General features: G+C 46.2%; 1 protein-coding gene across 8 annotated transcripts; it reads left to right on the top strand.

Moving 5' to 3' along the window:
- Positions 1–81533: 81533 nt before the first annotated feature.
- Positions 81534–200804, top strand: RPH3A (rabphilin 3A). 8 transcript variants are annotated; one of them, XM_030583234.1, is made up of 23 exons: positions 81534–81623; positions 116546–116641; positions 118507–118518; positions 133876–134019; positions 154845–154965; positions 155889–155975; positions 157230–157395; positions 158634–158675; positions 160903–160941; positions 161423–161530; positions 164154–164315; positions 170918–171001; positions 171394–171453; positions 174176–174412; positions 176833–176912; positions 179779–179853; positions 182554–182663; positions 184427–184553; positions 185704–185760; positions 187058–187209; positions 190406–190487; positions 192894–192990; positions 194268–200804. In XM_030583234.1, exons 2-23 carry the CDS (start codon positions 116565–116567, stop codon positions 194396–194398), a joined length of 2250 nt encoding a protein of 749 aa, XP_030439094.1. In that variant the 5' UTR covers positions 81534–81623; positions 116546–116564; the 3' UTR covers positions 194399–200804. The 8 variants fall into 8 exon arrangements, with proteins under 8 accessions (XP_030439094.1, XP_030439099.1, XP_030439100.1 ...); XM_030583237.1 differs by lacking the exon at positions 81534–81623 and adding an exon at positions 82068–82098; XM_030583238.1 differs by lacking the exon at positions 81534–81623 and adding an exon at positions 82400–82444.
- The last annotated feature ends 60066 nt before the right edge of the window (positions 200805–260870 follow it).

Genomic DNA, 260870 nt, shown 5'->3' with positions numbered 1-260870 from the left:
GATGCATTGGGTTTGGCTCCATCTTTGTGTATTACATGAGAAATGCCTGCCACTTCGGGGGCGGGAGTGATTCGGTCCGGTTTGAGAACTGTACTTCAGAATCGAAATGATCAGCAAAGGAATGATTGTCCTTATGGTCAAGGTATTGGGCTGAGATTTAGACAATTATAATAATGGCTCCTATCCTGTTCCTCTGACCTTCGCCCCATGACTTCCCTGGACAGCTTCTAGTAATATCTTTCCTCCCACACTTATTGTCTCAATCTGTTTTATAGACGTGAACCAAACTCCTTAACACCCCCATCCTGCTGCTCAATATGTTACACACACAGCTACTCTAAGTACAAACAGGCTCCTTTTACTTTGACCGCCCCACCAGTCTCCACTCATTTGTATCATCCGCTAGTTGCAGCTTGTCAGTAACTAAGATTATGAGCCCTGTTGGGCAGTGACTATTTGTTTACTACAGGTGTGTGCAGTCATCTTGCACCCTGGGGCCCTCTCACTGAACCCTTTAGGCTTTACTGTGATACAAGTGAATATCTGATAAGTTACAGGAAAATCCTGAGCTTCCCTGAGGGTTCCCCCTCGTGTTCTGATACAGTGCTGATGAACGAACAAAAATACAAATACCTAGATGGCTGGTTAACTAGTTAATGACAATATTGTTGTCTTTCCCCTTGAGATGACCCACCTGTCCTGTCTTTGGTAGAAACTATATGATACAGGAAATTAGGCCTAGTGTTGCTGCACTCAGCATTGCAATGTCTTGGTGGTTTAGGAGCCAAAATCTAATTTTCAAGAGAGATTTAGGTGCTTAGTGACCAAAATCCCATTTACTGTCAAGGGGGTTTTGGTTCCTGAGTGCCTTGATTCATCTGGGAAATGAGGTTTAGGTTCCTACATCAGTTAGGTGTTGCCATGCTGAGTACATCAATGCCTTAATACAGGGGTGGCCAAGCTGAGCCTGAGAAGGGGCCAGAATTTACCAATGTACATTGCCAAAGAGCCACAGTAATACATCAGCAGCTCCCCCACTGCTCCCAGTGCCTCCCACCCACCAGCAGCCCCGCCAATCAGCATCTCCCCTCCCTTCACACACCTCCCGGTCAGCTGTTTTGTGGTGTCGGGGGTGGGAAGGAATAAGGGCACGGCAGGCTCAGAGGAAGGGGTGGAGTGGGGGCAGGGCCTGTGGCAGAAGCAGGGGTTGGGCAGTGAGTACTCCTCCCCCCCCCCTTGACACATTGGAAAGTTGGCACCTGTGGCTGCAGCCCCAGAGTTGGTTCCTATACAAGGAGACACGTGGCTCTGGAGCTACAGGTTGGCCATCTCTGCCTTAATACCTTTAAAAATCTGTCCTCTAGTGTTCAGGGTGGGATACTTTGAAAGATGGATTTCACTGATATTTCTGTATACATTTACCTGTACAAAGGGTCATACAACCATATAGGTAACAAAAGAAACCTGAAAGGGCCATTGGATTTCAGAAAGATGGAAAATGAAGGTATCTTTTACCCAGCTTATTTGCTGTTAAGCACAGCCAGCGTAAGTCAAGAGGCTGCTAATTTGTTTCCAGGATGACGTACTTTTCATGTTAAGTCGTTGTACACTACATCAGTCTGAGCCTTTAAGCACACCAACACCTAGTCTCTTTGTTTTTATAACCATCTTCAGGCATGTTATATAGTGTCTCTGCTTCATCTGCCTGAAACTTTGTCTGCATTTTGTTAAAGGGCAAACATAAAATATGTATAAACCTCTCTTCATGATAGTTGTGGAAGAAGTTACTATTAAAAGTCATCTAAGGAGGTGACTTCCAGAGCCACCGTAGGCATGTCTGACCATGGAGTAGGGTTCATAACAGTTCATTGAGCAAAACTCTACAAGTGAAGAGAACACAGCTCTCTTGAGGAATGTCGTTGAGAGGTCATATGCTCTGCTGTACTTCACATGTCATTTTTACACCGTGCTATTTCTCTGAACTATAAGTACATCTACCCCTAACATAAGGGAGGTCCTGTGGACCTTGTCATAATGCTTTCCCCTCTCTCCCCTCTTCTCCTTGTTGGTCTCATTGCTCAGGGGGTGGGTAAAATTTTCTGCCCTTTCTTATACAGGAAGTCACCATAATGGTCCCTTTGGGTCTTAACATCTAGTAATTGTGTTGTGTCTAAGCTTAGTTTACAGTCCAATCTCCTATTTGTCTATACAGCATGATGCATTGTTACCTTCATATGTAAAATACATTGATTAGTAGTCTGGTCTTAGTTACAATAAAACAGGCAGGATTAGTGAAGCTTGGTTGCCTTATTAATAAATTGCTTTTATTATTTAAGAATAGCACATAACAAGGAGCGAGATTCAGTACTCAGTCGTCATGGAACCACATTTGCAGCTGACGACCGTCCGAGCCAAGTTCTGTTTGCTCTTATCAATAATGCAAACTTACTATCTATAACTTCCCTTTTATCATACATGCAGTTGTGCGTGTTTCCCTTGTCTGGTACATGTTGCATATTTTTCATTCCTAATAAAGGCGACACAATTTAACATTAGGATTACATACTATTTTTAAAGCTTACTCGGGGTTTTGCTCAAGTGAATAGGCCTTTGTTTAACAATAGGCCCTTTGGCCTATTGGTCAACAACATGTGTAAATGATACGTGCTGGGTTGTTGTAACTGTGGTGGTCCCAGGGTCTGAGAGACATCCACCTTGTATCAATGATAGTTATACAGCTTCCCATTTCCTGCTTTAACCGAAACAGGAGAGAGAAAAAATAGTTAAGAAGCCCAAGAGGTCGTGGTTATCAAACTGGCAGGTCTTGTGCTCCTGCTTTCCCCTTAAGGCTCTTACAGGGAGAGGGGTTAAACATTCTTAAAATAACCGATGGCTACATCCTGGCTGCTGCTTTCAGACCAAGTAAGCAAAGCAGCTCACCAGCTGGCTACCTTCGCTATACTGATTGATGATACTCACTGTGTCGATGATACTGCTGGTTTAGCCCTCCCCAAGGATAGCAAATCTTGTGTTTGGTATTTTTAATTAATTTTCTTCATGTTGTAAATCAAAGTTTTATAGAAAATGTTCAGCTTTTTGTTGTTCCACCATAACAACAAGAACCTGGGTGGGGAAAACATAGTGTCCCTAGTAAAATCTTAATGGAGACTATATATCTTATTGTCGAAGAATATTTTCAGTTGCATTTTAGATAAAGGACAAGCTCTGAAGGGTGAAATCTGCAGCTTTGGCATGTTAAATTGTCTATTTTTTCCCCTACTTAATTAAATACTTAAGACAACAGTGTGTGTGTGTGTGTGTGTGTATTGTGATGGACTCAGGCCAGAAGGGTGTAAGAGGGTAGCGGAAGGCAGGTATATCAGCCTCAGAATGAGCAGGTCCTTGTTCCCTGGATAGCCAAACAAGGGCTGCTCCAGGCCAATCAAGACACCTGATGCCAAGTTAACCAGTTAAGGTCGTTAGGCTAATGCCGGCACCTGACCTCAATTAACTGACAAAGGGCAGTTAAGACTGTTAGGCTAATGGAGACAGCTGGAACCAATTAAGGTCCAACTTATACTGCTTTAAAAGCTCCCTTTTCCAGTTCTCTCGGGAGGAGCCCAGGTGAAAGGAGCTGGAGGAGAGGTAAGGGTGAAGCTTGGAAAAAGGGACCATGGGGAAGTGACCCAGGGAATCAAAGCAGCGTCATTGGAGGAGAGAACCTGCTAACAGCTGCTATCATTAGGGTCCCTGGGCTGGAACATGAAGTAGAGGGCAGGCCCAGTTCCCTCCTTTCCCCCCTGCATGATCTACAGAGATCCCTTTGAAAGGGGAAACAGGCTTTGGTCCAGGCAGGAGACCAAATGGTGCCTATGGAGCAACAGGGACTCTGGGTATTCCACCTTCCCACCTTCCATACCAGCCTGTGATGAAAATAGCTCAATAAGCTGTAACCTTTGCCACCACACTGGGAAAGGGAGGTCATATTAGGGCCTTAGCCAGCTTCTGAGGCCATGGTATCCACCAGGAAGCACAGGACCCACCAATACAGGCTCAGAGCTTTGTCACAGTGCATATGCATCATCTGAATTTCTGGTACCAGCTCTTGCATTTTTTGTTTTGTGCCTCTGGCTGAACATGGTGCTTCCAGCTCTGCATCACCAGTGAACCAAACTGACTCAGTAATGTACATGTTATGCATTTGGGATAAACTGTCACTGTGGGCTCCTGCTGTCTTTCCCAATACTGTGTGTGTGGTGCTCCCTGCCTGAACTTTGCTACAACGAAAAATATATGAGAGATACCTATCTCATAGAGCTGGAAGGGATCCCGAAAGGTCATTGAGTCCAGCCACCTGCCTTTACTAGCAGAACCAAGTACTGATTTTGCCCCAGATCGCTATGTGGCCCCCTCCAAGGATTGAACTCTCAACCCTGGGTTTTGCAGGCCAATGCTCAAACCACTGAGCTATCCCTCCCCTCTATGACCCTCTAAAAGTCTGACGTGCAAAAGAGCCAGTGTCACAAAAGACAACTTGATTCCAGAGGCAGGAAACAAACGTGAGAAATGCAATGCCTCTGAAGAAGAGCTCTGTGTAAGCTCGAAAGCTCGTCTCTGTCACCAACAGAAGTTGCTCCAATAAAAGATACTACCTCCCCCACCTTGTCTCGCTCATACATGGAGGCAGATCCCTTCTCCTAAATAGTTGGAATAGGATGGATTAGTTATTGAAGCAGCAATTTTGAAATTCCCGTGATCCGGGAACCATGCAGTTCAGCTCCCAGATGGTTGACTCAGTCATTCATAAAAATGAGTACCATGCCATTTACAGTTTGTTCCTCAGAGGCACCTGAAAAGCTGAGGTCCTGTCTCTTGTGCATACGTATTCAAGGTCTCATGGCTCCTCATAAGAGGTAACATAGTTTGCTCTGGTTGTTTCACTTTCTCTCCATGCTATAATGGGCAGTGGGTCAATGATTTACCTGCTAGATGTTCTCCATCCAGAAGTATCTGAATTTGGTGGGGGCTTGGATATGTGATTTGTGAGGAATTTTGGGACAGAAGGTGCTTTTGAAATGTAAACAGTTTAACTAGCAGCAACTGCGCAGGCAAGAGAACAGGGCAATGTTTCTTCACACCTCCACTGGAGAGTAGCAGACTCCAAAGTAAAATGGGTTTCTCAGCATCTAAATCATTGCTCAGTTTTCAGGAACTTGCTTGATTGTAGGCTGCATAAATAATGTCTTTGTCCTGTTCCATGACACGTGAGGAGTGTTCCTGCTGGTGATCATGTCCAGCAATGAGCTGGGTGTTTGCAGTTCAATGGTCATTGACATGGTCTCCCAGAACGCCCCCTTGGCCCTGCACTCACCTGGCCTCCAGGACTCTGGGTCCGGGCTGTTGGCAGCACGGGTCTGGGTGAGGAGGACTGCAAGAGTCTTTCCCGTCCAAGGCTATGAAAGGTCTGAAAAGGAGAACAACCCACTGCAACAAGCCGGCAGCTGGCTTCCCTCCCCTCATGGAGCTTGCAGCAGGTCGTTGTGCAGTGCCCTCTGACAGATCACTTGTAAAAGTCTTACAGTAATTCTTCAGGGTCTGGCCCACCTTCCCTTCGGGGGCTCAGACAGCTGGTGGTTGTGTGAGCAGTCCCTGTTCTCAACCATGCCCTTCTCTGGGAGCTGGGGTTCGAAGGTCTGTTCCTGTGTGAGCTGGGTTTTCCCATTTTATGCCCTACCACCAGGCCTGATACACCTTACAGAAGTGACAGGGTGGGGCTGCTTGTGCCTACAGCAGTTCATGAACCATTGCCTGGCAGCTCTGGGGTTTGTGCACCCTGCCACATCAACATACAAACCTGGACACCCAACCTGGTCAGGTTCAGCATCTTCCGAGTGGAGCCAAAATCTGGCGTCAAGCTCTTTAAGATCCAGAACTCACACCCAGTCCACGCTTATTTAGCTCAGAGTTGCACCAGCTCTCCCTGTTGCTGTGTGTATGGGTGATAGTTCACGTGCACCAAGCGGAGGGAGAAGAAGGCAGCTCTTAGCCAGACCCTGCATTTCCTCTTCATAAAGCTGGGCGCCACGTGCTGAATTTTAGCAGGGTACCTTGCTGCTCTGGAAGGCGTCTCATGATAGAGGTGGTTCTTTCAATGGGTATGATCTCCATAAAAGTGCACTCCAGAGTGCTTGGATCCATTAACTTGTCTGCACCACAGGGCACTCATTCCGCTGAGTCTTTTGAAGCTGTTCAATGCCTTCTATTGACTCCGTACTGTGAAACGGAAAGCAGGGAGAGCCGTGTTAATACTAAAAACAAGACACAAACCAGCCAGCTTTGTGGGAAATATTGTGACTGTAACACCTTGGTTTGGCTGGAGACCAAGAAGCCGAGCCAGACCCTCCTGCTTTCCAATCTTTGCTCTGGGACAGACACTTCTCATGGTCTGCTCTCAAACTGAGGCCCAGGGAGCGTCTTTGTGCCCCTGCTTATGGCAGGTCCAGATTGTTAGCCAGGAGTTAGAGCCTCTACCTCAGAACCTGGGAAAGAGAAGACTGGGATTTTCAGCTTGGAATAGAGACAACTAAGGGGATACGATAGAGGTCTATAAAATCATGAATGATGTGGAGAAAGTGAATCAGGAAGTGTTATTTGCCACTTCACATAGCACAAGAACCCGGGGCCGCCTAATGAAATTAATAGGGATTGGGCTTAAGTAAAAGGCAGTAACTTCACCCCACTACACACAGTCAACCTGCAGAGCTCATTGCCTGGGGATGTTCTGAAGGGCAAAACTATAACGGGTCAAAAAAGAACTAGAAAAGTTCATGGAGGATAGGTCCATCAGTGGCTATTAGGTATAGTTCAAGGCTGGTGGAGCTAGATTCCTAAAGAGAGATGGAACCACACCCACGTTCTCCAGGACCAACTAGCAAGTAAGAATTCTCTGTAGCTGGGCACCTTACCCATCACATGGGCCAGAGAGGGGGGTACTCATTGTCATCTCTGCTCCAGCTTCTTTTGCATTGCTGCTTTAGTCTGAATCCCACAAAAGACCCTCTTTACACTGATTAATGTTGAATTCCTGCTCCTGCTCTCCTGCACCAATTTTCTATTCCCTGCATAGCCTCCCGATCTGTCATTTACATAATGCCATGACTATGGTCTCTGTGTAATAAAGAGATTTGGCTACCCGTTATATGAAATTTCAAAGCTTCCATGAGGATCTGTCTGCAGATTAACCTCTTGATTCATAGCAATTCATAATTGTACAAATTATTGGTGACTGTAAATTTCTATGGCTTGGACCATTTCATAGGCCTAGATCTGCCTAATGTTATAAATTTCAGGACAAGATGTTCCTGTGAGAAAGCAGAACAAATTTAAAGGTTCTGTTGAGCCCTGATTCATTGGTATAGGACTTAACAATTTCTGTATAATTTAGATGGGAGATGGGGGCGAGGAGACAGACCATGTACTGAAATTAAGCCAATTGTTGTTCCTCTGTCTGGCTCATCAGGCATAGCTGGACTGTTGCTTCTAGGAGGGGTGAGAGAAAGGGCAGAGAGCTGCGCTCTCATATATAGTCCTTACTTCATACCTGCTGTCGATGGCGATCAGTTTTGCCAGAGGAAAAAGCAAGTGTTGCATATCATCACATACAAGTCAACTTAAATAATTGTTTATCCCTTACGTGTGATAGTTGTCCAAGTGCATGTGAGTTCCTGCCCTCTTCTGAACAAACCAGTAATTACTGAGAGTTGTTTAATACAGACATCCAATCAGACACACTTTGCTTTCAAAACAAGAAGCCTGTTAGTGTGGTTAATTAGAACAGGCTGTAATCAACATAGGGAAGAGACTATAAACTCCAAGAAATCCCTGTAACCATGAATGGAGAGGTCTTGGCTAAGAGGCCAAGAGGGAGTTGTAGCAGGGTGTTGGTGAGAGGATGCCCCTGTGTGGAGCTCCTGACTTCTTTCTATCCTGCAGCATTGCTGTGTAGGAGGAGAGGGTATCCCTGGAGGTAGGATTCCCTCGAGGAAGTAATGACCCATTTTGGTTGGTACATCATTGAAATTCAGTCTTGCTTGCTGTGTGGCCAAAGGCAAAGGATCATTCACACCAAGCAGAGCTGTGTTCAGGCTTGCACCATGGTCTTAACATGGGCTTCTTGTACATGGATGAGGATTTTGAGTCCTTTTACCTTCCCAGCAGACTGCCTGGGGATCTAGATCTCTCCTGACAGAAGATCCATGATTACACATTTGAGACACGGAAGCAGGCCTTCAAACCTTCACAGAGCATCAGTGATGGCTCAGGAAAGACCGTGAAAAGCAGAGTGCAGACAGTATTTCTAATCTTCTATTTTAGCTCAGTCACTAATGGACGTGTCTTTTTCTTCAAGGTTGGTGTGTTTAAGTATTTAATTTATTTCAGTGATAAGGAATTCTAAGTACATCATGATGTGGAAATAGGAGGCACTTCCAGCAAGGACCCAGTTCTGCTCCTGTTGACATCTCTAATGAAACGTTAGCTGCCTCTAGTGGGAAGCTAGGAGGCAGGGCATTCACACTGCTATTGCTGATTCAGTAAAAACACCATGGAACAAACTCCAGGAAGTCTCATGCTGCCGGATGTCTTTGAACCAGCTGTGATTTTACATGGAGACTAAAGCCGTGTTAAGGTTGATTTTCCAGCCCAGGAAGAGAAGGGTGGAACAAATCAGCATGGAAAGTTAGCAACAAGCTGTATTATTTATATTGAAGCGATGCCTAGAATGTGCTAGGACTGGACAAGCACATACAGAGGCATGATTCTTGGCCTGGACAAGTCACCCCTGAAAAGACAAGCAACCAGTGCAATGTTTGACCAGAGAGGCAGGCTCGTGGTAGTTCCATAGGTTTGATGTGATTTGTGTGTGTGTCCACAGCTCCTGTCACTGGGACTAAATAAAACCACTAGCTGTTGAGTGTGACGTGTCCGTGTGACGAATGCCATCTTGCCTGACAGTGGGGATTGAACGAGGGCTGCCCAGAGCTCAAAGTGTGAGTCACTGCTGCTTGAGCTAACGAACCCAGCTCTGCACAATGGGGCTGTACTGTGTTCCCAGCAGGAACCTAAGGGAATGAGTAACATCCTTTTGCCATGGGGTTACAATCTCACTTAAAAAAAAAACCACTCCTTTTATTTATTGAAGTGCTCTGGGTGAAGATTAACTTTCTTGTGGTTCACGACCTGGGCCTCCAGAGATGTGGGCTCAGTTCCCTTCTGTGCCACAGCCTCCCTGTCACATCATCTTTCTGTGCCCCAGTCCCCTATCTGTGATATGGGTATAACAGCACTGCCCTACCTCACGGGTGTGTGTGAGGATAAATAGGATCCAGATGGCGAAGTGCTTGTCTGGTCTTCATCACCAAACAGACCACTTTACTTGTGCTGGTCTGCAGCATTCTCTAGTTTCCCTGACGCCTCTCTCAGAGCCCCACCGCTGGAGCTAGAATGTCGCTTTGGCCAGCAAAGCGCCTCCTAATTGAGTTGTCCATGAAGTTCAGTGTACTGTCCAGCAGCATTATAATTAAGGAGACAATGGCTGCTCCTTCTTTAACAGCCAAAAAACAGGCTGGTCCCGAGGCAGGACTAATCTGTATTGATCCTGATGCAGTTCTGCCCATGAAGTCAGTGGGCTGAAGTCTGCATTCAAAGTGCAGTTCTAGGTCCCTCCAGCTCCAAGCACGGACTCTAATGGGGGCACCACCCCAGATTCCTGCAGTTTCTCATCTCCCTGCCTCACGGGCTGCAGGACGCAGAGTCGGAGATCCTAAGGGTGGAGCAGCACTTTACCAGTATGGAGAGACAAGAGTCAAAAATGAGAGTTAATCTTCTCTTGCTAACAGCACAAAACAGCTTTACACAGTATCTGAGTGTCCTTAAAATAATGTTGCCTCATTCCTCATGCATGATTAACATTCATTCTGGAAGGGTGTGCATGCACACGCACTGTCTCTCACACCAAGACACACAACATGCTAGACAGCTGTGTGGTTATTATGATTTTAAATAAAGCATTTTACAAATCTCTCAGAACTTAGCAACAATTGCCATGGATACCAATCACTGAAATCCCTCTGTTACCATGGCAACACTTTCCCCATCTTGCCTATTTACCCTGGAACTTAACACATCATTTATTGTGAACGATAGGCAGGGAATTCGAGAGCAACCTTCCAAGTGTGAGGAAGTGTAAAAATCCTCATGGAAAAATGTATATGGCTTAGACTAAGTTTAATTAAATACAGTCTCAGGGTGTGAATGCATAACATTGTGTGATATATAGAAAATGTAATCCTCACCCAAAATATGTTCCGTCATGAAAATGGGCCAGTCAAAATGTTTGTCACAGTATAACAAAATATATATACATGCCGACTGCTGACAATATGCATGTGGTGTGATATATTTACACTAGGAAAATATATTCAGTTCTGTATTTTGAGCCTATTTCAGATTTTAGCACACTTAAAATATAAGCAATCAATGTTACAACACAAGCTGATTCAGTCATGCCTCCGAGGGACTCTAGCCAGATAGTGCCTCCACGTTTATCTTCCATGAAGCGGGTTCTGTCTGAGTTACCAAAGACCCAAACAAACAAGATAACTCATCCTCCCAGAGCTTGTCTAGAAAGGTAAGTTTGAATGGGCCTGAATGAGAGCACAGGGTTCCTTTGTATCTGCAGCAAACTTGCAGGGTGCTAGTGGGACAGGGTTGCATACACCTGCTCAGATGCATCTTGCCAAGGTTGCTGTAAGCCATCTTGATCTGCCCTCTGATCCTGACATTGCGGAAGTCTGAACCAGACCTAGCACCAGTTACAGCAGCCACAAGGCTGCTCTATTTTATGTCACTCTGAATGGTTCCCTAGGGGCTGTTACGCCAGCCAGGGATCTACAGAGCACATTGCATTCCAGCCCAGGCAGTTCTCCCATACCTCCTGGCTAGCAGGGGCTGATTATACCAGATTTTTGCCCCTCCATTGCCAGGATAACCCTCAGACACTCTTCCAGGGCAGGTTTATAGTACCTCTACCTCACTCCAATGGCACAGAGACTTAGCAGGGGCAAGGCTCTGCGCTCTGTATTTGCTTTCTGCCAAATTCAATCTTTGGTCATTGCAGGTGAATTTCACCAAGTTATTGCCAGGGGCTGGACTGGGCGGAAGTCACAGTGGTTTTTGCTCAAGCTCATCCCCCAGCTGAGGGTCACTTTGTGCAGATTCACCAGCTGGCCCATGAAGATTCCTAGGTCTGGCTTTCCAGTTCTGTTACTGAACTGCCCATTCTGCGTCTTCACAGCCCGCGCTCGTCCTTTCCGGGCGTACGGTGCGTGCTGCCTCTGAGCAGCCTACCGCCGCTCTGTTTCTGGGATTTATTTGGATTTGTTGTCAAGCTGTGCCTTGGGGCATCTAAGTGGAGTACATAAATCATCTGCTGAGTGACAGAATTAGTGTCTTAGGAGTGGAGTGAGAATAGGAAACAGAAGGAAACCAGCACATTCTTCCGGCAGTTTTTGCTCTTGGTTCATTAAAATGTATCTGTGTTCCCTGCCTCCGCCCCCTTATTTCTCATGCTGCGATGTGCCTATTGCACAGGGAACAGGAAATCAAGGGGATGCTAATCCTTTTTAACTGCAGAGACTGGGGCTAAATTCTGTAGGAGAAAGGCACAGCTTTTCCCTCTGGTTTGCATCTGACATTCAGGTAAATAACATGACCCATTGGCAAGGTGTCTGGTATTCGAGAGGTTTGGCAGTAAATGAGATGCCACAGCTTTGAAAGCGCTCATGCCAGGCGGGTAGCAATTCACTTGTGGCTTGATGTATATTTTCAGAGGCAAGTGCAGGGCCCCATGGCCCTCGATGCTCAGCACCTCTCAACATCAGCCCGTGTTTTGATGTTTCAGCGGAGCATTCTGGTGGAGGCTTTCCCGTCACACAGGAAGAACAAGCAGAGAAGCAAAAGTAGATTGAGAGAGAGAGTGAAAAGTGGTAGGTGCAGAAAACGGAAGCGCAGCCAAAGAAGACTGGGGAAAAAGTAGGTCAGGAAGCAAAAGTTTAACATAAGAATTGCCAGAAATATCAGAGCCCCAGTCCAGTGTTTGGGCTCTGGCAGTGACCAAGGCTTAGAGGAAGGTGCAAAAAACGCTCCAGTAGGTGGATGCAGAGTCATCTGCCTCCATGAAGGCCTCATCTGAACTCTTAAGAGTTAGAGATTGGCTTAAACTTCTGCCCTATTGGGTCTTAGGCCCCTTCCCAAGTGTTGTGGTTGGTATCAATATTGTCCCAGACCAGTCGTCTTATTGATTTAAACTGTTAACAGTTACCAAGTGCCCATTTATTACTAGTGAGCAAGAGACATCTCCTTGAAACGGGGGTTGAGAAGATGCCCTACCATCCTGGGGGGAGAGGCCACTTTTCCTGGGCAGCAAGGGGCAGCCATGCTGAGGCGGCTGCTCGGGGAGCTGCATTTGCGTGCACGTGGCTAGATGTCTCAGCTTTGTGTTTAGAAGCAGAGCAGCAGCTGCTGGAGTTGAAGTCTTTTCCCTCCCAGTAGGAGGGCTGGAAAGAGGCAATAATGAGAGTCAATTAAATGGCTCATTGTAATGATCCTACAGGCCAGCCGGTGACTGTTTTCTTAGCAGGGATGGAAAGCGATAGGAACCTGCCCTTCAGGGACCAGGCTGGCTCTTGTTCCTTCTTTTAGTTTTACTCATGATATAAATATTTAACTCTTCAGTTATGGAAAAGCTTTGAAACTGAATCCAGGGGTTGTGAAATGGGTCAGACTGACGGCTCTTGAGAATGAAGTCCCTTATTATTCTCCCTCGGAACAGGTACAATGCGGTCAGGGACAGTGAAAGCTGAGCAGGCCAGTTATTAGAGCTGACAGGCTGGTTTGCTTTCAGCACAGCTCTAATCCATCTGGACACCTGTCCCGCTGGGACGTGGACTGACACCCGCGGCTCCTTTTGCCCAGGCTACTCAGCATTAGAGGGTAAAGATTTTTGGTCAATACTAACATGGATTGAATCTGAACCAGCAACCCAGAGGTGATCAAACTGCAGCCCATTACCTGTAGCCTAAGCATGTCCCCCAAGTAAGATTTAATTTACAGAAGTCATTAAAGAAAAAAAATGACGAGTGAATATCGACTGGTCCTTTTTAATAGCTCTGCGTTTTTCTTTGTTTCTGAGCCCGAGTCTGAAAACTGCAGCCAATTTGCTGCTACCAATCTTTTCACGCTTCCATCTGGCAACCATTTAAGATGGTTGTCTATCTTTAAAAAGTATGTTGTAGGTCCTACAAAATGCATGGCCTTGTTTGGGTATTTCTTTAGGCTGGGATCCTGCAAACATTCACATGTATTATGTCACCTCTTATATGCCCAGTGTATGAGGGTTATTTCTCGGTATTTAAATGAATTTGGGTGAGATTTGTCTGGTTCTTATCACTAAATACACTCGCTGTTCTTCTCTTTATTATGCAATTGTATCAGTTGTAAAAATAAAGAGGTTTTCATTGACTGTGTTAAGCCATGTGCACATAGTCTAATATTTTTATACAAACCTTTTAAAATTTGTTTTTTCTTTATAGAGGACGTACCTGTGGCACCAAGTGTTTTTATATGATGATTTATGGCTTCTAAATTGGTAATAGAAAATATTTCAGATCAGTCGCACAATTGCACTCGAAAATTCATCCTCCTGACTTGTTTCATCAGGCTCAGTTATGGAGGGTGTATTAGACTACAACAGCAAATGTTGTCTATGAACAAATCCATGTTTGATGGACTGTTATCATCATATAATCTGCTGTTTGTATTTGCAGCCAATGGTTGGCTGATCATCCGCTGAGCCACATCACCTGATGCATTTATTGAGCAATTATCACCAACAGGAATATGATGTACCTGGTTTGAGATAATAAATTATTTCCTATTTCTACTGGAAACATAACATCATTCTCCAAAGTGAGCAGCTCTGATGTAGGTCAGTTGTTGAAAATGTAAGATTCTTGTTTGTTTTTAAGGTGTACAACAGCTACATCAGTTTTCTGAAGAGAAGGGGTAGGTTTCATATATTTCAGAGACCAGACTGTCTATTTTAGATGAGGGATGGAGAGAGAATTAAAAGAATTCCTAGGCAGAGCTGCTTTCTCCTGGGAATATATCAAACCTTGCCATACCCATATTCAGTGAAAGAATGAGCAAATATATGTTTGCCAACCACATCTGTAAAATGAAGTGCATTGTAAAAACCAGAGTTTGTTAAAGGGGCCATTTTAATTAGTCAAGTTGCTCAGCTCAATTTTCCAGCTGATAGATGTGATAAAATACTTGCATTTAGCATGGTCAAGGCTGTGATGGGGTAGGATTGTACATCATAAGAGTATATTTCCCCCTCAAACTGTGCTGACATTTGATTTAATTTTTTCAGATGTTGCATCCACTGAACTCAGCTCTTCAAGATCCACCAACACTGTAGACCTGGTTCTTCACTGCCTAGCAACATTGGTGACCATCTCTTATTTCCCACTCACTCTGCTGTCATTCTGATTGGTAGCATTGCACAGTTACTTTGCCAAAGAGTAAATGACGACCCAGGGGCAAGGCTGGGACATTCAGGACTTGTGCATGCTGCAGCAGCAGCAGCTCAGTTTTGCCCAGAAGCTTTAGGACCAGATCAGGGCTGTTTAGCTTAACAAAGAGAAGGTTAAGGAGTGGCTTGATCCGGAGTCTATAAGAATCTACATGGGGAACAAGCATTGAATAATTGGCTTTTTAATCTAGCAGCAGAAGGTCTAACATGCTCCAATGGTTAGAAGTTGGAACTAGACAATTTCAGGCTGGAAATAAGGTGTACATTTTTGATCAATGAGAGTAATTAACTAGCGGAACAATATCCCAAGGATCACAGTGGATTCTCCATCACTGATGATTTTTAAATCAAGGTTGGCTGTCTTTCTAAAAGCTTTGCTCTAGGAATTATTTTGGGGCAGTTCTCTGGTCTGTGTTATGCAGGAGGTCAGACGAGATGATCACAATGGTTCCTTCTGGCCTTGGAATCCAAGAATCTATAAGGGATTGCATGAGACCCCCAGAGTGCAAAAAGCTTGAGTATAAAAATGAGGATGTCGTCCTGGACTGGTGTGAAGCTGGTGGTGGTGGGAGCTCCCTAAGTATGAAAGAGCTTGAAGTTAGACGATAGGAGGCACTGTTTGTTATCATTATGGATAATGCGAGACCTGGGGTTCTGACTGGATGATGAGTTTGGGCGAGTCACTTCACCCCTAAGTGCAGCGAGTTTCACTGAATCACCTTGCCGTGTGTGACCGAATGGCCTCTTGATCCCAACTGGCAGAGGGGACAGGGGTACAGGGATCTCCTGGCTTCACCAAATGGGATCATTTAAGGTCTCTGCTGAACGCCAGTGTCACACTGGTGGTCATAATGATTGTGAGATGTATGCGTGGCAGATATGGGAAGAGTTATGTAAGTAGGCGTTGTAGTTTAAAGGCAGGACACTCGAAGGTCGTGGGCCTTGAGACCAACTTCTTCAGACAGGAGGTGGGAGGTGCCTATCTCCCTGGTGAACCATTGTGTGTGTTAGGTGCCTCACAAGCCTGGGTACTGCTGGGAAGCGTTGTGCCATGGTGTGAGGGATCAGTCAATGTTAGTACCATGAGAGGCGGGGTCTGAGTGCAATGCTGCGAGCCCAGTTCTAATACTGGCTCTACCACAGATTTGCTCTGCGATCTTGGACAGTCACTTCACCTCTGTCTCAGGCGCCCCAGTGTGAGATGAGGACAGCAAGACCCCATCTATCCAGGTGAGGTGGCAGTGCTGGTGAATCACTTCATGTTTGCAAAGTGCAAATCCTCACTTGGAAGGTGCTATATAACCTATTAATAAAAATCACCGTAGTCTGCTGTCCATTTGCTCCATTGCTGTCAGCGGGAGTTTTGCCTGAGGATGCACTGTAGGGTCCCCTGGTATCTCCTCACATACAGCTCTGAAGACCTCCACATTTTTGTTCTCCAAGGAGAATTTTCAGTGGCATGTATAAACACACAGAGCTGTTGCAGAAGATTTGTACTCTTCACAAATATAACTCCACCTTTCTTTTCGCAATCCAGTTACCAATGTCCAAATGCAATGTGAATCTACAACAAACCCAAAACAGACCGTCAAAAAGTCTCTACCGATTTTAAAGGAGAAATAAATTTTGAGCTAACAGGTTATCCTGAGCTCTGTCTGTAAGAATAAGACATGGCTATTTTTTCCTGAACATTTTATCTAGCCTGGCAATACATTTTTTTTTTTTTTGCCCTTTCTGCATGTACGAAACAAGGGGCGAGCATACATTCTACTGTAACACTCAGCCAAAGGAACTGGAGCAGATATATTGTCTGAAACACGAAAGGTTTTTTCATTGACACGATTAACCTTGCTTCTTGTATCTAAAATCTTTGAATATCCAGGGCCTGATCCAAAGCCCCCTGAAGTCACTAGAAGGATGTCCTCAGGCTCTGGATCAGGCCCTTAGTGGGGTGAATTTGGTTCCCAGTTAAAACCTGTGCATCCCCACTCACAAATATAAATGAACTCTGGACGTGGCAGGCAGGCCTGCCGACGGGAGTGGAAAAGGGGGCACTTGCCCAGGGCCCAGTGATTTAAAAGGGCCCAGGGCCCCCTGGTTGCTGCTGTGGTAGTGGTGGTAGCGACCAGGAGCCCTGGGCCCTTTTAAATCACCCAAGCGGGCCGCAGGGCTCCTAGCATGCTTGGGGTGGTACCGGTGGTGGCGAAGGCAGCCAGGAGGGCCTCTGGTAGCCCTGGCCGTGGCGGAAGAGCATGCTCAGCAGGCCCATTGACTCCGCCCTGGGGCCCAGAATTGCTGTCGGCAGGCCTGGTGGCGGGATGTATCTGAGAGCAGAACATGGCCTGTTAGGTGCAGTGTTTTCCACGCTGTGTGTATGACCAGGAAAATTCTAGCCGCACCTGTGCGTAACTGCCCAAGCAATGATAGCTACTGAGTGTGTGTTTCAGCCCACAGAAGAGGACAGGTACCTGGGGAGCAGCATCTTTGTCTTTGTGTGATGGAAGACATGTTAAAGGCCAAGCTCTCCTGCTTCTGCTTGGCTGGATCCATGTGTCAGGGCTTTGGCTGCTGTCTGGGCTGCATATCCCCAGGCAGATACCTGACTCTGTCGAGGCTTAGTCCATTGCATGAAGTATCTTTTGAAGCTGGGTTTCAGGAAGCTGTAATACCAGGCCCTCCAATCAGCTAAATGATCTCTGTCATCATAGAACAGGCCAAAGAGGTAGTGTCTTCATGGACTGAGCACAGAGCTAGGAGCCAGGAACTCCTGAATACTAATCCCAACACCGCCACTGACTCCCTTTGTGACTCAGTTTCCCCATACTGCTCGCCAACCTCAACAAAGGGCTGCAAGGATGCATTAGGGTTTGTACAGAGCTTTGGAATGATAAAGCACTGTGTAAGTGTTGAGCATTATAATTAGGTTAATTAATGGAGGAGGGAGTTGGCTGTGTTTGTCATCTTCTGCTGTAGTTTAATTCTTGAGCAGCTCGAAAGCTCGACTGTAGACTCTCTAGCGTAGGGACTGTCTTGTAAAAAGTACCTGATTGGAGCCCTGCGGCACACCCGTAATACACGTTAATACTAAGACGTACAGGATGCTGTGATCAGCTGGGCAGGTCCCTTCCGGAAGGAGTAAATCAGTCACTCCTGGACTGCACAGAGGAAATGTGCAGGCCCTAATTTTACTGTCGGAGAAACTCTCTCTTTCCTCTCTGTATCAGCTTCTCATGCAGAGGTTGTAATTAGAGCGAACGCAGGATTCTATTAACTGCAGCAGTTTAGATCTTTGGGTTAATTGGTAATACCTGTGTGGAGCGTTTCCCCTCAAGATATTTTCGATTACAGTAATTAACCTCCACGTTTGGCAGCGCTGACATTAATCATCTGACTTCTCCAGATCCTGGTGAAGTCTCTCTCCATTGGCTTGGCTGGACTATCCGAGGCAGGTAAAATAAGGAGAAATGCTGTCACATAGGTTAGGATGCTTTAAGGGGAGCATCCTATAGACCACAGATTAGCAATAGCACGTGTGCTATGGGAATGGGGGTCCAGTGCTTGAGACAGGACAGCAGGAGTCAGAATTTTATTGCAAGATCTGCCAGGGACCACTTGAGTAAGACTTGACCACCTGGAAATATGGCAATAGTGTTACCCTCGTGGAAAAGCCCTGAAGAATTCCCTGGAGAATGTTTGGATCATCCTACAGAATTCAATGGAGAATTATATCACTTCCACAGAATTCTAGAGGATGGTTCCAAGAACCGACAGAAAGGAGCTAATTCTCTGTTTTTGGAATCATTTCTATTAAATTTTTCTAGGAATATATTGATTTAAAATTCCTCATAAATGCTGTAGGAATTTCACATAAAGCAAGGTCATCGATTCTTAAAAGCTAGTGAGACTGAAGAAGGAAAAAAGCAGCTGCTAATCTTTCTCAGGAATGAGCCCCGAAAGGAATTACTGTGGCAGCAAAATGATTTCTCTCTTCCTAGTGAACTGGTTTATTTCTCCGTTCCTTTCCTTGCCAGGATGAACCCTGGAGACCCAGCGCTGTGGCTGTTTCACGCACTGTCAGGCGCTGCCTCACAACATTTCTCATTGCGCAGCAGGCCAGTATCGGAGGGAATCTCCATAGCAACTGGTTCACGGGACAGTGTAAGGAATCAGGAGCCAGATGAGAGGGAGACTTTCAGCCACTGATCTTTCCTCACTCGCCCTCGATGTAATGTGGCCTCATGCAGGTATTTTCATTGACTTAAACCAGCAGCAAAGATCTCTTTGCCACACTTTGCTAAACACTTTCTATTGTATCTGTCTGGTACGTACTTGCTTCAGGGCTTGTCAGCAGGGGCTGATGCACACACACAGAGGTACTCGTGATATAGCAGTTATTCACAATACAACTTCACAATATCAATTGGAATTCATAAATTGTACAGGTATAGTCCCAGTTCAAGACAATGACACTCTCTACTGAGGCACTCCATTTCCAGAGGAGGTTTCAGAGGGACTTGACAGATTACAGTCTACTGACACTGCTGACATGGTCCTAGGCCTGCCTACACTAGACAATTCAGTCATCTTAACTACAGTAATCAGCTGTATGAGAAATCCCTACACCCCTGAGCGACAAAGTTAAGCCAACCGAAGTCCCTCTATAGACCGTACTAGGTTGACAGAAGAATTTTTCTGCTGACTTTAGCTCCATCTCTCAGGGAGGTGGATTACCTACACAGACTGGAGAACTCCTCCCATTGGCAGAGCTAGACGCTATGCTGAAGCAGTACGATTGCACAGCTGTGCCACTGTGTAGACAAGCCCCTGGTGGCCATTCGGCATAGTCAAAGCAGCAAAGAACTGGCATGTTCTTCAAAACTGGGAAATCAGTTCGGTGAAGCTATGGAACCTTTCCATTACTTGGCCAACGTGACCGGTCCCAAATACAAAAGGGCAGAGCCCACCCCAAGAGGAGGTGGGGCTGTTGAGGATAGAATTCAATCTTAAATTTGGTCTTTCTCTTCCAGCATTTAACAGCGAAGAGCCCAAATCTGTGTTTTGCACATGAGGTTGGGGGACTATTGAATTGAAGAGGTGGAAATAAAATAACGGAAGACGGCAAAAGTTGAATTTTTAAAAAGCTAGCACTGAATCCGTGGCAGCTTGGCAGCAGCTTACTGTAGTTTAAGTACATTCAGACTGGTTTGGCTGAAACCTTTCAGATGGTGGGTACTTGGCACTTTCTGAAAGTCTGACCCTCTACGGATGTGTCAGGCTGGGTACTCTAAAATGGAGGCCCCAAAATCACTTGTTATGTTTGAAAATTCAGCTGAGTTTGTGTGCTCATTTACAACACTGCAAACTCTTGTGGACCCTATGTGCCACCTTCTGATTGACCTCAGCTGAGGGGCTGGCTTATCAGCTTACCAAGGGAATCAGATAGTGTAATTTGCATTTCATGAAAAGAAATTTTTGTGTTTCTCTCTCTTCCCCTTCCCACAGGCTAGTTTAACAATAAAAACAGTGGGCTCTTTGCGATCTGGGAACCTCAAAATAACACTGGCCACATCTGTCCATGTGTCCCCCCCAGCTACCTCTGGATGTTCATTCATTTTATATTTGTACAGCACCTGGTGTGACCTACATAGCCCTGTCTGTGGCCAATCAGCAGAGGGTGAGAGTCTGTTCCAGTTCCTATAGTGTCTGGCTCTTTAGCTACAGCGGTGGAAACTCCTGTGTTTTAGCTCTGCAGGTCTCTGGTTCAGTTCATGGTGCTGGACCTTAGCACAACATTGCCAGTCTGCTTGTGGCCTTTAGTTCCTATTGCAATATAAATATTAAACAAAAATAATTTTCTGAGACTCCGAGCCTAGCTCCACACATCCTGCATCTTGTCACAGGCTCTAGTGCAATTGTTTAAATTGAAATTTTACTTTTCTTGCCCTCTTGTAAATGTGAAGACCTGAATAAGTTAACAAGGAAGAATGAAGCCTAAAGCTCTCTGGTCAGTTTCCAGGATGGTATCATCTTATACAGTCAGTGCCTAGCAGCATTGCTTAGCACATGTAATTAGGCCTTGGGATGCTCAGCAGGAGAAGTATCATCTCTGGACTAATTAATCCAGTGCCCTGCAGTGTAAACTAGAAAACTACAGCTAAGCTTCCTAATTGGGTAAACTTGGGACTTAGTTTAAACAAAAATCCAGATCTTTAATCCAAATCCCGGCTGGACGGGTGCCTAGAAGTGGAACATTTGGCCCAGGGTGGAATGGTGTGGTTCTTATTTAGGTGACACCCATTGTGCCTTCCTCTGGGATAATTTTCCCATCATTTGTCAAAATCGTTTGCTTTAGGCACCTTTGTTTAAAATCCCAGGTTTGCCCATTTAGGGAGCTGAGCCATAGTTTTCTAGTTAGCATTGCAGAGCGCTGGATTCATTAGTCCCGATGTGATCCTTCTGCTTCCCATCTTCCCAGGGCCTAATGACATGCACTGATCAGCGCTGATGGATGCGGACTGTGTAAACTGAGGCTGTCCTGAGCCACGGACCTGTCACTTGAGGCTTTATTCTTCCTTATTAACTTATTCAGGCTATTTGCATTTACAGGGGTACTGGGAAAGTAACACAAGTGGCTTTCTTTAACTGAGCGAATGCATCACCTCAGACCCCTGTTGGAACATTCCTGGCCCCGATGTTCACTCAGTGGCCTCTTGGTGTCTTATTGGGTTGGCCTTCCAGGGACAGATAAGCGGTTGTGGAGTCATGTGGCTGGATTCAACCATTGAGCAGCGTGAGGGAGCTGGGCTTTTTATGGCTGTTTCCCCTTGTCTATTTAGATTGTCCCTGCCCCTAAATGCTTACAGTCCTCTGCTATCGTGCCTGCCACTATCTAGTGCAGACATTTCTAAAACTGGTGACCTTTCCCAGGGTTGGGTTCACCCATGGCATAGTCCAGTTTCATGCTGGTGTGACTCTGCTGAAATCAATGTGTAAAGCCAGGTAGCTAGCAACAGATGGGCTGCTTGGAAAGGCTGCAGGAAGACAGGCAGCAGTCACTGCCTGGGAAAAGGGAGGAGAGTTTGGAACTAGAACACCCAGACAGAGAATGTACAGAAGGGAAACAAGGTGAGGTAGGTAGCAGCGAGGCCTGAGAGAGGAAAGCCCAGAACTGCTGAGCTGAGGGTCTCTGGATTGGAACCTGGATAGAGGGTGGGCCAGGGTTCCCCTACCAGCCACCGAGGGAGTGGACCTCGGGCCGTGAGAGGGAAGACTGTCTAGGACTCCTAGGGGGAAAGGACTTTGCTACTCCAGAAGGGAGGACCTGTGAGTGGCCCAGCCGGAGGGCTGAGTCGGGAAGAGGACACTGCTGTTCCTGGGACGAGAGAGGAGCTGCAGACCATAACGGTCCCTTCTGACCTTAAAATCTATGAGTCTATGAGAGAGACAGAGCAACTGTGGGCAAGCTGCAGGAGGGGGTGTCAACCTCAAGTGTTAATCCCCAGAGTGACTAGGAGGAGGTGCCAGACCAATGGTGAGTGATGTACCCCATGACTGGACCCCACTCTGAATCTACAGGAGCAGGCGCTGCAGCTTGGTTTCCTATTCTTTCCCCTGTGTGGGTGTGATGGGGCCTTCCAGCAGGAGGCCTGGCTAATGCAGGAAGATGGCTAGCAAGGGCACAGAATGCTGAGAATTGGCCTGCCCTGAAGTATCTGTAATGCCTGTGCTCTTGTTGCTCCTTTCTAGCTGTGTAGGAGGACAGCTGGCTTCCGAGGGGAGCTTGGCTCAATACGTGCGTCGTTCAACTGGCTGTCACGGAAAAGAAATAGAAAGCTCAGAATGGGGGCAGGAGAGAAACAGTTAACGCAGTTAATCCTTGCCTTCTCCTTCAGTTTTAATTATCCCTTCTGCACTCTCCGTGGATCAGAGGCCAGGCTGACTTGCCTTTTGAATTTGCGACAATAACCCCCACCCCACCAAGTAGTGTATCTTTGGGAAGGACCTGGTACTCTGCAGCCAGCTTGGGTTTCTTATTATTTTCATATGACCACATAGGAGGGTATGTTTGCAGGCTGCCTCCAGCTTTGCTGCTATACCACAAAACAACACTGTCTAATTATGGGGACTTTCCACTTTCTGCTCTTCTGCTGTAGTTCTTGTTGAAAATGATGACAAATATCTCACTTTGGCTGTGGGGAAAAAAATCAAATCTGTAAAGGTCAGCATAAAATTTGCCTTCTATGTGTGGCCTCCCCCCCATCCTATTACCTTAAATGTTTTAGAATACATAAAACTAGTAGATTCACTCTTCTGAAACTCCTGCTTTTGACTGTTGTTTTTTAAGGCACACTTCTGTGAGCTGGACTATTGCTTTTTCTTTAATATTTCTGTTGTCTCCCAATGTTGGAGCAGAAGAAATTTTGAGTCTACAAGGATGTCTGTTAACATTTGGGATCAAATTCTTCCCTGGTATAACTTCACTGAAATCAATAGATTAATTTGAGCTCTTCTGTCCAGTCTACTAGAAATAATCCTCTTGTATTATGATAGCACCTTGTGTACCCAAATGAGATTGCCGTCCCATTGTGCTAGGCTCTGTACAGACACGAGACTCTCCCTTCCCCAGAGAGTTTACAGTCTAAACAGCCAAGGCAGACAAAGGCTAGGGAACAGAAGGGTTGTTACAATCCCCATTTTACAGATGGACAGCTAAAGCACAGGATAAATGACTCCTCCAAGGTCACACAGGGAGGCTGTGATGTTGCCAAGGACTGAACTTTGATCGGCCAGGTCCCAGCCCAGTGCTTTAATCACAACCTGCCTCAAGTGTGAGGGGAGTTGGTGAGCTTGTTGAACAAATCACACAGGGCTGGAGTTGTGGCTGCTTCGTGGTTCTCAGGATTTGGACTTCCCATATCTAATGACGGGTGACATGCGCCTCTGGGCATGGGGTTATATGTCAGGACTGCCAACTCTCGTGATGTTATCGTGAATGTTGCAGTAGTGGGTGGGTTTTTTTTTCTTAAAGTCCCAGCTCCTGTGGTCAAGGGACTACATAAAAATCTGAGCTTCCATTACAAAGAAATGTTACTAGCCCTCATGGCTGCAGAGAAAAGCTTGAAAAGGTGACCTGATCCTCCCCTGAAGGCTCAAAACCCAGAAATCAAAGAAAGGACCCAACCTGTATTAAGGGGAAACAAAACACAACAAAAACTCTCATGATCTTTAAGCCAATCTCATAATTTTGGGGGTCTTGACTCATGATTTTTCAGTGCTTGAGATTGGCCATATTGTGAGTTTGGAGATTTAGCTGGAGTAACAAATAACTGAAGCCAACAGCTGTTGAAATGAGCCTAGTTTTCATTGGGAATATAATTATACTTAGTGCTTAAACAGTGCTGTGTGGGCCAAATTCACACCTAGTGTAAGTGGATGCAACTTCAGCACTCTTCAAAATGCTGGGCAAATATCAATTCATTCATCCTCCCAATCCCCCCTTGCCTAAGGTAGGGGAGAATTATTATCCCCATCTGGGGAAACTGAGGCACAGAGGCACAGTGGCTTGCCCAAGGTCACCCAATAAGTCAGCAGCAATGCTGGGGCAGGTTTGTCCATTCCTAATGCCCACTTCGTCCTCAGGATGGTGCTGTTTCTCACTGCTCGGCTTTTTCCATTCATGGGATCAGAGACCTTTTCCTTTTGTGGTTAACTTGCAAAAACTCCCGTGTGTGACTCCTTCGGGGAACGGTGCTTGGGAGTCGCTGTCTCAGATGCGGTTACTGTGAAGATGTGTTGTATACTTACAAGCTGTAACAAGCACGGAAAAGTGCTCTGATAATTAGTGCCATCCACATTACAGTAACTGTGAATAATGTGCCCCCCCCAACTTAAAGCAATTTCATAGAGTAATGCAGCCTTTTTTCAGGTGGTTTATGGTTTGAATTAATCCTTAGTCTTTGATAGTAATCTAAAAATAACAACCGCCAATGAAAACAGCCCTACCTGTACTTCCTGAGGTCCATTTTTTAAAGTGTGTTAGTGTGTGTCTATTGAGCATAGTCTTTGTTCTTAAATTGGTTGGCCAAAACCATGCCACGCTGAGAGCCCCTTGCATTCACAATGCAGTGTCTGCAAACGTTAACTGAATAGCAAGGACTAGGGGCTTCCTGATCCCTTATTCATCTGAGTAGCCGAAGATGAGCCCTGTTTTAGCTGACCATGGGCCAGGCCCTTTCTCTCAGAAAATGATGGTAATAAAACCATCTGTTTTTGTTACTAACCCCCGGGGAAGGGTGGACTGGTGTTCTGAAGGAGTACCGAGAGTTCTCTCTCCGGTGCTGGTTGGCTTCACATGCTCAGGGTCTGATTGTCACTCTTGGATTTGAGAAGGAATTCTCACCTCTCCACCGCCCCCCCGCCTGGTCAAACTGGCGTTGACCTCGAGTTTGTTTGTTTTTTGCTTTCCTCTGCAGCATGGGGCTCAGCTCTTTTGCCAGGATCATCTTGATATCTCACCAAATTAATTCTCTGCCACTGCAGGGACTACAGGCATCGGTGCACATTGGTCCCTCCTACTCTCTGCCTTTGGCACACAATAGGCTAGTATCCAGACAGCAGTCAGACATTATTCCAGGTGAGTTGGCTCCATACAGGGGCATGTGGGTGGTGGTTAGTGGCCTGTGATCTACAGGAGGTCAGACTGGATGCTCTGGTGGTCTCTTCTGGCCTTAAACTCTAGGACTCTATTTAAAATGAAACATGGTTAAAAGGTCAGGCTGAGATTTGCCAATGACTTTAAAGGCATTAAACATCCAACTCCTCTTGAACTTCAATGGATTTGTGCACCTAACAGGTTTCTTTGAAAATACCAGCCTAAGCAGACATACAACAAAGGATGGTTTATCTTCAATTGGCTTTCACCCGTTTTTCTAGTTTTAAATCTTTAAAAAATATCCAGCCAATAGCTCCTACAGCACATCCCAGTCAAATGTAAATTGAAGCAAGGGCTGTAAAACAGCCCAAACATTCTTGCTGACAAGAGGAAACAGGACCTGATCCCTTAGGTAAGGGGTCTAAATGGGTAGAGACTGACTGTGTCCTTTGGAGACAATGAGCGCCAAGCAGAAATAAATTGAATTGTGCTGAATGTCACAGTAGAGGAGTTTGCAAAGGGGAGCCTCTTAATCTGAAATGAAGCGAGAAGGAACATTAATCAAAATACTTATCTGTTCACAGTGGCACTGCTTTTGAAATGTGGCATGCTTGAAAAATACAGCCTGGTATTATTATTCCTGTGCTATGAATGAGTTTATTTAATCTTCGCCCATAGTATCTCATTACCTATGTCAGCTTTAAAAGCCTCTTGGATGGGTAAAACAGCAAACAGATCTGATGGAAATCCATCAAGAGACTTTTCAGGAGATTATCCTTCATAATCTCTTTTAAAATTATTCAGAAAAATGTTGTTACTTTGCAATTTTGCCCGTGCAATGGGGCCATGATCTTGGCTGTGGCGTCTGGGGAGATCATAGAAACCAATGATCACCCAGAACTGAAAGCACTCATTGGGTCACAAAAATCTGTTATTAACACACTTTTTATGAAAACAATCATTGCTCATCCTAAATGGCAAACTGACTCCAGCAGGTGTCTTCCATGTCAAAGCAAAGCTCATCTCCTGTTCTCCTCACAATGGGGACAGAATGGTTTGTATCTTACTGAGACATAATTGCAACTTGCACTCAGCAGGGATAAGTGATTATGAGGTGACTGAAAGTAATTCTAGACTGTGTTAAAGTTATTTACTTTGCAATGATTCTGTGATTACTTTTTTTATGCTACAGATGAGGGAGAGGTTTGCTTGCTGCTGGCTCCGATCTATACTCTTCTAAGAGCCTTTTTAATAGGCTATCTTTTATCGCTCAGACCATTAAGGAGATGTGTGGGAGAACCTTACATATTTTTCCACTTTTAATTTTCCCAATTAAACTAAAACAAACAGCTAATTATTTGTGCAGATGAATACAGTTTGCCAGGAGTATATCACATTGAGGAGACAACTGAAATCATTTCAGTGGTCAAAGGCTGTTAAAGTGAACTTGCCACCCAGGGTCTGTGAATAATGCTTGCTTGTTAAGGTGAAGGAGCTGGAGGAGAGAGAAGGGGGAAATCAATAGCTAGGAAAACACTAAAAATATACACTATGGAACAGAGGAATTGTGGAGCAGAGGGATGGCCCACCCTGTCTGGTATTTTACTATCCACACCAAAAGAGTGGCTATTACTGAAGAAAAAGAAACTATGCTTTGGAAAAACAGATTCCCTGCTGTGCTGGAGCTATGCATTAGTTACACTGGCTAAATCTCATCATGTATTAACCTTCCTAGGGACAGATTTATTAAACACCAGATCAGCTTGGCGATACCATTGCAACTGGTCCCTATGTGTGACTCCCTTAATGGGCACCTGCAATAGAAAGCTATTCCTGACTGGCCTGAGACTTGCCAGTCTATCAGTTCTAGGAGCAACAGAATGAAAACATGGGGAGAGATGGCTCAGCCTAGCTGCTGATAAATATGTCACGAGATGACAGTGGTTTCTAGCCTTAAGCATGAAAGGCAGAAGGGGATGGGGATGTCACATTTATTGGATGTATGCCCCATGGTGCTTGCTATCTAACTAGCATCAGATATTTATATAGGATCCGAACTGAGCCAGGTGCTTTAGAGACAGCGAACAGGAGACTGTCTGTGCCCTGAAGAGCTTAACATCTAAATAGACAATTTATAGAAGGAGGTGGGGGAATGGGAGGCAGCCAAAAGCAAAGTGATTGAGTGGTGACATTGACCACATGGATGAATGCGGTGTAAGTGGCCAGATAGGAAGATTTTCGGATGTGGGTAGCTATGCAGAAAGACACTGATTCCAGCCCTTGGGATGGAGGTATTTGGCTCACATCTTGCTAATTTCCCGTTTTTTTGTTGTCTATTTTGTCTTTATGGGGAAGCCTATAACCATCCTGGAAGTGAGCTGTTTTAAGAAGAGCCTTAACGGAAGAAAGGATGATGGCTTGGCAGACAGGAGTAGGAAGGGGTTTCCATGAGGCGTGGGGTGCTTGGAAGAAGGTGCTGTGATTGCTGGGGAAGGGTGACATAATGTGACCATGAGCAGGGCAAAGAGATGGGACCAGAGAAGTGTCTCCAGAGAAGAAGCTAATAACTTCCCTGTTAGGAGCACTTGCCTGCAACTTCCCGCTGCAGGTCTGAGTCATCGCATCCCAGCAATCAGGACAATTGGTACAAGTACACAGCCAGCTTTTCACAGACTTGTGCCACAGCTGCTGACTCCTCTTGAATGTACTGCAATTATGCATCTGAGAGGGAGACTAGAGCCCTAAGAAACAGGTGGGTCTCATTTGGCTAGTGCAATTCACTTGGAGCAATGAAAATAGCATGCCCTGCCCGCGCTGGGCTATTCGTGCCCCATCGAGCTCTGCTGGCTAGCTCCCAAATTGAGATGTAGCCTGTAAATATCGCATTCTGCTTCAGTTCTCAGGCGATGGGTCTGTCTCACACTTTCTCCATTTCCCCAGGCAGGCGTAATGTACAATGTGCTCAGGGCTATACAAGACCTTGATGTCAGGATAGCGTTTGCACCAGAGAGCAGGCCCCAGAGGACACACTGTGGGGACCCTGCTCCCTCCTTCCTCTTTAATCAAACTTTTTTTATGTTGGGGCCTCCCAGGAGAATGGGGCCATTAGGCGGGATTTGAGAAGAAGTAGGGGCTTGTACCTGCCCCAGCTGTTGGGTCGGAGGCCATTTCCCCAATGTTTTTGAGAAGGTTACCAAGAGGATGAATGTTGGTTCTTTCCCCCAAACTTCACTCACCAATAAGTCTTCTGCAGCTTGCTTTGCTTCCCCTCAAAGGGCTTTCTCTTACTGAGTCCTCCCTTTCCTCAGCCGTGTATTGAATGTCAATCCTCTCCTGCCTGGGGAAACGCCAGAATAGAAATGAAGGGACTTGATCAAGGTCACAGAGGGAGTAAATAGCAAAGACCAGACTGTGACTCTAGAGTGTCTGGTGTCCTGTCCTAGACTCAGTTTTGCAAACTCTTGTGATATGTGTTTTTTTTCTTGAAGCCCTAGCTCTTGGAGTCATGTGATTACGTGCAACTCTCAGATTTCTTTTTTTTTTTAAAGTTAGCTCCTTAGATTCTGAGTTCCTTGTGGCATTGACCATCGGCAAGTGTTGGAAAAGTGGCTGGCACATACTGGGAGCTACCACTAACTACTGCTAATAAAACGTACATTTCCAGCCCTCAGGGTTGTGGAAAAAAATGTGGAATTGTAAACCCTAAAGACTCAAATTTGAGAACCAAGGGACCCAACTGCATTACCGTTAAAATCTCACGCTTTTGGGGGCCTAACTCATGACTTGAATGCTAGAGATTGACAATACCCTGGTCCTCATAGCTCTTCCATGATAGTGAAAGGTGCAAATCTTGTAGCTCTGCATAGCCATGGTTACCATCACAAAACCCATTTCTGACCAGTCTTCCATCACTTCCCACCGTATTCCCACATTGTATCTGCCTAGAGTTTGTACATGGCTGTATCAAAACTTTCAAGGCATTCTTACTTGCAAAATATCCTAGTTGCTGTTGAAAGCAGAGCACATAATACAACAGTAAATCTACAGGAGAGGCATGAACACTATATTTATGGCTTCACTGCAGCAAGAACGCTTGTAAGCAGAACCATAATGTATATCCTTCAATGTCAGCCTTCAGTGTTAGTCATCATCCTAATTGGAAATAAAATTGGCCCATCAGTCAGAATCCTCTTTTCCAGACTGGAATCTTGCATTTTTAGAATCCTTTCCCCCAATAATTCCACTCAACTGATCTAGGATGGAAACTTCTTTCTTGAGAGGAATATTTAACTCACCCTTAGTTTGATCATCTTCAATTTAACTGGGTCATTATTTAGCTACTACTCCTGTCTCGAAAGGCTCCATTTTATTCGATAGAGGTTCTTAGGCCTGCTCAGCACTACAATATTGGAGCATCTCTGTCATGCATGAAGTGACGTGACTGATATCTGTCACGTGTGGTTCATTCGCTCTCTCTTGTCCTCTTTCCTGGAGGGGAAGGGGAAGAGGAAGAGAAGTGGGTGCACAGTGGAGTGTTTTGTTTGGGTAGGATTTTGTGTCATGGGGACATAGTAAAATACCCACACTGCTCTGTGTCTATCAGAGAAGCCAGACTGAAGAAATGTACCTTGTGCTTGGAGTGGAAAGTGATGAGGTTTGTGATGGTCCTTAGTTCCTGTGGGACTTCTTCCTCTGGCCCTCGAGACAGCTTTGTCTCCTGCGTGGGTGACCTTTCTCCTCGTGGTAGAAAGTTCCATTGTGTTCAAGGAGCAGCGTTGCCCAGGCAATTTGATGGCTCCTTACTACCAATAAAGACAAGTGAAGAAAATTTGGCTCAGCTCACAAACGCTCTGCTAAATGAACAGGGTCAAAGTTTGTAACTAATATTGTTTGCATTGAATAGTTTGATCTTTCCTTTTTATTTAAAATATTGAGTCCTTTTGTTTCTGGCTAGCTGCAGAGACAGAGCTCTGAGGATTACCCATCACTTCTAGGACACTAGTTCAGGGAGGGCTTCTGGCTGCTAAGTGGCTTAAGTGGAATAAATTGGTTGGTCTCAGCCCAGTCCTTAACTGGGCAGTTGTGCATGTTACAAAACTTGCTGCCATATGGGCACACAGCGGCTTGCTTGCTGGGAGCCTCCCCACAAGAGGCCAGTTGCAAATGGGCCATAGACTGATTTGACCCTCTTGCTCTTTCGGTTAGGAATGAAACGAACTGGGGCCTGTTCCAGGGATTGACGAAGGAGTTTGGTTTCTAGAGTGATGAGTTTGACACCTTTCAGGAGTGAGGGACCTGGGCCCACCCACTACTCCAGGTCCCAGCCCAGGGACCCTAAGAATAGCAGCCATGCATCACCGTATCCCTTTAATGAACTGTTTTTAGTTCCCTGGGCCACTTCCCCATGGTTCCAGCCTTCCCCAATGCTTCACCGTTAGCCCAGGGCCCTTCCTCACTCCCCGAGTCCCCGGCAGAACTGAACTGTCCATGGTGCTGCAGTTCTCTTTGGCCAGCCAGAAGCACCATCTACACCAGTGGTTCTCAAACTTTTGTACTGGTGACTGTCATAAACAGATAGTAGGAGTTAATAGAGCAGAAGTATTTTATATATCTTTGCCTGTAACGGGTTAACAAGATCAGTGAGCCTGGCTATCACCTGACCAGAGGACCAATCAGGGGACAGGATACTTTCAAATCTTGAGGGAGGGAAGTTTGTGTGTGTGCTGTTAGTGTTTGGTTGTTGTTCACTCTGGGGGCTCAGAGGGACCAGATGTGCAACCAGGTTTCTCTCCAGTCTCTCCGATACAGGCTCTTATAAGATCAGAATAGTGAGTACTAGGTAGATAAAGCGAGTTAGGCTTATGTTTGTTTTCTTTATTTGCAAATGTGTATTTGGCTGGAAGGAGTTCAAATTTGTATTTTGCTGAAAGGGTTTTAATTTGTACTTGTATACTTAGGCTGGGAGGGTATTCCCAGTGTCTATAGCTGAAAGACCCTGTAACATATTCCATCTCAAATTTACAAAGATAATTTTTACTGTTTTTTCTTTCTTTAATTAAAAGCTTTTCTTGTTTAAGAACCTGATTGTTTTTTTATTCTGGTGTGAGACCCCAGGAGACTGGGTCTGGATTCACCAGGGAATTGGTGGGGAGAAAGGAGGGAAGGGGGAGAGAGAGGCTGATTTCTCTCTGTGCCAGGATTACTTTCTCTCTCATGGAGAATCTGGGAGGGGGAGAGAGAAGGAGGGGGGAAGGTGGATTTTCCTCTCTGTTTTAAGATTCAAGGAGTTTGAATCACAGTGATCTTCCAGGGTAACCCAGGGAAGGGAAGCCTGGGAGATGCAACGGTGAGGGAAAGGGTTTACTTTCCTTGTGTTAAGATCCAGAGGGACTGGGTCTTGGGGGTCCCCGGGCAAGGTTTTGGGGGACCAGAGTGTACCAGGCACTGGAATTCCTGGTTGGTGGCAGCGCTACAGGTACTAAGCTGGTAATTGATCTTAGAGGAATTCATGCTGGTACCCCATCTTTTGGACGCTAAGGTTCAGAGTGGGGAATTATAACATGACAGTGATCCTTTCACATAGCAAGCCTCTGAGTGTTTATAAATTAAAAACACTGTTTATATATTTAACACCATTATGAATGCTGGAGGGGTTTAGGGTGGAGGCTGACAGCTTGAGACCCCCCCATCTAATAACCTCATGACCCCCTGAGAGGTCCTGACCCTCAGTTTGAGAACCCCTGATCTACACTCCTCTGGCTCTAGTAAGGAACTACCTGTATCTATCTTCACAACTCCTTTTTATATGGCTCTCCTGGGCCCTGATTGGCTGCTCCTTGCACAGTCTCTCTGATTGGCTGCTTGGAGGACTTAGCTCTGCTGTTCCTTTCCTGGGACGGGTGTAGCAGAACCCCAAGGCTTCCAGCAGGGGGCCTCTGGGCCTACTCCACCCCATCACAGCTTGTTTATATGCAGAAATCAAAGTACATGATAGGCCTTTGAGATAAGAAATGTACAACAGTACATTAACTTATGCCGTGTATCTTCCATCAGATAAGAGTTCCCTTGTGGTCACTCTTGCACTGTGGTTCTTAAGCCCGTCCAAAAAAGAATTCCAGGATTCCCATTCCCTACTGCTCCCACTCTTTATGCTATCACAATATTCCAAGGGAAACAGGACTGATGTTTCAGTGGCTGGTGACAAAGGAAGCTGAAGGGCTTTTAGGGGAAAGAATTCCCAGGCAGCCATCATGTTGTATCCCAATTCATGGCACTGACATGCTGGAAAGCATGTGCTGGAGCACATGACCTATGAGGAGAGGTTGAGGGAACTGAGATTATTTAGTCTGCAGAAAAGAAGAATGAGGGGGGATTTGATAGCTGCTTCTAACTACCTGAGGGGGGTTCCAAAGAGGATGGATCTAGACTGTTCTCAGTGGTACCAGATGACAGAACAAGGAATAATGGTCTCAAGTTGCAGTGGGGGAGGTTTAGGTTGGATATTAGGAAAAACTTTTTCCCTAGGAGAGTGGTGAAGCACTGGAATGGGTTACCTAGGGAGGTGGTGAAATCTCCTTCCTTAGAGATTTTTAAGGTCAGGCTTGACAAAACCCTGGCTGGGATGATTTAGTTGGGGCTAGTCCTGCTTTGAGCAGGGGGTTGGACTAGATGACCTCCTGAGGTCCCTTCCAACCCTGATATTCTATAAAAAAAAGCAACCACCTCTCTTTGTCTCCAAAGAGGTGACATTTGCAGCAGCTGTCTGGCAGACGCTCTCCTTCTTATTGATACAAAGGTAAAGAAGTGTGCAGATTGGTCACGAAGGGGCTCTTCTGCTTGGTAGGAGCCTTTGCGTCTCTGCTCGGGCTCACTCAAGGACATGACAGCTTTGCAAATGAGTGAAGGCTTGGAGGGTGACTGTGTGTGCGTGAAGATAGGTGCCCACTATTCATTTGTGAGTCATGCTAGCAATAAACTTGCAAAGATTAATGTAAGATGGCCTAAAAGGTGCATCATGCACACAACCAGCACAGCGGGGAGGAAAATGTGCTGTGAGGAGTAAAGGAAGTTTGATTCCTACTCCCTCCCTAGTTGTTCAGAATATACTTTTTTCAGATGCCAAAAATACAGCCTCCTCAGCTCTGGTCTCTCCTCCAGCTTTGACTCCTTTGCCCCTTGCCCTTGTAGCATTGTCTGTCCTGTCCACTCTGCATCTCACCCTTGTACCCCCTTACTCTGCTCCTGCGCTGCTGAACCCCTCCACAGGGAAACTACCTGGGTCCCTTCCACTGTGAATTCAGAGCTGCCCCCAGCTTGCTGAGCAGCTCTGTTTCCCCTGTCATCTCCCCTCCTTTACACGCCTTAATCTGCCTCCTTCCCTCTCCGTCCAGAGCCTCACTGCCTTCAAGGCTATGAACGACAAGTTCTGATGTGACTTTCTCCCTCCTCTCTCTGCTCTGCACCTAGTTGCTGACTTAGATGCCTCTCATCCCCCACTTACAACCACTCCAACTGGCTCCTTGTCTCAGTCATAGAGTTTTAAGGCCAGAAGGAAGCACTTATGATCATGGAACGTAGTGTGTCTGCCAGTGATTCTGGCATCCTCCAGTAACTTGCTGCTGAACCAATGTGTACATTCTAGGAAAAACGTCCAATCTTCCCGCTCCCCCCCACCCCGAGACTGACTTCCCGCCTTCCCCTCAGAGCACTCGGTATTGTCCCTCGTGCTCACAACCAACTCTTGACACCATTGTATCCTCCAGTTATTGACCCGTCTGCCTTAACTTGGGAGAGCTTCCAGTGGGCTGTTTACAATGGCTGCCCTGATTGCTCTAGCTCATTCCTGGAGCACCCACTCCCTGCCACTGACCCAGCTCTTGCTCTGGCTAAAGTTTCAGATGACTTCTTCATGCTCAAAAGTCAAGGGCCTCACCTCATCCCCAACTCCGTTCGTCACCTCTCCTTGACTTCCCTTGACTGTTGTGGCTCTCTCTTTCTTTCTCTCTTTCAGCATTTCCTCCCTTCTATTCCAGTTCTGATGGATCCCGCTTAGGGTTCAGTAGGGGAAGTTTGCTCTGATTACGCCTGGGCTCTGTGGAGAAACATCAGCCTTCCCTTTCCTGGGTTGTCAATCTAGAGCCTTATGAGCACCACACTGACTTCATCAGTCTAGAAGTACCTACATGGGGAACAATTTTGGACAGAAGAGGGCTCTTTAATCTAGAAGAAAAAGGCACAACAAGATTCCAAGGTGGGAAGCTGATGTTAGACAAATTCAGATTAGAAATAAGTACTTCTATTTTTTTTTTTTTGCAATGAGGTTAAGTAACCACTAGGACAACTCTCCTAGGGATGTGATGCGTTCTCCATCACTTGAAGTCTCAATCAACGTTAGATGATGTTCTAAAATACATGTTGTAGTTCAACCAGAAGTTATGCACTTGATGCAGAATCCCTGGGTGAATTCTATGGTTATGCAGGAGGCCAGATGATCTAATGGTCCCTTCTGGCTGTAAAATCTATGAATCTCTAATGATACCACAGTGATAGGTACCACCTAAAAACCCTGTGGAGTTTTGGGGTCAGGCCACTGGGAATCTCCTCTCAGAGCCAATGGTGGTGAGGATTTGTCCAGAGCTGGGTTTTTTGGTTAATATAAATTATTCCAATATGGTACTTGTGGTAAATAAAGCTCTGCAACCATTTTCTCTCCAATGAAGGTTGTGAAGTGGTAATGAGGCTTTGCAAGGGGAAAGAGATGGTGGCTCACCAACAAGTGGAGGTGAGGCAGAAGGTGTCTCCTGCTTTCATTGTGTCCTTCCTTGTAGACGTTGTGGGGGAGGAGGGTGGAAGGTGTCCTGTGGTAGGTTAGTCAGGACGAAGAGAAGACACAGCAAAATCTCCCTGAACATCTTGCTAATGACTCTGTTCCTGGCCTCTTGCAGGCCTGTTTGATGTTGGGGATAACTGTCCCTGCACCGTCACTTGTCCCTTTTCACAGCAGCATTACACAATAACCAAACAAATTGTAATGCAAGGAGAGGGAAGTTTAGTACAGGCCTCTTAAAGTAACTTGCAACCTCTTTGGCAAATTCTTTCCAATAATGGATAAGTTCAAAGGGTTGGCTCACAAACCAACTGCTAACCAACACAGGGACTAATTCTGGACAAATTGAACTATCCATTCTGAAGACAATCAGCTATAATGCTGCCTATTTAATCTTGTGTGATTCTGGTTTTCAGAGTCATGCACCTAATATACCATTTGTCCTTTCAGTATGCCTGGATGAGAAGATAGTTCAGTCTCCATGCCCATTAGATTACTGGGTTCTCTGCTGAGATAGGCTTTTTGTGTTGTTGAGTGGTAGGCTGAGGACTAATCTTTCTGACATAGGCCACCAATTGATGCAGAGCAGGATGAAAAATGCCAGAAAAATGGCAGGAATTTTTATTTAAATTTCCCCCCCAAACTTTCCCATTAACTTCTTGTTTGAAAAACCTAAAATAAATAAATAAAAATTCACCTACCACCAATAAAACTTTTTTGAAAGCTCAAAAAAATTGACTTTTCGCTAAAACGGGTTGGCAACCTTTCAGAAGTGGGGTGCTGAGTCTTCATTTATTCACTCTAATTTAAGGTTTTGTGTGCCAGTCAGACATTTTAATGTTTTTAGAAGGTCTCTTTCTATAAGTCTATAATATATAACTAAACTATTTTGTATGTAAAGTAAATAAGGTTTTAAAAACTTTTAAGAAGCTTCATTTAAAATTAATTTAAAGTGCAGAGCCCCCCCGGACCCGGGCAGCGTGAGTGTCACTGAAAATCAGCTCGTGTGCTGCCTTCAGCACACGTGCCATTGGTTGCCTACCTCTGGGCTAAAACAAATTAGTTTTTTGAAAGGCCAAAAAATGCATTGGGTTCTTTTTGGCTTTTCATTGAAAATCCAGAAAACTACAACCAAAACAAATTTTCTGTAAACTTTTTTGATTTGGCTGAAATGTCATTTTAGTGTTTGAAAATAAGTTTTATGTGCAGGTCTAGTGATGTATTCAAATACTCCTCCTATTTCCAGTAAAACCTTCAAGATATTCAGAGGAACTTGTTTGACTGGCTTAGTCTGTCAGTGGTGTTGCCCTCTAGTGGTTGGTCCTCGGAGGATGAAGGCCCTGCTACTGCTACAAGCTAAAGGAGCTCTCCTTTAGGTCAGCTAGTAGAACACTCTCTGTGGACATGCAGGGTACTGGATCAAGTCCCAGCCCTGCAGATGTGTCCATGGATTCTTCACTACCTGCACAAATTGTCCCCAGCACATGGATTTGATACATTTGCCTCAATATTTCAAATTAGAATCAAGCCCCTTTGGCACCAAGTTTATGAATTTCCAACTCCCCATCTCTGTGTATGTGTGGTTTTATTTTTTTAAATAATCACTTTGTTCTAAGATGCTCTTAAGATGGCAGGGTGCTGTTCTTTATTTTTTTGATGTTCCCAGTTGATATTTTTCTTTTGATCCCAATGTTTTCCTGTATTATTTTCACATAAAATTAGGCAGGCTTGGATCACTGAAAGTCTCTTCCTCCGCTGACAGCTTTAGAAGCCTTTCATGAGCCAAGATAGTGATGCTCTAAGGCACTGCTGCGCTGCCTGAGTTTGCTGCTGCTTCCTGCTTCTTTCCCATTCCAAATGGTGAGCCTCTGAGTCCTCCCTGAGCTGCTGGGCTGTCCCTTTCTCCTGACAGAGAAGGGCACAAGCTCCATCTTCTGTGAATTTCATTTCACCCCGTGTGGCTGGAATCCCTGCCTGCTGCTGAAGCAAGGGTTGACATTGCCAAGAAGTTGCTGCAACTGCTATTTCTCATGGTCTTAGTTTACCTTTCCTGAGAGGTTTATAATCAGGATGATAACTGAGACCTAAGTTACTACAGCTGGTGAAGTAAATCCTGCTGTCCCAGCCCTTTTAAAGGTGAGCAAAACTCCCGCTGGCGTCAGTGGGTGTTTGATGTGAGTTAGTGTCAGGAAGTGGGGCAGGGCAGATGAGCCCAGGGCTGGTGCAGGAGTCAGAGTAGGGAAATGGAACTGGGTCAGAGCCAGGAATCTGAGCCGAGTCAGAACTGGGTTCCCTGGAGTCAGGGAAGGCAGGAGCAGAGCTGGGTCTGAGGTGGGAACCAGGCTGGGACACAGGAAAAGGTTAGGGTCTATCTCTGCAGCAGGTCAGTGACCTACCTTGTTGCACAGACAACCTCCTACTGTTTGGCCCAGGCATGCTATTTAGGGCCTCTGTGGGCAGGGCATCCAGTGGTGCTTAGCCTCCCAACACTCACCAATCTTTGGACACTGCTGTAGTGGCGTGAATGTGGCAGTCACTCAGGGACATGCTGATCCAGGTTCTAGCCCCATGGCTCCTCATAGTTGGGGCCAAACCTTTCTGTCTGGGTCGGAGCTTTGTTTGCACAGGCCCTACAGTACTTGGGTCAAAGGAGAGAATTCCTGAAGAGCAGCTCTATGTAAGCTTGTCTCTTTCTCCAACAGAAGTTGATCCAATGAACGAAGTTATCTCATCTGTCTAATATCCTGCAACTGACATGTCTACAGCACTATGTATGTTACGAACAGGCAAGTTTACACCAGGACAAACTTCAAGAGGTAAAGATCTGGTAATGGAAAAATACCTATTGTCTAAGTAGGTCAATGTTTCTTTGCAAACCTGGCAGTGGTGTCTTACAATTCCCAGTAGCATTACCTAAGAACCATGGGTCTGATTTCATTTTTACTGAGATTGGTTTGTCCCTGTGTTATTTAAACCTGACTTCTGCTAACTGATGTCAGTTAGTATTCAGTATTGGGAACAATGCAACGACCTCATCATGCACTATAATGAAGATACTGTTGTTCCTTCCATGAGGGTGGACTTTGTTCTCCTCAGAGCAGGGATTATATAGGTAGGTGGAAGAGGAAGAGTTTATGTGAAAACTTTAAATGGATGAAAAAGAACTGATGCCAAAAATGGAGCATAATTGCAGCCAGTTACATAATGGCCTGCAATATTTGTTTTGGTGCAGTAGTTCTTACAGAGGGACAAAGAGACATGGGATAATTAACTTTGCTCCCACTTACAATAAAATATAAAATTAGGTCTCTTGTTGTCTTTTTCCAGCTTTTGCTTTTTTCTTTCATGTTTTGCTTTGCATGCCCTCCACCGGTGCCCAACAGCTCTGAAATCCTCAGACAATATGGCTGTTCACTGAAGGAAGGCAGACTTCAGTGAGAACTGCCCCCCAGGTGAAATCGAAGTGCTTTCTTTTTGCTTGAAAGGAAACAAGACAAAAATGGCTTTAGTGATATAAAGTTGCCAAAGGCAACCCTGACTGAAGGTAGCTTTGTTTAACTTCGACTTCTGTGATTTGGCTAAAAAATCATGGTATGCAAATTGGTGAGATGGAAAAAGTCATAAACATCTCCACGTAAATAAATATATAACTGGTAAAGATGGAGAGATCTTTCATCTACAGAATGAACTACAAGATAAGGGAGCTGTTGGGAAACATGTGCTTCCATTTCCTAGGTGATAGATCAGTACAGAATGGAAAGACTTAGAGCAGGAGTAGGCAACCTATGATTTTCAGTGGCACTCACACTGCCCGGGTCCTGGCCACCAGGCCAGGGGGCTCTGCATTTTAATTTAATTTTAAATGAAGCTTCTTAAACATTTTAAAATCCTTAGTTACTTTACATACAACAATAGTTTAGCTATATAGTATAGACTTATAGAAAGAGACCTTCTAGAAACGTTAAAATGTATTACTGGCATGCGAAACCTTAAATTAGAGTGAATAAATGAAGACTCGGCATAGTACTGCTGAAAGGCTGCTGACTCCTGGCTTAGAGCTGTCTCTGCTCTTGTTTGGCAGAGGTGTGTGGGAGAGAGAGGGAGCAGGGAAATTGCTGACAAACACAAGAATACGTGCCTTTGCAAACAAATCTACGTTTAGCAAGTGTTTTATGCTTTGGATTATGTTCAACGCCTAAAGTGATGCAATCAGAATACTGTTGGTGGGTAATTTTATAGAAAAAAAGTCCAGCAATTGATGATGAACATATAATGTTTCTGCAATTGTAGTTGGAGGATTTAAATTGAATTTTATGGCTTTGTTACTCTGAAATATCATACCTGTGTGTCATTTTTTTCCCTTTTGGTGGTGGCATAGGACCCTCTCTATTTCTGATTCTTTTTTTTTGAAGCTTAGGGACTCAGATAATCTTGAAAATGGGTTGCTTGGAATTACAAACACTTACAAATGTGAAGAAAAGTCATGTCTTCAGTATCATCAATGGCTAAGGGTCTGAAGAAGCTCAGGCGGTGGAGTATAAAAAACTGATATCAACATGATATTAGCTGAGTCCATCATAATAAGGTGCCGTTGTTGGTTTAAAGGGCATTCCGTTTGCACTGGGATATTCTGACCTACCTGAAATGTAGGAAATAGACCTACTCTGGGGACTAGATCATTAGCTGGTGTCAGTTGCGGTAGCTGCACTGAAATCAACAAAGCTATGCCAGTTTACACTGGTTGAGAATCTGGTCCTGAATGTTTCCTATGAGCTAACGCTAGAGAATGGCAGCTATAGTGAACCAGAAGGCGCTGTCTAGTTGTAAGTATAATTAACATTTCCGAATGGGGAGGGCAGAGGGACTGATTGCATTGCCCTGGGGAGAAGAGTTGGCCGGCTTCTGCTGTCTTTGCCTCACCTGAATATCAACTAAGCTCTGTTTGTTTCTGGAAAAGTTTAGAGGACAGACATTGAGACCTGGCGCAGACCTGCTGGCTCAGCCTCTGTTTTGCTGGGATTTATGCTGTCTTGTGGATGTCAAAGAAGCTTGCGGGGAACGTAGTGGTCATGAATTTCCTGTCCCCACTTACTTGGGCTGCTTGCAAGTCACAATGAGAATACATTGGGATGACTTTAAAACGTCAGCCTGCCTTTGTCCAGTCTCAGGAATTAAACCTCCTCCCCTCCTGGAATATTAGAAAGTCAAACCAAGTAGAAGTGAGACCCTATGGATATGTCCACTGAGAAATGCACTTTCCAGTGTGGGGAGACAAGCTTGCACTAGCCAGTGTGCTCAAAATAGCACTGCAGTCATGGTGGAACAGATGGCCACTCAGGCTAGTGTTCAAAGTACAAACTTGCCCAGTCCCCTGGGTATGTACGTGGGTGACTAGTCCTAGCTGTCGGCCCTGCTGCTGTGGCCCGATGCTACTTGTAATGGGCTCTTAAGAGGTTGAGGGGCACTTGCAAAGCAAGATTGCTTCCTTTGTACCCAAGCATACCCACTTCTGCACGCACAAATGGGCTTCGTGCCGCTTGCCTCAAATGGAACACACAGGACGGTTGATGCGGCGGTGGTGATTGCTGGAGCTTTTTTCCGACAGGGGAAAAAGGGACAAATTGTGTGTCGGATGGGAAGCATCTAGGCAAGAAAGGCTGGGCCTGAATATGAGGACTGGAGACATGAATACCCTGAAAATTCAGAGGTGGGCTGGGCTCTGTCCTGGCTCAGGCCCATCACTAATTTAACCTGGGGTGATCGATTGCTGTAGCCTGAAATAAATCAATGTTTGCTTCTGATTTACATAAATAATTGACTGCTCATTAATGGCTCATTAGGAAGACTGAAAGCCATGTGCTAAGAGCAAATGTGAGGAAGGAAGAGAGGGAGGCAGAGTCCCTGCTTGTAAATAGCACTGCAGACTCCACCAGGCTCTCAGAGAAGGGGCTGGGAACCTGACTGTGTGGCAGTGGAAGCATGGAGCTAAGCATTCGCCTGAAACTTCACCAGACGCCAGCACCCGAGAGTGACCCCAAGCGGAAACCAGGAAAGTGCCTCAAAGGCCCTTGCAGAAAAGGCTAATCGTGCGCAGCTTGGTAACGGATGACAGGGAACTGGCCATGCCAGGCCTGGGCTGCCTGGCAGCAGGCCAGCGGGAGAGCTGCTAGAGATGGACGAACCAGTCCTTTCTGAGGGAGGTCTGACGCGGGGGGTGAGAGGAGGCGGCCTAGCTAACGAACAGCTGGGACCCAGGATCGTATTTGCCTTTGTTTGTATTCCCTTCTCCACCCCACACGCTCTCCCTTCCTCCCCCCTGGGGCGCCTGTTGGCTGGCTCTAATGCTGGGCTTCCTTTGTATTGTGGTGGTGGGGACCTGCGCCAGCGCTGGAAGGAATGGAATGGACAGCTCTTTATCTATTAGAAACAGTCTTTCTTCATAAAGTGCCATATGTACCATTTCCCCCTCTCTCCCCCAAGAGAAAGAGCCTCCGGCAGCCAATGAATGGGGCTGAGACGACAGGCCCGGAGCTGGAGAACGCTGGGATTTGGAAGGATTCCAAGAAAATGAAGAAATTTGGTAGCATGGAGGAGGCTGGTTTTCTTTATCCTCAGCCCAACCTTCAAGGGGCTGTCTCTCTCAACCCCGAATGGCTTCACTAGGAGCTGCGAAGCTCACCTCTTTCCCAAGACACCACCTGCATCTCTCTGCGCCAGGTAACCCCCACCCCACACTGGCTGTTTTCCTTCTAGCATCTAGCACCTCATCTTGCCCCCTCTCCATAGGAGGGATATGATATGGCCAGGATAAGGGGTGGGTGTCAACCTGACACGCCCCCATATAGCCCATCAAAACTGTTCTCTCCTGGGGTTCCTAAGATCGTCCAGTGCTTCACTTCTTCACGGCTGGACTGTAGCTGCCTCCTACTCCCATGCAAGACAGAGCTTCAGTCCCTTGGGATGTGACGTGTACATGGGCTGTGGCCTGGGAGAACACCTGAAAATGTGACATGCAGGCTGCAGTCCTGGTGACACCTGTTCCATATGTCAGTGCAGCGAGAGGCTGGCCACACATCCGCTTTTTGGCCATGGTAGGTCTCCAAATCTGTGTCATTACTAGCGTAGGAGGCATTCCTCAGAGGGAGAGAATGCCCACTACTTTTGCTCTGTCCCTCTCACCACCTCTTCCACTCTGCCAGTGTCCCCAGCCTCATCTGTCCATTTTATCAGCTTCTCTCATAAATGTCTTCTCCTACACTACACCCTTGGCATGCAAAGCTCCCAAGGCCTACCCCCTCTCCATAGCGAGGTCTTCCTCTAAGACCATGATGGCTGCAGGAAATCTAGCTGCACCAAACCTTATTTTGCTAAGATGTGGCCAACTCTAACCCATGTGCCCCTCTCCGCTCCCCTTCATGTGTTGCTCCTTAGACTGCGAGCTTCTCGGTGCAAAGCACCTACTATGTTGTAGGTGCTTCTAGAGGTGCCTACATAACAATAACACTCATGGGAGGGAATGCTTGGACTAAAATAGCCTGCTCAGTGTGGCACGCTCTGAACAGAATAAGCCTCTTCCCTTTTGTGACAAAGCATCATCGACTGACATCCTTGAATTGTGTTTGACAGCTTTGAATTGTGTGTGCCTGTAATGATATCCATGCAATGTGATGAAAGGAAAAAACAGTCCCCTGTGATGTATTACTTGCAGAGAACCTACTTTATCTGCCATTAACAGGCAAGCAATAATTTTTGCTTGCCTTCAAGTTGACAGGGCAATAAATATGGATGTCTGCTATGCAAAACCTATTTGTGGGAGCAGTTTATTGATATGTACTTGGAGGAAGGATGAATGACAGCCTAAACTGACCTGTCCATGTAAAATTGTTCAGTTTGCATTTTTGCTACTCCTTTCTCTCTTGTTTTAGGAGGAGAAGTTGTTGTTTTTCCTGAAAAGTGGAGTTCGTTGGAATTGTGAAGGAAAAATACCCAATCTCCTGGAGTATTTAAATAGGAGAGAACAGTGATTCACTGGGAATATTTTTTTAATTGATCTACATGTCAAATATTAGCAGTTGGGTGAACCACTGGCTCATTGCAAGGAGGCTGGAAAGGGGAAAAGCTGTTATTGCAGTGAAGTAGCTGAAAGGATTAGCAATAAGAGGAACAGTGCAGAGAAAAGGCCATAAAAAGACACTTTACTATTCCAGGATTTATTTTTCAAAAGTATGTTTAAACCTAAGGGTGTTGTTTTCAAAATCTATTTTGATCCAATGAGATGCAATATGCACATCGCACAGTTGCTGATGGTATCAGGAAGTTACGCCATAAATGACTGTTTTTTTGAAATGATTCTTTATCAAGAGCATTATGTCTGTGCAGCTCAATTGCCTTCAGATTCTGCCATCTGTTATGTATGAGCAATCCTACTATATTCAGTGTGTTGCACCAGAGGAAGTTGAAGGGAGAATTGGGTTAAGCCCTTAGAAATGAATTGATGCTACACAAATCAATACAAATTCCAACTCCCTCTCTCAGGGCTGTGTTGGCTCTTGTGGGACTAATGGGTAAAATGTAGCTGGAAATTCCTTTGTCACTGAGTTTGGCAAACATGACTCTGGATACACACCAGGAGCAGATCTCTTTAGCGAGGAGCTGACATATTTACAGAGCAATTTTTCTCACCTTCACTGAGATTTTCCGTTGAATTCCCCAAAACATTACGTTACTGAGCTTGAAGGACTGTCTTTTTTGTTCTGTGTTTGTGCAGCGCCTAGCACAATGGAGTTTGGGTCTATGACTGGGCCTCCTAGGTTCTACCACAGTACAATTAATAATAATAACAACAGAGTCTGGTTCTGAGAGATTTCTCATAGCAAAATACACAGGGGCATGATGAACTCCAATAGCTGCTTATAATGGGGGAAGGCAGTTTCCTTAGGGAAATGTCCCCATTCTAATCATGACTATATTAAGGAGTCAAGTTTCTTTTCTAGATACTCTTCCAATCCTTAATCCTAAAGCTGACCCAGCTCTCATGGTGATCAGAGGAGCCTCTTAGCAGACTAATACATCTGATTATTTTCTCAAGAAGAGTGTACTGGAAGGAGGAAGCTAATACAGGCACAGAGCTTGATCCAGATTTGTCTTCAATTAGCAACTGGCACACGTTAATGTATTTGGTCTGAAAAGCAAGACCTGAGATCTATTTTATGTTAAGATTTTATTTAAATGTATTTTATAGTGGGATGGACTCAGAGATATTTCTTATCTTGGTGAATGGGTAGATGTAGCTGTAGCTGTTCTTACACTGATGTTGAATTTTGCTAAAATGATGGATCCACCCAAGATCTGAGGATTAAGTTTCTTGATGAGCAACTCTGTGAACAGAATTCAGCTGCCCTGGAGATGAATGAGTGGTGATGGAATTGTCAGGAAACACGTTGCCACACAGAGGATAATTCTTCAGGCTTACCTTTTCGGATGCTTAGCGTGCAGGAAGCTGGAGTGTGACTGTAGAGTGCTCTAGCTTGCTGTACATCGACCAGCCACATGCCTCCTGCTACTGCACATTAAAAGTTCTGTGCACTATGGACCATGTCGTGCATGGCGGTAGGCACGACATGGCCGGTTAGTGCATGGCAGGCTAGGGCACTGTAGATGTACATTGCAGCTTCCTGCACACTAACTCTCCAGATAGACCAGCTTAGCTTGAAACATGTGATCTGTCCAAATAAAAAAAACGATGCTCAAACCAGGTAAGTATTTTGGCAAACGTAAATTTCACTGATCTGATTTACCAACCCTAGACATTACTTTGGACCATCTTATGCTGTTGATTTCACTGGGGAGTTCAGCTTCAACAACTGAAGGTATCTTATAGCCATTTACTGGCGGAAGTTAAACTATTAACAAGATTTCTATGAGAAACTCTTGCCTATGTTCTGCAGGCCTGTGAAGACCCATGGGGAAAATAGTTACCTACTCTAGCTCTTCATTTAGATGCTGGGGTCACAGTAAGCCCCTGTTTCAGACGTGCTGCTGACATCTTGACACAATTATGCCCTGTATAGTCCAAGGGGACAGAACAGGAGCATTTTTAAGGTAGGTGTGGGAAGAATGCTATGTAAGTGTGTCGTAATTTACTACAAGCTGATCCCCTGGGCACTGCAGAGCAGATGGAAATAAATGGCCTTTGCTTTTAGACTCTTAACCCTCAAGTCTTTTGTCTTCAGTCCTTTGTGTGGTGATGTTTCAATGAATTTTAAATAAATTCTTAAAGTCATGCAGCTGAACATGATGAAACAGAATCTAGTCTCACTTATTCTGGTGTAAATCTGGAGTAATGTCGTCGGTTGAAATGGCATGACTCTGGATCTACATTGGTGTTGCTGAGCTCAGAACCTGGCCCACTGACTGGGGCAGAACTAAAAATGCTTTATTGATACAGCAAGTCAGGAATCCATAAAGCAGAGACTAGATTTAAAATCTAAGGTGGCTAATAAGTAAGGACAAAACTTCAGGACACCAGTGTTTGAGAAACAGATGGAAGGGGAGGCATGGACTATATTAGCTAGGAACATGAGAACTGCTGCACTGAATAGGACCAATGATCTGTCTCCTCCAGGATTCTACCTGACAGTGGCCAACACCAACTGGACAATTCTGGAATAACTTGCCAATGGAGGAAGCTTTTCCCTAGCTACTATCAGTTCGTAGTAGTTATTGTGAGCAGAGCAGCCATTTCTTAAGATCCTTCAGAACATTTGGCTGTACATCCAGTCTCGTGTCCATATGGCTCTTTCATTTGTCATTTTGTTCCATTTCTACTACTTTGTGCACCTCAATCTCTGATGATGTCTCGGCTTGAGGATCTAGAAAAAGTAGGTCTCTCCTCTGCAATCTCTGTGGTGAAGACTGATGCAAAGAAATCATTTAGCTGCTCTACAATGTCCTTATCATCTGTAACTGCCCCCTTTACTCCCTGGAGGAAAAATGGATCTGTTACGGGGACTGCCTGGAAGTTCTCAAGGGAAGAGGAAGCTCATGGGGATCATCCCTCTTATACTCATAATGAGAAGAATGAGTCAAGATCCTCCTGACACTCCCCCCCGCCTTCCTAGGCTACGACTTCTTCTGATCACAGCCACAATTCCCTTTTTCTCTTTCAACATGCCTCTGAAAGCACAACTTTGTTTCTTGTATTCCCTGTGACCTACCTGGTATCATCCTGGGACTCCTTTGGCAACTCATCTAAAACCATTGCTGCTATTCACATTCCCACACTAGTCCAGGTTTCCCATTGCTTACAAAGGTGCAGGAAAGCTCTGGGGTTGATAAAGTCTCCAGGTTTCCAAAAGTCATTACCATGCTCCTGTACAAAATCAAACAAGCTGTTTTCCAACACTATCGCTAATGTTCCAGATGTTCCCTTTCCCTCTGACATATTTTCTCACTCGACCAGGCTTATTAGTTGGAGCCCTGAATCAGTAATGGAATGTATCCATAAATCAATTCAGGACTACAACATGGAAAATTACAGGTTTATGACCCTGCTCCCAGTCCCCCTCCTCTATGCCAGACAAACAGTTTGTATCAATCGTCCCTTCCTCTCCATCACATCTGGCAACTGGCTCACCAAATCTGTTACTTGGGTTTTTTTAGAAGCCAAAGCAGTGGTAACTTAACTGTCTTTTTTTTTAGGCAGTGTCAGGAATAAATTAATAGGGGGCACAACTTATTCATTTGATAAATGATTGATACAAGCAAGCAGAGAACTGGATAAGTTCATGGAGAATAGGTCCATCAATGGCTATTAGCCAGGATGGGCGGGGATGGTGTCCCTAGCCCCTGTTTGCCAGAAGCTGAGATTGGTGACGGGATGGATCACTTGATGATTACCTGTCTGTTCATTCCTTCTGGGGCACTTGCTTTTGGCCACTGTCGGAAGACAGGACACTGGGCTGGATGGACCTTTGGTCTGACCCAGTCTGGCCTTTCTTACATTCTTATGTGCTTTTATTTAAAACGATTAGATTTTAAGTACATAATACATGCGTGCACATGCGCACACGCACACAATAGGTTTTGGACATTTTTTATATAGTCACTCACAGTTTGAGATGGTTTTGAGTGATTACCAGCTGAGCTTTCAGAGGACCTCTTTTTGCCCAGCTGATGGTGAGTTTAGGTGTCAGCTTTTTGCCTGAAGAAAGCTCCCTCTAACAGCTTTGAGGTATTTACTTTTATCTGATTTTTTTTATCACTAACTTTAACAAAACACCTAACTTCTAGTGGGTTAGCATAGTAACCTTTCATGGGTTACCAATCTTTTTAAATTTAATAACTTATTTTAAAACACTTTTAATTTTTAGTTATTACAATAATGTGTTTGGGGCACTTAAAATCAAGGTTGTTTCCTTATTTTTCATACTTCCTTTGTTTTATTTTAACAAAGCCGTAACATTTTTTTTTTTAGCTATGCATTGTTTGTTTTTTAGCTGGCAATGGCTAAACATACAGAATTGCTGACTGCAGTATTTTCAAGTTCTAAAATACACAGACAAATGTCAAATGTGGGGGTTACAGATCCATGAATTTCTCTTGCAGGGTTCCTGCTGCTGATAGTCTTAAATGATTTCTTGTTGGCTGTCTTTAACTTTGGCTACTTGCTCTTAAAATTCCCTTTCTAGCCTTCTATTTACATATTACTTCTATTGGCTTCACTTGTGCTGGGTTTCCAGAATGCAATTTTAATAGCTATTGATACTGTCTTATGCAGCAATTAAAAACATTAAATATGAACATATATGTAAATTGGTTAGTGTTTATGGACAAAATTAATTTGCAAGACACAGTCAAACAGTCAAACAGTCACACTGTCAAACAGTCACAGAAGATGGGTTCAGTATACTCTGTAGTTTAAATAGGGTGATCTCTACTAGATCATTTAGAAGTAATCACCATTATTTTAGATTGATTGAGAAGTCCTGGCAAGTGTAGCTGGCCTCAAACACTGGTTTGTGGAACACAGCCATCCTCTGCTAATTGTTCTGAAGATGTGGCTAAGTCAGACTGTTGCATCTTCAAGATAGCCAAAGCTGCTTAGGACAGTGTTTGGCTTCAGATGCATGTTGAGGGGCTACTAATCATCATAGTAATGAATTTTTGAAGGAGTTCTAGAAAACATTACATGCAAAAAAGGGGACCTAAGTTCAGGAAGACTGAAATAAATTATCAGGATAGCTCAGATCTTGGAGGCTGACAAACTTGTACTTACCCCTTCTGGCTTAATTCTGTCCCTTCTAGTGCTGGGGTGGTAGATTTGTTACACAGCTTCCATTAGAACTACATTGAAAATAAAATCCATTTGCCCCATTGCTGATGCTGTGTCATCATTTTTGCCATGAAGGCTCCTTCAGGGACTTGTGATTTGCCCAGCATATCGCACTGGGAAGAGATAGGATTGAGTATTTTTCTTAGAGCACATGGCATCAGAAATGACACACACATTTTTCCTTGGGTGGTCCCTGGAGTCTGTCTTCTCCACAGGCATTGATGGGTTCTGGAAGAGAGACAATCCACCGTGGTGGCTTCAGTAGGTGTAGCCCTCAGAATGTCTCTACAGCTGGGTGAACCATCAGCACACAGGGAGGGATTAAAATTGGCTTGGTTTTTCAGAACCACGGAGAGCTCACACCTGGTCAGATGATGCTCCTGCTGCTTGTTTCAGGGGGCGGCACTGGACATGATTTCTGATCTCTGGATGCAAATTGAGAGCACCTGCATTGAACTGGAGTTAAACTGGTATAAAACCATTCTGAGATAAGAACCAGACCATTTAAATGTATCCTGTACAAAGCTTGAAAAAAGATGTCTCAAAAAAAGAATCTATTTGCTGTGGTTCTAAGAAGAAATGCTCAGCTTCTCTGACATATAAAGAGCTCCTGGGAATTTCTTTTATTACTTAATAGAGCTTCCAGCAATGGATGTCACCATGATTGTACCTTTATGACAAGAACAACATTTAGGGCTGTCATACGGAAGGACATTTATTGCTTAATCCTGCAAGGTCCTGAGTGCTCTCGACTCCCAGTGATGGGACCATGTCAGGCATCCTCAGAGAGCATCTTGCAATATAGCTTCACAGTGCTCCTTTTCTGTTCTTCCCCATGTAGTTATCTGACCTGCCTGGATGTAATTCAGTCACATGTGAGTTAATGAAGCACAGAGCACGGTTGTTTTGCAAAACAAGTTCTGCCATGATGGGAGCTACATCTTACTAGATTATTTGAACCAGTGACTTGAAAGATGGAGCCTTTCACCTTTAATTCCAACTAGTCTCTTGTGTTTATTTTTTTTTAACTTGTGAGGATACTATAGCTAATGAACTCCAAACCATGCTCAATTTACTTTGGTTCAGCCCATGCTGTGAAAATCCAGTAACACACATTCACAGCCAGGGCACTCTGCTCTCCCTGCAAGTCTCTGTAGCTCGAATTCACACGCTGAGCAAATAGAACTCTGAGGCACACAGGAATGTTTTAACTAGACAAAGAAATTGGCAGAGACTGGAAACAAGTGATCATAGTACAGAAACAATAGGGTAACAGAACTGCACATGCATGTTCTTCTAGGCACGCCCCTGTGAAGGGGATTGTTCACCACAGGCACCACCTAATGGTCAGGTAAGGGAGTAGCAAGGTCTCTGCTCTTCTGTGCCCCCTCGGAAAAGGCTTAGAAGACAGAAAGTGTCCCCTTCCTGCTTTAAGTGAACCAGTTCTTTTTCTGCTCCCCGCTAGTTACAGCCTCCTTCGGGGTAGGGAGTGGGAAACAGGGATGGGTGAAATGGTTTGGTATGTAATTACTTTTTTTGTTTACCCATCTGTTAGTGTGGGTTTGTGTTTTGACTGTAGTGATCTTTAGGGGATATTGTGATCTATAGACCGTTGCAATCTGATTTCAGTAGGGGTACCCAGAAGTGCTGTTTTCTGATTAGTATTCTACATGTCTGATTTATTTCACAACAAAGCAATTCATGTAAGTTATCGATTTGGTAGCGATGGGAACTGGTACCATGGGTGATCATGACAATTATTGCCCTGTTTGCTCCCAAGTTCCTCAGTCCTGTGTGTGAAAAGAAATCTGAAACTTTGGAAATCAGTCAGCAAGACTGGCAAAAATTGAGATGCTTTTGGGCAGGCGGGGGAAGAGGAGAATATTTGTGAAATCAAAGAGAAGGTCTCTGGACTGTAATTGGGCCCTGAGAGAGGAGATGCTGTTGGCGGGAATCAAAAGCAAAACAGCTGGTCTTCAATCAATAATAGACACATGGAGAAGAGGGGACCTTTCTGGGATAGAGAGCTGTCGGAGCTCTCTTTCAAATTATTTCCTTTAGGCTTCATGACTTGCAGAAGTTTTCCAAATCAATGAGTGGCCTTTGTTAAGCTTTTTCTTCACTAACTGAGCGGAGGGGAAGGAGAGGTGGTAGGACAGTTTCTTAGACATGCCCTGTTGGATTGTAACCCGTCAGCTTCATGGGAGACTTACCCTTTGGGGGAGCTGAGGGCCAAGTCCTGATCCTGTTTCAGTCAACCTGAGTTTACATTTGACTGAGCCAGAAGCAGGATCATCCCTGCATCTGGGATCTGCTCACCCGGCCTCTTCCTGGTGCTAAGAAGCCCCTTAGGAGACTGGCTTGGCCTCTTGCCGGTCAGGCTCAGACTTTGACTTTCAAGACAGTGTTATGTCTCTGCTTCACCAGCTAATTGCATCTTGGATCTATGCCTGACAGAATCTGGAATGAGACTCAGTAATTCACATCTGGGCCTGCTGGCGCTGGCGGAGGTGAGGTTTCGCATGACTCAGAAGGTACCTTATGAGTTACGTGCACAGAGAGATTAATACTCGGAGCCCTGACCGAGCTTTGAAACTGCTTTTGTGATGTGGGTGGAGGCTGCTTTGGGAGAGAGTGAGCTGAAGAAAGCATCAAGCCTCTTGGCATAAGCTATTTGTTGGCTTTATGGATTCTTCTCTTACTAGTAGTAGCAACTGTGTACTCCGCTATAACTGATCTGATGGGATCATGTCAGAATGGGACAATGGGGACCACAATCATGGCAGTGGCCAGTCACTTCATCTGTGGAAATCTTCCTCCTCCACTTTTTCCATTCTCTTAGCGCTCTACTCTACACGAGGAGCCTGCAGCAGTGGGGTATGAGAGACCAGCACTTGGTGGGGCTATGGCCTGCACAAGAAGTCATGACAAATTGGAATATCAGGCTTGCGATGGTGGTTTGGGATGTACCAGGCTGAAGTGAGCGCAGCTCACACAGGACAGAGAGCTCTGTGCTAGAGGGATCAGTGTCCCGCTAGGCTCGAAGGCTCACATAGAGCATGCTTTCTTGGACTGTTAAAAGTCCTTTTCACAAGCCAGGACGTGGGTTGTCTGACCTAGTGGTCAGAGCAGGGTCCAATACCAGGAAGTCCGAATTCAAGGCAGGCCAGAGGGCAAACCAGGAATCAGGTGTCAGGAGGCAGGCAGGGTTACCAGGCGAGCAGCAGTAGGAGCACGTATCACAAGGGAAGCAGCCTACACCAAGGAAACCCAGTTGCATGAACACCTTCCTGTTCTTGTGCTTGGGTTAAATAGAGGGTGGGGACCAGTCAGGGCTCCCAGGGTTCCAGCAATCAGACACCATGACTGGAGTCCTCTGTCAGAGTTCAGCTGCTATTCTAGCAGCTGTTAGCAGGACACTGGGTGGCAGGTTACGATCGCTTAGCTTTCAAGAGCCCTGTGGACCAGGGTGCGAGACCTGTGGTTCCTTGAGAGCCAGAAACCTCATAAAGGTCAGGCTCATCCTAGTCACACAACAGAAACAGTACCTGTGACTTACATGACCTCTCACAGATCAGCACAGCTGGAGCTGCACAGTTGGAGTATCAAATGGCAAGCTGTACTGTGAATGGGATTTGTGAAGATGTCTGTCCCAGTTCCTTTGAACGCATTGAAGAAACTGGCACTTTGCTTGCAGACATGCTGCACAAAGAGGGGAAAAAACGTGCTCACTGCATTCTGAATTATGCTCAGTTCTACCCAAGCGTTATAGCATATCTTTAAAATACCTCCCCAACGTGATTGTGACCCTGCAGCATGGCCATTCTGCCAGCCAGAGAAAAATTAAAATGCTCACCATTATCGTGCAAAAATAATAATTAACCCCCACCCCTACAGTTAAATAAATTAACCAGGACTGTTGCCTTCTGATGGAAGTTCCCTTGGCAAAGGATCCCCAGTTCTTTGCAAACATCTCTCTCACCTCAGAACTGACATACTCCCTACACAAAATGCATGTCTTGCAGGGTATTGCTCAACAGAAAGCTCAGAACTTGTCAAGATTCATAATCATGGCAAGATGTATGTATCGCTAATCATGTGTTTCTATTGAAAATATGCTTTGTGGACTTTATGTAGAAATTAGCCGCCAGGAGATAATGTGTCTCATAATGGCCCATTTGGGCAATGGGGAATTCTGCCGCCATCCTCGTTGGATCAATTGTTTAGCCTTGCACACTTCTCAGACTTTGAACAGAAAACCATCAGTGGCAACGACAAACAATTGGAACCTCTTAAAGGCAGAAAAGAAACTTTACAAGAAGACCGGGGTTCACCCTGGCTATGAATAGAAACAAAAAAGCCGTTTTCAGTATAATGCAGAGGAGAGAGAAGCACTTTGTAGCCCATCACTGAGGAAACTGCTTGTGGAACCGACTCTGCAACAGACTGAACTTTGGGTGGGGCCTGGGGGAAATCTGCTTCATAAGATGGGAAATGTAACTATTGATAAGTGTAGACTCAGGTTCACCCTTTGTGATTTTGTTTTGTATTGTAACCATTTGCTTCTGCCACTCTTGGTTCTAGTTACATCTTTATTCTTCCTTAAATAACCTTTGTCATAAGTGCGGTGTGGTTTACAGGAATGGTGATTGAAGGTAAAACTGGTAAACTCGGGTGCACTGCATCTTTGGGTGCAGAGGATCTGGAATTTCTGGGAGTATCGGGCTGGATCTCCCACGGGAACAAGTCAAAGGGACGTGTGGGCTGGGTTAGCCTGGCAGGTGAAAACAGGACTGGCATTGCCCAGAGGACAGTGCTTGAGTGGCTGAAAGGCTGATGGTGTTAGAGACCTGACAACCAGCTGGGCCCAAACAAGACTCCCCCATGCTGAAGGCAGGGGGTAACAAGGTGACTCTCTCAGGCCCCTTGAGAACTGTCACTTCTGTCTGAGGGTCTCTTTGAATCCTTCTCTTCTCACATCACAGGAGCGTGACCTGCTCTATCCAGGTGTACCCAGGAATTCTACTCTCCCCTTTGGCAGTATTTGAATTTGCTCCAAACCCTATGGCCTGTCTCCATGATGGCAGCATAGCTTGGGGTAACAGTCTAGAATTACAAGCAAATTAAATCATAGTGCTGTAAAATGTAAAATCAAAAGCCAACAAACCTGTGATGTAACCACCTGAACTGCGTGTGCATCTGATGACAGAACTGTGTGTGTAAGGGGCAGAAAAAAATTAATTAGCAAAGTTGGTTAAATAAAGAATTGGGCATATGCAGATGGGATCTCAATGCCGTTTTGGAAATCAGGTCACGTCAGGCTGTTCCTGGAAGAAGAAATAATTTTTCCAAATGTTTTCTCAGTTAACAAGCTAGAACAGTCTTTTGAGTGGTGAAATAAACCCAGATTCATATTAAACACATGGTATGGGCTATAGGTCACAATGTAAAGAGCTTTTTATAAGATTCAGAAAGATTATAAAAGTGCTTTTCTCTGTGTGTGTGTGTGTGTGTATGTTATACAAACTAATGGCTTGTCTCCACATGGAGTTAAGCAGGAATAATTCAGTGTGGACAAGCCCATGAGGTCTATTTGACCCCGGTGCAACTGCATGAAAGACAATGTAAACTATTGGATTCAATTCTGATTTGTTATGTAGGAGTAAATCCAGAATAACTCCACTCCATGCGGGTTTTATCCGAATATGACTGAGGTCAGAACTGGTTCTTCTTTATCTGTGCAACCAAAACTCCAGTGATTTTTTTGTAATTTTATTTCCTCTTTTAAAGAAAAAGAAATTAAATGGAAAATGCTGGGTAAACACAGCACTTAAAGCTGCTAAGCCAGGAACTGTATTTTCCTGCAGCAGCTATAACTGAGCACCGCAGGGTCATGCAGGATGCCACCTGTCCAGGAGGGGCAGAGTCTTAGTGCTCAGGAATTTCTGGGTGACACTGGTGCCAAATCTTCTCTTTTGTGTGGAGTTTGAGTGAACGAGGGGACGGTCTCCTGCTGCAGCTTCTATATGTGGAGTGGGGGACGAGGTTGGCTGGAAGGTCTCCACAGTTGTGGATCCATCCATCAACCCAACTTCTCCGTCCCTTCTCCCAAGCCGCTGCTGGGAGCTGCTTTGCATCACAGCTCTGGGTGTGGGGGGGGGGGGGCCAGGCCCTGTGTGGGATTCTGTTCCACGGCATTTAGTGCCTTCTACAGCCCCATATATGAGCCAGAGAATTGAGCTCTTACACAGCCTTAAGGACTGCTTTGAATGCAAACTCTTTTTTGCACTTAACCCACAATGTTTGGAGCGATGGCAAATAATCCCCAGACTTAGTGATAAGTGACAGGGCCAAGAATGCTCCCCCTGATTTCCCTAAAGACCATTCATTCAGAGGGACTTGATGTTGTTAAATAAACAAATAACGTTTCCTTTGAAGATCAAGATGTGCAGCATTATTAGGGTGGTATGGACAGGGAACTATGCACGACCCTGGGATTCACTTTTGGGGCTCAAATCTATTTACCTGTCACACCATGTAATCAGCTCAGGTTTTTTCTTGCCATGTAGCAATCCCCAGTAGAAACAGACATGGCCAACACTTATGATTAGCTGTACTATCCCTCCTCTTACCCAGAGCAGGTACTTAACAACACTCTGACCATGGTAACGCTGATCTAAAAGCAGATGTAATGGGGAGCAAAGGAGGCCAGGAAGCTGTTTTCACCAGTATTAGCCTAGCCCCTGCAATCCATTTTCACTAATGGGAGAGAGACTCAGACCAAGGATTCCATTTTTGTGTATGTACATTAAGCCTTCCCTCTTCCCTGAAAACAGCACCCTTACAGCCAAATTGTTCAGAATGGGTCCTTCAGCCCAGAACATTCATTCTCTTAGAGGGATGGAGAAATAGGGCTAAACTCCTTGGTTCATGTAAACTGGCACTCTTCATTGACTTCAGTAGACATGCACTGATTTATAACCCAGCTGAGGATCTGGTCTCCATAGGTCTCCAGCAACTGTGTCTAAGGCCATGTCTACATCTAAAATTTTGCAGCGCTGGTTGTTACAGCTGTATTAGTACAGCTGTATAGGGCCAGCGCTGCAGAGTGGCCACACTTACAGCAACCAGCGCTGCAAGTGGTGTTAGATTGTGGCACACTGCAGCGCTGTTGGGCGGCTTCCAAGGGGGGTTCGGGGAACGCTGAGAGGCAAACTGGGAAAGGAGACCCGCTTCGCCGCGGTTTGCTCTCGCGTTCCCCGACCCACCCAGCAAAACCGCAGGGAAGGAGACCTGCTTGCTCGGGGTTCCGGGAACGAGAGAGCAAACCGGGAAAGGAGACCAGCTTCGCCGCGGTTTGCTCTCGCGTTCCCGGAGCCACCCAGCAAACGCAGGGAAGGAGACCCTGCTTGCTCGGGGGTTCCGGGAACGAGAGAGCAAACCGGGGAAAGGAGACCAGCTTCGCGCGGTTTGCTCTCGCGTTCCCGGAGCCACCCAGCAAACCGCCGGGAAGGAGACCTGCTTGCTCGGGGTTCCTGGAACGAGAGAGCAAACGGGAAAGGAGACCCGCTTCGCCGCGGTTTGCTCTCGCGTTCCCGGAGCCACCCAGCAAACCACAGGGAAGGCGACCTGCTTGCTCGGGGTTCCGGGAACCGAGAGAGCAAACCGGGAAAGGAGACCCGCTCGCCGCGGTTTAGCTCTCGCGTTCCCCGAACCACCCTGCAAACCGCAGGGAAGGAGACTGCTTGCTCGGGGTTCCGGGAACGAGAGAGCAAACCGGGAAAGGAGACCAGCTTGATTACCAGAGGCTTCCTCCTTCCACGGAGGTCAGAAAAGCGCTGGTAAGTGTTACATTGGATTACCAGCGCTGGATCACCAGCGCTGGATCCTCTACACCCGAGACAAAACGGGAGTACGGCCAGCGCTGCAAACAGGGAGTTGCAGCGCTGGTGGTGCCCTGCAGATGTGTACACCTTCAAAGTTGCAGCGCTGTAACTCCCTCACCAGCGCTGCAACTTTCTGATGTAGACAAGCCCTGACTGACGATGTGATTTATAGGCCAGGTGAACTCTTCTGCTCTAGCCAACTTCCCCTAAAAGTGTAGGGGGTCGATGTTGTTTGCCCCACAGCTCTCCCTTTAATAACCAGCTCTTAGTCTGTTGTTTTACTTATACGCTGGCCCTGCGGTGAGTGATAGTGGGAGGGCAGTTTCTGATGTGTATCATGAGCCCAGACATCACCTTGCAATTTAAATTACATAATTAGGGCTGCAATTACCCATGCTAATCCTTTCTCTTGACATACTTGTATGGTATGAAACACTGGCTATGAGCTTGAATGAATTTCCAAGCAAACAAATTCCAGGGGCACGGTCAGTCTCTGAGATTAGCTCCAATAGTTCCCACGCATCTAAGAAAGGGATTAGTGTCAAATGTTATGAATGAAGGAAGCAGACTAATTCTAGGGGAGACAAGTTGGTGGATGTTCTCCAAGCCTAACATGCAGCACAGATGCTGCTAAGAAAATCCAGCAGTGCTGTGGAACAAGCCGTATCTTCTGGCCTGCATTTTGAGGCCAATTGCAAACTATCTGTTACTTTTCTGTTTCAGTCTTCTTTAAGGAGCAGTTACATACACAAAATGTCATTTGTCAAATTGTTTGCTAATTTCAGGCCATTTGCATTCTGTCCAGTCAATTTCAGCCACAATAAATTATCCCATCATTGCATTAGAGGCTGAGAGAATTGGCCTCTGCAACATTAGCAAAACAAGCAAATCTCTGCCAAAGGCCTAGAAGTATAATTCATAGCTCTTTGTGTTACTTCATTTTAACTGCAAAGGCAAAACTTCAGCTACATTTTTTTTAACCTCTGTGTTGCATTTACACTTGGTTTGCAATGAATTTCAACTAAGAAGTATCCCTGACTCCATTCCTTATCCAAAATCATGAATGTATGTTTGCGTGTCATTTAACCTGGAAAATTCCTGAGATCTATTTTTTTTAAAGCCAGGCAAATTATATAGCGCTGCTTCTTCAAGGTCTAACACAGCAGGATCAGCTTCTACAAACAAGACTATTCACTTTGTCAGGAAACTGTTTAAATCCATAGAGTGGGAGCCACTGCCCATCCCTTTAAGTTGTTACTTGCTGCTGAGTTATCAATAAATCAACCAACCGATTATCCGCTCAGACACTTTTCTGTGCTCCACTTAATAACAGAAGAAGGAAACTGAAATAAAAGACCTCAATCAATTTTAATTTAGTGCAACTAATCATTGACCACCCGGGACTCCACCACCATCCCTCTTCTTCTCATGCTGGCCCTTGGAATGGCATAGCAAGAGCAGGGCGCAAACGCTGAGCGGACTGCTCTGAAAGCACAGTCTCCTGCCACTGGAGCTGAGGGAGAATTTTCTTTAGCTTGGCCATTCTCATGCTGTCTCAAAGGAGCTGTGCACCACTCTGGCCTGGTCCACACTACACTGTTAAACTGATTTTAACAGCGTTAAATCGATTTAACGCTGCACCCGTCCACACTACACTGCTCTTTATATCGAGAGGAGTAACGCTAAAATCGATATTACTATATCGATTTAGGGTTAGTGTGGATGCAAATTGACGTTATTAGCCTCATTCTTTTACAGTAGCTACCCACAATGCACCGCTCCAGAAATCGACGCTAGCCTCGGACCACGGACGCACACCACTGAATTAATGTGGCTAGTGTGGACGTGCACAATCAACTTTATAATATCTGTTTTATAAAATCGGTTTTAGCTAATTCGAATTTATCCTGTAGTGTAGACGTACCCTCTGTGAAAGGCTGTGGCCAGTGGACACTTCTCCTCCTGTCTGTGATGCTGGAGCCCAACCAGCCACTCCGTCTCAATCATAGCATCCTTGAGGCTTTGTTCTCCATTCAGTCTCCACCATCCACCTGTTCCTCTCTCTCCACTTCCCTGCCTGTGCTTCTCTGTCACTCTCCTCTTCCCTGCATATGCTTCCCAGACACTTGGTGTCCTGCTCCACTGTCCAGATGCCTCATTCCCAGCCGCCTCTCGCCTTTCCTCTCCTAAGGGAAGTTAGTGGCTCCATTCCCTTTGAGAAACTTCTGCCTTCTCTTTCTCGTTGTGTGGCAGTGGCTCTAGTATATGCAGCTATGCTTGCTGCTCCTTATTTCCCATGGGTTGTTTTATTTGTCTTTTCTCCAGACCTCCAAGCGCTTGCGATTCACAACCTGGGATCTGCGGCTTTAGTGGTTAGCCTATGACTCAAATGGATTGGGAATTTTTTGACAAAATAATTAAGAAAAATGCCAATTTGTAGAAATGGAAGCTTCTTGGGAGAAGGGTGATTTCTTTGAATTTTGAAGAAAGGTTTCAAGTTGCTGAGATGTCTCATTTTGATGTTTTCAAAATGAAAGAAGATTGGTTTTCTGGTTTGAAACAACTTTTAGTTGTGAAATGTAAGCTAATGAATTTTTTTTGGTCAAAAAATATTTTGATCTGAACTGAAAAATTTTCTGACTTTTCTGTTCATGGAGATTTTTGAAACTGATTCAGGATAGGAAAAATTCAGGAAATCTCAAATATTTTTGTGGGATGAAGACACCATTTCTGGCCCAGCCCTACCTATGACACGCAGTTGAGTAATTTGTCATTCTATCCAGTAGAGGGCAATGACATACATAGAAACTAGTTACTAGGCAGTTCTTATTAATACTTCATTTCCCTGCTCTGCCCCTCGCTTTTATCTTGCATCAGTCTAGCGTTATATCTTCTGGAGGAAACCTTAACAATGGAGTGGGATAAAGCCCCCTCACATATCCAGATATAAACTAAATGATCCCAGATTATGTAGCATTTCATTACTAGCCTATGATTTTTAGCTCACTTCATTTGACACCCTATATGTTTATCTTGGAATGCCCATTCCACAGGTATTCCTCTGTCTGATGTTCAGTTTAAGCCTTGATAGTCTCAATATGTCTCATTATCTAGCATAACGTAATTGAGTGTGAATATAGGATTAACTATTGTGGACTTTTTTTCAACCTGCTGTTCTTTCATAGTGCCCTGTATTTGGAATATCAAAGCCCTTTTATTTTTTGGATTTCCATTACAATATTTAATATTTATTTAAACACAGAAATAAGACTCCACGGTGCCAGAGATAAAAAATCCAGCCCTATTATCTGTCAAACTGATCGCTCACACAGCTGCCTCCAGATTAAGCACAGGTGTTGCCTAGAATGTCCGTTGCAACAATGTTTCAATTTTTACATGTTCTTAATCACTTCTAAGTAAATGGCATCTGACTCCAGCATAGTTCCTTGCATCAGTGAGGGAGTTTGAACCAGCATATTGTAAGAATGGCCTTTCTGCTTGCCCTTCGTGTGTGAACAGAGGATTTTTGCATGAGTCTCACCTCAAGGCTGGCTTACTGCTCTGAGTAGCTTGAAGACGAGTCAGTTATTTTTCTTCCCAAGCAGGGCACTATGCGTATAGTTAGGGCAGCTGTATATATAACTTCAGCACGTACTAGAGGGACAGAGTGAAAAGCACTTTCCATGAGAAATGCATGATTCTGCTGGAGCTCTGGCAGCGGTTTCCAACTCTTGCAACTGTCTCACAAGTAAGTCTTGCAATAACTTGTGTTTTTCCTTAAAGCCCCAGCTCCTGGAGTCATGTATGAGATACTCTGCTTCATATTTTTTAAAGTAAGTTTCTAGCCCTCCTGGCTGTGGAGGAAATCCTGAAAATGTAACCCTTGTGACCCTACAAGCTCAGGATCCAGAAAGCAAATAAAAAAACCCCAGTGCGGGTGTTTTAAATCTCATGATTTTTAACCCAATCTCATGATTTTTGGGGCCTGACTCATAATTTTTCTATATTTAGGATTGGCAGTTCTGGCCATGTAAGATGACACTTTGGGCTTGATTGCTTGTCTACACTGTTGTTATCACAGGCTCAGCTTCAGCAGTGGCAGCATTTCTGCAGTAGGGTCATTGCTGCAGCCACAAGAACCTTATCTACCACTCGCATTCCCATGGCTGTGCCTTTGATTCTGCTTGACCCCTGATAGCAACTTGGGAAATCTTTGGCTTTGTCTACACTAGGAAGACTTTATCTGCCAGGCTGGGGGTTGCTTAGCAATTGTGTTTTGGTTTCTTGCTGCAGGAAGAGGTCCCCATCCGGCACACGCCTGCATTCCCTTGCCCATGCGAATGGGGCATGGGGAACTCATTAACCCCTTTAATTACCCTCCCAAAGAAAGCATTTGTGAAAGTGTAATACTTGTGTATACTGTGGAGATTTAAAAAACTATTTCAACCTGTATGTGAGGAATAATAAAAATGGATTCCATGTAACACATTTCCACTCAGGTTCTGTATTTCTGTACATTGTGTGTGTGTACTTACTACTAATGACAGGTACCAGCTTTCGAGTAGTGGTCGTGTTAGTCTGTATCCGCAAAAAGAACGGAATACTTGTGGCACTTTAGTAGAGACTAACACATTTATTTCAGCATAAGCTTCGGTGGGTACAGCTCACGTCTTCAGATGCAAACTTGTACCATCTTGGCAATCCCGGAGACTGAAGGCCTGTGTTCAATATGGGACCGGATCCTCCTTGGGCAGAAGCAATGTACATGCCTCCACCCTGAGCTGACAGATCCTCTGGCTGGGGTGTTCTAGCAGCCCATTCAGTTCTTGGCCTCTCTGTGGTGATGACTGTATTGTGGCCTAATGGGTTAAGCACCAGGACTCAGGAGGTCTGGGTTCCATTCCTGGTTTCTGCAAGGGGTAGTCATGTCATGGCTCTGTGCCTCTGTTTTCCTATCAATAAAATGGGGAGAATGATACTTACCTCCTTTGTGAAGTGTATTGGGATCTACTGAGAAAAAGTTCTATGTAAGAGTGCTACACTGTAATTTCTTGGAGTAGATTTATGAAGAATGCCCTAGTAAAAATTCCTCACTGATTTAGGTTTAAACTTGTTTTCTTCTTTCCTCTGGATTTAAATTTAGGAAAATTTTCCTGCTCTGACAAAGGCCTTCTTGATCTAAAGAAGCCAAAGAAACAAAACTGACGTGAGAGTGGGTGAAAAGGAACTTGGTTGAGTTTCTCCAGAGAAATGAAAGGGAAAACAACAAATAACCATAACAACTGAGATCCCAAAATACAATGCCTGAGGCTCCTGACCTGGAAACAACAGTATTTATCACTCCTAGACTCGCCAATGGTTGAATATTGTTGAACAAATTGTTCATGTAGTTGTTTTGGTTCATAGCCAAGTTTGGAGTTTCCAGGTCCTCAGTTAAAGGATGACCTTTTCTATGGGATACATAAACTGGTACTTATAATGCTTTAAGAGTTCAAATATTTACCCCTTTATCGGACCAAAAGTCAACTCAAGCAGATAAATTGGTGTCTCATGCATGAAATATGACGATTAAATGAACCCAAGAAGAAAACAGTTTTTAAAGTCAGAAATAAAATTTACTCCATGTAAATAAAAGCAACTGGATGATCTAATATGTAAATTGACTAGGGATTAGCCTGCAGAGAGGTGTGCAAAATAACAGGAAGGAAAAGATTGTGTGTTGCTCTGTGTGTATCAGAAAGCTCATGTATGCATTCTTCTGTGTCCTGACTGACTGCAGTGGTGTTTTGACAGCTTGAATGCCCCCATTAAATTAGCAGATCTCACGGGAAACGACATCGGTCCACAAGAAACATGAGGAAACACTCATCCTTTGGAATGCAGATGAATCCGCTGTGCATTTTGGCAGGAAACGCAATAAAGAAACGGCTAGAGAGAGGACGTTATAGGTCCAGCCTCTGCTAAGAATGTAGCAAACAGACCAATCCTGATTTAACATGAGTGAGATCTGCCTGTAACTGCGGGAGAAAGGTTTACAGAAATTGCCTATAACTGCAGGAAAACAGGTCTACAGGATTGGACCTCAGTGAAACTACTTTTGGTGAGCTAGGTCTCAAGTGTACCTCTTATTCTGTAACTGGTTTCTTCATCTTCATACATTTCAGTTTCACCCTCTGTACTCCCACCATTAAGGTCTCAGAACCGAGATCAGAATCTGGCCCATCGGTGTAAATTCAGTTCCATGGACTTCGGTACCGCCGCACTACATGATTCTATTCTAGTTTCCAACAGTCTTTGTAGCTGGGATGTGTTGTTCAGTTAATCTTTGGCTGGAGAATGTGATAAGCCGTGGAGACTTAGCTGAAAATAACACAACTGTATTTTAAAATCCTTTTGTACCCTAGAAAACCACCACTGAGAGTTATGGTGCATTCACACTGTGATAAAAGACCTGTGGCATGGCTCCGGCTCGCATGGGTCAGCTGACTTGGGTTTGGGGGGCTTATGTGGGGAGGAAGGGTGCTATCAAATTGCAGCGTAGATGTTAAGCCTTGGGCTGGAGCGCGGGCTCTGAGACCTTCTCCCTCACCAGTTCTCAGAGCTGGGGCTCCAGCCCGAGGTCGAATGTCTACACTACAATTTTCAGCCCCACAGCCGGACCCCTGGGAGCCTGAGTCTACTGACCCGGGCTCTGAAATGTGGTGCTGCGGGTTTTTTATCGCAGTGTAGGCATAACCCAAGGGTCCAATCTCCTGCACACTATACATCACGTCTCAGCAGTAAACACCTGGTGACCTATAAGGTAAGGCAGTGGAATAGGGCTGAAATGGAGCTATATTGCACTATTTAATAAGTAAAGGCCTAATGCTAATTGTCCATGGACATCTAAGGAGTTAAAGATCCCCTCCGTCTCTGTTTGAGAATGTCAAGCCATTTTATCGGTAACTTGTTTCAGACTAAGGGCACATTCCATTTATCTCTCTCTGAAAATTAAAACTAACCCTAGTTATTCTTGGTAAATCAGTACTTTGCAAAAGCGGTATTCAGTTTTGTGGAAAATATGCCAATTAATTACACTCATTAAATAAATTATATCTGATCCCATTAGCGAAAAAGGAAATTGTAGATTAAATCTTTTATTGCACTTAAAACGGAATGCAGGCAATCTTTTGGAAATGTATTCTTCTCATCACTATTCGCCCAGGATAATAGTTCTGTTATAACCGGACAGAACATTATCAGAAAATGACAAATGAATGTAAAACTCGCACATATCTTATTAGAATATTGTAATGAACTGGCTAGTGAGTCTATCTATAGAATCAGAACTACTCAGCACGTGTATCATAGCAGCTTATTGCTAAGAGAGCTTCTTTAGCTTAGAGGGCAGGGACCTTTGTTTTTCAAGTAGGAGGTTCCAAGTTCTAGCTCCCTGTCACTGTGAGATTCTGAGCAGCTGTGGTTGGCAGCATGGCATGAGTCATGAATTCCCTTTATGGTCCTGAGATACGTCTAACTTTGTTTTTCTAAATGAAACAATGTGGGCAAAAGGGATGGGACTGACAGCCCTTGGAACTAAAGTGTGATGCAAGCTTCCTCGTGCTGGCTGGCCAATGTTCTCCTGCTTTGACTCGAACTGCTCTAGAGACAATGGTTCATTCTTCGCGCATGGTCTTTGCGTTGCTAGCAGTCATGAAGGGTGTCTAATGATGTGGGTCTCTAGTAACTTGGGAGTAAGGCTAGATGAACAGCCATCAGATGGCAACTATTTTCAGTCATTACTGACCACTGTTTGAACAAGTCATCTTAGGCAAAATGCTCCATATTTCATTTCCAGGCCCTGGAATCACCCACTTCTAATCTGTTTTACTGAATACTGTGCAGTTAGATCAGGGGTTCCCAACGCGGTGCCCGCGGGTGCCATGGTGCCCGTGGGGGCATCCAATGCATGTCCTGGCCGGTGGTGGAGCATCCGCCGAAATGCCGCCGAATTTCTGCAGCATTTGGCTGTGATGCCTCTCGATGACACCGCTTGCCGCCAACAAGCGACGTCATTGAGAAGCGTCGCCGCAGAAATGCCGCAGAAATTCAGCAGCATTTCGGCGGATGCTCCACCACTGCCACAGTCCTTCGTCTGGCACCCGCCAGACAAAAAGATTGAGGACCACTGAGTTAGATTTACTCCCAGGCATGTTTGATATAAATAATACCGGATTCTTTCTAATATCCTGGCTACATGTTTGAACAATTGGTCAGGCCCGTTGACAGCAATTCTGGGCCCCAGGGCAGAACAGTCAATGGGCCACCATGCAAGCACAAGCCGTTGACGCGGTCCGCCTGACATTTGGGCGGTGCCCAGCGAGCTGCCTGCTGCACAACTGGTGCCCAGCGAGCTGCTGGCATGGCCAGGGCTTCCACATGCCCGTTCGGTAGGGTTGGCAAATGTCTAAGACTCTTGTCCCACCCCCTGCCCTGCCCCTTCTGTGAGACCACATTTCTGTCCCGCCCCTTCACTGAGGCCCTGCCCCTGCTCATGCCATCCCCCCTCCCTCCGTCGCTTGCTCTCCCCCACCCTCACTCACTTTCACCAGGCTGGGGGAGGGGGTTGGAGTGTGGGGTGCAGGCTCTGGGAGGGAGTTTGGGTGCAGGAAGGGGTGCAGAATGTGGGCTCTGGGAGGGAGTTTGGGGGTGGGAGGAGTGCAGGCAGTTTGGGGGTGGGAGGGGGTGTGGGATCTAGGCTGGCGCAGGTGGTTGGGGTGTAGGATGGGGTCAGGGAGTTGGTGCTTACCTCAGGCGGCTCCCAAAAGCGACCGGTACTCCCCTCTGGCAGCGGCTTCTAGGTGGGGGGCCCACAAGGTCTCTGTGCGCCGCTGCCCGCAGGCACTGCCCCGCAACTCCCATTGGCCACAGTTCCCGGCCAATGGAGCTGGACGGAGTCGCCCGCGCTCAGGGTAGGGGCAGCTGGTGGAGACTCCCTCCCCAGGGGCTGCATGAATGTGCCGGCCGTTTCCGGGAGCAGTACAAGGGCGGGCAGGAAAGCCTGCTTAGCCCCGCTGAACTGCTGGCAGCAGTGGCAGTGGCTGGGGGTCCTTTTAAAAAACCCAGGGCCTGGGCAATTTCCCCTTTTGCCCCCCGCCCCCAGCAAGCCTGCAAGCGGTACAAGCAGGTTACCCATTTAATAGCAGGCCAAATATGTCATACAAACTGGGACTCTCTTCTCTTATGCAGCATTAGCCACGTGGTCGCTATATATCAAAAAGGGCCAGCTCTAGGTAAGCCTTTCAGCCCCACCAAGTTCAGGGATGGGCCCATGTCTGAGTGTCTCGTTAGAAGAAGCTGCAAGTCAGGCAGACAAGTGCGTTCCAGAAGCAGGGAGTCACCAGCCTCCTTCAGATGACATTCTATTTGCTAGCATAGTGCCTAATAAAGATGTTTTACTGCTGCTTCGTCACCAAGCCGGCGTGGAGCTAGTCACCGCTGGCACTCTCTGGAGAAAGACGAAGGAAAGGCCTCAAGGCACTGCACTGAGCTGGATCGGCCTTTTGGCTGATTCAGATGGGGTTAGTGACTAGTACTATGGCATGATTCAGTGGCCTCCTAGGGTTCTTTCTGTTCCGCTTTCCTAGCACTCACATGCAGTTGCTTTATTGCGTGGCTTCAGCAAGGACAGAACAGAGATAGGGACTTAGTGGGCTCTCCCCCCCGTTTTTTCCCCTCTCTTTCTTCTTGCCTGGGTCTCAGCAGGAGCTGCGCTTGTCATCGGGGTCTGCCTCTGCTCCCCAAGCAGAGATAAATCAGGCTTTAAAAGCCAGCAGAGCACAGTGACACACAGATTTAAAGAGCCATATATGACACAGGGCTGACTGAGTAAGGCAGATCTGGCCTGCTTCACTGATTGCATGCTAGCTGAATGGGGTGCAGTTAAAAAGAAATTAATATAGAGTGGGATAGAAATGGTTATTGCAGCAAATACTAGCTTCTGCTGAATAATTTTACCTGGAGAGGAAGCTTTCCTGTTTCAAAAAGCAATTGCATTGCATTGATTCTCGGGTCCTCACTAATGGTGTGCATATTTTTGTTTGAATGCTTGAGATTTGGAAGCTCTTGTTAGGGTGTCCCAATTTTATAGGGACAGTCCCGATTTTGGGGTCTTTTTCTTATATGGGCTCCAAGTACCCCCACCCTTGTCCCGATTTTTCACATTTGCTGTCTAGTCATCCTAGCTCTTGCTGATATCAAAATGTTGCCCTCTTGACTCCTGGATTGGTAGAGATGTATAAACGCCTGAAAGGGCTCTCTGCTGCCCATTGCCCAGAGACGTGCAGAAATCTGTCTGCAGCAGCACTGCTCTCTCTCCTGATAACTGATTTTTTTTCATAAAACCCCAGCTCCTGAAGCCAAGTGATTAGGTGAGAATCTTAGTTTCAATTAAAAAACAAACAAACAAACAAACAAACAAACAAACAAACAAAAAGCCCAACAACCCCCCAATAAGTTTCTGGCCCAACAGAGTTCTGTCACAGACTCGCAGATCGTGCCCACTCTTGGCCCTGTGCGGTCCGTGGGGGGTGCCCCTTTCAGTGAGACAGCCCTTCTCGGGGGTCCACTCTCGGGGTCAGGCCCCTCCACCTCCTGGAGCCGCACCTCTCTGAGCCTTAGCACGTCTGTCTCTGCTATGGGCCCCCTCCGGGAGTCCATGCACTCTGGAGCCTCTGGGCCTCTTCACCCCTGAAGGGGCTGATGCCCCCTGTTCTCTAGACCGGAGTGACTCTCAGCCAGCATAAAACAGGAGGGTTTATGGAGAGTTGAACACAGCACAGGAAACTCTCAGGGCCTCAGGCCTGGCCTCTCGCAATAACAGCACTTCCCATCTCCCTGCAGCCAGGTGGGCTCTGCCTGCTTCCCCTCACCAGCCCCGAGCCCCCCTGCTTCCCAGCTGGGCCTCTGATATCCCCGGCCTCAAGCCCTGTCCTTGTCCATTGTCTTCTCTCCAGGTAAACAGGGTCGTAAATAGGAAGGCCTGGGTCTCCCCTTCTCACAGCTCTCCTCTGGCTGGAACCGGCTGGTCAGGTCACCGGGGTCCTCTCTCCGCAGCCCATTGTCCTCCCACTGGCCATCCCTCTTCGGTCCTCTGTAACAACAAACTCCCTCTCCCCTCACCTCGTTAAACCAGTAACACCCAGGGACATTGAGTCCCACCCCCTGTGCATGCAAACCCTGGAAAAGAAAGAAAACCTCAAGAAAAAAAACCCAACTTCGTCACAAGTTCTTAGAGAGAAACTCAAAAATAAGGCTTGGGTGCATCATAAAGACCCAGAAAGCAAAAGACAGGAACCCAAATGTATTTTTTTTTTAAATCTCATGGTGTTTTGGCATCTGACTCATGGTTTTTGAATGTTTGGGGTTGGCTATGACATTGTTTCTTGTGCTACAAGACTGCTGTTGCATGCTTCATAGCAGACTGCTACGTCTATGAGGCATGGGCTATGGAAAGCAAAGGCCATGCATCTCTGTCACTGATTTTAAGGCCAGAAGGCAACACTGTGATCTGACCTCCTGCATAATGCAGGGCCACAGGATTTCCCTGAATTAATTCCCCCTTCATGTCCAATACATGCTCTGCTTCTGTATGCTTGGAATGCTCACACAGCTTCATTGCAAGCATTAAAACACCCGCTTGCTGCTCGAGACTTATTTCAGCAACATGTGCTCTTAAACTCATTACAGCGAAGTAATAAAGCACAGATTTTATCATTATGCAAAAACAGCATTTGCACTAGCGTGGAATATTCCTCTAGAAATGCAATTCTGTTAATGCAGCTCAACTGTCCTTAAGATGAATCCTTTTCCTCTAGTGCTAAAATAGATTCTTTACCACTCAATAAAGACTTCACAAGAAGATGACCCATGGGGATGTAACTGTTACGAAATAATCATACCCTTGGGAGGGGTTAGATGCTTTTGGATCTGCCTAGAGGTTTTATAACACTGTCATGATCAGTGTAATCAGTTAACAATGGCCATGCCCCTCGTCATGCTCTGCTCACTAAATATAATCTAGAAACCTTCTCTCTCTGCTCAGACGACTGATGAAATATGGCCTTTGCTCAGAAATAAAGTAAAATATGATGATGATGGTTCATGTAGGGCCGGGAGGGAGCCTGGGATAGTGGGGTTAGCAAGGGAGCTAGGAATTAGGACACTTGGATTTGGATTCTGTTTCTGTCTCTGCCACAAATGAGCTGCGTGACCTTCAGCAAGTCCCATAACCTTTCTGGGTCTCAGTTAACTTTCAGCTTTAGAATGCCCCGTATCTGCCAGGATGTGAAATCTCTGAAGTCTGAAATGTAAGGAGACACAGGGAGCCTCTTGTAATGCACAAGCTTAGGAGAGCTGTTTTGGGGAGGGACAGTATGGAAGCTACCGGTATTTTGTTTAAAATAACTAAAGGTAAGGACTGGCCCTCTGAATTGGTACCCATATGGGATAACTGTCCCAAGTTCAAAAGGGTATCATGGCCCAACTCCAAAAGGTGTTCTGAAGCTTCATTAATATTTAGAAATCTCTTTGACATCCTTGGCTGAAATGGACATATCACTTATTTACGTTTAAACCTGTCATTCCAACACGTCAGCAGCTAACCTCCGTTGTACTGTCTTTGAGCTGGAAAAGTCACACAACATACAATTAAAGAGGGTTATACTCTCATTTATAGGGACCACGTTCTGAGGAATTATCTCCTTATCCACGGCATTAGAGTTTCTGTTCAGCAAAGTACTTAAGTACGTGTTTAACTTTTAAGCTCTGGAGTGGCTCTACTCCTGAATTCAAAATTTAAGCATATGTACCTTGTTGAATCAGGCCTAGGACTTTATTACTGTCTTCCTTCCATCTCCTTGTTGTGTGTTGTACAGCTCTGGTAAACTCTCCCATTACAGTATTTCTCCATTTGGGATCAAGAAAACGACTCTCTCTCTGAAATGTTTGCCAGTTGTTCCTCATCTCTCTTACCTCAAAGCAACTGTTCTGGTCCTGAGACGTTCTCTCGTGTGTGAGTCTCAGATCTGATTTATCTCAATGCTTTTTTGCCTTCAAATTGAACTGTTACAGGTGATTTGCTGCACGTTAGCTATACCTCACACATGACTAATGAGGAGGTAATTGCTTGAGTTTACCTGTAACTGAAGTGATACCTAATATCAGAGAGAGAAAACTTGAGTTAGCGGGACATGTGGCTATGAGCAGAGAGAGGTTGCCAAAGTAAGTTTTGCAGGGACTGGTGCCAGGGGCAGGGGGCGCCCGTGGTGAGTCTGGTTTGACGATGTGGCTGATTGGATGGGGTGCAGCGTAGCACACTTCTCAGGGCTGTTTGAAGACCATGAAACGTGGAGGAAGATTGCTGGCCAGTAACTTCTGTGGGTTGTGTTTGCTGTCCATCGTGATCTGACTCTGGTGTTTTGTACTATGACAGAATAGAGAGAATTTTGAAAGGTGTGTTTTACAGTCTTGACGCTGTCTCTTCCGTCTGTTCCTTGGGAGCAGTTTTGTTAAGCAAAGACAGATGCTCAAAGCCTTTAATCCATTACCCGGGGTGCCAAGTTCTTTCAGACACCCTGTGCGGCAAGGAGAAAAGGATGGAGTGCAGGGGTGTCTGAATGCTAATGAAAGTGGAAGGAGAATGTAATGGACAGCTTTTAGTGTGTGCTTTGTCATAAGTGATCCAGCCAAAGCTGTATTTAATGAGGGCTATGCCCCGTGACTGTCTGTGCCCTTCAGTCCTCTGTTTTTCTGTCATGCCCATAAGGATGCCAGGAGAGCCTTGAATGATGTCCTTACTCCACTCAATAGCTTGTGTTTGAAAACATGGTGAGATTTTGACTCCTCTGTTTCTTGGCTTACTTGTTACTGTCTGCAGGACATGGGGCAAGGGAGGGGAGGTGTTAATTGCATAGCACCTGATCCTGCAGACTTCTAGTAAGGGCTGCTCATGCAAGCAGAGCTCTGCAGGATCCTGCCCCTGCAATGGGAATGCATTTGGTCTCACTTTGAAGTGAAATTTAAAAAGGAATTTGAATCAATTCTGTACCTCAGCAAGACATCCTCAGCAGCTATCATTTCAAATGCAGAAATTAGCTTTGCTGATGTCACTTAGGAAGATTCTGATGCCCCCCTCCCCTCTCTGCTAACCTAAATAAAGGGTTTGTATCTATGTTATCTAGGGAATAAAAAGCAAGTAGGCTAATCTTCAGACATGCTTGGTATCCACACCTCCCACTGATTTCAATGGGAGCTGCAATCACTCCGTCCCCCTGAAAATCAGGTCAAAATCTCTTACGTGTCACATCCAGCCATGCAAAATCTGGTTCTTATTTCACCCTCATTTGATCAGTACATTTTTCCAAAGCTTAATTTATTAGACAGAGGTGGTATCTCTGTACCCGTTATTAAATTCTGACTTTGGGATGGCTAGATGTGACTAATTTCCATTTCTTATGAGTGTCAAATAATTACATTAGTATGAAACCGCTTTGTTTTATTGTCATTGAGAACATGTCCTCTGGTAAGTTATCGCTGATGAGTTATGATGAAGGCAGTATCACTTTATCACTGGCACATATTGGAGACATTCCCCCCCACCCCAGACATTCTGTGTGATTTGTGGGCAAGAATATTGTGTGGTGTGTGACAAATACATTTCTTTCCTTTAGGAAGGGATCAGCTAACATTTTTAGTGATGTTGTAGAGGCAAAAAAACCTTTTCTTGTGTGACCGAATTCACATCAGTCAATTTAATTTAACTTGTATAACAATGTTTACATCAAAACTACCAATGTGATTGCAAGTACAAACTCAATTATTTCTTAGCACTGGAGTTAGTTATTTTTTTCTCTCTCAGCTTGCATGTGTTTGAAACTTGAGAATCTATGGGTTTCCACTGGATTCTTTGAAATGCTTCCATGCTAATTAAAAACACTAAGATATATGCTTATTTAAAAAGCCAATGCCAATATTCCTTTTTTCTGTGGGATTGTCATGGAATTCCAGCTTCATTCTACTAAACTAATCACTCCTTTAAGGATATTAGAACAGAATGGTTCAGAACATGTTGCTTAGTATTCTGCAGTTAAATAGAGAGTTGTTTATGGCATAGGGAATAATAATTGTGATATTTAAAAAGAAGTTGAACCCCAATAAATAAAACTAGAGCATCAGTTGGGTTGAGTGGGCCCCTCCTGAGTCGGGCCTTTGGATAAGAGGGTCTTTAAACTTGGGGCTTGAGCCTCCAACCCCTTATTCTCATGCGTAATCCTTAATTGGCCAATGGACACGTGAGCAAGCAACTATTAAGACCCAAGTAATGACTGCAGTTGAACTGGTCTAGTCAATGCTCCTTCTAATCAATGATAGTGTGTGCGTCAGTTATTTCAATGGGAGGTTTGTCTGAGTAGTGCCTCAGTTGTGCTGCACAACACAATTAGCAAAAATCACCATATGTTTTCCCTTAAGTGAATTGGAGTTTTCTTAATTCACTTTAATACTCCCATGCACACACGTCCATTGCACAACTGGTAACTATATTTTATTTCTGGTGGGAATTTTCTGTGGCTTTTCCTTAACCTTAGGCCAAATCTTGTAGGCTTCCATCGATTGAAATGGGAGTCTTTCTTGAGCAAGGACTGTAGTGTTTGGCCTCTCTTAAAGTCCTTGACTTACCAGTTAATAGGAAAAGCTCTTTGAGCCCTCCAAATTATAACAGTAGTTGTTAAATGGTGGCTATTTGCATAATTTATAATTAACCAGATTAGGATTGGTTGTTCAAAATCCAGCATTAGTGTTTTGTTTCAAGGCATCTCATGTTGTGCCAGTAGCATCAAAAGTTAGATAGAGAAAGACACCATCAAGTTCTGAACTAAATCAGTCACAGCAGTGAAGTCCATAGAGTGACTCTGGATTTACACCACATTAACTAAGGGGGTTACTCCATTGAACTCAGTGGTCTGACTTGGCATTTACACTGGAATAGCTTGGTTCACAAATTGGCTCACTACCTTTTATGCTTATTTCCTTTCCCACCACTTTGATCATATTAATAAATGAGTAACTGATCTATTAATGGGGGTTCATTTTCAGTGCTAATTCCTTTGCTTAGCAGAAGACTATTAATGGCCTTTCAAGAGGCAGAAATCACTCTAAGTCAGGAGGATTGCATATGTTGTATTTTTGTTTTAATTTTCCAGAATGGCCCTAAATTGGTGAGGTCTACTCAGCATCATGCTATCCACAAGTGAAAGTTTTTTCTCATTGCCATTGACTGGTCATGTACCAGTTGGAGCTAGTAGTATTAAAGGAATGAAGACGATCTAGAAAAGGAAAATGTTTTACTGCTATAACAACCTGTGGGATCCTTGCTTCTGGGCTTGAATTTTTCCTTCAAGGTGGAAAATTGTAATGCTTGTAATACGTTGGCTAATTGCTAGAGGTGAGCCTGAACCAAACCTTTGGACAACTCTGAATCTAGAGCTGAACTTTGCATTTTGCCACATGCTTGGCTAGCTCCTGTGTTGGGATATAATTAATTCTTGACAGCTACAATATCTGAAAAGTTAAAAATAAACTGAGGAGGAAATAAATAAAAATCTCTGCTTTGATCTGCTGCATGAAACTGACAGACCGCCAAAAATGTATTTATGATTTACAAAAATCAAACATATCCTTATTTTCAGAGCCTAGCCCATCCAAGCTTCCCAAGGAAATGAAAGAGTCAGGTATTTAAAACATAGAATTGCAGGTATTCTTTCTTGATTTTGAAAGTAGCTTAAAATCAGGTATTCAAATTTGTGTATAGGTTTATCTTATAACTCTCTAGGGAGACTGTGAGGATGCATAAACTTTTTAAAATATATAAACTCTTGTGGCATGAATTGGAAATTCTTTAACCAAATGCAATATGCTTTTTGAGAGAGGACAGACTAAAATATCTATCAAGATTATCTAATAAAGCCTGTCAAGAGTCAACCTTGAATTTTGGAATCATTTCTTTGTTTAAAATGGGAAGAGAACATTCCATCTCCTAGTTCTGTCTTTTCAAAGCTTGCTTTAAAAATTAAAGAGAGAGCAATTTAGAAGAAGAAACTTCTGTGAGTTATTTTATTCTTATTGAGACAAACTGAAAAATGAAATGCCTTTTCTTTCCTTTTCCTTACCGCGAAATGATACTGACATCGTTTCCTCATTGTCTCCTGATGAAGAGTTTGTTAAATAGGAATGATGCCGTCTTCTACCTGCTTTGGAATGCAGGGCTAGAACTGGGTGCATACGTCACAACTATTTTTGGGGGTGAACTTGTAAACAAATTTCTTTTGACTGTTGTTGACCTTTTAGTGTTTTCCTTCTGCCCATGTTCTAGCAAGTTCTGGAGAATATTTACAGAAAGAGAATTTAAAGGGCCAGATCCTTAGCACAGCTCTACTGAAATCAAAGTTGTTACACTCAATCACACCGGCTGAGGATCTGGCTTATATTTCTTAACCATAAATAGTCACATCAGAAGCCTGCACCTATGAGAAATGGCATTCACAAAAACAAAAACAAAACAAAACAAAAAGTTCACAATCTCTTGCATGCCGCATGTGTCCAGTGAAAATTGGCCAGCAGGTGAAATCATGAATAGTGTCAACAAACTACTGGCATACAGCATTCAGATTGAGAGTTATCAATGCTGGAAAATCATAAGCGAGTCTCATGCAGGAAAAGGAAATGAATTTGCTGAATGTTAGACACCCCACTCAGATCTTTCGCTCCTGTGCATTATTAGGCCCTAGTCTGTTGCCACTTGGGATATTGCTGCAAACTTTCAATGAGCATTGCTCTCCTCACCTTTTACTTCAAGAAAGCAGTGGCTTGGAGGAAGTGGAAGAGGGGAATGCACCAAGGCAACTAGGGTTTTTGAGGGTTTACTCTGAAGAAAGGTTCCATGAGCTCCCTTTGTCAGAAAAGCCATCAGCTTAGCTATAGCTCTGGACAAGGTCCGCCAGACTGCTCAAACACATTGGCAACGTAACCAGGTTTCACTGCTCCTTGTGTGATCCCAGCATGCAGCGAACTGCTGTTCTGCCACTTCTCATGAGCACCTCCATTTATCCTCCACCTTCCTTTGTTACACAGGGTGCAAAAACCAGAGCTAGAGCATGGCCAGGAAGCTGAAGAGAGCAATCACAACCGAGGCCTTTTGAGAACCGAGAGATCTTTCCAATAAATCAGCTCTGAGAAAAATTGCATTGAAAAGGTTGGAAAAATCTGATAGGTAAATGAAAGGAGCAACTTGATTTGGATAAAAGACAAAACAAACAAAGAAATAAAATCCCCCCACCCATGGCCTGTAGTTGTCTTTGTCCTCCCGATTATTAGCTTTGATCATCACCAAGCCATGGCTGGATAGGGATCTAACAAAACAGGTGTTACATTTCCCATTTCAAGGGATAGTGCTTAAATACATTGATAACTGTTTCACTCACAGGAATCATTCTTAGGAAATTTCCTGTGTGTAATATTCCTGTCTTGACTGTTACTTGGTGACGGTTTCTGCTACAGAGATCATACCATTTACTCCTCTGAAACCTCCCGATGGGCTTGTCTAAATCACATAGAGGATTTAGACACCCAGCTCCCATTAAAACTAAGCATCCAAACCCCTTAGTATGTCTGAGATTTTTCAAAGCCACCGGGCACATTTGCCCTTTTTCCTGCTTCCAGAGCCATCGGTGCTATGCCTATTTAGCCATGTTAACATATGATTTCTCAGTCCTTTGGTCTAACTCACTTGATTAACTTTCCTGTCCATTTGTCTCTTAATGTGACTGGTTATTTCATCATGCCTAGAGAAGCTGCCTCTGAATTCAGAAAGAGACACTGTGTTTGTCAAGATCCTACTGGACTTTCTGTCTTCTTTAGACATGAAAGGCGCACTCCAGCTTTCTGTCTCCCAGTCTCCTCTGCGCATGGATCACTGGGTGTTAGCTTACCTAGGGAAAGAGGCTCCAGTAATTGGTAGGACATTTCTTTGAAAAGTAGTTAAGCCAACTCCTGTTCTGCTTCCCTCCTGAAGTATCAGGTGACGGTCACTTCCCATAAGTGACACCCACCAAACAGTACTTTACATCAAAGCCACTTTCACAGCAATGGGAGGTGGGGTCTCATGACGAGAGCCCAAGCCTGGAATTAGGAGACTTTGGTTCTATTCCAGGCTGCCTTTTGAACGTGAGCAAGGTCACTTAACCTTTCTGTGTCTGTTCCCCCATCTGTAAAATGGAGATAATACTTCCTTACCTTGGAGCAACGAGAAAGTGCTGATAGAAACGCACACAGTAGGCTATGGATTTAATATCTGAGCATGAAAAAAACATTCAAGACTGGCAAACGGCTCAGGCTTACAAAATAAGACCAGAAAAACATATCCTAGGAACATAGGAATGCCCAGACTGGATCAGCCCCAAGGAGCCCTTGGGTAGGGTGAATCGGGGTGACTGCTCTGGGCCCCGTGTTTTGGGGGGCCCTATGGGCCGGTGTGATTGGTGGGTACAGTCAGTCCCAGAAGAGAAGAATCCGTCTCTTCTGCCCCGGTCCCTGCGTCCGCCTAGAGACGGCCCTGCCAAGGAATATCTTTTCTCTGATAGAGCAGGTATGAGCACCCTGCAGTAGGCAGATGCAGAATAAAGCGCCACTCACATTGGTTTTCAGCTTGATTTGTAATTAGATTGGCTTAAGCCCTAAAGCATGAGGTTTAATATCCTTCCCAACGTGTTTGTTAAGAATATCCAGAGTTATAATAATTGATGTCATATAAGTGTTTAGTCCCCTTTTGAATCTTGCTAAGTTCTTGACCTCAACAATGTCCTGCGGCCAGGAGTTCCACAGTCTATGTCCAGTGTGAAACATTTATTTCCTTTTTATCAGTTTTGAATTTGTCACTTTTTAAAATTCACGCAATGGCCTTGTTCTTGTGTTATGAGACAGGGAGAACAGAAGTTTCACCTCTCCCTTCTCTATCCTGTTTGTCCCCTCTTATTCGCCTCCTTTCTGAGGTGAACCATCTCAACAGAAGACCAGTCACAATCAAGTTTGTACAGCAAACTTGTGGGAAAATCGCTTGAGTGGCTAGGTTGGCTGTAATTCCACATATTTTTTTTGGCTGCAATTCCACATCCTGGATTATCCTTTCTTTGGTATTGTGTAAACTTCCTTCAGTCAAATCTCCCCCATGTTAGGGTGATCACCATTGTATGATCATCACACATTGCTCCTCATCACCGTCACTGGGCTTGATGGAGTGTGACGAGCTTTCCCATGGGCTTGGATCTTATCTGTCAGATTTCAGCTCAGTGTGAACGTCAGCAATAGAATTTAAAACCTCAGAAAACAGAAGGCCTCAAGAGAGACAACAAGCATCTCTTCAGCTCAGTAAATTGTCCAGGGGTCCCCCCATGGTACTGTCATACTTTCACATTTGTACTGTGGTAGGATTAAAAGCCACAGTCAGCTTGGCCCCATTGTGCTGGGCACTGTCCCTAGCCTCCGTTTGCCAGCAGCTGGGAATGGGCGACAGGGGATGGATCATTGGATGATTCCCTGTTCTGTTCATTCCCTCTGAGGCACCTGACACTGGTCACTGTCAGAAGACAGGACACTGGGCTAGATGGACCATTGGTCTGATCCAGTCTGGCCGTTCTTATGTTCTTAAATAGAAGTCCCTACCTATGATGGGTACATACACACCCCACTGTGCAACATGGGGCTAATGCACCGTTGTGGGCTCCGTCAGCCCCGCCTTGTCACACCTGCCAGAGAGGTCAGACTTGGATGGAGGAGCTTGGAAGGGGACAATGCAGCAGAGATGGTGGCTGACCAGAGCAGAGGGCAGGTCTCCAGGCCTCAGCTCCTGGAGAAGGGCCGGCAGAAGGCAAGAGCTCCGTGGACTAGCAGCCCCTCCTGAAGGAAGGGAGGGCTGGATGCTGATCCGCTTTTGAGGGGACTGTTCTTCCATAGTATCCTGTGAGCTACATAGCAGCCTCACCACACCCTGGGGACAACTCATTTGTGTTCACTTGACTTCCCCGGACAGGTTGGATTGTCCAGGGCTCAGCCGGAGGCCTTACCCTCTTGTACGTGGACTGGCATGGGGGTATGTCTGCATGTTGCAGACCAGAGGCCAGATGAATGCAAAGGCCTGGCCCCGGGGGCACCCCGGGCAAGGAACGCAGTGACACTGCCCCAAAGCACGCACAGTCTAACAGGTGGACGAGATGAACAAGCGGACCAGGGAACCAGGGTAACAAATCAGAGCTGGCGCGTGTGACTGGTGACCTGTCTGCCTTTGACCTGTCTGCCCTGCACCATGGCAACGTTCCACTGGCTGATGAGGGATCTGGATGTCTTCCTTTGGGGTGACCACCAGTGTCATGTCATGTTAGCCCTCCCCCACCCCCCATGCCTGGGCGGTCTCCACCGTGCTCCCAGCCCTTTGAGCCTCATCAAATAAAACAACCTCCTCTCTAACTGCTCAGAGCCTCTGGCTCTCTCATTAAAGGCGGGGTTCCCTGAATCACTGGGGAGTGTTTTACCTCGTCACCCTAGGAACATCATCATTCACTTGATGGGGAGGCAGCTTAGCACCATCCTGCATGTTACATGATGACAGCAACCCTGACAGAATTGTTGTTTACGTTCATTTAATGCTGCTTATAACTCAAGGCTTAATGGACAGCAGAGATGGAAAAGGCCTCTTAGATCATCTGGTCCATCTGACAGTCTATGCAGGATTGTCCCCTATGGTATCTTTTACTAGAGTTTCATGGAGGCTCTAGTATTAAACCTGTCTAGAGATGGGCTTCAACCCTTGGGAGGCTATTCCAGGCCCTGAAACGTCTCCCTGGAGGGAAACTTTCCTTCATATTCAGCCTGTTTCCCCCTTTATTAGACTCCTTCCGTTTGCCTAATTGAATCCCTCCCCTGCTCTCCTTCCATGGCGCTGGTGCCCCTTTAAGTATTTGTCGGCTGTTTGTCCTGCTGTCCTACGCTGTTGCTTGGCCAAGCTGAGCTTGTTTAACTCAAATATTCCTCAGCCCCTGGCTTTTCACCGTTGTTCCCTATCAACCCCTCCAGTTTCTCTCTCTGTTGGCTCTGAATGTGAGACATCCAGTATAACTGCACCAGCAGCAGCGACAGCCCTGCGCAACACTCAGCAGGACTGGTTCCAAGAGTGCACCAGACTTCTTTCTTTTCTTCTCCTTTGATCCACGTTGCATTCCCGTACCCTGGATATCAGCCAAGTCCTTGCACTGACAGAGAAACACAGACAGAAGCACCAGATTCATGTTAAAGCCACAAATTTATCCAAATTCACGCGGGCAAATCCTATGCCCCACAACATCCCTCTGCTTAGTTGGACTCTTGTTGTCTTCCCCATTCCTGAACCTCTAATGTTCTGGGCAAAAGAGGGAGTGCAGTTGGTATCTGGTGCACCTCTTCTGACTCACTAGGGCATGTGTGCACGGGGGTGGCTTATATTGCCCCTGAGAATAGTATATCTTAAAGTAGCCGCAAGTAACTTAAACGAAAGATCATCTTAGGGATGCAAGATTGGAATGACTTTCTACTGTGAACTTCATTCCTAAGAGATGGGGAGTGGTTTCAGCCTTCTGAAGGTTTAGTTTTGGTAAAGCCCTGGACACTTCAGCTTCTAGGGTACTAGATCAGTTGTCCTCTTTGTTTTAATCTTCTGGCCCTCTGGCTTGGCAGCCAGACCCCACTGCAGTTCTTAAGATCTGTCCATCACTAAAATCAATCTAAGGTCTGCTTGCTTCAGAGAGAATGTGCTCTCTTCTCTTCAGCACCTGACCCAGGAGCAAAGCAAGGATCATATCCTGAAAAGATTGCTGTAACTTCCAGGTGAGGCCATCTCAGCCCGACAATCATTTTCATAAGTTAGGCTGCCACAGGAGGGTCAATCCTACGTTTAAGGGCTTTTGAAGGGCTGCCAGCTGTCCTTGTCCAATGCAAAGGAATTTCAATAGTTCAGAACAACAATGTAGGCCCTTGACAACTTCTCTAAATCCATGTTGCTGTTAGTGGGGGACAGGCAGAAAGCATACAGGCCACAATGTACATGATGGCACCATGCCCTTGCAGCCTCCTGTCTTGAGAACAACAGGAAATGGGCAGGAAAATACCCCAGGCAGGGGGTGGTTTGCCATTGAGGAGCGAGTGTCACTTCAGGCCTAGAGCCAGCATGCATCTCCAATGACTGACCTAGAGGTGGAGGTCGGGGCAGGTCTCTGACTCAGACAATCCAGCTTGCTTTGTCTCCTCATGACCCAGCAGCAAAGGGAAGCTGCAGAGGGTGATATAGTCCTTGTAAAACATGCTATTCATTTAGTGCTTCCCTCCACTTTGTGAGGAAGGAGCAGTTAAACACTTTGATCCGGATTATGACTCCAAACTGGGGCCAGCTGCAGCATCCAATGACCTGAGCCAAGGTCTGGTTTGTTTAAAGTATGTGATGAGATGCCTGGTTTCTAAGGGAGGCGGGGGCAGTGATTCTGTAGCTATAACCAGACAGCATATTAAAGATGGCCCAGAACCAAAGGGGGAAAGAGAGGAGAGAACAGTAGTGATCCTCTGTGATCCCTTCTACTCACTAAGGGCTTCGTTTGTTAGTCTATTCCTGGCTAACTCCATAAAGGGACACTTCTTCTGGCACAGCAGTGCCTCATTCCTGATAAACTTAACACACTTTGAAAGGTGCCTAGGGTGAAATTTTCAGAAGGGCCATAATGTTTTGGGACCTACTTACTTGGGTGTCGTCTCACTGAGTGTCAGTGTCGCTTAGGTTCACCCCTAGCTCTCTCAGTCACTTTTGAAAATGGGACATTGGCTCCTAAATGGTGCTTTTTTTAGATGCTTTTGGAAATGTGGCCCTTTGATCTTCTGGGGGCTGGAGTAGACAGGACAGACCAGAGCAACACCCCCAACCGCTGAAGGTCACATCCAAATTTCGTCACTTTCTCCTGTCTCTAGGAGGTCGAACTACCTTGCAACAAGCGACCGCCTGCCGGTCACTTCCAGCTGCGGGGAAGCCTCAGGCCGGGTTCCTGGCTGCAGCCTGGGGCCCTGCTACAGTCCAGCAAAACAAGGTGGCAACTGCTCGGGAGACAGGATTGCAGCTCCCCTCCCCCAGCCCCTCACCGCACCTGCATTCAGGCAAGTGCTTCATTTGGAAATAAGAGGTGCCCGGGCTCAAGCGGGTCACTCGCATAGCTGATGCAGCAAGCCCGGAAGGGCGGGGGCTATGAATGGCCAAGCCCAGAGTGGCCGGGGCTCAACCCTTGAAAATTAAGCCCCGATTCAGTCGGCAGAGGGGGCGAGGCGGTTATTCGTCGTGTCCTGCTGGTGCGTTTGGAGCCCAGCGGGAGGAAAACACCCTCGGCCGCGCTGATCTTCAGCTCCCCTCCCCGTGCCCTGCTGCCTGCGCCCCCGCGGAGCTGGAGGAGCCAGGCAAGGCAGTGAAACGCCCAGCAGCCTGGCTCGGGGGGGGGACACACGGCTCCCGCTTGTCCTGTCCCTGCTGGGCAGGCGGAGCGCCGCTTTGGGGGCACCCCCGCCCCGGGCGAGACTCCCCGCCTGGAGTCGGTCTGGGGGCAGGCTGCTCCGCCCCCGCCCCGGGCCAGACTCCCCGGCTGGAGTCGGTCTGGGGACAGGCTGCTCCGCCCCCGCCCCGGGCGAGACTCCCCGGCTGGAGTCGGTCTGGGGGCAGGCTGCTCCGCCCCCGCCCCGGGCGAGACTCCCCGCCTGGAGTCGGTCTGGGGGCAGGCTGCTCCGCCCCCGCCCCGGGCCAGACTCCCCGGCTGGAGTCGGTCTGGGGGCAGGCTGCTCCGCCCCCGCCCCGGGCCAGACTCCCCGGCTGGAGTCGGTCTGGGGGCAGGCTGCTCCGCCCCCGCCCCGGGCGAGACTCCCCGGCTGGAGTCGGTCTGGGGGCAGGCTGCTCCGCCCCCGCCCCGGGCCAGACTCCCCGGCTGGAGTCGGTCTGGGGGCAGGCTGCTCCGCCCCCGCCCCTCGCAGCCGGTCCCCGCCCCGCACGCTGGAGCCGCTCTCGCCTGCGCGGTGTGTGCTGCGCTGCGGGGCGAAGCGGCACCAACTCCGCGGAGCCTCCCGGCCGGCGCAGGGACTCGCCCGCGGGACCCGCTCGGCTGCAGACCCGACTCGCTCGCCGGGGCCGGAGAGTAAGTCCGCGGCGCTGCGGTCTTTTACCCCGCGGCAGGGCGGGGACAGCGGCTGCTTTCCCCGCTGGGGCGGTGCGGGGAGAGGCTCGGGCATTAGTTTGGGGAGCTGCTCGCTGGCCAAACTTGTCTAGGAGCGTTTGCATAGTGCCTTTGTTCTTGCATCCCCGCAGCAGCTACTGTGCCCTGGGCTGGGCTCCCCCTGGAAATGGGGATGCCCATTTGAACGCCTGTAACCTGCCCGAGATGCCTGCCAGCCCCCCTAGAAATTAACCCTACGGGCCCCAGCTCCCCCGTCTGCCCTGGGCTGGGCGCGCTCCATCCACTGGTGTCTGGAAAGGGGCCGTATTCCGGGTCCTGTGCCCCCACCGGGGCGTGCTCTTTGAAAGACGCCCTGGGCTTAAAACTGCTCGCCGGAGAGGAGGCTGCTGCTTGCGCCAGACAAAATGCCTATGACGGAAAATGGACCTTGCAGCACGTCAGTAATTCATGGGTTAATCTCGCTCGAAGGAACCTGGCGAAATCAGCTTTGTGTTTGCTAGAGATCAACCTCTGAGGCTTTAGTTTGTAAAAAGAGTTTTCACTATTCTAATTCATAAAAAGAGACCGCAGCCCCTCAAATTAAAGTGAGTGGGGGGCGGGGGGTGGAGGAGAGGAAGGAATGCAAATAATCTCTAGTAGCTGAAATATTAAACAAGTATAAAAAGAAAGATCTGGGCTGAAGTGTAAGGAAAGGAGTGAGTGATGGATGGCGCCTGCCGTCTGTACTAAAACTCTGGCAAGGTTTAAACTCCAATATTTTGAATATTCCAGGCTTGAGACGGGTATGAACAAGAGTCTTTACTTCGGAGACTAAAGATCTGAGATTTGGGGAAGTGCTAAGGGTGGGGCATTAGCCCTTGGAAGTGTATCTATGAAAGATGTGTGAGGTCTAAGGAAACAGGAGGCTTGATCGATTTTTTTTTTTTTTAATGATTGGACTGGATTTTAAATTTCAGCAGAGCAGGGGGTAATCCTGCATGGATTTCAGGAGCAATGGTGTGTCAATTTTCTTGCAGTTTCTGTAGTGTCTCTGCCACTTGCTGGCTGGCTTGTCTTTCTGGAGGGACAGGAGATTGTTGCCATGGTGAGACTGTTGCAGAGTTCATGGTCCTAAGGGTGGTGAGTTTGGGGGGCTTAATGGAATAGCATAAAGAAAAAGAATTCTTATATAACCTTTGACAGCAGCTGACAGCATGTTTTCATTGCACCTTCTGAGCCTCTGTTATGTGGGGGGACACCTAGCAAGTAGAGGGATGTAGGGAAAGTTTCAGAATGGGTGTGATGTAAACTGGTCAGCAGCCTCAGAGCTAGGCTACTTCTGCTCTATGACTATTTCCAGGGAGGTAAAACACTGCAGATGTGGCAAATGTAACCATTGTGTTTTACTAGAGGGCAGGACTGGTGTTTTTATCAAAACCTTTGTTTTTGTTTGGAAAACAAAGAAAAAAACCAAACCCCACCCAACCCTACATTTTAACAAACTGGTTTCACAAAGCATGAGATTTTACAAAAGAAAAGGACTTGTATGTGAAATTAGCATTCATCTCTCCAATTGTGTATAAGTTGTAGTGTGGCGGTCTAGTTTAATGTAAACAGAGAGATACTGGGAATGAACTATTTTCTGTCTCAAAGAAATGTTGATCATGGATTTTGTGGTTATGCAGTGATCCTGGTGACCAGTGCAAAATATAGTGTCTAGCAACTTAGATTTTGTTATTAAATAACCCAAATATCCTTTGCCTTCCTATTTTAGTGCTAACAGCAAATGATGCGCTAACATTGCACAGAGCGAACAGTAGCTACTGTATCAGAGCTGATCACAGCAAACCCAACCTAACGCCACACTATTTAAAATACGATAATGTTGGTGGTGATGTAGAAACCTCCCCATCCCTGCTGGAACTGAGAGTTCACTAGTCTGATTTGTGTATTGCAGTGGTCCTGGTCTCAGCCTCCTATTCAGCCAAGGCTTTTAATACGGTAGCTCTCAAATTGGTTCAATTGTTCTGCTAGTGCCTCTCCTCCACCACGCTCCCTGAACATACAAAATCTTGCATGGGGCATTTTTTAAAAAAAGACCATCAGGATCATAGTCTCCTAACTCCTGTGGGCAAAATGCAGCAGTAAAGCAAGTGGAATGTGGTAATGCTGCCCAGTCTCATAGCATAACGAGGTAATTTAAAATCAGGCCAGGGTTATCTGACTTCTGTGCCTTTTATTTGTATTGCTCGCCAGCAGGCAGTATTTAAATCAATAAAATCGAAGGACCAAATAGCTGGGTTTCAGCTATTAATGTTTGTTTGGTCTGCCACTTAAAAATCTGAACCAGATGGCTCCACCTGAATGCTTCTATACTTTGAACTTTGTCAGTGTTCTGCCATTCCTGGAAAATGAGGTCTGTGCACCAAGTAGACTGATTTCCCCCCCCCGGTGAGATTGTGCTTTCAGAACTCGGAGGAGAATTCTCCACAATGGATATGACGAGGAAAACCGACAAATAATTGGGTTTAATTACTTATAGCTGAAGCTTGTGCTGTAATATACCATGGAAATAGATCTTGTTAATGATTTGATGCTGGGATGGATTGGAGGACACACTGTTCATCGGCTGTTAGGGATTCCTGGTGTTGTTCAGCTATGATATAAGGGGCAGTTCATGAGGTTTAGATTCAGTCTTTCCTCAGGGACGAGGGTGGAGTAAAACAGAGTAAGAGCTTTAGGCTTGGGCCCGAATTAGGAATTGCTGAAACAATTCCTGAATCCCAAATGCTGCTAAGCCAGCATGGCCACGCTCAGTTAATCCTCTAACTGCCCTCATTGTGGGCTCTCTCGCCAGGCTGCTGTTTGCTGCAGGGCTCTGATATCTTTTGGCATCTCTGGAAAAGAGACCCTGTACCAGTAGCAGGCTGTTGGCTCATTCCAGCATCGTCTCTGTCATCCCCAGAAGTAGCACTCTGTAGCTCCAGCAATTGGTGATGGTGCATGAGCTCTTCATTCTCCACGTCACTTGTTCACATCACCAGTGGCCTACAGCTGTTAACCTCTGGTGGCCCTTTGCTGTCCCTGGGATATCGCTGATGGATAGATGTCTGTAACACATCTGGCACCCCCATGGTATCATCAGTAGAGAATCTGAGGTCAGAATGGACATGGATACTAAACTCCCCTCTGTCCAGGTCAAGCTGTGAGGGGCAGGACTGGGGAAGTTTACACTGATATTTCCTGGCCTGTGGATAAATGGGAGACTCCAGGCTGGAATCTGGCACTTTTCAACAGCATGAACTTCACATAAATGAAAAGCAGCATCCACATTTGACACTGGCACAAAGCAATGGAGTAGGGCAGTAGGCTGCTAATAAATTACCTGAATTAGGCCTCAAAATATCCCTAACCCAGAGAACCTGGACTTGGTCTCAGTGATTTTTGGCTCCTTTTCCTGAAGAAAAAAATATAATAATGATGCTGTGGAGTGATACAGACATCTAATGGCTCTTCTGACTTCACAAGCTGCCCTAGGTTAGAGTCCTCTGCCGAGCATCCTCCTCTCCCACTGACGCCAGGGAGAGATGAGGATGCTCAACAAAATGGCAACTTTGATTTGTGTGTCTGTTACCTGTGAAGTATTTTGTGTGTGTGAGCGAGAAAGAAGTGAACTGGTCTGGATATAAATAATATCCATGCTTTGTACCTGATTTATATTTCCCAGTAATAATGTCTCTTTTTGTAATGTCTTCGTAAATTCACAGGTATTACAAAAAAAGAGACATGCTGAATTGAAAATATTTTTGGTTCTTGCTGTCTATGGTGCATTGTTCGCCTCTGGGGAGTTTAAGGATGGAATTTGGTTGGCTTTTGCTAGCCTTGCAGTTGGAGATGAGCAAATATTTGGAGCTGTGAGAGTGTGTGTGTGTAAATTTAAATTCCCGCTGATTTTAAGTTTATTAAGAGGAAAGAAACTGCATGGGCGGGACGCGTTGGTTAGGAAAGGAGTCTATGTAGTTGACTGGGAAAATAACTATCATTGATCTGAAGTTTTTTTGGGGTTTAAAGGAGCGATTTGAGGGGCTGCCTTGGTCATGGGACTGAAAATGGAATGTGACTCTTTCAATGCTTCATCATCACTTTGAATAGGATGCAAGTTGGTGGTGACTAAAAGTTACTATTTGACAACTGTTGATCCTTATGGAATGACCCGAGTGTCTCCAGTCTGTTCCTGGTACACAGGTATCTGTGTAATGAAAACTACCATCATAATTAGTGCTAATTAGCAGTAATAATGAATCACTACAAGCAGAGAGCTTCATGTTTGAGTAGGCAGGAGGCTGAGCAATTGCATATCTCTCAAAGTGGTGCTTCCTGGTCCATCTCTAGTCATTCCTTGGCTTCTCAATGAAATTGTCAACAAGGGTCATAAGTGGTACTAATTATGGTGGTGGGTTTTTGAGGCTGGGAAAATAATGTGTGATAGGGTGCTTGGAGGTTAGCACATCTGACCTCTACCCTCTGTCTCTTTCTCGAGGGGGCAGTAGTGGTGCCTGGTTCCGAACCCTAGGCTGGGTATGTCTCGTCCTCCCCTGCTGCATCTGGGACTTTGCCCTTACGTGCAGCATGGTAGGGGGACCCAGGGCTTCCCTCCCCAGAGGGCCCTGTGGGAAGTAACACTGGCAGATTCCTCTCTGGAGAAAGTCTTAAGTCTGCCACCCTGCGTTACTTCCTGCCTATGATCTCTCAGTCCAAAGCACCAGGACCTGGTGGTTCTCAAAGGGGGTGATGGTTGGAGAAGGCTCCAACCCCCCACCCTGTGGTCCCCTCTCAGGCTCCACCTTCTGTCTGGCTTCCTGGGGAAGAGTTCTCTGGACTAGTCTGTCTACCCCCCTTGCCTGGGTTTCTGAGCTACTTTTATCCCACCCTTGCAGCTTAGCAGGCCTGGAGGGATGGGTCTACCTGGGCCATGTATTCTCTTTTAACCCCCTCAGGCCCAGTGTGGCATTTAGGTACCCCATCACAACAAACGCCTTGCTGCAGCCATGCTCAGGAACAGCTCTTTCTCCTCTCTCTTACTTTGTGAACAGGGCTTAGGATTTGGGGATACTTGAAATGGAATCAAAATGTTTTTGTGTGGCCACGTACTGCTCTGTTAATGAATCCTGATGGTGGAAGGTCAGGGCAAAATCTATACAAATTAAACGTTTTTGCTTCTGTGTGTTTTTGGGTGTTGAAAGAGAAAATGCTGATCCTGTCCCCGCCACACCCTCTGATCCCACCTACCCTCTGGCACAAAACCTAAGCTTTCCTGGGAAACTCAACTCCCACAGGTGTTAGCTTGGCTGATTTAAAGTCCCTGAGTCTGATGGACTAGTGGGGTGTCCTTTGGCTTTATTCCAGCTGCCAATCTCGAGATGAAGATTCTGTTAATACTCCTAGCTGTCTGCAGAGGTGAGTAAACTTTGAACAGACCTGTACCTTGCTGGCCACTGGATCACCAGGGATGGTCGACTGAATGTTGCCATCTTTTAGACTTTGTCCTCTGTGGACAGTCACTGCACCATCAGGCTGTGATTTCTAGTCTAGCAGCAGGATTATATTTCTGGATTGTTTTAATATCTGACCTAAGACAGCCTCTGACAAAACTGCCACTGGGCCAGCAGGGAGCTGGAAGCCAGAGAAGGGAATAGTCAGTTCCTGGAAGGCACTTGAGGTTTCTCTCTCCTTCACCTTGTAATTTGTTCTTTTTCTGTGGTCTTGGATCTCACATCAGTTTCCTGGTCAGTGGGGCTGAAAGGCAGCTATTGAGATACTCGTGTGGCTTCCATCACGGTAGTATCTGAGCGCGCCTCTCACTGCAGCCAGATATTGCCAAGAGATCCCTTTTCAAAAGACCCTCCCTAACGGGGCACACACCGCGGTACAGTGACCTGGTTTGGGGGTGCATTTACCTGATCTGTGTCGACAAACAGATGTGCCCACAAATCCTCCACAGACAGACAGCTCCCGAGGCTCTCTTGAACATTTGTCTCCAATCTTTTCTCCCTGTACAAATCCAGTGTCAACCTGATTTTGGAGTTTTCATTTTCCTGAACATTTTTTTTAATAAAGCCAATTAATTTTTGCAGCTCTAGGCAGGCATCAGGTGCTCTGTGAGTGATTTCCCCCCTGCCCCCTCCTTTCACCGTGGTGCCTTCGCTAGTCTGCAGGAGCTAGCATCCAGAGATGTGCATTACAGCAGTGCAGTGAACCGCTGCTGAGCAGCGCTTTCGAGCCAGCATTGTCACAACAGCTTTGATATAAGTAACCATCAGGTTTAATGCAGGCATAAATTACATCATACTATTGTCTTGCTAGAGATCCCAAGACCTAGCAATCACAGATCAGTTGGATGAACCAAGGACTGATTTTTTGTTTTCCCTGCTATTAATCAACGGGAGAAAATTCACATGACAACATTATAATGATGTTTGGTTTATGAAGGAGTTACTTGAAAAATGTCACTGCACAGCTTAAATAAAATGTCCCGCTCCCCACAGCTTAGCTGCCTTTGTTCTATTTTGCCTAGAGACTGACGGGAAACTTTGAGTGAAAAAAAACATTTTCCGCATGTCTCATGCTATGTAAATGTAGTCGAATGCTGACGAGAAGGCATTAGCTAAACAAAAGAGATGGGGGCATGGAAAGGGGAATTAGCTAAATCTCTTTGGACTTGACTCTGGCCTTACACTAATGTTACTTTGTTAACTTCAGTGGAGCTGGTCTGGCGTGAATAAGATTTCAGTGGAGTTACTTCGATTTACACCCCTGTAAGTGAGAGCATAATTGGGGCAGGTCTACACCTCAAACTCTGCATTGGTGCCACTGCGCTTAAGTGAAGCTGCGCCTACGCGCCAGGAAAGAGATCTCCTGTTGGCGTAGGTAATTCACCTCCCTGAGGCCTGGTCTACGCTGCGGGGGGGATCGATCGAAGATACGCAACTTCAGCTACGAGAATAGTGTAACTGAACTTGACGTATTATAGTTCAATTTACCTCGTGTGCTCGCGGCGCGGGGTCGATTGCGGCGGCTCTCGCATCCACTTTGCTTCTCGCCGAGTTGGAGTTCAGCAGTCGAAGGGAGAGCGATCGAGGATCTATTTTATCGCGTCTACGCTACACACAATCGATCCCCAATAGATTGATCACTACTCGCCGATCCGGCGTGTGGCGTAGACGTGCCCTAAGAGTCGGTAACTACGGCAGTGGGAGAAGCCCTCCCGTCGACACAGCCTTATCTACATAGGGTTGAGGTCAGTATAACTGCGTCTCTCAGGGGTGTGGATTTTTAACAGCCCGAATGATGTAGTTATACTGACATAGGTCTGTAGTGTAGACCTGGCCTAATAGTCTCTCTTGCCTTTATACAGTCACCTACGCTCATCAGTGGGGTACCCATAAAATAAAGTGTACGGGCAGGGTTTTATCCCCCAAAATCTGTTGCCGCAGAGCTGCTATTAAAATCCCTTTCTGCAGAACTTGGTATGCAAAATGCAGGAAGATTAAAGCCTGGAGAGGCAGCAAGGAGAGGACAGTAGGACAGAGGATCAGATCCACCAAGGCTTATTTTGCAGGCAGAATGCTCCTTGGCACTGTGATCCCTACTGGGGCCCTGTGAATCTGAATAGGAACAAAGAGAAAACAGGAGGGCAGAAAACAGGTGGCGAAGATCTGAATGCCCCGAGGGATATTTATGGGGGATGGGCTTATTTTGTTTAAAGCGATACCTTTGCACAAGTGCTTTGGGAGCCGTGTTACACCCTTGTGGTCGCACAGTTAGAGACACGCTGGGCAGCGTTCCAGTGATTTTCAGCAAGAGTAGCCATGAAATTAGTTGTCCTGTTATTTAACTGAACGGCCGTCACATTTGCTGTCCTTCAAGCTCAGAGAATTGATCCAGTGGTGGCTGCATTGTAGGCTTGTAATCCTCTTGTACTCCGGATGCTAGAGTTCAGGAGCCCGTAGAAGTGTCTGGGTTTGTAGCCTGATGGAGACAGTTCTGTAGTCTGCAGGGGTTTTGATGCTGGTGATTACTCATGCTCCTTTGCACTTCTGCAGTGCCTGTTTCCTGTGGATCACAATCAGTTGCCTGCAGCCCACCCCACGGGATAGTTAAGTGTGGTAACGGCCCATTTTACTGGCAAGCAAACCAGAGGAACAGAGAGATCAAGGAAAAAATCTTCCAGAGTGGCCCCTGATTGAGGTTTCTTCACTTTCTGGGTACCCGTCTTGAGACCCAGGGGTAGTGGGGAGGGGAGAAGTGCTCAGCACCCCCAACTCCAGCTGAAGTCAGTGGGAGCTGCTGGTGCTCAGCACCTCTGCAGATTGGGCTCCAGCTGTCTGAAATTGGGCACCTGAAATCAGGGGCCACCTGGGAAAGTTTTAGCCTCAATGACTTCCTTGCTGCCAGAGAGAAGGGGGACGGGTGAGGCAATATCTTTTATTGGACCAACTTTGATTGGTGAGAGAGGCGAGCTTTCCTTCTGGTCTGGGAAGGGTGCAGAGAGCATCACAGCTAAGTACAAGAGCAAACAAACAGCTCAGTTAACATCCATTCTAGGGGACTGGTCAAGGGGGAGTGGCCCATTAAAACCTTTATGGTCCTAGGACAGAAAGGGGGGTTAATGGGTTACAGATGGTTGTAATAAGCCATAAATCCAATGTCTCTGTTCAGTCCATGATTTTCAGTGTATAGCAAAGTAATGAATTTAAGCTCCCAGGCTCGACTTCCAAAAGCGTTGTGCAGGTTTCCTTTGGAGGATGAGGACTGATCAGTCTGATGTAGAACGATTGCTTTGTGGAAAGTGTTCACCCACCGGTGATGCGGTATTCTTGTCTCTAATCATTTTCGTGATTGAGTTCATTTGAGAGCGCGGTGATTGTCTGGTTTCACCTACATAATGCGCTGGATGAGGGACACCACATTATGTGATAGGCACGTGTAGGACCCATGGATCTTAAAAGGTGTGTTGTGGGGAGTGTTGATCATTGGAGCTATGGCTGCAGGTTTTGCATCTGTTGTTCTGGCAGGGCCTGGTGCTGCTTTGAGTCGGTGTGTCCTGGTCTGTGGGGAGCTTGTGTCTGAAGATGAGCCTGGGGAGGTTGGGGGGTTGTGTGAAGGCCAGAAGTCTGGGTGTGGGGGGGCAGGAACGATTTCTTTCTCAATGGGGTCTCCATCGAGTATGGGTTGTAGTTGTTTGATGGTGCCTCATATGGGTTCCAGTGTGGGGTGGTAGGTGACAACTAGGGGTGTCTTGTCAGAGAGGCTTTCATTTCTGTATCAAAGCAGCTTCTCTTGGGGTATTGGGGTGGTCTGTTCCATGATGCAATCTAACTCTCTAGTGGAATGTCCTTGTTTGGCAAGAGCGATTCTGAGTGTGTTAAGGTGTATATCTCCTCGGAGCATATTCTGTGGTATCTGAGTGCCGGGCTGTCAATAACCGATGTCTTAGTGTGTTTGGGTGGTTACTGGGTCTACGCAGGTAGGTGTGGGAATCCAGGGGTTTCTTGTGTATAGTTGTCTGTAGGTTCCATTGTTGAAGCTGATCAGCATGTCCAGGAAGTTGATGCTGGTGTGGGAGAGCTCCAGAGACAGTTTAATGGATGGGCAGTGGTGGGTGAAGCTGTGGTGGAAATCCTATGAGAGAGTTGTATCCTGTGGATAGAGGCTTAAAATATCATTGATGTACCTCAGGTATATCACTGGTTTCGTGGTGCATTTGTCACACAGGACACATTCCTTGCTGTCACATGGGAAGCTAGTGGCACCCTGGCACTAGAAGTCTGGTCACTGCAGTCCTGGGCCTGTTCTTTAGCTACAAGAAATCCTTCTCCCTAACTAGATCATGCATCCAACGAAGTGGGTATTCACCCACGAAAGCTCATGGTCCAATACGTCTGTTAGTCTGTAAGGTGCCACAGGCTCTTTGCTGCTTTTACAGATCCAGACAAACACGGCGACCCCTCTGATACTAGATCTTTTGGGCTTTTCTGCAAATAAACTGATCAGACACGAAGCTGGACATCAGCCGTGCCAAAAATTAAGAATATAATCACCTCTATCTTCAGTTCACATCCGTATAATTCTTTGGGGAACAGGTTTAGAACTGTGGGGTCCTGGTCCGTGATGAAGGATCCTAGGCCCTACAGTATTCAAAATATTATTATAATTAATTTGAAAGTACTGAGGCTTCATCTCATTATCAAGAATCTAGCCCAGTGTACAGCTATTTTTAATGACTCCATGAAGTCAAAATCTTTAACTGCTGTCTCCTCTAGCACGGGGCCTGGCTTCTTCTTATATCAAATTCCGGGAGATGAGCGCCACCTTGCTTACGTGTTTGAGACGCTTGGTCTGCAACCCTGCCCTACGATTTCTCCCCCACCCTTGCTTGGGATGCACGCTTCAGATAGTTCCTGCAACTTTGACTTTAACATAATTCCAGGCCTCCTCCACATTCAGATCCTTGAGTTCTTCAGTCCAAACCACTTCCCCAAATAATTTCCTTAATTTTTTAAAGATTTCTTTTGTTAGTGTAAGAAATCAAACCATCTGACACCGTGATTTCTCTCTTTCCTCTGACCATGCTCGGTCGCAGAGGGTGTATCAATAGCAATGAAAACTTTGATCCAAAAAACCCAAGAGCTATAAAACTTTTATAAAATGGCAAGAATCCCTGTAACGCTTACAAAGGGGAAACTACAGTGGGTACCTGAGGACTGGAGCTACGTGAAATGAGCGTGGCTGGTATCAGTCCTATGCCCCCTCCTCGTAAAAACCACTGCCAACCAAAAAAAGTCACCTGCTGTCAGTTTAATTGGCAGGCTCCGCAGAGAGGCCACAGATGCTGTAAATTAAAAACTGTTTTTTTGCTCTGTGTCTGTACAGCTCCTAGCACAGTGGGGGCCTGGTCAGTGACTAAGCTTCCTAGGCACTACAGAAACACAAATAACAATATGTGGAGGACTTCAGTAACTCAGACAGAGGTTCGGGATCTGTGAACAGGAGTGGGTGGGTAAGGGTTTGTGGCCTGCAGTGTGCTGGGGGACAGACTAAATTAGTGGTCTCCGACCTTCTTAACCACAAGATCTCTTTTTGAATTTAAGTGCAACCCAGGATCTACCTCAAAGAAAATGTGGAAATAACAGTAATCACACAAACCTAAACACCCTTGCCCCGCCCCCTGCCCAGCCCCTTCCCTGAGGCCACGCTCCTGCCACTCAAACCATCCCTCCGTCGCTCGCTCTCCCCCACACTTAATCACTTTCACCGGGCTGGGATGGGGGTGCGGGAAGGGCTCTGGGCTGAGCCTGGGGCAGGGGGTTGGGATGCAGGAGGGGGTTCAGAATGTGGGCTCTGGGAGGGAGTTTGGGTGCAGGAGGGGGGTTGGGGTCTGGGAGGGGGTGTGAGGTGTTGGCTCTGGGAGGGGGCTTGGGCAGTGGTTGGGGTTGGGGTACAGAGTGCATGCTCTAGGAGGGGGTTGAGGTGCAGGAGGGGCCAGAGTTGGGGTGGGGGGGGCTTGGTGGGACAAGAGGTTGGGGTGCAGGAGGGGTTTGGTGCGCGGGCTCTGGCTGGGCGCCGCTTACCTCAGGCGGTTCCCAGTTGGTAGCACAGCAGGGCTAAGGCAGGCTCCCTGCCTCCCCTGACCCCACGCTGCTCCCAGAAGCGGCAGCCATGTCTGTCAGCGGCTCCTGGGGGGCGGGGGGGAGGAGCAGCTGGTTCTGCACGCTGCCCCCATCCACAGGCATTGCCCCTGCAGCTCCCATTGGGAGCTATGGGGGCAGTGTGTGGAGCCACCTGCCCCATCTCCCAGGAGCTGCTGCTGGACATGGCGGCCGCTTCCGGGAGCAGCACAGGGCTAGGACAGGCAGGGAGCCTGCCTTAGCCCCGCTGCGCTGCCGGACTGTTAGCGGCCAAATTCCCTGCTTGGCTGCAGGAGGGATGGACCGGTTGGCAACCACTGGACTAGATGATCATGATGGTCCTATCTGGCCTTAAAGCCTGAGTCTATAAATCTTTTTTCCTCCTTTCCTGCCCCGCTATCTGTTAGTGGCTGCTGAAAAGGACAGAATCCCCTCCGTTCAAATGGCTCTGGGAAATGACCCCGAGACCCTGCCATCTGCTGAGAATTAACCAGTGAGGTTAATTGGTGCTGTTCCTGCAAACATACTTTTCCCTTTAACTGTGAATTTCTCCAGTGCTGTAAAGATAAAGTGCCCACAATAGATTGTTTGAGCCCAATCCTCATGTGGTGTAAATTGGCCTGGCTCCACTGAAATGGGGTTGACGTGGCTACCCCAATAGAATTCAGATTAGCAGCAGCAACAACAAAACCCTTCACCATGGCTACTTCCAGCAATGTGATCCAAATCAACTTATCCCAGTCAGCCCAAACTTCCTAAAATGATGATCACTTGCTGTCCTAAAGGGGTTTTTAATTTGAGAAAGTTATACTGGGAAGGAGTTGGAATGGAGTGGTTTTCGTAGTCTTAACCATAGGGTCACTGCAGGGATGTTAAAATACACCAGCCTTAATAGTTTGGGGTCTGCTCCTCAGCTTGTCGCTAACCAATTAGCACTTAGCTCCTGGGAGAAAAGGTCATTGATATTGGGGATGAGTGGGGCCATACAAAATTTGTTCTGTAATTGAAGCCTCCCCCCACATGAACAAATATTTTAAATGCCTGTGGCAAATTGCCGGTACTGTAATGCTGGGTCTCACGCTTTTTCCTCTTCTTTGGGGAAGGTTCAGGACACCATTGCTTGCCTCTGAACCAGTATTTTAATTACCCCACTAGTGTCCTTGAGGAGGGGAGTGGAGAGGGAGGGACCTGGGCCCGCCCTCTTCTCCAGGTCCCAACCCAGGGGCCCTGAGGTTTGTGGTGAACCACTTGAACTAGCGGTTCCTTCCCCTGGGCTTCTTCCCTCTCCTGCCCTGCAGCTTGGGAAGGGGCTTCTTGCCCTCCTTCTACACAAGCCAGGTGCCCCTTACCTAGAGTTTCTTTTGGATTTCTCAGCCCACCACAGCACTCCTCCAAACTTTCCTTTTGTCTCTCTTCAATACTGTTCTCTTCTCCAACTCCCCCACTGTCTGACTGAAGCAGGGGGTTTTTATTGCATGACTGACTGCTGGTCCTCCAATTGGCTTCAGGTGCTCTAGTTGATCTATAGCAAACCTTCTTCCCCTTGCAGGGAATAAGGCTCCCTGCTAACACTCTCCTGCTGCCCTCTGGCCATGCTGTGTCACATGCCCTTCTAGTTAAAGAGAAGCTTGTGCTATATAATAAGGCTTCAATTCTCCATCTTATTGCTCTACTCAAGAAATCTAGGCTAATATATGGTGTATGTATCAACAGATCTTATATATAGTACCTAGATAAATTCATATGCTCAACTACAGTGTATGACATAGTGTATATACCACAGGGAAACCACTTTTACCAGCCTAATTTTTGGAGGGGAGTAGTTTGGTCATTGAAATGTATATAGATAAAGATAACTTGTTTTATTTACACACGTACACCAGTCCTGGAACAGAGAGGGTCAAACAGCATGCAGAGCAGTCTCCTATTTCAGGGATTTTCGCCCAAAACAATGCCCAGTGCTCAGAGAGCAACTCTGCCTCAAGAATTGACTCCAATCAGAGGCCAAAGCAGAGAACAAACTATGGTATCTTGCTATTTGCACAGCTCTCTAACCAGATCCTCTGCATTATAAAATGAAGAATTCCACACAGCATATTTCCCCAAGATTGACCATTTGCTTGAACATGAAGAAAAAGATCTTGGAAGACTATGTGTAACAGCGCCACCTGGTGACACCCGTCAGAACATCATTTTGGCCCATCTGAAAATATGAGGGAGTCAAAACCAGATTCTGTTACCTAAAACCGCTTTAACTTGGGTGCTTTTAGGTAATATGGAGCTTAGATCCAAATCAGTTCTAGCCCCCCGTGTGTATGGATTTTCCCATGTAATATCGCAGGGGAAGTGTGCTACATTGCTAGCCCTGTTTGCACAATCAGGTTACCATTGTGCTGAGCCTTCTGTACAAAGCGATCCTACAGCCCCGACTGTCTCTTGGCAGTGGATGTGGTGGTGTGAGTCCATGCGCTACGGGCTTTGGTGAGCACACTTTACGCTGGGAAGTGCAGTCTTGATAGTGAAGTTGCGCAGTTGAATTAAAGTGGGATGCTCTGTTCGTAGGTTTAAACCTGTTAAATTCATGTGTAGATAGACTGATGAGACAATGGCATATTTAATTGCTAGTTGAGACCATATTTTCAGAAATGGATTAGAAAACCCGTGGGTCAGATAATTGTGTGTGTGAGCGTGTGTATGCTGTGAAATGGAAGTAACACCTGGATAGCAAATCTATGGAGAAGAATCACTTTGCTGAGAGCTGCTTCTTTTTTCAGAGTGCTTTTCAAGTTCCTGCCAAAAAACGAAGGGCAAAGCTGTGGGTGAGGGTGGGAGTTTTTGGAAGGAACAAGCTTCATAACAGTGTATTTGGTTACCTGGCTGACACCCCAAAAGTGTGCAGCACGTCATTTGGGATGAATTTGCGCCATCCGCCCTGCAGAGAACTTAGGGGATCTATCAAACAATTCTGCGGAGCCTTCCTTTGCCCTCTCAAACTCCGTTACGCTGCGGAGAGATCTAAATAAACGCATTTCCCCAGGCTGAGAGGACCACAAATGCGGGTTAGTTTAAAAATCATCAGTTTGATACAGGAGGGTATTTGGATCTGTTCAAGTTCAAAAACTCTTCTTTGGTGATGGCAAAAACATTCAGCCCAGAACCGGCGTTGCAGTTCGATTTATTTGTTTGCCAGAGAGTTATCAAAAAAAGAAAATCTGCTACAGATGTGATGTTATCAAGTGTGTTTAGCTGAATGCACAGGCTTTAAAGCCTGCTCTCTTTAACCAGATTAATGGCATTAGGCTTTCAGTGTTAAAAACGATCTCATCATTGGCACTGGCAGGTCGTGTAGGAGCAGCAGGCTTGTTCAATGTTTAAGAAAGCTGCATTGCAGAGCTGAGAGAGCTGGTGAGAGAGGTTGCCTGGGTCAGTATCTTGGCTGTTGGATCTCTGCAGCCAGCGTGAAGTGCAAAATGGAGGGCTCCCCTCTCAGCACTTGGCTGTTGAACTGATGTTCTTTCAAATACTGAAGCTTCTTCATTTTTACCACGGACACGAGAGATGCGGGACTGCTAGCTGTTCCGTTCAGTGGCTTCTCTGTACAGGCATCTGTTTGAGAGGAGGGTTGTTAAAGTGCGGGTGATGTGATGCATTTTGGGTTTGATGCTAAGCTTCTTATGCACACGGTTGCTTACCCTGCAGGTTCGTTCTTCTGCATCTGTTTAGTTATTCCTACTCCTAGAGGGGCTGGGACTGCCTTTATGCTGGGTTCATCCCACCCAAATATCAGGGGCTAATTAATACAATCCCCCAACCTGATACCTGGGAGGAAGAGAAGGGGGTTGAAAAACAGTAGCTGGAGAACGACTCAGTGATTATTTTTTTCCTGGTGCTGGCACAAGTATTGTTTCAACTGTGTTCTGGATTCCTGTCCTGCATAGACTGAGCAGAAATCGAGTTTATTATTTATGTATCACTGTTCTTATTAAGTGCTGACAGCATGCTTGGAACTGTGTCTGACACAACACAACCCTACCTGATCCGAAGAACTGACAACATAAAAGTCACCCCCAGAGAACTGGGAACCCCCCAAAGAGAAGGCTTTTTTCTTCGTTATAACTAGATCATCAGCTGGTGTAAATGGGCCTTGCTCCACTGATTTGCCCCAGCTGAAGATCTGGTCCTGAGTCCCGAGGTGAGGCTGAATGAACAAAAAGGGAAAAGCTGTTTAACATTTATGTGTGGCCTTTCTCCCCGGCCCCTTTGAATTCTCTTCCTATCCACCCGCTGTCAAGGCGCTGGAGTGTGGCTTGGCATGCAGTGAGGTCAGTAGCGTCGCACCCATCGCTGTGCTGTGCATAGCCAGCCGGCAAATGCAGGTGTTTCAGCATGTAGTTGCTAGCGACCAGCCTTCTGTTTTTGGGAGGGGTAGGTGTGGGGGTTACCACAATGGTTTGAACCAGAGTAGTCGCCTTGCTATGAATCAGCCCAGTCACCCTCGCTGGCACCCTAGTTAGCTGTATCCTTGGGGATATAAGTTAGAGGAGCAGATGTGGAATCTGGGAAGTTTTCCAGATGATCACTGGGTGGGGCGGGGTGTGGGTGGACTGGGAGCTGCACCGAGCTGAAGTCTCCTGTCTGGAACACTGTTGCTAGCAGCACAGAAGCTGTGCAGGGCATGGATGCTGGTCAGGAGGGGATTGGCGCTTTTTCGCCCTACTTGACTTCACAGCACAATACAACTTCACACTGCAGAGGGTCTTTCCCCCAGCCTCAGAACAGAGGGGCCTAGGCCCAGGAGGATGGGCTGCCCTCTGGCAGCAGGAGTGCTAGTCATCGAGAGGAGTCGCTGGCTGATGGGGAACATCTCGTCAGCGCACTCCCTGAGCTGCAGGGACCTCTCCCGCAGCATGTAGGGCAGGGCCTTGGTGGCCAAGTAGCTGGGAGTAGTCAGGGAGGAACTGGTAGCTAGTACCCAGGCTAGTACCAGGTAGTTGACATCCCCAGACTGCCACCCAGCGGCTATGGAATCGGGCCTCCTGCAGCACTGCATTGCCAATACACATCTTCCCTTTGAGCTATACCAAGGGAGGGCAAGACTGTCCTCTTGCCTTCGGAAGGCACTGCCTGGTCACAACTCTCAGTAGGAAACATCCAAACAGTGGCGAGCTTCCCCGCTCTCCCTCCTTTGCCTGTACATGTTTCTTGGGCCAAGTTACGAGACTGGAATGTGACCGAACAATCTCTCGTCTGACCCAGGGGTCTGCTTGGTTGTGGGGATGTGAGTGTCGGACCCCCTCAACTTCAGACCACACCTCTTTCTTCTGCTTTGATACCGGTAAGTTTGGGGCTAGAATTCATGGCAGCTGCTGACCCATCTTGCCTTGATGATGTGATCTCTGGATAGGAAAGATTCCAGTTAAGTGAGGGATCTCTTGAGATGGACAATATAGAAATGTAAGTTCTGTGTCCTGTCTGCTGCGAGTGAGTTACAAACTTAGACGTGCTGCAGAAAACCAGGGCCAATTGGCAAAGCGAGTCCATGCTAGACGACGCACTTTTGACTGTATGTGGTTTGCGTGTTTGTTCTACTGGTGAAGAGACAAATATGCTTGTGCATGAGAGCATCTGTGCTTCCTGAATTGATTTTGCCCAGTTTCAAATATAAGGCCAATAAATAAATAAATAAGCAAGCTCTGATTATCTTCAGACTGAGATTCTGAAGCAGTTGGCTCATCATATGGAGTCAGCAAAACATTTAGAAAAGTTCCAAATACAGAGATAAGCAGCGAATGTGTTTGTGTGAATTTTCTTTTATGCACTCAAGTTGTAATCCTACTGTAGTTTTTACGTGTGTATAGTATTAGTTCCTGCTAATGGGTCCCACTGTATTTAACATTAAGAGCTTAGCAGCAGCATTATAAACATCTAGGATTTCCAACTGGAGAGCAGATATTATATCACGCTGGGATAAAGTTGAAGCAATTCACAGAGGACTTTCAGTTAATTCATTCATTAGCAGATTTGTGGGCTCTCTCATACAGAATGGATTTAGCGATGTTAGTCTTGCGGCTATTCCACAAGGCTAGGAGTGAAGACCTCAACTCTATTTTTGGCTCTTCCCTAAACTTGCCGTGTGACTTTGGGCAAGCAACGTCTGACTCCGTTTGCCCATCTGTAAAATGGCAGTAATACTATTTAGGGTAGTCCCCATGAGAAAGTCATCACTTGCCAAGTAACTGCATGGCAAGGTCTTGTTATTTCCTATTCTTAGTACAGGGCAAATCTGTGAGATCTCAAATACCACCATGTGGGTGGCAAGAGCTTCTTATGAATGGTGATCATTGTGACAGGGCTGATATCAGACTATGTGCATTAATGTTTGAAAAGTGTTTTGAGATCCTCAGGCTAAGTGGGGCTGTATTTGCACAAAGTGTGATTCTAAGAGAATATGCAATAGAGTAGTAAGCTCCAGCAAAACTAATTATCTCGTTCTAGCAGTTGAAAAATTGACTCCCTAATACAGAAACTTAAGCTCGATTAAATAAGCAGCTTTGACTGGGCAACTCTGTCACCAACTGAACACAAATCCCCAGCCTGTTTCCGAGTGCAGAACTAAAGGCATTCTTAGGGGTGGAAAGAGGAGAATTTTAAGATATACTGATAAGTCAGTTCTTGTCCAGCTCTGATTTTTATCTGATCTGACTCCAGATAGTCTGTGCTAGGTTAGTCCCGTGAATTTCGTCACCTCTTAGAAAATGTATTTGCTTTGGGATCCTCTTTTATGCAGCTTAGCCACTAATTGAATTGACTCGAATCTTGCAATTAAAAAGAAATAGTTGAAAAGCTTGTTTCAATGAGATCAAAATTCCTCTTTTTGCTTGAGCTGGAGGATCCAAAAGCAGAAACCTGGGATGGGCAGTGTGGTCTAATAGATAGAGCACTGGACTGGGACTCAGGAGATTTGGGTTTTCCTGTTCCTAGCTTTGCCACTGGTCTGCTGGGTGACTATAGGCAAGTCACGTTCCTGCTTTTTGCCTCAATTTCCCCATCTCTAAAATCAAAGATTACCTGTTATTCAGTGCAGTAACCAGGATCCAGCTATGTAATTTGTATAAGTAAAATGACATTAGCTGCCACCAATGTAATCTTAACACTTTAGGTCCTGGTCCATTTAAAGTCTTTGGTGTGCAAAGCCCTGGCATCCCTTAATGGGATTGAGCTTAAAGCTACGCGAACACTTCAAATTTCCAGTCAGAAAGGTTAAAGTTCAGTCAAACTCCATTTTCCCCATTGTCAAATCTTGCTGCGAAGGTTTGGATGGAACTGGTTTACAAAGCATTGCTGGGATTGGGACTAGTGGCCATGTTGTTGTAAACTATCATGTGGCTTGTCTCATATGACATTTCCAAGGTTAGCCAGATTGATTTGAGGTGAGTCGTCCTTGGGTGTGAGCAGGGCTGGCTCTAGGCACCAGCGAAGGAAGCAGGTGCCTGGGGCGGCCAATAGAAAGGGGTGGCACGTCTGTCCGTTATTGGGGCGGCATGTCTGGGTCTTTGGCGGCAATTCAGCGGTGGGTCCTTCACTGCCTCTCTTCCTCTTTGATGGCGCTTTGGTGACAGCTCAATCGGGTTTCTCTTTTTTAACTTTTTTTCTTCACCGTTTGGGGCAGCAAAAAAGCTGGAGCTGGCCCTGGGTGTGAGGCTCAAATTGAGTGAGACGTTCGTTGAGTACAGTACAGAGATGTGTGTATGAGACCTTTTTTCCCCCAGACCTCTTTGCATTTCTCCACGGTCTCACCTAAGGATCTCAAAACACATTACAAACGCTAATGAGCTAAGCCTCGCAATTCCCTATGAACTTGGCAAGTGTTATTCCCACATCACTGACCTTGAAAGAGCGGCAGAGAAGCCAGTCAAGTCCCACGGGTTATTACTGGCACAGCAGCTGGGAATAAAACTCGGGGCTCCTGACGACTAGACTTTTGTGCCTTAACCGGAAGCCCATCCCTCTTCGCAAATATTTTGGTCGTTGGGCTGATGTAATGCAACGGCAGCATCAGCAGACGGTTTTAAATGATCCAGGAGTTGGCAGCATCTTTATAGCAAAGTCTTGGGATAAAATACTTCAATTTGTTAACTTAAATATTTCACACACCCCACTGCTCGAGACCTGCAGTCTGCTCTGTCAGATATTATTGCTCAAAGTGCGAAGGGTTGGACAAATCCAACTGTGAGCTGTTTGTTTTTCTGATTTATCTTGTGCTAAAAATGCACCAGCAGGCATTAGAATGAGCAAGAGTGGATGCTGGAAGTAATGCAATTTAGATCTTCAGAATCTATTATTTATAGGCACAGAGAAAGGCTTGCGTATTTCACCAGGGATGGTCTCTGGGTTTTTTCGGTATCTACTGCTGTAGGAAATGCCATTGGCGTAACCATTATGAGCAGAAAGTTCTAGTACAAGAAGCAAATTTTGCTTATTCCTGGCTGAAAGGTCAGTTGGTTTCTTTGACTGCTTAGGGAGACAGACAATGTGAGAAGATGGTCCCTTTTTTAGATTTCATTTTGCTGCTGCATGCGGCACAAGAGAAACCAGCTATCGTGGGGGGAAGAGGACAGATGCTCCAGGCTGCTAATCTGTGACATGGAAGACCCAGGTTCAGTTCCCTGCTCCACTACAGGTTATCTGTGAGATGATGCGCAAGTCGCTTAAGCTCTCTGTGCCTCCCCTCCCATCTACAAATGGGGGATAATGTATCAATGCGTAAGTCACAGGTAAGTAGTGAGGACAAATGGATTATTAGTTTGTGGGGTACTCAGGTAATGGAAGATTGCATAAATACATTGCTCTAGATGAAGATAACATGGTAAAACCACTGCATGTTTGCCATAGGTTTAAATTACTTAGGTAGTAAACTCTCTCTCTGTGTAGGAAGCACCCCACACAATAGGCCCTGATGCAAGATTATGGCCCAAAGGGCCTACTGCAATCCAGCTGCTTATAACTGGGAGGAGTATGTCACTGCAGCGCAGATTCCAATGGCCGCTAACGCGCTCTTAAAGTAAATGACTTGTTTACTGTAACTGACCTCCCTCATCTTCTTTTTGCCAAAACGGAATGTGCACTGCAGGAAAATAGTGGAACGTTACTTATCCGAGTCAGAGCTGCTTGCGCTGAATAGTTTTTTGTTTTCTTTACAAGTTGGTGCCTCTAGAGAGGGGCCCTAGTTATTGAAGAAAAACCCTTGCAATACTTGAGAATAAATAAAGTGTTGCCGGGTTGGGGTTTTTATTGCCCTGTCTCAGTCTGGGAGAGTTTCCGTTTCTCTCCTGGCTCAAACTCCACCTTGTCAGAGGGTGAGTTTGAATGGATCACTCTTCAGTTTTGCCAGTAACTTAACTTTCTTAAAAGAAAAAATGAGTGAATGGACGCCATCTGGTTCCATTCCTCATTCTGAGTGGGAGGGAAGCAGGATCATTCTCCCATTTTACAGAAGCTGAATTAAGGCACACTGAGTCATGTTCATCTGTGGCAGAGCTAGGCACTGCCCTGCAGTATCCTTGAAAGACCTTATTGTGTTAATCTTGTGTATTATTGTTGACTGAGATTATATGTAGAGAAGATGTGACCGATGTAGGAACTGGGAGTTCAAAAGGCTACACTGAGAATATGCCAGACAAATATGGACTCTTGGGACAAGTCTTAAGTGGATTTCCTGGGGAATCTCTAGGGAGCGATTAATGCAAATTCCCCAACTCTGATTATGCAAAAAACCAGCCTTTTGACCCCACACCCTGAGGAGAGGGTCACTGTCTGTTGATTACCAGACTCACAGGCCTGAGCTGTATAAAGAAGTGACTGGTCTGCCCAGTTTTTATTCTGGTTCTGGATCCAAGATGGGTATGAATTTATAACCGCAGGGAAAAGCCAGTTGTGGGTTTTGATGGACTAAACCTACCAGAGCCCTAGCCTGGAGCTGGGGTGGCCCTCTGATGAGCTTTCTAGGAGGTGTACAGGAACGTCTATCATTTTAATTGGTTTTCTGTGTAACCGTAAGAATAAAAGAGCTTGCTTAGAAGGAGCTGTGGTAACTTACTGACCAGTGGATTGCCTGTTATGTGCCTTCAGAGACAAAGAAAAATGCAGGCAATGGCCTTTTGGGCAGTCTGGCTTGCTGGGGCTATCACAGGGTAAAGTAGGGAACTGTGCAGCCTGAGGGTTGGTCAGGAGGGAGTGAGACATGGTTCTTCACCCAGGCGAGGTGGTGACTGGGCACCAGAAACCTTTTAAGTGGGTACCCATCAGAGACCACGAAGAGTGGAGGATTGGGAGAGTGAGATGCAGTTCTCCTGAAACTGTGACACCCAGATCTTCTGAATCCCAGCCCAGTGCCTTAACCACAAGACCTCTGGCAACCATCTTGTGTTGCCAACTTAGCATATTTCTAGGGTGAGCTTGTAGAGTGAGAGCAAAAGCACATGGTGGACTGGCTCCAGGGCGCTATACCACTCTGCGCTGCCATGCTGGAGACTTCGGTTAGGTTTCTTCTCCTCCTCTCCTGCAGCTGAGTCTGCTTTGGAGCAGTAGCATTCAGCCCTCGGGGCGTAGCGGGCTTGAGCCAACAGCCCATGCAGTCCCAGTGGGCCTCTCTCCATTCACCTCAGGGGGCTTGGCATCATGACCAGAGAGGGCATCTTGGATATCTCCATTGTGACCTCCTTGACTGACACAGAAGCAACTGAGAATGGCCCTGGCTTGATGTGGGGCCTTGTAGCCCTGCAGGAGTTGAAGCCCCGCTGGGAGATTTGCATTCTACACAACCTGAACATGAGAACGTGCCTCTCTTGGTTCAGGGGGCGGAGAGTGCCAGTCCCCACAGCATGCTGGGGCTTCAGGCTCTGCCTGTGTTCCTCTGGGATCACATGAGCATCCTTAGCTGAGCAGGGAGCAAGAGCAGCAACTCCACTGCCCAGCCTGGAAGATCATCCATTCCTGACTCAGAAATGACCCATGTGCAATGACACTTATTTGAACTGGGCACCTACAGCTCTTTTTAGTCCTGCTCCAGCATCCGAATCTGCTAATGTGGACACCTTCCTGCCGGGGGTCCACGCTCACACTGAGGGGTCTGTGCTAGCAGATCTGATCCCAGGATCTGGGCCTTGCAGCACAGTGGGAGCTGTGTGTACTCAGCACCTCTCCGGATCAGACTGCCTGTCCCCCCAGCCCTAAATATCTGCACCATGGTAAAAGCTCTGTGCGCTCCCCTTGCACAATGTGTCATGCTAAATGAGGTGCATGTTTGTTTCTTAGGGGATATCTATATGCAGCACACACATTGCATGTCCAGGAGCATCAGTTTCCCAAGAGTTAGTTTTCCGTCACTGGCATCATTCCTTCAGTCAGGTGCTGGTGGCATCCATCAGAGTGATCCCTGTCACCTGCAACAAAAGTAGCTTGACCCTCTTGTGTTTGCTTGACTCTGCTGTGCCCTTTGACAGGTTTCCATCAGGTGAAGCACAGCCTTGCGCCTGCCTGAATGGAAGTGACCAGGGATCAATAGCATAATTGCTTTTTGCCCCTTTCTGGTTGGAATTTGGGGGCTTCCCCATCAAGCGGGCCGTCTGCAGCCATTAATGCTGTCCTAATCCATGCTGAGCGGCCAAGAGGAGCTAGTCAAACCGACTGGCCCTGCCAGCAAGCTGGCTCGCTTTTGCTGAAGTGAGTTGGATCTATTGCATCAGCAAAAAATGAAAAACAAGCCAAAAAACGATAACTGCAGCTTCAAGATTGAAATATCTGTATTTTAAAAGCCAGGATGAGCAGGGAACACACGGTGATTTGATTTTCCTAGCTGGGAAGCATAAATATACACTGTGCACATGGCAAATTTCCATCTCTAAAAACATTATGAATCTGAGAAGCCAGGGTTTATAACATTAGCACTGCAGGGGTTAGCCAGAAATCCAATAGAGAATCTCATTAATAATCAGTGGTACAATGGCTCAGAGAAGAAGCCCATTTCCAGCTAACTTCTGCAAGCCCAATACAAATCACTTCAGTTTTAATGTGCAGATCATTCTCATTGCTTGCGTAAATAACTTTGCCATTAGCGGGCCCTGTTCTCATTCATTTCTTTCTTTTTGCCTGCAGGGCATGGACTGGGAGGTGTGGGTGGGGGGAGAAAATATGTTAACCAGCTGAAAAACAGACTTTTAAAATTCTTTGTTTTGTGGCCTGCTTTGTTTCATGGTAGTTCAGGTCTGGTGTGTGCCTGAGTGAAATGTTCGTTGTTTGGGAGGGATGAGACAGCGCCATAGATTAGATGGCAACGCTCAGATGGCTGCTGCTTTGCCAGCCAAAAGCAATTCATCCAGAATCCAATACAACTAACCCATCACAAAGCAAAGTTCTTTGGCTTGAAGCCACTGGAGCTGGCTCAGGGAGGGGCAAACTACCCAGCAGCTTGGCTCTCTGCACCCCTGTGTGGTACGAGAGGCTGAAGAGGACATGTGGTGGCCACTGAACCTCAGCTACCCACCGTGGTGCTCAGATCCTGCGGTGAGGAACACGGAATGAGAACCTGCATAGACTAGAACGCAGGGTAAGTGCTGGTCCCTCTGCCTTTCCAAAGAGGGGTTTGGCTTAGGGCAGTCTTACATGCTACTCAGGGGATGCTCTGAATCCCCTCAGCTCCATCCTGGCCATGCTCTGTTTGTAGCCAACATTGGCTTCCTTTTCAGTGCCTTTGACCCCTATGCTACTAGTAGAGGCGGGGTGATGATGAGTTCCTGCCATTGCAACCTCCCATCCTGGGCTGGCACCAGCAGCAGCTGGGCTGTAGCCAGCCCCTGGCTCTCACCCCTCTCCAGCGCTGCGCTGTGTGGAATAGGTGTGAACACAAGGTGCTAAATGTTGTTTTGTTTAGGGGTCTGGCTCTAAGGTGACCAGACAGCAAGTGCGAAAAATTGGGACAGTGTGTGCGTGTGTGTGTGCGCGTGTGTGCGTGCGTGTGTAAATAGGAGCCTATATATAAGAGAGAGACCCAAAAACCGGGACTGCCCCTATAAAATCAGGACGTCTGGTCACCCTATTTGGCTCTCATGCTGTTCATCCTAAATAAAATGAGCAAGCCAGCCTAGAAGGGACCTGAGCAGCTATGACTCTTCACTCCCATTAATTTTAATTATTTTCTTTTCATCTGCAGTCAGTAGCAAATTAACTTGTTTGATTTACAGTGAAGTGCGAATACATCAGTCATACGTTTCATTGTGGCACAAACCAGCCTGTGGCAGCCAAGCCCCCATATTTCATAAGTCTGGTCTGCACCTGAAGATTAGATCGATCTAGCGATGTCGTTCAGGGCAGTGAAAAATGTTGTGCCCTTAGCACCATAGTTAGGTGGACCCTAACCCTCAGTGTAGATGTGATTCAGTTGACAATAATTCTTCCATCAACCTGGCTACCATCTCTCAGAGGTGGATTAACTACACTGATGGGAAGCCCCTTCTGTTTACCTGGAGTGGCTGTGCTGTAGACATGCCCACAGATGCAAAATGACTGAGCAAGATTCCCATGAGCCTTGGCAAATCCGAGTAGGGGGAGGCACGCGGGGGCTTAGCAGAATATCCAGCAGAGTGACTTACTCGTACTCAGTGTTAGCAGAAGTCTTTTCCCAGTGAGAACCTAGCAGGTCACCAAGGAAACCCTAGTTCCCAGGAAGAGGCTTCAGTGAGAGCTGGGCTTTAATTCAGCAGAGTGACGGGGACCGCTCCTGGTCTGTGCAGATTCAGTACAGGTGGAACAGGGCTCATTCTCGGTATTATTAAGAAGGCATTGGGAACACAGCAGCTGCTTGACTGCTGCGCAGTCCTGTTGTGTGGACTGCGAAATAGGCTAGCCGCGTCCTCCAGCTGGGGTGAGCTGCACATGGCTGCTACCAGCTTGGCTGGGGAAGGCTCTCCCGTGCGTCCGGTGAGGTACCCTGCAGGATGCAGGCACGCTAGGCCAGAACCCTCCTGTTCCATTCCCCGCTGAGTTCACAGGATGAGTCTGCTTGTTGTACTGGCTCTGCTCTTGTATCTGGCAGGCTGCAGAGGCAACTGTTTAAACCACGGACGAGTCACCACCAATTTCTCTTCCAGGCTAAGTGTGCTTTGGAGAGGATGAGGGGAAGCAGGGAAAGCAACCCGAAGGCTCGTTAAACGGTATTATTGTCAGGGTTAAAACAATACAGGATGTAGGAGCCAATGGGGACACTTCGGGAGAAATCCTGGCTCCAGTGAAATCAGTGGGAGCTTTGCCACTGACTTCAGTGGGGCCAAGACTTCACTCCTGATCTCTGGAGGAAATGCCTCTGTCCTCTTCCTACCATGCAAAAACTGTTAGGACTCTTGTAAATAGCAGGGGCTGGTAGAAACCTCCTTTTCATGGTTGCATTTTAACTTTTTTTGGGGGGTGGAGGTTTGCTCTGATCACCTTATTTTCGCCAAGTCTTAGGTTGTTTAGTGTATCTTGGGATATTTGGTGCCTTTCTGAAAGGCCCAGCTCCTGGAGTCCTGGGAAGAGGCAGGAATCTCTGTTTTCATTTAAATAACAAAGTAAAGCTCTAGCCCATGTGGCTGCAGAGAAGAGCTTGAAAGTGTGGCTTGTAAAGGCTCAAAAGCCAAAGACAAATACAGCCCCCAGTGTGTTATTTTTAAAGGGTAGATCTCTTAATTTTTAAGCCAATTGTGTGATTTTTTTGGGGGTGTGTGTGTAAGGGATCCTGCTTCATGAGTCATGATGGCTTCTTGAGCCCAGAGTTTGTTCTCTGGCCTCCTGGGGTGGTGTAGCTACGTCTTAGGGTCCGATAGGTGGGCACAATATGTGCAGGAGAGCGCATGTTCTGAATGGATCTTTAAGAAGGAGTCAGCATTACAGATTACCAGGTGCAGGTAGTGTGACCAGATGGCCCAATATATAATTATTACACCCCTCTGCCCCACCCTGAAAAAAAGTGTCGTGATTTTTCACACTTGCGATCTGGTCACCCTAGATGCAGGTTTCACTTGGCTCTGGCATAGATTTGGGATTAACTTAATGGCTTTTGCCCAGGCAGAATTGTTACGTCACTGTTGTTTTTACAGTACCCAAGAGTGTGCTGCACCCTTCTCAGCAGAACTAGAACAGCGCCGGACCTGCTTACTGTCTAATTTTAGATAAATGAGAGAATGGAGGAAAGTGCGGGGCTGCAGCAGTAGTAGGGCTTTTGTGTAGTCACAAGAACTTTTAATAACGATTGTTTTTGACTCGCTTCTGAGCATCTTGGGATAAGCACTTCTTAAGGAGGGATTTGGACGAAGGAAAGGTAGCAGCTTGGCTGGGCAGATTAGGATATTAGGAAAAACTTTTTCACTAGGAGGGTGGTGAAGCACTGGAATGAGTTACTTAGGGAGGTGTTAGAATCTTCTTCCTTAGAGGTTTTTAAGGTCAGGCTTGACAAAGCCTTGGCTGGGATGATTTAGTTGGGGCTGGTCCTGCTTTGAGCAGGGGGTTGGACTAGATGACCTCCTGAGGTCCCTTTCAACCCTGATATTCTATGATTCTAAGCCTCTCTGAAAGAGATGCTGCAGCTCACACAGAAGCAATGGTTTGGATGCAGAAATAACTGAGTGGAGTTCTCTGGGCTGCGTTATCCAGGAGCTCGGGCTAGAGGATCATAATGGTCATTCCTGGCCTTGGAATCGATGACCTGGGGACTTGAGTTGAAGTGGATTGTGTCTAATTCATTTATATCATTGAAGAAAAATCCTTCTGAAAAGACCTGGGTGTGTTGGAGATCGTGAATGACTCTGCTCTGGTTATAGACTAGAAATAAATCACAAAAACTTGACTTGGAAACCTTTGCTCCGAGCTCTGGCTCTAGGAAACCCACGGCGGTAATGCTGCTTAGCTTTGCTGCCCTCTTCCAGGGAGGCTGAAATCTGCGCTGTAAATGTTAAGGTTCCATGCACAGCAGTGGCTGCTTTGGGTTATTTGGCTATAGGCACAGACTGGGGTGAACTTCGGTGTACTTGGATACAATCTAAAAAATTTCCTTTCACATTGATTTGTTTGTCCTAGTTGTATATTTGTGTATCTTTGGTGGGCATTGAATCTAATCAGTTCTCCATGCAGATTTCAACGGAGGGGGCTTTTTATTAAGTGTAATTGTTCTCGCCCCTTGGATTGCCCTGTGAACGCTAACATGGCTGCGGTACAAATGTTGGTACTCATTTGAGGGGGGGCTTTTAAATAGGCTTTGCTCTACATCCTGCCTGAAACTGTTGCTCTTCATTGGTAAGGAAATGCTGTGCTGCACCCCAGAGATAGTTGCAGTTCTGTGGTGGATGGGATGAACAATCCAGGTGGATAGCTTATATCAGGCTTTTTTTTTTTGTTGTTGGTTTATTCTCCTTTGAGTTGGGCTGTGCTATCTAATGATCATTGTTGTGAAATATGCAGGGTAATATTCCTGTATTCTCCATAACCCCTGTTATCTCTTTCATGGGCCTGACTTGAGCCCTAAATCAAAGCAAACCAAAGTTCAGCCTTGGCTTTCCAACCCCCAAGGGAGGTTTGGTTGGATCTGAGGTTTGGATTCTGCACATCATAAAAGTGCAGCGTTTGGAACCTGGGTTTCAGCTCAGACCCTTATCTAACTTCTACTCTGTCTGGCACATCCTGGTGGTTCAGGCCTGGGGCTTGCTGTGCTGGGGGAGGGGATGTGGTGCTGGTACTCACAGGCTTATGGCACTCAGGAGACTGATGAGGAAGGCTAGAGCCGATTGATTAATGCACTGAGAACTGTAGTTAAATTAAGGATGTGGGCTTAATGGGCCAGACAAAGTGGATTGTTCTTCTTGGCTCTCCGAAGTTAGAGGGAAGTTTGTGTGTTTGGTGGCATTGAGAAATCAGGGCTGTCCGGCATGCTGCTAGCTAACGGAGGCCATAAGGCAATGGATGCAGCTGGGGTTTGCTGAGCGTGAGCATGCGCAGGGTGATGCTGTGAGCACAAAGACCGGGAGGTGCTGGGAGCAGATGTAGGAAAGTAGACTGTCGCCAAGCGATGCCCTTTGCCGTGTTCCTCCTCTGCACTCAGTACTTGGATGAGCTTCCCACCACGAGACTCCAGGGCAATGTTTTGCTCTTGGAAATGATCATTCATGGTGGTGGTGAGTATTGTGTTATTTGCAGTGCAGTAGAGAGGCCCCAGTGGAGACTGGGGGCCCTGTTGTGCTGGGGTTGCATAGACACGTGGCAAGAGAGAGTCTCTGCCCTGAAGAACTTACAGCCTAGACGGGCAAGAGGTGGGAGGGTAAACTGAGCCGCGGAAAGGTGAAGTGACTTGCCTGATGTCTCCTGGCAGAGCTGGAAATAGAAGCCAGGTAGCCTGACTTTCCTAGCCAGTGTCTTACCCGCTAGGCTGCACTGCCTGACTGCTGTGCTGGGTCTAGTTTAGCTGGTAAACGTTTCGGGTGCTGGTTCAACTCTGCACACAAGTGATGCCAGGTGAACAATCAAGAACTGTAGTGGCCATTTACTTGGTACAGACAGATGTACTGTCAAGAGCGATGCAGAACGTTTTTGTTCTCGCGGCTCATTGCATGATTTACTCTTTTATGTGAGTTTTCACTGGGCCATAATAAATACCTATAGTCTGCTAGCTGACGGGTGTGCTGCAGGAATGGTCCACTGCACCCCACTCCCCGGCTCCTCTCTGCCCCCACCCCAGAACTCTCACCCCTGAGCCCCCTCCCACACTCTGAACCCCTCATCCCTGCCTCCACCCCAGAGCCTTCACCCCCCACACCCGAACTCTCTGCCCCAATCCTGAACCCCCTCCAGCACCCCAAACCCCTCATTCCTGGCCGCACCCCAGAGCCCTCATCCCTCCCACACCCCAACTCTCTGCCCCAGCCCTGACCCCCCTCCCACACTCTTGGCCCCACCCCCACCACACATCACCTCCATGTTGGTGCACATAGCAAAATTCATTCCGCACATGGGCGTAAAAAATGAGAGGGAACGTTGGTCCTCGGTGTTCGTTTACCTTGTAAGGCTAGATGTGGAGATGTTGTTGCGTGGGCATCAGACTGGAGATCACATATCCAGTCCCTGCTGAGCAGCAGCAGTGTTCCTTTAAGTGCTGTCTAAGACCTCTGGTATGGCAACCTGGGCCAATTTATATGGACACGCCCAGCTTGTTTAGAACATGAAATGATTTTTAACAGTTGAGCAATTTAGCCACAACGGGCCGGAGAGATGTAACACGCGGGAGGGGAATGTTGGGAGGAGTTAGGCTAATGTGTGCGGCTGTGATTCAAGCAGCAATTGCTAAATGGCTGCAGCCATGTCGGGATCTCCTCTGGAACCCGCAGCAAGCAAGCAAACACCATTTCCCACAGGGGCTCGTGAAAGAGGCGCAAAACAACATCTCGTACTCATGGCACGTCTTTGGGGTTGGCAACCAGATTCCTTTGGAGCGCTGGTGGTTGACACACTTCAGCCCGTCCCCCCACTGGCTGCTGGTTCTTTGGCCAGAAGGTTCATTGCCTGCTTGTGCTGTCCCTAAAGGGAACATGGGGTCTCCTGGGATCTCCTGGTCCCAAAGAGCTTTTGATTCTACTGTAGCTGTATGGTTGTTTCCCCACCATTTTAAACCTTGCTCCGCACCCTGGTGTAAGAGCAACGGGGGCATATCAGGGCTTTCCAGAGGCAGGAAGCGGATGAGACCTTGTGCCACTGGTGTAAGTGAGAATAGCCTCTGTGCAGCTGTTGTGCTACAGCTGGGCAGAAGTTGTGACCAGAGCAGAGAATCAAGCTCTTGGGGACAAATTCTGCTCTCCGCGAGCCTCCTACAGCTGCCAACATTTGGTATTGCATAGGTGTAAAGGAGCAAAGCCTTTGGCCCAGGCAGCACAAATTCAGGGGCAGATTCTCAGCCCTCATGAAACTTCACCGAAGTCAATGGAGTCATGCCAGCAGAAGACTTAGCCCTCCACAGTCAACGTGAAGAGTGTGAGGAAGGCGACTCCAAGGAGGGTACTGAAAGCATATTAAGTATGGCTGAAATTGACAATGGCTGAAATTGACAAATCCGTGGCAGGGCATATTTCCTCTTGTTGAGAGCGAGGAACGGAGGGATCCCTTTAGAGCCATGGGAGGGGAATGCCTCTGTCCCTTTTCAAAGGTGTCTTTGCACCTGCTTCGCTGGAAGAAGGAACTGGCCGGTGCCTAGAACAATGGGTGATGCAGGGGTAAAATGGATGTGAAGCATTCTCTTGATGCACAAAGAATGAGACGGGTTCACGTTCGGCAGGATGCAGTTTCATAGGTGAGGAATGAGCTTTGAAGAGATTAATCTGGAGGCAGGCTATGCACCAGCCCCCTCTCCCTCTTCTTACACTGACTTGGGCTCTGCAGGAGAGTCTCCTTTCTGCTGCAGTCAGGAAAAGGCAATTCAAATGCAAGAGCTGGAAGCTATGCAGGCATCAGCTACTGTATGATGAACACAGTCAAGGAAACTGTGATCCTAGCAGATCACCCTATGACAGCAGCACCAGCAGCTCTATCAGCCAGCCCTGAAGGGAAGAGAGGCAGGAAAGGAAAAAAGGGTCAGATGTGAAATGTCTGGAATCATAAAACTTTTTGGGGATTCATGCTCTCAGGGTTGAGATTTGAGGGCCTGTATTCCTGTTGACTGTGGGGAGCTTTTAATGAAAAAGAAGAATTCATATCTGTTCTGGAGTCTTGTGGTCTCACTAAAACTGCAGCAAAATGAACACTTTTGGAGATGTCTCACTTATTTTATTTCCCAAACTACTGACTTTAAGGGAAATCTAACTTCTCTCCTGGTAAATAGGTAAGAGAGTCTAGTGCAGCTGTAACTCCAGTGACCCTTATTCTCAAACTGTGTTGCTATTGTCTTTTGATGACCGTGTGTGGGAAAACACAGCACCAAACTTTCACCAGTGGTGGTGGCAATAAATATTTGTCATGGTAGCAGGTGCAGATCCCAATTGGGATTGATGCCCTGTTGTGTTAGGTGCTATACGACACAGAAAGAGACACTCCTTGTTTTCATATCTGTGTATCTGTCTAATCCATTGTGCACCAATCACCCTGATATCGAGATGTCCTATATTCTCCATAGGGCAGATGGAGTGTCCTTTTAACTCTTTTTTTTTAGCTGATTGGTTGTGACAAAGGAATAGAATTAAGAATTGCAATTAATGTCCTTTCACTGGAGCTGCTGCTGCTGTGACCTTTTTTTTAGAAAACTGTAATTGCTCGAGGAAAGGTGGGTTGGTGCCTTCACATTGCTGGTCTCTGGAAATCTGACAGCTCCCTGATTAACAGCTGAGAGCAAAAGAGGCCCTAAATATCCTCTCTCTCTCCCACTCCCATGTGCCCATTGTTCTGTAGTTCCTTAATATTATCTCCCTAGTTGCTTGCATGTATCAAACCAAACAGAAGAAATCATCTGTATAGGGAGAACCTGCTGAGTTGAATTCTCACCCATGCCAGCAAACTAAGACTGGTGGTGTTCTGACTACTATATTTTGTGTTGTATGTTTAAATAAAAAAAAAAAAAAAAAAAAAAAGCTCCTCGGGTTGGCATTATCCCCTGAAGAGTCAGAATGAACTGAGAAATTCTGGGATGATTTATTCAGTGGTGGTTGATCCCTGCAGCTTCGTAGCAGCTGAGATTTCTCCAGCCATGTTTACTTGTGTTGTTTTAGGACAGAGTTGGGCTTTATGTGCACACACAAAACATATTTGGATGTTAGCAGGATTTCCTAAATGTGTTTGGTGTCACACTGTCTACCTGCATACTTTGTTGTCCTTTACTTGCTTTATGGAGTATCAGTCAGTATTCAAACAGGGCAAGTGTAGATTCTAGCATTTTTATTTTCATCCTTCATGGGCCAGATCTTCTTGTGCAGCTGAAATAAAAAGAAAGATTTGTTTTTCCCATGGTCCGTTCCAGAGGAGTGGAAATACCGCGAACGGACCAGCTTTTATGTTATGCCAGTTCTATAATTTGCTCCAAAAAGGGAAAAAGGAGTCCTATGGAAATCATGAACACAAATGCCAAGTTGTCTCTTGTATGCAGTGTTGTGGTAGCCGTGTCAGTCCTAGGATATTAGAGAGACCAAGTTTTTTATATTCTTGTGCACCAGAGTACGTCACTACCATTTGGGTCACCTCTGTGCTTCCTGCCACTGCTTTTGTTTGCTTGCACTTTTTTGGTACATTTGCTGTATCCCATGCTTGGTCTCCCACCCCACTGGGTGTGGTGCTGTTTGATATTTCGATACTTCCAACTTGCAGGGCCAGTGAATACAGCTATGACTGGGGTTTCATGATGCAGTGAATCAGAGTGCTCCAAAGCTGCTCAGAACTCTGTACGCTAAAGTGCAGCCTCCACTTCAGATTTTCCTTTCCAAAATTTACAGCAGTTTCCCTTGCAGTGAACCACTCGGACGTGTGACCACCTGGCGCCGTGTTGTTCAATAGCTAGTTATTGTGAAAAGCGATGCAGTGGCCCAACATGAAGGCAGTTTTGGCTTTGATAACAGTGACTGCTACAGCCCTACCTATTGATAAATCTGTTTGATTGAATCTTTCTGTTTTGGGTGTTTGCCCAGTGCTTATGCAATAGGTAGGAAGACCTTCCTTGGTACCTATTTTTTGTTCCTTTTTCGAGAACCAGACCATTTTGGGATTCATGCTGATTTGGCTTAATAAAAACTTCACAGTGGACCAGATCTACAGTGCGTGAAAATTGGCGTAGATCCGGTGAACTCAACAGTCTGACTTGATTTCCGCCAGCTCTGTATATGGCTTTGTAGTTGTGCATAGTGGTGTACCAGTAGCTCGTCAGGGTGTTCATTTAAAACCCCTAACGTGCCGTAGTTTAAAAAGAAAAGATGAATGGGAAGAGAAAATCTGATGGTCCCAGATCATTACCTGAGTATATGGTAGATTACATCACGTTATTCTCCTCATACGTGACTTGCTTTGGCAGGACTGGCAAGCAGGTCTCTGCTCAAGGAAAGAGGAAACAAATGTTCAACTTGTGCTAACTCCTAGTTGTAAAGGACGACTGTCTGGATGTTTTTCATTTTAACTTTTTTTTTTTTGACAAAAAATGCCATTTTCATCAAAACTGAAACTTTTAGAAAAATATATTTTTTTGACATTTTCTTTACCAGAACACTTCATTTCATTTTGTTTTTCTAATGTCAAAACAAGCCATCTCAACACTTTCAGAACAGTGGGTTTGGTTTTTCATTTTGAAATTGAAATAATTTTTTATATTAAAAAAATAGCAAGAAGTTTTGAACAGGTTGAAATTGGAATGAGACGTTTTGATTTTATCAAAATGTTTTGATAGTCTCAAAATTATTTATTTTTATTTTTGAATTTCATTTCACAGGAAATTTCAGTTTCTTTTGCTTCCTTTCCACTTCAGAATGGAGAAATTCAGAATTACGGAATTTCTCATGAAATGGAAAAATCCAGTTCTCGCCTGTGTCTAGTGCAAAGTAGAATCATTAATGGGAGCTGGACATGCCGTTCCTCACACACAATTATGAACACTTCTGTTGCCCGGAAATGCTACCCCAGTCTAGAGCGTAGTGTTGGACTGTGGTTGAAACTGATGTTTCATCTCTTCCCCCTTCCTTTAACTTAGAACAAACTTAGCCAAAAATATTTTAACCAATTCCCCTCCTCATCTATTTTTTTAAAATTAGAAACTCTTAAATTTTCCATCTCATGAGTGACTGCACAGCCAAGGTGTAAACTATCATCTGAAGCCTAAACTGTGCAAAGTGAATTCTCATGGTGTTGTTACAGAGGCCATTTAGAATGGGAATCATCCTGTGTGAACAAGATCTCCAGCCATTATTTTCAGATTTATGGAAGAATTGGCATTGCTGGGTTCATTTCCATATGGCTCTGCATTACATTTTTATATGCCAAAGTGAGATTTATTGTGGATTAGAGTGTCAGAAAATGCATCAGCAATATCTAAATGTTCAGTGGGAAAACACCCTTTTTTTTATTTTTATTTTTTTAAAAAGACTCCCCTGTATGCATTTCCTGTAGCTTCTCTTAACTTGGCTGAGGAAGATGATCCTATATTTTATCTTACTGGTGACTTGCAAACTCTGTTTATTTTTCCAGATAGCCTCAAGAGTCAGCCATGACAGACACGATGTTTGGCAACAGTACCGATCGGTGGATGTGTCCAAATAACAGGCCGATGTCCCTCAGAGCCAAGTAAGGGAATTTTTGTTTTGTCAATCTAGAATTGTTTGTGGCTAAAAAACACATTGCTACAAAAATGTATTTGACATTTATATACAAAATTGGATTAATCAATGTAGATTCTACTCTGTTACACCAATGTAAATCCCAAGTAACTCCACCTGTGTCAGTCCAGATTCCTATATTGTGTCTATCACCTTGGTGTCAATACTTTTTGAAATGGGTGATGTTATTCTGGGTTTACCATTGCAGTTGAGATAGGAAGCTGACTCTGTGGCCTTGACCATGCTGAATTGTCTGTGAAAATCTCCTCCTAGTTCTATCGATGGAGGAAGCACTAATGTAGACTGGATGCTGGTGCTTGTGCAAGCATGTCTCCTAATTTGTCTGCTCAGAACAGGAGTACCTCATGTGGTGGTTAAAATGCCTGTGCCTGGTCTGCATTGGCACTTTTACCCCTGTCAGCACTGACGGAGCTGTGTGGATCACAACAATGGTATTTTCAACAAATCCTCACACTTCAAGCATACCCTGTGTGTGTCTGGTGAACACGGGATTTAGATGCATCCAAACAGGTCTTGTGCTAGTGAATCCCATTTTTGTTACCAGACCTTAATAAATAAATAAAAATAACAATCAAGCCAGTCAATTTGCTCTGGAATTAAATCCAAATAGTTTAAATGAATGGATGTGTGATGTATCCCTTATACATATATCAGAGATTTGTTTTTATTTTCTAATGTTGAGACATCATAGACATTCGCAGAGCTCGCTGTATTCTGTAGCGAGTTGATCAGAAATTAAATTGTTTGCTGATCAAATCTCAGAGCCGTGTAAGTGACATTGTTCTACATACCTGATCTCTCACTCCCTCAGAAAAGGGAGCCATCTCTATTTATAAAAGAAAAAGGTAAACTGGTGTTAATTATATCTTCCCCAAGCTAGGAGATCACATGAAACGTTTATTTCCAAGAAAGACTTGGACCTGTTAGCCAGGTTGATTTGCAACTTCTAACCTTCAGCATTTTTTTTTTAAGTGTGGCGGGGGTGACGGGGGCAGGAGGGGCTGGAGAGAGTTTATAATGGAAACACTGATTTGTATTAACCTACTGCGTTGGGAAAGTGAGCCTCGAAGATCAGTGTGAATGACTTGAGTAATTTCTAGGACAGCATGTCATGCTAATTGTTTATGGAATGTTTATGCAGTCAAAATAATTGACTATTGCAAGGATGGAAAGATTTGTTGAGAGAAAACAGAAGTTAACGGTTGATAAGACTTGATGACAGGAGATGGGACCATGGCTACACAGAAGCTGGATTTAAAGGTCCCCAGAGCTTTGGAGTATTTCGATTTCAGAGCTTGTTCAGAACCATACAGAGTTAAGGCCCTCTTGCATAGATTAGTGTTGGTGTTTGGAGTTGGGTCTGCATTTTCCTAAATTTAGGCCTCTTGGGCCCAGGATTTTACTTGGGACCTCCCTCTTTAGCAGTTACGACCTGTCCCTGTTCCTTCCCTCTCTGTGTTTGCTGCCATTGCTAAGGGCCATGGCCATCATGTTCCAGTGCCTGAGATGCATTTGCCATTTCCTGTGCAGCGGGGTCTTTGGGGGAAAGAGAGGAGACCGTGTAGCCTCTCCTGTATGTGTGTGCGCAGGCCCCAGATGACTCACGCCTGCTCTCATACTTGGGCTCAGCAGCCTGCTTCTCTGCATCGGGTTCTGGAGGAGTAATGGGAACAGTCTCGAGAGAGCGACAAACTGTCAGTTAGAATCACGGATGAAACAAGAAATGCTGTTACTGCTGCTAGAATGAGTTGTTGTCATAGTTTTTCTCACCTAATTTTTATTCCCTCTCTTTTTTTGTATGCCTTCCTGCAGTGAAAAGGAACAGTAAGTATCCTGCTTGCTTCTTGATCTGTTGTATTTTGCTTGCACCCAGAGGCATTTTTATGGGCTTCAAAGGAAAGGCAAGATGTCATTACAAATAACAGCTTTTAAAAAAGTCATATATTTTAAGCAACTTCAGGGAATTTTTCAAAAGCTCCACAGCATCCCCAAATGTCTCTGCTTCGTCCCCTCACGCAGTAGTGCAATGCAACTGTATTGGGCATACGTACAAGCTGTAACATGTACATCTTGCATGCCAAGGCACTTTACAAATCTAAGAGCTAATTAATAACTGCATTAAATAGCACAGGTAGAGAAAAACGAACTTGCAGAGGCCAGGGAGAAAAAGAGAGGTCTTCATCTGAGATTTGAAGAGAGGTGACAGGCCAGATCCCTGGCTGGTGTGTATCCGTGTGGCTCCCCAGAAGTAAACAGACTTGACTGCCATTGATTTCTATCGGCTGAAGACCTAGCCGGCAGAGTTGAGAGAGATACAGGGAAGCTGTTCCAGATGGTGGGAGCTACAGAGGAGACTGGTTTTGCAGCCCCAATGGCAAACTTGCATGGCTGGCTGGAGGATGAGTGAAGAGAATTGCTTAAGCAAATTTTTAGTCTTTTTTTTTTTTTATTTTCTATCTTCGTCTGTATGAAAAATGATCTTGGCTGCTTGGCATTTGCGGTGAGATGTGCTGAACCTTCTGAACTGGAGGGGATCCAGATTTATTCCCCTTCACACACAATCTTGTAGTGTTTCCTGAGAGAGCACTCATCTGAGGGGAATCTCTGGCCAGCATTTCTGACCTAGTGGACTTGTGAAACTGAAAGAGCCCACCTCTCCTTTCACCTCTGTGTAAGTCAGGAGCAGCTCCATTAACGCCAGTGTAGATACCCTTGCTCTACACTGGTAGGAGATCTGGATCAGAACCATTCTCTCTTAAAACACCCGAGTCACTGCAAAAGTGCAAACACACCTAACTCAAATGCATTGAATTAGCTAGGATTCCACTTGTATAAATGAGCCTCTGTGATGCCCTTAGGACAGAGAGAGACAGAAATGAAACGCCCTGTGAGTGGGTTATTATTGATTTAAAACAATTTGCCCTGCAGACTGTGGAGTTGAAGTTAATACCAGGGGCCGGACTGAAGATGCTTGTGCCAATGCAGCGGTGCTCACCCTTTGGGCGGGATGGGGGCAGGCTGCCTCGGAGGAAGCGCTGTAAATGAATGACTGATGTGGCTCACGCAGTCAAGCCTGGTGCACAATAATTTGACAGTGAACCCCCTGCTTAATCCTGTGGTGTTGGTTGGAGAAATATCAGCGGAGTCACTGTTGCATTTGCAGGGGAACTGCAGTAGGAGCAGCCTCCAAGACATTTTTGCCACTGTATTGTCTCCCTGTTCCTATTGCTTTTCTCCTGTAAGATCTGAAGTAAAGCCCATCAAAGTCAGTGGAAAGATTCTCGTTGAATACAGTGGGCTTTGAATCAGTCCCTAACTAATTACAAGCCATAATCTACTGCGGGGTAAGTTACCCTTTGTAATAACCTTCCACATTGATATCTGGGGTCAATACGCCTTAGAACTTCTAAAAACAAGGCCCCTTCTCCTCCACGTTAGTGCAACGCTAAATTGCTGCTCAATCTGCCATTAGTCAGATCTTGCTTTACTTTAACGCAGGACCCAGCCAAGGCAGTTGGACAACGAAATAGAATGAAACGAACAGCAGACATTTACTTGTTATATCTGTGTAATGCACAGGATTCTACAGCCCATACATGAGAATAGGGAACATAGTGTCCAATTCACATGTTGCAAGCAGTAGTAAGAACAATTTGTGCTGTGTAGACACGCAGTATTTCGCTCCCTGGCATGCTGTCTTTCTTTGGAGCGCCAGCTGCTGCTGTGTAGGGAGCATGAAATAATAGAAACGATTCCTGCTTGAAGCTGTTATGTTGCAGTCATCTATATATATGAATTGGTTCAGTTCAGTAGGTGTGTATCTGAAACACAAATTGTAAATCACTGTTGCCTAATCTCCTTAATGGCATGTTGACAAATACCTGTTTAAGAGAATTTCATATCCATGTCGAGAAAGTTACGAAGAAATCAGACATTTGAAATCCAGCACCGTTCATCCGGAAAGAGAAACATCATTCTTATCCCTCAAAAAGGACCTGGCTGCTTCAAACACTGTCTGTTACACTTTTTCATAGTCGCTAAACCATTCAGATGCAACTGCTAATTTACCAACCTTGTACCACGCTTTGTGGGGAGTGGCTGAAGACCCATTAGGATGGAGCTAAAAATAAAATCAGCCCTTGGCTCTAGAAATGAAATCTTTCCTGCCCTGTGGTTAAATTAAACGTTGCTCGTGACTTTCACACGGATACAGTCCCTAAGCAGTTATTGAATTAAAGCACACAATACACGAATAGCCGCTTTGGGATTGCTGGGTGCTGGCATGCACCGGAAGGTTTTACTCATAGAGAATCTAGGGACAATCTCATTTAAGATTGTAAACGAATGCTTGTTTTTGCTTAGTCCTTTGCAGCCTACAAGTTGTGAGAACCTTGTTCCAGATACTGGTCTCAAAAACTTTGGGTCTCCTTGCTTCTCCTTTCACTAACACTGGTGGTAAACCAGGAGCAACTCTGTGAAGGAGAATGGAGCAGCTCCGGTGTGAGAGAAGAATGAGGACTCCTCTGGTTCCCTTTCCTCCCCTGGCTCTGTCCTCTCTCTCAAATGCACGGCAGGAGGAACTAGACCTACATCTCCACCAACAAAGCTCTTCCTGAGAGGCTGTAGAATTACAGGGCTCGCCTCCCTCTATGCCCCCAGAAGCAACCACTGAAGTCTGACAGGCAATGCCCCTTAGAGGTCCTTAATCTAAGGGAAACAAGCCCTTGTGCAAGCTTTCCCTTGTAAACCCCCAAGAGAGCCTTCCTTCTCAAGGCTAGGATGAAATACACCTGGCCCAGCTTTGTGTCTTCTGCGTTATGGAACTGCAGATGTTAGTAGAGAACCTGCCTAAAGGAGCTGCGAGGGTCGAGATTGTGCAGCATGTAAGTCATGGCAGTATTTAGCTAGACAACAGCCAGCCAAACAAAATTATTGTAAGGACCCAGGGACTAGAGCCCATGTCTGCATAGTCTAGGGGAGTTGATATTCCCACTGCACCCCCAGGACGTCATGCAGAGACTCAGCCAGGGAGCACTGTTAAGAGTAGGTGCCACAGGAAGTGCCGCCTATGAGACCCAGAGTGACAGTACCCTGTGACCTTCTGATTGGCCAAGTGCCCCTACATAAGCCCAGTGGTTGGCCTGGGAAGTTTTCTGGGGAACCACACAGATTAAATGCCCGATTTCACCTCATCTCTTGATCTCCTGGGTCTTGTTTATGGGACCTGACCTTGCGATGCCTCCAGCTCCTGCCTAGTGATTCCTGTCCCTGATGACCAGACCTCAGTCCAGCTGTGACTGCTAGGCCAGACCGCCGAAGCCACAATCCCTTACAATTGTAGGGGAAGTTACCTGGAGATACTCTGAACTACTTGGTTAAGACGGGCTTGCCTATGGAAGGACTCTTAATGGACATTTTCCAGTGTTCCAGATTGTAAAGTTTCTGATGAAGCCATTGTTTTCTGTTGGTGTGCTGGAGGAACCTTTGACTTGGAGACTTAACCTACATGCAGCCTTTGACTACTTGAAATGGTTCTATTTTCCTAACCTTGACATGGCAAATTCTCATAGGCAGCTACTATGTTGTTCATGGCTAGGATTCTGGATGCTCAGAAACTCAGGTTTTTTTGTTTTTCTGTTTTTTTGCATGTGCAGGTCAGGAAGTTGGCTATCCAGCTCCCACATTTGGGTGCCAGAATTACCCTTTTTGTGTAAAAATGAGTCCTCGGTACCCCATAGCAAGGCACAGGCCTGAGCCCAAACCCAGGATCTGAATCCCTGTAATTTTGTAGTTTGACTCAAGCTCTTCCCAAAGTTGGAGTGGGGAGGGTGTCGATATTGGAGTGTGCAAAATTTTGTGCCCCGCCCTTTCTCCAGGGGCCGCTCCCGCTCTCTCCACCCCTCCCCATTGCTCACTTCCCCCCCCCCAGCTGCACTCATTTTCACTGGGCTGGAGCAGGGGGATGGGGTTGGGGTGGGGGGTAAAGGTTCCAGCTGGGGATGTGGGCTCTAGGGTGGGGCTGTGGATGAGGGATTTGGGGTGCAGGAAGGGGCTTGGAGCAGGGGTTTGGAGTGCAGGATGGGGCTTCAGGCTGAGGGGTGCAGCTGGGGGTTTGAAGTATGGGAGGGGGCTCTGGGCTGGGGCAGGGGGTTGGGGTGCAGGAGGGGGTGTGGGCTGAGGGGTTTGGGGTGCAAGAGGGAGCTCTGGACTGGGGCAGGGAGAGGGGGTGCAGGCTCTGGGAGGGGATTGAGGTGCAGGCTCTGGATGGCGCAAACTTCAGGTGGCTCCTGGAAGCGGCAGTATGTCCCTCCAGGTGGCTGTTTGGTTTGTGGTACGTGCTGCCCTTGCCCGCAGATGCTGAACTTGCAGCTCCCATTGGCCACGGCTTCCAGCTGCAGAGCAGGAGATCAGGGTGGGGGCAACACGTGGAGTCTCTTGGCCCCTCTGCCGTAGGGCCACCTGAAGGGACATATCGCCTCTTCTGGGAGCCGCATGGAGCCAGGGCAGGCATGGAGCCTGCCTTAGCCCCCTGCGCCACTGACTGGACTTTTAACGGCCTGGTCAGCAGTGCTGACTGGAGCAGCCAGAGTCCCATTCCGGTCAAAAACCAGACGCCTGGCAACGCTAGCTGTAGCAAGAAGTAAGAGTTACTGTACCATTCTTTTTTCCTGGCAAGCCGTTGGTATTCTCAAGGGCAGTCAGTTTGTGTTTATTTTCCTCTGCCAATGGCATTTGTAAATTCCATAGCTTTATCCTGTCGTTCCAGATGTAAGGAGGTTAGCGTGCCTTGATTTGCCAGATACTTCAGCAGCACGTGTGCAGAGTTTGTGTAATTGACGTCCCTGCCTCCACTCCCCTCCACCAATACCTTTCTTTCAGGATTCGTGAGTGCATAATCTGATATGTTTCTCATAGGGGCTTTAGCTATTCTGCTGAATAGTGCAGAAGGAGAAAAATGTGTTCTGAGGACCACAGGATTGAAACCCCCCCCCCGAGTCTTAGAAACTATGGTTAGACTCCATCACGGGGCCTTTGTTGGGAGTTCTGTTTTATTAATGAAGAAGTTCAGTGGAATATTTAGTGCATCAGTGAAGAGTGCATAAAATAAAGACTAAAAAAGAAGCTGCGTTCTGTATTGATTGGAAAAGAAATGCTCAGCAGAACTTGGCAGCTAATGCAACACCAGTATTCTTATGTGTTGGTCTCACAAACGGAGAGGACGTGGCAGCTCAGCAAGATTTATGGAAATAGTTGCTGATGAACTGCAAAATGTCTATCATGGCTTTGCTTCTGGGCTGGACTAGGAAGAGTGTGTTACTGTGTTTTTCTTGCATTATAAATTCATAGAAGTCTGTCTCCCCCACTCTCCCCTTATGCACCATACAGAATGTCGGTCGCTGCTCATTCTGCCTCTGTTGGCATGGAGGGTGTGAGCAATTTGTATTGCTGCTGCAGCTACCTCACAGTCTGCTCTGGGTTGTCATCGCCCTAGACTGCAGGCAGCTCAGCTGAGCAATCCTGCTGCTCTTGCCTTCCGTAATTGAATGGGACAGGGAGAGTTATTTGAAATCTTAAGGCTGAGACAAGGGGCTTGGTTGGATGCTGTGGCTGTGTGATAAGAGACATTAACCATTTTGTGGAGATTTGCACCAGTGAGACCCTGCTGACAGGGTCCGGAAGGAGCAGGAAATCTAGAAGGTTCTGCTCTTGGTTACCAAAGAGATGAGTGGAGCCCAAATTCTGGCTCTGAATTCCTCCAAATGTTGACATGATCTGGCCCTTCTTTGTAATGTATTGAACCTTCCCCGTGATCCAGATCCCCTTGGAATTTGGGGCTGTTCAGATCCGGATCCAAACATCAAAGCTTGGGTCCGTCTCTACAGGAAACTTACCAACTCCCATCGCAGTGGAAAAATAAATCGCTTCCAATACATGGCTGTTAGCCACAGTGCTCTGGGCTCTATGCAGGCCAGCTGGCTGCAGGGTGGAGTCCGAGGCACTGCTTTTTTGACCTATAGAGCCCTATGGGTGTCTACACTGCAGCTAAACACCTATGGCTGGCCTGGGTCAGCTGACTCGGACTTGAGGGGCTGTAAAAGTTGTATGTAAATGTTCAGCCTTGGGCTGGACCCTGTGTACTGGGACCTCACAATGGGGAGAGTCCCAGAAACTGGGCTGCAGCCTGATTCCAAATGTCTCCATGGAAATTTTTAGCCCTGCAGCCTGAGTCAGCTGACCCGGGCCAGCCACGGCCATGCAGCGGGTCCTTTATTTCAGGGTAGATGTACCCTTAGCAGCTTGGGGCCTGTCTGCCTGAGAAGATGGCCTTTTTCTGTGCTCTGCCACCATAGGAAGAGCCAGCCAAATTATTTTGTTTTTATGGAATAGTTTTCCATTAGAAAATGCTGGTTAGTCAAAATCAAAATGTTTTGCAGGAATGTGTTAATTTCTACCGGAAGAAGTCTAAATGAACTGTTACACCTTTCTCATTTCAGTCATGTTTCATTTTGTTTGGATTTTTACATTCTAAACTAATAATTGTGTAATGCTCTGACATTATCGGAATGAAACTTTTGACCTTATCAAAGGTCAAATCCCAAACGCGAGGTGTTTTGGGAATTTTTGTTCCACTGGAAATGTCAAAAATTTCAGTTTTTTTGTTCCGATTCATCTTGGAAAGAATCGAAAATGTCAGAACTTCCCGTGGAACAGAAGTTCTGGGGTGCGGCCAACCCTAGCTGTAGCCATGGTCAGTAGAAGTGCTTGAGCAGAGTCCCAGCGGTCTAATGGGGAGGAAGCAGCTGTCAAAGTATTGTCTTTAAGAGCCTCTGAATGTGGGATTCGCCTCTTGCCCCTTGAATTGAAATAGCCCGCGGCTGTTGCCTTCCACAGTGTGCTGCAAAGTGCATCTCTTTCCCTAGGGCTGTGGAGAAGGAGGGGTGCATTGATGGTTGCTGTTTGAGTGCTTTTGGGATGTTTAATCGATTTCAGTTTTGCTTGTGCTGCAGTGATGGCAAAAGCATTTGCAGTCCTGGCTAGGTGCTCTCTGTTCTCCATGTCCCATATAAACTGCTCCTGGGGGAATTATGTGCCACTGCGCTGCTCAGAATTCATGTCCCCTGCAGATTTCTTTGCTTCCCCACAGAAAAATGACTTTCTGACAGAGAAGCTGCAAGAGCAGTCACACCCCACTCCCTAGCTATGCAGGTACATCATTTCAGGCATCTGGAGCAGCCATCGGAGAGGTAAATCACTGCAGGGACACCCCAGCCAGTGGCTCCTTCCTCTTCCCCTGCAAGGAGTGGCTGGGGCTGTGTCAGACGCTCCCCCGGCTGCAGGAAGCTCAGCATGCTCCCCTGCTTCCTGCCCCCATTGGTCCTCAGCTGTGAAGGGGAGGGGTCACTGTACGGGGAGCTGCTCCCCCATCTGCCCAACCACCATGCATCCGGACCTCCCATACTCACCCCCCCCCAAGCCTCACCCTGTACACCCAAACCCCCTAGCCCTCCATACCCGAGCACTACCCCACTGAACCTCAACCTCTGCATCTGGAGCCCCCCGCACCCAGACCCCGTGCCTCTGGATCCCCACCCCTGCACCCAGGCCATCCCCATTGAGCTTCCTGCACTGTGGTGAGCCCCACACTCCTGTACCACCCTGAGCCCCCACATCCAGACCCCCATGTCACTGACCCCTAATTAGCTACACCCAGACCCCTACCCCACCAAGCCCCACACCCCCAGCACCCCGACCCTTCTGCTGAGCCCCAACCACTTCACCTGGAAGCTCCTGCAGAGTCCCACTGCTCCTGCACCTGGAACCCCTCCCTCCAACGAGCCACTGTGCATCCAGATCTGAGCCCCTGCACACTTGGATCCTGCCTGGTTGAGCCTGGTGCAGAGGGGCAGGGCCCCAGGCTGTTTCTGGGACAGGTCCAGGCCTTGTGCTGTCTCAAATGCAGCCTCATCGCTGAGTCTGTCTCCCCTGGATCGGGGGTGGGGAGGCTGCAGCGTGGTCTCCCTGCTTTGTGCACTGCCATGCTGGAGCCTCTGCATTTACTTATTGACAAATAAAACCTGCAGAATTTTAAAATATTGTGCACAATATTTGCTATTTTTTTGGTGCAGAATTTTTAATGTGTTGGCACAGAATGCCCTCAGGTGTCATAACCCTGAATAAGTTAAGAGTAGCTAGTTTGACTGAGTGGTTTGCCAGCAGCAGCACCATGCCCTTCAGTGCAAGAACACATCAGCGACCTGTTTTCCAATGCCAGGCAGTGCAGGTGCGTTCTGTACCAAACGTGCGCTGAGCAGGCCCTGAGACTGAATTCAGCCTTGGTTATCTTGCTACCTGATGTGCACCTCCTGTTGATTGCACTTGGGCGTTGGGGATGGGTAGTATTCGCACTGTGCTCATCAGCCTTCAAGTCTGTCCTCTCAACTGGAGGATAACGTGTAGCGTATGTCTCTAATGGGGTGTTAAAGTTCTGTAGGATCATTCAGGACATCTTATGGATTATTCACTCTCCATTAAGTGGTCGAATAGGACCATCACTTTAACTGATTAGTTGTCCGAGATACCTGAAGCAAGATGCATCCATGTGCTTACAATACATGGTTTTATACTAGGGTTTGAAATTCAGCCTAGGCAGTGGAATGTTTAATAAAATGTTGACAGATGTTTTCCTTGTAGACCTTTCCTCCCGCCCACCCCCAACACAGAGATGAATCTGTGCTTGTTTATTTTGCAAACACAGTGAAGCAGCTTGCCTAGGAAATTGCTGTGCAGAAAGGGAATATAATTGTAATCTCTCCTGATGCGATACCAGCATGTGAACTGGGAACTAACTTCTGATCTTAACCTCTCTCTTAAACATCCTCTTACTCCCATCATTAGCAATTTTAGTGGTTGATTAGCTCTTTCTGTGCAGAACAGTAACATACAGAACTAACATGGTAGTCAATAAGTTTGCAAATAGGGTGACCAGACAGCAAATGTGAAAAATCAGGATGGGGGTGGGGAGTAATTGGAGCCTATATAAGAAAAAGACCCCAAAATCGGGACTGTCCCTAAAAAATCAGGACATCTGGTCCTCCTATTTACAGACTACAATCACTTGGAAGCACTGTTTTTGTTTCAAATGGGATATTTTGAAATGTTAAGAATAACAATTAAGAAAAATCTAAACATAATGAAATGTTTTGTGTGCAGGGGTCATATCTGACAAGAGAAGGAGTCCATTGTGTTGTTGCACAGTCTAGCTGACAAATAAGGGAAAGAATATTGTATAAAATGTAACTGGATCATTTGCTTAACTTGCAATTATGGAAATAGTTTAGGAAAGGAAATTGCTTTTCTCTGTATGAAACAGGCCTCCTAAATTTTTTCCTCTTTGCAAGTGTTAATCTTTACTGGCAATAAATTACTTGTCACTACACCCCTGTTAAATTTATTTTTTGTGATCTGCAAACTGCAATAGAAGGACCTGCTAATCTAAAAATGGGATCTTCTGAAAACCCCTTTAGGTAGCGTTTGGAAGGCAAAGGTCTATTTGCATGATGTCAGCGCAGCCTGAAATAAATTCATCACGAAGAACTTATTGCAAAGCCCAGATTAAATAACTGGGGGCCTCTGAGTGTGGCACAGCTTCTGTCTATCCATGTCTTTCACAGACAAATGCCAAACCCTTATGCATTTACTTTGTGTTTCCATGGTGGGAATCGGTGTTGCCAAATCTGATTAGTCTCTCATGATTAACCCAACTCTGGCCTCTACTGTAGGTCTTTGCATGATGTTCAGGAAGCAAAATTGGGAGTGGGGAGGACACACCATCCCCACATCCATCAGTCTCCTGTAATCTAGGGGAAGGTGCTCTAAACTGCAGGCTCAGAGTTCTTGCCCCAGATCTTCTGCTGATTGCTATTTAATAGTTCTGTGCCCTTCACAACCCTAATTATTAGCTGGGGTCTCCTACTGTGACGTTGGAGGCTAATTAGCATTCACCCATTTCACAGGTAACATAACTGAGGAGTTGCACAAGCTCACATCAGGAAGAGCTGGGACAGGAACCCCTGTCTCTAACATAACAGAGACACGTTAGCGCGCAGATTGTGTAGTAGCTTTGTGTGTTGGAGTGGCCATCACTAAGAGTGGTTGCTGATTGGCTAGAGTTTGTTGGAGGCGGGATTCTGGAGCTATAAAGCTTACCCTGGCTTTGGAAGAGCCAGTTTGGCCAGGGAGCATGGGCTGAGCTGGGGCTAGTCAGATCTAGTCAGCCTGGGACTGGAGTGAGTTTGGAATAAACAAATGTATCACCAGCCTGGAAAGATTTTTGACAAAGGCTTTCTGAAACTCTGGCGGCTATTTACGTTAGCTGGGAGCTATGAAGTTGCTATGGGAATCTTTGTAACTGAAGTTATTTCCTATGGGATCTAACATTAAAAGAAGTCTACCACTTCCTCCCCTCCTCCCCCAATATGTTTAATGCTCTTGGGTCTCTTTCTGTCTCCTTCCCCTTCACGATATCGGAGTCTTCCCTCCATAGCTCTCATGCATTAGATCGCCGTGTGGGATATGGAGGAGGAAGTGTGCAACAATCCGTCACAGTGCTGCCCTCCCGTCCACGCTTGGTACAAATAACAGCAAACAGGATTCACTTTACACGTAAGCAGGGCAGCGAGTTGAATTCCACATACTCACTCCAGAGATGTTGCAAGAGTCCCATGTGCATCAGCCAAAGAGTTTTTTCTCTATTTTAAAAGCCTGTTCATTGGTGTGTGTGTGTGTGTGTGTGAGGATTTTTGTTTTAAGTTGTTCACTTTTTGTTACACAGCTGTCAGAAACAGCAGGGAAACTTGGTCTGATTTAACGTGGAACCTCACATTATAATTGGTGCTTTCAGTCTATCATTGCATCAGAAGGGTAGCCGTGTTAGTCTGGATCTGTAAAAGCAGCAAAGAATCCTGTGGCACATTATAGACTAACAGACGTTTTGGAGCATGAGCTTTCGTGGGTGAATACAGCATCTGACGAAGTGGGTATTCACCCACGAAAGCTCATGCTCCAAAACATCTATTAGTCCATAAGGTGCCACAGGATTCTTTGCTGCTTTTACAGTCTATCATTGGTGCCTTCAGTCTGTCTGGTGATGGAGAGTTAAGCGTAACGAGTTAGGCCCTTATGTGAAAATATGCATGTGCTTAATTTAAAGTCCCATTGATTTCAATGGGACTATTCAACTTGCTGAAAAGTAAGTATGTGGTAAGTGTTTGCGGAATCAGGGCATCTGTCACTAAAGGGCCAGCTTTTCAAAGGTATATAAGTGCCAAAATATGCAGGTAGATGCCTAGGGTGACTCTTCCCAAGGAATTTCAATGGGAGTTGGGTTTCTAGCTGGTTAGACGCTTTTGAACATCCCAGTAGGTGCCTAGCTGCATCTTCTGGTGCTTAGAGACCTTTGAAAATCTGACCCTAAGACCCCGATCCTTCCAGTTGTTCTGTGCGTGCAGATTCCTGTGCTGTGTGCGGAGCTCCTTGACTTGGTGCGTTAGGACCCAGCCTGCAGCTCAACAGCAGGACATGTGTTTTTCAGAAGTTCCCTCCATGACTAGGACAAATGGCTCATCTCTGAGGGCAGGACCCTCAGAGCAAAGTGCCACAGAGCATAACAGAGAACGGGAGCCTTTCGATAGACTTTTCAGTCCCACTTGGACAACTCTAGACCAGAGCGCTAAGTCTCTATTCATTTCTGTAGGTTTTGAGAGTAATTTCTACAGGATCCTATTGGTTTGTGCAATTTTCAAATGGGCCGAAGTCCCCTTGAAAGTGACTGAAAATGTTGCCATTCTTTCCTCCCCATTCCATTCTACAGGATTTTTAAACCTTTAGAATCCTGAATCCCTCCATCTCATTACATTCCTATGCTGTGGGAATGGGCTGAATTGCTCAGGATTTCTTTTGGCTGCATGGTGCTGTTTTAAATAAATGAACAACCCCATTTTTTGCCTAAAGATTCTGGAATGGAGAGGAATGGGGACTAGCTAACTTCATAGTATATTTAGCAAATAATCCTGCAAATCAGAGGAGGAATTCTGCAGCCACGTCTCCTGGCTGGGAAGTTATTGAGCTTTTGGAGCTGGGGAAGAGAACATTTAGAGGAAGTGGGTTTAGTTATAATAGTAATTTTACATTTACCGTTTTGTAAGTGTTTCAGCAGATGAATGTCAAACTCCTCTGGAATCAACAAAAGAGAAGTAAATGAGAGTTCTTATCTCTAAGGGGTTGACCCTAAGCCTAGATTTTGATCCTTCGGTGAATTTCAGACAAAGCTCTAGTGTTCTTTTCAAGGTAGTTTTTCCCCCAAGGTAAATGTGTTACCTAGGGCTGTGTAGTAATGTATGATGGGATGAACATTCAAAGCAGTGCACATGTTAGCTGGGACGTGCTACCAAGCATGGGGTTACTGCTGACTAGAGGATGACAACTCTATTTCGCAGCAACTTTTGAGGTTTCCAACTCGGTTTTGTTTTCACTGCAATGCAGAACAAAAACAATTTGTGTGTGAGCGCCTCATTCATGTCTGTGCTCCAACTAATTCAGAGCAGAGTTTTTTCATCCAGATCACTCTGATTCAGACAGAGCAGGGTTATGAATTGGGATCTCCTACCACCTCTTCTCTCAACCAAAAATCTTTTCTGCTGATGAGGCCATCACTGAAACATTTCCCGCTCCGATGAAATTGCATATTTTGACAAAATTTCATTTAATTGAAAATGTTCCGACCGGCCCTACAGACACATGTAATATAGAGCAATAACCCCCATATTAGCAAGCTGCAAACAGAGAGTGCGGTCTTCTTCCTCCCTTGAACTGTGTTAGATCTATGGGGATGCATTTTTCCGAGGTTGTACTTGGATATTATAGTTGTGTGACTCCTACACTTTGAGAATAAACAAGCTTCTCTTACAATTAGGGTGTGTAGTTCAAAGGCCCAGATTTTTAAAGATGTTGAGACATTGCTGTGCTCAGCATCGCAATGCCTAACTGATGTAGGAGTCTTAAAAATCTCATTTCCTAAAGGGATTTAGGCACTTATGAGATTTTTAGACTCCTAAATTAATTGGCATTGCTGCACTTACCATTGCAGTGCCCTAAATCTGGGCCTGAACACCTCATGGGGGGCCGCTGAGTGCTTTCAACTCCTGAGCCATGTCTACATGAGAGAAATGTTCTAAAAATGTCCCTAGTGTAGACAAGACTGCTGGGGGCACTCAGTACATTGCAGGATTGGGCTTGCAGCCTTTTAGATATGCTGGTTGTCAACTATCTGTGACCCACAGAAGATTATGCTAGCCCATTAGTCTAGAGGACGGGCAGTGGCTTCTGGGAGATTCATCTCTGTGGGGACTGATACTTGACTGAAAAGGTCATGTACTGTGCTAGGTGGCTGCCAGTCTTGTGACGGGATGTTTTATTTATTTTTGATTGAGCTGGTCACTGAACATATCCTGCTTTCCTCCCCCTGTACAATCTTCCCAGTGGGACCCAGGTGAACGGAAAGCAACATCAGAAAACGAGCCACTATGAAATGGATTTTCATTTCAGAACAGCAGGTTCGGTTTGTCAAACCAATTTTGTTCTCCAGAGATTTCCTTCCACATCACGATACAAAGACACAGGGGCGTATGGGAGGGAATCTTCAAAATTGCCTCTCCCTATTTATCAGTTGTGTCCTTTGTGCAAGGGGAACTGAGTTTGGAGAAACAAAAGGAAGATCATCCCAGGGATGTTTATATACATTTCGAATTAAAAAAGGTTGGGGGGGAGAAAGAGAGAAAGGAAGAGGATAGTCATTTTGTGTCTGCATGGAATGGTATAGATTGACTAGCTAAAGCAGAATGAAATTAGGCAGATACGCCTCTCACCTTCTAATGAGATCCTAGGCAATTAGTCGTTTCAAATAATGTCTATTATTTTGTTAACCATGTCTGGACTTGGGTCAGCAAATCAAAATGTGCAGTTCCTGTATAGATGCATACAAAATAGGAATGGGTTAATGGCTAGTTCTTCACAAAGCCTGAATTCTGGTAAAGAACCAAGGAAGGTCTACATCTCATGATCAAGGTAGTCTCGTTTTAGTTAAACTAATGCATCCAGCTACTTTAACCCATCATATTGGAAGCTCTGCTTTCCGTTAGGTTCCTCTTGCAAAAACAGTGTGAGAGAACCTAGCAGAGGAGCCATATCTGCTAGAATCATAAACTATCAGAGTTGGAAGGGATTTCAGGAGGTCATCTAGTGTAACGCGCTGTTCAAAGCAGGACTAATCCCCAGACAGATGTTTGTCCCGCCCCCTCAAGAACCCTGGGTTTAGTAAGCCAATGCTCAAACCACTAAGCTATCCCTTCCCCTCCCTCTTAATAAGTATCTGTTTGGTGTTGCCTGTTCTAAGCAGAAATGGGAGTTGTGATAATTTCATGGAGACTCTGCAGAAACACAGTCCATTTCCAAATGGGATAATAGGACTTGTCGTATTTTTGGTGTCCCTGTTGTGAGCAGTGTCACTGGAATTGAGTAAGCAGCAAAGGATGTATTGGGGGAAGAATTTAGCTAAGAAAATGCTCAGAGCTGGGTAAAAGAATCTCAGCTCTTCTACCCAGGTGGTGTTCTCACCACTTTTCTTACAGCTTGGACAATTGGTGCTGTCTGCAAAAGAGACCTATCTTTCCTCTATAGAGCCTTCATTCTGTGGTGGTCAAAGCATTACCAGTGTGTGGAAAAGTGGAGGATTGGAGAGGGAGGGAGAGGAGTTTAAGTGGGGAAACAGCTTCCCATCTCTCATTTCAAATGTCAACAGCCAATTTCACAGCTGCTGATACAATTTCCAGGATGGACATTACAGATGCTGGTGGCTAATGCAGTTACTGATGGCTGGTAGACTGTAAGGTGGCACTCAGTCAATTTTGACAAGGAGTTTTTCCCATGCATGGAGATTCAACAAGTGGTTAAAACCTATAAATGAGGAGAGAACTGGTAAACATGAGACAATTATAAAGCTCACTCTCTGTGTGCCTATTGTCTGCACTCTTTCTATTCTGGGAAACATATTTCTAGTGGGCCCTGTGCTTGTATAATGTACCTGTCCTCCCGCTCCCAGACTCACTGCCTTTGTGTGCTTTCTAGACTCCCTGCTGGATGGTTGTTACGTGGAAACCAGCCAGAAAGGCAACAGAAAAATGAAGAGCTGACAGATGAAGAGAAGGAGATCATCAACCGAGTAATAGCTCGAGCAGAGAAAATGGAAGAAATGGAGCAGGAGCGTATTGGGTAAGGAAACGACCTGGCTAATCACTCCATGGAACCCAGGAGATGGTAACATGAGTTTCACTTTGTAGGTATTAGATTCAGCCTTGTAGTGTGAAGATCACAAGGGAGCCCATTTGATAATCCCTACCACAGAGCTGCATCTGCTTGCTGCCACCTACCTCCTTCCAAAACCTCTTTATAGGTATATCTCCAATTATATATCTCCTAGAACTGGAAGGGACCTTGAGGTCATCGAGTCCAGCCCCCTTCCTTCACTAGCAGGACCAAGTACAGATTTTTGCCCCAGATCCCTAAATGGCCCCCTCAAGGATTGAGCTCATAACCTTGGGTTTAGCAGGCCAATGCTCAAACCACTGAGCTATCCCTCCCTACTTTGAGCCCAGATATCTGTGTAATGCTACATGGCTTTGCCCATCCAATGCATCTGGGCAAGCTGAAATCAAATCTTCCATTACAAGAAGATTGATTCCCCAAGAGGGCCCCTACGTTTTGGAATTAGTTTCCTAGTCCTGGAACAAAATAGCCTAAATCTATTGACCTAGGGGGCATCCTGGAAAATCCATTTTTGTTATTCTTATTGACTTGTATCACAGAAGCACATAAAGGCCTCAGCAAGGCCTCATTGTACTAGGGGCTGTACAAGCACTGCCCCAAAGACTTTACAATCTAAATAGACAAGAGACAGAGGCCTGGTCTACACTACTGGGGTGAGTCAGCCTAAGTTATGCAACTCCAGCTACATGAATAACAGCTGGAGTTGAAGTAGCTTATGTTGACTTACTGTGGTGTCTACACTGCACTGGGTCGATGGGAGAAACTCTCCTGTCAACTTACCTTACGCTTCTCATTCTGGTGGAGTAGCGGAGTCGACGGGAGAGTGATCAGTAGTCGATTTGGCGGGTCCTCACTAGACCCGCTGTATTGACCCTTGGTGCATCGATTGCCACAGCGTTGATCCGGTAAGTGTAGACATACTGTGAAGGCATTTGGGGAAGGCTGAGGGGAGGTAGGCAGTTCTTTTGGAAACTTTGGGTGGGGAGATTTTGTTTTGTAAGTTAATTTTTGTTGACTATGGTTGTATGTGGCAGGGCCATGCTACTGTATTTGATGTACTGATTTGATTGTGTATGGATGTCTCTCTTTAATTGCTGAAAATGATACGTAGACACTGGGATAGGAGTTCTTTTAGTAAATAAATGAACAAACTGGGGTCCCAACATATCCTGGAAGTTTCAGGATATCAGGATGGGAGCAGAAGGGTTTTTCAAGGAGAGTTTTGTTAAGTTAGCTGAGAACACCCAATGCCGTGTGTGTGAACTACTGTACAACGAAAGACAATACAACACTGACTTTTGCTGTAGGATCTAGAAATTAATCCTTCGCTGGCAAGGAGACTGACTTACACCAAAAATCAAAATTAGGTAGATAAAGATGAAACCGCTGAATTGGAGCCTCCCTGAACTCATGAGGTGTCTGATTCAAACTCAGAGCCACATCTACATTTTGGTTATCCCTCCCCAGCCCCTCAAATAGGACAAGTCAAATCCTCAGAGCTAGACACCCTGGAACTAGGAGGGATTTGAAGCTGATTATTATAGTGTGGGCCCATTTCTACAACTTCTCTTAGCCCTGATAAGTCAGAATTTCAGCTCAAGAGGCTGCTGGAGGAGAAGAGCCTGTAATTAACACAGGATTTCTCTGCATGGGGGGCAGAATCTAACTGGACTGATCTGAGTTGTGCCTGGGTGCCCGTTTCCTGGCGCCCTGCTGACCTGTCCTGATAAGTGCACACATGTGCAGTATGTAGAGAGATTTCAACTGTGCATCCTGGTTCCTGGGAGACCAGACGTATGGCTGCTATGAGGGACGGCTCCAGGGGGACCCGTCTGTTCTAGGGTGAACCATATAAATGGTGTCCTGCTTTGAGCTGATGCATTGGAAGGTAGATTGTCACGCTACAAAGCTTCACTGCCCGCCACAGGCCTGTCACATGCTCGGTATTTGCTATTTGGTTTGTGCTGTTCAGTCTTCAAGCTTGGTTCTCTTAGTGTCCCTGTCAGTATCTCTTGGCCTCTTGCATTCCTTTAGTTAGTTGGTGGGCTTTTCCTCTCCTCCTTGTTTTTAAAACCCATTTAAATTGCGGTCTAGCCTTTTTCGGGGGGTACCAATGTATGATGATGCCCAGCATGGGTGGCTGGCAGTGGGGAGAAGACCATGGACCTCTGGATCTGAAAGCATGAGCCTCTATTGCATGAGCTAAAAGACCCAGCCCTGTTAGCTCAAAGCTTAGCAGTGGGCTCAGACCTCTAAGTTGTCCAGCTACTTGGGGAAAGAGCCACCCCGAGTAAGCATGGGATGCAACCGTGTCTGTGTAACAATCTAACATCTCGCACATCCATGGAGACAGCCACCAGGCCTTCCTTACTGGGCCAGATACTGCTGTGTTACCCAGGCCAGTCCAGTTGCTCTGTTGCCGCCACTGGAGTGACTCTGGGTTTAGCCCAGCATGAATGAGAGAGCAGAATTTGGCACCCTGACTTTTATCAATGGGCCTAAATCCTCTCTCCTCGGTCAAGCGCAAGTAAATGGACTTGGTGCAGGAGAATTCTGAAGGTGTATCATCTACCCTCTCCTCCCTGGGTTCCAGACCTCCACCAGAGCAAGCCTGCAGCAGCTGAAGGTTTCCTGCCATGCCCCCCGCCTTCCTAATAATAACACTCTTGCCTGGGGTGGAATGCTGTGCAGCATGCAGGAGGCGGATCCCAGTGCCATGGGGTCTCTGCATCCTGCCCCTTGCCCCAGATCCCACAGCCTTTTGGGCTGCATGTGCTCACAGAGACGTCTATGTATCCTGTGACCGACTCAGTCATAGGGGTGTCCTTTCCTGATGTTTTGATAGGGTTTTCTTGATTTTGGTGGCACCCATCTCCTCTCCAGATCATGAAAGGGTCCGTCTCTTGAGCCGTCCCACTGAAAGAGGCCAGTGAAGGGTACTGCACAGTTCGCCCTGCGTTTCTGTATTTAAAAAACGCCAACCTGTCGTGAAAGTTTCTGCTCCAACGTTGTCTCTGGCCTGTGAGCACATGGACTGTTTGAATTACTGCTTGGGAGGCTGGCGCAAGCTCAAGTCCTGCGATTTCTGGAGAGAGGGGAGAGGTGCGTATGTCGTATTATGCCCAGAGATTCATTCATACTTGCATTTGCTCCCTGGCCCAGTCAGAAGGTCAGGAGAGAGACAGAAAGCATTCGCTTGACTAATTTTCTAGCCAGCAGCTACTATACTGCAGTGTTTCTACTAGGGGAGAAACTGAAATTGCCTCCTGGGCATCTCTTCCAGCTGGCTCTGTGGGCTTGGAGAAGCCTGTTCAACAGGGAAAAGTCTCTTTCCCACACTGGCTAAGCTCTGCCTTAGCTCCAACTGTAGCCTCTTATGTTCTCCGCCTTCTTCAGCACCTAGATGTAAACCGTATCTGACTCCAACATTCTCGCCTCATCGTATCCATGTGCTGCTGTGATCCCAATCCACGCTGCTCTGTTAATCGTGATAAACGCCCCATTGTGGCTTCACTTATTTATTTAAATGAGGCTAGCAGTTTAATAAGCCACTTGATATTGTTGCTCTATGGGCTATTGTAGGAAATGTACACAGTGTTGCGTTCTACAGAAAAACATGTAGCATTCATAGAGGTCTTTTTAAGGCCAGAAGAGGGCATTAGATCATGTAGCCCAGGAGTTCTCAAACTGGGGGGCAGGACCCCTGAGGGGGTCGTGAGATTATTACATGGTGGATCGCGAGCTCAGCCTCTGCCCCAAACCCTGCGTTGCCATCAGCATTTATAATGATGTTTAAATATATTAAAAATATGTTTTAAATTTACGAGGGAGGGGGGTTGCACTCAGAGACTTGCTGTGTGAAAGGGGTCACATCACCAGTACAAAAGTTTTGAGAACCACTGATCTAGCCAGGCCTAAATAACACCGACTTTCCTCCAGTTACTACTGTGTTGAGTCCAGTAACTTGCATTTGGCTGAAACATGTCTGCCAGAAAGGCCTCCAGGCTCCATGTAAAGACCAAGAGATGGAGAAACTGCTACTTTCCTTGGTAGTTAATCACCCTCACTCTTAAACGTGTGCCTTATTCTGGTTTGACTATGTCTGGCTTTGATACTTCCAGCCATGCTACATACGTTACAACCGGCCTTTTTTATGCATGTAACCCTTTGCAGAAGTATATTGCAAACTCAATCTAACTGCAGAACTGCAGCCAGTACCTCGCAAGTCAAGTAGCTACTGTGCCTCTGTATACCACTGCTCTCTGCTGGTTGAAAGGAGATGTGTCTGACTGTGTCATAAGCTCTATACTGGGGCAGCTCTTTTCTTATGCTAGAGAGTGGTGGTTTTGGAGCAGGAAGGCTAATCGGCACACCTGTTGGGAAATTCCCAGAGGATGTAGTGTGGAATTTGAAAGAGGAGAGCACCTGGGAGGGAGCTGGAAATAAAACATCTGTTCTAATGCCTCATCCTCGCCCCGAACTTCAAGACCATCTTACATATGAGGATGCACAGAGAGCTGGATACTGTAGACCTTCTAGACTGACCTACCTAGCAGAGCAGTATGAGAAGATTTCCCCCATTTCAGCATCCGTATTTGTGCCATGCATTGGAGAAGATACCAGAGAAGAGAAAAATAATAATTGTTATATATCAACCTGCTCCATGAGTGACAGTTTCCCAGAGGGAAATCCTATAATCCTACCTGTCTAACATTGTGTGTTTGTTTTAAGGACGGCAGGTGATTGTATTCTATCCAGGCTTAGTCAGCCACTTGTTTTTTCCATCTAGAGGTGGGAGTTGGGCAAGCTAGCGCCAGCATTATTAAATGTTTCAGAGAATGTTAAAAACCCTTCTAATTGTTTACTTCAAGCCAGTTGCCCTCAGGGGCAGTTGATTCATAAAAAGGCAGAGCAGTTCCATCTCCCCCAAATGGAAAAACAACACATGGACGTTGAAAGCAAACGAGCTTTTGAAAACCGAACCCACGGATACTGTAGCCTGGCTGCTTCTGACTCAGCTGAGATCTAGTCCCTGTTAACCTGACTGTAAAAGTGAATTCAAAGTAAGCTGCAAAAATATAATTAGAACTCTTCCCTAAATAGGGCTGGAAAGAATCTCGGGATGTGGGAGGAAAAGGGCTCCGAGGTGCTGAATTCGGTGAAGTTAAGCATGCGAAATCCAAAGTTTCTCCTACGGAAGGTTCAAAAACCGTTAAAGACCTGCTGAAGCAATGCAGGGGAAACCATCTGTCAGACTGGCTTGTCTGAAAAGCACAGAGATGCTGGTTGTGCAGAAGTCCTCCTGAGGGTGGTTGTTATTTTTTTTTCCTGTTGCTGACATATAATTTGAGACTAAAAGGCATGGTTGGATAAAAAGCCCTGAAATGTTTGTTCATTCACAAGCTAGTTCAGAGTCGGCAAGAGAGCAGCAGCAGTTCTGAGAGCAGCAACATGCTCTATTCAAAGAGGCATGATTCAAAGCCAAATGTTATCCAGTGCTGCTTGTTCCTCCCCCTCCTCCCCAACGTTCTGTGGAATGCATGGGCAGGTGGAGGTGGGGAGATCAGAGGCAAACTTCCCAAGCATACCTTCAAATGTATGGTAAAATACCCAGCTAGAGAGTGATGGTGGATATTCCACTTGGGAAAGTTCACTTCTTGAAATCACGGAGGAATAGAGTTAAGTCTCCAAGAAAAGAAACCTCTGTGTGTGTGTGTGGTTTCAGAGTGGTAGCTGTGTTAGTCTGTATCAGCAAAAACAATGAGGAGTCTTTGTGGCACCTGAGAGCCTAACACATTTATTTGGGCATAAGCTTTTGTGGGCTAAAACCCACTTCATCAGATGCATGGAGTCAGGGCCGGCTCCAGCTTTTTTGCTGCCCCAAGCGATGAAGAAAAAAGAGGGAGAGGGAAAAAAAAAAAAAAGATAAACCCGATTGACTTGCCGCTGAAGTCTGAAGCAATTGACTTGCCGCTGCTGAATTGCTGCCACAGACCCAGATGTGCCACCCCAACAAAGGACGAACATGCAGCCCCTTTCTATTGGCCGCCCTTCACTAGTGTTTCCTTCACTAGTGCCTGGAGCTGGCCCTGCATGGAGTGGAACATACACTAGGGAGATATAAATACACAGCACATGAAAAGATGGGAGTTGCCTTACCAAGTGGGGGTCAGTGCTAACGAGCCAAATCAATTAAGGTGGAAGTGGCCTATTCTCAACAGTTTTTCATAGATTCATAGACTCTAGGACTGGAAAGGACCTCGAGAGGTCATCGAGTCCAGTCCCCTGCCCTCATGGCAGGACCAAATACTGTCTAGACCATCCCTGATAGACATTTATCTAACCTACTCTTAAATATCTCCAGGGATGGAGATTCCACAACATCCCTAGGCAATTTATTCCAGTGTTTAACCACCCTGACAGGAACTTTTTCCTAATGTCCAACCTAAATCTCCCTTACTGCAGTTTAAGCCCATTGCTTCTTGTTCTATCATTACAGGCTAAGGTGAACAAGTTTTCTCCTTCCTCCTGATGACACCCTTTTAGATACCTGAAAACTGCTATCATGTCCCCTCTCAGTCTTCTCTTTTCCAAACTAAATAAACCCAATTCTTTCAGCCTTCCTTCGTAGGTCATGTTCTCTAGACCTTTAATCATTCTTGTTGCTCTTCTCTGGACCCTCTCCAGTTTCTCCACATCTTTCTTGAAATGCGGTGCCCAGAACTGGACACAATACACCAGTTGAGGCCTAACCAGCGCAGAGTAGAGCGGAAGAATGACTTCTCGTGTCTTGTTTACAACACACCTGTTAATGCATCCCAGAATCACGTTTGCTTTTTTTGCAACAGTATCACACTGTTGACTCATATTTAGCTTGTGGTCCACTATAACCCCTAGATCTTTCTGCCGTACTGCTACCTAGACAGTCTCTTCCCATTCTGTATGTGTGAAACTGATTGTTCCTTCCGAAGTGGAGCACTTCGCATTTGTCTTTATTGAACTTCATCCAGTTTACCTCAGACCATTTCTCCAATTTGTCCAGATCATTTTGAATTTTGACCCTGTCCTCCAAAGCAGTTGCAATCCCTCCCGGTTTGGTATCGTCTGCAAACTTTATAAGAGTACTTTCTATGCCAACATCTAAGTTGTTGATGAAGATATTGAACAGAGCCGGTCCCAAAACAGACCCCTGCGGAACCCCACTTGTTATACCTTTCCAGCAGGATTGGGAGCCATTAATAACTACTCTCTGAGTACGGTTATCCAGCCAGTTATGCACCCATTTTATAGTAGCCCCATCTAAATTGTATTTGCCTAGTTTATCGATAAGGATATCATGCGAGACCGTATCAAATGGCTTACTAAAGTCTAGGTATACCACATCCACCGCTTCTCCCTTATCCACAAGACTCGTTATCCTATCAAAGAAAGCTATCAGATTGGTTTGACACGATTTGTTCTTTACAAATCCATGCTGGCTATTCCCTATCACCTTACCACCTTCCAAGTGTTTGCAGATGATTTCTTTAATTACTTGCTCCATTATCTTCCCTGGCACAGAAGTTAAACTAACTGGTCTGTAGTTTCCTGGTTTGTTTTTATTTCCCTTTTTGTGGATGTGCACTATATTTGCACTTTTCCAGTCTTCTGGAATCCCTCCCGTCTCCCATGACTTTCCAAAGATAATAGCTAGAGGCTCAGATACCTCCTCTATTAACTTCTTGAGTTTTCTAGGATGCATTTCATCAAGCCCTGGTGACTTGCAGGCATCTAACTTTTCGAAGTGATTTTTAACTTGCTCTTTTTTTATTTTATCTTCTAAACCCACCCCCTTCCCATAAGCATTCACTATACTAGACATTCCTTCAGACTTCTCAGTGAAGACCAAAACAAAGAAGTCATTAAGCATCTCTGCCATTTCCAAGTCTCTCTTTACTGTTTCCCCCTCCTCACTGAGCAGTGGGCCTACCCTGTCCTTTGTCTTCCTCTTGCTTCTAATGTATTGATAAAAAGTCGTCTTGTTTCCCTTTATTCCCATAGCTAGTTGGAGCTCATTTTGTGCCTTTGCCTTTCTAATCTTGCCCCTGCATTCCTGTGTTGTTTGCCTATATTCATCCTTTGTAATCTGACCTAGTTTCCATTTTTTATATGACGCCTTTTTATTTTGTAGATCATGCAAGATCTCGTGGTTAAGCCAAGGTGGTCTTTTGCCACATTTTCTATCTTTCCTACCCATCGGAATAGCTTGCTTTTGGGCCCTTAATAGTGTCCCTTTGAAAAACTGCCAACTCTCCTCAGTTGTTTTTCCCCTCAGTCTTAATTCCCATGGGACCTTACCTATCAGCTCTCTCAGCTTACCAAAATCTGCCTTCCTGAAATCCATTGTCTCTATTTTGCTGTACTCCTTTCTACCCTTCCCTAGAATTGAAAACTCTATGATTTCATGATCACTTTCACCCAAGCGTCTTTCTACTTTCAAATTCTCAACGAGTTCCTCTCTATTTGTTAAAATCAAGTCTAGAACAGCTTCCCCCCAGTAGCTTTTTCAACCTTCTGAAATAAAAAGTTGTCTGCAATGCAGTCCAAAAACTTACTGGATAGTCTGTGCCCTGTGGTGTTGTTTTCCCATCATATACCTGGATAGTTGAAGTCTCCCATCACCACCAAATCTTGGGCTTTGGATGATTTTGTTAGTTGTTTAAAAAAAGCCTCATCCACCTCTTCCACCTGGTTAGGTGGCCCGTAGTAGACCCCTAGCATGACATCACCCTTGTTTTTTACTCCTTTTATCCTAACCCAGAGACTCTCAACACTTCCCTCTCCTATGTCCATCTCCACCTCAGTCAAGTGTGTACATTTTTAATATATAAGGCAACACCTCCTCCCTTTTTCCCCTGTCTATCCTTCCTGAGCAAACTATACCTATCCACACCAACATTCCAGTCGTGTGTATTATCCCACCAAGTTTCAGTGATGCCAACAATGTCATAGTTGTATTTATTTATTAGCACTTCCAGTTCTTCCTGCTTATTACCCATACTTCTCGCATTTGTATATAGGCATCTAAGATACTGGTTTGATCTTGCCTCCCAGTTTTGCCCTGACCCTCCTTTGTGCCGTTATAGTCCATGCTCCCTCTTGTTTCCGACCCATCTCCCAGGTCTTCATGTTCCCCACTTACCTGTGGGCTTTGCTCACCTGTCCCCGTCAAACCTAGTTTAAAGCCCTCCTCACTAGGTTAGCCAGTCTGTGTGCAAATAGGGTCTTTCCCCTTCTCGAAAGGTGAACGCCATCTCTGCCTAGCAGTCCTTCCTCGAATAGCATCCCGTGGTCGAGGAAGCCAAAGCCCTCCTGGCGACACCATCTTCGCAGCCAGGCATTCACCTCCATGAGGTGACAAGAAGGAATGGAAATCACTTTTGTAGTGCTAGTGAGGCCAATGTAAACAAAATGGCCCATTTCAAACAATTGACAAGAAGGGGTGAGTATCAGCAGGGGGAAATTAGTTTTTGTAGTGACCCATCCACTCCCAGTCCTTATTCAGGCGTAATTTGATTGTGTCCACTTTGCAAATTAATTCCAGTTCTGCAATTTGTGTGTGTGTGTGTGTGTGTGTGTGTGTGTGTGTGTGTTGCAGGAAATTTTCCAGTTGCAAAAGCTCTGTATTTTGTTTTTGTCCCCTCATCTCCGAGCTCCTTGTGACTCCAACCCCTCACCTTAGAAGAGCATATTGAATTCCTCTCTCTAACATTTGTGAGCTCTGCCTTTGTTTCCAGTAGAGATTTGCCTGTTTGAAATGGCTGGCAGATTTCAGGCAGGCTGTACCAATGTCCTCTATAGACAGGCTGTTTTTGTGTAATCTGGCGCAGCATATTGCTGTGTTTTGAAGGAAACTGCTCTCTTCATAAGATGGGCTTGACTTTTCACCTTAACTCTTCATGTTGCTGATGTTCAGCCTTCACAAGTTCTGCAGGGAATGTATCAGCTCTCTTGTTTTCCTTTCTCTATTCATGACCAGCCTCAGTTTGATTTCAGCATGTGTGTAACTAGCTAGCATCCTGGTGGATTTGGATCAAAGGTGGCTTGATGAAATGTGTGAGATTTTTACCTGCTGTGCAGGAATACCTCCAGCGTGTGGCTCGTGTGTGTACAGAAATGAACGTCCCTGCACGTGAAACAGTAGTTGCAGGCATATAAAAATGCTGAAAGCCTAACAAAGGCATCATTGCATTGCACTGATATTCTATGTAGTTAAACACTGACTGCACCAAATTCGTGATCATTAAGTATAGGGTGACCAGATGTCCCGATTTTATAGGGACAGTTCCAATTTTTGGGTCTTTTTTCTTATATAGGCTCCTATTACCCCTCACCCCCTGTCCTGATTTTTCACATTTGCTGTCTGGTCGCCCTAATTCAGTATCTCAAGCTGAGAAAATGGTAGAATCACATTTTGCCATTAAAGGTGTGTGCATATATAAAGAAAATTGCTCCTAAACTTTCGATCCTAATTTTAATTTTTAAAAAAACATTAGAGCACGTTTCATTTTTTGACCTTCACGTTAACTTTAGTTTTAATATTCAAACCTTTAATACACATGAGTTCCCAGTAGAAATAGTAGTGGCTTAATTCTGGAGTCAGCTGGGTGACCTTTTTTTGTATATTGCATTAACTTTTTCCCGTTTCTTAGAAATCTTTGCAAAATCCCTATACAAGCTCATTCCGATCAAATCTGTTGTGACCGGAGTGTTGTGTTTTTTAAGACTGATCATAGAATTTCAGTGTTCAACCCCGTGCAGTTGCGAGGCAAGGCATAAAACCATTTATCCTTTGTGATTTCAGTTTTTTTTTCCAGTTTATACTGCGTGCTGCATTGAACGTACTGCTTGGTGCTGTTTCAAATGCATTAGGCTTGTCTTTGCTGTTCATTTTTGTGGAGCTGCAATAAATATTTAAATACAGAGAACTTTTGCATGCATACACTGGTGCCAATTCTTGTTTTGCAGAGAAGTCAGCACTTAATAAAGTTCTTTCTGTATTCCCCTTGTTGGTTACAGCTTGTCCTGAATAAAAAAGCAAGAGATAATGCATATGCCATCATGCTGCAGGATTGCTGGTATGGTGCTGCTCTCGTGTACTGCTATGAGAGGGGGTGTGTGTGTGTGTGTGTGCGCGTGTGTGCGCGCTTGCGCAGTTGCTGCTTCTGCAATAGATGTCCAGCTGAACACAAAGCTTCTGCTGAAATACTCCTGGTCTGTCGAGACATTTGTTTTGTATTCATCACTGCGGGGTAGGTAGGGACTCTTACTACAGCATCTTTGTTCTTACTAGGGCAGTGAGACACTAGGGTTGATATAGTCAATGGTTAGGCTGCTGGTGTGCTGAGACCTGTCATGCTGACCAATATTGTCTCATTGTTTCCTTGTACTCCCCTGTCTGACCATATTGACTTGTTCTTTCTTGTCTTACACTTTGACTGTAAACTCTTTGGGGCAGGGACGGTCTTTTTTTTGCCCTGTGTTTGTGCAGCATCTACTGTAACGGGCTTCTGGTCTATGACTAGGGTTCCTGGGCTCTCTAGTGATGTTACTAATAATAGCAGTCAGCGGGAGGTGCAGGTGCCCAGGACCCCATGAACAGGGCTGGCTTTAGGAAGTGCGGGGCCCAATTCGAACACTTTCGGCAGGGCCCTGGCAGGGATAACTTAAAAAGAAAAAAGTGTGTTTAAAAAAAAAAAGCCTTCCATTTCTTCCATGTATTATTTACTTTCCATAACTATATAAATAATAAAATTATATATTATGTACATTGCATCATATATTCTGTTGATTGTTATTAATCACTGCTGTTTCACATGTGTGGGTCCCTGCCATTCCCTGGGGGTGTGCACATGTGTGAGTCCCAGCTGCTCCCTGCCCCCCTCATTGAAGCAGGTGTGCAGGGTTACTGCCCTGGGAACTGCAGGGCACAAGTGGACATGGGGCTGGTTCGAGACAGGGCAGGGGCTGACTGGAGGTAGGGTCAGGCTGCAGGCAGGGCAAGAGGTGTGGGGCTGGTTGGAGATAGGGGGTGTGTGGGGCGGGCTGGCTTAAGGCAGGGCCGCAGGGGGGTGCAGCAGGGATTGGCAGGGCTGGAGACAGAGGAGTGTGGGACTGGCTGGCTTCAGGCAGTGGGGGTGCAGCAGAGGTTGGCTGGAGACAGAGCAGGGGGTGTGGGGCTGGGTGTGGGCAGGGTATGTGGGGGCTGGCTGGCTTTGGGCAGGGCCACAGGGGTGTGTGGCAGGGGTTGGCTGGAGACAGGGCAGGGGGTTTGGTAGGGGCTGGCTGTGGGCAGGGGGTGCAGATCTGGCTGCAGGTGGGGGGGGGGCGGGGCTGGTGCGGGCAGGGCAGGGGGTACAGCAGATGCAGCTGAAGCCCCGGCCCTTTAAATAGCCCCCAAGCCCCCTGCTATCCCAGGGCTCTAGGGGCTATTTAAAGGGCCTGGTGCTCCCCTGCTTCTACCCTGCCCCAGACCTTTTAAATAGCCGCAGGAGGCTGAAAAGTGTTGCAAACGGAAGGTGGTTTGTTACAATATAAATCTCTTTAGCCGTTACCAGCAGTGAAAATGGAGTCTACACTGAATCCATCTTACTGCAAAGGTGGATTATGTATTTGGTTTCATTGGAAGAAATCAGAGTTTATTCCAGTCAGGTGTACCTGGACCTTTTGATCCCTGTAATTAAGCTTGAATCAATAACTTACCATGTGTGTGTAGCTTATGTTCGGCTTGCCCTCATGCCATATGTATGAGCTGAATATCCCTGGTCTCTCTCGCTGTCCTTCATTTATCAATCTCTGGTTTCCAAAATGGAGTCTGGGCACAGTTTAGTGGAGGATAATTTAGGTGGCCTGTGTAATGCACCCTCCTTTAGTCTTATAGATGGGGCTGGCTCTGCATTTATCCACCTTCAGCAGATAGGCTAACCCCACCTTTCTGTTAACATTTCATTCTGGTTTATCTGTGGTACTTGTATGGACTTATGGTATCTGAGCGTGTCCTCGCAACACTCCTGTGAGGTGGGGCACTGCTCACCCCCATTTTAGGGATGAAGAACGGAGGCACAGAGAAGCTAGATGACTTGGCCATGGTCCCACAGGAAGTCTGTGGCAGAACAGGGATCCTAATCATTGGATCATCCTTCCTCTCAGGATTCTATTAGCACTAAAAATACAGATGAGAACCAATTCGCATACCGGGGCCAAGTGTGAGTGTTGATTGCCCCAGTTAAATAACTTGAGGCAAACTAAACCAATGAAAGCCAGATTTATACTGGTGTACAAGTGTCCACACACATATGTACCCATTGAATTAAATTAGTGCATTAGTGAAACTGGAGCAAATCCTGTATGTAGATAGCCGTAAAGTAACAGACCTCATAATGGAGGAGGACATAGGCTGATGAGCACCAGACCTTTTTGTTCCAGTGTCGAATACAATCTATTGCAATTTAATTATAGCATGCCTTTCTTGCAAAGTAGAGCAGTTAAAATCAGAAGGTGTATAAGTAGGAGGAAGCAGTAGATCAGGAGAAGCGTGAAGGACTGGTAAGTGATGGTGTGGGGAACTTGTGACAGCTCCCTAGCTGTTGGCAGCATGGAAGAGGTGGGGTCTGAACTGCATCTTAAGGAGGGAAAGCAGAGCGAGGAGGAAGGCAGGCTGTTTCAGATGCAGTGACAATGAAGAATCAACCTCAGACAGAAGGAAGGCAAAGCTGCGGGACTGAGAAAGTTTAAAGAGAGGGAGATCAAAGGGATGCATAGGGGTGCGCCATTGCTTGAGGGTCCTTGAGTCATTGTGGAGCAGATATGGATATGAATTTTCTGAGTGTCCTGGAAATTCAGATGCTTGTATTAGGGACTATCCCGTGGCTCTGTGAATTGTTTTCCCTCCAATAAAAGGGGGACAGAATGGAATAGAATCTGATTTTCTAGAGCACTTTTCTGTCTTAAAGCACCCCGAGGAACTTAAAGAAACTAGGAGTTAGGTGCTGATAGCGCAATTGCTGCATGGCAAAATCACCAGTCATTGTGCACTCAGCCACAGTTCACTATTGCACAGTTTTGAACATAAGAACCTTCTGATGATTCCCAGAGGATCTTTAACTTCTAGCCTGGATGATTCTCAGAGATGGGCCACAGACCTCAATTTAACATCCTTGCTTAGAAGGCAGGGATGTGTGGGTGTGTATTTGTAATTGTGAAAAGAAAATCTTTGCTGCTTTGGGGTATAAACTCATGGCTGCAGCATTACATTCTAAGAAAAGAGGTGCATTTATGATTATAGCATCAATACTGTAATAAGGTAAATGTTTGTTTTTGAAGTAGTCATACAATCCCTGTGCGAGTACACACATTGTTATATTTTTGCACTAAGAATAAAATAGGCTCAATTTCTTTGTGACGATGCTGCCCGTAAGCGGCGGTTTTGCAAAACATTTGGAGCCAAATTCAAAATTGCTTGAGGTTACAGGAATTTTTCTTTTGTTTTTGCAATTTGTTTCAATTTTCCATGAAAGAGCTTTGTTTGGACATGCAGATTTGCTCAATGGAAATGGACCCATTTTGTAGCATAGCTGGCTTGGCGTTGAAAAAAACATGAAAATTTGTATTTGCAGATGTTTTTGCTATGAAAATAGCCATTTTGCCAAAAATGTTGCACAAACCAAACCTCTACATACAATTACATAAAACATAAGGAGTGAATTTCAGAAGGCACTCCTGGGTTAGCAGTAGCATGTAACCTATGGGGAAGGTAATAGATTGTCCCTAGATAAACCACTGGATTAAAAAATGAAATTTATCTTCTGCTGGGGCTTCTAAACAAAGGTATACAATACTTGCCATAATCAGCAATATAACGCTAACACCATACTTGCTGGACAATGATATTCCCAGATTTGTTGGCTTCATCCACTTGCCACACTTGCATAATATGCTCCAGTCCCCTGTGCAGATAGTTGACAGAGAAGCTGCCCATACCATAGGATAGAAGTTCAGTGGTTAATTTAATTAAGAAGTGTGTTGAGAACAGCCAATTTTCTCTTTTTAGAAACATTGGAATAATCTTCATTCTGATCTAAATATTAAGGACCTAATCCAGTGCCCATTAAAATCAATGGGACCCTTAGTGTTTGCAACTAAATGTATTCCCCATGAAATGTTAAACCTATAGATGTAAGATCGGGAGTGATTCCTCTGCATCACCAGGTCTGACAGCTGAGTTAACATCTAGAAAAGAATCATGGATCAATGATCTCCAGTGTACTGAACACTGGCTCAGAGAAAGGGATAGATAGCAGCATGCTTTAGGAATGAAGGCATGAGAGAGAATTATGCTAGAAAATAGTTTAAACTTTAAAAGTACCGGAGAAAGTCATCAGCCCACCTAACTCAGACCAGAGACTGTTAATCTTTAACCCATTTTATTCCTTTTAGAAAGTATATTGTCAGGTTAAAAAATCAGAATGACTTAAAAACAAACAAACGTACCTTACTTGCATTATTGACAATGTTTTAGATTATGCAAACTGAAAGAATTAAAACCCTTGACATGAGTTTTCACCCCGTATGTTGGTGGTTTGCTTTTTGACAATGCAAAGAGACTGATCTGTTTCAGTTTTGCCGATAGTCATTTTCTAGAAATTCAGATTCAGGGTCCCCTGCTCTAGCTGCTGTACTCCCACTGTATGTATTGCAGATATGTGCTGTATAATAGACATTTTTTAAATATAAAACCCCCTATTGCCTCCTGCCCCTTAAAACTGGAAACTTTTCTATTAGTCTCAAGTACAGTGTAGTAAAAATCTAGGGTGAAACATTGAAGTGAATGGGAATTTTGCCATTGATTTCAATAGATTTCACTCCTGGTTTTTGAGATACCTGAATTGAGGGTCAAACTTGACCTGATAGTGTCCCTTTAATAAACACCCATAGAACAAAACTTCAGCATTTTGAACCTGAATCAAATCTAGAGAAGTCAGTGGAAAGACTCCCACTGATTTCAACCAGCTTTGGATCAGGCACTGTATGAACTGAAATAAAATGGCTTGGTTTTGGTACATACAATGTGTTTTCTATCTCTTGCTGCACTGTCAAGGCGTATTCCTTTGTCGAGTGCTTATGTATTCTCTGTGCAGTACGTGGAAAATGTCTAGCAGGTATTCTTGGGTTCCACTCTGTGAACAACCGGCAGTTAAAGGATGAAATTCATGGATCTCAGTAAGGTCTTTTCAGAGTTTGCCACATGTAAATTAGGGATCATATAGTTTTGTAAATTATCTGAAAGTGTGGTCTGTGTAACAGTCATAAACCTGAAACTGTCATAAGACATGGGGGAAGATGTCTTTTTTTTTTTTTTTTTTTTTAATGGATGCTGTTTTAGCTGCTTTGTCAGATTTGGGTCACGCTGCAATGGGAGTGTATAAAGCCCCCTGCGGGTTTGATTTTTTTTTTTCCTGAAATTCTCTCAAGTAAGGATCTCTTCCCCTGCCCCCTGCTTTGAATGGAATAAATAATGCATTTTAGATTCTGCTATTTTTAGCTAGCTGGTTTGTAAATTAACCAGTGGTACAGTTTACCACTCAAACCTTCTGTGGTGTTGTGTCTTTCCAGAGATTGTAAACTGCTGTTTCTGTTGTTGGTTTTTCAGAAGTTGCTAGTTGTGTCTCTTCACCTGCACAGTCAACAGATGGGTTTGCACAGTTGCAGTCTCTGGTGGGCTTTTTGCATTTTACTCAAAAGATTAACAATTGCAGCAAAGTAAAATATTTAATTTTTTTTCTTAGAAAAGTAAAGAAAGCATTAATACACTACATGTCATCCCCGAAAAAACACGGTCTTCATCCTGCATCCCTTTCACAGACAGAAACTAGAGCTGCTCAAAAATTTTTAGACAGAAGTTTTCCATAGAAAAATGCAGTTTTGTTTAGAATTGAAACATTTTATGGGGACATGTTGATTTTGATGAAACCTTTCAATAGGAAAAAGTCAAAATGCTTCATAGTGTTCTTTCATGGGGGGAGGGACAGCTCAGTGATTTGAGCATTGGCTTGCTAAACCCAGGGTTTTGAGTTCAATCCTTGAGGGGGCCACTTAGGGATCTGGGGCAAAAATCTGTCTGGGGACTGGCCCTGCTTTGAGCAGCACGTTGGACTAGATGACCTCCTGAGGTCCCTTCCAACCCTGATATTCTATAAGTCATTTAATGTCAGCGTTTTTATTTATTTCACTAATATGCACCATGTATAATATATAATATTTTAAATATGATATTAAAGCGGAAACAAAATGAATTGAAACACTATTCAAACAAAATGTTTTGAAGGCCCTGGATCCACAGTTTCAGAATTCTAGTTTGATGGGAGATTGAAGAATTTTGGCTTTTTGTTTCAAATTGGAATGATTTTTTTCTCCCTGAAATGTTGGAATTTCCCACAGAATGGAAATTCTGTTCTTGACCAACTCTGGAAGAAAAGTCCTCATGAGTTTTGACTAAGTTCCCAAGCAGGCTGTGACCCTTACTAGCAGTCACAGGTATTTAAGGAAATAGTATTGTCATTTTGAGAAACAGTATTATTTATTTGTCTAGAACTTTACATATTCTAAGTGCTCGACGAAGGTTAATCTTCATGGCCTCACTGACGGATAGGGACAGCAGTATTATCCTCACTTTCTTTGGGCTGGGGAAACTGAGGGAGAGAAATGATTGTCCAAGATCGCAGAGCAAGTCAATAGGATAGGAATGCCAGGATAAGAACTTACAACCTTTTGACCTGGTGCCCTTTGCTCAGTTAGACTGTGCTTCCTCCGACACAATGTCTCTGGTACCCTCACACCTCACCACTGCCTCTTGTTTCAATGAAGATAGAGTGGGTACATTTGGAGTAGAGTATTGCTATATACATTTTCCCCACCCCTCTCAGTTTGAGCGCTGGGCGCATGCTGATACAGTTTACGCAGCGTACACTGGTGTTTGCTAGCTGGGGAATAATTCAGAGCAATAAGATTATTTGATAAATTGACCGCAAATGGATGCTTTTTTTGCTTTAATTTTATTTGCCAAATACTTTATACTTCTTGGCCATAGCTGATTCCTCAGCAGTTTGTGAAAACTCAGCATTTCCAATGTGAGTTGTTTTGATTGGAAGTGTAAATCACATGGTGTATTTCTCATTCGCTGAATGGATTAACCTGGCTCTTAGACTGGGGGCCCACTGTGAATGCTTTCAGTTCCCAGTCTGAAGCTTGCTTTCCATGGATATTCTGCAATATTTACTGTCTGGGTGAACATTCCTGTTGCTAAACTCGTTTTCTAAAATACATGCGTAAAGCAAATGCAAAAGAGGGAACAATACATTCGAGGGGAACCTGTTTGAAAACCTGACAATATTTATTGGAGATACTGTCTAGCATTCACCTAGCTGTAACATTTCTCTGTCATGCTGTGTGTGCATTAAGAACGGCCACACTGTGTCAGACCAATGGGCCATCTAGCCCAGTAGCCTGTCTTCCTACAAAGCCCGGTGCCAGATGCTTCAGTGGGAATGGCAGAACAGGGCAGTTCTGAGTGATCCATCTCCTATAGTCTATTCCAGCTTCTGGCGGAGGTTTAGAGCAACCCAGAGAATGCGGTGTTGTCCTTGGCCACCTTGGCTAATTCCCATTGATGGACCTATCCTCTATGAACTTATCTAATTATTTTTTGAACTCAGTTATACCTCTGGTCTTCACTACATTCCCTGACTACAAGTTCTACAGGTTAACTGTGCGTTGTGTGAAGAAGCACTTTCTTTTGTTTCGTTTTGAATTGGCTGCCTATTAAGAGTATCTCGAGAGATTCCCATAATGTATTAGATTGGACACTAACAGCTGTAGATTTCTCAATATTTTCAGGTAAAATGATAGTGGAAAGTGACACATTTTCTTCAGGTTAATTACTTTTACATTTCCTAATTATGTTTTACTTCATTCAACCTACAGGATCTTTTTATCTTCACTTAGACTGTATGAGTCAGTATGGTTATGACTAGACTTGGAAGGATTAGATTTTTATTCATCTCACACACACACACACACACTCTCTGATAAAAATATTTCCATCAATAATAATTGAAATGTACAGATAAACAAAGAAATGCTGCTTGAGAATTTATGCAAGTTTGATTTTAATGATAGTTACTTTGTATATTTTGACATGTGATGTTCACAACTTATTTTAACAGTTACAAAGTTTTAACTTTACAAATATCAATATCGACTGTCATTAAATATTTATTGTCTGACTCCCATAATTTCCAGCAACTCTGAACATTTAAACAAATAAAGTTTAAAACCCATAATTTTGTGCACCGAGTCAATAAAAATAGGAAAAAATGCTTAAAAATAAACCTCAATATTATCCATTAAAATTATAAAAAGAATAAAAATTGAGTTCTGCCAGGCTAGTTATGATGCAACACTTGTCTTTAGGTTGAATGGTTACTGGATCATCTGGGACTTGGTCTGTTATGCAGTGCTGACAATGCAGAGCCTTTTGTGTGACTGTTACATTGAGGTCCCTTTTGACCAGCTTTGGGGTCTAATTCAGAGCCTGTGGAAGTGCATGGATGTCTTCCCATTGACTACAATGGGCTTTGGGTCAGGTCCTTGGTGGCCGTCCAGGATGGTGAAAGTTACAGATCCTGGGGTTTTTGGGAAAGAGAGAAAGGATGGCCAGTGTTTCATTTCCCTGTAACCTGATCCTGGTTTTGAATGGCTGTTGGTGCTCATGCTTAGCACCTGTAAGTATCTGACTCTCTGGCTATGGCTACATTACATCTTAAGTTGACATAAGTTATGTTGCTCAAGGATGTGACTAAGACACCCCTCGAGCGACATAACTTATGCCGACTTATCTCTGTCCACACCGGCACTTATGTCAGTGGGAGAGCTTGTCCTGCTGATAGCTGCTGCCACTCGTTGGGGATGGATTAATTAACTCATTGAGAGAACTTTCTCCTGTCAGCTTAGAGCAGCTACACAGAGAGTGTACGGCAGGGCAGCTGCATCACAACTTCCCTCTTCCTAGCACAAGAATGGGGGTCAGGGAAATATTTTCCTATTGTTTGAACAGCTTTATATCCCCTGAAATGGGAAGGATTCTCTCAAAGGTACAGCCAGAGGGCTGTACGCTCCAACAAGACCACTGGATTGTGATTGCCCAGAGAATGACATGGGAGGTAAGTGAGGTGTCTGCTCTCACCCCAAGAGGGTGATCTTGAGACATTAACCTTTGACAGTACCCATTCTTCTTTCTTCTCCTCCCAAACTCCTTATGCTGCTTCTTTCCTTCTAGTCTGCTTTTCCCTCCTAATTGACTCCTTGTTGGGTTAGTCTGAAGGAGGCTCTGCTACTGAGGGAAAACCTGATCAAAGAGGGAAGGTCATACATATCTTTGCCCGATCTAAAGGAAGAGTCTTTGTCATGTTAGTGGCTGCTAGGGCATTACTAATGGAAATATATCTGTTAACTAGCAGTGTTACTCAACCGTTTGATACCAGGACCGCTGCTTTCCTAAACTGTGTCAGGGCGATCTCTTGGACCGGCACTGGTCCTTGGACTGTTAGTTGAGAAACAATGAACTAAAGGGCTAAAATAAGTATCTGTGGTGTCCAGCAGAACCGGGCACGCCAACACCACTCTCCTATCTCTTGCACTGTCTGTCTTTGTGCTACCATATCATGTTCTGTGTGCAGGCGTCTCATGAACCGTTTGGAGGACATGCGCAAGAATGTGGCTGGCGATGGGGTCAATCGCTGCATCCTGTGCGGAGAACAGCTGGGATCAGCTTGTGTCGTGTGTGAGGACTGCAAAAAGGTGAGACCTCACCTAGGCTGAGCTTGAGAACAGCAGATAATACTGATGGTACAATTTTCAGATTGTGTATTCAGGGACTCGGGGGTTCCACTCTGGCTCTGACATCGACTCCCTTGAGCCAATCGCACAGGATGAGATTTTTGAAAGCCGAGTCGGGGATTTAAATATACGGCTCCCATTAGTTTTAATGGAAGATGTATGTCTAAATGAGATCTGGTGGAATAAATTTTTTTTTTTTTTTTTTTTGTTCACTTGCAGTGCCGAAAAAATGAAAATACATTTGTTTTGGGTAGAGCAAAGTGTTGAGTTTTTCATTTAGGTTTTGAGTTTTTTTTTTCAGGTTTTTAATTTTAAAAAAAATATAATTGAAGTTTCAGAACAAAAAGTCGCTTTGAATCAAGACATTTCAGAAAATATTTCCCAGCTTTAGTCTGAATCTGTTGGTCAGCTTTGCAAATCTCAACCTTAAACTTTGTCTCAATGAAATGAACCTACCTCCGCATGGCTTTGTGGGAGTTCGTGAGAAATCATTTTTAAACCATTTTGAATGTGACACGTGCCATATTAAATGTCAAGTGTAATTATTATCACTAAATCTGAAATGATGTCCCTCGGTTGCACATTGACATAGCAGAACATATGCTGTGCAAAATGTCCTCCTGTTTTGGACACACTCTAACGCCCTATCACAGCCCGGTGAGCAGTGCTGGCAGAGTCTCAGTCTTAACTTTTTGAATTTCCTTGATCATTTATTTTCATACCTTTGAAATCAAACCCAAACACACTCTTAGGGTGAATGACTGTGAATCTTTTACTACAGCAGGAGTCAGTTATTGTTCCGCACAAGGCCTTTCTGGCAATGCTCTGTTGCAGCGATTTAGTGTCAGGTTGTGCCATAAACTTGTGCTTTGTTTTGTTGGTAGAATGTCTGCACAAAGTGTGGCGTCGAGGCGACCAACAGCCGCCCTCATTCCATCTGGTTGTGCAAGATCTGCAGCGAGCAGAGAGAGGTTAGTGCAATGCTCCTGGCTGGTTTTACTTCCTCTTTGCTGCTGCTGAGATGCTTTATTAAACCCTGTGTCTGGGATGTCCTGCCGGTTAGTGGTTCCAGAATCGGTAGCGGTTTTAAGTCAGAGCTTTAACGGTAGTTGTCCTAAACATTTCTTGATATTAAACATCCTGCCACATGGAGCATTATATAAGGGACTGGCTGCATGCTCGTACAATATTAATTCTGAGTAGGCTTGTCCCAAGAATCCCGGAAGGAACTATGTTAATTAGATATAGGGCCAACTTCTTTACCAAGCCATTCAATCTTTTAAATCTCTCTCTCTCTTCCTTCTGCCCCAATTCTCTACCCTCACTCCGTGGACAAACTCCCACTGACAGATGAACAGCTCCTAGTTAGCTGGACACTCTTGGTATAGATAGGGGCAATTTTTTTTTTTAATGAAAAGCAGATTGAACAAGATGTGTTTCCCCCTAAGAAAATTAACCACTTTTGCATGTAATGATCATCTGTTCTGGAGAGGGTTTCATGGTCATCAGCCCTGTCAGTTGGCTTGCCCTGTGCTTTTGTACTATGCTCACAAATTGAGAGACTAGGTTACTTGGAGACTTTCCCTTTCTTACAGGTTGCTTTCAAGCGCTGTGGATGTATATGTTCTGTAATATGGTATCTGTTCAAAGAGAGGTGAAGTTTGGAGCCTTGGTACTCCATGTGTCTGCTGAGTCTGGAATACAAGGACCCAATTCATGGCGCCTGGTCAGGTCATTTGCCCCAGTGCCAAGTGGGCGTAAGGTGCTGCCATTTTGGGCTGGCAAGGTTCTGCACTCACTTTGCACTGGTGTATGTGATACACCATTCACCATGGCCGTGCCTATTATGCAATCACTCAGCATGCTTGTGAGTTGGAGAATGAGTCAAAAAACTGCTGTGTGCAAAAAGATAGAATCATTTGTTCAAGCAGGCTGGAGAGTTAATTCCAGGCTGGCTATCAGGCGGCTCCACCCACCATCGCTTTGGGTACCATGCTCATCATTTCAATAAACAAGGTGATAAGCATCAAACAAGCTCTCAAAGGCTGATCTGCCCAGCCAGAGTGTAGCTGTGGGGCAGCTGCTGAGAGCTGATTTGACCCTTGAATGTGGGTCACATCCCACCTTGTTTAATAAATGGATGCTCTTGTGGACAAAGCGCTGGCATGTTCAGGAGAGCGAGAACCTCCCTCTGAACCTTCCTTGTGCTCTGCCTCTTTTCCCAGGTGTGGAAGCGTTCGGGGGCCTGGTTTTTCAAGGGCATGACCAAGCAAGTGCTGCCTCAGCCAATGCCCGTCACCAAGAACAAGCCGTCGCAAGTCCCCGGGGAACCTGCCTCCTTGGGGGAACCTGCTCAGGACCCGAAACTTCACTCTCGCACGCTGAGCCGAGGTAGGGGGTGGATTTCTGTCTCTAACGCAGCCGGAGGGAGTGGTGGAGTGGCTCATGGCAGTAGAGCGCAGTATCTGGTAGTGATAGTTCGGAAGATCCATCCCTATGTGAACGCACGTTGACAGTAAAATACCCAGTTGTTTTATTGCTGGTAGTTTGTCCTTTTTATTTTTTTCCTGGGGTAGCTGGGTGGCCCCATCCCCTAATCCTCAAGGCTCAGCCCTTGTGCCCCTTCTATCTAGAAGATCTCCCAAGGCCCTGGGTAGCTTTTTAAAGGTTCTCTAACCTAAGCCCCACCCACGCTTGCGGTAAGTACCAAAGTGTGCCCTGTGCAGGGAGACAAAGTCATTGAGATGATTGCAGGGAAAGTGGATTAATGTGAAACCTTGGTACCGCAGCAATTGAAATAAGAAATCTCAACAGAACAATTTTGGCCCCTTATGGATTCAATTAAAACGATCAGTGGGCTGCAGTGCCCTTTAGAATGACAGGCGTGTTCACACAGTAAACCAGCAGCCTGGTTGGTACTCTCTAGAGTAAGCCTTGGATTTTGATTTTGGTCTGGAGATAAAGGAGAACAACTCCGTCCACCCCCTTGTCCAAAAGCTTCCACTAACCTAATCACATGCATCTAATCAGCTGGGAAGATCTCTGCTTAATTCCAGTGTGGAGTGAAACAGGGAAGGGAGCCTCAATCCTGAGTTCAAATCCCAATCAGTAAAATCTCTTGGGGAAGCACAGTTAAATTCTTCCAGTAGGCGACCTCCATTTGGTGGGATGTCCTGGAGCTCCAGGATCCCATAATTGTCTGTTCATTGAAGATTGAGGCTGAGGCATCCTACTTTAGTTTATTCCTCAAGTGATTAAGACAAGGCTTCATTGTCTTCCATGCCCAGTTCTGATCCTGGCCATGTTCAGAAGCCCTGCATCTCGCCTGTTTCTCCCAGCTTTCTGTAACGGTTGGCTCAGCTTCTTCTACCTAGTCCCCTCTTCCCTTTAAATTCACGATGCTGAGGGTACTGTAGGATATTAACTCCCTGTGAGTGGAGATTGGTTTTGCCTTAATCTAAGCCATACATCCCTGTCCCAGGATGATGAACACGCACTTATGCTTCAAGCTAACAGCTGCATTGGCTAGGAGGACAGCACTACAGTGCGCATTGCGGATCTCCTCCTCTTTTCATCTTGGTGTGAGTGTTCGCTCCATTCACTGATTGCTCTTTGTTTGTGCTGCTCAGGCCATACTGAGGCTGGAGCCCCTGCCGAACAGGACTCTTATGGTAAGAGTGCTGGCTTTCAAACCTCTACCAGGCTGCTCTAGTGCGTCTGCTAAATGTGCCTGCCTGCTAATGCTCAGGGACATGCAGCAGCCAGGTTTCTCCCCCACCCCTCCGTAATCCATCAACAAGGCCAGTAAGTGCATGAAAGCTTTTGATTACATTTAATTTCCTCTTCAGTTTTTCCTTTGTAATTTATAAACAGGTGTGTGTGTGTGTGGGGGGGAAGGGTGATGACTTTAGAGAATGCTTCCCATGTGATGGAAGAGGCTCATTCACCCAGAGAGATGACCAGTGCCTTCCTGCTGAGCAATGATGCCTGTGGCATCTGGCTTAGAGGTGCTCGCCTCCTGTTTCCCACGTTCCTCTTATGTGCTTCCACTTCTCCATTCTGAAGAATGTCTTCCGACAGCCTACCCCTCTCTGTAGCAAGAATTCAGAGCTCTTGCTAGCTTCTTTAATCTTCCCTCTCTTCTTGTGACCGCCCTCATGTCCCAAAATGACTCACTCATTCGTGGCTGGACTTGCAGTCACACGGGGACCATAGCAAAACAATGCTGTTCATGAGATTGTGTAAATATCGGCTTGAAAACCTGCTGCCAGGTGACCAACTGGAATGTTTCTGTTGATTTCAGTGGGAGTTGGCTTATGCTGCTTGTGAGTTTTTATCTGGAACTTCTTAGGATTCTATCCAAAGCTATGGTTAGAGGTGGGTCAGCTGCAAAATTCAGGTCCAAATTTCAAGCTCCCAAAATCAGGTTGTGTTTGGAGTTGGTTTTCTGGATTGGTCCCATATTGGATTTATGGGTTTTTGAAGCCAGAAAGGACCCCTGTGATCACTGAGCCTGACCTCCTACATAACACAAGTCATAATAGAATCTCCACTGTTTTCTTGTCATTAATCAATTACAAATATTAAGTCCTTTCTGAGGTGGTTATTTTTATCCAGGGGTTCCAGCTAGCTCTGTAATGTAATTGTGGGAAGCCTTTCACATAACAGGATATTTTTACACCGACATCATCCATTTCACAGGAATTTAGTTATTTTGGGCCACTCCCACCTCCTGTCCATTTCTCAGTTGAAATGTTGTAATTGAAAGAGCCGAGCTGTATCTGTAGGGGGTGTTTCCTGACATGGATTCACATGCTCCTCATTGTATTTTCAGGTTATTTAATGAGTCACACAACCCCTCCCCCAAAACCCTTCATGTGAGAGAAACTTTAGAGAGGGGCAGCTGACGATTACACCTCGTTAAAGAGACTGAGACCACAACCCTAGAATGGCAACTTCTGCTCCTGATGTGGGTTCCCTCTATGGCCTTGAAAACTCACCCAATATAACCTACACTAGCATTGAGTGGGAAGCTGGACCCTGTTAGTACCTGGTCCACAAAGAGGATACGAGCTTACTACAGCTTCCAGCTAGAAGAGCTGCCTGTTGGGAGCACTGAAAATCCTGGCTTCTCGCCGAACCTGGAGGGTGGGTTAGCCTTACTTTTCTCATGATGGTGAAGGAGGAGGCTGCTAATTAAGTACTCAAGGGGGGTGGGTATGAATAAATAAATGAATGTAAAGCACTTTGAAGGTGAAGTGTGCTCTGCAAATGCTAGGTGGTATTATTCGAGGGGCAGCATTGTTACTCCCATCTGTCCTATCAGTTGGGTTACAGTCACTTCCTTAACACCTTTCCTGGCAGGGTGGTTCAAGATTATTTTTACCCTGATTTTTAACCTGGCCTTATAGCAGGCAGCCCCTGGCTTCTGTGCAGAGGTGGGATGAAACCTGCTTTCATTGGGTCTGGACTGAGGTTCCTTGGGGACCCTTACCTGGACTGGGGAGAGCCAGGGTCACAGTGTGCGGCATTCTCTCTGTACTCTTGTGCATGGCTGGTGGGCAGCGAGGGGTGGTGCGTGGTCTCAAGCTCAGTTCGCCTGCCTGGCTGTGAGCTGCCATCACCAGCTCGGCCTATATATTTGGAATCGTGACCCCATGATTAAAATCTGAATCACAGTGTAAATCCCATAGAATTACCTGACCCCCCCCCCCGTTTAATGCCAGGCACATTGAGGCTGTCAGAATAACGATTAGTCTGCTGGTTACTTTGTCGTCAGAGCAGCAGAGTGTCACTGATCAGTATGGCTCTTGCAGCCTGAGGTCTGGCCAGCAGTACAAAAACAGAACCCCCAGCCTCATGTTGCTGCAAACGTTCACCTTTTCCATTTCCTTTCAGGTGGCCCTGAGGAGAAGAGGGGAGTGGGCAGGAAACCAGGTTTGTTTCTAAGCTATGGATGCCTTTTCCCCCTTCCTTAATAAAGGATTTCTTCCCTCAATTTATTCCGGAGCCAGAATTTGCTGGGGCAGATGCCCAACTGCCTTCAATAACTTGGAAGTTTTGATTATTAGTTAGCGAAGCCATGTTTAATTTCCAAGTGCATACACAATATTCTGACAAAGCCATGGCTACCTAGGGCTTTAGCCTCTGTAGCACACAGTGGCCACTCAGCATTCCACAATGATAGCAGAATAGCACCCAGACTCCAACACCGCAGGCCCTGCCACATGCACTAAAGGAGAATCTCCATTTGCCATTAGCAATATAGGGCTTATGACTTACACTTGAGCAATTCTGTTTCCATCCAGTAGAAGGCAGAAGTGCATATGCACACAGTAGCTTGTTGATTTGCACAGTATTGCAGTTTGCTTTTGGGTTTTGTGTCTGTTTTAATCCAAGTCTGTTTTTGTTTGCTTAGTCAAATCCCGCGACCCCAGCCACGATTCTGAACGTGGCTATAGTTCTGAAGAAGAGAATCCTGCTGCCTCCAGGGGAAGGAAAGGGATGAGACAAAGGCCAGAAGCAGGTAAAGATTTGCTAGCTTGGCTGAGAGTAGTGACTAATGAAAGGAGGATCGGGATTCTGTACAATGGTTCTGGTGGCTCTTGATGGGCCAGAGAACACCCTGTGCTGGCTGTGACACGTCCTGTTGGCAGTGTGCCTCCAGGTGCCTCAGTCCAAGCCTGAACGGGAATTCAGGTGCTAAAGTTTCTCTGAATGGAAAGCAGAGAGAGGCTGGCTGCCGCCGCCCCCAGCTTTCGCTCAGGAAATCTGGCAAGGCAACATCCTGAGCAACATTACAGCTTTACGTGCACTCTCCGCCCCCAGCACTGACGCATGCAGTTGACTCTGGGGAGTTGATTTGGCTCGAGGAAAGCTTGGACCTGGATGTAAGCAGATGCACTTGCTTAGGAGTCTCACCTGTTAATGCCAGGGCTGAATCTTTCCTGGCCTGATTGTCCCAGGTAATGAGCACCTGCTGCTCCCACTGAACTCAGATGGTGTTGCGGGTTCTAGGCTCGAATGAAAACCAGGCCTTTAGACTCTTCTCCATACTGAGGAAAAATTCACCTCTATGCAGATGGCTAGCGCAGCACTCACACACCGCTCAAGTCCCCTCAGCCTCAGATTTTTAGTTGCCTTGACACCCAAAACTGGAGGCCGCCACAATCCGAGGCTGAGGGGAAGGCCTAGGTCTTTTGCTGGGACCTCTGCCCAGGGGTGGATTTCACCCACTGAGAGCAGCCCTGTGGGCGGGGAGGGGTTCCTAGCATGCAGCTGGTTTAAGCAACACACTAGCGCACAGCCAAACCCTGCTGCAAAATCTTTTCTGTGTACAATGATTGGGGACAGTCACCCTGTTTAAATATGGCTGCCGCTTGCACATTTCTTCCCCCAATGTAGGCCGGGTCTTTAACTGACCTTTAAACCATTATTGCGTGTGACTGTTTATCACTATTTAACCAGGCTGCTCTTGGTTATCAGGGCCCTCATAGTGCGCCAATGACTTTCCCAGGGCTGCCTTTTGTATATATCTCGGCTGTTCTGCAGAGACAAGGCTCCTGATGTGAGAGGCACATTTTTTCCCCACATTAACTCTCTCTGCACTTACATAGCCGTCCCCCACCTGTTGCTATACACACTCTCTTGGTGCGCAGTGACCTTGAGAATTCCTCCAAGGGTAAAGATACCATTTATGTCATAAGAAAGATTTATACCTGGCATCTTCAGCACAAGCCAGGTAAGTGCTGAGACCTTTTGCATTCCAGCTGGGGATTGCAATTTATCAACAAGGGGAGACCAGAATCACTAATCAGCATGGCTGTAATTTATCTGTTCAAACTGCTGGCAGCAGATGAATGTAAATAAAGACAAAGACCGTGATCGTGGTTGTCTCAAAGGGGAGGTGATAGAATATAGGGCACAGTAAAGCTGTCATTTCGTTAGTGAGCACGTGATGTTAACATAAAGGGAAAAGTCTCCAGCATGGGCTTCAGCTTAGCCCTATGGTCCCTGCACATAGAACCCGACCTCCCAAAGGCATTTCCCCCTCTGTCTCCCAAGCATCCACTCTTACAAGCCTCCCCCGAGCAGCTGAGCTGAGGATAATCCATTGCTCAGTAGGACCTGTTAGTGTCCCTGCATGGCATAACATACCCTGAATATTGCAAAATACCCAGTCATACATGTGCCTGTTTAGAAGACTCCCTGGGCTTGGTCATGCATCCTTACAGGTATTTCATCCCAATGCATTGCTGTCAAACAGTGTTTTGTGCATTTATGCTTGTAATTGTGGTTTGGTGCAAACAGCTGACATGCCAGATTCACAGCTGGCATAAGCAGGAGCAACTCCTTCCCCCAGCTGTCACAAAGCGTAAAGCGAACTGCATGCGAAGGAGCAGGACTGCAGCCCTTGGCTAGAGATGACAGGCTTCGCTTGAGATGACAACGAGCATAGCTAGAATCTGCTGAGAAGTTGTTTCTTTCCAGATCTGCCTAACGAAATGGTTCGATTGGAGACATGTGGCGAAGCCATTTGCTTGGATCTATTGGATGAATCCAGCCAGTCTCAAACATTTCATGTCATTGAGTTTCACCCTACTGTGAAACGAAATGAGTCCTGTGTCATTTTGTTCTTCAAAAGCGTGCTCTCTGCCAGCCACCTTTGCTCTGGCTGTTGCTAACAGCCGCTGGTTTTCTTGGCTGGCTTTGGTGGCTTGATTGATCAAATTTGTGTGATTCCAAGAAACCAATATCATCTAGCTAGGGATAGCTGGCTATTGTAAGCAGGCCACTGCACATCCCCTCTGGCCTAATCCTTCATTCCCATTGTCCTTCTACTCTAGGTGGCTAATGCTAGCACATTTCTTCTCCCTCCCCTCAGTTTTCCTCTCTGCCCTTTCCCATCTTTCCCTCCCTTGCTGTGACATGTGCTTGTGGCAGAAGAAGTGATAAAGCTGGAAGCTGCCCTTCCACAAAGCAACGTTAGCTTCATAAACATGATTGTTATGGGCAATAAAAAATCCCCAGGTCTGACGACGTTCCCAGAGTTCCATTTGGGGTGATTGTGATACATGTAAATGGGATGGATTTATAACTGTGATCGAGAAAAGCCAACCTCCCTGCTGCTGTTGTTGCTGTGCTTTCAGGCAGTGAACCAACAGCTGCTGCTTCTGGCCGGGGAAGCTACCCACCTCCTAGCCGCAAACCGTCTGAGGTCAGAATGGCTCCAAGTGGCAGCGAGTTTGCTGGCAGGGTTGCTGAGAACTGGGAGTACGCAGCGGAAAGTGAAGTCAACCGGAGCCCTGGAAGTGAGAGAAAGCAATGAAAAGTCTACTGTGAGGGCAGTTGGGTGTCAGGGGGAGAGGGGAGGGTGGAAAGATGGGAGTGGGTTCCTGGTCCTGCCTGCAGGCTATAGGGTTGTGTAGGATCGTGTGCGATCGGTGTCGGTTTGGAAAGAGCCAGCCTGGAATGAAGTGGGGTAAGTTGTGCTTCTCTGTCCTATAGGGAACAGCCTGCTTTGTCCAGACTGATCCTCCAGAGCTTCCTCCTAGCTGGCAAGCAGGACCCTTATCCCTCCCCTTAAAGTGAGAGCAACCAACACAAGCCTCAATACACCACACTTAGACTGAATGCTGCTGCAGACCAAATAAATCTGGCTCTGAATGTGGCTGGGTTTCTGGACAAGCCCAAGCCCAACACTCCCTTCAGCTTCAGGAGGCTTGAAGCCCAGAGCCCAGTCAGGCTCATCGGATTTGAATAACGAGATCAGCCTGTGTCCCCCCGTCCCCCGCCCCGAAGGAGCTCTGGTCCCAGTCACTGATGCTGGGCAGACACAGAATTACTCTTTTATTTTCCCCCTCAACACTGACATGATTTCCCTTCTTCACTTTCTCAGCGTGAGGGAGAACGGGGAGCACGCCAGAAATCATTTCCAGGGCTGCTCAGCTGAATTTGCTCTGGCCGTGCCAGTGCCCCCTACTGAGTTTTGCTACCCAGGAATGTTTGTAGGAGTGAGATTGACTGACTGGCACAACTAATCACCAAAAGCTACATTCAGAACTGACCATGCAAGAAGTGAATCTGCTTTCACGGAGCTGTGCTCATGTAGGAGGGGCTTGCACACTCACCCCCTCCTTGAAGAGAAATAGCACCATTGTTTGCCTGGGTCTGTCTGAGCTGCTCCCTTTAAGCATAAACAGAGGAGAGATCCTGCTGTCATTATTTACGCCAGACTCCCACAGAATTCCTCGTGAGCTGGGTTTTTTAATTTATCCTCAGTACTTAATCTTGAGGTAGGTCAAAATTCTACAGATGAGGAAACTGAGGTACAAAGGTCAGGGGTCTTGTCCAAGCTCCTGCAGTTAGTACGTGGACCAGACTTTGCACCCAAAGATTCCTGGGACCCAGTCTTTCCGTTATGCCACCATGCTGAATGTGTCAATCTCTCTTGCCTTTCTCATGCTGGTGTGTGTGAGGTGTATCTTTTTGTGTATGTGTGTGTGTTTAATATGAATTATATATGTATAATGTGTAGGGAGTATGTATAATACATGTTAGCGTGGTTGTGTGTGTATATACACACACACGGATGTGAGGTATATTCTTTTGCCCTTATATCAAACCTAACCTCCTCTTCCACAATCCTACCCAACCATATTAAATATCTAGGGGGTGCTGTATAAAGTAGGATGCTGTGATACAAGATTGTGACGTTTTGTTCTAGTCCCTGCTCTGTGGCAGATTCACTGTAGACCTGACCCTACTGGGAAGCTTTTCTATTGACTTCAGTGAGGCCCCAAGTGCCTCGAGCAAGCCACTTGTTGTTATTTATTTAACATCTATATTGCAGTAGTACCTAGAGACCCGACTAAGTCAGGGCCCCATTTCTCCATGTCCGCATCTGTGAAATGGAGATATCTCCCTAACCCGCAGAGGGTGGGGTTGAGAGGCTGTGTGTGTGTATTTGCAAAGTGCTTTGAGATCCCCAGGGAAAAGGTGCTATGTACCCAGCATTTTTATTGTTATAAAAATAGATTAAATGCAAGATAATTGTTACCTTTGGAGAATTCAGACAGTTTCCCAAACATGTCTCCTCTTCCACGGTGAGGCGGACAGGTGCCGAGTGATCCCCGTCGTAACACACTGATGCTGCATGTGACTCTCCGTGTGGTAATTTCAAAGCTTCATTGATGAAGGCCGCTGCATTGATTCTGCTCGGTGTCACTTGTTCCATGAAAATTTAATGGGCCTCAAGCTATTGTAAATTGTTCGGATAAAAACTGACGACTGACAGCTTATGCCAGAGTTTGCCGAGGACACAATTCTCCCTAGGGGGCGTTGTAGGTTGACAGGCAACTTCAGAGATGGCCTTTCAGCTGGGAGCTGAGCTGGCAAATTTATTTCTTGAGCTGAACGCCACTGGAAAAAATCCAAGTTCTCTTTAATTCCTTGGCTATAAAAGGAATACTTAATAGCAAACTGCTGGAGATACTAATCATGTAATTCCCTTGCCTGATGCCAGATGGAGTCTGTGCTTGCAATTTCATGTTCCTGTCAATAACAGCGGTACAGTGGACTGAATATTAAGGGTGTCTGTCAGCTTGCGGGTCATGCAGGAGCCCTCAGGGCCCCTGAGCTGTACTTTCCTAGTTTATCTCATCCACCATAATCTCTATTTTAACAGTACAGCCTGGCAGTAGTTCTCTTGTTTAATCCAATCCATATGTATGTGTAGTGGAGATTGAGGCAGCAGTTCTGTTATCTTACAGTTACTTGTAGTGAATCAGTGTAATCGGTCTGCCAGCAGAGTTCATTGTCATACATGCTGGGCTAACCTGGTGCAGTAGGTTGGAAGGACTGCATCGCGAAACTTTATAAAGATTTTCCCCGGTGCACCCACATAGTGAGGTCTGAGTGAATACTGCATAAAATGTCCTGTGAACAAGGTTTGCAGCTGAATTCAGCTCAGCCGTGCTTTAAACAAGTGCTTAAATCCTTCCCTGTTCCAGAAAGCAGTGGGGCCTAAGCATGTGCTTAAAGTTAAACATAAACTAATGCTTTCTGGAATAGGGATGCTTTCCTGACACACTCATCCATTCAGAGGGAAGAAACAATAGCATGTGACTCACTTCATTCCCACTCAGCACAGCTTGAATGGTGAATCTTTGTTGAGGATTTTTTTGCTCTAGTCTCTACCCAGGTTAAAATCAGTTTAAAAAAAAAAAAAAAAGAGAATGCATTTGAGTTAGTTGCGACCTGCTCATGAACACTGTGTGAGCTGAAGAAGTGAGTTCGTTGAATAACTTATTTGTTGCAAATAATTTGCTCAGCTCTATGTATGGCATCTCACATTAAAGTGGAGATAAAAATTGCTTTGGAAAACACAGTGCACCCTTCAGGATGTGGCGTGTAACTGATCTTGTGGCAATATGTGGCTGAGAAGGACTTGAAGGCAGGAACTGCCGGGCTGGATCAGACCCAGGAACCACCTAGTCCAGTATATTGTCGCTGATAGTGGCCAGTAACAGATAAAGGTGGAAGCATGGCTTGCTTTGTGTGCCTGTTCAAATGATTCTCAGTGCACGTACGTATTGATGGGGCACTAGACATCGTCTAAAGTGAATGGGTTGTGGGTTTGATCTTGCAAGGTGCTGAATTCCCTTCACCCCGCAGCAGCTTGCAGGATTAGGTCCTAGGGCTGCTTGTCCACCAGGCTGTTGTTCAAAATGAGCTGGAGCAGCCCGCCATTGTATTCAGTTTTATGGGGCACAGTTTTTCTCCCTCCCTGTGACAAAGAGGAGCACCTGTTATCACATCCTGTAAGGTCATAACTGCCTATAAATATAACTTCCCAGAGGCCATGCTGATCTGGCTTTGCTTGATCAGCCTCCGCTGGTAGCAGTCACTGAAAAACTCTGCTTCACCTTCTTGGCGCTTGCATTCGTGTATAATGTGACCGTGTTAGCTCCAGTCAGTGGTGTGGACGCTCGGTAGCTTTTCTGCTCTGATCCCTGTGGGGACTGCCCCAAACCTTCACCTCTTCCTGCCCTCCTTACACCTGGTTGCTGGAGAGGGGCAAGAGGCCAGCTTGTACTCAGAGGTTACCTAACCCACAGAAATGAAGGGGTAGGTGATTGAAACCAGTTCTGAGACCTGTCAGGCTCTGGGATCAATGGAAGTTTTCATAACAGTGGGTGTTTAAGACGTTATACCTTGTAACAAGGCTCCTAATCAGTTTCTGTTCTTCACTCCATGCTTCCCACACATACCAGTGTCCCACATATATCTCCTCCTTATTTCATTTCTGCTAAATAGAGCTCAGCAAGTTGCTCTCCCCTTTGAGCGAAATCTCTTGTTTCTTGCCTTCTGGATAGTGTCTGGCTGCAGCAGCTCCTCTCCCCTGCGCTCTGCAGCCCTCCTGTGAACAACGTGATTTTCCTGTGTCACATAGGTATCAAGAGGCTTTAATTACCTCAGCCTCTCTCATCTGAAATGTTTCAGGCTAGGCCCCCGGTTCCGTGACTGACTGGACTGAAAGGCCCTGAAGTGGGCCTAGTTCTGCTGTGTCATGGTTAAGGCTACGATTTTGTCGCAGAGGTTGCTGGAAGTCACAGATTCCATGACTTCCAGAGACCTCTGTGACTTCAGCTTGTGGTGTCTAGGGAACTGTGGGGTACCGGGGACCCCCCAAACTCTGAGCCACCGTGGGCATCTGGGGGACTCTGCAGCTCCCAGCCTCTGTGGGCAGCAGGGCCTCAGAGTGCTCCAAGCTACCGGGGTAGCAGGGCCTCTGGGAGCTGCAGCAGGCACGGCTCCCGGTGGGTGGGTGGCGGCCCCCTCAGCTCCGGGCAGCAGTCTATCCGAGCCACAGGGAGTGGGGGAACCCTGCAGCTCTGAGCTGTCCCCCCCGCGGGCGGTGTGGAGACCCTGCAGCTCCCCATTTTGTCATGCATATTTTTAGTAAATGTCCTGGATGGGTCTTCTGTGAATTTTCTTTATTGCCCTTGACCTGTCTGGGACTTTTACTAAAAATACGCGTGACAAAATCTTAGCCTTAGTCATGGTGGCTGGGGCAACACCTGGAGCTGTGCACAGGGCAGGCTGTTAGAATATGTGATTCTATTGGACAAAGCCCTCTTCTTTCCTTTAAAGGGGGAAAACAGTGATGTGCACAGCTGTGGAGACTTGTGCAGTGGTGACCAGAGAGCATCTATCAGTGCCCCTGGCAGTGGGGGATTGGGAGTAGACTGGCTCCACCCAACCCCTATGGAGCATCCCTGTTCAAAGTCCCTTTTCTTTGGCTTTTGGGGGATGGTGGTTCTGCCCTTCGTGAATAGCTTAATCCCTATGGGAATAAACTCCACACTCTTTGTTGGCCACAAAGTCCATCTCCTTCATCGTATTCTCACGTCCATCCCTCTCTGTTGCCCAGCGTTTTTTGTACACAAGAAGCACAAAGTGGAGTGAGCCGTTTCGCTGGGTGGATAAATGGATGTTAAGTGCATGCAGTACACACTGGCTTGTTTCACTGTATATAGCAATAGGGTATCTCATTAAAGCCATGCTTCCTGAGCACAGCTGGTTTTAAAAGAACTGCGCATGGAACTAGCATTGAAACAGCGGCAAAAAGAAATGAGTGAAGTCAACTGTGTGTTATTGACACAGGCAAAGAATATCCGAGAAGAACCGGGAAAATAGTAGCATCTAATAATAATAAAACTGGGCTCTGATATAGCGCTTTTCATTGGTAGAACTCCAAGTGAGTTACAAAGGAGGTCAGCATCATTATCCCTATTTTACAGATGGAGAAACTGAGGCACAAAGCAGTGAAGTGACTTGCTCAAGCTCACCCAGCAGGCCGGTGGTGGAGCCAAATTGCTTCACTGCCAGTGCTCTATCCACAGGGCCACACATCCCCTGTAGTGTCGTTAGGTAATGCTGCCTTTCATCTGGCTGTTGGAGACCAGAAATCTCTGTTTTAACCCTGTCTTGGCCACGCTGTCGTTGGGTTATTCTTCTAACATTCTCCACTGTTGCTAGCCCCCGTGGAAGTGCTGGTATGACTGGGCTCTGGGGGCTGCTGGTGTGTTTGATCATCATGTTACTAAGCCTGTTCTGAACTGGGCTAGACGCAGAGTTTAAAACAGCCACTGGCCCACACTAGTCTGTTCCCCTTGCTGCCACCAATAGGGCTGCAATGGTAGTAGCAGAGGTGAGAAATTTGGGGAAAATGAATCTACTGTGGACAGTCCACACTGTAAATGGGCACCCACAGGTCAGTCACTGAATTGCTCTGTGCCTCATTGTCCCCAACAATAGTACTGGCCCAGTTTTGCAATGCACTTTACTCCTCGGATCTGAGCATCTCAATGTGTAGGCAGCTACTCTTGCTATAGCGAAAGGTGCTGGGAGAGACTGGTACTAGGTGAGTTGCTATGGCCCAGTTTTTCAGAACTATTTGATTTCAGTGGGAGGTAGGCGCCTAAACACCTTTCAGATCTGGGCCTGTGTGTACAAATATATTCCCAGCTCGGTAAGCGAGGACCCTGTTTTAGGAAACTTTGATATGGGCTTTGAATTGAATTCTTGCATACTGCCCCTGGATATGCCCAAGCAGGGGATGGCCTTTGTGCTAATGCAATTTGTTGCGGTGATGGGTTCTCTTCCCTCTCTTAAAGTAAAGCCAGGCACTCAGCTGCTGTCAGTCAGTGGTGCTCCATTGATGATTAACGGAGCCATGCTGACATGACTAGCTATAGACCCACACACCAAATCCAGTGATTTTTTTCCTGCCACTCACTGACGTGCATGTTTCTGTCTCTTACCGAACAGCTGTCATGGCTCTGCAGTTGCCTGTGTCTACGGATTCTAAATGCTCTGTTTCGCCTCTAATCTTCTCTCCTCCTTGTAGGTGTAAAACGTGCCAATTCCATTCAAGCGTCCAGGCCTCCTCCAGTGACTAGTCAGAGCTCTGTTGCCCAGGCTACTCAGCCAGGTACACGTTCTGTTTTACGTATTCTGGGTCCGTTTGTGCCATGGAGGTGCTGGCTTGTGTTGGGATGGTGCAGAATGGCTTCCCGGGGTGCAGGACTGTGCTTTGAAGGCACTACTGGTCACTGAGGTAGATGAAGGTTATTCCCCCCGTTACACTTACACACACACACAACTAGCTGTTCCCACAGGGGTGGCTTGCTACAAGCTGTGGTAGGTCTTTGTTTCCTGGGCCTGTGCCAGGAGGCGAATGAGGTTGCATACCTCATTCTCTCACTGCTGCTTGATCAATGGTAAAAATGATTCCGTTCCCAAGGACCAACCGGGGGGTGGGCAGAAGGGGGTTCTAATTATCTGCCCTGCTGCAGGATAACAAGGTAACTTTTTATACCACAGCTCCTCCAGTGAGTGGCAGACAAGAGCCCGGGCCTGCTGGGAGATATCCAGAAAGACAAGGTAAAGATTCTCAAAGGGTCCCCATCTACTGTAACACATTTATTTGGGGTCACACAGTTTCCTGCTCTAAGAGATGTTCCCTCCCTTATGTCAAAATGCTTCGAAAGGGTGACAAAGCAGGTGACAGAGTTAATGGAAAACATGGAAATTTAGGAATGAAAATATCATTCAGAGCAGAATGAATCAGGGCTATTGCACCTAAACTGTCTCTTCTGTAGCTTACCCATCTGATCTCTGGTATTTGACAAACACCATTTCAGATATTTCCATATTGTAAACGGCCTGTTCTCTGCATCAGGGCAAGAAATTCTTCTAGGCTAGTGACCTGTCGGTATGTTACTAGCATGCCCGTAAAGATAAATGGCTTAAAAAAAGTGGATTAATGGCGGCATTGGGAGCAGATTGCTCTCCCCCTCTTTTAGTCCGTGTGCCTCACTGATTCATCTCTCTGTGTTGCTCCCATTTCTCTCATTCTGCACCGTAATGATGGATTAAATGGCTAAGTCTCTCTGCTAACGTTAATTGACAGGCCAGGTCAGGGGACTGGCTTTCTGAGCAATTTTGCAGGTTATGATTTATTTAAAGCTTTGTTTTTCCTCTTAGAAGGTTAAATTCTGCTTTCATTTACCCTGGTGTAAATCTGGAGTAACTACTGATGTTGATGGGGTAACCTGATTTGCACCCGAGTGACTGAGAATAGAATTTTGCCTGTGTAGTATTACAAAAAAATAAAAAATAAAAAAATGCTCAAATTAAAATGAATGTCATCTTTCACCTTCCCTTCCTGGAGAAACAAGCTGTGCCACATTTGAATTTCAAGATGTTAATTATAAGCATTCAGTTCCATCTCCTCTATTAATTCACATTAACAAGGTGCTGCTGTATTCCCCTCAGGCTTTCATCCCAAGATCTGAGAGTAGAAGTGGGTCAGCTATCTGTTTCTGAGCTTTCAGATTTTCCTTGACTGAGCCCCTTGTATTTGGGGAATTCTGACTCAGCAAAAGGTTGGCTTGAAATGTAGCACCTCCACCACTTACAGCTTAATCCCACTGCAAAGGAAACTCTGAGAACCCCATTATGTAGAGATCACCTGATAAAAACCCAAAACCCCTCGCACATGCATTATGCAGAAGCAAAAAGGGCCCCAGATAGACGCGTTATTGTGGCTTTCATAGAGTAAAATGGGGTAAGAAATAATCCAGGATGAAGTTCATTTTTCGCTCACCATAGATTTTCCTCCCTGCTTAATTTACTAGCTGAATCAGCTGTAAGCCAAGCAGCCATCTTGGCCTATCGCCATGGCCATGCTCAGACCCCTTTGTTTAATGCGGTCCTTATGCCATGCCCATCTCTTCGATATCTGAGCACCTAAATGCCTGGGGCGGATTAGAAGCCAGGTCACCTGACTTCCAGGCCTGCATTCAAGGCAGTAGACCAGGCTACCCCCTTTTTGTGTTTGCTTTCAGCAGGAGATTGTGCTTTACTCACACGGAGGCTTGGGAGAAACGAACATAAAGTTTGCCCACTTGGGTATTGGCACCACAAGCATGGGTATAATATACACAAGGTACAGAAGCCAAGCAGAGTTTCCCCCAAACTCCTTAGCACATCACGGGTTCCCCATCCACCTAGCAATTTAAGTGGGAAAGAACCTGTATAAATGAGCTGCAGTCCCATAGAATGTGGAATGTCAGATTTGCTTATGGAAATAAGGACATAAGAGTGGGCATGCTGGGTCAGCCCAATGGTCTGTCTTCTGTTGGTGGCCAGGGCCAGATGCTTCAGAGGGAATGAACAGAACAGGGCAATTCTGAGCTCCTGGGAGTTGGTTGTTTAGGAACACCTGGAGCATAGAGTTGTGTCCCTGACCCTCTTGGCTAACAGCCATTGATGGACCTATCCTCCATGAACTTATGTAGATCAAATCATCACAACAGGCAACAGGTTTGAAGTGGCAGCAGAACCGCTGCTAGATCCGTGTCACTGTTGCAATAGAAAGGATTCCAGTGCTCATCTCATGTCTCAAACATACCAAAACCAGTCTGCGGGTGGGTTTTCAAACCTGTGGGTAGCCAAACTGGCAGTATGCGGCAGAGCCATTCTTGGCGGGTGAATCCGTATAGGGTAACAAACTTTAAAATGGTGAAAGGAAATACTTTTTAGTGTAAAAAAGCCATGAGATGATCCCTCCCTTTTATGAAGGAGTCCACAGAATAAGCATTGGTCTAGTGGGTGGGAGAAGCAGAGGGAAGAGGAATTTAAATTAATAAGATCCAATGGCTGAAAGTTGAAACTAGACACATTTCAGACAGCAAGTAAAGCGTAAATGTAAGTGAGGGTCATTAACCGTTGGAGCAGCTTACCAGGTGTTGTGGTGGATTCTCCATCACTGGCAAGTTTTAAATCAAGATTGGATGTTTTTCTGAAAGATCTGCTCTAGTTCAAACAGGAATTATTTTGGGGGCAGTTCTCTGGCCTGTATTCCAGGAAATCGGACTAGGTGACCACCGTGGTCCCTTCTGGTCTTAGAGTCTCTGAATCTGTGAAAATCAAGTAGAATCACGAACTGTGCAGATCTAAATCCCAAGTGCCCAATAACCTTGATAAAACTGGCTTAGCTGAACTTTCGGACATGAGCAATTTTAATTCTTCACCTGGAGCTCTGGTCTCCAGTGCTGCCCCCCATCTCATCTATGTTCAATGCTTATTTTCTTTTGCATAGTGAGCCAGTTGATGGGCCCTCCCCAGATAGACCCGGCCTATTCAGCAGCAGCACCCAGGGATGAGAGAGGAGATGGCGGTGGTTACTCGATGCCTGCAGCCAGAGAGGAGAGAGCTATGCGCCAGCCTGCCCCATATATGCAAGCTGCCGCTCCGCCTGCGCCACCTGCACGTCAACTCCCGCCGCCTCAGGATGACGAAGAGGATGAGGCCAACAGCTATGATTCTGATGAAGCAAGTACGTAGCCTTGTGTCAAACCATCTGGCTCTGATACAGATGGGTTATTTTGAGCCACATACGAAAAGTAACAAATCTTGGGCCAGATCCTGAATTGCTGAGGACCTGCTTTTCCCTCTGGCTTCCTCAGTGCTCAGTGCCCCTTATTCAGAGGGGGAGTGGAGATGGCACAGAGGGCTGCATTGTGGGAATGTGACTATAAATGTGAGGTCAGCAGATCCCTTCAAAGTGCACCTTGTGAGAAACTGTTCTATTTTTTATGTCGTCCTATACTCTTGAATGTTTTATATTTGGCAAAAAATGGGAACACTGTCCTTTATTAAGTGACTGCAGCTTTGATCCTTGGAGGCTCCCAGCATCCACTAAGTGCTTTTAATGCTCGGTAAATAAGTAATCAGGGAGGGAATTGTGCTATTTTGTGACTCCATTTCTCTCTGACTGAAAATAACAAACCATCTCCAAAAATTCAGCGTTTGAGTTGAATAATTCATCCTTTTAGGAAGGCGCCCAAGGGTCTAAGTTTCAACTCCATGCAACTTGGTTTTAAACCTTGAAAAAGGGGAAAGTCAAAAACTGAACTGATAATGTAGAGCCCCGTTAAAGGCACAGTATTTGCAGAGACTGAGTGGAGACTATGGCTTTGACCTAGAGCTAAATCCTACAAACTTTCCTCAAGAGACGGTCCCATTGTTTTCAACATGGCTTGCAGGATCAGGGCCTAGATTTTTAAAGCTATGTAGGCGCCTAAGCCTATGGCCCCAGGACCTTCGTTTATTTTACTCTCTCTAATATATGCCATTATGTAGCGTGTGTGTAAATGCAGACGTCCATGTTTGTACGCATATGAAAAGAAGTTCAGGTCAAGCCTCTATTTTTCTTTAGCTGCATGAAATACCAGTAGACAGATCCATCAGTATAAAGGAGAGATCCTTGTGATTTCAGTAGTTCTGCACTAAGATTGCCCCCCCGCCATCCTAATTCATGAGTTTACTGGCCATAAGAGTGAAGATCAGGAACTCCATGGAGGCATCACTTCATGGTTTCAAACCTTTTTCTGGGGAGAAGGACGAGGGTGGTTAGGAACCACGAGGAAGTGCATAAATATTAGGCAGAGAGGAAAGTGGCCATGAGGAAATTTAGTACAGTGGGAGCCCGTGTCTAACATTTCCTCTCTCCAGTTAAATTTAGGTGAGCACCCAACAAAATGAGTATGCAGAACGCAGGCTGGAAACAACATGAAACATGGGGTAATTGGCAGTCTCTGCTCACTTGGGAGAAGCTGCTGAAGTTCAGGGCTAAAGTGCACTAGCAGGTCATATAAAGATGTGGTCTGCATTGTGCAGCTGCTTTGTGTCGTTAATAGGTCTTGCTTGTGCTGTCACTTTTTTGTTTTCATGCTGAGCACTGAAGTCAGCTAAAACTCTGTGGTCCCTCCTCTGAGTTCCAGGTAAATGTTTGCATAGCTCTGTTCTGATAATGTTCTGACTACTGCAGCTCATGAATTTGGCCAGGAGATGCTGTGATGGTAGGTTAGTTGGTGACTGTGTGAAATAATGGCTGCGGTGTTTTAAATGCCCTTTAAATCCATGCACACAATTTTTCACTTGCAGTCACAAGAGCAAAGGGGAACATATAGATCAGGCCTGCAGACCAGGTCGTTAGAGGCTATCCTTTGCAGTCCCAATTACTTGTGCCCATAGTCAATTCTGGGTGTTAAATTAGAAGCTAAAATGGATTGCGTGTCATAATGCTGTAGGTTGAAGTCTTTGTGATGTGATGCACCATGGTTGCCCTGTTCTCCAAGAGGTTTGGGCTCTCTGTGATGTTGGAATGCCCCTTGGCAGAGAGGTGCTGTCCTTTTAGGAGAGAGCGGCTAAGGTCATAGTCAGCAATTTAAAATGGTGTATCTGCCTGGGGTGAGTTTTGGGAGGAGACTTGCCAGGCAAATGGTATGGAGAGCTGGTCAGAACACTTTGGATGAAATGAGATTTTATTGCTTAGAGACCTCACTGGGAGACCCAGTTCAAGCCCCTGCTCTGCCTGAATTGGGGTGGTCTGGGATGAAAAACTCCTTTGAATCAGGCAAGCAGGGACTTTAAACCTGCTTCTCCCCCCCCACTGCCACGTTTTCGTAAAAACTTTCAAAAGATTTTCTTGTTCCAACGTGGAATGAAAACCAATTTTAGAACCTCGGGAGTTGCCATGAATGGAATTGCCGTCCTGTCAGCTCTCACTGGCATGGCAGAATGCGCGTTGGACTGCGTGGTACCCTCCTTTCCGTAGTGCTGCTCTGCCTTTGATGCTTGGAGCCTCCAGGGTTTCATATTGGTATCGCTAGGCCGGGTGGATGAAATATCTCTAGTGGCTTTGTTCTTAATAAAACCATCTCTTACCTTTCCCTCTCCCCTCTTGCTAATTAGCCACGCTGGGGGCTCTGGAGTTCAGTCTGCTCTACGACCAGGAGAAGAGCTCTTTGCACTGCACTCTCATCAAAGCCAAAGTAAGTGTGCCCTTGGAGCAAAATAAAATGACTTAGGAGAAGGTCGGCAGAGGCACCTGCTCGTTTTATGTACACAGGCCGTTGTCCTCCCCTGGAAGAGCATATTTCAGAAACACCTCTCTCTATTTTCATATGCTCCCCACCACCTAGTCTGGTTTCCACCCAACTGAATGCAATGGAACTGAAGCTAGTTCTGCCACCATCTCTCTCTCTCTCTCCACCAGCCAGGCGACCCACACAGGCATTACTAACAAGGATGTGTGATATCTATTTCTGTAATAGCTGGGTGCTGGAGGTAACAATAATTCCTTTAAGGGTGAGGTGCAGGATTCTCTGCTCTTCCACCTCGCTGCAGACTTAGGAGGCATTAGGGCTGCACTGAGCACGTCTAAACTTCCTTCCAGCGCAAGAGTGCCTACTGGTTCTAGAGAGATTCCCCATTCCAAGTGTAGGGAACATCTCGGAAACCTCTGCTGTCCCTAAAAGTGGTAGAAGTGTGTTTTTCCAGGATAGGAGGCATATGTGAGCCCTTGTTCTGCCACACAGGAAAAGGCAGATGGGAGGGTCTTGTACCAGGCCCTAAATGTAGCAAGGCACGGGCTCAGTCTGATGGCTAGTGGTAGCAAACTCTCCTGCTGAGGTCCCTCCCCCAAAAAACAGTCTGTCCCTGGACACAGCAAGTTACAACGTGGGTTTCATCATCTGCTCTAGCATCTGCCTCGCATGTATCTGCTGAAGTAGACTTGGGTAGGCAGGATAGCTAAGCCGCAGCTGCTTAAGGCCACCAAGTCCTTGAATAGGCAATTTCCAGTGTGACGTGTCTCTGAACTGGAATCCCTGTGCTGCAGAATGTCGTTAGGAGATGGACGAGAGGAGGTGATTATTTCTTGCAGCAGTTGAGCAGATAATGGAGACTTGAGCTGGCTTCATAGGCCACGTGCCGGCATCACATGTTTGACCTGAGCCTAGCTAGAGGCAACCTATGCCTGAGTGTGCAGATGCGTGTTCTGGATAGGAGTACATCCGACAGGCTGAGTGCACTGTAACTACGCACGAACTTGCTCAGGTTAATTGATTTCCCACAGCCATCTCATGGGGTTATCGGGGTTATTTCTGCCCATGTGCAGTGGATTGATTATAGCAACTGTAACCAGGACAGTTACTTGAGTTATGCTAAAAATAATTGGGGTAGTTAATTCCATCTCCTTTAACCACCTGCGACAGCCGTTAGTACCAAGGCTCTCAGAACTGAGCAGGGGCCTTGCAGAGACGGCAGCAGACAAGTTAAGACGTCAGCCCTTTATTTCCATGATTCCTGTTTGTAATGATACAGTTGACCTGCCATTTCTGTTCTTGCTTTCAAGCAAAATCAGCAATGTTTAGCTGCCATTGAGTGTATGTGCAGTGAAACCCCAGGCTCCAGCACTGTGAGCAATGTCTGACTAGGTCCTAAAACTCTACTCTCACTCCTGCTAAAATTGCAAGGCAGAGAAGTCCACAAAAGCTCTGAATTTAACAGCACAGATTCAGGTCTGAATCCAGAATTTGTTACTGTCGCTATGTAACCCCACCGCCCGCTGACCTTCACAGATAATGTACCTCGCTGCCCGTGCATCTGCAGCGCTCATATCATATCTGGTTAGAGCAGGTGACGTCAGGCTACCCAAAGTACAGGCTGCCATTCCTCCATATTGCCTGATGGGAACAGGCTGTGCTCTGCAGTGAAAATTCCCCAAACCTCAGATCTGATGAACACAGTCTGATTTCCCATAGCAGTGAACAGCTCAAACTGAAACACCTGACAAAGGCAAATACCCCGGTTAACTCTGAGGCAGTCCTATAGACAAAAGCCTAAATTTGCCAAAGCCACTAGTGATTTTGGGTGCCTACCTAAAATGGGTCTGATTTCCAGAGGGTGGGTTCTCAGCACTTCTAGATGATCAGTCCCCTTTTAAGGTGCCTTGAGGTGAGCACCCAAAATCCCTAGTCATGTGGGAAAATATAGGCCCAAGTGCTTTCTGCTGCAGCCAACTGTGTTCCAGTAGTTTGTGGTGAGGCCATAGGATGGATTTGCATCCTTAATGCCTTGAGAAACAGAGGTAAAGCCCTGAAGCCTGATTCTCCTCCCTGCCTAGAACTCTGGTTGGTCCTGCTGAAGGTAGTTGGGGATCCTGCAAGCCTGAGGGGAAACTGATGTTTACATTTCACCAGTTCTGTAGGGTGTATGCCATTGAATGCTCGAATTCCTGCTATCGCTGTCCTGTAGAGAAGGCTCGTAATTCCAGTGCGTATATGTGCCAGTGGTAGTGAAGTGTGCAGCATTTTCCACTTTGAAAATGCCAACGTGCACCTCTGAACATGCCTCCTCCCCTACTGCATCCCAGCTTCCCATGCATTCGCTCTCTCTGGAAGACTCAATCCTCTTACATGTTCAGGAATGACTTTCTGGATGAAGGAGGTCTCTCCTCTTTGTGCTAAACCCAGCGGCATCATTTCGGGCTAGCTCATCATTCTCTTTTGTAGGGAATGAAGACATGGAGGCAAACCTTTGTTTCTTGAATGTGAGTTTGGAAGCTGGCTGGGGATAATGCAGATCTGTCTGTTAGGTCGCACAGGACTCAAACACAATGTGAGGAAGTTGATAGCAGAAAGTAGCATTGGTCTGATATTTAGAAGCTGAACTCACAGTGTTGGTTCAGTGTTGAGACTGGATATTGGGCTTTCCGCTTATTCAGAACAAAGAGCCTTGCTTTATCCAGCACATACCTTCCGTTCCCTTTATTAATTTATATTTCATAATAAACTATTGCTAAATCCTTCCCCGCATTGTATTTAAAGATGGCTAACCCCCTTCTTTATCTTTTAGGGCTTAAAACCAATGGACTCCAATGGTTTAGCTGATCCTTATGTAAAGTTGCACCTATTGCCAGGAGCCAGTAAGGTAAATGTCTATCAATTCGTTTGCTTAACTCTGTTACATTGAAACTATGAACAAAAATATTACAGTACTGCTGTGGAGATTTTCCAAAGAACTAAGATGGCTAATTCCCATTAAAATTAATAGGAGCTTGACATTCAAAGCCTCTAGGCTGCTCTGGAAATCTCAGCTCACAGGCCTAAAAATATTCCACATGGAGAGAGAGACCTACAATGCTGCGTTAATCCTGAGTGTTGATACTTTTAAAATTGAAAATAACAATAGTGTGCATGGAAGGAATGAGAGAAGGTCGCAAACGCAGCTGCTCTGTAGTTATTCGGAAGGTTGCCTGGGTCTCTCCCCTCTGATTTCGGTACACAGTTGCTCCTTGCTGTTATCCAGTATGTGACCTGCTCAAGAAAATGAAGTCTTGGGCCAAGCCAGCTTCCTGACGCCTGCATCTCTTAGGATGAATGGTGATTGTAGACACTGTGATGTAGGTTCTGGAAATTCAGAAGCGTGAAACCTACAGTAATTCAGTAGAGATGAACTGCACTAAATGTTCTGCTGTTCCCTGACACACTCAAGAGCTCACACAGGCCTTCTAGGATATTTCCTGTCTGATGGCTGCTCACTATTGTTCAGAAAAAAGATGCTTTCTGGGGTCCACCCCATGAGACAACCGAGCTGAACACCCCTTAACACTGCTCATGCTCATATCTGAATGCGAACAGATGGGATTGGCTCACCAGGCTGATCTAAAACCCCAGAGCTGAGAACACTTGTGTTGGAAAAGTTTGAATCTGATTATTTTTTAATCATGTTAATTACGGTGATACCTAAGGACCCACCAAGAACGGGGCCTATGGTGGGAGGCCCTGTACTAACACAGAACAGCAGATTGTCTCTGCCTTGGAGAGTTTACAGCAGGACCCTCTGCACTGGCTGCTTCTGCAGGTGCTCCTACCAGCTGGAATCTCTGGCTGGTTCCTCTCAATCTGGATCTGGATTTTTCTTTGTCTCAGAGTCAACTCTAGTCTTTTTTTTTTTCTCCCTTGGCACATTAAGATTAATTGGATTGATTGTGTTATTTACACACTATGTACCAAGCAGGCTCCTCCTCCACCCAGTAACCGGCTTCTAACGCCCTCATTGCTGTTAAATAGAACCTTGGCCTTTGTCCCATTGAAGTCAATTCTGCTATTAGTGGAGCAAAGTGCTTATTTTTGCAAGTGTCTCAGCGCCTCCTTAATTCTGGATAGAAATGAATAGGACACTGGTGAATAGGGAGCGGAATAGCTCAGCCTGGTGGCCTTTGTTAATGGGTGAGGGTCTTTTCGTATTGCCTTCGGTTTTGCATGTTTCACAGCAGCCTTGCAGAAGTGAGCAGCGGACAGAACATCTCGAAAGACTAATACCTAGTTAATGAGCACAGAGAAGCTTCCGCAAAGGTGACATTGTTAATGCAACAGAAAACATCTGACACAAAATCTAATTATTACTAGAGTCTGAAAGATCAATTTTACTTTGAAGGTTTTGCGTGTTCTAATTAGAACTGTGAAAAAAAAATCCACCAAGTTAGTAAATGCACCAATTAGTTTCCTCATCAAAGAAAGCTCTGTAAACTCTCGCTCCCAGGACCAGCTGAACTGAATTCAGTGGAGAAAACTTCTAGGAAGAAATGAACATTGTTGGCCCATTGCCTAACAAATGTCTCTTCTGTTTCCTGTGGGGATTCAAAGATTTTTTTTTTCTCTCTCTCTCTGGCTGAATTATACTCAAAGGAAATGACTCAGGTGCCAACCTCTTTCAAAATAATGTTAATAAAAAGTTTGTAATTTACACTTCATGCACTTTGGGATCAGATTGGCTCAAACAACAAAACAAAAGAAACATTCTGGCACAACTGCAAAATATGGACAGAATCTGTCCCTAGTGTAGGATCTGAGTAGTCTATGTCCCCAGTGTTTTGGGCTAGTCTTCCTTTCTCATCCTTTTTTTCATACATTGGAAAAAAATTCTCCAGTTAGAAGCATCTGGGATCTTGTTGTTAGTGTTACATTCCTCTGTTCATCCAGTTCTCATCTATGGCGTATCTTTCTACTTCGCAACAGTGGAAGGAGGCTACTAATCTTGCCCAAGCAGAGAATCCCACCTAGATGTGGAATCTTGATTAGTAGGAATAATTTTCCCACATGGCACAAGAGATGCAGAAGCCAAGACTTTACTAACTTGGGAATCAGTTAATTTTCTGTTTGTACAAGGGCTGAATTGGCTAAGTAAATATGAACAAGTGAGAGGGAGGCAAGAAAGTTCCAGCTTCTTAGGCTTTTCATTTATTTTAGGCCACAAAGTTCATTTTCCAGTGGGCTGTGCCTGATCTTCTAAACTGCCATGGCCTGGTAAACACCTCAACTTCCTTTAGAAGAAGAGGCTCTGTGCATCTGGGTCAAATGCTGAGGATTGGAGTTTGACTCTTAAATGAGACTAGTTTGGCGATTTTGGTTTACAGACATTTCTTAAAATTAAAAATGTTAGGCTGTAATACTTTGCTTGGGTGAGTGACCCTCAATGAAGTCAAATACCGGGGAACCATGGGAGTGCTCATGTGAGGAAAGATCACAGGACTGACCCACTATCTGCATAACTGTTGACCCGGGACCATTTTAGGCTGCAGACAGTGTGTGTGATTAGTTCTTTGTTTTAATTTTTGAAACCCAACAGTCAAACAAATTGAGGACCAAGACTCTGCGCAACACTCGCAACCCCGTATGGAATGAGACACTGGTGTATCATGGCATTACGGATGAAGATATGCAAAGGAAAACACTCAGGCAAGTTGAAGACAAAATCCCAGTGTCTTACACTGGGAATTACAGTGGATGAGAAGCTGGGTATGAGTCCGCAGTGTGCCCTTGTTGTCAAGAAGGCTAACTGCATATTGTGCTGCATTAGTAGGAGCATTGCCAGCAGGTCGAGGGAAATGATTATTCCCCTCTATTCGGCACTGGTGAGGCCACAACTGGAGTATTGCATCTTGTTTTGGTCCCCTCACTGCTGAAAGAATGTGGACAAATTGGAAAGAATCCAGTGGAGGGCAATGAAAATGATTAGGGGGCTGGGGCACATGGCTTATGAGGAGAAGCTGAGGGAACTGGGCTTATTTAGTCTGCAGAAGAGAAGAGTGAGGGGGGATTTGATAGCAACCTTCAACTACCTGAAGGGAGCTCTGAAGAGGATGGAGCTTGGCTGTTCTCAGTGGTGGCAGAAGACAGAACAGGGAGCAATGGTCTCAAGTTGTAGTGGGGGAGATCTAGGTTGGATATTAGGAAAAACTTTCACTAGGAGGATGGTGAAGTACTGGAATGGGTTACTCTAGGGAGGTAGTGGAATCTCCCTCCTTAAAGGCTTTTTAAGGTGCTGGCTGGGATGATTTAGTTGGAGTTGGTCCTGCTTTGAGCAGGGGATTGGACTAGATGACCTCCTGAGGTCTCTTCCAACCCTAATTTTCTCTGATTCTATGAAAGTGCTCTGTGATGGCGAACTCTGTGCGCCTTCTGCACAGGAGTGAGTGTCATTCCCTGTTGCAGCACTTAAAGTTATCTACCTTTGCAACCCTTTAAGAAATTGGGCAGAAGTAGAGCTGAATAGGTAGGGTAGGAACAGTTTTTCATCGGAAAATGGAGTTTAATCAAAACCACAACATTTCATGGGGATGTGTCGATTTTAGATGAAATTTTTGATGGAAGAAAGTCTTAACAAATTGTTTAGATCAGGGATCAACAACCTTTCAGAAGTGGTGTGCTGAGTCTTCATTTGTTCACTCTAATTTAAGGTTTTGCGTGCCAGCCATACATTGTAACGTTTTTAGAAGGTCTCTTTCTATCAGTCTATAATATATAACTAAACTTTTGTTGTATGTAAAGTAAATAAGGGTTTTTAAATGTTTAAGAATCTTCATTTAAAATTAAATTAAAATTAAAATGCAGAGCTCCCTGGACTGGTGGCCAGGACCTGGGCAGTGTGAGTGCCACTGAAAATCAGCTCGCGTGCTGCCTTCGGCACCCATGCCATAGGTTGCCTACCCCTGGTTTAGATAATGTCAAAATGTTTCACTTTGACTTCATCATGTTTTATTTCCTTTAAACTTGTGTACTATTATAATTTAAATAATATATTGTCTATTTAATATTAAATATTTTATATACTATTTTGACATTATCAAAATGAAATGTTTTTAACATATTGAAACTGAATGTTTTCACATTATTCTAGCAAAATATTTGAGTGGTTCTGAATTGGTTTTTCAGAATTTCCATTCCACAGGAAATTTCAAAATTTTGGCTTTTTGCTCTGAATTGGAACAAATTAAAAAATGTCAGAATTTCTTGAGGAAACGAAGTTGTTTTCCAACCAGCTCTGGTCAGAAGTTAAATCGAGGCTGCTCGATTTGGCAGGTATCTTAGATGTGAGATTTTTAGGGTTTGCTGTCTACATTATTCCCGCAAACAATTTTTTTGGGTTGCATAGCATAGAGTCTGAGCTGGGAAATGCTCCAGCCTATTCAATATTAGGTCCTTTTTCTTGTTCAATTCAGGATCTCGGTGTGCGATGAAGACAAATTTGGCCACAATGAATTTATCGGTGAAACTCGAGTTTCTCTGAAGAAACTCAAATCCAACCAGAAAAAGAACTTCAACATCTGCTTGGAGAGAGTAATACCGGTAAGTCTCGTGAAGTTCTGCTATGTTGTCATTATTTCTGGTGCTTTATATAAAAGTAGCATTCAATGGACTTTGGAGTGACAGTGAATTTGAGACTCCTGAGTGGCTATGTGACCTGTGAAAGTGAAGGTCTCTGGGAAGGTGTTCAGAACCTTAGGGCCAGTTTCTGGTCTCGGTTGCGGCAGTATGAATATGAAATAACTTCATTGTAGGCCATCATGGAGATCAGAATCTGGTCCAAGCACTGCCTAGCCTGTTGGTGTGATGAACAGTTCTTCAGTGCACGGGGCACCCTGTTCCATGGACTAGCACAAGTCTCATTTATAAGATATTAACCCCGCTGCACCCCGAAAACATCCTGTGATGTGGACAAAGAGCAAAACTCTGCTCTTGGATCTGCATGCTGACTCTTGTACCCTGGTCTCCCAGAGACAGTTCTGTAAATGTAGGAAGAGCAGTGTAACAGAGCTGATATCACTACTTTAGGGCTGAGAGCAGATTTTTGCTCACAGGCTTTAAACAAGGAAAACTGCTGAGGTAAGATCACTAATAGCTCTAGTAGGAACCTGTCTGAGCAGCCTGTGTGGCATTCCTGTCCAACTGTTTAAAACTAGAGAAGGAATCCTAGATAAAGGACTGACCCATGAGTGAGTAGCATATTGCATGTTCCTCTGTACAGCTTTGGAATATGGTTGGCTTCCTTCCCTAGAAATAACTCTTATGGACACCTACAAGCTGCTTTAAATAGTTTGGTGGCCTGTAGCTCTCCTGACAAGAGAGTGCCCTGCGATCCAGTATCCAACCACAATTTTCCAGAAGGGGAATTAGGTGAGATGACTGATTACATGGGTGGGGAAAAGACTGCAGTCCTGTGTGCATGGAATAGATTCAGATCTATGGCTCTGGCCATCGGAAAATAGGAATAAAGAAATTTTTGAAGTTTGATGGGTGGACAGAAGCCACATCACTCAGTGAAGAGCCTGTAGGTGTGTGGGACAGATTGACACCCCTCCTCCCCTGAGGTCAGTGAGTGGACACTGTGGCTGAGTTTGACCTGTTGGGTGTGGGCATGAATATTGTTTCTGTAGGGAGAGGCCTCTCTCTGCCTATGGAGTTATTAAAGGGAGTCTCTCTTTGTTCCTATTCCAAGATGAAGCGGGCTGGAACGACCGGATCCTCTCGCGGGATGGCGCTGTACGAAGAGGAGGTAAGAGGCGGTGCTGCCCATGCTCCTCTGGCTCTGCTTTCAAAGGGCATCCTTAGCTAAGGGGCAAGAGGCACCGTTTTCTATCCTTTTGGTGCCACTAGTGAATGATAGCTTTTTTTGCTTTATAATCCCACTTCGAGAGCGTCTCAGCAGCTGCTTATTATGCAGGTCACCTATGCAGGGCCATAGCAAGAGTCATGCTCTAGGTATGACGGCGCTGCAGTCGGAGGTGTTTGCCAATATATCCGCTCTCTGTAAGCTAGCTAGCTTGAGTGCTGATAGCAGCCAAGCGCCGGCAGCATAGATTACCACCGGAGTACATAGCCAGGGTCCTGGGTGGGCTTGCACATACTGCTATTGGTACTTGCTCTAGCTAGAGTGATGCTATCTTTGGTATAGCTACACGGACTTAAATCCCGTCTCTGTCATGTAGACGTACCCTAAGAGTGCACTGCTTCCCTGTTATCCGCCTCTTGAGTGAGTAACAGAATTGCTCTCCCGATGCCCCCAGTATAGAGCCCGCTGGAGGGTGGGATCCCAAGGTCATTCCTGAGCCCAGGTATCTCACAGGGGAACACATCATGCTACCAGTTGGGTGGGATGTGCATATCTCTCTAGTGCCAGCTCAAACGTCTAGTTGTGGTGCTGATGCTAATAGTGGAGGTGAATTTCTTTGACTGCTTTGCAGGCCTGGAGGACTCAGGCATTTCCCCCATGAGCTGTCACTTTTTTCCTGTTTCAGACCCCATGTGACAAGAAGGGAGGGTTAGTTAATGGTTGCAGAAGGAGCTGCTGAAGTGCCAAGTGGGAGGTGGAAATGTTACATGTGTGATCTCTCTCTCTCCCTGTTCTGCCTTCAGAGCATCTGCTTGCCAAGGCCCTTTCAGATTGTAGGTTCATTCCAACCTGAACCTGAGACTAAAAGGTGCCACGTGTGACCCCCCAGACAAAATGAAAACAGCTACAACTTTCTTGCAAACCTTTAAATGGGGTCTGCCGATTTAACCTAACTTACGCATACAAGCCTTTTCAATCCTTATCGAATATTAAAAATAGAATCATAATAACTGGACCTGGCTTCTGCACATTGTATTGGTCACCTTGGCCTCTGTGCTTAAACACTTCCTCGCCTCCTTCTGTTATCTCGTGTGGTTCCTTTTCAAGCTTTTCCCTTTAGTCATTTCCTCTTTCCTGCACAATGGATTCTGGTGAGTCCCTGGCTCCATATTCCTGTATGGATGAGTTTCTGGTCTCTCTTATCCCAGTCCCCACTCATTCCTCTGGCTTCGTCTCGTAGGTAGACCGCGGTGGTGATGTGGAAGAACGAGGAAAGATCCTTGTGTCCCTCATGTACAGCACCCAGCAGGGAGGCCTAATTGTTGGCATTGTCCGTTGTGTCCATTTAGCTGCCATGGATGCCAATGGATACTCAGATCCTTTTGTTAAACTGTAAGTTGGAACCCAAAAGTTCTGAAGTGTTTGTTGTGCCATCGCGCGGGGAGCAAACTCCATGCTGGAGCGTGTGTGAGGTGGGTTACGTTAAAGCCTGGTTATTCTCAGAGAAATAACTCTCTGTTAAACATGGTGGCTTCTAATTCTGTCATGTACCTGCTCCGTGAATTTCACCGCCCGAAATGCATTTTAACTGGCATTATTGCTGCAAAGCCCATACAACAGTGGAAGGGTAAAATGGATTCTATCCAGCTTCATGCAAAACCAATGACATTGTGAGCTGAACTGTACCTGCAGGCTCTTCGGGATTGCAATGAGGCATGCTGCCATTCACACGGCACAAATACATACACACTATGTGGGCTTCTGATGCGCCTTTTCCATGTGCATTCCAGAGCGATTCCAAACTCAGGTTCTGATTCTTCACTCCTCAAGACATACCAGTGTAAAACGGCTGTAGCAGAGTGGAGAATCAGACCCTCAGTAGCTGACCCACTGTGATTGAAGTCTTGATAATCGTGTGGTATATACACAAAACAATCTCGCTGCTGGCTGCGGGGCATGGTGGTGCACATGAGATTCGCTGTTCATCCCTGATGCCCTGTCATAACCTGTTCCCAGAGTTGGACCTTAGCGTCCAAAATATGGGGGTTAGCATGAAAACCTCCAAGCTTAGTTATCAGCTTGGACCTGGTAAAGCTGCCACCACCCAAAAAATTAGAGTGTTTTGGGGCACTCTGGTCCCCCCAAAAACCTTCCCTGGGGACCCCAAAGACCCAAATTCCTTGAGTCTTACAACAAAGGGGAATAAACCATCTCCCTTCCCCCTCCTCCCCTCCAGGTGGACCCTCCCTGGGTTCCTGGAGAGATACACAGAAGGAAGCTCCGTGAATCTAAACAGAGGGATTCCACCCTCCCTATTTCCAGTCCTGGAAATAGGTACCGAGAGAGAGAGCCAAGCTCCCCCCTCAACCCCCTCCTTCACCCGAGGGAATGCAAAGTAGGGCTAGTAAATCTAACACACACAGATTTCCCCCTGACTTCTTCCTCCCACCAATTCCCTGGTGAGCTACAGACTCAATTCCCTGGAGTTCCCCACCAAAGAAAAACTCCAACAGGTCTTAAAAAGAAAGCTTTATATAAAAAGAAACAAAAAATACATAAAAATGATGTCTCTGTATTAAGGTGACAAATACAGGGTCAATTGCTTAAAAGAAATATGAATAAACAGCCTTATTCAAAAAGAATACAATTCAAAACACTCCAGCAACTACACACATGTAAATACAAAAAAAAAAACCATATAAACCACTGTCCTTTCTGTACTTACAACTGGGAAACAGAAGATTAGAAAGCAGGAGACAGAAATCCTCTCATAGCCGAGAGAGAGTACAGGCAGAAGACAAAAACAAAGAACTCAGACACAAACTTCCCTCCACCCAGATTTGAAAAAGTCTTGTTTCCTGATTGGTCCTCTGGTCAGGTGTTTCAGGTTACTCCTTTCCAGGCGAAAGAGACATTAACCCTTAGCTATCTGTTTATGACATGCCCAGATTCTGATCTGTCCCATGCCCTTGCCATGAGCAGAGCCAGGCTGGCCTTTACTGCACGTCATGGTGGTGATGCCTCACTGCATCCAGAAATATGCATTTTTTTTTTTAAACAATCACTCAGGTACATGTGACACTGCAAGAGGCAGGAAGAACACACACAATTATTCACATTCTCAGCTCGCTGCAAAGTCTAATGACATCATCAATTTTTAAACTGGGCAAATTTTAATTTGAAGCTCTTAATCCAGAATAGATATTCCACAGTTATCCTTTCGGGATAGAACTTCTCTCTACACGAGAGGTCGGCAACCTTTCAGAAGTAGGGTGCCGAGTCTTCATTTATTCACTCTGATTTAAGGTTTTGCATGCCGGTAATACATTTTAACATTTTTAGAAGGTCTCTTTCTATAAATCTATAATATATAACTAAACGATTGTTGTACATAAAATAAATAAGGTTTTAAAAATGTTTGAGAAGCTTCATTTAAAATTAAATTAAAATGCAGAACCCCCTGGACTGATGGCCAGGCCCTGAGCAGTGTGAGTGCCACTGAAAATCAGCTCGTGTGCCATCTTCGGCATGCATGCCATAGGTTGCTTACCACTGCTCTACACCTAAACCACATATATTCCGCCCCCCCGCCCCCGGTCATTTTCCATTTCCTTTCTCCCCTTACAACAAGAACACTTTCCCCCTAAAAAATGAAATTAAAAACACTGATAACCCCTGCCCATAGCGATCTGCAAGTCTTGTTTGCTGTTCAACAAACTTGAATGTTTTTCCTCCAATGTCGTGCTTCATTCTCTCTCATGCTAAGCAAATAGAACCCTGGGATTTTGACTTTCAAAGATAATTTAAACAAAGATTTAATTAACACAAACTGTACAATTTAGCATTGAGTTTGGACTGGACTGTTAAGACAGCTAATTGATTATTAGTAGTAGTTGGGGTCTTTTTCAAGTCTCTCTAGACTAGTTTGTGTTTGTGCTCTTGAAATTCTCAGGAGCAGAGGCACAATGGAGTAGCTTGCCATGAAGGTTAAAAGTGGTTTGGCATCATAGAATAACCAACTTGTCTACTGCTTGTCAGTGTCGTGATTATTTCAGCCTCGCCACGCTTGTAGCTCTCACTAGCATTGGTGAAGCCCTTTTTGAGTTGTACGTGTATTTCCAGGTTAGTCCCTTGGGCATTTTCACACTCCTCTAGCCATTTCTTTGATCATTGCAATTTTCCATCGAGGTGCCTTGTGAGAAAATTGTGGAGCAGGTTACAAATAAACTGCCTCCGTGCGATCTCTTCTACAAACTCATTCTACAACAGATCCAAGTGAGAGGGGTGCTAGCTATTCGGATTTAGCATGATTCTTTTTAAAGATTGTCTTTCTAATTTAAGTACCAACAGTGCATCTATATACAGAGATTTATGCTGAGTTCAGTAACCAGTGCAAAGTGAATTGTTCTAGTCTTAGACTTTAACCCGATGATCTGAAACAGGTTTTTTTACTCATTTTGTTATTTTTATTAAGTTTTAACTTCCTTAGCTGCTATTCTTTCTGTCCAGAAACTCTTTTTTTCTTTAGCTTGCAAGCTGGCTCTCTGTTCATTCACTTCAGTTCTAAACTGCTTTATGTTGCTCCTAGTTGGCTGAAACCTGACGTGGGGAAAAAGGCCAAGCATAAGACACAGATTAAAAGGAAGACATTGAATCCCGAATTTAATGAGGTAAGGATGGATCCATTTTTTTAAATGGGACAAACTATTAATTCTTTGTGCATGTAAAACACAAGGCATTGCCAAGTGGCAACTGCTTTTTCAGACTTCTTCCTGTCTTCATACTGTTCAGGGATATTTCTGAAATAAATGAGTACAATTGTACTTTGTACTCATTTATTTGAAGTATAGGATTATAATTCAAAATGTTCTGGACAAACTGGAGAAATGGTTTGAAATAAATAGCATGAAATTCAATAAGGACAAATGCAAAGTGCTCCACTTAGGAAGGAACAATCAGTTGCACACAAGACAAAATGGGAAATGACTGCTTAGGAAGGAGCACTATGGAAAGGAATCTGGGGGTCATAGTGGATCACAAGCTAAATATGACAGAGTTCTGTGGAACCTTATAGGCTAACAAACGTATTGGAGCATGAGCTTTCATGGGTGAATACTCACTTCATCAGAGGCATGAGTCAACAGTGTAATGCTGTTGCAAAAAAGGAAACATCATTCTGGGATGTAGTAGCAGGAGTGTTGTGAGCAAGACACAAGAAGTAGTTCTTCTGCTCTACTCCACACTGATTAGGCCTCAACTGGAGTACTGTGTCCAGTTCTGGGCACCACATTTCAGGAAAGATGTGGACAAATTGGAGAAAGTCCAGAGATGAGCAACAAAAATGATTAAAGGTCTAGAAAATATGACCTATGAGGGAAAGTTGAAAAAATTGGGTTTGTTTAATCTGGAGAAGAGAAGACTGGGAGGGGACATGGTAACAGTTTTCAAGTACTTAAAAGGTTGTTACAAGGAGGAGGAAGAAAAATTGTTCTTAACGTCTGACGATAGGACAAGAAACAATAGGCTTAAATTGCAGCAAGGGAGATTTAGGTTGGACGTTAGGAAAAACTTCCTAACTGTCAGAGTGGTTAAGCACTGGAATAAATTGCCTAGGGAGGTTGTGGAATCTCCATCACTGGGGATTTTTAAGAGCAGGTTAGACAAACACCTGTCAGGGATGGTCTAGATAATACTTAGTCCTGCCTCAGTGCAGGGGACTGGACTAGATGACCTCTCGAGATTCCTTCTAGTCCTATGATTCTATGAGTCAGGAATCTTGGCAGCCTAATTGAAGCGTTTGATATTTTGGCCTTATCTCCTTGATTGGGGAGAAATATACATGCTAGATCAATCCCAATAACTGAGTGTCGTCTCCCCCTCTCTGAGACAGCGAGTGATCTAACTAAATCATGATTCTACACCACAGGTACATCCTGAGATCTCTGCTCTGACCGAATCAGAGGCCCCAGTATAACCTAGTCTCTTCCCACAATACAATTTGGGCTAAGTGAGCAGTGAGCAGCAGGGGTTATGTTGTCCCTATGTGGAAAGCTTCTGGGGTGTGATCAGTTTCATAACTAGCTTCCAAATTCTCGAAACTCCTGAGAAGAAGGTCATGTAAATGAAGATTGCTGAGATGACACTGGCAAGGAACTGGCTGCTGTCCCCTAGATCAGACCTCTTCTCACCACATTCTCCTGCTGCTGGAAAGGATCATGGTTAAAACGTCTCTGAAATGTATGGATAGTCTGAATTATTATTATAAAAAACCCCAAGCGATGACACACAAGTTCCCCATAAGACATTTTACCTTACAGAGGGCTTGATTCTGTGAGGTACTTTTCATCCTTGATCCCCATTGGCTTCCAGGAGAATTGGGAGCACCCCGCACCTTTCAGGGCTGGGTTGTATTACTGGTCTCCAGTTTCTCCGTTGGCTTTAAAAAGGAAGTATGAACAGTGGTGTTCCTCAGGCAGCTGTTCAAAGCGAGGCTCAGCCCAGGAGCAAAGGCCAAATGCCGTCCCTCCATGACTGATCCTTTGCTATGTCTGGAGATTCTGCTGAAGGGAAGAGCCAGTTCCCGCCATTCAATCCTTGCATTGAGGAGGCTTTGCTACTGTGCGACTGGCAAAATAACACACAGGGTGGCCTAGTGGTCAGAGCAGGAAACTGGCAGTCTGGACTCCTGGGGGGGAAATCCTGGCCCCACGGATTTTTCAGAGGTGCTGAGCACCCACAGCTCAGCACCCTAGAGAATCAGGCCAGAGTTTACCTCTGGCTCTGGAGTTGACCAGTCTGTAAAATGGACAATCCTGGCACCTCGCCATGGCCTAGATGTCCCCTTGATAGGGGCCTTGCAAATGCCTATGATAGTTATAAGGGGAGAACTTACCATGTAAGTGCATTTAGATCCATGGTCAAAGAGCAGAGTATGATTATTTGCTAGCAGTTTATTAAATCTCTGTGTGAGTCTTTTAAATTCACTGTGCACAATAAGCTTTAGAATGTAATGCTTCCTTAGATTCTTCTCTTAAAGCTGGGGTTTGGGTATAATTTTAATACTTTCTGCTTTCCAGGAGTTTTTCTATGACATAAAACACAGCGATCTGGCCAAGAAATCACTGGACATATCGGTCTGGGATTATGATATTGGCAAATCTAACGATTATATCGGTGAGTTACAGGTCTGTCTACTCTCTGCTGATTGATGGGAACAGGGTGTTTCCCTGCAGTCGCTCTGAGGTCACACACAGTGCCAGGTCAGAGGGGAAAGGCAAAGGATTGCTGACAGTTGGCCGGCTCTGCTTTGGAATCTGGAAGTGACCAAGGTGCTGGGTGCGATTAAAAACAGCAGGCACTTTGGCGGGGAGGGTGCTAAGAATGGGTTGGGCTTATCGGAGCGTGGCTGCAGTCTCTCTGCCACAAAGTATTCTCTCTGTATTTGAAGTGTTCAGTGATTTTCAAATGACTCACCTGTCCTTAGCTCCTCTTCAATACTCTGAAATACAGAGATGTTTCATTTTAAGCATTGAAGTAGGACCTCGTGGGTAGCAGGTCCGGTGACTCAGCTGCAACTCCTCACGTTGCACCATTGTATAGAGGACCTTGGCTCACGAGCGGATTCTGCTCTGGGCTGATTTTATAAAAATTGCCCATTTGACTCCTTTTTTTGGTCAGCACCTTTTCCAAACTCTAACTTGGTGCCTGGCTCTAGGTCAGAGTAACCTGGGGAGCAAGGAAATTTCAGGCCAGATTGTGGCCTTTCTGCATACGGGCGGGTGCCTAGACAGCTCTGCTCTCAGCCATGTGCATTGAGCAGGGAGGCGCCAGAGCCCCGTCGCTTGAAGGAAGGGGAAGGTGCTATCAATAGTGTGTGGTGCTAGACCCCCCAATATCGGCATGGCTATCAGCCTGCCCCTCTTCTGCTTGCACCCGTTACATAAATATCAAAGTAGCTGAACCTGTGTATGTGGCTGCTCTATCCCAGCAGGATCGCACCACAGGAAGAATTCTCCAGCTGCAGCTGCAGGGTACTGTAAAGTGCATCTGGATCTCCCATACCACGCTACTTCCGCTGGGTTAAGCCAACAATAATAGGAGGAGGGGTTGTAGGATGAGAACATGGTTTGAACAACGAAATATTTCGTGTTCGACTATTCAGAACTCCTAGGGTCCAGGCTGTCCTGTGTGGAGGGGTGGGGTGAGGGTCTCCCACTGGGGTGCCATTTTAGATGAGTTTCAGTCGTCTGTGGTGTTGCCTCTATTTTGTGCTGACTAGAAGACCCCAGTCTCCAGAGCTTGTCAGTCTGGGCCCTTTTGCCAGCATTAAACTCGCATGAAATTTTAAACTGGGGAGGAAAAAAAAAATACAGAAAAAAGTGGCACCACAGAGATGGGTAATTGGAACCCTGGTGTCTTCTTTGACTGTCCTGCCTGCTTCTTTCCTGCAGGCGGATGTCAGCTGGGCATCACCGCCAAGGGGGAGCGTTTGAAACACTGGTACGAGTGTCTGAAGAATAAGGATAAGAAAATTGAACGCTGGCACACTTTACAAAACGAGAACCACATTGCAAGTGATTAAGGTCCCCAGCACAAGTCTCTCTGAAGTCCACACCCTCTGCCAAGTCACAGTAGATTTCCAATGTCTGTCTTCCGAAGCCTATGCTACATGTCTTGCCTACATCTCCTTGGATCCCAGGAACGTTATGCTGCCCCGTCTCCTTGACGCCAGCATCCTCTGTTCACCATTCTCATCCTAAAGAGCAACCTGGATCTCGTGTGTTCAAATCCATTTCTGACAGTGCATCATTCTGATGTATGATTTTGTCAAGCAATAGTCACACACTGAGGATTTTCATTTGTCTTCATTTCTCACCAGTCTAACCTGCATCATAATATTGTTTCCTATTCTGTTTGTTGAAGGTGTTTGTTCGTGAGGTGGTGTTTTACTTGGGTGCTCATTGTTCTGTCCTCATTAACCCACGTGCGTTTATTTTTCTCTCTGCACGTCTCTTTCCACTCCCCTCATTTTTCTCTTGGCCAACTGAAATACTTTTAACATCAGTTCTGTCTATTGGGATGCACAGTCATTAAACCTACCCTATTACTGTTTTCAGCATGTGATGGGGGAGCAGTTTGAAAGTTGTCACAGCATCAGACAGTTCAGTTCATTTGATATCAATACCTCAGTTGCAATAAGCAAAAGGCTGTTTCTTCTGTGCTGGGTTTGGTTATAAACATAACTCAGTAACTGCATTTCCACTGATATAATCCGCAGAGCACTAGGTATTTGGCTTCTTTTCCAAAGGGAACATTTTTGCAGTGTACAGAGCTAGCAGACAGGGTGGTAAATACTTCTGAGTTTTCACAGAAAGGACACTGAGTGTTATGGCATTTCAATAAATAACTGGAGATAGAGAGCCACCTTCTGCATGCTCATTTTGGAAACACCAGATCTGAGTTTTGATTTGTTTCAGACACAATTAATTTTGGAACTAGGAACCTGCACATGCTCTTACTCTAGGAATCCTTCCTTGTCTTAGACTTGTGACCACCTCCCATTCCACTCAATATGGCTACATAACCTAGCAAATAGCTGTATTTTGGGGGCTGAATTTGTTAAGCTCTCTTGAGACAGTGTTTTCTGTTTCATAATAATTTCATAGATGTTCATTTTACCACCTGCAGGTGGGAAAACATTTCCTAAGGAGTTGATGTGTTTAGGTATTTGTTTTCCTTTTAAAATACAGCACTTAATGAAATTATCTGGGACAGTTAGTGGTCTTCCAACTTCAATTTTCTGGTGGGTTTCCTTTTATTATTGCACAAAAGAAAGATTTGCTTCAGTCTGTGCTTAATTTCTTGTTTGTGGGTATTTTATTTCATATCAACTACAAGAGAGTCGACAAGCTCTTGAATTGATATTGATCTTTTTAATACCAGTCTGATCCATCTGCTGTTTTGCACAACCTTCAAGCATAGCAATGTCAGGATTAGTACAGTAAGTACTCCTGGAATATATGGTCGCTCAGCTACAAACTTTGCATGCTAAACAAAACCTAAAGACCTTGGTTCAGGCTCCTTGGTTCATGACTCCTTTGCAGGCTGCTGCTCTCCTCTCTGCTACGGTGGTGGTGTTGCGTGGTGTATTCTGAACTGAGCTGTACCTCAGTGTCCTTTAATTTTCTATGTTGATGAGTTATTTTCTTATTCTTGGCTTTTTTCAGTGGAATTTAATAGTACTAGTCATTTGCAATGAACATCTTTATAAAGCTTTAACTTCACAGACAGAGGGGAAAATCCAATCCTCTCTCCAGCATGAAGGTTTCAATGGGCTGTCACTGTACTGTATTCCTGTGATGTGCTTTTACACAGAAGAAACTATAGGCTAGTAATCCTCCTGCCTGGAGTCCTTCGCTTTCTTCACCCGCCGTTTCTTTTAGAGCCTTGAGACCGTGGGGGCAGTCCCTGGAAGTGAAGGAAGTGCATTGCTCAACTGAATAACTTCACTCCTAGCGCATCACCAGATCGTGGGCCCTGCGCATGTCTCCTAAGCTGCTGTTTTAGTTTGTGGATTGTTTCTTGTCCTCTTGTGCAGTGTGATTCTTTTACGCTCGTAGAACATAGATGTATAGCATTACAGGGAGTGCTGGCTCCTGTGGTCATTTAAATGTCAATGTGATAAAACTGAGATGAATTTTCTCCCTCCCTCCAAGGTGAATAAAGTTCAATATTGTTTGCATTGTTCTGAGTAAAACCAACAAAGGCTTTCTGCACCCTCAGACACCTGTCCACACAACACTACAGGACGCTGTTGCTCTGGGCCAAACCACAGCAGGGGCCTGTTGCACCATCGATTTGATAAGGGATCACATCCAGACCTGGTGCATGTCCCCTCCCCTCTTTCAACAGGCAGGTGGCAATGCTAATGTTTATGGTGCCTTCTTTTGGTTCCCCTTTCCCCTCTGACTGCCCCTTCTCCCCTAGCTGTGATTTCAGAGGGCCAGTCTTTTCTCTGCCTTACAGTGGGTGGGTCTGTGCTGCAGGCATTTTATGGTTCATTCGGGTCAACCCAGAGTGTTGGAGTTGGGCCCATGATGTGAAGGTCACATCCTGACCTTTCCCAAGGTTGAGGGACTCAGAGCTGGGTTTTAGGCTAAGGAACCTGCATGCCTATTCAGCCTTTCTTCTGTTTTCAAGATGGTGCTGTTTGCCCCCTGAGGTGACTGGTGTAGTGAACAGGGCATACAGGCTGGGCCCAACCTTTCTGAGCTGAATCTGCCTGGAGGGTCCACTGAAATGTATAGGAGCCCTGCTAACTTCCTTTCCTCAGATTTCTCTCTGGCACTGAACCAAAGGAAGCCAGGCCATTCCCAGTGGGAATGAATCCTGTCCTCTTCTCAATAAAATCTACCACTCACGTCCAGGTGGAGCCGTGCCCATACACAGACGTTGAGGCTTTGTCCTTTGACGTCAATGAAAAGACTCCCAGCGACCTCACTGGGTATCGAATCGGCTGCCCTGTGTATTTGGTAACAACCCCATGGAAGTTCCTGGATGCCACGTTCTCTGCCCGTGCTAGGCTCAGGAGACAGACAGCAGCCTGTCAGTTCCTGGCTGCAGGGTTTCTTCCCTGATGTAGTGCAGGACTTCCCTTTGTCCAGTGTAAAAACAAACTACGGATCATAATGCAATGGCAGAGCAGCCTTCCAGCTGTGCGCCTTTCTGGCAGAATGGACAGCCTGGCTGTTTCAGGCAGGCAAGGTTCGCTCTCCTGTTTTGCTGTGGGTAATCACCTTGACCAGGCTCTGCAATATATAGCAAAACAGAAGGGATAACATCTTGCTCCAGAGAATCTCCTCAACAGTCCTTACAGGCTCTTTGTTCATTCTGGAGAGCTCGGTTTTCAGGGCTTCTTGTTGAAGCCCCAGCTCTGCTGCCTGGAAACTTGTGCCTTGAGCCTAAAACCACTCAAACCACCTGCAAAGGTTCCTTCTGGATAAGGGACCCAGCTTCTTGTAGACACCTGCATCAGCCCCTTCGGGGAGGAGTGGAGGGTGGAAAGCCCTCCGGAACTTGGTAATGGAGGAACCTGACTTTACTCTGGGGTTTACAGTTAAACTGCTGGACTGGTTTAATGTGACCAAAATGTCTCAGGCTAGAACAGTGCAAGGCTGAACCCTCCCTTGGGAGCAGACAGACTTCCACAGGAAATTGTCCCACGGTCATTAAAGCACGCACCTGATGTCGGAGTGGCCAGTTAAAGGGAAGACCCCAGTGTAGAGATTTGCAAGGCAGCATAGGGAAATGCTCACAGTCTTTCCCTAGATGGGACACCTTTTGCAGATGCGCTTCTGATTGGACAATCCAAATGTCTGGGGAATATGATCACATTTCTATCAGCCTCTTCTGCTTGACCAAGCAATGATGATTATTCAGGGCCCATCAGCTCTGGTTTGAAGGGATGGAGACAAGGGAATTTTTCTCTACATTGATACATTTATTTTCAGCATCTTAGATACAATGGCCCACACTGAGACACCCTTCCTAATTCATTTCAGAGCAATTTGACTGGGGTGGGGGGTTCAGTACAGTAATCTCTCCACCCTCTTCCTTTCCCGGGGTTAGACTCATTCTTTGGTGTGCATCTATATTGCTGCTTTCTCAACTCCTTTTGAACATGCGAGGAGGGTTCAGAAGTCAAAGCTGCTCTAAGGACAGAGGAATCCAGAAAGGCAGCCCCCGATCTCCAGTGAAGTCTGGGTTGTGAATGGCCGTTCGTTGCAAGTAACCGGAATTCCGAGTAACTCCAAGCTGCTGCCGCTGTGATACAGAATAGAAACCCTGAAGTCTGAGAGCCTCTTTCAGCCAGTAGGACCAGTTAAAAGCAGAGGGCCTGATTCTTTGCTGTTCTGTACCCTGTGTCCTCATCTACACTGTGCTAAGAGGGCATAAAACACTAATCATAGATCATAGATTATTAGTGTTGGAAGGGACCTCAGGAGATCATCTAGTCCAACCCCCTGCTCAAAACTGTTTGTGTACCTGCTGCCGAGGCATTTTTCACCAGTGTGACTGCCACAACACAGTACAAGGTAACACAGACTCAGGACTAGGACATGAGTCGTTGCTCTGGGACACTAAAACAGATTTAGAAATGTGTGAGATCTCTGAAATCGTTAACGCCAGCTCTCTTAAAAGCACGTTCTGCAGAGGAGCTCTTGAGATCAGAGTTCCTGCAAAGCCCTGAAACATTTCTCTCCAAATATTAACCTAGTTCCCATTGAGATGTATTGATTTTTCTCTATAGTTGGGTGAAGAAATTCTGCCCAGTATTTTCTAGGCCCTGTGTCAGGAAAGCACTGAAGCACTTTCTTAAATCCACTCTCTTCAACTTTAAGCATGTGCTTAAAATTAGGCTCGTGCTTAGGAGCTTTCCTGAATGAGACCCTAGTGCCCTCCCAGCTCTGATGTTGTGTCCCTCATTGAGAGAGGTTGTATCTCCCTGAGGCTTAAGCCCTGTTTCCATAGTAATACGTAAGGTCAGCTTATCTGGTCATTCAGAATACCTGATCCTTGAGGCAATTGCATCCCACCGGGTCATGGCTGCAGATTCTCCAGTCCCTGTTTCTTTATGGCCAGCCCTGGCTGCATTGTCTCCCTTGCTAGAATAGTCTTTTTTTTTTTTTTTTTTTTTTTTTTTTAGATTAGGGTCATCAGGGCAGTTCACCGTACTCACTTGTGGTCTCGCTTACCCATTATGCACATTTAGCTTAATTTCTTTGCCATTTGAGTTCAGTACCTCTGTGCCTCTCTGCAGTGTTGCTGCTAAGTAACCTGAAGATATTCTCTTTATCCCCTGCTACCTGTAGATCTATGCTTCTCAGACTCTTTTTAAATTAAGGACATATTTCTGTTTCATGTCCTTGGTTCCTAGCCTCATTATCTTGCATTTCTCTGCACAGAATTCCATAAAGTGCTAACTGTTCTCTGCCCCTAGACTCCTGAAGTCAAGTGAGATGTTATTGGCTTTGTCCTGTCGACGGACTGCTGCTGCTTTTGGCTCTGCCTTGCTAACTTTTGTATCACCGGCAAACGTTACCATCTCATTATCCTCTGCAAGGCTGTTCTCTTAGGCCATTGAGACGTAAAGTGAACAAACTGATGCAAACCCTTGCACTGATCCTTTTAACTTCCCGTGGCCGGTGAAGGCTGCTCCTTCTTTCCATCCCATATTTTTTTCCACAGCTGAGTGTCTTCTATATTTTATATTCATTAATTTCTTCACTCAAGAAACTTAGAGGGATATTCACAAGGGCAGTTAGGTGCCCCCTGAAAGTTTAATGGTGGTTGTGTACTTTGAAAATGTCCTTCCATCCTTCCTTCGTGTATTGCACTTCTCAGCAATGTATAGAGTCCAAATAAATTATGTCCATAGTAGCTGATCTACACTGAGAATCCAAACTAAAATTGTCAATTCTACCTGTTTTTGCTTTTCTGGTCTATTTCTGCTTTCCCTCCCCCATTTTCAGTACCTTTCCTAGTGGTAAATTTGAGCATACATGTCTAAAGTGCTCTCAGTCTTTTCTTAAATCTAAAATCTAAATCTTTTTTGCCAAATCTATCATTCCCTCCCTATTTTCCAGAGGTTTTATATAAATTTGCCTTTTTATGCTAAGTATATAAAAAGTGGTTTGCAAACAAAGCTTAATTTTCAAAGTTGGATGCTTATTATGGGGCATTAATTTGAGTACCTCCCTTGTCATAGGTATCCAAACAATCTGCATTAGACTCTACCAATTCAGAACTGACCACCTTCGATGCTGAGTGAGGAAATTGGGTTCACAATATTTATAGGTCTAGCAGTGTCCTATGCTGTAAAGTTCTATTATAGAATTGACATAATAATTTAGCTAATCCTGATGTGTTAAGGAGCAAAGTTTGGATGGAGATGTTAATTCTTGGGGACCCCTTCCCCCCCCCAAAAATTCTAAGCAATTCCTTCAAAAGATGATGGCAGTAAAGCCTTCTTTGTGTATGTACATATATATACACACAGAACAATTAAACAAAGATTGACTTTACCTGGCAACTTCTTACCATTATCTCTCTTAACATTCCCGACTTGGTCTGCTTTACTTTTGAAGAAGTTCTATTCAAGTCATATACTTATTCAAACATTTTTCCATTGCTGATCCCACTTTCTGAGTATTACGTAAGTCACACTAAATGTCTCCATTTCTCACCCGTTTCTGATTTTTGTGTTGGCGATTTGTGACCTGACCTAGTTTTTTGCCTTTGTAAATAAAGCATGCACACATGGCTTGGGAATGGTGCAGGAGCCTTGTCTACTGATGTTCGCATTCTAACTAGCATGCAGTGATTTTACAGCAAAATGTCAGTTTACCAATAATGAAAGAGAAATGTAACACAGAAACTAGAAATACTCTCCAGTCTTCCGCTGCATGCAGGTACAAACATCTTCTCTCTTCATGTGATATCTAATAAAGTAAGACTATTGGAAAAAAACCCAGACCAGCTTCTTGGTTTTAATTTTAATTCAACAACCTGATTGAAGGAGAGTCACTTCAGTAGAAGCAGCAAAGAGGACTTCAGTAGGACAACCAAATGGGCCAAATCCTGAGCTGGCGTACATCAGCATGACCTCATTGATCACAATAGATTTACACCCGCTGCGGAGGATCTGGCTTAATGTTCTAATGGTAAGAAGTCCTGCTCCGCCTCACAGTGAGTTTAGGGACCCAGTGCGTGTTTCAGGAATGGATGTATAAATCCTGTGTTAGCGTGGGCTGACTTTAGTGAATGATACGACTTCAAATCGTAGGAACGTTGTGGAAATGGCCTTGAGTCAGAATGGTGAATCCAAGATCTGAGGTCACGTCACTTCAATTGCTGATAGGGATTATTATTCACTCGTATTCCAGCAACCACAGTGGATCATAGAATTTAAGGCTAGAAGGGACCCCACGCCATGCAGTCTGACCTCCTGTATGGCACAGACCATCAACAGCACCCAGCACCTGCACACCAAAGCCAACAACCAGAATTAGACCAAAGGATTACAGCCCTCAGGAGAACTGATTAAGTGAGAGACACCCAGATAATCCTGGCAAGAGACCCAAACCCGCACACTGCAGAAGAAGGTGAAACTCCCCAAGGTCTCTGCCATCTGACCTGGACGGAAATTTCTTCTCAGCCCCCACATATGGGAAAGATATTTGTGAATCCGAATGTAGCATGAGTGATTGGTCACCGGCAACATCGTATGGCACCTCTGCTGCTGGGTACTCTTCTAGCTAAAGCATTCCAGTCCCTTAGGCCCCCGCCAAGTCAAACATTTAAGCATGTGTTTAATTCCCAGTGATGCCCTCAATCCAGACACAGCCCCGTGTAACTTAGGTTGCATTTACCCTGCAGTTGCGAGGCGATTCGCAGTTCCGGTAGAGGTACCGGCAGTAGTTCCGCTCGGGCTAGCACCTAAATAACAGCGTGGACACTGCAGCTGGGGCAGTGGCTTGGGCTAGCCACCCAAGCACGAATCCAGGGTGGCAGATGAGGTGGTGTTTGCGTGGCTAGCCAGAGCAGCTGCCCATGCTCTTGGAACCGCGTTGCAGTGTTTAGCGTGGAACCTTGCACAGAGCTCCCTGAGCTGTAAATGACACCTTCCGGTGGCTGTGTCGATGTACCTACAGATGAGCAGCTGCACACCAGGAATGTCGAATAGCAGAGTTTGTGGAGACCTGATCTGAAAATGGTCACCTGCAAACTAGTCAGACTCATAGAACTGTCAGGCCAGAAGGGAGTTTAGGGGATTTAGGTGCTGAGGCAGAATTCAATGAATACAACTGACTTGACTGGAATTGCTCTGCAAGCAGAAAAGAATCTAATCATCTTCTATCCAAAATTCAACCCACTCCGTTCCCTGCAATGTTGAATGGCCCTCTGCCTGGTTCTGAAAGACCTGTGCTTAAGGTGGGACATCATGGGTGTTATAATTCTTGTCATTGCTTGGAAGATAGAAGAATATTTTAGGATACCAACACATTCCAGTGCAATTAGCTCCATTCACAATACCACGCATGCATTATGCACAAAATATAGGAGGCTCAAAGTCAGCAGGACTTTGTTATGCTGACAAGGAATTTTACTTTTTGATGTAAAAGGCTGACTGGTTTATATCTATTGAAATGCTATTCAGATTGAAAGCATCATTTAAAATATATGCAGAGCTGTTAGGAATGAATTCAACTAGGCGAGGCTCTGTTGAAATTTTATTTCGTATTCAGAAATCGGGATGCTTACTGCGTGCAATCTTTATGCCTGCCTGCATTGAAATTCACATTCCTCGTTGTTTGCCTCCTCTTTGCCATTCATCCTTTTTGCTGCTGGTGGCAGTAATTGAATAGTGAACCATATGTTTAAAATGAGTCTGAAGAAGTTCTTTGAGCCTCAGAACATCTTCACAGCTGATAATGGTTATAGTCTGAAAAAAAATTACCATGCATAATCAGATTTCAGCCAGGGAAAGGGCCTTTATTAGAGCAAGCTGGGATGGTCACCAATTCCCTTGTCTTTTTATTGAGTGCTATTATTTAGGTAGGCGCAAAAGACCCTCCTTGGAAGACTAACTTAGGGCTTGTCTACATCAGAAAGTTGCAGCGCTGGTGAGGGAGTTACAGCGCTGCAACTTTGAAGGTGTACACATCTGCAGGGCATCACCAGCGCTGCAACTCCCTGTTTGCAGCGCTGGCCGTACTCCCGTTTTGTCTCGGGTGTAGAGGATCCAGCGCTGGTGATCCAGCGCTGGTAATCCAATGTAGACACTTACCAGCGCTTTTCTTGACCTCTGTGGAAGGAGGAAGCCTCTGGTAATCAAGCTGGTCTCCTTTCCCGGTTTGCTCTCTCGTCCCCGGAACCCCGAGCAAGCAGGTCTCCTTCCCTGCGGTTTGCTGGGTAGCTCCGGGAACGCGAGAGCAAACCGCGGCGAAGCTGGTCTCCTTCCCCGATTTGCTCTCTCGTTCCCGGAACCCCGAGCAAGCAGGTCTCCTTCCCTGCGGTTTGCTGGGTGGCTCTGGGAACGCGAGAGCAAACCGCGGCGAAGCGGGTCTCCTTTCCCGGTTTGCTCTCTAGTTCCCGGAGCCCCGAGCAAGCAGGTCTCCTTCCCTGCGGTTTGCTGGGTGGCTCCGGGAACGCGAGAGCAAACCGCGGCGAAGCTGGTCTCCTTCCCCGATTTGCTCTCTCGTTCCCGGAACCCCGAGCAAGCAGGTCTCCTTCCCTGCGGTTTGCTGGGTGGCTCCGGGAACGCGAGAGCAAACCGCGGCGAAGCGGGTCTCCTTTCCCGGTTTGCTCTCTAGTCCCCGGAGCCCCGAGCAAGCAGGTCTCCTTCCCTGCGGTTTGCTGGGTGGCTCCGGGAACGCGAGAGCAAACCGCGGCGAAGCTGGTCTCCTTCCCCGATTTGCTCTCTCGTTCCCGGAACCCCGAGCAAGCAGGTCTCCTTCCCTGCGGTTTGCTGGGTGGCTCCGGGAACGAGAGAGCAAACCGCGGCGAAGCGGGTCTCCTTTCCCGGTTTGCTCTCGCGTTCCCCGAACCCCCCTTGAAGCCGCCCAACAGCGCTGCAGTGTGGCCACATCTAACACCACTTGCAGCGCTGGTTGCTGTAAGTGTGGCCACTCTGCAGCGCTGGCCCTATACAGCTGTACTAATACAGCTGTAACAACCAGCGCTGCAAAATTGTAGATGTAGACATGGCCTGAGGTAGAGCACAGGGTAATGCACAAGAACCAACCTTGACTGCTGATTCCTTTTATCACTTCCAAGCTTGGCTTAGTTGCCCCAGAAGAATAAGGCTATGTTATAGAAGGGATGGAACGATACTTTAAAAATCAGCATTTCATAGTATTAAGTAGCTTTTAACTTGCCCCTGCCAGTAATGGTCATTGTTCATGGCTGGCAAAGCAGATCCTTAGTTCCCAACCAGCCACCCCACTGAATTATGTAGAAGCCCCAAAACCTTTGCATAAAACGTAAGAAAAGCAGATCCCAGTCTTTAGTAGGAGAGATTCAGTGGGAGGTAGGGAAGTGTTTTAGCATCAGAGATGGCTGGAAACAGTCCAAAATCTCCCTGGGATCTGGTCTTATTACCTTCAACCTGGGGGTCAGCAATCCTGAGTGGAGAGAGAGAGAGAGAGGTGTTTGATCTCTGATGTAAATATTGGTTCAGACCAAAACAGAATTCCTCAACTCCACAACTGATCATAGGGAAAAGCCATGCCCTGGCTATGGAGCAACAGTCAGAGACCTGAAACTAATCAAGCCCTTGCACAGGTCCCTGTGGGTCAGATTTAGAAACCAGAGCTACGAAACCCTTCCCCTGCTCCACACTACATTGAAAAAGTTCACTTATGGCTCAGATGATGCTCAAGTGGTTTGCTACCACCAAACTCTTTTCTGCTCTCAAGAACCCACCTGGAAACCTCCAGCATCTGAATCGCCTCCTTTAGCTGTCAGCTCCACTGCTGCTGTGAGCCTGTTCTCATTAGCAGGGAGCTGAGCTGCATCTGGTGCTGTGCTGGGGCAGCTCCCCTTCCAGCTGACGGCAGTGCCATCTGCTGGCATCAGACAACATCAGGAAGCACTGGCTGGTACAACTTCACCAAGCACGCCTGTCTGCAGTAGCTGTGAAAGCTGCAATCTGCAGGAAGGGCTGATTGGAAGAAGATGGTTTCAATGATCCAAATCAGCAACTTAAACCACAAAAGGTGAGTAAAAAAACAAACAAACCCCCAAAACCCCAGTGGCTGGACTTGTGTTCCTAGCACTTGTTTTGTGATTCATTGCATCCTTTGGGTAAGAGATAAGACCAAGATCCTGACCAGTCGCACTCAGGGAAAGTTCCCAGGGTGCTCTTTGCAAGAACAGTTTGCATTAACGCTGCTGCCCTGATCAAAATCTCCCACAGGTAAGTTACCTGCTGCATAGCTAATTCCGTCATTTCCCGAGGCTGCTGTGTCCTTCTCTTTCTACCCCGGCATGAATTTTGGCAACCCTTGCAACGCCAGTTGTGAGGTGGGGAACTATTAGCTTCATTCTACGGAGGGGAAACTGAGGCACACAGAGAGGAACAACCTTCCCAGGTCTGTCCCAGAAAGCCAGAGCCAGGATAAACCCCGAGTTCCTGACTCCCAGAGCCTTCTGTCACCTCTTTATGGTTCAGGTAACCTTACGTCTGAAAGGGAGCTGGCTCGCCCGTCCGCCTGGATTCCCTGTAACCTTCCCACCTCACTCCTGAGGGCAGAGTGGCGGAGAGTGGGGAGCAGGCCTCCTGCGCTGACGTCATACCGCAGCCCCTGCATCTAGAGACCCAAGGTGACCTTTCTCCTAAGACTTTTTGGGCCAGCACTCAGGAAGCCAGCTTCGTGTTCTGTAACAACCTCCCAGCTGTGCTGTGGCTCCCGGGAAGGCCAGCCAATGGCCGTTAACTTTATTAGCATTTATTACAGACATTTTGCAGGGGGCTGTAACACCTGAGCATCTCAAACATGATTTAGAGTACGGGCATAATGTCCAGCTGGTGTTGATAGACTTATGCCAGATCAAGGGTTAGCTGGAAATTACACCAGTGTTGACGTATCTTAAGACACAAATCACTTCCCTTCTTGAAGGAGCTACCAATGGGAGAAGGTATCTCTGTAACCTCTGAATCTCTGCCCCATGGGTCAAACTGATCTCTATTGATTTCAGAGGAGTTACAGGAAGGATGAGTTTGGTCCTGTGACTAAGGACCTGAAGACAAAGAGCAGCTGTCAGCGGATGAGAGAGGAAGGCAAACCCAGCAGCCTCCTCCTTTCAGTTTTTGATTGGCCTTGGCAGATTTGTCCTTGTATTGCTTGATCTCTTGCCTTTTGTTAGCTGGGCCTCAAGGGGACATGGGGGTAAAGGAAACACACTGCAGAAACGAACGTGCCAGCATTAGCGCCAGAGGTCTCTCTGCGGAATGGCTTTAAGAAAGTTGTGTGGCACTGGCCTTGAGCTAAGCTGAGTTCAGTGGGAGCGGAGGCCACCCAGCACCTTTCAGAGTTGAGCCCTTTAATTGCAGAATCTCTTTATCTGTCCCTGAAATGCAGCCACCTCTGGGGTGTGACGCAGTAACTGTCTAGGGCAGGTAGTGTGAAAGAATAACTTATCTGACTGAAACCCTAAGAGCCCAGATACTACCAAGAAGGATGTGGTATAAGAACCTCACTAGGATGAAGTTAAGCACAATACAGTTGTCCAACTTGGACTTTGGCCTGGATATTGCAGTGACATCTGCTGATTCTTGTACAACCTGCCCTCTGGCCATGAAGAGCAGAAAGAGTCAGGACTCCGGTTTTCTATCTAATCTGAAAGCTGAAGGCTGTAACCCAGGCTTCATTGCACTAATGGACAATTATATTTAGCTACTCTTGGATGCTGTTACATTGCTGACGCGCATACATCCCGGCAGTGGCCAAAGAGCACAGACCCCACTCTTAGTGGTGCTACAGAGGGAAGTGAACTCTGCTACTGTTTCTTAAAAAAACCACCCTACTTTGCACAGCTATTCAGGAATTGCACATGTTAATTTCACCCACTATGCCAGCAAATGATCAAACCTGAGGATCAGTCAAGTGCTGAAAAGCCCTGGGCAGACACCAATTATTCCAATCAGTTAATCAGTGCCCCAGATAGCAGACAGAGCGGTGCAGCTTCCTTCTCGGCTTTGCATAGTAACGAGGGAGAGGAAACTCGCATTGTCTTCATCCCCTTTTCGGGGCAATGAGAACTGATCGGCCATATTCAGGGAATCGCGGCCGGGTTTATTAACCGCCAGCACAACAGAGACGCCCAAGGCTGGCTCCTTTCCAGAGCCGCAGACAGTTGCTGTAGGGTCACTCACGGCTCTGAGGTTTTGCCTCTTAGAAGCCACACCTGCATGTAATGGTGCTGATACCAGAGGCTTTGCTTGGTACCCCAGAGTCCTCGTTCATCTGTCTCTAGGGCCATATTCCAGCCAGCACCTGCATCCATGTTGCAAGGATCTGAGCAGTGAAAGGGGGAGTTTGTTCTTCTCCCTACTAGGGCCTCTCCACATCCACTGTGCCGTGAGGAAGAGGCAAGGCTTGGGAGAGGCATGCTGCACCCTCTTTATGGGTGATTTGGCAGGCGTCCTGGGGTCTGTGCACAGCCTGCATCAGCCAGAATTACCTCTCACTCCCCTCTGTAGTGCCCGAGGGCACCCAGGGCAGAATCTAGCCCTTACTGAACTTTTGTTCTGGGTCTCCTTGTGCTGCTCCGGCTCACTTTACATTCAGTTGTGTGTGCCCCTAACCAGGCACAGCCCTGGGTCTTGGCCAGCAGGAGGCAGAGGCGTCCAGTTGAATAGGATGTAGCGTGGTATTGACTGGAACCAATCAGGCCTTAGGCTGTCAACCTGGTACGTTCGTTTGCAAAGCTCTGGTCCCCTATCTCGCCACTGGGCCCTGCGCAGTCTCACAGCTACTCTCATGTGGTCAGGAAACCACCTTGCCTGTATGGGCAGCCTTCAAATGGCCTCTTTGTGTTGCGAGCGCACAGGTGAAACTCCACTGACTCGGTGGAATAACTCTTAGTTTTTACTGGTATCAAGGACGTCAGACTCAGGCCCATGGTCTGAAGAGTCCTTTGCCTGCACAAATTGACCTTTCAGTCTTGCAGCCATTTGGCCTCTGCCTGGCGGCTTTTTCAGCCAAGGTGCAGTGGGGCAGAAAAGCGTCTCGCTGGTGAAGCCCGCGGTCAGGCTGTTTGAGTGGCATTGCTCTCGCCACTGCGTTCCGGTAGTGCAACCTCGTCCCTCATGGAAGGACCCCGTTACTGTTCTGCAGGAAAGCCGGGGACACTGCGCAGCCAAGCGGAGGGAAGCTGGTTGTGGTCTCAAGGAGAAAGTGTTGAGTGCCAGAGAAGAACAAAACGCCAGACACACAGTAACTCCCCGTATGGCCCCCACATGCTGACGTGAGCTGCTTAAGGAGACACAAGGAGGCAGGCTTAGCAATGCTATGGGCCCTAAGAAGGGAGATAGATTCTGGGCTGCTCTGACTTAATGGCAGCCTCCCCACAACATCTGGCCCCATCCCTAGTGGACTCCAGGCAGTCTGTGGCATGCCCCCTTTTTCGAGGGTGAAAACTCTGCTTGGTGTACAGCGCATGGCGTAACAAGTGGCTGAACTGTGGCGTCCCTAGTGTGCAGAGCACTCACACTCCCCGAGTGAGTGGGCCGTCCAGCCTCGCGTCTACAGCAGGGGAGCTGGGAGTCCCAGGTTACATGCATACAAGTGAAGGGAGAATTTGACTCAGACCTGCCCCTTGAGAATGGGCCTTTTTACTGCATAACAAATTATTTTCCTTCCCAAAGTAACCGTGGTGACAGATTGCTCTGCAGAACTGGCCCGTTTGAGAATCCAGTCAGGTGACGACTAGAGCCAACTCTGCCAGGATCGGACCGACATCAGGATCACGACGGACTTACTGGCAACATCCATTTACCAGCAGCCGAGCAGCCATGAGCATTGTCAGAGCCCCAGGTGCCCACTTAAATCTCCGGAAGCTAGGAGGGGGAGGAGAGGTTTCCAGAGCACTTAGTTAAATGGTAACAACATTTAATTAAGGATTTCACTGACAAGCTGTTAGCTTGGGCTGGGGCCAGGTGCTGTTCTTCCAGCTGACACACCTCAGCTCTGTTGAAGGGTGAGCGCTCCAGGGCTGTGTATCTGACACTCTAATTCCTGCCCTGGCACCAAATTCTGCTGGCTCAGTGTTCACCTGCCTTCTGCTTTGTACACACAGTGAGGGGCTCCTATCTAACATGGTCTCTCCTCAAGTCACTGAAAATGGCATTCAATGCATCACACTGGGGTTTGCAACAAATTTTTCTTTGGAGTGGGAGGGTTGTTTATTCGTTGCTGGTTAAAGGGGGTGGACTGGAGGTCTTGGAGAATGTCTCTGAGTAGCTACATAATCATATTACCTAGATCTTCTCCAGCATATGTCATCTGTCGGCCTCAAAACACTTTACAAAGGAGGTCAGTATCATCTTACCGCTGGGGAAACTGAGGCACAGATAAGGGCCTTGATTTGCCCAAGGTCACCCAACATGCTAGTGGCAGACGCCATCGTGCAAGCACCGCACACTACACTGCCCCAAGGAGTCAGATCCCTTCCCTGGAGGCTTCTCCTGGGAGTGTGTGTGTAGGGAAATTCCTTTAACTTCCCCTGGCCTGATTGTTCCTCCAACCCAGCTGATGTGGCTTTTCCCCAGGGCTGGCTCCAGGGATTTTGCCACCCCAAGCAGCAAAAAGAAAAAACAAAAAAAACCCAAACAACGATTGCGATCTGCAGCTCTACCGCTGCCGCTTCAGTCTTCACGGCAATTCGGCAGCTGGTCCTTCGCTCTGAGAGGGAGTGAGGGACCCGCTGCCGAATTGCCTCTGAAGACCCAGATGTGCTGCCCCTCACCGTTGGCTGCCCCAAGCAGCTGCTTGCTGGGCTGGTGCCTGGAGCCAGCCTTGCTTTTCCCCTTCCCGTTAGGGTGACCGGATGTCCAGTTTTTACGAGGACAGTCCCGATTTTGGGCTCTTTTTCTTATATAGGCTCCTATTACCCCTACCTTCATCCCGACTTTTCACATTTGCTGTCTGGTCGCCCTGCTTCCCATGAGGAAGCATTACTGAGCCTGTGGATTGGTGGCTAGGGAGGCTGCCGGGGCAGGGGTCGTCTTGGCAGCATTCTGGAATGCTCACCCCCCTTCCCAGCTCGGAGGGGGAGCTCGCACAATACACCTCTACGCGGATATAACACGAATTCGGATATAACGTGGTAAAGCAGCGCTCCGGGGCGGGGCTGCGCACTCTGGTGGATCAAAGCAAGTTCGATACAACGTGGTTTTGCCTGTAACGCGGTAAGATTGTTTGGCTCCCGACGGGGTAGAGGTGTACTTCAAAGAGATGAAGTTTTACATGTCTGAGGGTGAAAATAATAATTCTCACCAGCTGAGGGCACTGCCTACCAAGGCAACAGGCACATTCGCAGAGCCTGAGAGAACAGGGCCCATCCAGCAGCCTGTGGCAGAGGAGGGTCTAGACCCAGGAGTCCTGGCCTCTAGGCTCAGTCTAGGCACTGGACAACGCTCCCTCCCTCAACCACAGAGCACGTAGCAATCAGTGACCCCCATTTCAGACACCCTGTGTCCTAAGCGTTTTGGACTTTCCTGTGGAGCAAACCCAGCCCTCTCTGCAAACTGGGAGCCAGTCCCACCGGCTGGGGTCAGAGGTTAGGGGTTATCGGGGACATGGCAGAGTTGAGCTGGCGGGGCAGGGCAGGCACGTGCTGAATGGTGCACAGTGACCACGGCGTTAATTCTGTCAAAGGTGGCACCCTGGGCATGGGTAGGATTCCAAGCCTCATGGGCCAGCCCGGCACGCAGGGAGCATGGTGCATTGTTTCAGCTTCCAAGGGCAGAGCTGCTCCAGCAGCTTCGACAGGGAGGCATTTGGCCCAGCATGTCTGTCCGTTATCTATGCTAGTTATGCACGACCTCGCTGCTGGGAAATGTTCCTGAGCTTGCCCGAGTTTGGAACAGAGGAGTAATGCACTGGATTGTTTGGCTCTGGAGTACAGGTCATAAGGGGTGGAAAAGACCTGGTAGGTCATCTTAGCCAAAATCTTCACAGCTGGGCGCTTAAAGTTCCAAATCCTTATTTAGGCACCAGTCTGTGGGTGGCCTGACCAGGGTGTGCACCTGCAGCCCCCAGTGGGGTCTGTAGTGCCCAGCACTTCTGAAAGGCAGGGCCTCGGGCTTTAGAGTCCAAAGTACTGTTCCCACCCTCATGGCAGTGGAGATAACCTTGAAAAGGGGGTCTTAATGTTACTGAAGCAGAATGCCTGTTTGAGTCTGCAGAGAGCCTGAATCCATTGCTCTGAGAGGTACGACCTGCCCCATTCATCTCAATCAGAGCCCCGTGGATCTGCAATTCCCTCATTAGGGAATGTGGCATTTTTCCCATGGAATTCAGCATTTTTACATGGAATTTTTGGATTTGCCAAGCAAGGGACCATTTTGCTCTCCGTCTCCTTGACCAGCCAGGATCTGTCACTGCAAGGAGCAGTGTATTGGATTATAGTGAGTGCAGGCTCCCTGCACTGTTCCATGGAACCCCAGCTGAGTCCGGCTTGTAGTCAGGGAGCAGAGGGAACCAGCTAGGTTGCCTGGAGAAGGACACAGGAGCCCGAGCCTGGGAAGATGAGCTGCAGAAGCTGTCTACAAGCATCCTTCTTTTCCTGGCATGAATTGACAGGGTGGAAGTGGGATGAGAAGGAGGAGCTTGGGCAGGAAGTTCTAAGCTGAGACACCTGGACTGAGGCAAGGTAGATGTTGGGGCCTGACAAATGGAGTGTCAGTTATGTGCAGTGTGCCGGTGCGGCTGGAGAGGAGCAATTCCTTTTCTCAAATGGCTGTTTTGTAGATCTCCTAGACTTCTTCCCCCCTCCAGATTCTTTTGTGCTGGTGCATTAGAACCAGTCTCCTGGATTCAGAGCCCTGTGAAAGGCGCATCTGTTTGATCTGAGGCTTGGAGAGCACAGTGAATAACCTCACCCTCAAAAATCACTAGTGAATCTTATCTTTGTGAGGATGAGTTGGAGCAGTGACCCCAATCTTTTCGTCTGGTGGGCGCCAGATGAAGGACCATGGTGGCAGTGGAGCACTTGCCGAATTTCTGCGGCATTTTGGCGGTGACACCTCTCAATTACGCTGTTTGTCAGTGGCAAGCGGTGTCATCAAGAGGCGTCGCCGCCTAAATGCCGCAGAAATTCAGCGGCATTTTGGCAGGTGCTCCACTAGGGGCTAGGATGCAGGCACATTTAGATGCCCCCTCGGCACCACGTTGAGGACCCCTGAGTTGGAGGGATGTGGGGGAGGGATAGCTCAGTGGTTTGAGCATTGGCCTGCTAAACTGAGGATTGTGAGTTCAATCCTTCAGGGGGCCATTTAGGGAACTGGGGTAAAAATCTGTCTGGGGACTGGTCCTGCTTTGAGCAGGGGGTTGGACAAGATGACCTCCTGAGGTCCCTTCCAACCCTGAGATTCTATGATTCAATAGGAAATCTCAGTACCCAGCTGTAATATTCAGGGCTTGCATCAGGTGTCACTCTTGCTCCAAATATAACCACCAAGCCATTCAGCCTAAGAACCTAGCAATGAACCAGTAAGAGTTTGACTGTGTTTTCCTTAGCTCTCATTTATTTATTTTTGTACCAATGGCAGTTTTGCTGAGAGCTCAGGAGTTGGCCTAATGATAGGGCTGAGGATTTGCACTTCTTCAGCTGAAAATCTCAAAGAGCCGTATAGAGCCACCTATTGACCACATTGGATAGAGCGTTACTCTTACAGTGGTTCAGCTTGAGGATATTTACACGACCCCCATTCTACTGGCTCTTTGGTGGAGTAGGACGAAGGGGCTCAGAAGCTGGCTTTAACCTAGGAGAGCATTACTCAACCATTTTGGAGAGGGACGGGCCCAGGTTACACACTGAATCGGGCGTCACACTGGGAATAGAACCCAGGAATCCTGACTCCAAGTCCCCAAGCCTAGGCTAGAGCCCAGCCCATTTATGTGCAGAGCACTTGCTGCCGTGGTTGGAGATGGGGAATTCCTTTTCTCCAATGGCTGGTCCCCCCTTGATTCTTTTGTGCTGGTCCATCAAAACCAGTGTGTCCTGGATTCAGAGCCTCGTGCAAGGGACATCTGTTTGATCACTCCTTTGTTTGACAATGGCCTGCCACTGCTTGTCTTATGCCTTAAGGTGGCACCATCAGGGGGACTGTTTGTGCTGTCTACTGCAGTCAATTTAGTGGCGCATTTGTCTCTAAGGGGCAAGTGTGGCCTGATGGAGTGGGCTGTGGCTGCCAAATCAGGAGAGCTGGGTTCTAGCCCCCTCTGTGCTGCTATTTCACTGGGAAAGTCTCTGTGACTTGGTTTCCTCATATAGCAAATGATACAAACCTCTGTAAAGCCCTTGGATGTTACAGGAGGAAAAAATGTGAGCCATTATTCTACTTAATTCATGATAGGTCTCCAGTAGCCAATGCACTGGCCCCATGGACATCAGTGACATGCAGCAGCACATGAATCACTAGCTTTGGGGGAAATTATGGCATTTTCAGGATTTAGATTAGCGAGGTGATCCCTGGCTCCCCCTGGTTTCCCTGGACGGGCACAGGAACATGCTGACATCAACAGAGGACAATTCATTGGGAGTTGTTTATTCAAAGGGCTACAGCATTCAAGACACAGACTTTGTGTACTCCGTCTCCTGTGCCCCTGGAAAATCAGATAGAACAGCCTGGGTTTTCTTGTTTAGGACAAGGAGAACCAAAAAGATCACCCTACTCCTTTCAGTTGGCTGCTTCTCTCCAATCAGTGCTACGTACTGGGGCCAGATTACCCCCTGGTATAAGCGCACTGGCTTTGTGACACTAGGCATTTGTGTATCTATGACTTGTGTAGTACCAGCAATGTGGGTTGTGTTTCCATGGTACCAAGGCTCTTTACAGACAATGTGATTCACACTCTTGATGTTTCTTTAAAAAAAGAGAGGGATCTACTGATGGCTAAAGATTCTGTTCTGTAAAGTGAAGCCCTTGATATAGCCACAGAGCAGGCAATGGGCACAATACCGCCAGCATCCCTGCCTCCATCTTCTCCCGTTAGGGGGAAAGGGAGTTTACTTCTTGTGGCCATTCAGTCCTGTCTCACTGCCAAGACTGGAAACCAGAGGCCTGAGTAGAGCTGGTTGGAAAATAGGCTCCTTGCTGCAGAAAATGCTTACGTAAAAAGAAAAAATTCTGTGCAAAAATCTAAATCCAAAACACTTCAGCTGAAAACCGAAATGCTTTGATTCAGAAATGCTGCTCTGGTGCCTCCTGGGAGTTGTAGTTTAGGTAACTCATGCTCCCATTCTCCTGTACAGCTGGGTCTCCCAGGGTTAGACTACATCTCCCATGACTCATCACACTCTCCCCCTTGGGCAGGGGAGATGTTGCATCATGGGAGAAGACGTCTGACTAGGGATTGCTGCTCATAGAAGACAATTGGTGCATGATGCACTCAAACTCCTCTCCCAGGAGGCATTGCAGCTGAATGTTTGCATTGAAATGTTTGGGTTTTGGGGCATTCCGTTTTTGATTAATGTGACGAACTGGGAATGTTCTTAATATTTTCTCTGAATACTGTGTTGGTGCCTCAGTGTCCCCATGGCAGTTCTTAAGTATCTGGCAGAGCAAGGGCCAGTGCACCTAAATGCCTGGCACTCTGTCTCCTAGCAACTGATGGCCTGGGCCCCTCCTCTGCAAAGGTGCCAGCTGGAGGTGTTGGAGACAAAGGGATCAGGTGACCTCCTGGCCAGGAAAGGGGCTGAGCAGAGAGGAGAGGCTGGAAGGGGTGGTTAGTCTGGAGCTGGCTGAGGGCAGATGTGGGGGTCTGGCTCACTGACCCCCAGAATGGACCCGGCCGAGGGGTCCGGTTCTCTGTACCTACAAGCTCTGTTTTAGACCCTGTTCCTGTCATCGAATAAACCTCTGTTTTACTGGCTGGCTGAGAGTCACGTCTGACTGCGAAGTGGGGGTGCAGGACCCGGTGGCTTCCCCAGGACCCCACTGAGGCAGGCTCGCTGTGGGAAGCGCACGGAGGGGCAGAGGATGCTGAATGCTCCAAGGAGAGACCCAGGAGGTGAAGACGTGTGAGCTTCTTGCCCTGAACAAGTCTGCTCCAAGGGAGAGGAGGCTCCCCAAAGTCCTGACTGGCATCGCCCGGGGACTCTGTGACAATTAACAACCCCCCCAAAAATCCCCAAATCAAATTGTTCTAAGGAAAGCTGACTTCTTTAAACCAGACACTTGGTTTAGATGAAAAACCAATTTTTTTGGGGTCAAAAAGAGCTTTGACTGAAAAGTTTTGACCTACCCTAGGCCTTAGCCAACTTCCACTGCAGTCAACAGAAAGGTTGGATCCGGCGCAAGGATGGTGGTTGTGAGTGTTTTATGTAACACTGAATCTGCAACCAGGAGCTGGGCTGGTACCATCAGTTCACTTCACATAGGCCACTGTCAGAGGGCGGTAATGTCTTTTCCACTGCTGCCAACCTCTGCCTTATCTGACCCCCTGACCTAGAGGTGGGAGCCTTTACCCCTGCTATGACTCCCCTGAGCCTCCCCGTCCCTGTGGACACATTTCAATTTCCTGTGTTTCCTTCCCACTTCCTCCTGTGCTTTCTTTTCTCTGAGGCTCTCTGTGCTGTACTGGCTGTGCCGTTGTCAGCCATTCATGCTCTGCTGAAATCAATGGAGCGTTACCCTGTACCTGGTACACTCAGCTGCACAGCAGGTGTGTTCTGCTGGAATTTTTGGGAACAGCTGAGCGGTTAATGACATGCTGAAGCATGGCTTTTTGCATTGCTTAGCTCGTCCATCTGGGAGGCCCTAAGGTCTACACTAGCCATCAAATAATAGAACCAGGGGGCCTCAGGAACTAACGTTCAGCCTTCATTTGCTCACTCAGCCTTCCGCAGATGCAGCTGAACACACACGAGGCAGAATGCACACGCACAGAGGCCCAGATGGGCACAAGCATTTGGGCGTGTGCAGGAGAGAGAGCAAAACCCAAGGGAGGCACGATGTCATGATCCATGGGCCTCGAATCCGGGTCTAGAGGAGCAGCCATGCTTCAGCTTTCCCCTTGGCAGCCTGCTGACTGAGGACCCACGAAGCCCAGCCCTAGTTTGAGACTCGCCCCTGACATCCCATTGGCAGAGTCCCAGAGCAGCCTGCTGGCCCTGCTTAAGCCAACTGCAGGAAGCTGTCTTTGAATAGCTGGGCTCCTCTCTGCTCTGGACCGTGTGCCTCCTGCTCCCCCAGCTTGAATTCCTGGTGCTCTGACTTGGCCTGTCTCTGGTTACCGACTTGTGATTCTGATCTGCAGTTTGTCTCCCGCCTCTGCCCCCTGGTATCCAGGCTCCTGACTGTGGACCCCGGCTCTGACCATTAGGTCTGGCTGCCGATGACCCGGCCCTGATATGCAAGTCCAAGCATGGCTACATAAGGTCCCTTGGAAGTTTTATATTTTAGTTGTGCTAAAGGGAATTAAATTCAGCTTTGCTTACTGAGGTAACGTTTCCACCTTGTGTCTGTATTACAGTGGCACTAGAGCCCCACCCGGTGGACGTTTTGGCTCTAGAGCTAGGATTGGGAATTCTGGCACCTGGGTGCTTAGCCATGCTGCTGTTCCAGAAATATTTTTCTTGAACTTATTTCCTGTCAGCTCCGTAACAAATGGCATGTCCCTCCGCGATCGGGCACGTGCGGGTCATTCTAGTAATGCCACGTAAACACTAATCAACCTACGCAAGCCAGTAGAGATCGAAATTTGCCCCTTGCAGAGGGCCAGCACAACCTAAGTATCACTTCAACTCTATTCTGAGGTCTTAAGTGGTGCATAGGCCTTGTGCTTCCCTCTGCAGAAGGGTGAATTTCCCCCTCAGTGCTGGTAAATAACAACAACAACCCTGGAGTAACAGTGCCTTTGTATCCCCAAACCAGTACAGCAGGGCAGTGGAAGAGCAAGGTTCCCCCTGCTGCCTCACGCATGCTCTGCAGAGATCACCACTAGAGGGTGAGTATAATTCAGTCTTTGTGTCCATGCAGGCCCTGGACTCTCTGCTCAGGCTGCCAGCAAGGGTGTGGGGAAAGTGACATTAATGGAGACAATGGTTTTAGTCTCCTAGGAACAGGATGGAGACCCACCAAGAATCGCTTCACAGCATCAGATGGCAACAACTTTCAGACCCCACCAGCCTCTGCTGGCTTTGAGGTGGTGACACAGTCTCACGAAGCTCAGGGCAGGTGCTAACCCTAAAGCCGCATTGTGGTGGGCACTGGATGGAATTATAGCCTTGCACATTTGTCTCATGTTCTTCCACGAAAGCCTCCAGTCTCCTCCTGAGATGAAGATGTCGTGCTGTGATGTTGCATTGCAATAGGATTGTTAAGTGTTCCATATCAACAGCTGCACGAAGGTTGTACTGGTCCTACAAAACCAGGGGCCTGTGATACGTATTAGTAAGTGCCATGAGCGCTGTCTGCTAGGACTGTATCTGTGAACTGCTGCATATTTATGGACATCTCCCATTTATAAAGCACCCCTGAAATCAGGATGACTGCATGTCAGTTATCGCAATACCAGAAGCATGTCCCATGCAGGCAATGGCTATAATTTGGCGCTAGGTTACAGCAAGGGGATGTTGATGGCCTGATGTACTCACGTGGTGGTCAGTTACTGATGAGCAACTTCACGTCAGTGCAGCTGCTTGTGAGAGTAACTGCTCACCAGTGAGAGCAAGATGGTCAGAATGTAGCCATCAGAAGTTGCAGCCCATCCTGTCTCGTGTGCTGTTGACAACAGCTGTCGGCAGTTTTTATTTTATTTATTTGTTTATTTATTTTTACAAAAATGATTTTTTGTGTGTGGGACAAATGCCAATTCATTGAAACCAAAATTGTTTGCGGAAAAGGGTCTCTCAGATCCAAGTATCCTGTTAAATTGACAGACGCCCTGGTCCCAGTATTCTGCAGTGATGGGGCTCTGATCACTTCTTTTGGGAAAGGGAGTCTCTTTTCATGTCCAGTTTCTGTTACTGCAGAGAATTAAGAGCAGGGGATATGAAGCATTGGTGGGACTATGGTAAGAAGGAAGAGACCTGCGTAGTATAAGCAGTTCAACAGGATGCCCCCAATTGTATTCTTGGGATCTACCCACTTGGGCCCTGATCCTGCATCCAGGACAATTTGCAGGACTAGGACTTAAAAGTCTGACAATAACTTTGTAATGCAATTCTGTTCTTTCCAACTCCCTTAAATCTGGTCTTATGGTGTCATTTTTTCACTTGTCCAGCATAAAATAAAATGGACTTGTTAGTCACCCGATAGTATGCGAGGACCCAAGTAGTCAGATGCACACCTGTTATCTACCAGGTTGCAGGGGTGACCAAACGATAAAGGTTTGTTTTTGGATGTTTAGAGGGGGAACAGTTGTGGCACAGTGTGCAGGCACTGAGACGTATGGCTTTACCTTAATGGTTTATTAGTGATACAGAAACAATATTGACTAACAACTCTATTTATACAAGGAAATACACAATATACTCATAGAAAGAAAGACACAATATACAGTTAACCCCAAACGAAAATCTTGTTAACTTTCAAAAAGTAATTAATTACAAAGCATACTTACTAATACAAACCAATGCAAAAACATTACGGCCGGCAGACGCGTAAGCTCCACTGGAACACGAGAGCTGAGAGAGGCTTCGAGGTGATCAGGCTCGGTTACGGGTGCACTTAAGGTGCAAGTGACTCAGGTGCGTTCTCCTCTCTGCCTGCCAAACTGTGGGCAGGACAGATATACCCAAAGTGACGCGCCCCCACCCCCCCCGAAGATCTAGTGAAGAAATCGCTGACAGATATATGGGGCTTCTCGTCTACCAAATAAGGTAAAATTAACTATAGATAGGGTTTCACCGAGTTCCCCCGAAGAGCGGGAGGTATTTTGTTGCAAGCTGTTTGCAAAATATCTGTAAAGTATCTGTAAAGTTGCAACGGAGCGGTCAAACTTCAGCCTCAGCCTTTTACTGGAATGGTCAACCCTCAGCCTTTACGGGCAAAGACAAAAACAGGAAACAGCTTGGTGTACGTGCTGGCTTTGCATCTAAGCATGGAGGCCAGGGCAGACATGCAGAAGCAGGCCTGGTGTTACAACAGGACTCAAGTCAGCAAATGGTAGTAGTTCCTCAGATTGCATCTAATGTCTCATTATTTTCATGCCCTTTGCAGGAGGTAAAAACTTGCCATTGCTCTTGGCCACTGGTAAAAACAAAGTGCGCAGGTAATTCACCTAGCCAATGGCAGCTAGTACTCTCCTTTGTCCAGCTCATGAGCTGCAGGCAAGCAAAATTAAAGCAATCTCACAAAATCTGAATGAACTGGAATGTGAAATATTCGATTCTTTGTGGTTCAGAGATTTGGTGGGTGAACATTTTATTGTATGACCCTCATTCCTCTCTCTCTGTCACTTGGTTTCTGATACTTTTTTAAAATAACATTTTGGTCTGTATTTTACCATTGTTCAGTTAATATGCTGCCCCCTATATAGCGCCACCCTCTTTTCACTCAGGACCCATGGAGCTAAATTTGGCCCTCAGACATAAACCAGTCATGCTTGGGACTTTCCCTCAGCTACCCCAAAAGATAAAACAAATCTGGTTCAGGACAAGGTTACCAATGAGGCAATTATTCTCCTTATGCAGAATTCCATTTGCCTTTGGGGTGTGGCATTTCCTTGTGTAATCCACACTAAGTGAAGGGGAGTCTTTGTCCCCCTGTAGTGGCTGATCCATGCTTGTGGGGTAACTGCTAGGTAATGCCCTCAGTCCTTTAGTTCAAATGGTAGCAATTCAGGGTTTAGTACTGAAATGCTACCGAGGACCCAAGCAGGGTAGGTTATGCTGATCAGATGTGGATGGATGGATGTTATTTAGCCCATCTTCTCTGTCTCCTTTCAGGCCTGCAGTGAGTGATGTGCCTGGCTCTGAACACTACTGAACTTTGGAAAAGTGGTGCTCACCTGGGATATGGGTGAAACCCCCAAACCCCCTCAATGCTAGCTGGTAATGGGGTTACAAGAATATCCCGCTCCTGGTATAGACATTCTGGTTCACCAAAGAATATCATGCAAGGTCTTAAATGCAAGCCAGGGTCACGCTGGTCATTAATATAGTGTCTAGACATGCATGTCACAGCCATGCCAGGAGTTATGTACGTGTACTGAAAATGTGCTTTAAAGTCTGCATCACGGTAGAGTTGACAAACAGGTTTTTCGATCAGACAACAGATGATTATTCACCTGTCTATCTGTTGGCATGTAAAATAAGCATTGTAAGCTAACACACTGGCTGCACAGCTTCATACAAGGTCAACAGGGTGATGTGAAAATAAGACCCCGGGGTTATTTTGACTTGAGTGCGATAAGACTTCTTTAGACAGCAGATTAGCCTGTTAAGATTAGTCTCTAGACAATGTGTTATGAGTTTGTTTTCTATTCCTTTTGTTTCCATTATCCTTACTCCCAAGTGCTTGAATCTTTGATCACAAATGTATTGTTTTCACTCTGAATATATCTCAGTGCTGCGATATTAAGCAGGGGGAGTTCCATCATACAAATTGGTGTGTGCACTGTTCCCATGGGAACAGCAGGCCTGATATAACTGTCAGCATTCAGAGGAGAAGGGGCTGGATGCTACAGGGGAATGCTTCATAAGAGGTTGGAGCACACCTATTGTTAACCAGCAAAGCCCGGTAAGGGTTAGCATTGCCCAGAGGAGAGTGCTTGGCTGGTTAACAGGCTGGTGGTGTCAGGGAGCTGACACCCAGCTAAACAGTAGCAAGTCTCCCTCTAGTGAAATACCTGCCCTGTATTCCCAGCCCACACGTGCTTTGTACAAAATATGCCTTGTAAGGCATCATTTAAAAATTAATAACTCACTGGTCAATAATAGCATAGTAAAGTGTAGTTAACAATTATGTGAAGTTATGAACATAAGAGGAAATTATGACAGAAGTTCACTAAATAGGTCTGGGAAATGGGTAAATCTGTTTCTCAAAGACAAAAGACAAGGTGATGCCACTAGCCAGGTGTAATCAAAGCTGATGGGCTATCACCCTACCAAGAGGCCATTTTTTGACAAAGAAAGGGGGCAGGAAAAAACAGAGCTGCAACTTAGAAAACAATGTAGCAATCCCCCCTCGCCCCGGCACTAAACTCCACGTCTCTTTCTGCTCAGCTGAATAGAACTTTATAGGGGGGGCTGAACCATAATAGTGAGGGGCAAATACCCCAAGGCATCTCTCTTCCTGCCCATCTCCCTCTTTGCACCCGAGAAGACAAAAGAAACAGCTGTTAGACTTTGGGGGAAAGGTCCTGACCTGAAAGGTTTGGTTAGTAATGCTATTAGAAGTATGTGGTAACAACTCTACTTCCAATCAAGTATAGTTCAAGTTAGGCACTAGGAAGCATTTTAACTTTATTTTTCTTGTAACCATTTCTACCTTTTATGCCTCATTAGTCCTGCGCACTTAAAATCTCTCTCTTTGCAGTTAAATAAACGTGTTGTATTCTTTAATTGAAACTAATCTGGTGTGTTTAAGTTAAATTATCTGGGTAATTCCATTTAAGGTGGCAAGTTGTGTAATGTTCCCTTAATGGGACAACAGCCCTCATATTTCTGGACTGTCCAGGAAAGGTCTGAACAGTGCTAAATGCAAGTTTTTGGGAGAAAAGCCGGGACTAGGAGTGTGTTGGGGTCACCCTGCAATATAACCCAGACTGGTGAGAGCCAGAATGTAATCCAAGTGTAGCTGGCAGGCTGCAGTTCCACACACACACTCAGGGGTGCAGTGTAAGGCATCCAAGGTTGCAGAGTAGGGGTGACACATCTCCTCACTGGTCTGAATTGCACCCTGGAATGTCACACTCCATCCTGCTGGCAAAGGGTAACAAGGTGACTCACGGTCCTGGGTACCCCAAGAACCGTCACAGTGGGTCTGCATTGTGCAACCGGTCTCTTTTGCTAATGAGTGAATCAGATGTGAAAGTTGGACATGCCACGAAGGGGTGTACAAATATGTACCTCCCCTTTGTAGAGAGGGGAGCTCTGGGAGATATTTTCAGTGCTTCTCCCGGGCAATGGTTTATGGGCATTTTGATAGATTCTCCCATTGCTTCAACAGAGGAGTCCTTATGGGGAGCTGAGCTCTGAGCAGTGTGATTGTGTGTTACTTCTTTGCACTGAAAGCCAGTTCACGCCACCTATTCGTGCTTAGCCAACTTGTTGATGTGCTAGGAGAATGACTCTCCCTAACTGTTGTGTAACTTTCACGGGGACTGTTAGCTACCCAACTGTCTCCCAACGGCTTTAAAGCCTCTCATTGGCACCTGTTTTTTTTTTAACTACTCATGGCAGATCACTGACGGAAACACTAGATGTAGGCATTGGAGTGGTACTAATGCAGTAGAACAGGAAGATGTGCGCAGGTACAGTGCTAATATATACCAACCAAATTTTGTACAAGGACAAACACCCCTCTTCAGCAGAAGTAGAAAACCAGCCTCAGTTACTAGAAAAAAATGGGTGTATTGATCATTTGGCCACTGGAATATTATGAATTTATGCCCTGAAGAGAAGACGTTCCAGCCCCTGTATACCACACACAGGACTAGCAGTAGTCTTCAAAATATTTAGGTCAAAATGTTCAGATCTAAAATTAGCCTAACTCCGTATTCAGAAACCAACAAAAGTTTTGGGTATCACCAGAGCTGGTTGAAACATGGTAAGTGTCTTACACGAGAAACATGGTGAGTGTGTTACACAAGAAATTTTGAAGTAAAAAAAGTATTGAGGGAACTGGAAAATTTTCAGGACATTTTCTGTTTTCCGACAAATATTGTCCTGACATTTTTTTTAAATGAGAAAAGTTTTGATGGCAAAGCTCCCTCTCTCCTTTCTACTTTGTCCCTCCCATTTTCCGGGGCAGGAGAGGAGAACGGGGTGTTCTTATTAAAAAGCAATGTCAACGAAAAAAAAAAGTTCTCAAATTTACATTTGGGCAAATACCCATTTTTTTTGGGGGCGGGGGGGAAGAAAAATATGAAAAATTTCAACCAGGTCTAAATAAATATAATCCTAATTAGTGGCTGAGATGAAAGGGAGAGGGAAAGTGTTAAACTAAGAAGAATCCTGTTGGCTTTATGACTATATGGATTCATTTAATTGAGGGTCTGGGCAGCTTTCCTTGTCCTGTGCTTGCGGATCATTTTATCTCTCTTCAAAAAGAACTTTCAGATCCCCACTCTGTGGTTCCCTAGAAAGTGACTCCCAAACCAGAAGGTCAGAAGAGACGAAAATCCTCATATGTGGCTCAGCATAGATGCAACCCTATGAAGGGCAGCAGGTTCAGGGTCATTATTTGCCCCCTCTCCCCCCACCTCCCAGTGTGACAAGTTGCCCATTGGACGGCCACCATGGAGTGTGAGCATGGGATTGTCTGACTGAAATGCTTCAGTTCTTTTCATCTTAGGAATTTTTTTTAATTTAATATTTAATTTAAAAATAGAGGCGCTCAAATAAATCAATCCCTCTTCTATTCTCTTTATAGCTCTGCTTTTCCAAAAGCTTGCAGCTGGAAGTCTCTTTATCTCTCAGGGCACAGATAACGATGTAATTATGAGCTCAGATCAATGGCTTTCGTTCCACAGGTGCCCAGCCTAAAAATAACGGTTATGCTTTCGCTTGAGTGTGTTGCTCTGCTCGTCTCTCCAGCTGGGGGCCCAGTGTAGTGAGGTTGTGTCACCTGGGCTGGAGGCAGCTGGTAGGGGACACAAGCAGCACGGACAGTTTCACACCACTTAGTTGCCTGTAGCTCACTTTCCAGCCACAGGCTTCAGAGCTTTGTTGGCAAGCACTCAGTGCTCTCCTGGCCACCGAATGGTCCCAGGTGGGAGCCATACCCCAAGCTGGATATCCAAACAGAGCATTCACTCAGCATAGCCTGGGTTCTCACTGCTCCTCCGACAGATGAATAAAGGCTTCCCTCAGTGCATTCTGGGGGTATAAGGTTTAGAAGGACACCGAGTCAGCAGGCCTAATTGCCAAGGGTATTACCAGGGCTGATCAGCAATGCATGGTAACTGTGCCCCTGACCCACCGCATTCACTCTTAGAGCACTGATGTTTTCAGCTTCTCTGGTGCAGGGTTCCATTAGGCTCCCAAGTAACAAGGGCTCTCCCGTGATCTCTAGTATAACAACCTTTCTGCAGGATGCTTCTCCGCTTTTCAAGTGCTGCCTCCGCATTCCCTAAACAGTAATGGGTTAGAGCAACAAGGGGTGTGAAATATGGAGCCACATTGGAGTAGCTGTGTCGGTTTCTAAGACTTTCTCCAAATCCAGCGAATAAATATCTGCCTTTTTTTTATTGCATGCTGCATAATGGGAATATAACTTATTGCCATCAGGGAACAGAGCATTCAGCAGCTACTGTAAATTCTGAATTCCAATTGACCGCGTATGCATCTAAATAAAAATACAGGCCATGCCAGCGAGCAGTGAGCCTAATTGGAATATGGAATGGAGTTTTTTGATTAATCACATGCTGAATATTAATTGTGCATTATGCTGATTTTATTGTAAATATATTCAGAATACTCAGCATGTGTACCTGGCTCCAGGTTATAGACTCTGAATAAGAAATGGTCTAAACACTGCAGTATTAGTAATATTCCCGGATTAAATTTATGGGGCTTGGCTTTTTTCCCTTCCTCCTTGGAGAAAACAGCCTTTGAAATCCCCAGAGAACAATATGAAACACAACTGACTGCTTCAGAGAAGCTATGTGATCAAATTATTACTAGTTGTATTATGGTAGTGCAACATATTGGCAAAATACATGTATCCTTGCTATTGGCTACAGCACTAGAGGATAACAGCTCACTACTTATGAGCACATGTGGAACTACTCCTTTAGCTCAAATGGTAGAGGCTATAATGCTTTGGTACTAAAGATCCTGGGTTCAAACCCTGCGGGTCAACCTGATGAGGAACCCTGTACAATTGTCTACTAAAAGACAGTCCCTGCCCTGAAGAGCATATAATCTTGATAAAGGCAAGAGATAACAGCTGGATATGGCTACAAGGCAAGTGCAGCAGTAATAAAAAACTGCTAATTATGCACCTAGCAGATCTGCACAGCCCTGAGTTTCTAATACTAGTCAATCGTTAGTGGGCAACAAATAGCATTTAATTATAAACATACAATCAAGGCCTGACTTTTCATTTAGGTCCTTGGTTGGACTGTGAAATTTGACTAAATTGCATCTCCAAGATCCTAGTTGGTGCAAAACCTCAAGGAAGATCTTGTTTATACTGGGGCAGTTACATTGATACAAGCCATGACTGGGTTGTTGGCTACTCCTGCAGCATGGGGCAGAGAATCTTCTTTACAATCCCAGCATTCCCTGCCATGCACACATTACTCTCGCAGTTATTAAAATGTAGCCCCTTCCAGGTTCCAGTGACTATGTGGCTAGAGTTGTTTAGATGCAAATTTTTTAAAATGGCAAGTAAAAAGAGAACAGTGCTGGATCCGAGGCTGGGACAGGAGAGGTGCACTCAGCTGAGTTCATCAAAGGGACGACAGGTTTCTCCTTTGGCTTTCAGTTCTTACATGGCATTTCCTGTTTGTTTTAATGGTGAAGCTGGCAATAGATCAATAGCAGGGCATATTGGAGGGACAGCACTCCAATTATAGTTATTGTCTAGAGGGCGAGCCAAACACACCTGAATTTTGGGGTGCTTGAGGCATGGAGCTAGATCTCCATGCTGTCGTTGATCTCATCTTTCTTAGAAGCATTGATTTAAAAGGGTCAAAGTGAGAGATGCTTTTTCAGTCTTCATTTAGCTGAAACCTCCATTAAGTTCAACTGAGTTTGCCTAAGGAATGAGTTAAAAAGCGGACCCAGGACCCAAGCAGAGATCAGACCAAGTTGGCAGAACTGACTTGGCCATGGAATATTGTAGCCTATAGTCATCTTAAAGAAGTTAATGCTAACTGTGAACGGACCATTGCAGAACACTCCAAGTGTCCTAGGAGAAACGATGAATGAAGCTTGAAACAGTAGCTGGGCTTAGCTGAAAAGTTCCTATTGTAGTGGGCTAAACCTTTTAGGTTCTAACCTGAAGAAGAGCAGTAAAACCTTTTGGGTTTTGTTCCTCCATTAGTCACAATGACCAGTCATGGATGTAGCAGTTTAAAGAGGATTAGGTAACCCAGGGGATACACAACCATTCACACAGAAATGGACGAGATGACCTAGGTCGTCTTTGCTCTCATATAAGAGGTTCATTTTTGGAACCAGAAGAAAGAAAAATCGGCTTGACGCTTCTCTCTAAAACCCAATCAGAGTCAGAAATTAAAATGTGAGCCTCTGTTTAAAAGGGAATGTTGGAGAAATTAATTGATAGATATCGCCACAGCTTGTCTTAATTAACCAGATAAGGTTCAGCTTTGGTAATTAGAGGTCAGTTAGGCAAAGCTGAACAGTGGATTGTTATCTAACTGATAAGAGACTTGCTCTATGGAGACCCATGTTGTTGTAAACCTCACTGCCAAATGAAAAATCTTTGTTGTTGTTGTTGTTGTTGTTGTTACAAATAGAGAGTATTTGCCTTTCAAATTCCAGATGCTCCACTCAGATGTGCCAGATGTTCCTCGTCGGTTATGGCAGGCAGGTGGGACTTAAAGGGATGGAAGCTTGAACTGTGGAATAAGGGAGCTGCACAGCTTGTCCTTAAAGCCCTGCCCCTCCTCGCAGAGTTTTAGACCTCTGCAGAACCACGCCCTAATCCTGCAAACACATAGGCACATGCGTCAGTTCAGGGACATGAGTGTTCCCATTAAAGTGGCCCCGGTCAGAACCCAGTTTTCTTGATGCCACCATCCTTTTGGAGTAGCTTTGTTACTGGCTTCTGTTTGTTCTTGAAACATTTGCTCTAACTGTACAGCAGTTTGCTCTTTCTTTCCGGCATGTTTTCAAAATCCAGATAATCCAAGCAGCGTTTAATATGCACTGGTGATCATGCAGGCATCCTAGCCCGCCCAGCATGGAGCTATGTACTCGCAACACAAACTGCACAAGTCACAGACAGCACGTTTCTGCTCTGCTGTTAGCAGGCCGAGCAGAGGGAAAAGCAACAGAGAACAGAGTCCAGAAATGTTTCTGAGGGCAAATTATTTTACCAATGGATTGTGCAGTTGTTCTCAGCCTTAATCATACTGTGCTCCACTCTCCCAGCTATGTTCCGCCTCCCCAACCCTCCTTTTGCACCGAGGTGGGGCACGAGGGACCCAGCTGTGGTATTTTCCAAGGAGCCCAGATTGCTGGTTGCAGGTGCTGCCAAGGGCTGATGAAAATGCCAGCTACCTTTTGGCAGCTTTTCCTCCCCACTTTCCTCATTGTTTGCACACCTCTCATTTTGTGTCTTCCTGGTGTTCTAGGCATGTTATCATGTGTATTATGGTAGCACCAAGTGGCCTCAACTGAAAATCACAGCCCCATTGTGCTAGGTAGTGTGATGAGACAGTTCTTGCTCCTTAGTGCCCCCCATCTAACAGCCAAAGGAGGGGAGAAAGGCTGTGTTAGCCCAGTTCACAGATGGGAAAATCAAGGCACAGAGAGCTGAGTAGGCATGGCTTACTCAGGAAATCTAGGGAACAGCCAGGAATTGAACCTTGGTTCCACTCACGAACCTGTCCCACCTCTCTAGGATGGTCAGGATCCTGTGCCACCAGCAGATTCCCCATGATCTGAGCTGGTCAGAGCGAGGGGGCAGAGAAAAAACTCTTAGGTTTTAAGACAGTCACTGGACTTCCCCACTGAGTTCAAAGAGGGATTTAACCGGACTCCTGAAGTGAGGTGGTAGGGAGTGGAGCTGTTTGAGGAGGAGGTGATGGGGTCCCCCGGCCACCTATAATGGTTGCAGGCTCACAAGAGTAAAGACTGCAGCTAGTGGGACTTGAATAGCATCTGTGCCTTGTTCTGCTGTGCTGCAGAAGGCTGCTTTCACCCCTAGCAGAATAGTTACTGTTAGTGCAAGCAAAATCTCTGGTGGAAGCAAGCAAGGGATACAACGAAAAGCAATACGTTTACACAGTTTATACCAGAGGCCCCCCCTTACCCCAAAGCCAATTCACACCATGCAATCGTTTCCATTAAGTCATGAAATACAAGCCTCTTTTGCACCAGTATTTTTATGTGCAGCAATTTAATATACGAGGTGCTGCATCATCATCTGGAGGTTCGAAATTACCTAGAAGTAATCATTTCCTAGTGGGCTGCTAGTAAACATCCTGTCACTGAGCCGCGGAGTCTCTTCTGTCCCAGTAAATCAGTTCACAGTGGCGCTATTATGTGGAATGATACAGAAGAGACTTAGGGAAGAGTAAATACGAGCTGCCCTCTGTTGCCTGCTGGTTATAGGTGCTGTGGCCCATGGGGGGATAAGGCATTTTTATTTTCTACCCATATAAAGGGGGTGGGAGACAGCAAGGGGCAAGCAGGTGAGCCAGATAATCAAATGCACTAGAACTTTGTTTGCCCCTCTCCAATCCTGGGGAAACTAGGAGCCTGTTTCAAACTTCCTGTAGATTGTCACGTACTTTTCGGGGCGAAAGAAAAATGCAGACCTGTTGTTTACCAGGCTGCACGTGGCAATAGACTGTATAGGTAAGGGATGCAAGGAGAGTATGGGTCACGATGCAAACTGCAGGCACGCACACAACTAAAATTAATTAATTTAAAGTTTTATTGGGGATAGTTACAAGGGGTAGGGGAGCAGCATATGATTAGCTAATAGGGTTAATGGAACTTAAAACATACAATGGCTAAAGTATTTACTATCAAACAATATTTATAAACAAAGATGCAGTAAACAATATTTATAAACACAGATGCAGCATTTAGTATTAACCAATACTTACGAATACAAACCAACTCATGATGACCGGCAAACGTAGAAACTCTGCTTAAAACATGTGAGCTGAGAGAGGCTTCGAGGTGATCAGGTTCGGTTACGGGTGTGCACAAGGGACACAGGATTCGTTTTTCTTTCTCCTCTTCTGCCTGCACATGGCAGACCAGCCTAAAGTACCCACTATGACATCATAGAAGTGTCATAGGGGACGGGACCCAAAAACTGTGTGTGTTCGTTTCTGATTGGTACAAGCAAAGTTTACACCAAGTAGGGGAGCAGATGCCTAAAAGTCTGGCTTCGCCCCCAAAAGGTAAGGAAATGCATATAGTTTAGAATGCGTTTAACACTGAATGACAAAAGAAGAAGCCAGGGCAATACCGGTATGGGCAAGTTTTTAGGATGCAGACAGGAACTTATCTTAACACTTCCCATCTTGTATTCAGCATTTCAGCAGCTTCCCCAAATGATCCTAAGCTCTTGGGTTTGCAGATTTGGCCTTTCTGGAGAGTCACTGGAGAAGTTCCGTCAGTCATTAGCAGTGTAAGGGTCTGTAACACCTAACTGAACAGTTCCAATTCTATCCACTGGAAAGCAGGGAAATTATATTTATTAGACACAGAAAGATATTAACAAAGCTAAAAAAGAGTGATCCATTAAGACAAATGAATAGTGATGTGTCCGCATGTACAATGACTAGCCTGACTAAACATGGGCAGGGTATTTATTGATAGTACACATGTTCTATGTGTATTATGTATATGTACTTTCTTTTTAAACAAAATTAATGTTTAGACAAATGGAATGAAAACACAAACAAACCCTTTAAGCAGAGATGGTGGGAGAAGAGTGTTTTCCCATGAGATAACAACAGCTCTTGTAATGTTAATTAAAACTAGAGTTGAGTATTAATAATTTATTTGTTTTAAAAGAAACTATCTTATTTTTCCTATGTGATTGGTGTGTGAACAGTTTATTTGAATGAATATATTTGTTCCAAATTTGCTAACTAGCTACAGCACGTAGTGCTTGGTCTGTATATTACGCTGAAGCAATTTGTAGCAAGTATTCAGTTGCTGAAATTGGGGCTCTGTTGGTTGGATGGATCAAACAGTATAATTTCTGCTCTCTGATGGAAGCACATTACTCGTAGAGTTTTGTCGCTGGAACAAATATTAACTTCTAGGAGTTCAGAGGTCTTTATTCTCAAATGATTTTTCTTCCAGCAAACATTCCTGCCTGCAAATACATTGACTATGTTATTCACAGAAAGCAAATCCAGATCAAGGGTATTAAGTTGGCCAATTAAATTTTAAAAAATGCCATCAAATAGTCACAGAAAAATCAGTAGCTACACAAACCCACAGCACTACGCTTTCATGTCTTAAAGCATATGAAAAAATGCTACATTGGAACTAATTTCCAGCTACAGCAAGGTAACAAGGAGGTACATAATGACACTGATGTTTGCATTTGTTTTACAATCAACCTCTTTGGGTTAGTCTTTGGTAGAATCATCACCACTGAAATATGAGCTGCGGGGGGAGCGCTTTTTTGGTTTGTTTTAATAATTTGAAAAATGACCCAGGAACAGCATATCTGGCCTAACCATCTCTGTAATTGCCAGATGCTGCTGGAGGCATGACTGGAAAACACACGCCAATTAACTCTCCGGTCTGAATTCATGTGCTAAGTGCCTGCACTGTCATGGGCTGCACTGGAGTTGACCAGGTGCACAGAATGCAGGTGCAGAAAGGGCATTTGTTAGAGTGCGTGGGTTCAGCTCAGCAAGCTGTCTGCTTGATACATGTACGTAGTCTTGGGGTGCAATGTAACCCCCTTCCCACCTTGCTGGTGTGCCTCCGGAACGGATCTGCTGTAGTAAACAACAGGGCTTCAGAGTTTCTCATGTAAATACAAAATGATCAATCCTGGAAGCTGTGATAGATGGAAGATTCAGCTACCCGTAATTGGCATGATGGAAAAGTGTAAGTCCTTCTATATCTAATCTATGGGCTAGCTATCGATGTGTACAGTTTTTGATGCAGTAGGATTCTCTCTGTTCTTAATAAATCTGGATTTTTAAAAATACATATGGAGTAAGATTTCTTTTTTTCCCAGAGGGTGAGCTTCAAAAGGGAAAGCCGCCTTTGCCCCTTTCTGGGAGAAGCAGAAAGGCAGCTGGCCTGGAGATGGCAAGCTGGAGATGGCAAGCCAAGCTTTTCACCCGAGTCACTGGCCTGACTGGTCAGACCATAGGATCATTTGGTCAGTGATGGACAGCTGCAGAAAGGGGAAAAGAAGAAAGGGGTGTATTAAATGAGAAAGATCTACTCAAAGGTTCTATACAGCAACGCACACATCCAGAAACCCCTAGAAAAGACAGTCATGCTGTTATGACGGTTAGGAGGAACCATTGGCTAAAATTAGTCCAAACCTGCTCAAGTGAGTGGGAATTTCTTTGCCTGAGGCAACACTCTAGCGCAAATGATTCTCAACCAGGGCTACACGTACCCCAGAGGGTACGCAGAGCTCTTCCGGGGGTACATCGACTTATCTACATATGTGCCTAGTTTTACAACAGGCTACGTAAAAAGCCCTACCAAGGTCAGTACAAACTCAAATTTCATACAGCCAATGACTTGTTTATACTGTTCTATATACTACACACTGAAATGGAAGTATCATATTTATATTCCAAGTGATTTATTTTATCATTATATGTTAGAAATGAGAGAGTCAGCAATTTTTCAGTAATAATGTGCTGTGACACTTCTGTATTTTTGTCTGATGTTGAGTACTGTGCTAAGCAAGTAGCTTTTAAGTGAGGTGGAGTTTGAAGGTTTGGAAGACAAACCAGCTGCTGAAAGGGGCCCAGTAATCTGGAAAGGTTGAGAGCCACTGGTGCAGCGGGAGGGTGGCTTCCGTTAGACAATTCCTTCTGGCCTTTTACCATTTCACTTTGGAGGCTTTTCCTCTTTCGTTTCCCATCCTTTACCACAATTTCTTTTCCATGTATTGTTTCCTAATCGGCTTTCAGGGCTGGTCAATATACTATCCCGAGTTAGTGTGGAACGAAGAGGCCACGGGCTGTTAGATGTGTAGAAGTATTTCTTTGAATCACATGCCAAAAGGAGAGGAGAGGACTGCTTCAGGCTCTGGCCCCTAGAGCCAGACCCTAAAGGGGGTAACAACTTCTCAAAAAGGAAATTTCTTTGTTTTCAATTTTCGGCTCAGCCACTAGACCGGACCCCTCGGTTATTCGGACAGCTCTGCTGGCTACCGCAAGGCAGGAGGGCTGTGACTCACTTCCTCCTTCCTCTTGTGGATGTGCCCTGTGAGCCGTGCCCGCCTGCCATGACCCCAGCACACTCTCCCTCTCTCCCCACTGTAGCACAGAGAGCCCCAGAGGATGCGTCTGACTTCAGGAGACAGAGCCGAGGCTCCATTGCCTGGCCTCATCTTTTGTTTTAGGCTTCCCTGCTGGGCGCATAAGCAGGGTTAAGCCTTTGTCTAGAAAACTTCCTCTGTGGGCAGCAAGAGGGTTGTTGAGTTCAGCTGGTTAGGGTAGCGAACGGCCTGGGTGAGGTGTTAGGAAAGGGAGGGGTGAGCTGGTAGAAGAAGATAGACACTTTTCCAGTGGCAGAGGCTGCCAGCATAGGCTTCTGCAAACATCTCTTGTGGGAGGAGCTTTTCTCAATGTATTTATTGGCAGGAGTTTGAATTACACAAGATTTTAGCCAGTAGCAGAGCCCAGCACAAGTCAGTCCCTGTGGTTCAAAATAGTTTGCTCCATGTTCCTCTTAGATGAATCCAGGCAGATAATTTCAAGTCCAACACCATGATGCTGTTGGGTCTCACCACTTGACTTCTTCCCATTGGCTCTGTGTTTCGAGTGCATTACTTTGCATGGAGCAGTTTGCTTGAGCCATGAAGGCCAGTGCAGGGGAGCAGCTTCAAGCCCAGTGACTGGGGGCTCCTCGTGTGGGCTACTCCAAGGGTTTGTAGGAGGGGGCCCTGCATCCTTGCCTCTCCCCAGTGTGTACCCCAGAAACTGCTCTGAGTTCAGGGTAAATCTAAACTAATTTAAATGGATTTACTCCAGATTATACCAATTTACTGGGAAAAACCTGGCCTATGTGAGAAGCGGCGGCTTGATATGGTTTGTAGAGCGCCAGAGAACACCTCACACTTTTCCTCACTTTGTCAAATGCTTGTTCCAGTGAATGTTTCCTCCCCGTGTTCATGACAGGCTATTTGAAAGCCATTGCCTGGCTGCATTTTAAGGGTAGGCAGGAAATAGCTGATCGGCTACCTCTCCGAGCATTCATATTTTTATGCTTTTAATTTTAGATCCATGTAGACAGCACGTGCCCTGTGATTAAAAATAGAAAGAGCATTTTTAATTCCCAGGCATTTGAGCTGAGTGCAGTGAAGCAGGAACAAACTATGAAAGAGTTAGATCAGGGCATGCCAGACGAATGGCAAACACACCGTTAAGCACCGGGTAGCAACCACTGAGAAGGCATTTTTCCATTCATGTCCATGCCCTCTGCTGCCTTCCCTGGAGATGTAATGAGTACTTCTGGGGAGAGCGGTGGAGTCAGACAGGCACTCAGCTGGAGTGGAAGCACTAGGTTTTACTAAATAGTTTCATCTTGATTTGCGAATTTTATATAACTGGTGCCATATGATTTGCTTTAACACAATCAGCTATTTAATATGGTACCTTGGTATTTTTAAGATTGGCCAACCAGTTCAGCTATATGCAAAACCCAGTCTGAACCTTTGCCCAAACTAATCGATCAGGAAAAATCTGAATTGGGACAGGGAAAAATAAACACTCCTATGCAGCAGGCTGGGACAAGCCCTTTGCCACACTGAGGTGGTGAGAGAGGCTCTGGGCTGGCCCTTTGCACAGAAGTGAGTGTTGCCTTGAGTGAGCGAGAGCCCAGCTGTATTTGGAGGGGTAAAGCCTGCTTGGTTGGACAGTAAAGGCCTCAGCTGCAAAATGACCAGGCTTTTCACTATTGGTCACCATCTTCCAGGGCTAGGTTGTTTCTGCCTCTGTTGATCTCCCTGGGTTACTAGGAAGAGGGATGGGGGAAGCTTGATATCCATAAATAAGGCCAAGGAACCGAAAAGAGTTTGGGACAAAAAATGTAGGACCAAAATCCATGCAACCACTAGACGTTTAAGAGCATCCAGAGATCCTTGTAGAGAACAATTGTGCATCTCCTCGGTAGGCACAAGTCTGCAGCAAACCCAGGAACGGGGAAGGGTCCTCCCCCGATGCACAATAATGACTTCAAAAAGTCTTGGCCATGAACAACTCTTCCTTTTGTTCTCTTGATGCAGCAGTGCCTTTGTCTCATTTGTGCCCTCTAGACGGCTTCAGAGTTCACTACAAGCTCAAATTCGTATTAGTACCTTCTCTAGAATTCCTTTTTCTACATTACCCGGGCAGCCACGTGAACTGCTTGTGTTCCTGGCCTGTGGGCGGAGGGTCGCAGCATACCAGCTCAGGGATACATAGTGATGAAAGAGCAGCAAAGGAGCAGACCAATCACCTGGAGTCTTTTCTACCCGTCACCCCCCCCCCCCGCCCGTATTGAAAAGATGAAAGCAATAGTGTCTTTAGGGAAACTGGGCAGGATCACTGATCTCCTATGGATTAGCCCCTATGCAGGGTAGCAGGGAGCAGCAGAGCGCTCTTCCTGGGATCAGACAGAGACACAGCCAATGAGAGTCTTACTTGACTGCTAAGGAAATCTCAGGGGCCAGGACCATGGGAAAAAGAAACCCCAGCAAGAAAGTCTAGACATACCAGCAAGGCACTAGCTGAGCCTGGTCACATGGTGTAGGCTTAGCCAGTCAGGGAACTAGAAAAATACTGCCCGGCTCCCACCCTGTAACCAATTCATTGCTTTGGAATTGTCACAGGAGACCAGTGGGAGATGTCAGGCTCTTGTTACTGATGTACAGAGTTTGCATGGAGCTTTGCTGTGAATTCAGGAGAGGGCAGATTGAGTGACTAACCCACAAAGAGCAGCCAGTTCTGGGGGAAGGCACAGCAACCGCTGAACAGCTCACAACTACGCCACCCGGCAGGTTAGGATATGTCATGAGAGCAAGTGTTGTATCCATCTGAAATGAAGGGGAGGCTCTAGGTAGTTGCACCAGCTGGAGCTCTCTAATGTAAGGTGCTTGTGCTAGGCACCACCCCCTCCATTGAAATGGGCTGGGGCCGTTGGCAGGAAGTTAGATGTGGGGTTCTTGAGACTGGAACTCACCCTCCTCCTTGATGGGATAGAATCATAGATTATTAGGGTTGGAAAGGACCTCAGGAGATCATCTAGTCCAACCCCCTGCTCAAAGCAGGACCAATCCCCACTTCTCTAAATGGCCCCTGCAAGGATTGAACTCACAACCCTGGGTTTAGCAGGCCAATGCTCAAACCACTGAGCTATCCCTCCCCCAGTTGAGGGCTATTGCCCTTCCTGGCATGCTCCAGATGTCTCTCTTTACCAGGCATTTGTGAAGGGCAGGTTAGGAGGGCGTGCTGCGGTTTGAGGAGAGCGTTCACAGTAGTGCTGATGGGCGTGGGTACAAAAAGTCAAATCTTTGGGTTCGCTTTGTCATTGTGTGTGCCTGGAGCCTATGGATTGGACCATTCCAAATTCAGTGAACCAGATCTACATAGTAGTTATCCCTTCTCTACACCCTGCCTAATATTCTCTTGCTGAATAACTGCACTCTCCAAAAATAGGGTTTGCTCCATGCGTGTTCTCCACTGAAGGTGGGATAAGAAGTAATGGGCTTAATCTACAGCAAGGGGGAAATAGGTCCGATATTAGGGAAATCTTTCTAACTATAAGGGGAGTTAAGATCTGGAACAGGGAGTTGTTGAATTGCCTTCATTGGAGATGTTTAAGAACAGGGTGGGCAAACACCTGTCAGGGATGGTCTACGTTCCTTGGTCCTGCCTCGTGAGGTCCCTTCCAGCCCATTACTATAACTCTATGCTGCAGAACAGACATTCCCCTTCTTTTGTAGTATTACTGAGACTTGGGCACATTTACTGACTTAGTTTGAGAGCATGCAGACACCACCCTGCCATATTGTGGCTTCATAGATGACAGATGAAGCCTGCCCAGTCTGGAAGTGGTGAGCAGTGGAGGTAACAACCACAATCAGTTGGCTTTAGTACATGCTGTAATAAATTAGCACAAAAGTCATTGATGATCCAGCACTGACGGTAGAAGGTAAGTCCAGACTCTAGGTTGCACACGCTCAGATATTGCCGAGGTTATTTCTCTAGAGACCAAACCTTTCCAGGCAATGGAAGAGCCTGGTTTAGGACGGGTGTATTCTCAGAGCAGCTAATTTGATGCCGTTCCTAGGGTGGGCTCTGTCACCACGCTGAAGTGCTGGCTTAAAGTCATTGATTTGTAAGTGGAACGCCCCAAGCAACAGGAATGCCACATGCACAGAGCAGCAAAGAGCACCCGGGAATATAATTAGCAAATTATAAAGCAAGTCAGATCTGTGGAAGAGGAGCCTAAAAATACATGCCCTGGGTGGGGATGGTATTTGTACCATCTAAGATGCCTTTTGGCTTTGACATGGACTGGGTGCAGACAGAGGTTTTCTCTGACTTCTGTGGTTTTTAAATGAGGTGTTGGAAATGGCCAGGGTTGGTCTGGACCTCACATAATTATACCAGGGGAGAGGAGCAGAACCAGTTTACTTAGAAAGTATCTGCCAGGAGCCTCATGGCTGAGACAGGGTGGCCCTCACACATACAGCAGATACAAATTCACCACTTGCAGAAGCAGCTGTTTCTCCCTTAGTGGAATTGACTAAATTTCCACCTGCAGCAAGTTTGGCCCAGACTATTCTCTTCCAGCCACGGCCCAAGTGTTTTTGTTGCAGTATTCCCGTCACAGCAATACGTTTGGTGCAATCCCATGGTGGTGCTAGCATATTACTGAGCGCTGGATAAAACATGATTATACATCAGAGTTACCACAGGTTACAGAGCCAAACAAGTTTGGTTTGGTGAAGGAGAACATTAGACGGGTGGCACTCAGTATGCACAGGCTGAACTGACTGCTAGATTCAGAGCCGGGAAGGAACTTTCCCCTAGAGCCATTGCCTTGATGCCATAGTGACAGAGCATTAGAAATATCTTTGCTGGAGAAAAAAGCAGACAGAGTCTCTTTCCAAGGGAGTTTTTTGGGAATGCCTTTGCCTGGATCAATGGCCAGGGCTCAGATGGAGATATCCTCAAACTATAACGTCCTCTGGAGTTATAGGATGCAGGCATTAATGGGCTGTGCCACCTTCTGTAAGAGCCGTGTCCAGACAAGGCAAGGAGAGCTGCACATGGGAACAAAATGGTTGTGAGATTGAGAGGCTCTTCCCCTTTTCAGTTGGGAGAGAACCCTGAGGTCTCCTGGTCCAGGGATACAGGCCCCCGCCCCTTAAGCTAACAGGGAATTTCCAGTCACTGGGTCGAGGCCATACCAACTTCTTTCTGTTCACGAAATGCCACTTCTTTGCCAACATGAACTGTGACCTCCTGGATCCCATAATGGCATTTCTCACTCAGGGCGGGATCTGCGGGCAGCTGGCTGAACCACGCATCAGACAATTCCTGTCTCCTCCAGCCCGAGGGAGTGCTGTAGGGTGAACTTTCCAGCTGACCCGATCCTCTTGCTTTTTGTTGTACAACCAAGCCCATTTCCCTCCACCCGCTGACCCTGTGTGTATCCCTCGGCTCGCTGGATAATATACTATGACTCAGCTGAGGGAATCAAATGTCTCTGTGACAGACAACATTTTCCCTGTCCCCTCCACCCCCTAAACTTCTTCACTCCAGTGATTTTGCCTGTGCCTTCCTAGGCTATGAATAAACCGTTATTTCAATACCTTACCTCAGGGGGCCATATCAAACAAAACTTCTATCTCTCAGGCCAGTCACAAATCCAGAGCGAGTGGAAGATTCTCCAGCCAGAGATAAGAGACCCTAGGTATTAGCTGTGTATAGGGAAACTTGTGATTTTACTTACAAAAGGCCAAATCTCTTCTTTTTCCTTGGGTCTGAAGGAAAAAGAACTGACCTAAAATGTGCTTTTCTAAATGCCAATGAACTTGATAAGGAGAGAGGAAAGAATACATCTGTAATGCGATGACTTTCAAATACCAACGTGGAAAGGAGCATTTTCAAACAAAGCAATTTATCTTTATAATAGAAACCCTTCTGGTAGAGCAACATGTAACTCCTTTGTCAAATGCACAGCCGACTTGTTGCTCCGAATCAGTAGTTACCACCGTAGATCACAACATTAGCATCTGGAGGACCGAGATTTCTTTGTTATGGTTGATAATAGGTTTTTAAAGGGAAGCTGGGGCTGACAACGAGGACCAGACTGCTAGCCCTAGTTGCTGACATCTGCTGATTATTTGCAGGATGGCCGCAGTGCCAGCAGTGTGTGGTTGCTACCATTTTGCTCTGTGTATATGTCTGTCCTGTAACCACACACTATGATTACAGAATAGACACACCCAGCGATGGCGCAGGTTGGGATGCTGGGTAGAGTGGTTGGTCTTCACAGCTGATTCAGCCTGCTTTGCCAAGATGACCAGCAAAAGAGCTGATCAGAGCCAATTTGACTGGTGACTTTGCCAGTATGGTTAGCATAACCCAGTGCTGTAGGCGTGTGTCACAGATCACCTCTGTGCTGACTGGCAGAGGGTCAGAGCTGACTTAGCTCCCATGCTACAGCACCCTGGGTCTTTAATCCAGGCTGTAGCCACTCACGCTTCAGGGCTGGAGGCCCTGGTGCAGCACCAGTGTGGGTACCAAAGAGGCGGCCGTCACACTGTGACAAGAGTAGCCACTCATCTGTCATTGGCCATGAACCCACCAGTGGCTTTTGGATCCTTCCTGTCACTGACACCGGAGATACTCCAGTATGGGGACAGAGGCCAACCAGATGCTACCCGGCATATCCCAGTCTTCCCCGACAGCTCTCGTGGAGAACGGCGCAGTTGCTGGGTATCACTGCTGTACGTGAAGCTGGCCGGGGTGGCCGCTGTATGCAAAGCGCGTGGAGGGGCTGGTTTTCTTCTGACGGCAGGTTAAAGAAAGAAAATTCATTGCATGTCTTGAAATAATTTCAGCTGCTTCAGTCCTAAACAGCTGGGCTGTTGGTGCTGGCACAGCACTATGTCAAATGCTGCCTAGGAGCCGATCCGCGTTCCTCAGCTCAGAGTTCCTCATTACACACACCTGCAGCTGCACCGGGCTCTGGTGAAGGGCACAGTTCCCTCTGAATAATACCAGGCTGAACTGCTGTTTGGTGTTGGTAGTGATACAGGAATTATGATAAGATTTCTGCTTGAACACAAACCGAGGCAAGAGCCCTAAATCAATAAGCTAACAGATTTTTAAACAGTGTGAGGGATTGTTTACATGGAGGTCATGTTTTCACATCTCATCATATGATTTTCCTCATGGGGACCATGGCAGGGGTAGAATTTCATTTGTATTTAGAGGACACACAGTTAGTTAATCTGGAATCCAAAGGCAAACGCATGATGTCACTGCCACGGCATGACTTCCTTTTACACCACCTAAGGATCTGGCCTTAGTTCTGTGCTTGCGGTAATTTCTAAAGCCCTGCAGCAGTACTTTCCTCACGTTATTGTAAAAATGCAGCGCAAACAAGAGTGTTAGCTCTTGTGCACTGCAGCATGTAACAGCACAACGCTGAACTGAGAACCAGCGAGCAAAACCCGGTGAGAAACGGGGGGCTCAAGTCACCTCGCAGCCTTCCAGTTTTTACAACAGTTCAACATCACTGAGGGCAAGCTGTAAAAGGAGAGTTGCACAGACCCCAGCCAGTGAAATACTGGCCTTTAGTGTCATCACCCTGGCCGAGGGAAAGAAAAAGTTACACCATCAAAACCATGCACAGGTTTAAGAATCAAAGGTGCTAATGTTATCTCAGCTAGGACATTTTAAAGAGAGGGTCATAACCTCAGTGTCCTTTAGACACACATGGTGCAGCCTCTGAGGTGCAGTCTGGAGAGGTGGGCGGTTGGATGTGTCGGGGGCTCAGCGTTCACAGTGGCTGAGGTTTTTATAACCTGCAATGTCCAATTGCTCTTCTTGTTTTCCCAATGCACCCTTGGGGGTTTGGAGATCACCTGGGCCTGGATCAGCTCAGAGGCAATTCATTAGTCAACATGGATAATTTCCACTACAGTGGCATCCAGTTGGGGCAGACACCCCCCCGTTGTACTAGGCCCTTGTACGTACAGAGGAACATAGTCCCTGAGCTGCCGGATCGCCTTAATACACTTTCTTGTTCTAACACCAGATTATCTCTTGGGATTAGTCTGCCCACCAAGGACCTTTCAGGAGCCTCTCTCCAGGGATTTGTATCCAGGGTCCTGGGTGGGCTCCCTCACCTCCTGCTTTTCCTTGGCTTATGTCCCTCCTTTCCCAAAAGGGGAGGCAAATGAGGAAGATGGTGTCTGCCCCACAAGTGAGAAGGCCTGGAGAACATCTGGAGGCATGTGGTACCATCACTGTCCATGTAACTCCGATTGCTCCAGCTAGAGGCTCGGTGCGATCTGCTGAAAGAGGAGTTCTGTGATAAATCTCCAACGGCTCTTGCTTCTTCTGCGTTCTCTGGGCTGTTCCAGCAATTCAGACTCCGCAAGCGCATGGGCTTATTCCCTTCACTGCCGGCTGCCAACTCACTTTCGACAGCTCTGATGCTGATGAGTCTTAAGTGAGTTGGTGTCACAGGCAGGGCCACGAAATCACTCACAGAAGTGCTGATAAGGGAGGAAAACCAGAGGGCCTGGAAAGTGTAAAGTCATGAAATATTCATGTATTGGGCATTCCGGCTCACCTAACAAACAGAAATTTTCTGCTCCATTCAGCCTCTAAGCTTTCCCTCAGGGCCCACTCTGGGCAGGGGATCCTCCCCCCCCATTAAGAGGGCTCTGAGGCCTGCCCCGGAATAGAGCTCGAGCAAGCTAGAGAAAATGCAGGGGACGCTAGAGCCAGGGTGGAGAAAGGCTTTCCATGTGTCCGGCTCTGCTCCGAGCACATTGATGGTTGAGTGGTTGGAGCCTCTGCCATCAGGGCTGACTCCAGGCACCAGCTTTGCAAGCAGGTGCTTGGGGCGGCCACTACTGAGAGGGGCGGCAGGTCCAGCTATTCAGCAGCAATTTGGTGGAGGGTCCCTCCCCTCCGGTCAGAGTGAAGGACAGCTGCTGACTTGCCGCAGATCGCAATCACGGCTTCTATTTTTTTTTTTCCTGCTGGGGGCGGCAAACGCCTGGAGTGGCCCTGTTGCTGTGTGTCGCAAGCGCCCAGTTCACTTTTACGGATGATCAGTTGCCTCTAGAAGAACAAGCCTGACTGTAGCTCTCTGACACAGGGCAATATACTGCGATTTTCTTAATTTATAACTATAATGAAATCAAATGGCTGTTTGAAGGGTTAAAGAAGCGAGTCTGGTTTTAAGAGTGCAAAAAGATCAGTAAAAGATTGGTAGATTTGAGATCCAAACAGATGTTAGCTCCTGTCCCCGATGGCTTTGGATGTCAGTGCAGTGCAGAGCTGCTGCACTTCAGAACATTTTAAAAGGAAAGCAACTAAGTTAAACCCTAGCTGCTGCTTTACCAGAACACTCAGTTTAATGAGGCCTGTTCCCCTCCCTCTCACCCCCCCCAACTCCCCCCTTTGTTTGTTCTATCAACAAATATGACCTGCTTGATCTGGAATAATTCAGTGGTATTGCAGTGGTTCCTATTTCCACTGAGAATACAGTTACTTCCAGAGAATGTTAACACTCACATGGTGCAGAACAAAATTATTTCCAGCCAGAACCCTACAAATGCCCAGGTCGTCCTTAGATCACTTCCCAGCCCCCCTTACATAAGACAGTCATACTGTGTGTATGGGGCAATATGTTGGCCGTCTCAGTGGAGTTACCAAATCGTTCAGGAATCAACGCTGGTTCAATCAGCCTGGAGGATCTCTCCGAGACAGAGTGCAGTCCAGGATGGCTGCTTTGAAGACCCGTGAGGTGAGGCCATGGCACTTTAAGCCACTACACCATTCCGAATGCCTGGCAGAGGAAAGGTCTCTACACGCCAATGCTCTCCTGACCATGAGTGATGGAAGCCCTTCTCTTTGCCAACATAGGAGAGGAGGAATGAATGGCTGCCGGGCAGGGTTCTGCCATTCCTAGAAATACCTTCCTCCAGCGGCTGATGCATGCATGGCCAGGGGGAGTACGGCAGAGGACAGGGTGGATGGTTTTGCTGTTTTCATGGCGAAACTCGTAACAAGGGGTAGATACCATGGAGATGGGTCTATACACAACAGATGTGCCAGCCAGCTCCTCCCTGCTCCTTGGGTCTTTTAAATACACAAGGCCACATTCCTCAGGACCAGGCAGTTGGATGTATAGCAAAGCCAGGGAGGACAAGAGAGGCCCTCTGTGCTGTTATGGACCCTCAGACCTCAAGGTCGCAAGAACAGCCCTTGAGGTTCAAATCTCTGGCAGCTCATTCTCTGCCTGGCCTCCCCTTGGGGCTATTCTGGCAGCTGAGGCCTGCTAAGCAAAACATGCTGCCGGCCATGCCCCCCTTACTCCCATGCTCTGGCCCAATGTAAAAGGTATGGGAAGCTTGCAGCCCAACCCAACCACGTCAAGGCTGGCCCTCTCCCACCTCATAGTGTGAGCCCCACTGGCCCTTAATGATGGTCCATGGGTGCCAGAACTGAACAGTCACAACTTAACTCTGCTTCTGTCACCCTCCATCCTGGCAGCAGCCCCTGGTTTCTGTCCACCAAGAAGAGCCTTCTAGCTAGAGACCCAAGTGCCCCCACAGAAGTAGCATCCCCTTCATCCCACAGGGGCCCCTACCTTCATGCCCGTTCATTCTCTCGTTCCAGATTGGCCCCCTTCGCATGGACACTCCTGGGCTCTGTGACAGGTTGTTTCTTGTCAGGCCTGCAGGACAAGAGAGCTGCAAAGCACCACTAGAGTCTCACTCCTTACAAGTGCCGGTTCCTGACCTCCCTCCTTCGCAGTCGTTTTTCTTCGCTGGTACTAACGCGACCTTGGGAGACGTTCGGAAAAGTCAAGCCTGTTGTGAGTCAGACACAAAACTGGGGTGAGAAAACCTGAGTCCTGCTAATCCCAGCCAATAAACCAATTGGGCCCAGCCCCACTCCTACAGCTCCACGGGACTCACTTTCAGGTAGCAACAGCCCCATGGAAACGTGAGCCTGGTTTAAACCATCGAGGCAGCTCTGGGGAAAATGGAGTTCTCCCTCCAATTGCTGATGTCAGACATGTTTCCTGAGCTGACATGGAAACACCTTTGCTACTGCAGCAGCTGCTGAATGCACCAGTTCTCAGCTACTGCTGAACAACAAGAAGGAAAGAGAAAGGACTGGGTGAGCAAAAGATCACAGGGCATAAAAGTGCCACTCGCCCCCGGGGCAACTATCATTTGGCAGGCAGCATGAGGAATGAGCGGGAAGAATGAGGAGTCACCTCTCCGTTTGCAAGCTGTCATTAACAGCGAAGCTAGAGGCTTCCCCCAGGTCTATCATTTAACAGGTGCATGCAGTTATTTCAGGGATACTGAGCCCAGGGGCTGGTCTCAGCTGGAATCGCAAGTTGCTCTACCGCTGTTGGAGGTGGGAGAGGTTCAGATCAGAGGTTACAAATGTTACGTAGATTCTGGACACCCGTCTCGGTTGGTTATAACCTTCGGGCTGCTCACTAGCAATCCAGCTCTGTACAGGGTGCACCATGATGGAGGCAGGTATTGAGACTGCTGGACACGCACAGCTCCTGCTGTTCTCTCTGGCTGTCACACTCCTGGACCAACGGTTCTCAAACTTATTTGATTGGGCCCCCTCTTCTTTGTTTCTGTGGTTGTTTAGGCCCCCTCCCTCGAGTGCTATACCACCCCACAGCTCTGAAGGCAGAGTGGAGAGCAGCAGCAGCTGGCCGGGCGCCCAGCTCCGAGGCCAGCCCTGGCGCAGCAGCACAGACGTTAGGGAAGCGATGTGAAAAGCGATAGTTGTCAGGATCCCTTTTCACAGCCGCCCTCACGTCTGCGCTGCTGCTGCCGCCACCCCGGGGCTGACAGCCGGAGCCCCACCTCCTCCAGGTGTGGGATTGGGGTGGGGAGAGAGGAGAGCCCAAGCGGTGGGGTTCCAGCCGTCCCATTTATCCTCACTTCCTGCATGTGCACGGCCCTTCTGCATGAGCCCCAGCCACCAGGGGTTGACACAGGTCTTAAAGAAACACACCCACACAGCTTGCCCCTCCCTCGACACATTCCCGGAGGCCTGCCCCATAGTTTGAGAACCGCAGTCCTAGACTAAATACACAGAGTTGTCCCTAAATACTGATCCGGACTCTGCAGGCATGGACTAGCTTGCTGACCGCAGAAGGGAATCCATGTGCTGCAGGCAGACAGAAACGAGGTCAGTATAACATACATGTGCATCTCAGGGAAAGAAGCCTGAGCCCTATGGCTCCAAAGACCCTGGCATTACCAGTTAAACTGAAGGAAGCCTTTGGCAGCGTTAGCAGAGATTAGCTGGTGCTAGGCTGTGTTCATCACAGATCGATACAGCTGCTGTGGTCCCTCTACACCACTACAGTGCATTCGTTGAAGTGGCATCTCAAGCGACAGCAGCAGCATCTAGAAGTGTAGTCTAGATGGGTTGCAAATACTTACAGCACTGTACAACCTGGGTCTGATTCCCCTCTCAATTACACTGGTGTAAATCCAGAATAACTCAAATCAGTGGAATTATGGGGGAGTTACACCATGTATCAGAGCAGAATTGGCCCCAGGCTATCTAGTCTTTGTCTGTTAATAAAAGGCTCAAGCTGGTATTTCCAGAGGACCTGAAGGGAGTTAGGTGTACCAACCTCATGGGCTTTCAAGTGGTTTTAGGCACTGCCTCCTTTCGGCTTCTTTGGAAAATCTCAGCTTCAAAAAAAACCTATGCATACAGAGTGTGTTATGGAACCGGCTAAGGTATCTACTGGCATCCACATACTCTGTTATTTCTTTCCCCTGCAACAGAAGTGCATATACTCAGGAGGGCCAGGGACCAGCAGTGGGTTTTAACTGTTCTGAGAGGAATTTAGTGCAGAGATCAGAGTGGTGCAAAACTTGGTGGTGTGGGTCAGCCCGATTTTCAAGTGAATCTTTTCTTCACTTTCAATTGGTCCTGCCAAGTTTTGCCAGAATGAATGGGATAAGTCTGCAATGAACAAGCTGACTAGCTCTGTGTACAGAGGTACTTCTCCTCCCCGAAAGCTTTGCTTTTCAGGATGCTTTTCCATTTTCTTCATCCCCCAGAAAGGGGGCATCTTTACCCCAGAGGCCAGAGAAAGGAATTTTGCACAGGAGAGGGGAATCTGGCACTACCAGATTTGTGCCTAGCGGCGAATAGCGTGATCCAAAGTGGAGCTCATGATGAGGCTAATAGAGAGGAGGATGGAAGAAAGCTCAACTCAATGTGGCATTCCTTGCCCCTATTAGTTATTAGGAATACAGGGGAATTTTAAAGCTTTCCTCTGCTCTGATGCCTAACCCTACACAAAGCTAGGCAGCCGGTGCGCTGGCACGACTGCTGACCATGTTATCAGTATTGTCTCCTGGGTACCTTGCGCTCCCCTGTTTGACTGGTGTAACTTCATGTCGTCTCTTTTCTGCTTGGACTGGAAGTTCTTGGGGGCTGGGACTGTCATTGGATTATGCATTTGGACAGCACATATCACAATGGGGCTCTGACCCCTAGGCGCTGCCACGAAACAAACTGTGGGTAGGAGGAGCTGGCAGTCGGCCTGGAATGCAGATGGCAGAAGGGAGCTGGCCAGTGACTATGACTGCCCAAATTGAAACACTTTCAAGGTGACTCATTTTGACAGGGCAGGTGCTCAGCACCCAAAATCCCCACTCCCTTTTGGATGTCTACACCTAGGTGTTGGAGTTTCTGTTTTTAGCAGGCTACGTTCGTGTCAGAGCCCCTGCTCACATTGCATATTGCTTAGGTCATGTATACTCAAAGCAAGCCCTAGCCCTGAGGCACATTCCCCCGGAGATAGGAAAGCATGAGAAACCGCACCAGCGGCGCACAAGGGCAGCTGTGAACACTGAGCACCATTGCCTCTGCTCCTTGCTTTACGCCAGCAAGCTACTTTGGAAGTCTTGCTGAACTCTGCAGTGAGGTGTATTTAAATGTATAATGCAGAAATCAGAAGGCCAGGACAAGGCCTGTGTGCCATGTACACTGGATTTTATCCCGTGAGCAGACCCCATTGGTGCCTGCTCCCCAGAGTGTTATGGAACGGAACCAGAGAACGTTCCAAGTTACTTTACATCCTTCAAACTAATAGGCTTCTAGGCTTCTTCCAGGTTTGGCTGCTGAATAAACTTACACCCCAAAAGCTGCTGCATTGGCCACACTGCACTAGTCCTATCAAGCCAGGAATTTCTTGACACGCTGAGGTTTATTAGGGAAACACCCCCTCCAAACACATTGGGCGAAATTTACTCCTGCACAGAGGGCCGGCTCAAGACCCTACTTGGAGCATGTATGCGGTTCGCTAGCCTCATGCTAGCCTTCTGCTCAAGGTGCAAATTTCACTTAAAGAGGTATCAACACGTGGGACAGTTGACAACCCAATTTCTGCGGCTGAAAGACCAAAACACAGATGCATCATTCAATGGCGAGATACCTGGTATAAATTAATTCTGCTTTGTAATGACAGCATTGAGTCCAACATAGCAGGATCTATCTGCTAGCTGTCTATCATGCCCCTGTTCATCAGCTCCAAACATGGCCATGGCTTTAAACTAAACCGGTTGCTTCAGTGACAGATATATGTCAAAATTAAATGAGAAGTAGGAGGCAGGAATGAAGTGAGACAGAAATCATCCATATCCTTTAGTACATCAATTTGTCTATGACTCCAAAATAACACCAGGTCAGGCAGCCAGGCCTGTGAGATGAACCAGAAATGTTTCACATCACATATTATCAAATGAGAATTTAACACTGATAAACATTCTCCTATTAGAGGACCTCTACCTTATGCATTTAGTGTTATCTCAGGTTATTGCATGATGGCAGCTGACTGATCCATCAACATTAATGTTCCATTTTCTGGATTAACTGGGCTGTGTTTGGAATAATTTACTGAGAATCATTAACCTAATGATATAGGCTTTCTACAAACTGCTTAGCCTGGCTGTGGGAAAATGGGCTTAATGAATGTAGATTTTTAAAAAAATCCTGGATGACTCATAAAAGACACAGTAATTAGAGCTGCAGGCAGGTCACTAGAGATTGGGGCTCAGGTGAAGAAGCCTGTTTAGGGTTACCTAGAAATGCCGCAAGCAGCCGGCTTTGTGTGCCAGTAGCTGATAATGATGAGTATTGAAATCTCACCCCATTGTTTTCTCTGAGAGGCTCATGAGGAGAGAGGCCAAATGAGCTCAGAGCAAAACTGTAGTGTTTGTGATAGAACCATTTTAAGGCCAGGCATTCAGAGTCCGTGGGTGACATTCCTGCTAGGTGAAGGACCAGCCTCCTGTCCAAATCCCACGTAAATCCTAGGCGCCAGGCTACACAAGGCGCTATTCTGGATTTACTCCAGGTGTGGGCACTGGGGCTGGGCAGGAAATGTTCCTCTCATTCCAGGAAAATTGAGATTTCAAACATTTTCCTGTTCTGCACTGGGACAAAAGGGATCCCTTCAGAAGTTGTGGTTGGGTTTTTTTTGCTAAAGAGGGCAGTGACCAATCCAGCTCACGCTAGCCCATAGCCTGTTGTGTATGGAACTCTCCTAGCATATGGGAAAGCCAGGGTCACGTTCCTGCTCTGCGGTTCTCCCACATCACAGGGGAGTGTCCAACCCACCAGCAATGGCTACTCTCAAGTGGCCTGTTCTAACTTGGAGTGGAGAGTCCATCCTGGACCCGAGAGCTCTTTTCTAAGAAAAGTTTCATCAAAACTGGCATATTCCCATGAAAAGTTTCAATTTTGACACTTTCTGACCAAAACCCCAAACAAAACAACCCTCCACTTGGTCCCAGCCAGTTCTCGTTAACATGCTGATTCCTTGATGGCACCAGCTGGCGGCTTTGGGCAGTGTCAGGCACACTATTGGCTCTTAACATGTAAAAATAAATAGCAAGGAGGAATGTGTGACTTTACTCTAAAGATACTCTGTAGAGAGACCAGGGTGAAAAAAATCTAATGTCTGGGCCCTCTCCAGATTCCCAGCATGATGAATGTTTGAAGGGGTGTGAATTTGAAATAAGGCCTGCCTACTCTAAAACTTTAGGTCGGCCCAGCTATGCTACTCAGGGGTGTGAAAAATCCCCTCCCCCCACCGCCGTGATGTAGTTAACCAAGCTAGTTCCTCCTTTAGACAGTACTAGGTTGATGGAAAAATTCTTCCATTGACCTAGCTACCGCCTTTCTAGGAGGTAGATTATCTGCTCCAATTGGAGAACTCCCCATCGGCATAGGTACTCAGCAGACCACTGCACGTTCTGCAGTTCATATGGAATGCGTCGTTTCTACAGTTCTATAGATGTTCATGGCACTTCGCATGACTAAAGACAGCTTCCTTATCCCAGAACACTTGCCATCCACGGACCCAATTCTGCTCCCTTTACTCTGCCACCTAGTTCCATTGCAATCAAGGCCAACTCCTAGCTGTCATGAGGTGCCACAGATCAGGCGTGAGAGATATGGACAGGAATAGCAGTTCAGGCGGGAGGGACATCAGAAAAGTGGTGTGAGGACCCAGGCCCGGACAGAGGGCATGCTGCCATTCAGGAGCTGGATACCCTGGGAGAGCAGTGTGGAGCCAGGGACTGAAAAGCAAGAGCAGATGTTGGTTGGAGATCCGGAAGGAGGTTGTGGCTGGGCTGCCTGGGGACAGCTTTCCCGACTACTGCCTGCATCATGCCTCTTTCAGACTGGTGCCCTGAATCTCTCACTTCAATGACTCCCAAAATCACACTAACTGTTAAAAGCTAGACCCTGGCTTGCTAACGCTGCTGGGAGGGCTTTCTGGGAGAGCAGTCAAGTTTGGTTCAGCTGTTTCACTAAGAGGGTGGTGAAGCACTGGAATGCATTACCTAGGGAGGTGGTGGAATCTCCATCCTTAGAGGATTTTAAGGTCCTGCTTTGAGCAGGGGTTTGGACTAGATGACCTCCTGAGGTCCCTTCCAACTCTGATATTCTATAATTGTATGTGAGCACCAGGAGCCTTCATCAGCTGGTCAGAGTCATGCACTGCCAGGCTCCCATCACACAACCTCCTCTCTGCACTGCCAGTGACTGGGAAGGAGTTAAAGGGATCTTACAGGGATGCTGCTTGAATTAAAATGAACCAGCCTGTCTTTGGCACTTGTGTGGGAAACGGCTGCAGGTAAGCGACTTTGGCGGTGTGTTCAGAAGGCGATTACTAGCGTATTGTGATCACAGTGAGGCTATGAGAAGCAATCCATTAGAAGAGCAGGTGGGCAATCTTTTAAAGTCAAAGGCATACGGAGACTGTGGTGCAGATGGGTAACGTGTCAGGACTCGAGGGTTCTGTCCCTGGCTCTGAAAATGGATTGTTGGGTGGCCATGAACTCTGGGCATCAGGTTCTCTGTCCATATCGTAGGTGAGTCCTTCCTCCCTGGCTCTGGGGGTGAAGTGAGGCATGCTTGTAAATGGCCAGTACTATTCTATATTTCATTGTCCCCATTGGATCTGTCGGGGAAAGGCAAACAGCTAGGACTGAGCTAGGGAATGGCAGCATTAGCCTGCATGTGAAAACCAGCTTTGTTCACTATTTCCTGGGAGTGCAAGAGGGGCTTCTCTGGGCTGGTTGCAGCTGCCCTGTGCTGCAGCTCCCTCTCTGCAGTTGGGCAGCTAGTCTGGTTTATCCCTCTGGCCAGAAGCTCTCTCCTTCCATGGTAAACAGGAGTCCAATCAACCTTCACCTCGGTACAGGGGCTTCCATCCAGTCCTCCACAAAACCCCTCCCAGGTCCCTCACCCGGTGAGACCCTGCAGCTCCCCCAGTGGGCGGGTTCCCACCAGATGTCTAGTCTGCTTCCGACTGGGGGAGAAGGAAGCTTGTTTGTATCCTGCTTTTCCCAGCACCCCTTGCTGTTCCCTCCCTCTTTTTGCACTGAAACTTGGAGCAAGCCTTCTCTCGCTGAGCCTCTTGCTTCCTGGCCACTGCAAACAGAGCGGAGTGTCATGCTTTGTGGCCGAGCCAGGCTCAGAGTTGTATTGTGCCGGACACTGTACATACGCACAGCAACGGACAAGCCCTGCCCCCAAGGGCTCACAGTCCAAATGGAGGAGACAGACAGAGGGAGGGGGATTAGTCCCCTTTCCCAGACAGGACATAAAGATTTAAGAGCCTGATCCAGTGCCCAGTGCGAGTCTTTCCATTGTCACCAATAGGCATAGGATTAAGTCCTTTGCAGCTTGCCCAAGGACTCTGTTGCTGAGTCAGGAGGTGAGCCTAGAATATCTGGGTGCCCATCCACTGCCTTAACCATAAGACTGGGAGCTCAACTGAACAAACTTCCTTGCGCTCCAGCTCCTATCCTCGGTCTGCTGAGCCTTTCACGCTCTCCTACCAAACCAGGAAATACTCAGCATGTAGGTGACCAGATCCGGTCAATAACATTCCCTTTACTCTGTGTGTTCTCCTTTTTGTGAGCATCTTTCATTGTTTCTTTATGATTGATTGTCTAGCTAGGTTCTTATACAGCCCTCATCAGCGAGTATCTTGCAGTCATCAATCGATCTGATCCTCACAGATAAATAATTCGGAAGAAAATATCAAATCGTTGCTGGTCAAATTTGCAGATGACACAAAAACTGGTGGGGTGGTTTAAGATTTAGGGGAGTTAGTCAGCTATACAAACTGACCTGGATCACTGGGTAAGGTAAGATCAGTTAAATAATATGCATTTTAATACTGCCAAAGGCAAGGTCATACATCTAGGCTGAAAAATGTAGGTTATGCTTCCAAGGTGTGAGCCACTATCCTGGAGTGCAGTGATTGAGTCAGGGTCATGGCAGATAATCAACTGAACAGGAGGTCCCAGTGCCACACTGGTATCAAGAGGGCAAACATAATCCTCGGGGATATCGAGTAGGAATAGGCAGAGAAGTTACCTCAGTGTACAGCATTAGTGAGGCCATTACTGGATCCAGTGTCCAGCTCTGGTGTCCACACTCCAAAAGAAATCTTGAGAAACTGGGAAGTGTTCAGAGAAGGGGCCCAAGAATGATTTGGGGGCCTGAAAACTTGCCTTGTTGTGAGAACCTAATGAAGCTCAATATATTAGTCCAAGAGAAGGTAACAAAGTGACGTAATCCCAGTTTACAAGGACCTACATGAGGAAGAGCTTTCTGATAGCAGATGGCTCTTTGAAAAGGTACGAGATCCAGTGGTTGAAAGCTGAAACAAGCTAAGTTCAGAATAGAAATCAAGCCCAGCTTTTTAACAGTGAGGGTAATTAACCACTGGAATGACCTACCCAGGAACATGGTGCATTCTCTGTTCCTTTAAATCGTTCGATCAACATTTGACATCTTTCTAAAAGATACAGTGTAGCTCAGACAGACATTATGAGTGAGGCTGCATGGCTTGTGATATGCAGGAGATCAGACTAAACTCTCCAGTGGTCCCTGCTGGCCTTAAAAATCTATGACTACCATGTGAGACAGGGAAGTGCTATGCCCATTTCACAGCTGGCAAACTGAGGCACTGAGTAGAGTAAGTGAATTGCCCAAGGTATCACAGGAATGTGTGGAAGAGTCAGAGACTGAACCCAGCTCTTCTGAGCCTAGGCAAATATCGTACCCTCGCTACCATTCTTCGAAGCTCACCCAGCTAATTTAGGATCAGCTTGTGCCTGGCCCTCACAGTGTACAGTGGGGTTGAGGGAATGTGTGTGTAAACAGCCATCCCCATCCTTTGCATGGTCCCTGTAATGCTTTTCTTCTTCAAAGCCCTTTCCAGACATGAGCCAATGCATTTACCCTTCCAGACATATGTTAGGTAAGAATTACTCTGAAAGCACAGATAGTTTATAGGCTTTGCTGTCTAGCTGGGAAATGTGAACAGCACAGTTTGCTCGGTGGCTGTTTTCTTATCAAGAGCGGTTGATCATGAATCATTTCTGTCTTCTATGACAGCCTATACCGAGCCAATATGTCTGCCGACTTTCCGGGAATTGTAATCGGCGAGTGGGATCTGATTAGACTGGTCAGCAGTGATTTATGTGGATGGTACGAGTTAGCTGTGCCGTTCATTGCCTGGCACTAGCGGAAAGCTGGACTCATTTCAGAAATAGCAGCAGCAGCAGCAGCAAAGAAGGCCCAATCCTGCACCTGCTGCAAAGTGCTGAGTGCCCACTTCTGATGTCATTGGAAGTGCAAGCATCTCAGCATCTAGCACCGTGGGGCCCCGAATGCCTGGCAGCTTGTAAACCCTATTATTAATAGTATGCTGCAGACGAACTAATGGGCAGGCCTGAATCCAGAGTTCACTCTGTGTCCTTGAACCTCCTGCTCCTGGTCCAAAGGACACTGGGAAGCCGGGGAGCTGGCAATCTCAAAAGGGAGGAGTAGTGTGGGGAACACAAGAAATTTCCCTGCCACTTCCTCGAAAGAGAAGTGAGTTGGAACCTCTGGAGTTGCTGAGACGTTTCTTCCAGAGAAAGACAATAATAGGGGTGGGTGGGCGGGGGTTTTGTTCTGCTTCTTGTCACTGGGGTTGTGGTTTTAAGGGGTGAATTAGACTCAGGTCCCATGTAATCCAGGGACTTAGACAAAGCTTCTTTATAGGGCTGATATTTTTCCAAGGTCCAGTGAATAGGGCCTGGGTCAGGGCCAGGTGTGACAACACAGTGACTGTAATGCTGGCTTGGTTGCTCACTGCTCCAATCCACCTCTTTCCTGTGCCCTCGCACAGGGGACTTGGCCATACTGCATCTATATCCTATGATCCCTTGTTGCTGGAATGACTCCTTGGTCCCATAAGCAACAAGGAGTAAGTTAGAGCAGCTTTGAGGCTGCTGTAACTTGTGCTAGATGCTGACCAGATAGGATGTGTGTAAACTGACCTTTTCCTCTCCCTCTCCTGAGTTTGTCTGAGCACAGTCTGAGGATCAGGGCCATGACATTATATTTAATGAAGTCATGCCTAGAAGGGATTAATACTCAGCTGAACTTGGTTGTAATTGGAGAAGGTCAGAGGAATTTATATCAACATCTGTCCATTACACTTGCTCTTTACAGCACACAGATCACACTAATTTAGCCCTAATCACATCACTATTGTTACAAATGTGCCTAAAGCTCTACTCTAAAATATGGGACAAGAATCAGTTATACTGGAGAGAGATGTGAATGTGATAATGACATGTTAAAAAAAAGGAAAATGTGATAAACCTAATCAAACAAACCAACCAACCCATCGTGCATGTAAATGTGTTTTTTGCTGCTTTTCCTATGCAAGGCGAAGAGGGTTACTACTGCACACACAGAGCACTAAATTGAGACATAAATGCCAGTGTGAGTTACACATTGGTGAGTCAGGTTAGGGGGTGTAGGTTGGTGTAATGTACATGCTGAAGTCATGAAGGGGAGGGAAAGGGGATTGTAGCGGTTAAAATCAGCCAGCAGGAACCTGTGAGAAAGTGGAAGATAAAGACCCAGCAGGACTCTCTCTTTTGGTTGCTTTCCATGCTACAACACCATCTTCAGGTGTGTAATTATTCCAGCTGGTTGTCAAAGTATTTTACTGTGGAAAACTGGGTTGTTGAATAAACAAAATTTACCCCCATTTTCTGACCGTCTCTAGTAACGACATCTGCTAACACTTGTGCAGACATGGCCTTAGAATGGGCTCTCCTTTGCATCCTCTCTGAACTGGCCTTGAGAGGCTCCCATAACCATGAGTGGCTACGAAGGACTTTCCTACAATGTCCTCCTTACAGGTACCCGATAGTCCATTAGAAAGAGGTAAAGAGCAGTGCAGGTAGTTTGATTGCTCCTGGACTTGCTCCAGTCTGCCTTGGATTTACATTAGGAGTGTGTGACATCAGTGCTCTCTTGGGGAGGAAGTTGCAGGGTGACAAGCCTGTGATTAATGGCACAAAGGACAACTCCCCTGACCAGTTGTCTTTAGGGTGGGGAAGAAGCTGATGTGGTGAGAACTACAAAAACTTCTGTGAGTAAATGATGCTTGATGAGGTCTGCAATGTGCGTAACCAGCATTTGTATATCTCAGCAAAGAGCTATAAAGTCCAGTGTCTCTACATTTGCACATAGGGGCTGGTCCAGCCAGTAAAGATATTCCAGCCACGCATGAGATTTATAACAAACTCGAAACTGCCATCTGCCCAGTCCAGTTCTGCAGGCCTGATAGATAATGGAACTTGAAGTGTCATCTCAAGGCTGTGTCAAACCTGGATTTAATCAGGTCTCTGTAGTTTATAGCTTGTTTTATATTAAGCATTTGTATTAGGAAAGGAAACAAAAAAGGGCAATTTCACAGGCCACAGTCCATAGGTATAAGATAAAATATCGCTGGTAAGAATTAAAGGGGACAGAACTCATGTCTTACATTTAAAAACACAAATGTCAGGATCTGTGTCCTTGGGTGGACTTTCTCCCACACTACCTCTAATAATAACAGCAATACTTTATACATGTCTGGTGTCACATTCATCCAAACAGGGACAAGACATAATACCAGGTGACTTAGGTGACCAATCACAACAGCGCAGATTTTGACTCATATAGAGGAAAAAGAAAGGAAGGATGGTTGTGTGGAGGATTTAAGGGATCTAGGTTCAGTTCCTTGCTTTGCCACAGATGTCCTGTGTGACCTTGGGCATGTTTCTAGCCTCAAGTTCTCACCTGTAAAGTGGGGATACTAAACTATCCAAAATCTGAGTTGTTTTGTGTAGTTGTGATTGGTCACCTAAGTCACGTAGTATCTTATCCCTGATTGGATGAGCATGACACCAGATGTCCATAAAGCATTATTATGAGTGGTGATGGGAAAATCTTAAGCACCACAAAATGCAGGAGGAAACACTGGCCTGTTTTCTTGATGTGACTTTTCTTTTATCTTCTGGCCTCTTCTGCATCTGTCTTGGCAATGTGTTCATCGACATGGCTCTCTGGAAAGAGGTCATGAGCCAAGCAAGCATCAGAGCAACATACGTCCCACCAGCAGAGCAGCTGAAGATGGCACCAGAGCAGGGCAGGTGGATTGAAGAATGCAAAGCTTGCCAAAGCCCGAAGGGGCAGGAGGCAGTTGCCAGACAAATGCAGCTTTCACTTAATGGCTGCAGGGAAAATTATGCTCCAGAGGTGTTAGCACAGATATGCTCCGTGACCAAGTTTTGACCGAGCCTACGGCATCCTGGCTTTGTTACACAAGGCATCCGCCTCACAGGGGTGTTGTTGGGACTGATCAGCTAGTATTTGTGAAGCGCTGAAGATGGCAAGGTTACCTTTTGTGTCTTAGTTAGAATTCACAGCTCACTCGCTTGCTTTCTTGTCCAGCTCAGGCAATTACAAGACGGTTTCCAATGAGATGTGGAAGCGATTAGATAAAACAATCGAAATGAACCAGATTCAGCCCTGCTGTGGTCGCTGTGGTTTGCTTCCAGCGACGGCACTGTGCATTGTGCCTGCTCGCACCTAGCTCAAGCTTGTCTGCAGGTGGTACTGAATTAGCCTTGGCTGTCCAGCTCCATGGAAGAGCAGTAGCAATTAGGGCAGTATGTGGATAATGAGGCACACTTCTGGGCCAAACTAGATGGACGTTAGACCTCTCTGCAGAAGGAAATGCAGCCCAGCCACCGCCATGATCTTTGCAGAAATCTCTGTTTTAGTCTGTTTTTTTAGGTTGGAAGTAGCCCCAGACTCTACGTACTGTCCTTTGTAGCCATTTCCCCAATCCCTAACCTTCCAGGTGCAGCAGCTGCATGCAGACGTTCCCTGAATGTATGAGCCTGTGTCATATGGAACTCCAGACATTCACTAGCGCTAGAAAAAAAATCCAGAGATCTCTTCGTGGTGGGAGGAAACGAATTATGTTTACCTATGACCAAGTTAACGATGCACTCATTGAGATGGAGGCCTTTTATTGAATGTCCGAAAAGTTTTAAACAGGCTTATTTTTGTCTTTAAATATAATGACCATGGGAGTGGCATTTAGGATAAATGATAACTAATCATATTTTCTTCTGCCAGGGATGTTTATCTAGCACATTAACAAGCTAAAGAAGAAAACATGTTCTTCAAACACCCCTTACCCCCCAACCCCCGCATCCAGCCTTATTCATTCTGTCTTCTCAGGCCATGGTTAAAACTCAATGCAATGTCAATGAGCAGACTGAATGGAGGTTTGCCCATCAGCTGTTACACAGGACAGCCAAATGCTCTGACTAATCCCCAAGTGAACTGTTTGTCACTGGACTAAATGAAGATGCATGAGCTTAAAGTATAATTTATAGTGGTTGAAGGACAAGGTGGAGCATGTGATCCAGTGCTTGTCAGGAATATAGCAAGGCAGCCTGATACATCTGGGTCTGCGACCCAGCATTCATTCCCTTTTCACTCCTGTTTCCCATGTGTTCTGAGCTCGAGCCTTAAATCATAAAATTCCTGGGTTAAGGCAAAGATCAGCACAGTGAGGAGCAGAATGGTTCTGACTAGCAAATGTCTCACCTGAGAAGATTGCCTCGCCTGCTGCTTCTGACCTGTTCCTTCCATGCCCCAGATCCCAAAGAAGTTCTGTGTTAGTCGTGCCCAGGAGTCATCCAGCCAAATGTGTTGGTAGTTTGTAGAAATGAGCTTGGACTCCCTCTGCCTCTTACCACAAGAGCTTGTTATCCCAGCTTGACAGCTGGATTTCCGTGTGAACATTTAGTACCATCTTTTGCCAGCTGCTTGTAGCATTGTGACAATGGAGGGAAGTTCTTGCTGGAGATGTTGGCCTATATTTTCACAAACGGCACCTGCAGTTGGATGCCTAATGTGAATGGGCAATTATGCATGCGCAAACTGACTGATTATTTCTATGTGTAATCAAGGCAAATGCAGGTGCAAAGTAGTCAGGCAATGGGATGCACATTTGTCTGAATATTGAGGCTTTAGCTTCCTCTAAAGGCATAGAGGTGCAGGTGATGCTCTCCTGACACTGTGGGGGACAAGTATATAGATTCATAGACTCATAGACTCTAGGACTGGAAGGGACCTCGAGAGGTCATCGAGTCCAGTCCTCTGCCCTCATGGCAGGACCAAATACTGTCTAGACCATCCCTAATAGACATTTATCTAACCTACTCTTAAATATCTCCAGAGATGGAGATTCCACAACTTCCCTAGGCAATCTATTCCAGTGTTTAACTACCCTGACAGTTAGGAACTTTTTCCTAATGTCCAACCTAAATCTCCCTTGCTGGAGTTTAAGCCCATTGCTTCTTGTTCTATCATTGGAGGCTAAGGTGAACAAGTTTTCTCCCTCCTCCTGATGACTCCCTTTTAGATACCTGAAAACTGCTATCATGTCCCCTCTCAGTCTTCTCTTTTCCAAACTAAACAAACCCAATTCCTTCAGCCTTCCTTCATAGGTCATGTTCTCAAGACCTTTAATCATTCTTGTTGCTCTTCTCTGGACCCTCTCCAATTTCTCCACATCTTTCTTGAAATGCGGTGCCCAGAACTGGACACAATATTCCAGGAATAATGATATATAATGTCCTGGTGGATTTCACACTTATAAGAACAATGAATACAAGCCATTGCCGGTTAACTCTTATGTCTGACATGAGCTGAGAGACTGGACATCACACAGAATTGGCTGCTGATCCTGCCACTTAGCCAAACACCCATTAGGGGATTAGGGTGAAGGCCCAGCACTTCATGCAGCATCTTGTCTGAAAGGTGGCATTTGGCAAGGAAGTGAGGTCCGGAGAGTGAGTCAATCTGGTGTTTGATACTCAAGATGCAAAAATCAAGAAGCAGCAGCTCTTTGGGTTGCAGTGGAGAAATATTAAAGAAAGGCATTCTGTTAGAAAACTTCAGCTCAGTCACAGAAGTCAGGAATGGGTGATCCCTGCCACTCTCGCTCACTGCCAGCACTGCCAACAAACCCGCATAGCTAGGGAGATGCACTGAATAACTTACCAGAGCCCTGGTTCTAACGCAGAGGGTTCCATGACTATGTGGCACTTAGATCAAGGAACTGGCTCAGAGCCTGGACTACTGGGTTCCCACCTCTGCTACAAACTTCCTGTGTGACCCTGAACTTCCCTGCAAAACTTCTCTGCCACTCCACTTGCCCATCTGTCTAACAGAAGTACCTGGGAGGAGCACTGAGAGTCGGAATTCATTCCTGTCCATGGTGCACTTGGGTAAAAGCAGTTGTCTAGGTGCAAAATTACAACTGCATAATAGTCAGTTTCTTAAGCCTCATTCACCCAGGATGAAATTCACCCTCAGCAGAGAGCCGGTCTCACTCCAAACAAGGCTTACGTGGCGTATAGTCCTTGGCAGAGTTGAGGTGACAGACATGGGCCAATGCCAAAGGGTTTTATACTGTCAGACTCGGAGGGGGAATGACTGATGCGGCCATCCTTATGGCCACTAGTTAGGGTATATGCAAATGTGCAGGCAGGGACATTTCTCTCTCAGCTTCTCCCAGACACAATCCATTTGGATCTGATCCTTGCAATCTGTGCTGACAGCCCAGATCAGGTCAAAAAGGAAATTTGTAGGAACCTCGGATTCATCATGTTGAATTATGTCATGTTCTGTTGGCTTGCCGCATCCTCTGAGCTGATATAACATGACACGTAGCGATGTAATACAGTGGCCATGTGTCAGAACGAGGGAAAAAACATCCTTTTGGGCCTGAAAACCAAGGCAGGCTGAACATCTTCCGCTCTGTGTTTAACAGGGCTCCATCTCTGTCCGAGAGAAGCAAGCTCAATGGGGAGAATTGAAGGGTTCCCCAGTATGCTGTGGCTCTGCAGTGGTGCTGGGAGCTGAGTGGCTGACACATGAACTGCACAGGGGCTGGAAGCTGGCTTCCCTGGCATGCGTTCTAAGAGGCCGGAGTGATTGAAAGAGATCTTGTGTTGGGCATTAAATCATCAACGGCTTTGCTGTTCTTCCAGCCCACGTTCACAGAGAGATTTGATAAACGCACCTGCATTTAGGGACCGCAAGTGAACCAGCCATCCACATCTAAAACGGCAAATGACACGTCTGACTCAATCTCACCTTGGTACCAAAGGCTTGGGCCGAAGACACATTTCTGTGGGGCTGCAGGAGTGGGTCTAGGTTAGACTCGGTTTGGGTACAGTGCCCTGTGGTGACTGCAATCTGCAGGAGGGAGCTCATATTAACCATCACGCTCAGGGGCTGGGAAATACCGAAGGGCCTCCCTTTGCAATCAGAATCCACAGGGGGGAAAAACAAGCTCAGGACCTTTAACATTTCCTTCCTCGAGCCCCAGATTTGACCCACCACCTGTGGTTGAGGTGGACTTGTCACTTGGCCATTTCAGAAGTAGATCCCTAAATGGCAGCTGCATTTATCAAATCTACTTTGAATGTATAATCTCTTGCACTAGGTGTTTGTCGTGTCAGTTGCAAGAGCATCGGAACTGGCTCTGGGAGTCTGCTGGTCATTTGGTTCACTTTAAACCTTAAACTTCACAGAGTTAAGCAGCTCACCTGGCGCTGCCCTGGGAAAAGGAACAGAAGCAGGAATTTAAGCTGTTCCACCAGCACCCTTCCGGTGCAGGAATGACTGCTGGGCCTCCAGTGCTGTCAGCACAAACAAAACAGGCAGAAGCTAAAGCCATGGGCATTTTGCAGGAGCAGCCAGCATGTTAAAAAAGACAAATCAGCATGGGGCAGGGCAACAAGACTGGCCAAAGTCTTAGCTCAGCAGCGATCAAGACTTGGGAAAGCAACAGAGGAGTGGTGTTTTGGGGCCGTTTTGAGCTGCACTGGCAGAGTTCTGGGGCGTGCCAGGGGCGGCTAGCAGGGGGCTCTGGGTGGTACTGGAGGGGAGACAGCCGAGCTGCATGGGGAGCCCAGGATTGGATAACAGAGTGGCAGCAGATTAAAACTGAGAGCTATTAGCAGAGTGGATGGTCCCACTTTTTGGTGCATTAAACAGGTTCACAATGTTCCGATTTTTTTTCAAAATGAC

Source organism: Gopherus evgoodei, chromosome 13 (assembly GCF_007399415.2).
Source record: "Gopherus evgoodei ecotype Sinaloan lineage chromosome 13, rGopEvg1_v1.p, whole genome shotgun sequence".
Lineage (NCBI taxonomy): Eukaryota > Metazoa > Chordata > Testudines > Testudinidae > Gopherus > Gopherus evgoodei.
This window is presented reverse-complemented; position numbering and strand designations above follow the sequence as displayed.

Coding starts and splice junctions, on each gene's coding strand:
- RPH3A (XM_030583234.1), top strand. CDS start 116,565: ATGACAGACACGATGTTTGGCAACAGTACCGATCGGTGGATGTGTCCA. Junction 154,966..155,888: donor TGTGTGAGGACTGCAAAAAG/GTGAGACCTCAC, acceptor TTTTGTTGGTAG/AATGTCTGCACAAAGTGTGG. Junction 157,396..158,633: donor CTCTCGCACGCTGAGCCGAG/GTAGGGGGTGGA, acceptor TGTGCTGCTCAG/GCCATACTGAGGCTGGAGCC.